The 288,358-nt window shown below is 38.3% G+C and overlaps 1 protein-coding gene across 2 annotated transcripts; it reads right to left on the bottom strand.

The window, feature by feature from the left end:
- Positions 1–91,095: 91,095 nt before the first annotated feature.
- LOC131062383 (B3 domain-containing transcription factor FUS3) lies at positions 91,096–235,863 on the bottom strand. Of its 2 annotated transcripts, XM_057996016.2 has the most exons (7): positions 235,182–235,862; positions 170,844–170,933; positions 170,465–170,565; positions 170,054–170,100; positions 169,878–169,954; positions 169,623–169,754; positions 91,096–91,664 (listed from the first exon to the last, which is right to left on the bottom strand). In XM_057996016.2, the coding sequence occupies exons 1-7, from the start codon at positions 235,755–235,757 to the stop codon at positions 91,560–91,562; spliced, it is 1,128 nt and encodes a 375-aa protein (XP_057851999.1). In that variant the 5' UTR covers positions 235,758–235,862; the 3' UTR covers positions 91,096–91,559. The 2 variants fall into 2 exon arrangements, with proteins under 2 accessions (XP_057851999.1, XP_057852000.1); XM_057996017.2 differs by lacking the exon at positions 170,844–170,933 and having other exon boundaries at positions 235,182–235,863.
- Positions 235,864–288,358: the final 52,495 nt, after the last annotated feature.

Genomic DNA, 288,358 nt, shown 5'->3' with positions numbered 1-288,358 from the left:
GCTGGAACATCTACTGTTATATCACCAGCCTCAGGAGATAGTCATACCTGAGAGACCTGTCTTTGTTGTATATATATATGACACTGAGTTATTTGATCCACATGAGATGTGCTTATTGATGATGATTGTGTTATGATAGAATTATGTTTTGATATGATGATTCTATGAGGATGATGTCATGCTTAGATAATAATGCTCTTGATTTTGATTATGATGTGAATGTGGTGCAGGAGCACCTAGATTTCTTGATGAATCTTCATAATTTTGGTGTGAATGATCCTCATTGGGTCAATGAGTGAATAAAGGACTATGAAAAGGTCCAAAAGTGTGTTTTAAGGTTATTTGTAGTTTGATAAGGTTATTTGTAGTTTGATTGCCTCTAATGTTAACTTATTTTGTTTAGTTTTCGCCAATGTGCCTTTGTAAGCCTAAAATGGCATCATATAGCAAAATTGGGTAAAACTCCTTGTAAGGCCTTATAAGGCTTTTGGAAATGTTGGTTTGATGTTAGGAAACCATCCTAGGGGGTTTAGAGTGTGTAGATATGCACAAGTTACAAAAATGCATTGTGAAGCCAAAGTTGTCATGTTTGCTTGACAACATTTTGCAACAATATGAGCAGTTTTTGGAAAATGCTCAAATCGGTGGTTAGAATTCTGATGGGTGGTTGGTTGTGAGTGAGTAGGAATATACAAGGCCTTTCAAATTGTTTTAAAGGGGTTGGAAAATCCAGATAATCAAATTCCTCAATAAGCAACTTCAAGCATTTTCTTGTTTTCACAAAATTTGCAAAATTGTTTATTGCAGTCCGTACAAGATGGATTGATTTTCGTACTATACCTTCATGGATGCTTAGTGTAGATGTATAAAAATGACCATATTCCTAAATGAATATTTTATGTTCATTTCTCTATTTAATTAAATCCAATTTAATTAAATCCAATTTAATTAAATCACCCACATTCCTCTATTTGAATTAAGTAAATTACTCAATTTATTTAAATTAAATTCACTAAGCCTTTTTTGACATTTAATGAATAAATCATTTTATTCAATTAAATCCTTTCTATCCATTTTAATTAAATTCAAATTTAATTAAATAGTTTATCCTAAATTGAATAAATCTAATTTATTTGATTTCTCCAAATTACAACCAAATTGAATTAAATCCATTTTATTCAATTAAATCATATTATCCCTTCATCCACTTGCAAAATCCTACATCTCCCACTTGCTTCCTAAACCCTATTCCTAACCCCTTCTAGACTCTTCTAATCACTTCTAAATTAACCTAACCCATTTCCTAAACTTTGTCACATCCCTAAGCAAGGGGAAGTCACTTCTCAAAACCTCAAAGTCTTTGAAAACCCTTAAAGACTTCAACCACTTAACTTTAAAAGTCTCCCAAACCATTAATGGTTAACTCAACCCTCTGGCATGATTAAATAATTTCCCTAAACTCAACCTCCATGTAACCTAAGGGTCTCATCAAGCATTTATTGCTTTGACCATGGTTATCCTTAATCTTTTACACAAGAGTTTATCCTTTGGATAAAACCTTTATCCATTGGATAACCCTATCCTAACCTTAACCTAACCTTAACCCTTACCCCCTAAGGTAACCATGAGGTCTTCTCAAGCATTTAATGCTTCTTACATCTCCTCTCAACCAACCTTATGTTGACAATTGTCACCATTTCATTGGTGCCAATTGTAAACATGGATTCCCAACTTTCAAACTTAGCCCTTGATTAACTCTTTCAATCCTGACCATCCATTGCCCTATTTTTGCTATAAATAGAGCTCTCATTCCTCCATTTTCATCATCCAAGTCTTTAGCATCACACTTATACTAAAATCCATCCAAACTTTAATATATCATTTGTGCTCATCATTTAGCCTCTCTTTTCAATAGGAATTAATCTAAATATACATGTTTAGAGTATTTTCCTTATCATTTAGCTTAATCATAGACTAATATAGCATGCTAGGATAGTCTTGTTACTAATCTTGTCATCTTATAACTAGTTTATTGCATTTATAGGATCATGTATAAGGGTGAATTCACAAAGTTGGTTCCCACTTTTGCCAACGAAGGAATATGGCGAAAGTGGGAACTTCGATTTTCTAGGTGTTCAAGCGAAATAGTGGTATTCGCTCGAACTACCCTTGGGAGTTCGAGCGAACCACGTTGCGGACCTGGGTTCGCTCAAACCGCGGGTGACTTTGTACAAGCCGAAATCAAGCCTATTGGTTCGAGTGAATGGGGGTTCACTCAAACCATAATGGATTCGAGCGAACCCCATTCACTCAAAGTACTGTTCATTCGAACCCTCTAATTTGAGGTTTCTCCCAAAAAATTTCAGAATTCTGAAGAATTAATGACTTCGAAGCTCTGGTTCAAAGCACGAATGAAATAATGTTGATAACCCAAAAATATTAGATTGTAGTACTCGGAGCAAGCTTTCCAACGAGTATAATTTTGTTATATTTTGAATTTATTATGTTCTTTTTTTTTAATTTTATGGAAAATTGGTTTTTCATCGAACATGAACTTCTCTGTTCAACACATTGGGAAAAATAAGAAACTAATTCAAAAAAATTCTGAAAAATATCTATGCCCCTGGTATTGTTGTCTTCTTTCTAACAAAAAAAATAAAATTGAATTTCGATTTATATAGAACAAGTTATATGTTCTAACGTAAACCTATGTCTAAATTATGACTAGTCGGACTTCAAAACTTTATAAAATGAAAAATATTGAACATATCACTATAAAACCAAATGCAAGCCCTGGATATTGATGTTACAAAGCAAAATTTGAAAGAATTGAGTTTTTATCATTTATAGAAAAAAAGTTATACGTTTCGGGAGGCACCTCACTCTTAAAAAATGTAGTTTGTTGTAAAAAACTACTTTTCGAGGGAGATGGAAATTTTTTTTAAAAATCCTTCAAAAAAATTTGAAAAAAATGTATATAGAATCTAAAAACAAAATGATAGAAATCACTAATTTACATCATCTTCAAATTTTTAGTAGTTTAAAAGTTATAGTTCTTGGAAATTGAAGATTATTTTAAAAATGTACATCTCAGTGTCAAAAGTGGCAAAAAAGCGGGAACCATTATTGTGAGTTCACCCATAACTTAGGATGCATTTCATCTTAAAATAAACCAAAGCATCCCTCATTCTTGCATTTGTCATCCCTAAACCACTTTGCTCAGTGATCTGAGAGCAAAAGCATTGGTTTGAGGGACCTTGTGAGATAGAGAACCATGGAACCAACCTTGGGAAGCTGAGCCATACTTCATGACTCCATAGCTTGCACCAAGAAGTCCTGTGGGTGTGTGAGCAAAGCCTCTTTGAGCTCCATTTTCCACATATTGAGTTCTATCGACCTACTTTTCTCGCATACACTTAGTTTGTGTTGTTGTGGTGCTTAGAAAATATTTGTGTTCAATCATTGTGCATGTTTAGTTGGTGTAAATAAATTCTTTCTAATTTATACTGCTCTCAGCCAGAGTAAGGGGTTCAAACCCTAGAAATGGCTCCAACTTGAATTCCCATTGTGGTTTCTCAATGGCCTTTGGGATTCAAGTAATGGAGTCTGTGTACAGTGTAAATACTCATGGTTGTGTCCTGGAAGTTGCATTGGAGCAATTTACTATCATGTCCTAGGCAATCTCTACCATAGCCTGGCTAGGGAACATGACTGCTATTTTCATTATTGCTTGCAGGGGTGATCAAATCCAATAGTGCCAAGTGATTGGCATTGTATTAGGATACTGGACAGTGCTTCCGTGTGAGTATGGAGGTTTGACAGAGGGTGGAGATCAATCAAACCCATTGTTGAAAGCATATAAACCTTAAACCCTTGGAAAGTGTCATTTTTGGGGGCCATACCTGTACGGATATATCAGGCCACCTCATCCCCTAAATCTTGCAGAGTGTCCAAATGGGTATCCGCATCATCAAAGATTTTAGAGGGTCATTTGGAAGATTTTAGTACAAAAGAGGAAAAATCGTGGAGGTAGGGCTAAAAGAGGCTCATAGCGCTACAAGGCCTAAAATATAGGAACCAAGAAAGTGATAGAGAAATGAAAGGAATTAAACTTCAAAACCACATGGAGGGATTTTTTAAACTATCTCAGACCCCCCCTAATACCCTGCAAGTGAAGAGCATTGAATCAGGCATGGTAGATCTTGAACTTACTCTAGTGAGTTCTAGCCTTGATCTTGAGTAACTGGAGCAATCTAGCTGGTAGAGAGTTCTCCAAAGGAGTTTAGGTGTTGGAATTGATTTAAGAGGAGAGCAGGGCGTAAACAAACAAGGAAACCCACATTAACACCTTTTTCTAACCTATAAACCAAATTGCAACTCTTTTGTGAGAATCTCCCTATCAAAGTGGTATCAGAGCAAGTTAAGACTTGGGAAGGAACTAGTTGATATCAGAGACTGAGTCAGTGGGTGAAAATAGTCTTAGAATGGTGACTAATGTAGAGTTGGCCAAAAGAGTAGAAGACCAAGAGGAAGAGAATAGATTCCTCAAGGAAAAGTTGCAACGATTGGAGAACAAACTAGGTGAAGTAGAAGACAAAACTGAGAAGGTGACTATCAAAATCAATGAAGGAAAGGGTAAAGAAGTAGTAGAGGAGGATGGCACACCTGAACCAGATCCTATTTTTCAGAAGAACCTTTCCTTAGAGCCATCAAATCTTAGGGGGTAAGTCCCTAGAAGGAGTGCCACTTTTTTGTGGATAAATGGAACCAAAAGTGGTTATGGAGTGGATTGAAGGGTTAGAGAATCAATTTGAATGTGATGGAATTAGTGAAGCACAAAAGGTGAAGGTAGCCAGATCTAGGTTGAGAGGAGCAACCTTAACTTGGTGGAAGTTTATCCAAGAGGAAAGACAAAAAGAGGGTAATAACCCAATTGCCACTTGGAAATGAATGTTAGCCAAGGTGAGAGAAGCCTATATCCTTGAAGACTATGAGATCCAACTACATAAGAGGAGACAAAATTTGAGACAAAGAGAACTAGATGTGAGCAGTTACACTGAAGAATTTCTGAAGTTGTGTTTGAGATCCAAGGTGGTAGAAGATGAAAGCATCAAGGTTTCCAAGTACTTGAATGGTTTGCAGTGGAATATCCAAGAAGAGTTAAGTTTTTTGTGTCCTAGTACTGTCCACAAGTGCTATCAATTGGCACTCAAGGTGGAAGAGAAGAGTAAAAAGAAACAAGAGCAAGGTAATAGAGGTAGAGGTAGGTGAAGAGATGGAAGAGGACATAGAGGTAGCTATGGTGGAAGTGGTGTAGAACAAAGATCCTAAGGGGAATCCAAGTTGGTAGAGAAAAGTGGGGATTCCAATAATAAGAGAATCTATAGAGGAAGGGGATCTAGCAACTCTAATAGAGGAAGGTCTAGTGGATCAGGAAGAGGATCCTATTTGTCCACAATGAAGTGCTACAACTGTCATCAACTTGGACACCCGACCTATAGATGTCCTGAGAAGTATTATTCATCCCAAGGAGCAGAAAGGAGAGTGAGTTTTATCCAAGAGGATGCAACAAATGTGAAGAAATCAGAAGTGAGCTTAGATTCCAAAGTTGGAGGGAACCTCATGATAAGAAGAGTTTTGATCAAAGAACTGATAAAGGAGGAACCTAGTCAAAGAAGATCCTTGTTTAGGATAAAATGCAAGATCATGGGTAAGGTGTGTAGAGTGGTGGTGGATTCAGGATCCACTGATAACATAGTATCAAACGAAGCAGTAAGAAAACTCAAACTGCAAAGAATCCCACATAGTGATCCTTATAGGGTGACTTGTCTCAACAAGGGGCAAAATGTTTTGGTAAATGAGAAAAATTGGGTAGAGTTCACCATAGGAGGCTACAAAGATAAGATTTTGTGTGATATTTTACCAATGGATGCATGCCACCTACTCCTAGGTAGGCCTTGGCAATTTGATAGAAAAGAAATACACCATGGAGAAAAAAATTCCTATACCTTTCAAAAAGGTATTCTTCTTATGATTTAGAGTTATATGCACTTGTTCAATCACTTATAAAATGGAGGCATTAATTATTACCTAAAGAATTTGTGGTTTATATTGATAACCAAGCTCATAGTTTCCTCAACTCCCAAGAAAAGTTAAATCATAGGCATATCAAATGGGTAGGGTATTTGCAATCTTATAATTTTACCATTAAACATAAGAGAGGTCAATGTAATGAGGTTGTTGATGCATTAAGTAGAAGATTGCTAACAGTTCAAGAAGTGCAACTCAAGAGCATTGGAGTTGATAGTTTTAAAGGGCTACACCAAGATGATGAAGATTTTGCTAACATCTACAAGGTTTGCCAAGAGTTTAGATATCATTTTCATATTGAATATGCAGATTTTACTTTGCAAGATGGTCTTTTTTTAAAAGGAGGACAACTTTGTGTGCCAAGAGGGTCCATGAGAGAGAACTTGATGCAAGAGAAGCACAATGGTTGCTTAAGTGGTCATTTTGGGTTGAATAAGACCTTGGAACTTGTTCAAAGATTTTACTATTGGCCAAAGATGAAAAAGGATATCAGAAAGTATTTTGAAAAATGTGTTATTTGTCAAACGGAAAAGGGAACCTCTTCTAATGCTGGACTCTATCAGCCATTGCCTATCCCAAACCGGCCATGGGAGTGTGTAAGTATGGATTTTGTTGTTGGTTTACCCAAGACCAAAACTGGATTTGATAGTATCTGTGTTGTGGTAGATAGATTTAGTAAAATGGCCCATTTCATTCCATTCAAAGTGACTCATGATGCTAGCCATATTGCTTATTTTTTTTTCAAGGAAGTCATTAGGATTCATCGTTTGCCAATCAATATAGTGTTAGGTAGAGATACCAAATTCATTGGTCATTTTTGGAAAACTTTGTGGCAAAGATTGGGTACTAGCTTGTCTTTTAGCTCGGCATACCATCCCCAAATGGATGGCCAAATAGAGGTGGTAAATAGGAAACTTGGGAACCTTCTCAAATGTTTAACAAAGGAGTATGGACAAGCTTGGGATCAAATCATCCATCAAGCTGAATTTGCTTATAATGACAGTGTGAATAGATCAATCGGTAAGAGTCATTTTGAAGTAGTTTATGGGATTCATCCAAGAGGTGTGTTGGAGCTTAGAGATATTGGAAGTATGGGGAAGAGGAGTGGACATGCTATTGACATGGCTCATTCCATGAAGGAGATTCATGAGCAAGTTAGGAAGGCTCTATCAGAAAACTCTCAAAGAATCAAGGACAAAGTGGATGAAAAGAGGAAGAATGCACAATTGTTGTTGGTGGCTTGGTAATGGTCCACTTGAACAAAGAAAGGATTCAAAAAGGTTTCCCTAGAAAGCTTCAAATGAGGAGGATTGGACCTTGTAAGGTCTTGGCTAAGTATGGGCAAAATGCCTACAAAAATGATCTACCCAGGGACATAGCTTTGTCTCCTATCTTTAATGTTGCAGACTTGGTGTAGTACAAGGGTACACTTCTAGAGGAATGCAGCAGAGTCTCAGATGTCTCTCAATCACTTTCAGAGCTTCCTTTGCCATCTCCAACCATGCTACAAGCTGAGAAGGTATTGGATTCAAGAATACTCAAGAAGACTAGGCACACCACCTACATGGAGCATTTGGTTAAATGACAACATTTTCCAGAATCTGAGGCCACTTGGGTACTTGAATCATACTTTCAAAAGTTTGGAATTGACCTCTCTTTGTTGCAAATAGGATTCACTTGACTTCTTTCTCATTGGGGGAGTATGGTGCACGAGCACCTAGATTTCTTGATGAATCTTCACAATTTTGGTGTGAATGATCCTCATTGGGTCAATGAGTGAATAAAGGACAATGAAAAGGTCCAAAAGTGTTTTTTAAGGTTATTTTTAGTTTGATAAGGTTATTTGTAGTTTGATTGCCTCTAGTGTTCACTTATTTTGTTCAGTTTTGGCCAATGTGCCTTTGTAAGCCTAAAATGGCATCATATAGAAAAATTAGGTAAAACTCCTTGTAAGGCCTCATAAGGCTTTTGGAAATGTTGGTTTGATGTTAGGAAACCATCCTAGGGGGTTTAGAGTGTGTAGATATGCACAAGTTACAAAAATGCATTGTGGAGCCAAAGTTGTCATGTTTGCTTGACAACATTTTGCAACAATATGAGCAATTTTTGGAAAATGCTCAAATCGGTGGTTAGAAGTCCGATGGGTGGTTGGTTGTGAGTGAGTAGGCATATATAAGGCCTTTCAAATTATTGTAAAGTGTTAGGATAACCAGTGGACAACTAAGAGGGGGGGGGTGAATCAGTTGTCAACAAAATATATTAATCAAACCACTTTATAACCTTTAACTGGAGCACATAAACATTGAATACCGGAATAGAAAAAAAAGATACTGGTAAGCAATAAAACTTAAGAATGAAACAAAGAATTAACACAATGCAACCATACCACATAACACCATGATTTGTACATGGAAAACTCGGTAAAGGGAAAAGCCATGGCGGGAAGCCTACCCACAGTTAGATGATACTTCTATAGAAAGTATGTGATATAATAAGGGGCCTACACATGTAGGAAGGAACACTGCCTAGAGCGTACTTCTCATTACAAAGGAGTCTCACTGACTACAGATACGTTACAACCACCTCAATATAATTGGACAACAATCCAGAAGAATGAATTGTCAGTGATAGCATCTACCATACATGATTACAGTCTCAGTGAAGTTCAATACCGGAGGCCTTTGACCTCTTACTTAAACCCAATTCGATCACCTATGATCAACCAAATCTCTTTCACATATGATATTTCATTCCATGACCATGAAAATTGCCACACCCATCTACAATGAGATCTTACATCAATTTATACAAACCCTAAGGCCTAAACCAATTAGGTCAGCCACCTAAAAGATATTACAATAAGATCATTACATACATCCATATTACAATGATATGCCATGTCGGCTTAAGACCAAAATAACATTAACCAATCCATAAAACATCTCGGTAACGTGTAGAGAACACGTTAACATGATACTGGTCCATAACCTAGATAGGTACCAGACCTAATCTAGGTCCACCATGCCAAAGCGATGTCTCCAATCAGTCAAGGGATGATCAAGGATCACCTTTTGCATCCTGAATTCCATCTAGAAGACACACCAACACCACTTATGAATCCTGTCAAAGATTCTTAGTAAATGCTTTGCCGGTAAAACCTTAAACCCTTACCGGTAATACTAGTTCTTCTACCAGTAACCAAAACCTGTCTGTCGGTAACTGACCATAATAGCTAGTGTTGAGATCAATGACAAAACATCAATGCAACAAATAATCAATTCTTCCATATTGCCAACAATCTCCCCCTTTGACATTGATGGTAACACTAGATGTGAAAAAGAAAACATCTAAGTGCCAAGAAGTGCCAAAAAGTTTCATAGAAGATATAACAATGAAAAGCTGAAAAATCCCAGCAACTCCCCCTGAGGAGTGCAGTCTAATCTGAAACTAATATGAATCCCATAAACATTATTTTTCACATATAACTCTCCCCCTTTGACATCAATGCCAAAGATATGACATAGATATCAAAATTATATGAATCTCAAAGCTGACTACTCCCCCTGAGTAGTAACACCACTACATCAACCCGAAGCAAAGGATAAAGTTGATGATGCATACCAAACTGATGGTCTGCTCCATCATTTAAGTTTCTGTTGGAGGTGTAGATACCCCTAAATTGTTTGTCAAATACTCAAATGATTCCTTAGACAACGGTTTAGTGAATATATCTCCAATCTGCTCTTTAGTGTTCACATAAACCAATTTGACTTCCTTTTCTTTCACCTTGTCCTTCAGAAAGTTATATTTTATTGAAATATGCTTAGTCTTAGAGTGAAATACCGAATTCTTAGACATGTCAATAGCTACAAAGTTATCACAATAGATAACTACCGGTTCACTATAATTTACCTTGATATCCTTCAACATTTGCTTCATCCACAAGACTTGAGTGCAATTAGTTGCTGCTGCAACATATTCAACTTCTATAGTAGATAAAAAAATGCATGATTGTTTTTTGCTGATCCATGAAACCAATTTCTTTCCAAGAAGGAAAGCTCCACCAGAAGTTCTCTTCATGTCATCAGTATCTCCTGCCCAATCTGAATCTGTATATGCACATAAAGTGAAGTTATCATCTCTAGAATACCATAAGCCATATTCTGTTGTTCCTTGCAAATACCTGAATATCCTCTTTACTACACATTAATGATTTTCTTTAGGATTACTTTGATATCTTGAAACAATACTTACTGCATTCATAATATGTGGTCAGTCTGAGTTAGATATAACAAGCCACCAATCATAGACTTATACCTTGTCGAATTTACTGGTGCACTAGATGTGTCTTTGATAGATAATTTCTCACTTGTCACCATAGGAGTACTTATCGGTTTGGAATTATCCATACCAAACTTCTTTAACAATTCCCCTAGATACTTAGTTTAACAGATAAAAATTCCTTTGTCAGTTTGAGTAATTTGCAAACCTAAGAAAAATCTCATCTCACCAATCATGGACATTTCAAATTCACTCTTCATATTATTAGAGAATTCCATGCACACTTTATCTTCACCTCCAAAAATGATATCATCAACAAATACTTCAATAATCATAATATCATCATCAGTGATCTTGTAATATAAATTACTGTTAGCACTGCCTTTAGTAAAACCAAGTTTCAAAAGATATTTATCCAATCTTGCATACCAAGCTCTAGGAGTTTGTTTCAATCCATATAATGTTTTCCTTAACCTGCAAACGATATCTTTGTCATTTGTCAGTGAAAATCCATTAGGTTTCTCAATGTATACCTTTTTCTCAAGTTCACCATTTAAAAATGCACATTTAACATCCATTTGATAGACCTTATAGTTCTTATATGCTGCATAGGCAAGAAATAGTCTAACAACTTCAATTCTAGCTACAGGTGCAAATGTCTCGCCATAATCAATTCCTTCCATTTGAGAATATCCTTTACAAACCAATCTAGCATTGTTTCTTACAACTTGACCATCCTCATTTAGTTTATTTCTAAAAACCCATTTAGTTCCAATAACACTCTTATTTTTAGGCCAGAGAACTAAAGTCCAAGTGTTATTCTTCTCTATCTGATCTAATTCATCTTCCATAGCCTTTAACCAATGTTTATCTTTACAAGCTTCAATAATAGATGCTGGTTCAATTTGAGAAATAAGACATACCTCTTCATTTCCCATCCTTCTTCTTGTCATAACTCCTTTGCTGCTCTCTCCAATGATTTGATCTTCAGAATGATTTAACCTTACATACCTTGGTGTCTTCTGAACTTCAGGTTTACTGTTATGATCATCAGTCACAGTTGAATTTTATGATTGTACTGGTATAACTGTCTCAGTGTCTTGTACCGGTTAAGGCATTGTCAGTTCAATTATAATCATTTCCACTGTCAGTTCCCTATCATATCATATAGATTGATTTCTGTATTGCTCATCCACTTTCACATTAGTGATCTCCACAATTTTCTGCAATCTTTTGTTATAACATCTATATGCTTTTCTCTGAATTGAATATCCAAGAAATATCCCTTCATTACATCTAGGATAAAACTTCCCAATTGAATCATCCCTTTTGATATAACATTTACGTCCAAAAATTCTGAAATATTTAATAGTAGGTTTATGTCCAAACCATAATTCATAAGGGGTCTTACCGGTTTCACCTTTGATATGAACTCTGTTGAATGTGTAGACTATTGTACTCACTGCTTCTCTCCAGTAGACGTGAGGCAATTTGGTTTCCATCATCATGGTTCTTGTTGCATCCAAAATGGTTCTATTCTTCCTTTCCACTACTCCATTTTGCTAAGGAGTCCGGGGTGCAGATAATTGTCTCCTAATTCCATTTGTCTCACAATAATTGTTAAATTCATGAGAAGTGAACTCACCACCTTGATCTGATCTCAGACATTTGATTTTCAATCCAGTTTTTGTTTCCACCTTTTCTTTAAAGATCTTGAATTTCTCAAAAGCTTCATACTTCTCCCTTAGAAAAGTCACCCACATCATTCTACAATAATCATCAATTATTAGCATGAAGTATCGATCACCTTGAAAGCTTCTAGTCCTTGTCGGACCACATAAGTCAGTATGAATCAAGTCAAGCACATCATTAGATTTATCATGTATGCTCTTAAAAGAAGTTCTAACTTGCTTTCCCAATTGACATTCCTTACATACCAGATTATGAGGCTTTATAATCTTAGGTATATCTCTAACTGCCTTTGTTGAACTGATCTTAACAATACAATAAAAATTAACAAGACACAACCTCTTATGCCATAGCCAACTCCCATAAATATGAGGAATCAAACATTTCTTATTACCAGTGTTCAAGTGAAAGATATTACCTCTAGTCTGAGTACTGGTTGCAATCTCCAAACCGGTTTTGTTAATGATTTTGCATTTTCTATCTTTAAACTGAAGTTGGAATCCCTTGTCCACCAATTGACCAACACTTAAAAGATTACACTTTAAACCTTCTACATAATAGACATTATCAGTATTATGCTTGCCATCCAGAGAAATAATACCTCTACCTTTGATCATACATACTTTGTCATCCCCAAATATGACTTGATCGCCATTGTATTCTTGCAGTGACAAAATTTTTCATTTATCTCCAGTCATATGATGTGAGAATCCACTATCAATTACCCACTCATCCTTGTCTTCAACTTTCACTGCCAGGGCCTTTTCTTCATTCTTGATAGCCGGTTCCGGTTCATCTTCCTTTAAAGCATAGAACATCCATTCCTTTCCATTGTCAGATCCACTAGCAGAGTCTGGTACCCGGTTCATCCTCTGAATCATTACTTACTCCTTCCTCATCCACTATGTAGAATTGTTTGTTTTTCTTGAATCTATATCTGTTCTGATTAGGCTTAAATGATTTCTTAACTCTTTCTTCAAATCTTGCATTCCTTTTAGGACATCTAGATGCAAAATGACCAATCTTATTACATGCAAAACATTTAAAAGGTGTTTTTCCTTCATACTTACTTCCTGTCGGTCCTTTAGGTACTCTTCTAGAAAATAAGGCTTCAAGTTGCTCAAATTCTTCATCCTCTTTCCTCATATCTTCCAATTCTTTTTCATATAGGGCTTTCCAATCACTTTTGCTAGTAGATGATGATGCATGAAAAGCAGGTTTAGATTTTGCAGCTTGAGAGGGTGCAAATTCTTCAAGCTTAAAAGCAGATAATTTCCCAATCAGAATGTCTCTGTAAACTAAAGTGTTTCTCATTGTTCTCAATTCATTAATTGCAGTTGCCTTCATCTTGTAATCCGGTGGAAGGGCTCTCAAGACTTTAGAAACTATTTCATCTTCACTTAGAGATCCTCCACAACATTGAATTCCCATGACAATCTCATTTACTCTTTCCATAAATGTAGCAATTCTTTCATTATCTTCCATCTTCCAGTTCTCATATCTTACCCGATAACCATCAAGTTTAGCAATTTTGACAGTAGGGTCACTTTCATTTAGAGTTTGCAATTTATCCCACATAAACTTTGCAGATGATTTATCAGTCAATCCCATGATTTGTTGATCAGTGAGTGCACACAATAGGGCTTCTCCTGCTCTGCAATCATTTTCAATATTCTTGTCCAAGTCTGCAGGAGCAAGATTACTAGATGCCGGATCATAAGGTGTATATAATTTCTTAGTGATCTCCCAAATATCCTTTCCAAGACATCTAAGATGAGTCTCCATTCACATTTTTCATATCCCATAATTTGTTCCATTAAGCTTAGGTATTTCTCTTCTGAAAATAGTTGCCGGTGGATTTGAAGTATTAGTTGCCATAGGATATACCTCAAGTGGTTAAGCTTTTGCAAAAGAGGACCAAAGCTCTGATACCATTTGTTAGGATAACCAGTGGACAACTAAGAGGGGAGAGGGTGAATCAGTTGTCAACATATTATATTATTCAAACCACTTTATAACCTTTAACCGGAGGACATAAACATTAAATACTAGAATAGCACAAACAAATACCGGTAAGCAATAAAACTTAAGAATGAAACAGAGAATTAAAACAATGCAACCATACCACATAACACCATGATTTGTACATGGAAAACCTAGTAAAGGGAAAAGACACGGTGGGAAGCCTACCCACAGTTAGATGATACTTCTGTAGAAAGTATGTGATACAAGAAGGGGCTTGTACATGCAGGAAGGCACACTTCCTAGAGCATACTGCTCATTAGAAAGGAGTCTCACTGACTACAAAGAGGTTACAACCACCTCAATATAATTGGACAAAAATCCAGAAGAATGAACTACCAGTGACAACATCTACCATGCCTGATTACAGTCCTAGTTAAGCTCAATATCGGAGGCCTTTGACCTCTTACTTAAACCCAATTCGATAATCTATGATCAACCAAATCTCCTTTGCATATGATATTCCATTCCATGACCACGAACATTGCCACACCCATCTACAATGAGATCTTACATCAATTTATACAAACACTAAGGCCTAAACCAATTAGGTCAGCCACCTAAAAGATATTACAGTAAGATCATTACATACATCCATATTAAAATGATATGCCATGTCGGCTTAGGACTAAAACAACATTAACCAATCCATAAAACATCCCGGTAGCGTGTAGAGAACACATTAACATGATACCGGTCCATAACCTAGATAGGTACTAGACCTAATCTGGGTCCACCACACCAAAGAGATGTCTCCAATTAGTCCAGGCATGATCAAGGATCACCTTCTGCATCCTACATTCCATCTAGAAGCCACACCAACACCACTTATGCATCCTGTCAAATACTCTTAGTAAAAGCTCTGCCGGTAAAACCTTAAACCCTTACCGGTAACACTAGTTCTTCTACCGATAACCAAAACCTGTCTGCCGGTAACCAACCATAACAGCTAGTGTTGACATCAATGCAACATATAATCAATTCCTCCACATTTCCAACATAAAGGGGTTGGAAAATCTAGATAATCAAATTCCTCAATAAGCAACTTCAAACATTTTCTTGTTTTCACAAAATTTGCAAAATTATTTATTGCAGTTCATACCAGATGGATTGTGTAATGGACACCCCCTGTTCGGTACTAAATTTATGTCCTTTTTACTTAGTGTAATTTTGTCAAACAGTTGGCATGCAAGCGGACTACTGGATTTTTTGGTTCTTGATTTGCTATAGGATAAATTTGGTAAACTGATATTTATTGTAAAGCTTTCAAAGTTTATTCAATATAAAATAACCAGACATATCAAATACCAAAAACAAGAGGATTAATGCTGATGGTATTTATTTAATTCCAACTCCAAGCATACAAATCAGATTTGAAGAATATTACAGACCATATGATAATAAACAAATTCAAACCTGGACTCCACAAGTATAGAACCTGCTGAAAACACTGTTCATGCACTGTAGCTGCACTATTCACGGAACTGTAGCATTTTTACTATTCACGCAGCACTGTAGCAAAAACACTGTTCACGCGGTACTGTAGCAAAAACACTGTTCACGCGGTATTGTAGCAAAAACACTGTTCACGCAGTACTGTAGCAAATCACTATTCACGCGGTACTGTAGCAAAAACACTATTTTCAAATCTGCACTTTCAAACCCCTGTAAAAACATCATGCGAGAGCACCAAATGAAGCCCAATGTGTTTCCTGAATGAAAACACCATTAATCCTCCTGACTGTGTCTTTCAACAGCGAAGAGAATGCTAGCAAAGAGGGATTCCGTCCTCCAAGCCCAATAATCAGATTTCTATGAAATCCAATAGCATAACATTAATTCATCCCAGCATATCCCAAAAGAGAGCTCTCAACCTCCATTTATATCTTCTCCCTGGATGCAAACACTTCATTTCCTAAATGTGGGATAATACAATTAGAATAAAATATTATTTCCCACAATGTACCATTAAAGGGAACTTTTAATATTTTAAACATTACTTTATATTCCCAACCTTATAAAATAACGATAAAGTTAAATATTTAATTTAACTTTACACTTTATCGTTAAATATTAAAACATTGTTGATAATCCCTTTAAATCATTGTCGCCTTCAAATATTTTTACTGATAGTTATGCCAACCAGGGAAACACTAAAAATTTCAAGTCACTGCTTGGAGACTAACTTACTATAAATAGTAAGTGTCTAGAAACCCTGTCAAAGCAGCACTGATTGGCCTGAAATCGAAAACACCTAGGCCAAAACACCTCAGGATCCCATCAATGTCCTTGTTAGCCTTCGGGACCATGTCAGAATAGGCTAACGACACCCCATATCATGTTGCACTAAAAAGGGGACATTACAGATTGATTTTTGTACTGTACCTTCATGGATGCTTAGTTTGTGTTGTTGTGGTGCTTAGAAAGTATTTGTGTTCAATCATTGTGCAGGTTTAGTTGGTGTAAAGAAATTATTTCTAGTTTATACTGCTCTTGGCCCGAGTAAGGGGTTCAAGCCCTAGAAATGGATCCAACTTGAATTTCCATTTTGGTTTCTCAATGGCCTTTGGGATTCAAGTAATGGAAGTTGCATTGGAGCAATTTACTATCATGTCCTAGGCGAGCTCTGCTATAGCCCGACTAGGGAACATGATTGTTATTTTCATTATTGCTTGTAGGGGTGATCAAATCCAATAGTGCTAATTGATTGGCATTGTATTAGGATATTGGACAGTGCTTCAGTGTGAGTATGGAGGTCCGACAAAGGTTGGAGATCAATCAAATCCATTGTTGAAAGCATATAATCCTTAAACCCTTGGAAAGTGTCATTTTTGGGGGCCGTACCTGTATGAATATATCAGGCCACCTCATCCCCTAAATATTCTAGAGTGTCCAAATGGGTATCCGAATCATCAAAGCTTGTAGAGGGTCATTTGGAATATTTTAGCTCATAAGAGGAAAAACCATGGAGGTAGGGCTAAAAGGGGCTCATAGGGCTACAATGCCTAAAATATAGGAACCAAGAAAGCGATAGAGAAATTAAGGGAGCTAAACTTCAAAACCACATGGAGGGAGTTGTTAAACCATATTAGAGCCCTCCTAATCCCCTGCAAGTGAAGAACATTGAATCAAGCATGGTAGTGGTTGAACTTACTCTAGTGAGTTCTAGCCTTGATCTTGAGTAATTGGAGCAATCTAGTTGGTAGAGAGTTCTCCAAAGGAGTTTAGGTGTTGGAATTGATTTAAGAGGATGGTAGGGCATAAACAAACACGGAAGCCCACATTAACACCTTTTTCTAACCTACAAACCAAACTCTAACTCTTTTGTGAGAATCTCCCTATTAGAATGTATGATTCGTGATGAGATGAGTGATAATATGATGATATATTGCATTGATGATTTTGATTCATGAGATGTATTTTGAAAATGAGATGTATGATAATGATAATGATGTGAGATGTGTCTTGAAAATGAGATGTTTGATAATGATAATGATGTGAGATGTATCTTGAAAATGAGATGTATGATAATGATAATGATGTGAGACTAATGCAAGATGAAATGTGATTTTAGGATGATATGCAAGTTTAAAATGATATGCAGCTAAATGCAAGTTTAAAATGATATGCAACTTAATGCAAGATTTAAAATGATATGCAACTTAATGCAATATTTAAAATGATATGCAACTTAATGCAAGATAATGATGTGCAGCTAATGCAAGATTAAGATGATAATGATGTGCAACTAAATGATTACTTTAATTCGGTCATTGTCATTCCCATCCAGTCACTTGCTTCTTCTCTTCTTTTGTCATCATTGAGATTTTGATATGTTGAAAGTTAATGCAAACATCATGGTATAATTGAACCATAATGACCTGAGTATAACTTACATGGATTTTGATATTGCAAGAGGACACAAGCGTCGAGGTATAATTGAATCAAGACGACCTAAGTGTTGCTTGCGTAAAACAGACAAGAGTTAACCATCTGCATGTGCAAAGTGGAAAATGTCTTCAATGACATGTTTCCAATCATGTCTCGAGACAAATTTGCACCATACGAATGATCGCCTCACAGACAGAAAACCAAAGAAAAATATTAGATTCCTTCATCACTTCTCTAGCTCAGTGCATCCTTGAGTAGCTCACGAGATCTAACGATCTAGAAATTAAGATACAACAGTAGTAAAAAAATCATGCTAAATCTAAACAAATCACAATTCAGAAAATCATCCATCATGTGTGTGCTAAAGTTGCAGTTGGATAATGGTCTTTTTTTCTAGCCTGATGAGCAGTTTTTGACATTGGTTCTCTAGTATGCTACGATCCTTGTTTTTTGTAGTTGGAATGCTAAAGTGAGAGGAATGTTGCCCCTATTCATAGATATTTATCAATGTAGATATACAGGTTGATCACCAAGCCATGGTGGGATATGATATGGATAACTGTTTTGGATAATCAAGGGCAGTGACTACGCTAAGTATGTCCGGGATAATGTTGCGTGTACAAGTGTGCTGGCGATGGCTATTAGCCGAGACTAGATGGTTCAAAAGATATAAGTACTGATAGATAGAGGATTCGTTCGCTCACAAATAGCGCCTATTGCCAGGTTTTCACTACTTGTTTTTATTGCACTTTTTTTATTTGTTTTTGTATTTTTCTAAATTTTTTATTTTTATTTTTTATTTTTATTTTCTTTGCATTGGAAGACTCAAGTGTAGAATTTCTTTAGATGGATACTATTGGTTGGTTTGTCAAGCACGTCCCCTTCTGAAGTTGATAACTGATATGCTCTTGATCTGTAGGCTGATATGATGACAAAGGGACCCAACCAGTTAGGTTCAAACTTCCCCTTCTTTTCTCGATCTTGCCGATTTCTGGGATTTTCATTTAGTACGAGATCACTGACTTTGAAAGCCCTTGGGATGACTTTTTGATTATAACTTCTGCACATTCGCTGCTAATATGATTTGAGATGGTCATAGGCATGTTGTCTTTTTTCATCAAGAAGCTCTAATTCATGCAACCTGTTTACTCGACATTCCTCATCTAGTATGAGGCCCTTCAAAGATACTCGAAGAGATGGGATTTCTACCTCAAGAGGTAGAATTGCTTCTGAACCATACACCAATGAATATGGTCTAGCCCCCTGTAGGTGTGCAAATGCTTGTTCTGTAGGCCCAAAGTGCCAGATTGAGTTGTACATGCCAATCCTTGCCTGCATCATTTACTATTTTCAAGGAGCTTCTTTTTTTGGTTCTTCTTTGTTGAACTACTGTCTTATTGAGATGGAGAGTTGTCTTTGGTGTGAACCTTTGAGAGGGGTTTCTTGGTTCTTGTTCTTTTCCCCTCCTTGTCTGTTAGAGGTGACCATATTTCCTATGGAGGTGGACATTTGGTGGAGGGGAAAGGGCTGGTTTCTGCTTGCTACTGGAGAGTCTTGGTTGTTGTCTTTCTACTTCATTCTTTGTCCTGTAGAGGTGGAGAGATGGAATGTTGGGGATTTTCAACTTTTCGTGCTCCTCTTGCTACTAGCTATGGATGCATGTTTCTTCTCTCATGAGTGTCTCCTTGGGTGGGTCTGGAAGTTCTTTTTTCCAGACTCCCAGCTTGTCTCCTAGACTAGTTCCTTTTTCAGGATTGTTTTATTTGATGCCTCCGCTTGACCATTCCCCTATGGCTAGTATGGTGTGGAGAAGCGATGTTGGATTTTGAATCATTCACATATCTCTCGCACATCTTGATTCTTGAAAGGATGCTCATTGTCTATGATGATGGAACTAGGAATGCCATATTTGGAAATGAGATGATTGAGAATGAAAGATGACATCTGTTTTCTAGTTACGATGGTCATTGGGACTACTTCAATCCATTTGGTGAAATATTCTGTTGCAGTGATAATGAACTTATGCTCATTTGAATAAGGATGAATTTTCCCTACCAAATCAAGTCCCCATTGGCAGAAAGGCCAAGATGTGGTGAACGGCTGCAGCTCCTGTGCTGGTGCATGGATAAGATTGCCGTGAATTTGGCATTTGGGACATTTCTAAGCAAATTGGTAGGAATCTCTCTCTATTGTTGGCTAGTAATATCCCATTCTCATAAGTTTCTTGGCGAGAGTATGACCACTTGAATGCGTACCATAGATACCCTCATGCATCTCGTGTAAGGCAAAGTTAGATTCGTTACGATTGAAGCATCGAAGAAGAGTACCATCTAGACCTTGGCGGTAAAGTGTGTTAGTGGTTAAGGTATAGTGAGCGGCTTGCTAGATGAAGCTGCATTTTTGGTTGCGAGATAGGTCGGGTGGGAGAGTATTATTTTTGAGATAATCATAGATTGTCCCATATAGAGGTGAGTTCAAACCGGTTAGGGCATAGATGACTTGGGATGCAGAATTGTCATAGGCTAGGGAAAAAAATTGCTCTACCAGGAACTTGTAACGATTCTGTTTATCTGGAATTTGCAATAGTGAAGCGATAGTGGTCATTGCATTGACAACTCTGTTGTCCAATCTTGGGATTTGCTCAAAGGTGATGTGTACAAAGTACTGTTTGAAATCATACACCATTCTCTTGTAAGGCATTAGCTTATCATCCTTTGTCTTGTAGTCATCGTTGATCTGATTGATAACTAATTGAGAATCCCCATAGACTCTCAATTATGTGATTCTCCATTCCACAACCATTTTGATTCTCGTTACTAGAGCTTCATATTCAATGATGTTGTTGGTGCATGGATACATCAATCTATAAGATCTTGGAATTGTGTGACCCTTTGGAGTGACGGACAAGATGTCGACACCTGATCCATGTTGTGTATAAGATCCATCAAAGTACAGGGTCCATTGCTTGGGTGTGACAATGAGTACATCCATGTCTGGAAATTCCACCTGCAATGGTTGTTGGTCTGGTAGTGGTGCTTCTGCTAGTTGATCTGCAATTACTCGTCCTTTGATAGCCTGACGTTCTATGTACTGGATATCAAACTCACTGAGAATCATGACCCACTTAAGCAATCATCCTGTAAGAGATGCCTTGCTGAGTAAATACTTGAGAGGATCAATTTTTGCTACCAGCTTGATTGTATGGGCTAGCATATAGTGGCATAACTTTTGAAAGGTGAACACCACTGCTAAGGAAGCCTTCTCAATGAATGTATAATTTAGCTCATATCCGTTCAAAGTTCTGCTGATGTAATAAATAGCCCTTTCTTTTCCTTCGGGATCTTCTTGCACTAGCAGTGCCCCCAATGATACTCCTGTTGTTGATATATAGAGAATGAGCGACTTGCCTACTATCGGTGGTACCAAAATTGGCAAATTCATTAGATATTGTTTGAGCTGGTGAAATGATTCCGCACACTTGTCTTCCCATTTGAAAGGTATATTTTTATGAAGCAGATGATTGAATGGGAGATATTTATCTGCTAGCTCAGCTATAAATCACCTGATGGATTGCAGCTATCCCTATAGAGATCTGAGTTGGCTAATGTTCTTGGGAGGTGGTATTCCATGATAGCGTGTACCTTTGTTGGATCTACTTCAATGCCCTTTTAAGACATAATGTAGCCTAACAGTTTGCCTGATGTGACCCCGAAGACACAATTCTTAGGGTTTAGTCTAACCTTGAATTGCTCCAATCGTTGAAAGATTATATCTAGTATGCCCAAATGTTCTGCTTGGGTGAATTATTTAGCCAACAAATCATCCACATAGTCCTCCATGAAGGTATGCATCATATCATGGAAGATTGTTGCCATAGCTCTTTGATAAGTTGCCCCAACATTTTTCAAGCCGAAAGGCATGACATTCCAACAATACATTCCCCACGGACAGGTGAACATAGTTTTATCTTGATCCTCTGGGGCTATCCTAATTTGATTATGGCTAGAGAAACCATCCATTAATGATAACATTGTGTGACCTACTGTTAGATCCACAATTATGTCAATGTTGGGCAAATTTAAGTCATCCTTCAGACATGCCTTGTTGACATCTCTAAAATCTGTGCATATTCTGACGCTTTTGTCAGGTTTTGAAACTGGTATAATGGTTGAGATCCATTCAACATAGTCTATAGGTCGGATGAATCCGACATCTAATAACTTCTTTAGTTCTGCTTTGACTAATAATGGCACATGTGGATTCATCTTTCTTAATTTCTGCTTGACCGGCTTAGCTCCTGGAGCGATGGATAAGTGATGCATGATCAGGTTCGAATCTATTCCGGGCATGTCAACATAAGACCAAGCAAAATTGGTTTTCTTTAACTTGAAGAATTTGATAAAATCTGGTTGTTCCTCTTCTGTGAGTGATTATGCTAGATGTATGGTTTTGACCATTGCTTCAATACCGATGCTTATTGATTGAGTTGGCTCAATCAATATTGGTGACCTTTCTTGATAATGTTTAGAAGAGTATCAAGTCTCCCATCTTTAGGTTCCTCAAAAAGGTTTTCACTTGTAGATGTGTCCTTTATTTTTACTTTTTTGTGATCTAATACTGCCATTGACTGGTTTTCACTATTAGATCCTTTGTTTATTTCATTTTTGCGATTGAGAGACTTGGCACTCCCCTAATTGCAAATATCGTTATTTTATTCACTGGTAGAGCATGTTTCTCGGTTGATTGAACATAGGTATTGGACAATGGATTCATCGTCTGGAAATATTGGTATATCATGATGTTCAGGTTCTTCCTAGTCTATGAGATCAGGATATATGAGCGGTAAGAAGTCATTTGGTGGGTTAAGATCAGTTGTGGTAAGTGTCATGATAGAGTCATCATTATAGTTGTTTGGGATACTGGTCAGGTCTATGATATTGCCAAGGTCTTTGATGGTAATATCTTCGATGTTGCCTTGTTCGTATTGTCGCTGTTCGTTCTCACTAGCCTTGTAGATATGTCGTGATCCAAATTTAAGTGGTCAAGATTCAAAGCCTTATCCCTCCTGAGAAAGGGATGTGTATGAGTGGATGGTATCTACCTCAATATCCTTAGTAACATCCGAACAACTACCCCACTCATATTCATTAGAATCAGTTTCAGAATTACTATCCCAGATTATTTCGCTACTTCTGACATGTATGTTGTATGGTGAGAAAAGATCTCTGACAATTGACACTAGTTTTGTAGCTTTTTCTGATTCGGAATCAGAGGGTTCTTGTACTCTTTGCATTTGTTGATACACTATTTCCCTTTGGTGAGTAGTAATTTCTTTGGGTGGTGGCTCCACCTTGGTTTGATCAGGTTCTTGCACATGATGCACTTTCTTATAAGAGGCTTCCTCCCTTTGAATGGTCAGTTCTTCTTTTCGTTTCTCTTTTTCTTGATGTTCTTGCTCTTTCCTTGTCATTTCCGTTGCTTAGTGTAGTGCTTCTTGCCATGAGTCTTCATTATATTTTTTCTTTGCTCTCCACTGAGGTTTTTGCGGGTGATTTTATTTCTGCATAGGCAACACATGTTGCCCATAACCAAGTCTTGTTTTGTCTCTTGCAAATTGTGAAGGAGGTTGTAAGGGTTCTATAATGCCTTCTTGTTGCTTTCCAATAGGTCCTTTGCCATTGTATCCCATCCGTTGCATGATCTAGAACCTGTTTCCATACTGTTTTGCTGGTATGGCCACTTCTATGGTAGAAACTCTGACTTCTTCTTTATCCTTGCATAACCAACTAAGGATGTATTTCTCTTCTGATTCATCAGCCAGTGTGCCCAACTGGATAAATTTACCATGAAACTTGGTGATGGGTTGTGTTGTATGATGTCTTGATGCAAAAGGTTGTCCATAAGATTTTGGTGACATTGGCAATTTAGATAGATATAAGGGTTCAAAAGAGTATTCCCCCATGCCTTGGTCCTTGATTTTCATTTTTTTCTTAAAGTCTATGGATAGAGACTTGAGTTCTTCTTGATGATGATTAGATGTTGAGGAAGCTTGGGCCTCCCTATTGTGTGAAACCAAGCTATCTTGGGTTGCCCCCATAGCATTGCAAATTTTTTAGTTGAGTCCTTGTCTTGTTTAAAATTCATTGGTTCAATCCCTAATCTGCTTGTAAATCATTTCTAGATCCTCAGCATTAAGTTTCACTGGTCTGTTGAACCTCCTGAACCCCTTGAACCATCTTGAATAGAGTTCATAGTGTTCATTTAGGTACCGCAGATTCTAAGTTGTGTCGAAGACATTTTCGGGCTAACGTTCACTTAAGTGTTTTGCAGCAACTCTATTTCACAGTCGCAAGTGATATTTCATATACTCTTTCTCCAGACTATGAACCGTTTGAACTTAGTTTAAACAGTTCAGGGATGTTCAACATGTTCAATGAAGTTAAAAGGTTCAACACACAACCAAAATGGAAAGGCAAAGCAATCAGTGGACAAATTTGGTCAACCAACAAAATTTTGGAAGAGGAATATTGATTCACTATTTACTCAGGCAACAATTGATTATTTTTCCTAGAGGATTGTGAAAGAGTTAGCACGAAGAATGTTTATAATTTTCAATGCAACCTGTAAATACAAATTTTCTAAGATAGCAAAATCAGTCTCTGTGCAGGGGGTATATCTCTCACTTCAATCATTGGATCTTGCTAGATTTCAGATATGTTTTATGAAGCCTATTTTTATAAGTTCTCACCAAAGGAATTGTGGAAATTCAATCTGGTCTGCAAGATACACTTAACAAAATACAAGTCTAGAACAAAGAACATTTTTTGATTTTTGTGATAGAAAAACCATCATGTCTCGGGGGGCATATATTTTTGTTCCACCGTTGGAGTTTTCCCATTTTTTGATATGTTGTGAAAAGGCAAGTTGTGCACAGTTCCACTAGAGTGATTAATCGAATTATGTCTCCTTCAAAAGCTATGGTTGACTGAGTGCGAGTCTGTCCAAGGTGACCAACAACAACTGAGTTTCTTGTCTTCAAATATTAGCAAGGCACGACTTATATTTGTAATAATGGAGCCCATAATTAATTCATAAAACACATATTTTAAGTTATAATGTTTTCAGATTAAAACATTATGATAAAGATTACATTGAAGCCAAGAAAGTGTTTAAATAATACATATCGAATATGAAAGAGATGAAAGAATGAAGATAGTTATTATATCTAGTTGTCAGCATATGATATGCCAGGAATCAGTTTTTGGAACCGAAAGTGTCTCACTGAGAGAAAAAGAAAAGATAAATATGCAAAGAAAGAGGAAAAGAGGGGTTCTTTTTCCGGCAGTCTGTGTGCTACAGGAGAGGGCAATAATTTTCTGTTTTATGAATTGTAACAAGGCAAAGGAAGAGAGTATTAATATTTTCAGACATTGTTTTGGGTGTAGAGGGATAACATGGACTTTGATCTGTTTATTTTGTGTTGAAAGAAAAGGAGGGAATATATGTAAAGCTTTGAATTTAAGATATTTTTCCTTCTGATTGAGCCAATCTTTGTGTTGTTTTAGTCCTCTTTTTATACAATCCTATGCAATCTGTTTGTGTGAATGGTGATGATGAAAGCTTTGAATTTCATTCGTGCACCTACTTGAAAATTATATTTAAAATCTTCCCTTTGTTATCTTTTAGTTAGAAGATTGAATAGATGGGCTTTGCATTGTCTGTTTAATCTTTTCTTTTAGTTTTAAATCCAAAAATTTGCGTTCACACCATGGTGATGGGTGGATGTTAAAATGCCTTTGTGTCTTCTAGTGAAAGACATAACTCATATTTAATTCCTTGCAAACCAAATGAAGGGAGCTTTACCTTCTCATCAAAATTCAGAGATCACTTGCACATCTCCATTGCAAGTGACTCAACTATTAGTTTCAGTTTGTTTTCCAACTTTTGGGCATCTAGGAGTCATTTGTGAAGGTATTTCAGGAGGACAAATCTATTCACTAACAACTTGATTGTCATATGTCGATATGTGATTGATGTTCTCATATAGGTGATTAATACGAGCTCCTTTGGTATTGTTTGATGTTGAAGCTCCTTATTTGTCATAATTTGGAAGAGGATTTTAAAGGCTTCATTGTCACCATTCGTTTTGTGACCATGAATTATTAAATCACCCCTATCGATCATGTCCTAAACTATGTTCTTTATCCTCATGCAATCATTTGTGTTATGTCCTTTGTTTCGATGAAAATCACAATAATGTGAGTCATTCCACTGAGGTGGTTTGACCTGGGGTTCAAAGTTGTTTGTGGCTGGCAATGTGATGATCTTATTCACCAAGAGTTCTTGAAACGCCGATTCTAAGGTTTGTCCTAATGGTGTGTAGATGCATCGATATGGGAAAGTATTGGTGTTGCCTCTCTAGTTTGTGGTGTTCCCTTGGTTAATGTTGTTGCCCTGGATAGTGTTGTTGCCTTGATTAGTGGTGTTGCCTTGATGATTTTTGTTGGTGTTTGATGTTGAAGTTCCTTGATTGGTATTTCGTGGATAAGTGTTAGTGCCTTGATTAACACATTTTTTATCATTATTGGATGGTGGGCTACCTAATAAAGCCAACACTGGTTGTTTAGACTTCACATTGTTGGCATCAACTACCCCATCATTAACAATGTTTTTGTTCCTTGTCCCAAATCTGGATTCGTCTAAAGTGTTGTTATTGTTTTGATTGTTAAAGGTGTTAGTGCTTGACGAATTAATACCTTCTTTAGATAACTTCAATGTTCCTTTCTTGATGCAAGCTTCCTCTACTTGGATTTCATTTTCTATCAATTTGGCAAAAGATGGTATGCATTGGAGTTTGAGTTGATAACTCATCTCACTATTTAGATTATCGATGAAGATTTCCATCTTTTCCTTTTCAGGAATGTCTCGAGGATATTTTGAAACTATGTGTCTCCACCGTTGAAGAAACACCATGAATGTTTCATTGCTCTTTTGTTTTGTGTTACACACATCCAACATGGTGATTGCGTGTTGAATGTTATAGGAGTATTGTGTTATGAATTTGTTTACCAACTCATCAAATGATCTGATGGGAGGTGTAAGTTTAGACAATCATTCCATTGTTTGCCCTCCCAAACTTCTTGGCAATAATCTCATTAAGTGTCATCATGAGAAAACTCTAGGCTCATGGTACAAAATTCCCGAACGTGATCACAAGGATCACTTTTACCATCGTATTTGTCATACTTTGGTATATCTGAATTTGGGGGAAAAGGTACCATGTTCAAACTCCTATCAAAAGGGTAAGGATAGATTTCGTCCAAGGAGTATCGTACTGTAGTTCCTTGTTGCATGTCTTGCATTTGTCTTTGAAGTGTTTGGAGTTGTTGTGCAAGAGTAGCCATGGGTGCATTTGTCCTCCGAGGGGGAGCTTCCCCTCATTCATTAAGATTTTCCCGATTGCGGGCATGGTCTTGTTCGTGGGTGTTTTCATGGGTGCGATCTTGGTTGCATATGTTTTCCGGATCATTTGTCTCTTCTTCTCTTCATTATTCTTGATAGGAATAATTTCTTGACCTTGTTCTTGAAATTCTCTCATCTTAGTCCTTAAGTTTTATGTATCAAAATCTTAAGGAATGTTGACTCCTTTTCTAGTTAGTATGAGTAGATATTTTTCCTTGTCTGCTTCTATAAGTCTTTCCATGAGTTTTTGGAAAGTTGTGTTTTCTTGACATTCTTGGAGAAGTTCTTTGGTGATCTTTGTTTCTCCCACATTTGCATACTCATCAAAAGGATTGGACAATCTATGACCCATACTTGATTCTGGTTGTGATTCCTTCTGCTTATTTCTCTGAGATTGAGTGACAATGGGCATTAATATATTTCTACCATGATGAATTCTTCTTCTTCTATTGGAGTTCTTGGTGGTGTTGGCGGCTCAGGTCGAGTTTCGTTATAAGTGATAAGGAACTTTGGGAACAAAGCGGGGTTAATCTTTCCTCCGCGATTTAGGCATTGGTTGAATGCCACTTTCTGAATGTAAGCCCTACTTCTCAAAGGCTCCTTGTCAAACTCGTTTGTTTTTCCTTCAATATACAATCACATATGACGCAAGAATGCGTGATGTGATGCAAAGAGTTGACGATTGATATAGATAAATTTATTCCTTTTAACAAGTGTCTTAGAACTAGGTTGTCTCTTCTTCAACTTAGTTTTTTGATGAAGACTTGTTCTTCTCAAAATATGAGGAGTGGTCATACACGAATGATCAAAGGTTGATGTTGTTGTTGATGTTGATGTTTGATGTTGGATACTTCATTTAAAAACTCAAGTTTACTTTATGAAGTAGAGGTTTAGCTCGATTCACCTCCACGACAAAGTGTGTCAAATGATATGGATAAAGTCTTTCGATATGGAAACTTGATTTGACAACTTAAGGACCAAACTAGGTATTTGTTCTGATAAGATCCACTGGATGGTGAAACTTTGATCACTGTTCTGATACTCCCTAATTTTGTTGGATGAAGTCTGATCTCAAGCTAGTTAATGATTTGAAAAACTCATTCTAAGAGTGCTTTTTTGAATTTGGAAATTTTCTCACTGATGATCGGATTTGAAGTTTTGCTGCTAGATTTGCTAAAGGACCTGAAAGGGTCTTTGAAACTATTGATAAAAATTTCCCAAAGGGCCTGATTTGCTCTCTGTTTTTCCCTAATATTGATCATGTGCTAAGACAAAGACCCGATGCACTAAAGATAGTTCCTGAAGTGCTACAAAATGTTCACTATGCGCTATGTTGTCTTCTCTATGCGCTACTTCAGACTGTTTGATAATGACTTGGCTGGATAGGTTATGCACCAATGTGTCCTAGTTACACGTTAAATTTCTAATATGAAAGCACTATAATATACCTTGAATGCGCTAGGCTGATGTTTGAATGTGCTATAATGATGTTGATAAGCGCTACTTGAAATTTTACCAGTATGATACTAATTATGCGCTAGGTTGAGTGATGAAAGCGCTAAGTTTTGGTGCAAATGCACTAGGATGTTGCTCCTATGTGCTAACTATCCTAATTTTTTTAATGCTTTTGTTGTGATGTTGAAACATAACACTTGTGATTTGATGGATGATTTTCTAAAAATGACCTGAAAACACGACACATAGAAGAGATAACAATTTTGTCTATGCTAAACAAGTAGTGTATGTTCTTTTGAGGATGTTTTCAAATCCCCGATGTTTTCATAGGTTTGGATTACAAAAAAGACAGATCAAGAAGACTCTTTATTCAAGGGTCATTAACAATATCATATCCCACTAGTCTTGATACTCCGTCAGCTCAAACAACTATGTCACCCCCTAGGGAGCGCCCATTTTTTTGCCTTTTGCCAGAAATTAACCCAAAGTGAATTGCTTCATAGTTGAGTAGTTATCTTAGGAGATATATGGTGAGTGGTCTTGGGGACGGATTCTTCCCCACCCTTGCACTATGATATTGCCAATATTTGGCGACTGACTCGCTTCAAAGTTTCTAATACTAAGGTTTTTTAATCAGGCTTTCGTTCAGTCTTCAGTGATAAACTCCCTCGGTAGGCTTCCCAACCTTTAGAACGAAGGCTTTATATATCTTAAAGATACTGGGGGAAGACTAATCACTGAGAAAAACCGTTGAAGGGGACTTTCGTCAGTGTCCACGTTTGATTATACTGGGTTGGAATACTTGGCGATAAAGACGTTTCCCACTTAGGTTGTTCCCCTCTCACCGATCATTAATGGCGCCCTAAGGGCAACTCAAGAGGGAAGGCCTTCTAAAGGATTTAATTGCTTGAAGTAAAAGAAAGCATAAGAGTGGTTTGGGTTTTTGGTCACCCAATTAAGGGGAGAGCATATACCTTCTACTTTTGAGACAAGACAAACAATTTTCTTTTTAACTTCAAGGCAATAATTTGCTAAGATCTATTTAGAGATGTTGCTCAAAAAAACATGGTGTTCTTTTTATCCTTTCATAGCAAAATGTGTGTTTCAAAAAATTTGGAAAATAAACCTGGTCAACAAAATAAAATCGTGTATTTTGTCAACAAAATGAAAATCGTGCCACCAATCCTCAATGAAGTTCTTTTTTCTTTGTAGCAAAATGAAAGTAAGATCCTTTTTAACTTTGCAAAATAAAGGTTTGTTTGTGGTTCTTTTTTAACCTTTTGTAAAATAGAAAGTAAGGTCTTGTTTTAAGCACCAAAGAAATGATGAGGTTCTTTTTAACTTGCACCCAAAAATGAAAGCGAGATCCCTTTTTAACTTTGCAAAAATAAAGGTTTTTTTTCAGTTCTTTTTTAACCTTTTGCAACAATAAAAGTGAGGTCTTGTTTTAAGCACCAAAGAAATGATGAGGTTCTTTTTAACTTTGCACCAAAAAGAAAGTGAGATCCTTTTTAACTTTGCCAAAATAAAGGTTTGTTTGTAGTTCTTTTTAACCTTCTGCAAAAATAAAAGTGAGGTCTTGTTTTAAGCACCAAAGAAGTGATGAGGTTCTTTTTAACCAACAATAAACGAATTTTCTTAAACCAACTTGAAAAAGCTAGAAATAAAAACAATCAAATGCCTAAATCTAACTCCTCCTATTTGCAAGAAATGATTAGTAACCTGCAACAAATGAAAGTTAGTAAAAACATTAAGGCTTTAGGTGAGCTTATACAAGCTTAATTTTTTAACTCTGTTACAAATTATCCCTTCTTTCTGCCAGAGTCACGCACTGAACTTCTGCACAGATGCGCTACAGAAAGGTACAAAAGCACTAAAGTGTGACTCCTACGCGCTATGTTGACTTCCCAATGCATTATGCTGATACTTTGATGGGCAAGAAAGAAATAGATAGTGTTATGCGCTAAAAGTAAGCTCCAAAGCACTACAAGAAGGTTTCTATGCACTAAACAATGCGATGAAGGCGCTACCATTTGCCACATATGCGCTAAAGTATACTCCAAACATGCTAAAAGGGTATTCCAATGCTTGTAATCCTTGTCCTGCACAAAAAAATGATGTTATTTATGGGGATGTGCCCCACAGTGGGCGCCATAAATGTATGCGGGGAAATGTGGTGACGAAAATGAATAAATTGAATCTAAAAGACCCACACACCAATGAGACTCCTGGTGCAAGTATATGAATTGATTCAATCAATTCAACTTCCCAAGGGGTGTCCCATTGTTCTCTATCTCACGGGATGCCTAAAGTCAATGTTTTTCTCTCAGATAACTTAGCAAAGTGACTTAGGAATGACAACTCCAAGAACGAGTGATGTTTAATTTATATGCATGAATGCATTCTAAGATGTATGATATTGAAACTATGATGATTAAACTAGCATAAAGATGATGATATGATAGAAGATTAGCAAATTATCCTAGCAATGATATACTATCCTAGCATGAATATTCTATGATATATTTAAATGCTATTATGATGATTTAACAAAGAGAGACTAAATGTTTAGTAATTTATGCTATAATGTAGATGCATGAAAAATTGGAGATTATGAAAATGAGGAATGAGAGCTCTATTTATAGGAAAAATAGGGCAATGGATGGTCAAGATTGGATAATCTTAACAAGGGCTAGGATTGAAAGTTAATCAATCCATGTTTACAATTCTCACCAATGAAATGGTGACAATTGTCAACAAGAGGCTGTTTGAGAGGAGATGTAAGAAGCATTAAATACTTGAGAAGACATGAAGGTTACCTTAGGAGGTAAGGGTTAAGGTTAGGTTAGGGTTATCCAATGGATAAAGATTTTACCCAAGGGGTAAACTCTTGTGCAAGGGTTAAAGGGATAACCAAGGTTAAAGCCATGAATGCTTGATGAGACCCTTGGGTTAGATGAGGGTTTTGTTAGAGGAAAGTCTCTAACTATGCAAGAAGGTTGAGTTAACCATTAATGGTTAGGAAGACTTTGAGGGTTAACTTGTTGAAGACATAAAACCTTTAATGTATTTCAAATATTTTGGAGGCTTTGAGAAGTGACTTCCCTTTCTTTAGGAATGTGACAATAATTAGGAGATGAATTAGGCTAAATTGGAAGTGATTAGAAGAATCTAGAAGGGGCTTAGGAGGCAAGTGGGGGGATTTAATAAATAAATAAGATTTATTTATTTGCAAGGATTAATTCAATTAAATGTAAATTTAATTAAAAAGGGAGAAAGGGGAATTAATTAAATAAAGTGTTTTTTTTAATTTAAGTCTAGAAAAGGTTTAGGTGAACTTAATTAAATAAATTGAGTAATTAATTTAATCAAATAGATGAATGTGAAGAAATTAATTAAATAGAATTTAATTAATAGGCAGAATGAGGTTAAAATAAATATTAAATATTCATTTAGGAAAGTGGTCAAATTTATTCGTCTACACTACCTATGCACATGAATTAAATAGGTATATTATTTAATTCTATTAATGATTCTTTCCAAATTGATGCAAATTTATCAAATCAATTCACTCAAAGTCACTCCCAATCCTACTCATCAATCAAATCCACTTCACTTTTCGATGCAATCAATTAACTCACCAATTAGGCTCTTCATAGGGACACATGACACATGCACATTCCTCATGTTCTTACAATCGACCTCATCAGTTGATTCTTTTGATAACTGTCTATTGTTGATTGATGTCATGTAAAAGCTATTAATTTATCATTTTCCAACCCATCAATGATCTAAAATTTATCCACATTTATTAAGATAATTAATGCTATTAGCCAATCCATTTCTCATCAAAAGGTTATGCTAAAAAGAAGAGCAATCCACATATCAAATTATTGAAGAATATCCAAGATCAATAGAGCAAAATGAGGCTTTGTGAAGCTAATATTGTTTATTATTTCATTTGATGTATAATTCTCATGCTCTATTGCAAGTGATTGTTAAATGTGAAATTAGGCACCTTCATACTTGTTGGGAAAATGGTGTTTCAACCATGCATTTATATGAGGTTACTATTTATAGTAAGTTTTCATTTGAGCACGAAATGGTGTGAAATTATCCTCAAAGCTTCTAGTTGGCTAGATAAGCATACCAATAAAGTTTCATCGCAAGATCACAACTAGTTTTGAAGATATTAAAGTTTCCATTTTGGAGGGGTGCGATGAAAAGTTTAAAATTAATTTTGAGGACCTTAGACCCTCTGAAACATCCTAAAAATTGGGAATAAATGACATAGCACTTACATGGTGATAGAGAACTTTACGAGCTTTTCGGCTCTTCAAATGGTTCGTCAATTGGACACATCGTTCACAAGTTATGGCCTTTGGAAGTTTGGACTCCCAAAATAGGAAATATAAAATGCATCAGACACATAAATGAGCTGTAAAAGGGAGGGACATGTGTTGATGTGTGTTTTGACACATCATAGGGCATCTAGATTGGAGATAAGGTCGGGTTTCAACCCATGGTTTTGTAATTCCGTTTGACAGTTTCTTGTATTGTATCTCATATATATGAAGTGCGTGAGATAGAGGTTGTGTGTAAGAGTCTTATGGCTACTGAGTTACCTCTGAATCTTTGATTAGTGGTACTCTTACGAAGAGATTGCTTTGCAAGTATATTGTAATCTGTTATTGATTGCTAAATAATATATTGAGTTGCTTTTGGAGTGTGGGGTTTTTCTCTCGAAAGGGTTTTCCCCATGTAAATCATTGTGTTGTGGTATGAATGTTATTATGCTTATTTCTATTAAGTTTTTGTAACAATTGTAACGATCTGTAAAAGTTTTTGCACTATTCTCCTCTCAAGGTTAGTTTAGGAAGTTGTTCTGCTACTTAACTTCCTTACAATAGTATCATCCTTATTTTATAGTTTCATATTTAATCATGCACAAGATGTTTGCAAATAAGAACTTATGTCATGCAACATTACAAAATTACAAAGATTATTTTTGCATTATACTTCTCATGGTATGCCTTTATGAGGTGTGTTGCTCTTGCAATGTTTTTGATTAGGGGTCAAACGGGTTTTGAAGGGTCCTAAAACCTTTACAAATGGATTTTGGAAGGATCTAGAACCCACAAAAAGAAAGTTGCAAGAGGATGGATCATAGACAAATAACAACCACTAAAAGAAAGTTGCCAAAAGATGGATCATAGACAAAAAGCAGCCAAACAACAACCAACCCACAATAGAAAAGAGCATTTACGTCATCAATAATATAACCAAACCATCAACTAGCTCAAGGATACAACCAACTTGAGCCCAAAATACAACAAGAAAAGCATTATGAAGCATAGTCTTTTAGTCACCACTTTCCTTTGATGCCTCAAGTTTCCCAAAGCCCCACCTCTATAGGAGCAACATAGACAAAATTGAAGGCACCACTTGAACAAAGAGTGGCAACAATGTTGGTGGAACAAATAATTTAGAATTTAATTTGATTGATTATACGGTTTATTTTTTTATGTACATTGGTGTGATAAAGGCTAGAGTTTTCATATCAATGCCTTAATCCAAATACGGTGAAATTTTTGAGTTTCAAAACCAAGAGAAAAAGCATATATGCAATCCAAATGAGCTACAACATAATAGGATTAATATAGCAAGGACCAAGTTTTGCATTCACATACATAAGTTGGGCTCTATGCATGGAAAATAAAACACCAAGATATCATGGCATCAAAGATGAAACATACTCTAATAATCCATGAACAAACAATTATATTTTTTGTATTGTGATGAAAAGATACTTGTGAAAGCTTCACAAAGATTTTACAATCTCTATGTTGATCAACTAACCAAACACAACATTGAAGGTAGCAAGTGTAACTAGAAGAATATATAAAATTCCTAAAAAATGCATCTAAAGCTCATAAAGACATCCACAACAATTATGACTATATAGTTACAAATTCTCCCCTATTGGCTTACAATAATACATTTGCAAGTGCAGTTGAAGCTCAAACAACTTTAAAATTACCTAGGTTTGATGCAAAATGAAGATCACCCTACATTGCAACTTTTCAATATTCTCCTTGCAACCAACCAACAACCACCTTTAACATCTTCTTTTCATGTATCATTTCAACTTTATTCTTGCAACAAAGGTAAACAAAGGTGATATGTGTTTAGCTTCCAAGCCTCTTGTGCTTGGTGTACACATGTTTGCAAGCCACCCAAACTTGTTAAATAAACAACCATAAGGGGTTTGCACATGAATGCATGCTTTGGAGGGGGTTACATAGGCATTTAAAATTCTTTGCAATCATAATTGCTTTCATTTGATGGCATTAATGAAATCTTAATGCATGCAAGGATGTAAGCAAATACTTACATTGGAATAGTGAAACTCTAAGGTGAGGAAGCAATTCACACTTACAATGGCATAGAGGATAAAGAAGCCCATAAAATTAGTAGATGGCAAAGCAATGGAGTTGGGATGCAAGTAAGGAATTTGTAAGAAGGGGTAGAAAGATCGCAACAAGTATTTGATGGGGATGTAGGATCTACATGCATGGGCATTAACTTCAAGTGGAAGAGGGAAGTCTCTAATGTGGAGCATGGGGTGCAAAGGTTGGGATGCAATTTACAATTTTCATATGATTGCATGATGTTGAGAAATAGTACATAACATATATTAATAATTATTTGAAAATTAATAATAAATTAACATATTGTTGTTAATGTATGAATAGGAGTTAGTTGTTAGTTAGTCGTTGGATCGTTAGAAATTAGAAGACTTTATAAAGTCATTGCAATGTAATTATTTGGTGTTGAAGATGAATGACTAATTTATAGTTGGAAACTCTAAATATCATTTGTTTCCCATTTTCAATATAGTATTAGTGCAGTTGTCCTATTAGATCTCTATAGTTGCCTTTCATTCACTCATCTTTCCTTCACAGCAGTTAATTCAACGGCAAAACAATGTACGTAAACCATGTTCAACAGTCGTTGATGTATGTCCATCATTCTTTTATTTTGTCATGCAATGTAGAATACATGTAAATCTGTGACATTAATCATTTATTTGCAATTATACTCTCTTTCCATCTTGTTCACTATTCATAATTTTCACTTCATTCTGTTCATGTTCATATTCAAAATCAGAAAAATTAAAAAATGAACATTTAGTTTTCTGGTTGTTGTCCTACAAAAACCTCTGTAATAGTTTCTATTTTGTTGCTATGAATCATTAAATCAACCAATGATTTTTAGAGATAAGAGTTTGAAGATGTGCAAAAAGCAATTGCATTGTATGGTGTTTTATAAATCTCTGTAGATCCTGTCCACCCTATCTTGGTTGATTAATCTCTTCAGACAAGCCATTATTCTTCACATCATTCTTAGCATGATTCCTCCCTCTAATGGCATAAGGCGCATCTCTAAAATTACACATCCATAACTCTACTACAAGAGTCTGGGCAGTTCAGGTAGTTTTGCATTGATAACATACAATAGTAGTTGATTATATGTGATAATATGTCACAATCAATCTGGGCTGAGATGTTCTTTACTTGCTTCCAGAGTTCCATGTTGGCTTTAAGTGAGTCCTCCATGATCTAATCTACAATAGAAAGCAATGGTGTATCTGGAGCTATATTTGCTAATATTTGTAGTTGTGATAATTGCAACATAAATTATTCTTTTCTGGTCACTAGTTTGCAACATGTGCAAATGAATGAGCCTTTGAGTATCATTTTTCGGTCATGGAGTATGATTTCACAGTTGTGTTGGGCATTAAAGATGGCTGCAGATGCATTTTTTTGTGCAAGTGATGTGGGATTGTTTGTTGCTTAAGAAAGTGGTTAAGACCAAGGGCATGTATTGATGCAATTTCAAATCCAGAGTTTGACAAAGGCATTATTGTGTCATTTGAAATAAAAGGTGCCAAAGTATGGCATTTTGAGTGATGAGGCATTATTGTGTCATTTGAAATAAAAGGTGCCAAAGTATGGCATTTTGAGTGATGAGAACCAAACCTGATATAAAATTTCTTGTGCAAATACAACATCCATTTTTTTTTTCAAACATGTGTTTTTGAGAGCCTAATGGTGTCATGTAGCTATGAGGAGATTGGAGGGGGTAAATATGAAATAGTGGAAGTTCTTGAAATGTCCCTTTGTTTCTTCATATATGTGTAAAACTCAAATTGTAATTGGATGTAAATCGGTATCCAAAAAAATAAAAATTTAAAGGGGGGAAAATAGAAAAGTTCTTATGTTAGAACCAAAGGGGTTTGTTAGAAAAGAGTGCATAACATAGATTGAAAATTATTAGATAATAAATAGTATATTTACATAATATAGTTAATTTATAAATAGGTGTTAGTTGTTGGGTAGGTAGAAGTTGTGTTGGAGTATTTGGCTTCCATTTGTTTCCTATTTTTAATACATGAAAGCTCTAAAGTTCTACAATGCAAATTAGGTAGAAGTTGGAGGTTGGCAAGCAACTCAGAACAAAGTGCGTATGGCAAGGGAGTGGAAGGTGGATACATAGATGCAATTTAAAAGGATAGAAAGATTGTGCGAAGACGAGTTATGTAGTGTAAAGCATCTGGAAAGAAAATTTAGGCAAGTAATTTGCAAGAATTGCAATATTGTGCTGGAACTTTGAAACCCTAAAATGGTACATGCCCCCAAACATGAAAATTCAACATAAAGGCATAGTGTCAAGACTAAAAGGAGCAGAAAATATAACATAAAGCACAATTTAACAACTAGGTCTTATTTAAGGAAATATTGGAACAATTATCAATGATGGGAAAAATGAGGATTGGGGTAATACTAAAGGGAGGAGACATGTAAATAGATAGAAAAACAAAATATTCTTTGATGATATAATACACCAATGTTGAAATCCCTTAGAGGTATGATTCAACCAAGTTCGACCCATAGGAAAATTTGATGAACAAGATCCCCTTGTTCATGATAGCATAACCAAAAAACAACTTCTAGTTTAGATATATGCTCCCTCATAATGTCGTAATATATGGACACAAAGATATATATATATATATATATATATATATATATATATATATATATATATATATATATATATAAAAATAATCTTATTGTTTCCATTTTTTTGACTCTAGCAAAATAAGAAAGATAAAGAAACACCCACTACCTAAGGAAAGGACAAAGAAAGAGGGTCAGTTTTGACACATACGTGCTTGTACTATAGAAATAATGCCAAAAGCAAGCTTAAAAGCTTGAACAAATGTCCACCTCAATAACAAAATAAATATTTAAAATTTTGATTTTTATAAAAAAGAAAAGAATAAACACCAACTAAAACAATGAAGACATGCAATTATAAGTAAAGATTTAGAGCTCAAGCTTAAACATAGAAAGCCAAAACAAAATATTGCAAAAAATCACCAATAAGCAAGAATTAAACCTTTTCAAAACACTTCCTCTTAATTTTAATATCTAAATCTTAAAACTAATAACCCAAAGGTGTGATGGAACTTGGATATGATAGTACAACACTTACCAAGGAGATTCTTAGTATGCCCTTAATCCAAGTGTAGGAATGTGTGGTATTTTTACCTTGATAGGTGTCACCAAAATGCAATTTTTAAAAGAGCATTTCAAGTTGTTGGAATGATGCTTATATCCCCCAAATGCTTCACTAATAGCAATGTCAAATATTAACATGGGATAATAGAAAAGGAGATGTGTGAAAATTAATGCTAAGAGATTGAATCTTTTTGGATGGTCAAAATGGTCGGTAAAGCATTTTAGTTCACATATATATATGTTTTTGTGAGAAAAAAAGATAAAGATGATTCTTCATTACATACAATTCAATGAATTAGTGTAATGTCCCCATTTGTACCCCTTCTTGTTCTACTAATGTAGGTCAACATTTAGGGTTTTTGGAGGTTTCCAGTTTCATAGGGAATGTTGATATATTCTTGGTGAGCCGAGTTCTAAATTTTAGTGGGTTTCGTTGACAATTGTTATTTATAGTAATGTCTTGCATGACACCAATCTTTTTGGGTTTTTTGGGTATGTTATCTTTAATCCTTGAAGAGCATTAGCATTTATAATAAGTGATTGCATGACACCAATCTTTCTAGGTTTTTTTTCATTGGTCCTCAATGAACACTACTATTTATAATAAGTGCTTGCATGACACCAATTTTTCTAGTTTTTTAATGGGTTTTTCTAGGTTTGTTCTCTTTAGTCCTTGGAGAATATTTCTATTAATAGTATGAGCTCGTGTTGATGTCAATTTTCTTTTGATAGCTTCAGTTGGTTTAGGCAATGTTACTATTTTGGGACAACTAATGATTACATTGATACTGATATCTTGGTGAGTTATGGTGTATTGAGGTATTATTTAAATATCATCAAAGTATTAAAGTTAAATTGTATGTTTAACTGTACGATATTTAAATTTAATAAAGTAACTTTATATTGGCACCTAGGGAGTTAAAAGGTTATAAATTATTTAATAAAATGCTTTTTAGAAGTGGGTGCCAACAAAGGGAGACATAAGGATTGAATAAAGTTGAACTTAAAAGATACACAACCCTAATTAGTGCATTGAGTTTGGAGTTTATGAAAAGGTGTTTTGGAGTTCATTTGTGCTACTATTAAGTTTATGATTCTTGATATTTCTCTCTAATTCAGAAGAAGAAACCCTACATGGTTTAGAGATCAACCTTGATTCATTTCAAGGCTTTGGAGGACAAAACCCCACTTATAGAAATCAGTTTTGGTGGTGGAAGATCTTCCCTAGCCAATATTTGTTGGAGATATCTTATAGGTATTTCACAGTGAAGCAGTAGATAGATGACTCCTCAACATCCCTAGAATCCTTGCAAGACCGAAATAGACTCCACAAGAGATAATGACAAGATACTTGCATAATAAGAATGCATTGATTGAATATGGTTGAATATACAAGAGGCATTTCTTATATATGCAACGTGTGATGGGGTATGACAACTACCATCAATACAAACATTAAATGCATGATGCAAATATTAAATGCCTATATAACTAAAAGTAAATGAGGTGAACATGAGCCCATTTTAAGTTGTTGGAATCTGAAAAGATGAATAACCCAAAATAACTATTGCAAGCTAATAGAAATAAAACTACGAATGTAAATGATACAAGATTAAAATAACAACACAAAGTTAGTCTCCAAGAGAAATGCAAATGCTGTTAAAACAAAATAACATTAGGAGAATGCAAGAGCAAAAAGTTGCAAAATGCAATATAATGGAATACAAAAACTAGCTAGGAGTGAGTATATATAGGAAATGAGAGAGGGGGTATGTGGAAAATATGACTAATGGGAAAAGACCACCATAATAGCCTAAAAAAGACAAGTGTAACTCCCATGGAAGATGTTGACACCTTGCAACCACTCACACTAATACTCAATTAATCCTAAGCAAGCTTAATTAAAAGTGTAGGAAAAACCTAGGAATAGGAAAATAAATAACCAACTAGGAAATAAAAAACCTACACTAACACCCCCCCTTAAGCTTAGCTTATGTGGGTAAAAAGATGATGGGTCCCAACAAGTGAGGCCATATAGGTATCCATGTACAAATAACTCCCCTTCCTCGGCCCCGCCGGCCACCCCGCACCCCCCACCGACGTTCAAAGATATAGAAGGCTCCCCATATGTGTGTGTGTGTGTGTGTGTGTGTGTGTACATAGAGAGAGAGAGAGAGAGAGAGAGAGAGAGAGAGAGAGAGAGAAAAGTGGACACCTATCACACCCCATTAAAGATTGCAAATGAAGGAATTTGATCTCAGTGAAGGGTTTGGTGAAGATGCCTACAATATGATTTGATATAGGATAGTACCTAAGTTCAATGATCTACTCATGAATCGATTCCCGAATGTAGTGCATGCCAATCTCAATATATTTGGTCCTTTGAAGATGGACCAGATTGCAATAGATTTGTATAGCACGGTGGTTGTCACAACAGATGATTGTAGGCTTCTGAAAAGAAATTCCAAATTGAGTGAGAATGCTCTGAAGAAAAATAGCCTTAGTAGTAGCATTAATTGCTCTTCTATACTCAACCTTTGTATATGAAAGAGCAATTGTTGACTGCTTCTTGCTAGACCAATTAATTGGACCACAACCAAGAGAGAAACAATATCATGAAGTAGACTTGCGATCTTGAGAATGGTTTGCCCAATTTGAATTTGTGTATCCCACCAAGTCAAAGTCCATGCTCATTACATAGTGAATCTCATAACTGTGAGTACCCTGAATGTAGTGAAGAATCCTCTTAATTTCTTTCTAGTGCAACTCATGGGGCTCCTGCAAGAACCGAGGAACATGCCTACAACATATGAAATGTCAAGTCTCATTTTAGTCAAGTATGTGAGACTACCAACATGTTGTCGATATAAAGTGCCATCTACCAAAGTTGAAAAACACTTAGCCTCAAGTTTGACCCCAGAAAAAAATGGGGTTGGCACAGGCTTACAATTAGCCATGTGAAGTCTAGAGAGCATATCAAGAGTGTAATTAGGCTATGCAAGGAATATCCTTGAAGAATACTGAGTGATCTCCATCCCCAAGAAGTAGTGCAAAAGGCCTAAGTTTGTCATCAAGAATGATCATGAAGGGTAGTTTTGACTACCTGTATGGTGGATGAGTGACTCCTTGTGATCAACAAGTCATCAACATAGACAACTAGAAAGGTAAGAGTATCATCATGCTATAAAATGTAGACATTCAAACTAGAATGAAAATAAGTGAACCCAACTACCAAAAGGAAGGAGTCCATCTTGGCATACCAAGCTCAAGGGGCCTATTTGAGGCCATAGAGAGAATTCTGAAGATGACAAACAAGTGAAAGATCCTAAATGAACTCCTATAGCTACTCCATGTATATCTTCTCCTATAGGCCGCCATGAAGAGAAACACTCTTCACATCAATCTGATGAACTTTTCATCTATTAGTTGCAACAATAGCAAGGACAAATCAGATAGAATTCATTTTGGCAATTGGTGCCAAAGTTTCAGAGTAGTCAATCCTAGGAGCTTGGGAGAATCATTTAGCAACCAAGCAAGCCTTATGTTTATCAACTGGCCCATTTGAAGAAAATTTTGTCTGATAGATCCACTTGCATCGAACAAGTTTTCTTCCCTTAGGAAGAGGGACACGATCCCAAGTGTGGTTCCTCTCCAAGGAACTGAACTCTTCCTGCATAGCTACATCCCACTCAAGGAAACTCAAAGATTCTTGAAAGCAATATGGATTTGAAGTTGAAGCAATGAAGAGATGTGGAGCTTGTTGAAACTATGACCTTGTTCTTCTAGCATTTGAAGGATCACCAATCCAATCACCTACTGACTTGAGTGTCTTACAAGCCCAAAGATGTACCTAATGCAGAGGTAAGGAGAACAACACAATCATGCAATAAAGACTCACAAAGATTTCATAGATTCAATCCCAAGCTCTCTAAACATATAATTCCAAACACCTAGCCATTAGGCCTATTATGAGCATCAAATTTAATTTTTTGCCCAAACACACTCAACATTGGATATGCAAGCTTCTTAGACTGCACAATGAGGCCCTTAAGCTATCCCTTCCATTTGAGTAGTTCAAAGCATCCATTGATTCAAAATACCTCTCTCTAGATCTAGACTTGAGATTGCCCTTGTTGTCCTAATGTAAGTTGTAGACACCTATTTATGTCCACTTGATTAAATAAATTTCATATTTGTTTAATTATCCTTCATCCAACTATTAATTAAATTCACATTTAATTAATCCTTTCTCCTTTTTCAACTATTAATTAAATTAATATTTAATTAATTCACCCCAACCCCCTTCTCCTATTAATTAAATAAATTATTCAATTTATTTAATTTAATTCACTTAACCAAATTTAGACCATTAATTAAATAAATAAATCATATTTGTTTAATTAAATCCCCTTCTCGCATTTAAATAAATTAATATTAATTTAAATCCCTAAAAGTTCATCCCTCACATTTAAATAAATAAATATTTATTTAAAATCCTAGATCTCTCACCCACTTGCAATTACTAGAAAATACAAGTTGCACACTAATCCTTCTCCTAACTATTTCTCAACCCTTATCATTAGCCTAATAACCCTCTAAGTGTTTGCACATTCCTAAACTAAGGGATTAGGGAGGAGTCACTTCTCAAAAACATTTAAGGTTACAAAGTCTTAAAGGCCTTCTCCTTTCCACAAGTTAACCCACATGGGTCTTTGACCAAACTAACCCACCTTTGACCCTTGGTTAAAGACTTATCCATTAACCCAACCGTCCATGGTAACCCTCAAGTCTCTTCAAGCATTTAATGCTTTGACTCATGTAACCCTTTAACCCTTGCACATTTATTTACCCCTTGGATAAAAGTTGTATCCATTACCCTAACCTCAACCTAACCACCCATGGTAACCATCATGTCTCTTCAAGCATTTAATGCTTTGTCCCTCTCCTCTCAAGCCTTCCCTTGATGACACTTGTCAACATGTGATTGGCTTGAAGGGGAGTACGTGGATTGAGGATCACCAATTCCTCAAGCAATCCCAACTCTTCCTCCATCAATTGAATCTCAACCCTTCATTTTCTCATTTCCTCTATAAATAGGACTCATTCCTTCATTATCAAGGCCTCCAGAAGTCTCTTTCATTAATCAAGTCTCTCTCACACACAAGCATTTTAGAAACATTTAAGAACATAATCTCATTTTCATTAGTAATTACTCATGTTAGCATAGCATTTTCATTATCATAACATAATATTTTCATCATCATACATCAATTACAGTAGCATTTTTACTCTCATATAGATCTTAATTGCATAGCATATAGATCATTTTATCATAGCACTCATTCTTTAGGTTGTCATTCTGAAAGTCAAGTGCTCAATGATCTGAGAGAAAAACCATGACTTGAAGAATCCTTAGAGATAGAGAACAATGAAAATTCTTTGAAGGATTGCTTGCTTAAATTATTTATTAATTACATCCTTTAATATAATGTTTTATTAGTGTGTTATTTACACTATTTTTTATCAATTGTCACATATTTGTTTACAAACAATTAACTTCATAAATCTTGAAGAACTTCATGCAAATTAGGTTTAACACATCTTACATGATCCTTTAAAGGATTGTGGTATTGGTTCTACCCTTCTCCAAGCCAAAACAAACACCATTTGATGAAAACCCTTCTTGATCACTTGTTCTTGGATTGTGAATGCAACAAATGAAACATACGACCAACCATTTTCACATGAAAATTAATGAACTAAGGTATGCCCTTTGGAGGCATTGAAGACCATGTCAATATAGTCCCTTCCACTATTTTTCACTGATTTCCAATCATGGAAGGTTGACTTATGCCTTATTCTTGGTCCTTGGAAACCTTAGTTTCTGAACAGGGATGTTAGAAAGATTGGCTTATTAGACCAATCAAACAATCTATTCTTTTGGACTGGTAAGAACAAAAAACATCTGTCATACAATTATCTTTCCATCCATATAAGTTTCAGACTCATACTAGTCCGTAACAAGCCATACCAAACAAAAATACAAACTGTTTACATAGAAAAACAAGGTAAAAAATGTGCCAAAATGATGTTTCTTCTCATTCAATCCTTCCCCAACCTTGGCATTTGAGTTTTGATTACATAATTATGCAATTAAAACCATATTTCAACTTCCCAACTAACGATTAACTACTTTGTTAACACTAATGACAAATTTGAAAGTTTTTGACAACATTGACAACTTTTAGCATTTGCATTTAAACACCTAAACATACTAAAACGGTCTTCAAATGACCCCAAATGGTCTTGGTTGACTTTATTACCCCAAAAGAACTTAAAACAACTCAAAAACACACATTGTGCCACATGACATAAAATGCACTCCAGGATGCCCCTGCATTAGTACCGAGTCTGGAGAATCTAGAGGAGAATCAACATCCTCTAAATGATGACTACGGGAGGAATGTGAATCCTCATCATCAAACACCATCTAAAGTGGAGAAAGAAGACTCATCATCAAAAGAAAGAAGATTAAGATCCTCTAAAGAACTATCATCATGATGCAATGGCTCCAATAGATAGTAGATGGAGAAGTGGTCGAAGAAGAGCTAGAAGGATTGTCCTCAAAACGAACACTCCTCCTAATGAACAACTCATGAGTGGTAGGATCAAGAAGCTTGTATCCTTTGACATCATCTAGATATCCAACAAATATTAAGGCTTGCTCTGTGAATCTATAGCCTTGCATTATTTTGCTGGAATGTGGGCCCATGCATGAGAACCAAACACTCGAAAGTGCTTAATTGAGGTTTTTCGACCAATCCAAGCTTCAAAGGGTGTTACCCCCTCTACAAATTTGTGAGGGAATTGGTTTTGGATACAACACACATAGTTAATGACGATGATAAAGATTTGGAGTGAATCATATGATTGGCCATTTCTTTCAAGGACTAATTTTTCCATTTTGCAATTCCATTATGTTGAGGATTTTAGGGAATTGTATGTTGCAAGTTAATGCCCTCAAAGACACAAAACTACTCAAACCTATTGTTGACATACTCCCACCCATTATATGTACGCAAAAAATTTGATAGATTTCTTAGATTGTTTCTCTACAAATGCTTTAAAGTCCAAGAATGAATCAAAGACTTTAGAATTTTGTTTGAAAAAATATACAAAGGATTATCTAGAAAAATCAGCAATAAATGTTAAAACATATTGGACTCTACTAAAGGATGGATGTGGAAATGGTCCAACCAAATCACTATGTACCAACTCCAAAAGCTGTGAAGTTCTTCAAGCTTTGCCTTTGTCAAATTTCTCCTCAAGATGCTTACCAAGAATGCATCCTTGATAAACATCATTAGAATAGTGAATTGGAGGCAATCTTGTAACCATGTCATGTTGGCTAAGCTATTGCAAGTAGTGATAGTTTGAGTGGCCAAACCACTGATGCCATAAGTTACTCACTTCATCATAATGAATGAGCAAAATAGATGGAGGATTAGAAACAAAATGAGAAAACAGATAAACTCGAGATTGATGATCTGTTTTCCCAACTACAACTATAGAATCATTGTGCAACTCACAAATTACCACTAAATCATGAGAGAACTCAGCTTGCTTGCTTGAACCTATGTGAGTGATTTGATATATTGATAGGAGATTAGTTGATAGTGAGGGCGCACAAAGAACATCATGGAATGTGCCATCCCCAACATCAACATACCCTCTCCTACACACCCACAAGAGTGTGTGGGAGATTGATGACATGAACAAAAGTGTCATCACCCATCAAAATATAAGGCATAAAACATGCCTTTAAAGATGCAAGTGCATCCTTTGATGAAGCCATATGGTGCAAGCATCTGAATCAAGAACCTGAGTGTATGGTGGTAAAGTAAATGCTACAAGGGCCTTGCCCTTTCCTTTCCCCTTGTTTTCTTTAGCCTTGTTAGACCCCTCACTTGAACTCTATTTTATTGATTCAAGTAAACTGATATCATTCTTTTCAAGAATGTGCGTCAAGTGATCAATTTGTTTCTTCAAACATTTTTGCTCAACATGACCGAGTCTTTTATAATAGGCACATTTGACCTTCTCTTTCTTAGGCTTGTCAACATTCGAAGATTGGATTTTATTAGCTACTTTTGAGGCAACTTGTTTCTGATCCTTCTTCTCATTCCTATTGTTTTGTTTCTTTTCCTTATTGTTACTACTTTGTCCTCTCTATTCTTGTGTGCCTTGGTTGATAGCCAGGGCATGCAACTTAGAGGATTTTAGAGTTCCCATTTGGATTAACTTATCTTGCTTCCTTGTGAGAGAAATAGAAAAATCATCTAATGATGACATGGTAAATTGAGTCCCAAGTGCACCCTTAGTAGCATTGAAGGTAGAAATAAATATTGAATATTCAGAACCTAGCTTAGAGAGAATACTAAGGATTAAGTTGTTCATATTTCTTTTCAATTCCACATTGCTTTAAAATTGGTTGGACTTAGACTTATCAATTCATTTTTCAACATATGACCCCTCATTGAATCTTGAGTTCAAAATGAAGTTTCTAACTTTGCCCAAATTTGATTAAGAGTACTCAAAGATTCAATATGAAAGCGTAGGTCAGGAGAAACAGACAAACACAAAGTTCCATATGCTTCATCATATCTATTAAACCACTTAGGCTTTTCTGCATCTATAGTAAGTTTAGTTTCCAATTCCATTGTTATCATATACAAACCAAAATTTATTAAGTAGATTGTCATGTGTGATTTCAACTCAAAATATAAGGAGTTAGAATGATAACCATTGTTTGATCCACTATGTAGAAATGTTGAAAGAAGTGTTAAAAGAAAGAGAACAAAAGAACACCAATAAACCCCACCCTTTTCACTAGTCTAAGAAAACAACCCCCCCAGACTATTACAATGTTGACACTTTATAGTACAGTGTGATTACAAAGCTTTCCTCAAATTAGAATACTATTAAGGACCACAATGCTTGAAAATATTATCATAGAATCTAGAAAATTTAGCTACGTAGAAATGTTTAGGACCATCTTTAGAATGCAATATTTGAAAAAGGAGATAATAGATCTAATCACGACTAGTGTGGATGAAAATTTCTTACCCTTATCTTTCCAATGATATCCTGTTCACTAAAATCCGACACCCGAAGCAAAAAATATGATTTTTTGACAAACTGATTTTGTCCTGTAGGAGCATTTTTTTTCTAGCAACAAAATGTTTGTTTCTATTTTGATTTCTAAAATATTTATTTTATGTGGATAATATCAGAAACCCCAAAACATTTTTGAGTTATGAACAAAACCCAGAATTTTTTTTTTAACCCAACAAGCAATAGATGAAAAAATAAATTAAATTCAACCTTGCACAACCGAAAAAATGGTTTCGTGATGCTTTTTGGACAATATTTTTTGTCAAACCTAATCAATATCTGCAAAATCTAAAAGATACCTAGATGGTTTTTGGGAGCTAAGAAGCAAACCCATAAACTATTTTCAATTTGACTTGTAAAAGATAGAAATTTGATGCAAACAAGAAGACACCTCTAATCTTTCTTTGAATTTTTGTGCTTTGATTTCTGTGAAATGAAAGCGAAATCTGACTTTCTTAAGCAAAATCTAGCAAAATATGCTTTGAAAGATGGAAGTATGAAGAATGATATTGATGTTTCTTAAAACTGCTTATGTGTCTCCTTGTCCATGAAAAAAGATGATGCTACAATCAAATCAAGTACATGCACAATCAAAGAATAAGGTGACAAACTGGAACTTTGCAGAAACTGATGTTGAACAAGCTCCAAAGACAAATATGATATGACAACATGATGGCTATCATAAAAAAGGAGAGTTAACCTCTCAAATGTGTCCTCCAAATTTGAAACACAATGATGGTCCTGATGAAGAAGAATGACAGAAGTCTCAAATAACTTTGCACAAAGAATCAATGGATGTAAAGGTACATCAACTATCTCTGAAGAAGAATCAAGAACCTCTAAAACAATCTTATCCTAATCTTATAATGTTTCAAAGTACTCTAAAGAAGTAAACTTTTGAATAGTATCACAATCATAGGGTATCCTTTTTGAGAAGTGGAGAGGCACATTGCAATCTAAAATAGGATCATTTGGTAATGGCTGAGTATTAGGATCTCCATATAACTCCCAAATTCTAGTCCAAAGAAAATGAGGACACTCAAAATCAATAATAGACTTCAATATGTCATCATCTACCTGCATAACAGTAACTCCTAAAACATAATCCCTTTTACAATTCCATGCAAATTTTTACTGGGCATACTAGGTAGGGGAGCATGATTATAGAAATATGGCAACAAATGAAACCATCTAAGATGTGTTATGATGTCACAATAACACCTAGGTCTAAATTTGGAAAAAGTGTACAACACAATGATAGAGCTCTTCAATACCTTTCCAATGCCACAAGAATAAAAAAATTGGATATCATGGAAAAAAATTATGAGCTCGAAGGTCCAAAATGGAAATTTCGACTTTGGGCTGCAATAAATGTTACCAACTAGAAAAAATTGCAAAATAAGGGTTGTTCGCTTGGTAGTGGTGGGGCAACTCCCATGCACCCCTAGTAAACCCCACCCATAGTTAACAATAGAACCACATGCCAAATATAAAAATGTTGAGATAAATTTTCAATGACAAAAAAATAAAGTATTAAATTTTCAAACAGGCCGAAGTGATATCATATTGACTGACGAAACCCTAAAACAATAAGTATGCACAAAAATAAAATATATTGCAAAATATGTCTTTTTAATCAATATTTTTGCAATTCGCTGACACAGGCATTGGTGTAGACCTGATGCAATATACAATGTAAAGCTATATAGAATTGTACAACCGTATAGATCCCATATGGCTACACTAATGACAAATTTTCCTTGATGTCCCAAAGGATAGTCTCGAAATTGTACAATTTGACAAGCATTCTTAAGGTTTTTGGGTCTTCCACATGCAATGGCAAGGTCTAATTTGGCCCAATCTGCCGTGAAAATTCAGCTACCTCCCAAATCAACAACTTGCCCAATCTTCAAACCCTTGTAACTTTGACAAAATATGTTGAGATTTGACGAAACAAAAACCACTTCTAACTTTCTTTGACACCTTGAATTCAACTATGAAGTCAATGGAACCCCAAATGTACCCAACAATATCTTTAAGCTGCTCTAATACCATGTAGGAGTAGATAGGTGACTCTTCAATACCCCCAGGATCCCTGCAAGACCAGAATAGCTTCTATAAGAGAGAAAGACAAGATACTTGCATAATAAGAATGCATTGATTGAACATAAAAGAGGCCTTGCTTATATAGGCAAAGTGTGATGGGGTATTGTTGTGTGTTGCACATGCTCCCTGTCACCGACAAGGTCCCCCTCTTTTTCACTTTTTCGCCTTCACCCTGTTGAGTTCTACGCAGGGTCTTGTTGATGTGTTTTTTATGCACATAACAATACAAAATAAATTACCAAGATAATTTACCCTCTCTTGAACAAAATCACCTTAGATGCTAAGAATGAGATCAACTAAAATGATTCCAAGGTTTCTACATGTCAGGTCTTAACGAGTGGGTAAGTTCAGTGGTTGATGTGAATTGTTGTGTTTCACTTGGGAGCTTACGCAAATGTTTGGATTATCATGAATGATGTAGAATAGGTGTGCTGACAACTTAAGATTTATCAATATGGCTCTGGATTTAATTCTTACTAAAAAAGGGGGAAAAAGAATAGGGTTCAGGAAGTCTATTCTAATCCTAGGAATGTAGGAAATGGTGAATGGATTTAGTGGAATCAAACCAGGCAAGGTCTCACAACTAGGTATTGACACAAACTTAGTGCAATCATTTAAGGTATACTTAAAGATTTTTAGGCTATCACCATCAAACGTTGACACCATCCAAGTTGATGCTTGTCAACGGATGTGTAATAGTTGAAGTTATGCTTACTCAAATTCTAGTTGACCACACACTTACCAACGACAAGAAGCTAGTGGTATGGATTAAGGATTCCACACAAATGAATTCAACAAATCTTCCACTCAATCTAACATACATGAAAATAAATTCTAATCTAAATTCTAATCTAACTTGGAGGAATTGAGAACCATGAATGCAAATACAACACTTGAAGAGCAAAATCACCAACAATTGAACAATGATTAGGATTCAAATAGCTACAACATATACCAACAATTCTACAAAAACTCTCCCTTACAAATGAGAGACAAGGAGGCATATATAGAGTCTCTTACAAAATGGATGGCCCAGATTGATCTAAGATCAATGGTCGAGATCATGCCAACAAAACCATAGAATTACCCTAATTAGGGTTACATCAAAAATGGTGCCACCAACATATGGCCCAATGAAAAGATAGCTAGTCATCAAATAGGGAATCTCCTAGAAGATTCCTCCCTGCATCTCTCTCTCTCTCTCTCTCTCTCTCTCTCTCTCCTAGCATACTCCAAGAATCTAGCCAATATTGAATCTAACTCCTCGATGGAAATTCTAGGCAAGGTATCCTACTGTAAATCAATCATGTCCAATGAATCTGAGCAAGCACTCAAAGTGTCCTCCCATTCTAGCATGAGCTTCTGCGAACTATGAACATGAATCAACAAAGAGACCAAGTCATCTATCTGACTCTTCTTCAAAGAGTCCAACTGGCAAAAATACATATATTTCATCTTGTCTCTTAATTCAGCTAAGTGTAAACCACTATCATCACTAATATCAACACCCAATAATTCCTCAATCGAGGCAAGGATCTTCATCTGAATGTCCTGAATTAATCCTTCCATCTCCATACAACTTGACTGGGCGTTCTCATAAGTTGATTTCTTCACGGCTAATGCACAATACCAGCCATGGAAATCATATTTGTCTCCACTGTGCACAATGTTCTTGCTGACCAAGGTGGAAATAGGAACCTTCTTCAATGCTTGGAGGCGTGGAATAGTCCTCTCTTGGATAGGCCGGAATTCCTCCCAAAACTCCCTCCAAATACTGGATTTTGAATATAAGTCTTGTTGTCCTATCATATGCATGAACAAACTGAGTAAGGAAATCATCTGCCTGCTTTCTTGTGCTTTCAATCCACTTCTCCACCTCTGAGTGCGTACCTCTCACTACCTCGTAGTGTGAATGTATTCCATGGTCAACTGCAATAGGGGAAATAAGGGTGGGATCTCCACGCCTTGTCCTTGCAATATACTCTTTGAGTCTAATATTTTCTTCTACGTACCTTTCATTCTCCACAACCGCTCTGTCTAACCTTGCATTGATTGCCTAGAGGTTTTCACCATTCTCTTGGAAATCTTGTTTTCTAGACATACGACCAAGGGCGACTGAAGTGATCTAAAACTCCATAGGAGTAGCAATGTTCATTGTCACTCCTGCAATAGGAACAACAATCTGCAAAATCCACATTCCTGTCTCATCTCTAGCTATGTGCAATAAAATCTCTGTTGTCTTGGGCTCCTTCGCCTTAGCACTCCTAGCTAGGTAGTCATCAATATCATCAATAGGTTGTACCTCTATCATTTGTTTACTTTTCTCCATACTTCTCCTCAGCCATTCATGAATAGCCGCCATCTCCATACCATCATTGAGACATATTTCTCAATCAAGTCCTTTCAATGCCGAAATAACATCATCATTATCATCAGGATTACTCTTGGTCCAATCATATACCTCATTTCCCAAGCTAACTTCCAAAAGGATAGTAGGGGATTTTGGCTAATCATTATTCTCATCAAGAGGTGCAGATGTCACTGTGGCATGGAACTCCTAAATATTCTCTGGTAGTATCATTGTATTGGAACACTACTGAGTCTCCTTGTTCTGTTCTGTTACTTCAATCACTTCGATTGATGAGACACTGGGAGGGGGTGAAGGAATGATAAGTGGAGGAATGATAGTCTTCTGTTTCTTCTTCACATCCTCAATCTTCTTCCCTCTGGCCTTGACTTCTCCTAACGTGTTCTTCCTTCTCTTGGGAGCTTGACTCTCTTCGTCTGCATGAATCCTGACATCACTGACAGTCCTCTAATAATCCTCAGAAGTAGACTCTTTCGGCTTCATCTTTTCATAAGTGAAGGGAACACCCATGTCAACTAACTTATTCATTTGTATATCCACCCATAGGCGGGAGAAATTCAAGACCTCTCTCATCAATATATTTAGGTCAATCTCTTCTGACTCTGACCAATTAGGCAATAGGATTTCCTTCTTCATTTCACTCTCATACTATGGATGTGTATGGTCTCTATCATCTAATACCTGATCAGGAATGAGGAAAATTCCACACTTCCTCATTAAATCCATTGACATTCTGGACCACATTCTTCTCTTCACTGCTTGCTCATCCATTAGGTTAGCCCAATAATCTTCTACGTCAATCTTATGAGTGAACTTCTCTCCTCTGATCCTTCTGACCTTATTGTCTAGATCAAATCTTTCTCTCTTCTTATACGTAGCAAATCGGTAGAATGCAAGTTCCTCATTCACAGTGCTAGCGGCTATGGCGGACTAGCAGACCTCTAACATCCTCCCAACTGAAATAGCGAATGTCATTCCTATCTTATGCTTCTCTCTCTGGATAACATTGAACTCTAGAAGCTATCTTACCACTTCCAACAATATCATTATGTCGGTTGGATACCTAGGAAGTTTGTAGGGTTTAGATTGAAACCCATGAATCGTGAGGTATGTGAAAGTGGGAAACTATATATACCATGATCCATATCTTTCTATTAACTCTATTGCCTCCTTGGACAATCTTCTGTGGATTTCGCCTTGCAACATCTGTGTGATGTACATAGTGAATGCATCATTCACTCTCTTATAGTCTTCAATTCTATGCATGCTTAGCTGGGGGTAGCATTCATAACTTTTGAATTGTCCTTGCCCATTCCTGACTTCACCTTTGCATATTAATCCTCTGTATGAAACAAATCGTGCCAGAAGGTACACTAGGTAGGAAGTCATGGCGAATGACTTGGACCGCTCTACATTCCTCAACCGAAAATCCAGGTTGTCACTTATAATCTTGGACCAATTCACTAGTGTTTCTCTAAGACAATCCTGAATGAAGTAGAACATCCATCCATGAAATATTGCTCCCTACAGCATCCCCATCACTCTGTTGAGTAGGAATATCAAATCACTATATTCCTCCTTAAAATCTATGCACATAAGTGTCTTGGGAGCCTTAGAATGATGAGACCTAGGCTCAATCATCCACTATTTGTTAATTAAATTCTTGGCATACACCCATCTTCTTTGTGTATCTTTCTGCATAATCCTCCTTGGTAACACCCTTCATGTTTGTTTCGCGTGGAATTTCGAACACCTCTGCAATAGCATCCTCAACAAGGTAGGCGATGACAATGCCCTTAGGACTCTTGATCATTCTTGTGAGTGGATCGTAACATCGTGCACACTCCAGGATAAGCTCACTGCACTGTGGAAATCCAACGGCATGGAAAATGCCACTCTTCATAATATTCGCATATACTGGGGAAGGAACCTGATCTCTAACTTTGAACATCCGACGTTGCATCTGGTCGAAGTCTAGGAAATGCATGTTTGTATCAACGATCTCCTTCCATCTGGATGAAATCTTAAACTCTGGATAAAATCCAGTCTCCAACATCTTCAATAGTTCTTTCCTTTCCTTATATCCTGACTTTGACATCGTACCTATATGAAGCTCGAAGTTAGACTTAGGAAAATAATATTCGTAATAAAATTCCTGACTTTCGAAAGATTTAGCTAATTTAGAGGATGGAGTCAGGAAAATAATCCATACATTGATAAATTTTAGCAATTAAGTTCAAAGTGTGACAACACTAAGGCATGGAAGCCTTCCATAAAATTCATTGAATACCTCCTTATGCTTAGAAAATATGCAAGCTAAAATGCAAAGGAGTATACTGGATAAATGATGACTAAGGAAATGTGTGAAAGGTTGTGTTTTCACACAATGAACGTCTAAAGACACCTTATGTAGTCAATAATGGAGGTCAACAATTTTGAAGACAACCAACACCTTGCAAAGTGGTTAAAATCCTTGAAAATGATGAAAAATTACTAAGGAAACAACCCCAAGCAAAATCGCCAAAAATGGTTAGGTTGTTGGAAATGAAAATTTCCGAAGACAACCACCTAACAATGGGGTTTCAGACCTGCAACAGCGATAAAATGGTCTAAAACAATGCACAAAAAACTCCATAAAACACCTCCAAATGCAAAATGCCTAAGTTGGAATTGGCTGGGCAATAAAAACTTGTCTGAAAATTAATGGCAGCCATTAATGGAGGTCAAAATATGAAGCAACCCTTAGATCTGAAGCGAATCAGCAAGCTAGAAATGATGGCAGCCACCAAGCATGAATAAAAATACCAAAATATGGCACCTCCCAAGCAAAATCAAAATTTTCCAACTATGGCACCATACTAAAATCTGGAAATTGTTGTCAATGGCAGCGTTGATCTGCAGTAATGAAGGTCTGAACAACAAGAAAAAATGGTGGAGTAAAAATCGCCTAAGTCTCCAAACATGAAATTGCCCATTTTCACCAAAAAATGCTAAAATTGCCAAACTTAGCAAAATTGAAATTCTGAAACTGGTCTTTAGTGGCAGCCAAGGGGAATAGATCAGCAAGCTGGAAAAAATGCAGGAAAATAAATCCTCAATCTCATACTTCACAAAAACGCCTTGCTAAAAAATTCGCCCGACTTGGAGAAAAATCGCTTTCATGGAGACACCTGACATAAATAATAATAAGATAATGCTAAGTCTCCTCTCATATACTTGCTTTCACCACACAAGCAATGTGGGATAAAACACTTGTATAAATACTTGCTTGGTGAAAACCTAACTTGCTTCTAGAAGGTTCAAATATTAAATGATTATTGCAAGTTATTAAATTTGCTTTTAAATTTTAAATAGCCATTAATAATTATTTAAAAGCAATTGAAATTGGGGCTTATTTATTAAAATATTGTAAATTAAATCCAAAATAAGCCTCTAGGGAAAATCGATATAGGTTGGGATTGAAAAATCCCTTCAAAAATCATTAAAATGTCAAAATTTACCCCATAAGGGAAATTCGACCCATGCTTGGACAAAAATACATGCATAAACTCATCAAAATCGCACACAAAAACCTCCCAGGGGAAAATCGATATGAGCTTGGACAAAAATCCAGACAAAAATCTACTCTATTTGCAAAAAATCACCCCCAGGGGAAATTCGATGTTAGTCTGGACAAAAATCCACACTCAAAACTCACTTAACTTGGAAAAAACCTCCCTGATGGAATTTCAACCTTAGTCTGGATGAAAATCTGGACTCAAAACTCCTCAAAATATTCCCAGTGGAAAATCGATCCCTATCTGGATGAAAATCCAAAAAAAAATCATTACAAATGCTCTCAGGGGAAAATCAACCTCTGTCTGGATGAAAATCCGGACAAAAATCCACACTTAGTTGTCACAAAAATCCTGGTGGAAAATCGACCCAGGCATGGAATCATCCTTAACATTGTCCACATTTCAGTCCGCACTCCTGGTGGAAAATTGATGGTAGTTTGGATAAATCCTGACACTTAGCCAAATTTTAGCACTTCCAGGGGAAATTCGACTTGGGTATGGATAAACTGTGGGGGAAAATAGTAACCAATATGGATTTAGGGGGAAACCCATGTGTAGTATGGATTTTGAGTGGGAGAATGGGTTGGGTAGTCTGGAATGTGAGGGGAAAATCACCTGTCGCATGGATTTTAACCCTTTAACCCTTGGAATATGAATTTCCCTTAGGATTTTATCATTTTAACCACTCAAAATCACTTAGAAACATTAAATTTACACTGGACAGGCTAATTTTCTAAAAATATGAGCGAAACGCTTGGAAAATATTGGAATAAAGTGCGAAACCAACATAAATAATACCTTAGGAGCGAGAAAACAACTCCAAAAGGTTTGTGAATATCTTGGCACTTTAAAATCACTGATGCGCATGTTTTAAAACACGTTAACACTCAATAGGTCTACACTTAGACAAAACTTAGGATCATTAAAATATCAATGTTTTGCAACTTGATCCTATAACTTCAAAAACCCTAGACGACACTAGGCATGATCAAAACTCTGAGACTCGAGCACGGGAAACGCAAAATTTTCCACTAAGCAGCCAAAACCTTAACCTAACAAGGCAGGAAGCTCGCAAAGAGGGGGTCACCATTAGCAATGGGGCGATATGTAAAAAGGTCACAACAGGTCTCTCGTGCCTTTTTTGAGTGTGCCCGCAATCAGTCCAAAGGATGGTGATGTCATGAGCGTAAGCCTAGGAATCCACAAGGTGAGTTTAACGTTTGGGCGTTAAAATTTCAAAAGATCGCTTAAACTGGTAAAACGCAAAGTCTGAAGCTTCAAAATGTCCTTTTTAAAGCTTGCAAAATCCCCCAAATATGATAAAGTGTCTAAAGGTCGCAAAAGGACCCAAAGTGCCCATTTTCGCCAAAAGGAGATTGAAAGGCGTAAAATGTTAAAGTGTCAAAACTTTTCAAAAGGCTCTAAAAATCCCGAAATTTGCACTGAGGAGAATCGCGAAGTTTTAAAAAAAAACTTTGCAAAGTGCTCCAAAATCCCGAAATTCACACAAAGGAGGAGAATCGCAGAGTTTAAAAAAAAAGTTTGCAAAGTGCTCTCAAATCCCGAAATTCGCCAATAAAGGGTAAATTGCAAAAGTTTTAAAAACTTTGCAAAAGGTCTAAAAATCCCGAAGTTCCCAAAGGCATAAGTGTTAAAAGTTTTTAAAGTTTTCAAAATGCCTTTAGACCCCCGAAGTTCGCGATATATGGAAAAGGCGTGAGTGTAAAAATGTTTAAAGTTTGAAAAACCACCTCATTCGCCGAAGTTCACGAACTAAGGGAGATAGCAAAATTTTTTAGTTTGAAAAAGGTCCATTAATCACCGAAGTTCGTGATATATGGAAAGGGCAAAATCACGATGTTTAAAGTTTGAAAAACCACCTCATTTGCTGAAGTTTGACATCTAAAGGGAAATCGTGAAAATTTTATAGTTTGGAAACCATCTGAAATCGCCGAAGTTGGCATAAAGTGTGATATCGCCGAAATTTGAACCTAGGTGCAAAATCATGGAGTATAAAGTTTCTAAAGCCCAATCTTTGCAGTGTAGATGAAGATCGCAAGAATATAAAGGTTTGCGAAAGACGTTATAACCCCGAAATTCGCGATGTGCATAAAGGGCAAAATTTATAGAGTTTGAAAAAGGTATGAAAACACCAACGTTTGCCCATGGCATAAATCACGAAACCTATTAAACCTTGCAAAGATGCCACAACCCCATTTTTGACGCCAAAGCTAAAATTGCGAAGGAGTTTGAAGGTTTGCGGAGAGAGATATAACGCCCAAGATTGACGCCATAGAAATCGCAAAGGTTAAGATTTGCAAGACGTAAAACCCCGAAGTTTGCCATTTGAAAATCACGGAGTTTGAAAAGTTTGCAGAATTTGAAAATCGCAAAGTATAGAGCTTGCAACAAAAGCAAAAATCCTGAAATTCCATCCAACCTAAAATGCGAAGTATAAGTCTTCAAAGAGGGTATTCTTCTCCCCAACTTCAGCGTAGAAAGAGATAAAGGGTTAGTTGTTAGAATTTGAAAATTGCATAAACCCTACCATTCCACAAAATTGCAAGTTGTGCATTTGTCTTTTCCAAAAAGCGTAGGGCATAGGAAAGGGGCATTTTCAAATTTCAAAGGAAATCAATCCTGCAAGCCGGATTTGTGCGGATTGACACCATATTTTGCTAGGAAAGTTTGTTGTGTCTCCCTTGTAATTGTTTAAAATGCATGCAAAATTGGTTAGATGTGTTTATGCAAAATTGATTAAATGGTTAAGTCTTTGAACCGCATCTTTTCCCATTTGAAAGGCATCCGACAAAGCAGTTAAAATCAGAGTTTGTCCCAGAAGTTAACCAGCAATGCATTTTTCAGACTTTGGGAATCTTAAACCTCATCCATTTTTTTTTTGAAAAAATTGATCTTAAAGACTAAGTGCAAATTTAGCAGTCAAAATCGCCTAAGTCCTTGAACCACAGCCAAATAGTAAATTTTTTAATCAAAAAGCTTAATAATGTTTCATGTCCAAATTAATCAAGTTCTTTCACTAAAGTATCATGCTTTCTTCAAATTCGGTTTTCAATTAATCCTTGTGCGTTAACAGATCCCTTTTATCTAACCTATTTTGTTTCCTTCATCTCGTCTTGTAATCCGCATCCAGTTGTGCAGGATAGATGCCTAAATCTGTGGTAGAGTCCTCAAAGACGCCTGGTGCAACCGAAAGGTCCCGAGCTTATAAATCAGACATCCCTCGCAAAGGCAAAAAATATGAAATACCAGTATTAGAGAGGACCAAGGGAGTCAAAGGTCCAAAGCATATGGGAAAATGTAGGTGATATTGACCTAGGCCACATTGACATTTAGGACTTCAGAGACAGAGTATTCTCCCCTAACACCTATGGAAAGCCTAGGCAGATGATGGAAAGTGGTATCACCTAGGCAACAGGATTTCCTCCATTAGTGCATAATTATGAGTTGGTAGTAGAGGCTACCCGACATTATCAACCAAACACCAAATTAGTGGTTCTTGAGAATATGGTCCTAGTTGACTTCACTCCTGAGGCCATTGGCGACGCATTCGACATCCCCTTCTCGGATAACCCCATAGAGACAAATATAGATGAAGCGCAAGTGGCATATGATATGAACCCTCCCAAATGCAGGACAATAATAAATGAGGAGTGGTATAAGGAGAGAAGGCCTCCAAGCATTAGAATTGGGAAAAAGACCCCCAGAAGTGACTTTCACAATGAGCATGGAGATATGGTCACATTGCTTAGCCGGGTTATGGGACTTCCTCAATCTAACCTTTTTGAGGAGTGGATGTTCTATTTTACAAAGCAGGTCTTCACCGAGAAATCCAAGTTTGACTGGGCCTAGATCATAAGAAACAATATCCATACCTAGTTAAAATCAGAGTCTGTCCCAAAAGTTAACCAAGAATGCATTTTTCAGACTTAGGGAGTCTTAAACCTCATCCATCTTTTTTGGAAAAAAAATGATCTTAAAGACTAAGTGCAAATTTAGCAGTCAAAATCGCCTAATTCCTTGAACCACGGTCGAATAGTAAAATTTTTAATCAAAGAGCTTAATAATGTTTCATGTCCAAATTAATCAAGCTCTTTCGCTGAAGTATCATGCTTTCTTCAAATTCGGTTTTCAATTAATCCTTGTGCGCTAAGAGATCACTTTTATCTAACCTGTTTTGTTTCCTTCATCTCGTCTCGTAATCCATGTCTGATTGTGTTCGATAGATGCCTAAATCTATGGTTGAGTCCTCAAAGACGCCTGGTGCAGCCGAAACATCCCGAGCTTCTAAATCAGACATCCCTCGCAAAGGCGAAAAAATGAAATACCAATATCAGAGAGGAGGACCAAGGGAGTCAAAGGTCCAAAGCATATGGGAAAACATAGGTGATACTGACCTAGGCCACATCGACATTCAGGACTTCAGAGACAGAGTATTCTCCCCTAACGCCTATGACAAGCCTAGGTGGATGATGGAAAGTGGTATCGCCCAGATAGCAGGATTTCCTCAATCAGTGCATAATTATGAGCTGGTAGTAGAGGCTGCCCGACATTATCAACCAAACACCAGATTAGTGGTTCTTGAGAATATGGTCCTACCTGACTTCACTCCTGAGACCATTGGTGACACATTCGACATCCCCTTCCCGGATAACCCCATAGCGACAACTATAGATGAAGCACAAGTCGTATATGATATGAACCCTCCAAAATGTAGGACATTAATAAATAAGGAGTGGTATAAGGAGAGAAGGCCTCCAAGCATTAGAATTGGGAAAAGGACCCCCAGAAGTGACTTTCACAATGAGCATGATGATATGGTCACATTGCTCAGCCGGGTTATGGGACTCCCTCAATCTAACCTTTTTGAGGAGTGGATGTTCTATTTTACAGAGTAGGTCTTCGCTGAGAAATCCAAGTTTGACTGGGCCTAGATCATAAGCAACAATATCCATACCCAATTGGTCGAACTTGAAGAGAAAAAGTACTTTACCATGACCTCTTATCTAGTCTATATGTTCACCCAACACCAACCACTGCCACGGTTGATCAAGAAAGGTGAAATTGGGAATGGGCCCAATCAGGTAAAGGTGTATGATTTCTATCCTCAACTACATTATCGGGACATAGCTCAGAGGGAAAAGAACAACCCTATTTATATTATTGGTCAGTATAAGCATGTCAATGACACCTTCACAATGTGCCTAGTCAGGCTGATGCAAGGGGGATTACACATAAGGCTCTCAGAGCAAGCTACCATTTTGGTACAAAAGTATGGCGTCTGGTTTATTCAGTTCCAAAGGTTCTCCTATATCCGAATAGCTAGCTTTGAAGGCGCTCCTTTCCGACTTCCACAATATCCAACCGACAAAATAATTCTTCTAGAAGTTGCAAGGCAAGCGCGTCCGGCGAGCAGCTTGCTCAGAGACAAGAAGCAGTTTAGATTCAGTTTCCCTATGGTGGTGGGTAACGTTGATGTACATTTGAAGAATGCAACTCATGTTGAAGAATCACTTGCTGAGTTAGCCTCTTATGGCCTACAGGAACATTTCCCAAGGAAATGTTTTGATCATGACAATTTGGCAAAGAGAGCCTATGACAGGGGCTACAGAGCAAAGGAATCAATTGAAGATTATTGGAAGAATTGTTCTAATGACTATGAGGTCTGACGACGTGAATATTCAAGGTTAAGTGTGTAGCAAATGCGACTTTATCAATACCGTCGGGTCCCAAATCAAGTAACGGATTCTAGAATTTTCTTACAAGTTTGGGAGTTTGAGGCAGTAAGACATCTCTTGCCAGGCATCGATTGGTCACAGGATCCAATCACCGATTTTGAGGCAATTATTGCAGCCTTGGGAAGGTACATTGATCACTGGCTGCACCAGCAAATTGAGTAGTTAACTCATGAAGGAGTTCAGTTCACCTACCATATGATGGGTAGTCTTGATTCTTAGTCCTCGTAAGATGAGGGAACCTCAAGCACACCAAAGGAAGAGATTGAGAAGCTCGAAAAAAGGAAGAAAGTCAAAGCTAGCAGAGGGACTCGGACATCTAAAAGGACTAGAAGGGAGAAGATCCCTATTGGGAGACCAGAGGTCACTTCATCATCAAAAGACCCCAGTTCAGATGATGATGTAATTGAACTTGATTATATACTTGCTTCGCCTTCCCAGAGTGATGTTGATGCATTTGAAGCTGATGATCCTTCGGCACAAGATAGGCTAAATACAGAGGTGAGGGTCATTGAGTCTAGGGAACCTGAAAATCAAGTTGAGGAAGGAGAAATTCCATACAATCAAGGGATTGACATACATGAACTCACCCAAGGGAGTCGACATGAATTGCAACTGCATAGTGCCGACAAATATAACACCACTGTTGAAGGAGAGCAAAGGGCAGATGAGACCCACGAGCTTGATAGAATTGAGGAACAACCATCACATGGATATACCAGACAGTTGTTCAACGAAGTAGGAGAGAATTCAGCTGCAAGCAAAGGACTAGACACTTCCTCAACTCCTCCTGTAAGAGATCAGTTACAGATATGCAATGAACCAGCTGAAAGAATTAAAGAGTAGAGTGGGAATCTGACCATAGCATCCAGGCAGACCATACCTCAAGATTGGTTAGTTGCTCGCGCTCAATGAAAAGCAACCACCAAGCCACCTATTGACTTGGAGGACATTTTCTCTCGCATAGGGTAAACAATGTCCAAAGGGAAGAAAAATCCTAAATCCTATTCCCGAATAACCAAGGACGAGAAAAGGAGCTGTACTATCCATATCGCCACTCCACCTGTCGGTAAGCCAACAGATCAAGTTGCGCTGGCCGATTATAGAATTACAACCGTCCCAATAGGATGAACCACCAAAGAACAAGAAAGGGAGGAGTTCAAGGACTCCATGCAAAACATACTCAACAACTCGAAGAGATAACTGCTAAGAAAAACATGTATCGAGTTCATGCTGAGCAGGCCAAGGGGTACATTGATCGCCTACTGAGACCATTGCATCATGCCCCCGAATCTCATGTTCCCCCATCAACATTGGCGCAAAGGACAACCACAGAGTTTGAAGGAGTACGAGATACCACCAAGACTGTCAAGGAATGGATTCGAAGCATTAAAGAGAGGGGAGAGCTAATCATTGAAGATGTAAAGCAAATGGCCCACCACTGAGAGACCATTTTGGTCAAGATGCTCAAGGTGAAGCGAGAATGCCTCAAAGTTCATGAGGTAGTTGCTACAACTCTTCCTCTCGTATGGGCTCTTTTCTGGACCCAAGCACAGATTCCTACATTGTTTGCCATCCTGAACCCCTATAACATCAACATTTTCAAAGAATGGTACTGGGCCATCACCATGAAGAGTGAAAGAAAAGATACCATTAACAACGAGCAGGTGGAATCCGAGAAAATTTTGAAGGACATGAAGGACATTGGTGGGATAATCCTCTAATCAATGGTTTGGGGTTGGAAAAATAGTTTGTTTGATGCCATAATGCACCCGGACTGGGATGATAGATTGAGAATGGATAAGATCGCCTACCCCATGGAGGACCTAGATTTTGCCAGTAAATTATATTCAGACATTTTGTGTTTTGAGGTTCATCGGTCCAACTAGAAAGATGGTTTAAAGCACGTAGATCGTCATCTGGAAGGCATGCAATATAAGATACGTCATCCTCCTATGCCTCAGTTCATGGTGTTGTTCCAGCTGTGCATCAGGTTTCAAGAGTATGTTCATGCAGAACGTACAGCAGGTCGGGACCTCTGGAAGGACTATTTGAGTGTCGAGGATGAGTTTTTAGTAAAGGGATCTGTAGCTGAAAAGGAAAAAGTGCCTTCATGAAATACATTTCTTTTAAAATCTAAAATGGCACTTTTGGCCATAAAGTTCATATTTAACTGCCAAGTCAGCTATAAATTTTGAGCTCCGTGCATGTGCACTTTTTGGGCTGTTGTTGGTAGTTATTAATTTCCCTTTTTAGGTACTTATTGTTCCTCTTTGGGTGGTTGTTGATATTTACCTCCTAATTATGGGAATGGGTGCTATTTTCTACAGATGAATCTGGGCCACTTGTTTTATTTAAATCTTGGCTTTTCATCTAATTCTGAAACTCTATTTAAAGGGACTGGTTTTCCCTTATGTTTGGTAAGAAGTCTAAGATTGTTGCAGAAGCTCTGGCGAAATTTATGTAGGATTAATGGAAATTAAGGTTGTTTCATTTCTTTTTGAGTGCATGGTCTCCTTCTTCACCATTTAATTATTTTGTTATGTCTTTTTTTTCAGATACTATTTTTAGGATAAACATTTGATAGAAGCCTTGGTGTTCATACCACTAAGGACTGATTGATTGTCATTCCCCTTGCATGGTTAGTCTGAACCAACTTATATGCTCAATTCAGTTGTTAAACATTAATCGAATGAATGTTAAAATTCTGTATTTATGTTTAGTAACATGAAAATTTAGTTCTCCTTGAAGATCACACTAGATTTTTTCAGCATTGTGCTTGAGTAGCTGATAATGTTAAATATGGTTATTTGGAGGTTTTTGTATGTTTTCCTGAACATGTTATGTTAGTCAATCTTTTTCACCAAGAAGAAACCACACAGTCAAGCTGAGTTAGTATCAATCCAACTGAAATCAACCGATATAAGACTGTTAAACTTTAGGGAACTCACTCGAAAGTTGTTCATCTAACCTTAAGTCCCCTTTGTGTTTCCAGCAAAACACATCAAACCACTAAGTTATCCTGCAGTCAAGACCTAAGAACTGAAACATTGAGGTAATCCCCATTGATCAAATAAAAAACAGCACTAGGGATTTCCTTATTTCAAAAGAGGATATGATTCTTAGTATTCTATTCTGCATTGGCCGGATGGAACCGTAGTGATGCGATTTCAGACACGTCAATAGAATTGGCGCTAGAAGGAGGGCCTCCGAGAGAACAACTTTCTAACAGGTTGACTTGAGGTCATAATAGTTCATGCTTGTGAGCAATTACCCAAAGTTTTATTGATAACAAATCCTGAGCATTTGAAATTACCTATTTTGGATAATGGATATGATGCAATATGGTATTGCTGCATGTATTCCCATTCAAAATGCCTCTTGAACAACCTGGTCAAGGACTGAATCAATCATACATTGCAGATCAGTTATGAACACTTGCTTGGAAATCAAAAATAAATTATCCTCATTTCAAACAAGTAAGTCACACTATTGCTAAGGTAGAGGAAAAAGGTCAGCAAATAGAGACTGTGATCAAGGAGAATCTAGACATTTGCCCTTCACAAGCAAGTTCTTAAAGAAATTCGACAATTTTCTTTCCATTCCGCTGACATGGTAAGAGATGGGTCTGCCCATCGATCCTCCTGAACCATCAAGAGACCCCGAACCTATGATACAACCAGATTTGAACTTCAACGACGAATAAGAGAACCTCATCACTGAGTTATATAGCTTGGCCTGGTCTGTGAAAAGAAATTATCTCAACTGGTCTCAAATGTGCTTTGTCCTTGAAGAAGAAGAGGAGATTGCTGACCACATCAACGCACAAAACCAGAGAGAACAGGAGGAAGTTAATCCAACTTTTGAACCTGCTCCCGCACCACATCAGCAGAATTGACATTAGAAATAGCTCACGCTGGAAAGAATTGGATCTTTCTCTCCGGAGAGATTTGAAAGAGTCTTGAAGTCCAGCCCAGAATGGGAAAGATTCGCTGGATTTCACTTCTATAGGTGTAAAAGTTACCGCAGGGTTGCAGACCCCAGTGAGCCCAGTTCATCGGATCAGCAGTTTGCTGTCCCAGAAAGCACGGTTTTCACAACCCCAGCTGTTACAACTCCAGTACCCCTATGGTTCCATTAATTCAGCCATAGATGGTGCAACTTGGTTGGTAGACAACCCGTCACCAATAATTTTCACAACATACCATGATATGCCCAAAAGCCCGGATAGGTTCTATTCTATTTTTCATGTAAATGATTTAAACAGGAAAGCAAAAGAGCATATCAAAATATTTGAAGATGTGTTACGTAATAGACAGATTGAGTATGGAGATGTTGCATGTAGACTCTTCTCTTACTCTTTTGGGAGAAGATGCATTTTACTGGTTTATCCACTTGCCAGTATCATCTATTAATTCTTGGGAAAAGCTGAAGATGACTTTTACGAGAAAATATGGTATTCCCACAACCCCCACAGAGCTGTACAGATAGTTCGTGGAAGTAAAAAGACAGGGACATGAGCCAATTAATTCCTTCAACAACAGATTCCACAAGGCCTTTACCTAGTTGCAAGACCCATATGTGGTAAGTGATGCTTCGGCAAGAGAAATTTATTATTCAGCTCTGGACTATCTGACAACAATGTTTGTCTGACAGTCCCAACCTACACCGACTACACTAACAGAGGCATATGCTAAGGCTATGGAGATCAATAAGGGATTGGGCCAAAATATCGTAGGACCATTGTTGCAATTGGGACCTCCCGCAACGCCCAACCAAATTCAAGAAATCAATCAGCCTTGGCTCACCAAACGCCTATCATGAACTCGATCCCACAATTGGCATATCAGCCCCCGCAACCTGCAAATCGGCTGGTGCTCTATTCGGGACCACATATATCTCAAATCCCTCCTAAACAACCCATATATCTGCAAAATACTATAGTATCTTCTAGAACTCAGGAGGAGAAAGATGAGATGCGAGAGTTGACTGATCAAATGAAGAAGCTTTCCTCTGAAGTGACTTATCTGCGAAATCAGAATAATCAATTGTAGAATAACCAAAGGAATCAACAACAAGGTCAGCACTAGGATCAATATCAAAACCAAGGATATCAGAGGCCTACAAGAACATGGAACACCTGCCCTAATAATGGAGGAGTCTCCACTCCACTAGATAACCCACCAACACCAGAAAACAGACCGACAGTTAGGGTATTTTTGGCAGAGGCAGCTCTATCCAATTGGTACAGGTTACATAATACCATCCAACACTCTGAGCTGCAATGTGATGAATTTCAGGTGGCAGCTAATATATTCCAGTGGGAGGTTGAGAACACAATATCTCAACCAGCACTTCCTCCCATCGGATTTGAGATAGTTCTGTCGCCAAGGTATGATACGACCCTTGTTCTAGAAACCTATATTCCCCCCTTTTTCTTCCCTAATCAGGACGAAAATGAGGTGGCAGACCCAAACCAGCCCGCTGATGTAAATGCTTTTCAGCAGTACCAATGCGGCAACCGGGGGTATTATAACAATAATAATCAAAACAACAATAGTGGCCCCTATACTACTTCCACGCCCCCAAAGGATATTCAAGTTCCACCAGATCAGAATGCTAATAATAACCCAAGTTATCCCAAGGCGCCACGACAGTATGCGAGCCAAGGTTAGCCGTAGAAGACACAAGCTTCTCCAAGAGCACCTATTTTTCCAAATCAACCGACTGCTGCCACAAATCAAGGCCCAAGTAATAAACCATTTAGCAATGCAAAAATTACCAGACGAGGCCAGTTGATGGCAGATGAATTCAAGAACGTCAAAATTAGTTTGTCCCTTGCTAAGCTAATGAAGGTTTCTGAGGTCAGGGATATAGTCTTTGGCAGCCTTAGGGAGCCCTCACCTGTTCAATCCAAAGGAACTGATGAGAACTCAGGACAAAGAGTGCCACCAGAACAACCTCAGAAGGTCAGTAATAAAGTAAGAGGATCGACAAATCCTAGGGGTGCAACAGTGAATTACGTTGCACAACCAGTATTCTCAAGTGATCAGCCCATGGAGACTGGTTTTGGAGTACGTGCACGGGGAAGGGCTCGGGATATCTCAATCATGAACAATGATACACTACCATCAAAACCCACTATCAATTTGTTCACTAAAAAGATAGAACCCCCACCTTTCTTATTAATGCTTAGAATCTTTGGTAAGAATCTGCATAATTGTCTCATAGATTTAGGGGCTTCAACTAATGTTATGCCTTTATCCATATGCATTGCTTTGGCCTAACCCCCATCAAGACTAACTAAAAAGTGACCCAATTAGATAAGTTTGAAGTAACTATGGTGGGTGAGTTGAATAATATCCACATGCAGTTGACAGCATATGCGCGCATCCAGATGTACATTGATATCCAGGTAGTGGACATTCCAGGAGCATATAGTATGTTGCTTAGCCGAGATTGGACTTGCATCCTTAACGACTGGTTGCATTCCAGTTTCACCCATATGTGGCTGCCATGGAGAGGTGTAGCAAACCAAATCCAAATTGAGTCTGAACCTAGGCTTAAATTGATGATTACCGAGTATAACTAGACCAATGAGACCCTGTTTCTAGAATCTAATATGGGCACTTACAGGGCTGACATAGGCTCAACAAATGAAGTTTTGTTGGTGCAATGCTCAAATCCAGTTAAGAATCTGGAAGGAATTGTAGAAGATCACGATAAGGTGATACCATCATCAGAAGAAAGCGAGTTGTTCAGTAGTTTCAAAAACTTTTTCTGCAGATATGCACAACAAATACAACATTTAGATTTCCAAAGTTCTATTAAGGACTTGCTTCTATCTGACTGGTGCAGAGTCCACAATGCCACCCATTCTGAAGTAACATGTTCATTATGTAGGGTAGCTTTAAACCAGGTATGTAAGAGACCCTCGGAGGTGTTAGAAGCCCATACTCTTAGCCAAAAGGATACTGCTTCACCCAAAGTTCCTGAAAAGAGGGCCCCTAAGCAAGAAAAGAATGAAATGATGAGCCCGAAAATCCCAACTGGTACTGTAAACACCTCAAATTAATATTTAATTAATTTAAGCCTATCAACATAACTTAATTGTTTTATCCTTATTCCTCTCAGAATCAATTAAATCTAATTTAATTAATCCTGTCACTATAGTCCAATAATTAATTTATCAAATAAATTAATTATTCCCCTATTCTTCTAAAGTCATCTCAATAATTATTTCCTCTAAACCCACTCAGTTAATTAATTTTAATTAATTAACCTAGTCATGTGATTCCTACAAATCCCTTTTCCTAATCCCACTTATCCTAATTAATTCTTCCAAAATCTCTCATAATCATGCTTATCATTATTCTCCTATTTTTAATTCCCACTCATGTCACATCAAACTTTGAATCTCTCAAAGAAATTGAAATTTCTTTGAATCCTCAATGCATCCTTATTTTGGAATTTTTAATTCCTCAAGTTTGAAATTCAAATTTCTCTAAAGGAATTTTATATTCCTGTTTATTTTCCCAAGGCACCCTTGATCCACGCCTTCTATCTAAAATCAATCTCAACCCTTCATAATCAAATTAATCTTGGCCCTCCATTGGCCTTCTCCAATTTATAAATTGGATCCAATTATCTTCACAAAGGACCAACTTCTCATAGCATCCTCATGCTGCCATTTCTTCTCTCATCCTCTTCTAATCCTCTCTCAAATCCAATAATCCATCAATCTTACCTTGTTGAACACAAGGAGAGCATTCCATATCCAAAATCAAGCAAGGAGCATATCAAGTGGAGCATCATCAAGGGGTGCCTTCACTTCATCAAACTCAATCCGAGGGAGAGGTAAAGATAGCAAGGTATAAGCATTATTTTCATATTTTTTAGGTGGTTTTATGCATGCTTCATGTTCTTATGCTTTTAGTGTTTGATTTGTATGCTAACCACCACTAATCCACTTTGCTTCATTTTCCCCTCTTCATTTTGGCATGCCCGGTGGGACCCACGTCTCGAATTTAACAATTTTTTGAGTTTTTTGTGAAGTTTTTTTCGCAGGTTCACGCTTCAGTGCGAGCGCACACGCATTAGCGCGACCGTTTCTGAATCAGCGTGAGTGCCTTGGGTTCAGCGTGACCGCAGGAAAAATTCAAAAAAATAATTTGGTGGCTCTGTGTTTCAACACGACCACTCTGCGCATTCTTCTATCTCCTCCTCATTCTTCCTCTTCTTCATTCTTCTCTCTTCTCGCTTCTATTTCTGTTTCAGTGCGACCGCTCCACGATTATTGTGAGCGTTTATGTGAAAATTTGAATTTGAAAATTTTGGGTGCTAACTTTAGTTGTATCAGCGCGAGCGCCCGCGCATCAGCGCGAGTGCCTGATAATCAGCGTGACTGCAAATTTTCTTTTCTATTATCCGTCTGTTTAATTTTATAATAATCCATCTAATTAGCATGACTGCTTACGCATTAGCGCGATTGTCTGCAAATCAGCGCGACTGCAAGAATTAATCCAAAAAAAAAAAAATTATTCTGTTTTTTCACCATATTTTTTTATCTTAATTCTATTTTCTTCCAAACTTCACTAGATCCCCCAAAATTCCATTTTGCACATTTCTTTCCTTGGGGACCTTATCCCAAAATCCACTTTTTGAAGCCCAAAATCCCACATTCCTCTATTTTTAGGGTTTGCCATAACTCCTTCCACTTTTATCCAATCACCTCCAAATTTTCCCATATTGTCTATCTCCAACTTTTGTTTCTTTGTCCCTCTTGGACAAATTTTTCCATTCCTTCACCTCTCCTCCAAAATCCTCATTTTATGCTTGCCTATCCCTTGGAAAGTGGCAAAAATATAGTCAAACCCCATTTACCCATCAAAATTTCCTCTGAATCCACATTTGTCATTAGTAGAAAAGTTTTTATTCTTGTTTTTTTACTCATTCTCAAAAAATAAAAAAAATAAAAAAATATTTTTGTCATTTTTGTTGTCTTTTGCAGGACGCTTGTTGAAGACTTCATTTTCAAACTACTAATCCACTTTTTTGTAGGTTGCCTAAAGAAATCCGACCAAACATTGTGTTTTTCTTAATTATTTATTCTAGGCACCTAGATCTTAATTAGGATTAAAAGAACTCTTGCTTTTTGTATTTGAGGAAAATGTAGAGGTAGGAGAGTATGCTCTTGTCTACATAGACAATCAGAAATCCTGACCCTCAAACATTTTCTTATTTGATTGCATGCTTACCCTCAGCGGGCTTGCCCTCCCAACTTGCTCTTTGAGAAGGTAAGAGGGGAACGACCCAAGTGAGTACACCCAGACTTGGGGTTCCCAACTCACTATAATAAATAGGCCATTGACTACGAAAGAGTTAATGGTTGGGGCTATATGAGAGTTCACTCTCACATTGGGTGCTTAGTAGGATCCTAAAGATCTCAATCACGCTTGCGTGACTACTAAGTTCTTGGTGCTTCGTTGGGCTATAGGCCTCAATTGCGCTTGCGCAACTGCGAAGGGTAGCTCCTAACGGGAAGCCTTACTAAACACCTTGGTCATAGTGGCCAAAAACCTTCTAGTCATTGGTGCAGAAGGTCGGACCTCCGAAGCCGCCCATATTTTTACAGCCCTTAGTAGAGACACAAAGTTCGCCATGAGGAGTTTTCATGGGAATTGATGTTTGGCTGCCCCGAGAAGTGAGTGTCGTGGAGGGGAGCCAGTGGGGTCAAGCATCTAAGTGTCCGCTCTGGGTAAGCATAGCTGAGAAACCAATTGGGATCCATTGACTATTGTCTTTTCTCGCCACAGGATATGTTGTGAAGGAGCATGAGTGTCTTTTGAGTCTAGCTTATTTTGACCATTGTGTTTTCTTTACTTGACATCTCTTGCCAAGTCCATCCCCCACAACCAATCAATCATCCCTTTTTCCGAATTCCATCTTGCCATCATCAAATCTTCAAATCCATTTCTTTCTATCCAAGAAATTCTCCAATTCCCAATCCACTTTCATCCATTCAAACAATCATCCTTCCTCAACTAATATTCATTATTTCTTCCTCTAGTCCAATCAAATCTCCAAAATTCCAATCAATCAAATCCATCCATCTTCCTAATCCAATTTAATCCAATTCAATCCAATCCAATCCAATCCAATTTAATCCAATCCATTCAATCCAATCCAATTCAATCTAATCCAATCCAACTAATCTAATCCAATCAAATCCAAATCCAATCAAGTCCTGATCCAAGGACCCATCCAATTCCAATCCAAACCAAATCCAATCCAACCAATCTAATCCAATCCAATCCAAATCAAATCAAATCAAATCAAATCCATCCAAATCTAATCCAATCCAATCCAATCCAATCTAATCCAATCCAATCGAACCCAATCCATTCAATCAATCAACCAATCCAATCAAGTCCTAATCCAAATCCAAATCAAATCCAATCCAAGTCCTAATCCAAGGACCAATCCAAATCAAATCAATCCTAATCCAAATCCAAATCCAAATCTAATCCAAATCCAATCAAGTCCTAATCCAAGGTCTAATCTAAATCCAATCAAATCCAACCTAATCCAACCCAATTCAATCCAATCCAATCAAATCCAATCAAATCAAATCAAAACCAACTCAATCCAATCCATTCAATCAATCAACTAATCCAATCAAATCAAGTCCTAATCCAAGGACCAATCCAAATCAAATAAAATCTAATCCATCATCATTCCAAGCCAAATCCAAATCCTCATCTTCATTTAACATCATCTTCATAATCTTTCCCAATTACAATCTAACCCTTCACTCTCAACATGACTACCCAAAATTTCAAAGCTTGGTATGAGAAGATGCTCATGGAAATTCACGAACCTGCCTACCAAGTTAATCCCATAATCTCCCACTCTCCCATCAAACCTTCATCCATCCCACCTCAACACATTACACCCAATCCCAATCTATACCATATTTCTTATTCTTCCTCTACCTTCGACAAGGGAAATCCATCTTATCCCCCATCCATATCTCCATATTACCCCTCATCCACATACTCCTATAATCCAATATGCATACCTCCATCTTCCCCCCCATCTACATCCCAATCCCCATCCTTCTACAATGCATTCATTATCTCTACTCCCCATCCAAATCCTTTACTCCATAGTCCTCCAATCATTAATCCTAATTCCCCAATCCATTATTTTAGTCCTCCATCCAATCCCAATCCCAATCCCAATCCTAATCCTCCATCCAATTCTAATTCCAATCCCAATCGCACATCTACTCCCAATTTTCCATCTAATCCCAATCCTCCAAAATCCATCATCCATAATCTTATCCAAGACATGCTAGCAAAGGAGACAAAATCCTCACCTCAAAGCAAAGTGGCCAAGTCTCCTCAAGTCCCAAATCCACCCCAATCATCTCCACCTCAAAACAAATCCCAATCCACCACACTTCATGATACTCCCATTTCCCCATCCACTCACATCAAATCTTTCATACCTTCCTCCATCACACAATCCCCACAACTCCAAACATGCCAAAAGCTTGTTCCAAAGAATGCTAGCATAGAATACTCTCCGTCTCACGATGCATCTCCCTCCACTCCATCTAATGATCCCATCCCCTCCACTTCCTCTCATAATCATATGACTCCTCTATCCAACCCTCTCCCTCCATCACATGATACTCCTCCATCTCATGATCCAATCACCCCTCCCACTCCATCTCATGATACCCTCCCTAGTCAAGATCAAAGTATCTCTTCATCCCCATGTCATGACCCCAATCCATCTAAAGATCCTAATCTTCCTTCCACATCTCATCCCCCTCAAAATGGACTCGCATCTTGTTTCCGAAATAATAAGGGTCCTCAAGATAATGCTCAAGATGTTGGTACATCCTTTATTCCTCCTAAATCCAAATCTCCCTCATACAAATCAAAATCCCGTTATCCCTCATCTTGCGCATCTATTTTGGGACCCTATATTCCAAAGTTAAACCCTTCATTCCTTCCATCCATTTTGGGCCCCTATGTTCCTATGCTCAATCCTCCATCTCTTCCATCCATATTGGGTCCTTACATCCCTCCATCCACCACTCCATCACCTCAAATAACCCCTAAGCAAGATCAACAAAGGCACACATCCTTGAATTCCTCCCAACACTCTTTTTCCACCATCCCATCCATAAAATCCATCAATCCTTCATCCTCATGCACCCATCGCATTGCTATTGTAAGCAATTTGGATGCCCAATCTAAAAAGCATAAAGCTCAAAATCCACAAAAATCAAAGGATCAACATGTCCTCTCAAAACGACATGCTCAAAAGAAAAATATGATCTAAAAGAAAGAAAAATAAAAAAGGCCACAAAGGCCCCAAAAGAAAAAAGTAAAAACTATGTGGATTCCCAAAGAAGCAATGCATCCCAAAGTAAAATCAAAATTGGCATCCGAACTTGCTAATCCAAAAGCACCATCCATTCATAAGTCCTCCAATCCTCCATCTAATACTCCTCCATCTTCAAAATCCATTTTGGGTCCTTTTGTCCCAAAATCCACCATCCCAACTCCTTCTATTTTGGGTCCTCATTTCCCAAAATCCACACTCTATCCCCCATATAATTCAAAACACTCTCTCCCACCACTCCACCACCCTCCAAGGTGTGTGCCAATGTTGATCTTCCATAAATTCTTCAAAACCCCATCCATTATCCACCAGCCATTTTTCAAAATCGCATTCCGCTAGACCAATCCTTTCAAAATCCTTATCTTCCATCCCCTATCCATTTCATCTCCCCAATTATTGTTACCAACATCTATGAGCATACCTCTAGTTCAAAGAAATACTAAGGGATACCATCTATGGAACTAGATGCTTGAGTCCTCCTTTCCTCTTTCATGCATCCACTATCTTCCATATCGACTCATCCTTATCCTTCTCCATCCAAATCATTCCAAAAATTCAAAAATTCAAAAAAAATAAAGAAAAAGTACAAAAAAAAAAAATCTGAAAAAAGTAAAGAAAAAATCATTTCATCCAATGGTGAAAACCACTTCTTGTGGCGCCTTGGGTAAGTACCATGATGAAAACTTGGCAAACAAGCGTCATGTGTAATCCCCTCATCCCCTTGCACTCTACACTTGGGGGCAAGCTTCATCCACACAATCCTCCCATCCATCTACATCATATCTAAGTCCATTCTCCTTTCCTATCTTTGATCTTGACTATCCTATCCATATCCTCCATCTAATATCCCTCATTCTATCAAAATAAATCCTCCATTCCTATATTTCATCTTGATCATATAAGAGGCAAAACAATCATGCATGCATGCTTTGGAGCATACAAGCCTCAATTGCCTTAATCCTCTACCATCCATATCCATTACACGTTATCCTCCCACCTCATACATATTTATCCACCATCCTTGCATCCTTAATTCCACTACCTCTAGTGTGGGGCATTGCCCTCCTTTGCAGCATGGTCCTTGGGTCTCCATCACCCTACTCTCCATCCTTTATTCCTCCATATCTTATCCATAACCATCCACATATCTCCCATCCAAACAATAACTCCCTCCTTCCATCCATCCTTTTACCAATCCTTGGTTCTCCCTTGTCATTGGTTCCATTCAATCAAATCCTATCCACCAATCCACCCCATCCTATCCAATTTCTAATCCAAATCTATCTCATTCAGTCATATTCTCCATCTCTTCCAATTTAATCAATAATCCCATCCCCAATCCAATCCTATTCAATCATCCATCCTTCCTTTCATCCTATCTAATCATGTATCCTTCTTCCAATCCTATCCAATACATCAAACTGAGCTTTCTCATCTACCTGAGCTCACACTGACTTGTGCCTAATCCAAGCACCCATCCATACTACACTAATCAAATCCAAGTGGCAAATCCTCTCATTTGTAGACCTCGTGCATCCAACTCGTCTTTTGTCATCCATCAATCAATCCATCACCCTGCCCATTGGGATGTATCCTTCCCTAGTCCGACAGCTTATCCAAATCCATGTCCTACTCTTGGCAAGAGATATCAGTTGGTCATGTGCAGTTTGTTTGCATGCTTGAGCTTTTCGCTTTATTTTCATCTTGTGTCCCAGGACTATACTTGTTCAAGACTGCCTCGATCATTCTATATCTTGGTATGTCTTGGCTGGTGTATAATGGGGCATAGTTTTCATGGCATGGTGTGTTTGAAGGTCTTCCTTGTACGAACCGACAACCCTGCATTAGTGTTTTTCAACACTTGCATAATTGTGTGCAAGGCATTCCTGTTTGATTAAGTGTCAGTCCATGCCTCGGATCTTCATATCATCTTGGTTCTTATAATTAGTGGTGTAGACTATCCATGGCAATATCAAATCTAGGTTTGCTCTCTATACTTGCTCAACAAGAAATCCAATCAATTTATCATTTATTTGGCTCATTTCATTCACAACACTCCAACTCATCATACTTCCCTCTTTCATTATCTTCATCCTTTCATCACTTATTCTTCTACTTCCTTTCGAGAGCACACCCGTGTTCTTCGAACCCGCATGTTCTCTCAAGGGGGCATACCACTACTTCCTCATCATCCTTCCTCCTTATAATTCTTCCTCATCCCATGACTGGGGCATCATGCTACTAGTCCTTATCCTTTTCTTCCACTATGTTTTATTCTTCTTTGGTATAACATCATTTCACGATGCTATATCAAAGAGGGGCAAAATGTAGACACCTAAAATTAATATTTAATTAGTTTAAGCCTATCAACATAACTTAATTGTGCTAATTTAATTAATCCTGTCACACTAGTCCAATAATTAATTTATCAAATAAATTAATTATTCCCCTACTCTTCTAAAGTCATCTCAATAATTATTTCCTCTAAACCCACTTAGTTAATTAATTTTAATTAATTAACCTAGTCATGTGATTCCTACAAATCTATTTTCCTAATCCCACTTATCCTAATTAATTCTTCTAGAATCTCTCATAATCATGCTTATCATTATTCTCCTATTTTTAATTCCCACTCATGTCACATCAAACTTTAAATCTCTCAAAGAAATTCAAATTTCTTTGAATCCCTCAATGCATCCTTATTTTGAAATTTTTAATTCCTCAAGTTTGAAATTCAAATTTCCCCCCCCCTTTTTCCAAAGGAATTTTATATTCCTATTTATTTTCCCAAGGCACCCTTGATCCATGCCTTCTATCTAAAATCAATCTCAACCCTTCATAATCAAATTAATCTTGGCCCTCCATTGGCCTTCTCCAATTTATAACTTGGAGCCAATTATCTTCACAAAGGACCAACTTCTCATAGCATCCTCATGCTGCCATTTCTTCTCTCATCCTCTTCTAATCCTCTCTCAAATCCAACAATCCAATAATCCATCAATCTTACCTTGTTGAGCACAAGGAGAGCATTCCACATCTAAAATCAACCAAGGAGCATATCAAGTGGAGCATCATCAAGGGGCGCCTTCACTTTATCAAGCTCAATCCGAGGGAGAGGTAAAGATAGCAAGGTATAAGCATTATTTTCATATTTTTTGGTGGTTTTATGCATGCTTCATGTTCTTATGCTTTTAGTGTTTGATTTGTATGCTAACCACCACTAATCCACCTTGCTTCATTTTCCCCTTTTCAGGTACGGTAACCAACCCAAATCAGACTTGGACATTAAGGTTTGATGGTTCGAAATCCAAGCGAGGAGCTAGAGCAGGAATAAAATTGATAAGTCCTACCGGTGAAACTCATTTGGCTACCTACAGACTAGAGTTTCATTGTACTAACAACATAGCAGAGTATGAATCTTTGGTTCATGGCTTGCTGCTAGCCATTAAAAAAGGAGCTCAGATCCTACATTGTTTTGGGGATTTGGAGGTGGTAATCCGACAAGTTAGAAGGCAATACACATGTCATGATAAAATACTCAGTGTTTATCACAACCGTGTGTGGGATATAATCGAGAGTTTTGATGCCTTCAACATCAAAGCCATCTTCCGATCATAGAATCAGGTTGTTGATTCATTGGCATAGTCTGCAAGTTCGTTAGAACCCCTGTTAATGCAAAGTTTAAAGAAATTTACAGTTGAGTTGACATCAGTCCCATCCATTCTGAACAATGTCACTAATTTCCAGGTGTTTGATGATGATAGGCACATCATTGACTTCATCACAAGCTCCGATGTGTTTGCAGCACAAATTATTGATGAGGAGGAACCTCAGGAAGCCGAGATCGACATCGAAGGGGTCTTGAATCTCAAGACAAACACTATTCCCAGAGGTATGGTGCAACTGGAAAGGATCTTCAATTGGGACCAGCTCAAGTCTTGCAAGGAAGGTACTTCCGAAGGAGGCACCTGTGATAAGATTAACATTGGCACAAAAGAAAATCAGAAGAATGTGTTGATTGAGAAGATATGTACATCTCAGGAAAGGGATGGAATCCTCAAGAACATGAGGGAATTCCTAGATATCATCGCTTGGGGGTATGAGGATCTTAAGACTTATGATACCTCAATAATAACTCATACTATACCCCTAAGGCCTGACTCAAAACCTTTCAGGCAGAGACAACGACCAGTAAATGCCCTCCTAGAGCTTTAATCTATTAAGAGGTTAAAAAGAAGTTGTCTGCTCGTATTATTTTTCTAGTTCGACATTCTACCTGGGTGGCTAACCTAGTTCCCGTAAGGAAAAAGAGCGGTGAAATTAGATTGTGTGTGGACTTCTGCAACTTGAAGAAAGCATCAGAAAAGGACAACTACCCGCTACCTTCGCTAGATGAGGTCTTGCAGATAGTTAATGGATCCCAGATGATGTCTTTCCTGGACGGATATTCCGGGTACAACCAGGTAATGGTTGAGTATGAAGACCGGCTGAAGACCGCATTCACCACCAAGTGGGGAGTTTTTGCCTACAAAAGAATGCCTTTTGGTTTAATCAATGCAAGAGCAATATTTCAGCGTGCCATGGACATCGCCTTTAAATACCTTGCAGGCCAGTGCATCATTATTTATATGAACGACTTGACGATATTCTCCAAGAAAAGAGAATACCATGTGAATGATCTATGAAAAGTTTTTCAGTGTTGTCGCCTGTTCGAGATATCTCTAAATCCCAAAAAGAGTATGTTCGGTGTGACCGAAGGTAAGCTTCTCAGTCATGTTATCTCAGAAAAGGGGATCTCAATTGATCCTGATAGAATCGAAGCCATACTGGAAGTTAATCTCCCTGCAAGCAAAAAGGAACTAAAGTCATACTTCGGGAAGATAAATTTTGTCAGAAAATTTATAACAGGATTTGTAGAAATAGTTCACCCGCTCAACGACATGCTGAAGAAAGATGCCAAGATAGAATGGACCCCACTAACCAGAAAGGCATTTGAGGAGATCAAACAAGCCATTGTCCAGGCGCCGATTTTGGTAAGCCCAGACTACCTGAGGCCATTCTACATATATTCTTTCGCTTCTGAACACACTTGTGCAGCAATTTTAACTCAGCGAAAGGAGGAAGAGGGAGAACACCCAATAGCATTCATGAGCACTTCGCTGAAAGATGTCGAGTTGAGGTACCCAAATATTGAGAAGCAAGCTTAGGCATTAGTCAAAGCCATTAAGAAGTTCCGACATTATATACTAATGAGTAAGATATACTCCATAGTCCCAAATGTTGTTGTAAAGACATTGTTGATGTAGAATGAGCTAGGCGAGAGGAGGGGTAAGTGGGTGACCATTATCCAAGAATATGACATTGAGATTCAGCCCATGAAACTAGTGAGAGGTCAGGCTCTGATGCAAACTCTCGCGTCGAAATGCTCAGGAATTGTACATCAGCAGTACCTGATTGAACAAGTCTCGCAGACGAATGGTATGATGACATAACCTTTTATCTCCTCAATCAAAAGTGTCCATCACACCTCAATCCAGTGCAGAAAAGGGTTTTGAGGATGAAGAGTAGTCGTTTCATGTTGCAAGGCGCTATCTTGTATCGGAGAAACCACGAGGGGATCTACCTAAGGTGCGTAAATAGAGATGAGGCACGTCAAATCATATAGAGCAGTTCCATGCTAAGTATGGAATAGGTCATGGGTCAGGCTTGGCAATAGCCCACCAAATCCTCAAGGCAGGCTATTATTGGCCCACCCTATTCAGAGACACCCATGAACACGTAAGGACCTGCCATATTTGCAAGGTAGCTGCAACCAAGGAGTGAACCCCGGCCATGCCGCTTCGATCAGTCATAGAGGTAAAACCATTCAGCCAATGGGCTCTCGACTTCATTGGTATGATCAACCCACCCTCCTCTGTGCAGCATAGGTACATTCTAACCGCTTTTGATTGTTGTATGAGGTGGTCTGAAGTTCAATCTTTAAAGCAATGCAATGTTGATGCTATTATCAAATTTTTAGAAGAAAACATTATTACACACTTTGGTTGTCCTCATGCTTTAGTCTGTGATAACGGTTCTGCATTTGCATCATTAAAAATCTTTAACTGGGCCTTTGATTATGGGATAACTTTAAAGTTTTCATCAAATTACTATCCCCAACGTAACGGTTTGGCTGAGTCCACCAACAAAAACCTGTTGCAAGTGATCAAGAAGTTTCTTAACAAAAATCCAAAAGATTGGCATACCCAACTCTGATTTGCCCTCTGGGCAGATCGTACTAGATGTAAGTCCACCATCAGAACTTCACCATACCATTTGGTATATGGCCTCGACCCTATTTTTCCCATACAATTGAGAGTACCAACCCTGTAGTTCATGAAGGAGTATCTGGGAATTGATAACATTGTAGAGGCCAGGTTGTCCCAACTGTTGTATTTGGAAGAAAAAAGAGACAACGCCATTGATAATTTTGCTAAGCACCAGGAAGTGGTCAAGAGTTGGTTTGACAGAAGGGCAAAAGTAAAAGCCTTCCACATTTCTGACCTCATCCTTTGCTGGGACAAAGCACATGAGCGGAAAGGAGAGCACGACAAGTTTGATAATTTGTGGCTCGGTCCTTTCCAAGTTTCTGAAATTTTGGGAGAAAATGCATTCTGACTCAAGACCCTAACAGGTGAGGACGTTCCCTTGCCTGTAAACGATCAATTCCTTAAGCATTACTTCCAGCGTTAGGTTTCTTTGAAACCTTTCCCCTGTATATAATAGGGTAGTTTTTCCATTTTCCTGTTTTAGTTTAGTTTATTTCCTGTTTTGTTTTGGGACCCTTGTCAATTTTGAAAGGAAGCCTATGTGCTATGTGCGACATTGGTGCAATGTTAGAATTTTGTAACCTTTTGCTTCTAGGATCTTAGTTTGATCAGGACACTTGATTATTGGAGCACCCCATGATGAGGTCGGATTGATCTAGATAGCCTTTCTCTGCAAGATTTCATTTTTTGTCAAAACCCATCCCCGACATCATGATTACTGCACAAATACATTTTAAAATCACATACAATTAGTTGTTCGTCAAAGGGACACTACGTCAATGATAAGTTCTGAGGCTCTACTTCAGCAACCATTGTTACGCTCAATCCTACATAGGCTTCACTGCCTACTATGCCAAAAAAAAAAAAGAGAAAGAAGAGAAAAGAATCAAGAGTAAAGACACTTAGAAATCAACTTGATATCAAGCATAAAATTGGCAAATAGGAATGCAGGGCATCTCTGTCGGTGTTGAACAAAAAGTAAAACTTTCTTACCAGAAACAGAGCAATCTTTGTGAGCTAATAGGCGATAACTCCGCTAGGGCTATGAATGCTTGTTGGCAATAGAGCTCTATCCAAGTTGCTTTTGAAGTATCAGCTCGCTAGACAACTTGATATAGTGAAACATTGATGCCTCAACTCTTTCTAGGCTGGAATGAACTTCATTTGCACACACTAGTTAAACTGATTTTCATGTGATTCAATTTGACTCTTAACATTATCTCGTTTTGAAAGACCTTTTCTCCTTTTCTTGTTTGAATTGTGGTGGTTAACCAAAGATTCTAGGTTCGGTCCAGACTTGCATCCCCGAAATGACTGGAAGCATTTCTCCAGTAGAGCCGCCATTTGTTGTGCATTGCACACGCTCCCTGTCGCCGACAGGGTCCCCCTCTTTTTTGATTTTTCGCCTTCGCCCTCTTGAGTTGTGCGTAGGGTCTCTCGCGTCTTTTTTGAGTGTGCCTGCAATCAATCCAAAGGATGGTGATGTCATGAGCGTAAGCCTGGGAATCCGCAAGGTTAGTTTAACATTTAGGCGTTAAAATTTCAAAAGATCGCTTAAATTGGTAAAATGCTAAGTCTGAAGCTTCAAAATGTCCTTTTTAAAGCTTGCAAAATCCCCCAAATATGATAAAGCATCTAAAGGTCACAAAAGGACCCAAAGTGTCGATTTTCACCAAAAGGAGATTGAAAGGCGTAAAATGTTAAAGTGTCAAAACTTTTCAAAAGGCTCTAAAAATCCCGAAATTTGCACTAAGGAGGAGAATCACGAAGTTTTAAAAAAAAAGTTTGCAAAGGTCTCCAAAATCCCAGAATTCGCAATGAGGAGAATCGCGAAGTTTTAAAAAAAAGTTTGCAAAGTGCTCTCAAATCCCAAAATTCGCCAATAATGGGTAAATTGCGAAAGTTTTAAAAACTTTGCAAAAGGTCTAAAAATCCCGAAGTTCCCAAAGGCATAAGTGTTAAAAGTTTTTAAAGTTTTCAAAATGCCTTCAGAACCCCGAAGTTTGCGATATATGAAAAAGGCGTGAGTGTAAAAATATTTAAAGTTTGAAAAACCACCTCATTCGCTAAAGTTCGCAAACTAAGAGAGATCGCAGAAGTTTTTAGTTTGAAAAAGGTCCCTTAATCCCCAAAGTTCACGATATATGGAAAGGGCGAAATCGCAATGTTTAAAGTTTGAAAAACTACCTCATTCGCCGAAGTTGGCATAAAGTGTGATATCGCTGAAATTTGAACCTAGGCGCAAAATCACGGAGTATAAAGTTTCTAAACCCCTATCTTTGCAATGTAGATGAAGATCGTGGGGACAAAGGTTTGCAAAAGACGTTATAACCCCGAAATTCACGATGTGCATAAAGGGCGAAATTTGTAGAGTTTGAAAAAGGTATGAAAACGCCGAAGTTCACCCAGGGCATAAATCACGAAACCTATTAAACCTTGCGAAGATGCCACAACCCCATTTTCGACGCCAAAGCTAAAATCGCGAAAGAGTTTGAAGGTTTGCGGAGAGAGCTATAACACCCAAGCTCGATGCCATAGAAATCACAGAGGTTAAGATTTGCAAGACGTAAAACCTCGAAGTTTGCCATTTGATAATCACGGAGTTTGAAAGGTTCGCAGAATTTGAAAATCGCAAAGTATAGAGCCTGCAACAAAAGCAAAAATCTCGAAATTCCAACCACGGTAAAACGCGAAGTATAAGTCTTCAAAGAGGGTATTCTTCTCCTCAACTTCAGCATAGAAAGAGATAGAGGGTTAACTGTTAGAATTTGAAATTTGCAGAAACCCTAGCAATCCACAAAATTGCGAGTTGTGCATTTGTCTTTTCCAAAAAGCGTAGGGCATAGGAAAGGGACATTTTCAAATTTCAAAGGAAATCAATCCTGCAGGCCGGATTTGTGCGGATTGACACCATATTTTGCCAGGTAAGCTTGTTGTGTCTCCCTTGGAATCGTTTAAAATGCATGCAGAATTGGTTAGATGTGTTTATGCAAAATTTATTAAATGGTTAAGTCTTTGAACCGCATCTTTTCCCATTTGAAAGGTATCGGGCAAAGTAGTTAAAATCAGAGTCTGTCCCAGAAGTTAACCAGGAATGCATTTTTCAGACTTGGGGAATCTTAAACCTCATCCATTTTTTTTGAAAAAATTGTCTTAAAGACTAAGTGCAAATTTAGCAGTCAAAATCACCTAAGTCCTTGAACCACAGCCGAATAGTAAAAATTTTAATCAAAGAGCTTAATAATGTTTCATGTCCAATTTAATCATGCTCTTTAGCTGAAGTATCATGCTTTCTTCAAATTCGGTTTTCAATTAATCCTTGTGCGTTAACAGATCCCTTTTATCTAACCTATTTTGTTTCCTTCATCTCGTCTTGTAATCTGTGTCTAGTTGTGCAGGATAGATGCCTAAATCTGCGGTAGAGTCCTCAAAGATGCCTAGTGCAACCGAAACGTCCCGAGCTTATAAATCAGACATCCCTCGCAAAGGCGAAAATATGAAATACCAGTATTAGAGGGGAGGACCAAGGGAGTCAAAGGTCCAAAGCATATGGGAAAATGTAGGTGATACTGACCTAGGCCACATCGACATTCAGGACTTCAAACACGGAGTATTCTCCCCTAAAGCCTATGGCAAGCCTAGGCAGATGATGGAAAGTGGTATCACCTAGGCAGCAGGATTTCCTCCATCAGTGCAAAATTATGAGCTGGTAGTAGAGGCTACCCGACATTATCAACCAAACACCAGATTAGTGGTTCTTGAGAATATGGTCCTAGCTGACTTCACTCTTGAGGGCATTGGCGACGCATTCGACATCCCCTTATGGGATAACCCCATAGCAACAACTATAGATGAAGCGCAAGTGGCATATGATATGAACCCTCCCAAATGCAGGACATTAATAAATGAGGAGTGGTATAAGGAGAGAAGGCCTCCAAGCATTAGAATTGGGAAAAAGACCCCCAGAAGTGACTTTCACAATGAGCATGGAGATATGGTCACATTGCTCAGCCGGGTTATGAGACTTCCTCGGTCTAACCTTTTTGAGGAGTGGATGTTCTATTTTATAGAATAGGTCTTCGCCGGGAAATTCAAGTTCGACTGGGCCCAGATCATAAGCAACAATATCCATACCCAGTTGGTTGAACTTGAAGAGAAAAAGTACTTTATCATGACCTCTTATCTAGTCTATATGTTTGCCCGACACCAGCCACTGCCAGAGTTGATCAAGAAAGGTGAAATTGGGAATAGGCCCAATCAGGTAAAGGTGTACAATTACTATCCTCAGCTACATTATTAGGACATAGCTCAGAGGGAAAAGAACAACCCTGCTTATACTATTGGTCAGTATGAGCATGTCAATGACGACTTCACAATGCGCCTAGTCAGGCTGATGCAACGAAGATTACACATAAGGCTCTCAGAGCAAGCTACCATTTTGGTACAAAGGTATAGTGCCTAGTTTATTCAGTTCCCAAGGTTCTCCTATATTCGAATAGCTGGCTTTGAAGGCGCTCCTTTCCGACTTCCATGATATCCAACTGACAAAATAATTCTTCTGGAAGTTGTAAGGCAAGCGCATCCTGCGAGCATCTTGCTCAGAGACAAGAAGTAGTCTGGATTCACTTTCCCTATGGTGGTGGGTAACCTTGATGTACATTTGAAGAATGCAACTCATGTAGAAGAATCACTTGTTGAGTTAGCCTCTTATGGCCTACAGGAACATTTCCAAAGGAAATGTTTTGATCATGAGAATTTGGCGAAGAGAGCCTACGACAGGCACTACAGAGCAAAGGAATCAATTGAAGATTATTGGAAGAATTGTTCTGATGACTATGAGGTCCGACGACGTGAATAATCAAGGTTAAGTGTGCAGCAAATGCAACTTTATGAATACCGTTGGGTCCGGATCAGGTAACGGATTCTGGAAATTGCTTCCAAGTTCGAGAGTTTGAGGCAGTAAGACATCTCTTACCAGGTATCGATTGGTCACAGGATCCAATCACTGATTTTGAGGCACTTATGGCAGCCTCGAGAAGGTACACTGATCACTAGCTGCACCAACAGATTGACTAGTTAACTCATGAAGGAGTCCAGTTCACCTACCATATGATGCTTAGTCTTGATTCTCAGTCGTCTGAAGATGAGGGAACCTCAAGCGCACTAAAAGAAGAGATTGAGAAGCCCGAAAAAAGGAAGAAAGTCAAAGCCAGCAGAGGGACTCGGACATCTAAAAGGACTAGAAAGGAGAAGATCCCTATTAGGAGACCGGAGGTCACTTCATCATCAAAAGACCCCAATTCCAATGATGATGTAATTGAACTTGATTATATACTTGCTCCGCCTTCCCAAAGCGATGTTGATGCATTCGAAGCTGATGATTCTCCGGCACAAGACAGGCTAAATACATAGGTGAGGGTCATTGAGTCTGGCAAACCTGAAAAATCAAGTTGAGGAAGGAGAAATTCCGTCCAATCAAGGGATTGATGTGCATGAACTCACCCAAGGGAGTCGACACGAATTGCAACTGCATAGTACCGACAAAGATGACACCACTGTTGAAGGAGAGCAAAGGGCAGATGAGATCCACGAGTCTGATAGAACTGAGGAACAACCATCACATGGAGATACCAGACAGTTGTTCAACGAAGTAGGAGAGAATTCAGCTGCAAGCAAAGGACTAGACACTTCCTCAACTCCTCCTATAAGAGATCAGTTACAGATATGCAATGAACCAGTTGAAAGCATTAAAGATCAGAGTGGGAATCTGACCATAGCATCCGGGCATACCATACCTCAAGATTGGTTAGTTGCTTGAGCTCAGCGAAAAGCAGCCACCAAGCCTCCTATCGACTTGAAAGACATTTTCTCTCGCATAGGGGAAACAAAGTCCAAAGGGAAGAAAAAGCCTAAAGCCTATTCACGAATAACCAATGACGAGCAAAGGAACCATACCATCCATATCGCCACCCTGCATGTCGATAAGCCAACAGATCAAGTTGCGCTGGTCGATTATAGCATTACAACCGTCCCAATAGGACGAGCCACCAAAGAACAGGAAAGGGGGGAGTTCAAGGATTCTGTGCAAAACATGCTCAAACAACTCAAAGAGATAACTGCTGAGAAAAACATGTATCGAGTTCGTGCTGAGCAGGCCGAGGGGTACATTGATCGCCTACTGAGACCATTGCATCATGCCCCCAAATCTCATGTTCCCCCATCAGCATTGGCGCAAAGGACAACCACAGAGTTTGAAGGAGTACGAGATACGACCAAGATTGTCAAGGAATGGATTCGAAGCATTAAAGAGAGGGGAGAGCTAATCATTTAAGATGTAAAGGAAATGGCCCACCACCGAGAGACCATTTTGGTCAAGATGCTCGAGGTGAAGTGAGAATTCCTCAAAGTTCATGAGGTAGTTGCTACAACTCTTTCTCTCGTAAGGGCTCTTTTCTAGACCCAAGCGCAGATTCCTACATTGTCCGCCATCTTGAACCCCTATAACATCAACATTTTCAAAGAATGGTATTGGACCATCACCATGAAGAGTGAAACAAAAGATACCATTAACAAAGAGCAAGCGGAATCCGAGCAAATTTTGAAGGACATGAAGGACCTTGGTGGGATAATCCTCTGATCAATGGTTTTGGGTTGGAAAAATAGTTTGTCTGATGCCATAATGCACCCAGATTGGGAGGATAGATTGAGAATGGATAAGATCGCCTACCCCACGGAGGCCCTGGATTTTGCTAGTAAATTACATTCAGACATTTTGTGTTTTGAGGTTCATCGGTCCAACTGGAAAGATGGTTTAAAGCACGTAGATCGTCGTCTCGAAGGCATGCAATATAAGATATGTCATCCTCCTATGCCTCAGTTCATGGTGTTGTTCCAACTATGCATCAGGTTTCAAGAGTATGTTCGTGCAGAACGTACAGCAGGTCGAGACCTCTGGAAGGACTATTTGAGTGTCGAGGATGAATTTTTAGTAAAGGGATCTGTAGCTGAAAAGGAAAAAGTGCCTTCATGAAATACATATTTCTTTTAAAATCTAAAATGACACTTTTGGCCATAAAGTTCATATTTAACTGCCAAGTCAACTGTAAATTTTGAGCTATGTGCATGTGCACTTTTTGGGTTGTTGTTGGTAGTTATTAATTTCCCTTTCTAGGTAGTTATTGTTCCTCTTTGGGTGGTTGTTGATATTTACCTTTTATTTATGGGCATGGGTGCTATTTTGTACATATGAATCTGGGCCACTTGTTTTGTTTAAATCTTGGCCATTCTTTTAATTCTGAAACTCTATTTAAAGGGACTCGTTTTCCCTTATTTTTGGTAAGAAGTCTAAGATTGTTGCAGAAGCTTTGGCGAAATTTATGCAAGATTAATGAAAATTAAAGTTGTTTCATTTCTTTGTGATTGCATGGTCTCCTTCTTCAGCATTTAATTATTTTGTTATGTCTTTTTTTTTTCAGATACTATTTTTAGGATAAAGATTTGATAGAAGCCTTGGTGTTCATACCCACTAAGGACTGACTGATTGTCATTCCGCTTGCATGGTTAGTCTGAACCCACTTATATGCTCAGTTCGGTTGTTAAACATTAAGTGAATTAATGTTAAAATTCTACATTTATGTTTAGTAACATGAAAATTTAGTTCTCCTTGAAGATCGCACTAGATTTTTTCAGCATTGTGCTTGAGTAGCTGATAATGTTAAATATGGTTATTTGGAGGTTTTTGTATGTTTTCTTGAACATGTTATCTTAGTGAATTAATCAGATTTTCTCCATCTCTTTTCCCCTTACCTTTTTTCCCCTTTTTTAACCAAGAAGAAATCACACAGTCAAGTTGAGTTAGTATCAATCCAACTGAAATCAACCAATATAAGACTGTTAAACTTTAGGGAACTCACTCAAAAGTTGTTCATCTAACCTTAAGTCCCCTTTGTGTTTCCAGCAAAACACATCAAACCACTAAGTTATCCTACAGTCAAGAATCAAATAAAAAACAACACTAGGGATTTCATTATTTCAAGAGAGGATATGATTCTTAGTATTCTATTCCGCGTTGGCCGGATGGAACCGTAGTGATGCCATTTCAGACACATCAACAGGTATGACAACTACTCTTAATACAAACATTAGATGCATGATGCAAATATTAAATGCTTATATAACAAAAAGTAAATGAGGTGAAGATAGCCCCATTATAACTAACTTCTAGAAATGTCTCCTAGAACCTAAGTAAACTTACCATGTGAATAGGTTCCCACTAATGACAAGTTAAGAAATAACCTCATCTGCACTAACACAAAGTGGTTTCAAGTTTGAGATATTTGTGTGGTTTTAATTTAGTAACAATATTGCAAGAGATTCTAGTGCCGAGTTCCAGAGGATTTAGAGGCAACATTGTTATATCTTTACTTGGTGTGGGATTTATCTTTCCTGCCTTTGGATTGAGGGTTTTGGCACATCCCTTGGGTGTGGGTTTCTACCTCTTTTTGGTGGTGGAATATTGCATTATCATAGGTGTGGAAATATTCCTCACTTCTAGCATGGGTTTGATTGATTTTTCTTGGGCGTGAGCATCTTGAGTGTAAAACAATGACCTTGTCGTGGATTCATCATTCTTCCATGGCATGAGACATTGCGGGCCTATTTACTTGGCATGAAGGTTTGACTAGATATCTTTGGCATTGGAGATTGAAGTGTTTGAACTATAGGAGATTGCTATTCACAGAAAATTCTCCTTCACTATTTGGATGCCTAAAGATTGCATTACACTTGGAAGTGGGAGACCTATTGTTGTAGCTTGGACACTGAACTTATTCTTGCTATTGTATACTTCTGATTTCTATATGTGATTGCTGCTTTATATCTTCAGAATTGTAAGGAACAACAATATTTCTTGGCCTGGCAAAAATCAAGGTCAGAAGTTTAATCATTTTGAAATCATTTCTATGATATGATTTATTGTATTCTTTCTTGATGAAGTTTGTTGTTTCTGGTTATGCACTTATTCTATGAGTAAGATAATATTTCAACATATTGCAAATCAAAAAACTGTTGCAAGTCTGAAACAAACAACAAATCAGATCAGCAAACTAAGTTTTCATGAATCAGCAAGTTAATGTGCTTGTCAATGAATGTATACAAACTGTTTGATGAAATTACTCTAAGGAAAAAGTGCAAAAAATTAGTAGCAAACAAGGGTGTTTATTACAATCAGTTCAAGTTAATGTACATTTCATGTGGATTTTCCCAATAGTTCATAAATATTTTGCTAATGAATTGATCATTTTTTTGCAAAATTTGTCTAAACTAGCCTTTTTTGGTAAAATTTTGCACATAAAAAATTAGCAGTCTGATATCCTCTTTTTCCAATAAAAGGTCTTTATAGCATTTTTAGGGTGCAAGAGTGTACAGGGATGAAGCCACATGCTTTGATCAAGATACAACACAGAAAACAGACATACCTAGAAAAAGAGACAGTTATAATGGTAAACCAACTAGGGAAGGAATATAAGACAATAGTTCTGTTCATTACCACCTGACAGGATGACTTTATTTTCCACAGTTTTCAAAAAAACCTTGCATCTAGATTCTAATTCCTGATAACCTAACTTCAATTACTACATGTGACATGGCTATGATAATGCTGATCACAAAGCAGATTAGGCTGGGTGCAAAAATAGATGAGGTTGGATACAAGTTGTATGAGGTTTTGTTAAAATCAGGTGATTTTTTGCAAAATAGATACCTCTCAGATTGGTATTTTTAGTGGAACAGTATCCTATGCTTGATCAAAGAGAGAAAGATCAGTATCTTATGAGGAAAAAATTCTCAATCTTCCAAAGAAGAGAAAAATCTTAAGTAAATTAGAAAGAAATTAAGAATCCATCGAAAATTAATTGTTTTCTCATTTCCATGGGTCGAATTTGATCAATGGCATTTGAGGTTAATTCTCAAAAACTCTGGCCCTATCTGTTCAACGAATCATCCTTGGCCTGGCTGGAATCACCATTATTTTCAAAAGCATGTCATCCTTTAAGTCAGACTCTAATGATAATACATCAATGCAGAGTTCTGAAGGCATCATGGGTATTTGTTGAGACCTAGGCATATATTAAATCAAATTCAAATGCCACAATAATGGAAAAGAGACTGGCACTGAATAATCACAGTAAAATTGTCTTTATCTTGAGGCCATATCCAATAAACACATTCTTCTCTCCTAAGACACTACTAATAGAGGACCAAATGATTTCTGCAATGGCACATGTGGTTCTCGTTTAAATTAAGGGACAGGGGAATAAAGTGGATGTGCAACAGAGGAATATTTGCTCTGTAAAATTATCTACGTGGGTCTGGATAGCAGAAGTGGATTGTTAACTGTTCTAAACAAACACAACACTGCAAAACAAAAATATTATTTCAAAACAGAAGGTCACAATTATATAAAATGTTTAAAATAAAACCTGTGCCTTATACAGTTTGTGTGAATCCATGCCTGTACCAACACCCACAATGAAGATACACATGAATATAATGAATGGATGTCTGAAGGAATGCAGCAAAAAATAAGTAAAATCAATTTATGGTTACATATTATTGCCAGCGACAAGCAATTGCTCTGAGTTTTGTAGGTGTTTGTTGGAAACAAAGATACCTAACATCTGAGTTCTGTAAATTGCAGTTAAATTTTCTCAGACAAGTATCCAATGAAAGTCTGGAATTGATAACAAGAACAGACCCAGCACCAGATTATTATTTTTTCTATATATGCAGAAGCTCAAATGAGTTAGCAAAATGTGGAATGGGGTCAAAACAAGCAAATTATAGTCATTGGAGCAATTAGTGTTTTGCACCATTCACAAGCTTCTGTTCTTATTTGTTACTCTTCGCACATATGCAAACACATAACTTTGATAATAAAATGAAATAAATAATCTTGATATCTTGACCTTTAACATATTTTACAGAACAATGGTTAGCAACATGTAATTGAGTGTGAACTATCAATGGGGAATCATTACCGTGCCCAAGGTAGTTGCAAAAAGCTCAAAAAACTGTCTTTGTTCTTGCCAAACCTCCTATTAGCTCATTCATTAGCATCCCACAGAATTTCACTTTCAGTTGGACCTTAAAGTTGTTAATAATTTAGTGCACACATACATCCATGAACAGAGTTAATGTTGCTAATGTACTTTTCCTGTATTGTTGAAGGAATTTGACATAACAATGCGGATTGATACATCCTATCAGATTGATCTGTTCACCTTAGTGCAAGGTCTAACTTGGCCCATGATCTTCTGAGGAAATTATTCACATCTGCATATTAATGACTTCTCTTCTCGTTTTTCTTGTTTTGAAAATTTTAGTTAACTTCAAGTTATTTAACCTTCCTGCATGACACTTGACCAGCTTCTTTCAATAGCTTGATGAGTTTCTCTTTTGTGATTTGAACATTCTACCCTAAAATCCTGATCATGTCTTCTAATCTGCACAATTGATAAGGTTTACAATTTTATTAGACAAACTACAGATGTTCAAACCACCATAAAAATCATCATCCAAATATAAAATATAGAGACCACAAGAATTGAAGCTGGACAAGTTAGGGTCAAGACTCAAAAGTCAAAGCATAGTGTGATAGGCATCAAGTCTATAGTATATACATAAAAAGAAAGTCACTCTCTGAATCTTCTTTAGAAAGTAGCGAACAGAAATACTATTACTTCAATAAACAAGACAGGTTAGAGAAGTTCAAACCACCATAAAAATCATCATCCACCATATAAAATATAGACAAGAAGAATTCAAGGTGGAGGATCAAGTTAAAGCATAGTGTGATCAAGCATCAAGACCATAGTATATAAATAAAAAGAAAAACCACTCTCTGAATCTTCTTTAGAATATATTCAATATAGCAAACAGAAATTTTATTACTTTATAAGAAATAAATAATAGTATTTCTGTTTGTTATTTTCTAAAGCAGATTCAGAAGAGTGATTTTTCTTTTTTATGTATGTACCATATAAAATATATAGACCAGAAAAATTGAAGCTGGACAAGTTAGGGTAAAGAGTTAGCAAAGTGTGATCTAGCATCAAGTGAAGTCTACAGTATATACATAAAAAGAAAAATCACTCTCCTAAATCTTCTTAAGAAAATACTAATAGCAAACAGAAATACTATCATTAAGAAAGCATGCACTTCTCATATGAAATTCCAAATAGTTGCAACACTAACAATCAATTTTTATGAACAAAACAAGCATTATCGGTTTTAGGAAAGAGTTAAGGCAATACAAAGTTCATTCATACAGAGCAATATAGGTAGTTGATAAAAAAGTTTTGCAGAGCTAAACTCCCATCTGATTTATATATATGTATATATAAGCACGCAAACCATGAGAAGAACATTTGATTTTCTAAGACAGATCCATCATGGTTTACTTGTGAAAGAGAAACTTTATACATGAACAACGATTGATGCATCACAATAGATAGCAACTGTAATCATGCAGGAATCACTACAAGGGAAGTGTGTAATTTCTTCAAGACACAATTGGACAATCTATCAACAGATGAAGCATACACAGCTGTTAACGAGTTAAATATGGCTGCAAAACATAAGATACAATATTCAATTTTCCAATTTGGAGGAACCAAAAATTTTATTATTCTCAAAGAAATTTGAAACAGTGCACAAAGTATCATAGCCATCTAATCTATCCATATAGAGCAAGCAGCTGCACTTTTGATTCAAAATTCAGAAGAGCTCAAGAAGTGCCACAATTCAAAAACTAGATAACCACCACTGAAACTAGACTAGCAGACAAGAAGTTGTGATGCAAGTAAATAATACGAATTACAATTCATATATAGAATGAATACATGAGAATGGTTCAGGCTTTGGATTTGGCACTACAGATTTTTTTTCTCCTAGGTTTGGTACAGCCAGGTACATCCATACAATATCTGTGTATGCATGTGTCTGTATAATAACTATATAAATATATTTAAAAAATATTATTCACAATGTTTGGCACTAACCAGATTCATTTGCTTCCTTCTCTATTTTACATGCTTGTCGTGAAATAGAAAAGGAAGTTAATTTCCTGGCAAATTATACCTTAGACAACACAGTGAAATGTATAATTGATAACAAGGCTGAAGGATGGACTAACTTTGGCCTCTACTTCAAACTTTAATGCCAATATATAAATATTGAATTGGAGTGTCTGCCTACAATAATTATATATCAATCACCCATTGTTAACTCATGGCAGATTGCTTGATCCCAATGGGTCATGATTGTTCATATTGGTGGCAACCCTCATCTCACATCATGAAATCCACTACTCATAAGAAGTAATGCAAAATTTGTTGGATGGGACATAAAGATTCGGGTAGCTCTCAAGGATGTCCATTTTAAAAGGTGATGCCATTGGTAATATACTTTCATTACTCTCTCAAACGGTGGCAGCAATATCAAGCAAGACAAAAATGGATTCAAATGTGTGCATGGTTTGAAAGAAATGAGAAATAGCATTTCTTGGCGAAATCTCAGATATATGGTTAAGGAAATTTTTTAAAGGCAAAGCAATGATTGTTATGCATGTCATGAAACTGGGGTTGGGTGAAGAATTCATGTGCACAACACACCATTGCAAGGTGAAATCTGATTTTGCTTCCATGTTCATTGGCATTGGGGCTATGAGAGTGCTAGAAAAAATATTTCATTAAAAAGGGGTTTCTCATGGGCTTAGATGACACTTTGGATGTGGCCATTCCTTCAAAAGCGTTAATGCGCTCCGACATGGATTTTTCCTTGGCTGTTGGCTATTCAGCAGGAACAAGCCCCTTCATCATCTCCTATGCCAACCAGTATGGAAAACAATGCAAAAAATCACCCATTGATCAATGTTATTTGTATTGTCCCCTAAAGGGGCAATGATTTTGAGAGCAGTGGATTGTGAAGGAGAGGTGAAGGATGTTGCATTTATTGCTAACATTCTTTGCCAAGCCATTAAGGAAGTGGGCCCTCAAAATGTTGTGCAAGTAATAACAAACAATGCGAAAAATTGTAGGGCTGCTAGGTTATTGGTTGAGGAGCATTATTCACACATTTTTTAAACACCTTGTGCTATCCACTCCCTCAACCTCATGCTACAAAAAATTTGCACCAAAATTGATTGGATCAAATAGTTGTATGTTGAGGCCAAAGAGATCCAAATGTTGATCACCAACCACCGTATGTCACAAGGCATATTTAGAACATTCACAAAATTGGAGCTGCTGAAGGTAAGTTGAATAATAAATATATTTTACTTAGTAAACTTTTAATTTTAATTGTTGTAATTTATTTTTGTTTGATTTTGAAATAGGTTGTTGAGACCCATTTTGCCTCCAACACAACTGTGTTGAGATGACTTCTGAAGGTTCATGAAGCACTATCTAACATGGTAATCAGCCCAAATTGGTCCATATGGAGGCAATCTACCACTAGAAGGACAACAAAGGTTAAGCAAATGATCCTAGATGACATTTGGTGGGATTGTGTTGAGTATCTCCTCAGTTTCACTAAGTCCATATTGAGCATTGAGATAGGTTTCATTGAGGATCAATCTCTAGAGCGAGCTGGTTCTCCTTGATGAATTTTCTGCAAACTAATTCTTTCTGGGAAAAGGGATAGAAAGGGTTGCATGTAATGAAACCTATCCTAAAAGAAGTGATGCACCAAACGATCTATCTGAGACCTGCAGCCTGCTTATCTCACAAAACCTTCAACAAATACCCATGAAACTCTCACAATTCAACAAAACATGTGGATGCATAAGTATTTCCTAAAAAGGGCTGAACCCAATGCTTTGCTTGAAGGAAAACCAGCTGGTTATCATAGCTACAAATCATTAAAATCAATTAACACAATCTAGGACCTGCACCTAACATGTATCTTCTTTCATCAAATTCTGATTGAACGAGACAATTTAAAGGATTTTGAAGACAAATCACAGAAATTTATCAAATCGTCCATTCAACAACAGAATACAAGAAGTATTAAAAAGGAAAACACTACTATTTTATTGAAAATAAGGAGTTGCTGCTGTTACAAACCTAGAAAATTGAGCTACAAATGATACAGTTAAGTACATCCTCGTGAAGGGATTGGATAAGAACTATCTTATCCAAGGCATAGGTGGCGGGGGAGAAAGTGTGTCCATTCCTGGATTTTTGAGATCGAGATCGAAGTACAGTGTTTTGACGGCAGTTTCTTGGTATGGTAAGATTTTATACATATTTAGTATTGGATCAGTAGCGGTTTGGGACAGAACGAAGTTTCCGTTCTTAGTGTTGGTTGGGATAGATATCCGTAGAGATGATTCTAGATCATGACAATCTGTTTTTAAAAGGAGAAGAGGTGATACTCGGGGCACAAAAAAAATAGCAGAATTGTCAAAAATGGCTGAGGATTTTGGAGTGAAGTGTTTGTGCCTCAAGCAGTCTAAACTGAGGGAGTCGCAGGAGGAACAAGTTAACTGTCGTATGTTGAATCACAAAAAACTACATCAAATCATCCATTAATCACACACATAACATAGATTTGAGAAGGCAAGACCTGCTACTTTATTGAAAAAATAAAGGTGTTTCTGCTGTTACAATCTCAGAAAAGATAGCTACAATGGTGTCCTTGAGCATGGAAGAGACAATCTATTATACTGACATGGATAGGCCTTGTTTGGGTGAGGTATATGATGGCATCGAATCAAAGACTACGAAGATGAAAACCATCATAAACGCAAAGGAGCAAGATTCTAAAGAAAAATCCTTCAAAGAACTACACCAAATCATGGTAGAGAAATGGAACAAAATAACCACTCCATTGCATACCTTTGCATTAAGTCCCAAATATTATAGTTCTCAAATCCTTTATGTTGGCACAAGAGTTCCCCTATATAGATCCTAAAGTTTCTCAAGTCTACAAGGAAGCGCTTTGTAGACTCTTTGGTGATCATGATATGCGGGATACAATGAGGGCTGAGTTCATGGGTTTTGCATGCTCCAACAATTGTGATCTTGATGCTCTGTAGGACAATTATATGGTTGATGATCATAGTTGGTGGTACTTCCATGGAGAATCATACACACACCTACAACCTCTTGCGATCAAAATTTTATCGCAAGTTTTATAAAAAAAATCTTTTTTCTTTTAAATTTTAGTTATATTTTAATTTTATCATTTAAAATTTGAACTCTTAACTCTCTAATTTTATCTTGAATGGTTGCTAGTTCATCTGCATTTGAGACGAATTGGAAGACATACTCCATCTACTCAATAAAGCACAATAGACTACACTCAAAAAATGTGGACTTGGTGTTTGTGTATTGAAACTTGTGGCTTCTTGCACACAAACAAAGTGCCTTCAAAGAAGGGGAGACAAAGAAGTGGGATATTGAGCTAGAGCATATTAACTTGGGCGGATCCACTTCCCACTTTGTTACCACTTGAAGTTGATGATGACTATGAGCTACCTAGTGAGTATTTTGATATGTTATATGACTATTAGTATCGTGGTGTATTTTGTACTTCATTGCTGCTGCAAATGTGTATATATTTCTGATTTTTTTATGCTTTTGTATCTACGAACCCAACCCCTGAAAAACTTTGGCCGAACCCACAAAGCGAACCATCAAAGCTGAACCAATAACTTAGAATAAATAGATTTGATAAACAAAAAGTTAAAGCCTATCAACTTAGATAAAATGTTAAATAAAAATAAATATTGGCTGCTGCCGATTGATCCATTAGTTGCACCAAATGATGAATTTGGTTTTAAAAACTAGTAAAGCATTTGAACCAAGTTGCCTTCTCTTGGATATGACATAAAGGTTTCCCCACTTCGATCCTGGTCTTTCAATGGAAAATTCACTATCTTGGGCACCAACAAGAAGCCACTAACATCTTTGTAGAGGAGGAAAATTGAACCTCTATGAAGGGTGGTCAGACCCCACAAGGACTCAAAATCCAACTGATAGGGAGGCAAAATAGTTTACCATCAATTTGGTTTCTTTGATGGTTTGCTTCTATCCCTTTCCGGGTTCCAAGTCTACCCCTCTAGACTTCTAAGGGCTTCCCTACCATTTGTTTGCTTATCTCACCTTCCTCAAGCTCACAAAGTAAGCTTGTTCACTAAATCCTTACAGGGGTTTAGGACACACACACACTCGCTCTCTTTTTGCAAAACCACCCATCTTGTTTGGTTTAGCAAACTTTTCCCTATGGTTACACAATGTCTCGTTTTCAAGGTTTTAGCCTTCTGGATCTTTTCCCAATTCTCAGCAGTTTCCTTCCCTTGCAAGTTATCTCCTTCAAATTACTGATAGCTAGCCGGACTATCACCAAGCTTGCCTAGGCTCAGTATGCAGAAATGGCGATTGCCATTTCCTATTCTCTCTCAAATGAAAACCTACTATACATTTTTGGCTCTGCTTGACAATCTCCAAAGAACTTGTGGAGTTTCAAGTCAGAGTCATTTGATTATTGCAAACAAGGAACAAAAACTGAAAAGGAAATCTTTATTTACAAATCCCGAATTTATTCACGGGTTCAAATCAACAACTCATAGAACAGAGAAATGAAACAATTACATTAACAACATAACATGAAACGAACATAAATGAAACTCTAATTGAAAACCAGAAAATGGACTTCTCTATTGCATTCCAGAAAAACAAAAAGTGTTCTCCGAGGTAATCGACAAACAACGATCAATGATCCACGATTGACCCTTAGCCTCTTACAGATGCCCGTTGGGTCTTTTTATACATACATCCTTTGTTTGGAACTCCTCCTATTGGACGAGATAAATCTCATTGCCAACAGTTTCTATTTGCAACTGCACCAACGGTTTGAAATTTAACCGTCTGCGACAGTCTGCATTCATGAGAAACACATTATCCCACATGCACCAAGAAGTCGGGTCAGTTCGTATTCACATACACCGACAAGACCATCTTCAGTGTCCAAGTGGTTACCTTTTGGACTCTAGTTCGAGCGCACACCCGTAGTCGGTCTCTACTCCATCGGCTATCAGTAAGACAACCAAACAGCTATCCCAATCATATGATCTTCCTTGATCTCTTTTTGCGCTCCGCCACGTGGCACCCCCTGATTGGCTCCAGGGTCCCTGCCCTGCCACCTTAGCACGACCTCACCAACCGCTCGGAATGAAGCTCTTTTTTGTTGCTGGGTCACGATGGATATTCTAACGAGCAGTTTCCCATCGCGACCTAGCGACCACCGTTGGATCAACCTTGATCTGCTCAACCGTTATCTCCCCTGAGTTGCTCTCTTGTCGGGCCCCACCTTGGTCGCCAAGTTGCGGACGGTAACCTTCGTGCATCTCGCCATAGCGATATAGCGACAATCGTTCCATCATCCGCGATCATCGTCCGAATACAGGTCAAGTTAATCATCGGGGTAAGACTTGCCGATCGGGGTAGGTCTTGCCAATAAGAGACATTTTAAAAACTGCAACTAAACAACCATACAAATGGACTAGAGCCAGTCCTTATGTATTTACATGACCACTAGAAGGTCTCACAAGCCAAAATTGGTTAAGGGCATTTCAACTCTTAGGTGCTCCTGCACCACCAACTCTCCACTTTAAGAAAAGCTTTGAGGTACCATGACCTCTGAGTTTGTTCATTTAGAATGTAAAAGTGTGTGTAATTGTGCAATGCTAACAGATAAAAATGTTTAGAGCACAGACTATCAGGACCACCTAGATAACTTTGTATGCTCTCTATCCAGGATGCACGCGCAAGTCAATAATGACAACGTGGCGGGCAAACGTCCTGTGCGGATGAGGTACAAAATCCATACCAAAAAGGTGCCAAATAATAGTAACTAGGTTCTAAGTGCTAAATGAAGTGAAAGTGAAATGACAGAAGTGAAAGGAAACAACGAAGAAGGTAAAGGAATACCCACAAAGGGTCCAACAATGAAGTCTCTAGCATGCTCCACGTTCCACTTTGTTATACTTGCACACATACGACCATGGACGAAATGTTGGGGCGGCTATGATTAAAGGTTTGCCATAGTTAAACCACCGTTTTGGTGTTTCAATGGACAGCCCGATAGATTGATTTTGATAAAAGAAATAAAACAATACAAAGAGAGGTAAACGATAATGTAAGAACAATAGATATGTTGAATAATGAGAAGATAACCTAGGAAAGAAACACTTCCCTCCCATTGATGTGTGCTTTATGACAATTTGAACACTAAACAAAGTATTGAATACTCTATCTTCTCTTGAACAAAATCTTCTCAAATGCTGAGTGCTAGGATCAATTGAGATGACTCCAAGGTTTATATATGTCAGGTCTTGACATGTGGATAGCTTCAATGGTTGATGGGATTGCTGCTCTTCCAAGGGGTCTTACGTAGTTGTTCTTTAGGAGATGAATCTTTTGATCACAAGGAATGCTTTATGAACCTAGTCTTTCGAATGATATGCAATGAAGCTCTTTACACACTACTACTAGTAATGATCATTTGACTAAAAAGTGCAAAAGAGTTTGAGGGTTGAGGCATGCAAGGACGATGGATGATTTTAAGTGAAACTCAACTAAACTTTGCTTTGACATACAAGGAACAGCTCCACAAAGCTAGCGCAATCTTCTAAGGTAAGCATATGATATTCAAATCACTACCAAGGTCATAGACACCATCAAGAGGATGCATATCAATGAAGAAGTAGCAATCAAAGTTAAGCTTGGCTAAAGGAGTTTCACCATCAATATTCGTAGTGTGAACATACGAATTTCACCATCTATCATGCACATAGATCTTCCTTTCATCCAAAAAAATTTAAGCAAATTTACTCTATCTTTTTTTTTAAAAAAGTTTTAAGTTCTCTCTTAGAAGGATGAAGAAACATGCAAATACTCCAAACACAATAAGTCACCAACAATTCAATGATTTTATTATCTCAGGCAACATCAAAGCAACAATTCTTCAAAATTCTTCTAATCGATTCTTTACAAATGAAATGAGTTGAGCTTATAAAGCGCTCTCAATAAAAATGAGTGGCCAATATTGAATCTAAATCAAGGTCCAAGATCTTGCCACCTAAACCCTAATTAGGGTTTGTTACAACAAAATACCTAGTTATTGCAAATTATTAAATATTAGCCGATAGGAGAATGACATCCATTTGGCCCAAACTATGAGAAAAATAGATGCCACATGGGATCATAACAAACTTTCATTTAGAAGTTTGTCCCCTTATATCTTTCCTTAGAAGCAAATTCAATGAATTTGGACATGATGTAGTTGAGCTCGTCTACTAGAGCATTAGGCATGACTTTAACTTGATCTTCCATGAAGTCCAACTCAGCTAGGGCAGTAACAAAAATCTTCTCCCATTCCAGCCCAAAGTCTCAGGTCTTACCAACAAGTGTCATGAATGATTGTATGTCCTCCAGCTACCTCTCTAAAGGTAATCTGGTTCTCCCAAAGAAGATATTGGTGCAGTCACGACAGGGGGGTCCTCAAAAGAGAACAATCTGGACCGTGCAACAAGAGTATGAAGAACACAAATGGACATTGAAAGGGTGGGGGGGTGAATCAATGTATTTCAAAAAATTTAAGTTCAATGTGCAGATTTTAAGGATGTAATGCAAACATAAACACACACACAAGGGCATATCACATAACACCAGATTTACGAGGAAAACCCAATGTCCTCAATGAGAATAGCTGTTAGAGTCTACTGCTCCAATCTAGCCTCACAGTAAATAACAGTTTACAATATGTTTTAGGGCACCGACCCAAGGAGCACCAACCTCAGATATTCTAAGCACCAACTCAAGGAGCACCAGCCCCTAGTTTTATGAGCACCTACTCAAAGGAGCACCTACCCCTGCTTTGAGCACCCACTCGAAGAATACAATGAGTATAAATTTCAAATACAAATCAGGTACCTTGTTGCAAATGAGGTTTTGCAACTCACTTTTGTTCTACTCTCTCTCTAAACTCTGTTTTCAATCTCTGCTCTCTGGCTTCTATCCTCTTCTCCTCTCTGCAACCAGTTCTCTTCTCTTCTTCTCTACTCTTTGTCTTCTTTTTCTGCCTCACACAGTGTACATAACTCACTACGTTATTTGCCTTGGCTCTGCATTTTTTTGATCTCTGGTTCTTACTGCTCTCTAACTCTTCGTCTCTACTTCTGCTCTCTCTCTCTCTCTCTCTCTCTCTCTCTACACTCTCATCTCTTCACTCGACAGCTACACCTTTTAGCACTTCACACACAACCTATTAACTAGTGGAGGTGTCTTTATTTTCACCTTTATGTTCATCGCTATAGTTATCCCGAACAAGAACTTCCAGATCAGATGACCACATATCGGAATTACCATTAACTATCAACATAGGAAAATCATGCTAAAATGACAGTATAAGTCATTTCGATGACATACTATCAACCTCCCTTTATCGCCATAAGCTATCCCAAATGCAACCCCATTGGAACAGCCAACACAATTGACATCTGGACACTAACCCGTCAATACAAGCTTATTCCGATGACCCAACATGAACAAGCATCGGCATAGCTATTCCAAAATCGCATACCCATAGTCCTTCAACATATCGGCATATGTTATTCTGATAAACTTATTGTTGGTGTCTGTTTTATCATCTACCAAACATTAGGATAGGATACCCGAAGGTATTCTATCCTCTCCTGAAAAATCACTGCTGATTCCAAGGTCTATATGTGCGAACAAGCGACTTTAATGGAATAGCTTCTTGGGTAGTGTATGCTGAAATTTCAAGGGGGACTTACGTTGACAATTATCTTGAACTGCTGAGCTTAGATGGATTTGGCAATTTTAAGCTCTTCCTTTTTTGGGAATTTTCTGGGATTTAGACTTTCAAAAGAAAGGGAAAAAGGATAGGGTTCGAGGAGGTTAATCTAATCCTACGAATTTTGGAGACGGTATCAATTGGGTGCTCTTGAGAAACCAAACCTTGCTTCGCCACACTAGGGACAACTACACAAGGCCGGTGCAATCTTCAATGGATTGTGCTTATGATCGAGATGTTGGGATGCACAGGGGATGGGCTCAGACTAACTTTGCACGGTGAGATGGAAATCATCCATACACCAAAAGTATGAGCGGAGATACACCATCAATTGACACTTATCAAATCCTTCATTCAAATTAACAACAATGAAAGCAAATCTGAATTAATTCTAAGTAAGTGTTGAGGCAATTGAAACCATGCAAATCATTCAAATAATAGAGATTACAAAGCAGCGCACATGCAATATATTATCTGGAAATGACCTTAAGCAACAATACATCAAAAACCTCACACTCTCCAAATGAGAGGAGGCAACCTTATATAGTTTTTCAAAATAAATGAATGGCCGAGATCGAACAGTGATCAAGGGCCAAGATTGAAAGCTACAAACCCTAATTAGGGTTTCCCAAAACTAACTACCCTCGACCAATGAGAAGATTACATTTGGGACACTTGTCTTTCTTGCTAAAAATGAACCCTCAATGAAAATAGAAGGTTGTTGCATTGTGAAGTGTGCCCTTTTAGAAGTTTCTGGATAAGTCAGGTTCATCGAACTTGGACATGCTAACTTGGAGTGATCTGATTGGTTGGAAAATGACGAGGCGCCACCTCAACGTGTTGGATGTTTTCCTTGAATTCTCCAATTTGTGTCAAGAAATCGTCTAAGTATGGAAATTTGATTCCTTCTTGTCGCCATTTGATTCTGCTTGGGAGCTTGTCTTTTTTTAATTCCATCAGGAGATGAAATTCTTCAAGTTGGAAGTTTATCTAGCTTTTCCATATTTTCACCAAGTCTGAGAACTTTTCTTTCTTGATGCCTTGAGATTCTTTCAAGTGCCTCGAATTTGGAGAACAAATCCCCTCGTGAAGTTTTTCTCATACTTAGCCAAATTTTGGCCCTCTCTATACTCGAACGAACCTTGCTCGTGGTCCCGTCTTCAATTCTGAATTTGGCTTGAAACTCCATTTGTGTTTTCTGTGATGATCCTGCCTTCAGTTGCCAATTTATGTTGCGTGGGAGGAGGGTAAAAGCTTTGGATAACCCCTTGCAAATATGAAATGATGGGATCAAGTTGTTCAGGCATTTGCTATGATCATGTCCTCCTTCTTGATACCCTGACATTTGGAGAAGAATTTCTCCATGCCTTCATCATAATTGAGGAAATTGGAATTTTCTTTGTGAAACATTTCCCATACTTAGCCAAATTTTGGCTATCTTCACGCCCAGATGAACCTTGCCTATGATGATCCCGCTTCTATTTCCTCCTACGACCTGTAAAACCAAAGGAAAATAAGTTAGAAATCTATCTTGGATTAAAGAAAATCGAGGCTGCGAACGGCTAAGTGTTGGAAAAATTCATTTTTTATTCTCATACTTAGCCATAAAAATCAAATTTTCACCTCAAAAACCCTTCACTTTAAGGCTGGTTGTGGTCACCACCAAGTGTTAAAACTTCAAAAAAGATTCATACTTAACCAAAAAGAAAAAAATATTTCTCAAGTTCTGGAAAATATTCAAAAAAAAAATCCATAAATCTGCATCATGAATTTGGTTTCACCTTCGAATGGGCAGAAGCAGGGCTAGGAATTCTCTCAAGAATACTCAGAAAATTCAGTAAAGGTTAAATAATCTTTCCTCGTACTAGTTGTCTTTCTCCAAAAATCTGCGAAACTTTGGTCAGAAGCGATTATCCAACTTTCAGAAATGTCAAAAACTTTCTCTAGATGATCTTCGAACTGAAATAATTTACTAAGCTCTCCTTAGTAACTTCGAAATTGTTGGTGTAGAAATGAAGTCTGAAGTGAAGTATTTGTAAATAAAATTAACTCCTCAAGTAAAAACCCTTAAAATCTTCCAACTCATACTTCTAATTTCAACTTCATGTTTCCCAGTTTTAAGACAATATCTCAAAAAAAACTTTCCACTTTGATTTAATATCTCAATAATCTTTCAATATTCTTTTCCTCAAAAAAACTTTCCATTTTGGATTTATTTTGAAGATATTTAATAATCCTTAGATATTTTCTTCATTTTGGATTTAATTTTGAAATCTCTGTGGATTTTTGTGACATCATGTTGACTTTGTTTGACCTACCATGTGTAGGCGGACTTTAGGAAGTTTATCCTCATCTTCTCCAAGTTTTGGCGGACTTTGCCTACCTCTCCAAGGTATGGTGGACTTTGGAAGGTGCTCTTGGGCAGACTTTGGTGGTTGCTCCATGCAAGGCGGACTTCAACACATCTCCTCATGGGCGGACTTTAAGCAACTATCCTCATGGCCCTCTAACCTATGGCGGAGTTTAAACTTGGCTTCTCATGGCCTAGGCGGACTTTGAACAAGGTTCCTCATAGCTCTCTTACCTCGGACGGACTTTGTAGGCTCTCCCTACATTGGGCGGACTTTGGAGACCTCTCCTCATGACCCTCCTAGCTTATGGCGGACTTTAGGCATCCCTCCTCTTGGCCTAGGCAGACTTTGGAGAGTGCTCTCATACTTAAGACCTTGGGCAGACTTCAAGCACCTCTCCTCATGGCCTATTAACCTATGGCAGACTTCAGGCTAGGCTCCTCCATCACTTGGCATGCTTGGGCGGACTTTGGGCTATACCCCTATGCACCTTACACATACATGGCGGACTTTGAAGGTGCCTCCTACATGATCTCCAAGACAGTGCGGACTTTGGGGAGTGCTCCCACATGACCTCCCAATGCATACATGGCGGACTTTGGTGGTTGCTCCATGCAAGGCGGTCTTCAACACATCCCCTCATGGGCGGACTTTAGAGTGTTGGCCATCATGGCCTCTTCAACACATGGCGGACTTCTCGATGGCCTCATTTTCAGCCAGACTTAACGGATTTTTAGAAAAAATTCAAAATTTCATAGCTTAATCAAATTTAACTGGATTAACTTGAAATTTGAAATCCATGCCTAGGTGGATCATCTGAAGCAGCAGGTCAAAACTTGGAATTTTCGAGTTCAGGTCGAAGCTAGTCAGTGGTGAAAGTGTAAACCCTAGGTTTGCATCCCGAAAAAGCAAAAAGCCTAAAATCTAGGGATTTAGCTTTTTTAGGTCAAAACTTGGAATTTTCGAGTTCCAGTCGAAGCTGGTCAATGGTGAAAGTGTAAACCCTAGGTTTGCATCCCGAAAAAGCAAAAAGAAGACATCCCTAAAAAATAGAGAAAACTTTTTAAAATAGCCATACCAGGGATTGGGCTAAAAACGCCAAAAAAAGGAAACTTCCTACAAAATAGGAAAAAACAAAAAAAGCAAGCTTTCTAAAAATAGAAAGTTTGTCCAAATTCGTCCAAATCAATTGTGATCTTCGTCCTTTGGCCTCTCTAAGCACTCTGGTGGTGTTCACATTTCGGAATCACATAACTTGCAAAAACTAACTTTCAATTGTCAGGGCCTGAAATACTCTGAACTGGACAAGGCTTGGTGAAACTGCAGCAAAAGGTCACAGGACACTAACAAAACCCTAGAAAGAAGGAAAAGAGAGGGTCCCCATTTGCAATGGGGCGATGTGTGAAAAAAGGTCACAACACTTACCAAGGGGTCTTCTCTTCATTTTCCTCTATCGAAATAGTTTGGTCTATCGACATAGTGGGAAGTTGTCATTCCGCCTTCAATAGTTACTTTGATACACATCCTCGGTCTCCTGGTCGACATAGCTATTCAGATACAATGATGTAGGAGTAGTTTACTCTATCGGCATAACACAAAATTGTTACGCCTCCTTTATCAGCTATTCCAATGTGTGGCTCTGCTTTGGTATTCGGCATTGCTATCCCGATCCGACAACACATGACAGAATCTCCACACGACCCGACATCGGCATGACTTACGCCGATAGAAATTTCTTCCACACAACTTGATATCGGCCTAGTTATTCCGATCAAACCACCAGAGAAGATATCACCTGCACAACACTTGATCGACTGAGTTATCCCGATATGATCACTTCTACAACCTACAACACTTGTTTCTTTGAATCCTCTTTGGCATCCCTGCAGCACTTGTTGACATCAATGACAATAATGCTAACAATCTCCCCCTTTGGCATTATCGCACAACACTTGATTCTCAATTGTTGACATCAATGACAATAATGCCAAAAGACTAAACACAACGGAAACAAGACACAATGGGATGGAGAAAAATGTAGAACAAACTCTATTATATCATGAAAATCAATTACAAATTGTCGGCAATGTGCGGGCTTACCAAATTTGACACATAGGCCAGATTATATACATGCTCAAACACAGTATCCGAGCTCAAGCAAGAATGCAAGCCAACTCCGGACCTCCTATCCTTAAGATTTATCTTCTCCGCTCTCATGAATGATTTATTATACTCAATTACATTGATTTATATGGTCAAGGTTGATCCGCGTTGGCCCAAGATGAAATAACCGATGAACAAAATGTAACGTGTAAAACAACCAGATCGGCCTTCGCCAAAGAGATCCTTCCGGAAAATCCATAGAATGAAGTGCGGACCTAAGGGAAGGTCAGCCACACGCCAAGGAACGTTGGAAACAACGAATTAAAGCTCCGCAAGCTACAAAAGGGATCTGCAAGATTCGCCAATAGCAAATAGGTCCAGGCGGTACCGGTGTTCTAGGCCAAAAAACTGTCTCAAGTTCAAGAAGCGATAACTTGCCAGAAATGAATCCAAACATCCCATGGACTTAGGATAAGGTAGATGAACATGTCCACGAACAAAATCTAACTCTGCAAGATCCGGTGAGCAAAAACAAAGAACCGCAGAAAGAAATGTTGAAACTGCAAAACAAGAACAAACTGAAAAATGTTTTTGGTTGATGCAAGATTGCCAAGAACTAGGGATGCTCTCGCATCAGACATCCGAGGTTGTTGAAAAAGTGAGTCCCTCACTTTGTTGGGGTCAGACGAAAACCAAGGTGGTCTACCTCTGCCTGAGAAATCCATGATGAATCTTCAACTGGTCTGCCTTTCCACTTCACAAGATACTCTCTATATGGGTTGCTCTGGGTGCTACGCCCAATCCTATTGTCCAAAATGTCTTCAATCTGATCCGATTCCCTCTGGGGTATCTGTTTCTCCAAGTCTGCTACATTATCCTCGCTGAATTCTGCCTCATGATTCTGATGTAGGTCTGCAATGTTGAATATAGGTGAAATACCAAAACTATCCAGTAACTCCACTTCATATGCATTTCCGGAATTGAATTTCTTCAAGATCTTACAAGGTCCAAACTTCCTCATCTTCAACTTATTATAGGTTCCAACTGGAAATCTCTCTTTTCTCAGATACACCATCACTTCATCTCCAACTTCAAATTCCTTATGTCTCCTCTTTTCATTTGCTTTCTCCTTATACTTACTATTCACGTCCTCCAAATGTTGTTTAACCTAAGTATGTACTGTCTTCATATGCTCTGCAAATTCTTCTGCTTTTGAACTCCTTTTATCTTCCTTACTGATGTCTCTCAATTCTGCTATGCCTCTGCTCCGATAACAATCTCAAAAGGTGTTCTTTCAATACTCATGTTCACTGAATTATTGTAGGCAAATTCTGCTTGTGCAAAAATCAAGTCCCAACTTCTGGTTTTCTCTCCAACTAGGCATCTCAACAAATTTCCCAAACTCCTATTTACTACTTCTGCCTGTCCATCAGTTTGTGGGTGAAAAGTAGAACTGAACTTCAAATCTGTCTTAATCTTCTTCCAAAGTGTTCTCCAAAAATATCCAACAAACTTAGTGTCTTTGTCTGAAACTATGCTCTTAGGTAATCCATGTAATCTCACAACTTCCTTGAAAAATAGGTCAGCTACATGCACTACATCCGATGTCTTTTTATAGGGTATGAAATGCGCCATCTTTGAGAATCTATCCACCACCACAAATATAGAATCATTTCCTCTCAGTGTCTTAGACAGTCCAAGTATGAAATCCATGCTTATGTCTTCCCAAGGTCTCTCTGGAATTGTCAAAGGTTTATACAATCCAGTATTCTGACTACATCCTTTTGCAAGTTGACAAATTCTACAGCTCTGAACAAATTTCCTAACATCCTTATGAATCTAAGGCCAAAAGTAATTCTCACTAAGAAAAGCTACTGTCTTATCAACACCAAAGTGTCCTGCCTATCCTCCACTATGTTTCTCTTTTATCAAACTCTCCCTCATAAAGCTCTGAGGTATACACAACTGAAGTCCTCTGAATAACATCTCATCCTGAATAAAATAATCTAACCACTTACTTCTATCCACCATAACCAGTTCTTTACAAGCTCTCCAAGGTTCTGCAAAATCCGGGTCATCCTCATACAAGTTCCTCAATTCCTCAAAACCTAATACTTCCACTCTCATCTTAGTCAGCAAATTCCTCCTACTCAAAGAATCAACAACTCTGTTTGACCTTCCACTTCTATGCTTCAAAACAGAGGTATAACTCTGCAAGAACTCTACCCATCTCATATGTCCCTAATTCAACTTACTTTGGCTGTTCAAATACTACAAAGCTTGATGATCGGTATACAACACAAACTCCTTAGGCAACAAATAATGTCTCCACTTCTTCAATGCTTGAATTATGGCATAAAATTCCTGATCATACACTGAATATCTCCTCCTTGCAGCATTCAACTTTTCACTGAAATATGCTACTGGTCTTCCTTCCTGACTTAACACTACTCCAATTGCATTTCCACTCGCATCACAATCCACTTGAAATACTTTGCTAAAATCCAGTAAAGCCAACACAAGCTGCTCAGTCACCTTCTGTTTCAACAATTCAAAACTCCTATTTGCTCTGGTTGTCCACTTGAAATCCTTCATGTCTCCTCTCATTGCTTCTGTCATAGGGCTACAAACTGAACTGAAATTTCTGATAAACCGGTAGAAACTAGCCAATCCATTAAATGATCTTACCTCCCCAATGCTTTCCAGTGTAAGCCATTCAACAATTGCTCTTACCTTCTTAAGATCCATCTTCAATCCATCCACAAATATCACAAATCCCAAATAGACTAACTCTTCCTTCATGAAACTGCACTTCTTAATGTTTATCAACAACTTTTCTTCTCTCAACCTCTGCAAAACTTGTCTCAAATGCAACAAATGTTCTTCCTTGCTCTTACTGAAAATCAAAATGTCATCCAAATATACAATAACAAACTTACCCAAGAATTTCTTCAATACCTCATTCATCAACCTCATGAAAGTACATGGTGCATTAGTCAATCCAAAAGGCATCACCAACCATGCATACAATCCTTCATTTGTCTTGAATGTTGTCTTCCACTCATCTCCTTCTCTAATTCTAATCTGATGGTATCCACTTTTCAAGTCTATCTTTGTGTAGTATTTGGCTCCACTCAAACAATCCATTATGTCATCCATCCTAGGCAAGAGAAATCTATACTTCACTATGATCTTGTTTCTTGCTCTGGAATCAGTACGCATCCTCCATTCTCCACTCTTCTTAGGTACTAATATTGTTGGCACTACACAAGGGCTCAAACTTTCTCTGATCAAACCTCTCCTCAACAACTCATTCTCTATCGGTATCATCCGGTGTGTTGCTTTATTAGGCAAACTAGCTCAAGGAATTAGGTCCATGCAATGACTGATACTCCTCACAGGGGGTAATCCATCAAGTACATTATCTGAAATGATGTCTTCATACTCTGTCAGCAACTCCTTTATTTCTTGCGGAAGTTCTTCTTCATGCTCTGGATTATCAGTCTTCTTAGGAACTAAGGCAAAACACACATTCTCATGTCTCATCCCATCCAAGAATTTCCTTCCATCCACCAAACAAATTCCAGCACTTATACAAACTTCACTCTTCAGAGGCTCCTCCAAGGGCAACAAGGTCTGCTTCCTCCCATTTGCAACAATAGCGTATATGTTCTTCCTCCCATCATATATTGCTTGTCTATCAAACTGCCAAGGTCTACGCAACAAAATATGATAAATATCCATAGGCATGATATCACACAAAAATTCATCATGATTATTTCCAATCTTCAATTTTACCAAACATTGTTCACTTACTAGTATGCTATGATCATCCTGAATCCATGCTATTTGATAAGGTTTAGAGTGCTTCAATCTTTCCAACTTCAACTTATTCACCATCTCCTCCAAAACAAGATTATCTGAACTACCACTATCAATTATAACTTTACAACACTTACCGGATACCTTATATCTGGTCTTGAACAAATTCCTCCTCTCCATGGGTTCCTCATCATCTTTGGTATGACACAAAGCTCTCCTCATCACCAACAATTCTCCATCTTCTGGTTTATTAGCTGATCCGGTAGGGTCTTCTTCTACCAAGGCTGTTCTTCCAGTATTCTCTACCTTCCTACATTCAAAAGCACGATGTCCTTCTCCTCCACACTTAAAGCAGGTTCCTCTAAATAGTCTTTTATCTTGTCTTTTGTCTTCTTTTCCATAGCCCTCATTTTGGTATCTATCAGGTTCTCTTCCCCGATAAAAGTTTCTATCATCCTTCCGGTATGAATTACCATCTCAGCTAAATTCCTTGTCTTTGTTATGATCTATACAAGGTCCTCTTCCTCCATGATAACTCCTTCCTCCTTGAAATCTTCCTCCGGAAAATCTTCCACCTTTACCTCTTTGCTTCTGCTCATGTCTTTTGTTCAACTTCTTTTCTGCTTTCAGGGCATATTGATAAGCTTCCTCAACACTCTGCAACTTGATTAGACTTGGTTCATCTTGTATAGCTTCTACAAACCATTCAAATATCTAGCAATTTGTTCAATCTCATCATCAGTATGTCCAGATCTAATATCCAACCCGTAGAATGTTTTAGTATACTCCTTCACACTAGATTCCTTCCGCTTCAGGTTTTGCAACTTCTGGAACAAATTCACTTGATAATCAGCTTGTATAAACTTTGATTTCAACTTGTTGACCATTCGCTCCCAAGATTTGATCTTTTCTTTACCTCTTCTCTGTCTATCAACTTGAAATGTTCCCATTAAAGAGACACATGAGCTTTCAACCTAGTGCAAGCATATCTTACCTTCTTATCTTCTGTGGTGCCTTCAAAATCAAAATATTTTTCCATCTCCATGATCCAATCCAACAATTCATCTGAATCTAACTTGCCATCATAATCCGATGGACTAAAATGCAGTCTGGTATTTGCTCTTGACAATGGTCTTATAAACCTTTCTTCATCCGGATCATTCGCCAGTGGATTTGCTCCTTGTTCTCCAACTACTTCTTCCTCATCATCACTCACACTTCAACATGTTGACCTCTTCTCTGGGCTGTTTCAATAGCTTCTAATCGGGTTGCAATTCCTCTCCATATTTCCATTACAACAGGGTCTGCATTTCCACGCGCTCCAACACCTCTAGCATTCCTTCGGGCTATCTTTACGATAGTCCTCTGCAGTTGTAGGTCAGATCCTCAATCCGCCACCCTACAACAAATTCTTATAGGACAACGCAATCTCCGGAACAAAAACTTGCTCTGATACCACTTGGTGCAGTTGCAGCAAGAGGGTCCTCAAAAGAGAACAATTTGGACCGTGCAACAAGAGTAAACACAACGGAAACAAGCCACAATGGGATGGAGGCAAATGCAAAACAAACTATTATATCATGAAAATCAATTACTAGCTGTCGGCAACATGCAGGCTTACAAGATTCGACACATAGGCCAGATTATATACATGCTCAAAACAGTATCCGAGCTCAAGCAAGAATGCAAGCCAACTCTAGACCTACTATCCTTAAGATTTATCTTCTTCGCTCTCATGAATGATTTCTTACGCTCAATTACATCGATTTATATGATCAAGGTTGCTTCGCGTCGGCCAAAGATGATTCAATAACCGATGAACAAGATATAACGTGTAAAACAACCAGGTCGGCCTCCGCCAAAGAGATGCTTTCGGAAAATCCATAGAATGAAGTGTGGACCTAAGGGAAGGTCGGCCACACGCCAAGGAACGTTGGAAACAACAAATTGAAGCTTCGCAAGCTACGGAAGGGATCCGCAAGATTCGCCAATAGCAAATAGGTCCAGGTAGTTCCAGTGTTCTAAGCTAGAAAACTATCTCTAGTTCCAGAAGCGATACCAATCCAAACATCTCACGGACTTAGGATAAGGTAGATGAACATGTCCACGAACAAAATCTAGCTCCGCAAGATCTGGTGAGCAAAAACAAAGAACCGCAGAAAGAAATGCTAAAACCGCAAAACAAGAACAAACTGAAAAATGTTTTTGGTTGATGGAAGATTGCCAAGAACCAGGGATGCTCCTGCAGCAGATATACTTTACTCTTTCTCTCAATTGATCAACAACTATGTGGACTTCTTTCATCTCCTTTCCAAGTATTATTTCAGCACTACCGCAACCTTATCATGTATTACGCTAGTCGCATTTTCAATTTGGATGCAACCACTGCTAATATCCTCAGACTTAATCTTCCTCATTCGAAGTAGGTTATACCACCTATGGAAATCATATGATTCCTTCAACACTCCAGCATTCACCAAAGTAAGTTGTGGTATATTCATCAATGCTTGTAGTCTCGGGATGGTGAAATCTTTGGTGTAAGTGAAAACATCGTAAGTAGCCATGAGGACTTGAAACCTGTCTAGAACACCTAAAACTCTATCAAATATGCTCGCTAGCTCTTCCACAAACACATTTTCATTGGTGAGGTAACTATCTATCCAATTCTTCAACATATGAGAGGAGGTCCTCATTTCTTCAAATTATCAACTGAATCTGGGAGTAATGATGGAAGCATGCTTGCGTTAATTTTTTGGTGTTCGATTTTCCACAGGCAATGACTCAATCATTGTTGCCCTCCCAACCATAGATCATAAACGCTTATCATCTCCCCCGAGCACTACTTATTCTCAATGAAATCAGATTTTGTGTGTAAATCTCTTCAATTATATATATTGTTGATGACTCTTCACTAAAGGTCACCACTCTTGGCTCAATAATTATATTATTATATTATAATAATATAATATAATCTCAATAATAATATAAGATAGTTATATTATATTATATAATTTCAATAATAATAATATAAATAATATAATTATTATATCATAATAATTATATTATCACAAATATTGTCATAATAAAATATAATAATTATATTATCAATGCCTATCAATATAATTATTATATCACAATAATTATCACAATCTTTATGTTATCTAAGTTGGCCTATAGGAATCTAATCAACACTCCATCTTTAGCCGATTAGGCTGATTAGGCCACTTACACATTTGTCTTTCTCAAACTGGAAGTGATAAGCGACACTGCCAATCTTCAACAACTTGAAGGATCAATTTGCCTTATCAGGTTTTTGAGCTGCTGTACATAGTTCTTCAAGGCATTCATCTCCCTCTCAAGCTTCTTGTTTTTCTCCAGCTCAATCTTCAATAAATCTTGGACTGTCTTTACTATATCATTCAAATCTTCCATCGCCTATTCAGTGGTGGAAGGATACCTAAGTCAATTGTTTCGAAGTCGTTTTCATCTGCGGTGATCTCATCTTTTGCTTTGTCTACTCTTGGGGTAGCAATTTGTATGATCTTGGAGCCTATATTATCTCTTGTAATCTTGGAGAGATTGGTAGCTTTCTTCTTCTCAACTATCTCCCCAACTCTATTCAAGAAACTGTCCAAATCATCTCTCGGCTCCTCTTCTGCCACTATTACTTCCTTCATCGTCCTCTCCCTAAGCCACGTCGGGATAGTAGATCATTCCTTCTCTACTTGCACTTCCTTGAGTTGTTGATCTACTCGAGGTGGAGAAGTTGTCTCATCATTGTCATCCTCTATCTCCACATGTTCATCTTCAGCTGCTTTATTACTTTCTTGTTCTTGTACTGCTGGAGTATCATGTACTTGAAGTTTCTTTTTCTTGTTCTTGTACTGCTGGAGTATCCTGTACTTGAAGTTTCTTTCCTTTCTCTACCTTCTCACCTCGATTGTCTTGAATTGTTGATTCCATGGATTCATTCATACCTCAATCAATGTTTCCCTTGGGTGGCACAAACTTTCTTGGGTGGCTGCCTGGTTCATTGCAACTTCATGTATGGATGAGGTGGAAGGATGGCTTGAACTTGAATTGTGTCTTTTCTGTCTTGATCCTTCTTTATGACTTCCTTTCCTCTTGGAACCTTTGGACTGAGTTGACTAGGTGGCACTCCCACTCGTCAGATGAGTCTGGATCTCCCATCAAATCAAATGTTAACTGTGTATTCTAGCTCTTCAACTTATGAGTTTGAATGTCTATCCATCTTCATGTGTAGGCCATGATAGGTTTCATTAAGTTTCTCAAGTCAGTGATCTCTATATCAATCCAGATGACTTCTATCTCTTTGTCTTTCTCTTGTTCATAAGCATGCTAGAGGTGCTTTCCATCATCCCGTGCTTGATCGGGAATGGTGAAGACTCTACACATCCTGACAATATCGATCGGCAACCTGGAAAACATCTTCTTTCAAGTCTTAAAATCATCCTTGGCATTCATCCAATAGTCTTCTATGTACGGCCTATGCTTGTGCCTGTTGCCATTGATCCTCCTCGTGTGCCATAAGGATCAAAGCTATCTCTAGAAGAATCCTCAACAAGGGGATAGAATCTCATCTCCTCTTCCAACTTCTCAGCTGCTTGTAGAGATGGACACACTTCCATCGACTGTCCAAGTGAGATGGGAAAAGAGACCTGTTGTGACGTTTTCACACACCCCATTGCAAATGGGGACCTCCACTTTTTATGGTTTCTAGGTAAAGTCTTTAGCTATTAGCCTTTCACTTGGAACAGGTGTAGTATCTTAAGTGGCTAGGAGGTAATCAAGTCAAGTCTCTGTCTTTAGGATGAAGTGAGGTCAGTCAGTTCTCAAGGCTTAGGAAGTGAATGATTCATGATGATCATTCCATTTGATCATCATCTTTGACTTGCTGATTTAGAGATGAAATGCAAATTTGGCTAAGGCAAGTTGGTTTGAAGGGTCAATATTCTAAGGAAAAAAAGAGCTAGATTTCAAAAGTATCATTAGAACTAGAAGCTTAGAACAAAACCATTAAGACAGCAAAGTTGCTATTTTTGGAGGACTTCTGATGAAGCCCCAAAAGCACGAACTAAGACTTCCAATGAGGCTTCAAAAGCACGAACTAAGCTTTGGGACTTCCTTTGACCCCTCAAATCAGCGAACTAAGTTTTTGCATTTGCATTGTTTGAGATGAGATCATAATTTTGCTATGTGGGTTGCTAAGAAGATGTTGCAAGCTTAGTTGATAGCAAGTTAGGAGAGGAATTGATCAGTTCCGATGAAGGCTTAAATCCACAAACTAAGGAATGGGATTTCCTTTGATGCCTCAAATCCACGAACTAAGACTTCCAATGAGGCCCTTACTCCACAAACTAAGCATTCCCCCTTCCTTTGATCTCTCCAAAGCATGACCTAAGGCATGGCGGTTTCCACTGAGGTCTCAAATCAGCGACCTAAGCATTTTGATCATTTCCTATGACCCCTCCAAAGAGTGACTAATGCATTTCACTTCCGATGAGGGTCTCAAGGCACAAACTAAGGATTTGGTTACTTCCTGTCACACCCCAAAACCATGACCTAAGGAATGATAATTTCCTTTGAGGCCTCCAATCCACAAACTAAGCCTTGTGCATTTTATTGCTTGAAAGAGATCATGATTTTGCTAAGTACAAGTCAAGGGGATGAATGTGTTATAGGATGATTGATCTTTCAATTTCCACTTCTTGTGACACCCCCAAAGCACGACCTAAGGATTTTCACTTCCAATAAGGCCCTCAAAGAGTGAATTAAGGATTTGTTACTTCTGGTCAGGCCTTCAATCAGCAAACTAAGACTTCCTATGACCCCCCAAGTGTGCGAACTAAGGATTGGCACTTCCTTTGACCACTGCAAACCAATGCAAATCAGGCCCGAGACACAAAATCAGATGTTTCTATGATCAGAAAATTCAATTCCAGATTTAGGGAAGGTAGTAAGAAGCTTGATTAAGTACTTTTTACAATGCTTTCATTCAAGTTATGTTTGTTTCCAGGTTTGATGCAAATGGGATGAACATGCAAAGGGAACGTGAAGAAGGTAAAAAATTCAAGATGTGGAAGCAACATCACTCACATGCAAAAGGGCAAATCAAGGCTTGAAGGATCAAACACAAAACACTTAAGGCAAATTAGAGAAAGGGATTCAAGCTATGGGAGGACTTAGCAACAAGTGATGAAGATCAGCTCCAACATGAAGGCTTATCAGCTCACATACAACCTCAAGATTTCACCACATGAGCAAAGACAAGGGCCCAAGGAAGACATTGCAACACTTCAAATCTCTACAAGACAGCTAATGGAATCATCATCATAGACTATAAGGCAAGAGTAGGAATCATCTACATCAAGAGGAGCACAAGAAGACTACAAGCTTGTAATGAAAGATTTCCACCGCATGAAGAAGATAATATTATACAATGAAGATCAATGCATTCAAGGCAAGAAGGAAGGATCAAGCATAAACACCACAAGGTCTACTTCAAATGCAGCACTAAGGCAGAATTCCCAAACAAGGAGATGAAGGGTGAAATGATCAAGGAGAGATATGCCTCATTCATTTAAAACTTTGTGACGAGTTACAAAGATCAAGCAAGCTGAGGTGGCATCTAGTCATCTTATCCAATCACATCATTCAAGGTTGAGGTGTCCAAATTCAATGTACCTGACTTATCCAACAAAGGGATAACTACCACATGTGGGCACAAAGTTCGATGCACCTACCCTCACCATATATTGGTCAAAAATTCGAAGGACATGTGTCCCATAAAATGTAATTTTGTCATTGGTCAAGCATTAAATGCTTCGTAATGGGTGCAACAAACCCTAACTAGGGTTGTTATCTTTCAATCTTGGCCATTGATAAGGATTTGATCCTGGCCCTTCATTGTAATGAGAGCACTATATAAGGCTCCACTCTTTCATTTGTAAAGAACAATAGAAAGTAGTTAGTAGATCAATAGTTAAGAGTTCAATAGCTGTCATGTCCCCAACCTAGACTGAAGCATAGTGGAGTTACCCTGAAGGAACCACCGAGTATCATCGATCATCAGAGAGGAATCGATTATCTAGCATTGAACAGATAGTGAACACCAACTACAACAAGGATCTGATCGACTAGATCAACAAACACGATATAACACACAGATCGAATATAGCAAAGGGAGGGAACGTTTCGATTAATGGGAAGACAGCGATTCACATTAGTAAGCAATATCGATTCAAGGACAAGAATAATGAGAAGATTACCCACAGATAATTAATGGAGTTGCTAAGAACAGACATTACGTATAAATATACTAATTGTGTTAAGAAGACTAATCAATTCTCCATGAAGAGACAAACCAATTGCCATGAAGAGACAATGGACATGTCTCCTGGAAGAACCCCCCTCGGTTCGCAAGATATAAACAGGCAATAGGTATTCCTCAATCGGATTCAGAGTTGCTTATCACAATTAATACCTTCATTAGACCGGGACACACAACAATTGTATGAAATCATAGTCGGAAGATAACATCATATTGGAAGGGTATATTGTCAGGTTCAGAAACGGCACCAACCTTATTACTGCAGCATAATATTCAGAGAATAAACACAGCCCTCATCACTATAAACAACACCCTATTTCAGTCGTCTAAGTATATCAAAGAATCAGAGGCTACAGGCCACCCCTTATCTGCACAATTCATACGAAGATAACAAACACAACAGTGTATTCATAATTGTGTAACCTTACTGATATTTTCAGTTATCCTATTGTAAATAGCAGTGATAGTGTGAACCAATGTATAATATAAAAATTCATTATTGTTATCATTAATCGCCATCCTTAACACTCATAAGATTTGGAAAGAAGAAGCTCCTTTCATTAAGTTCCCAAGTGTCTATCCTTATTTCCTAAGTGTTAACCGAAGGGGACATCTCAATAGCAGATAGCGATTAGAGTAGAGTAGGAAGAGAAGGCAAAGATTGTTGCCAAGACTTTGTTGTAAGAAGCATGTAAACTTCATTGAAGATATGGTGAAATTCATATGTTGATTCAACAATTTAGATGGTCTCTACTTTTTGTTTAATTTTCATGTTGTTTAGATGAATGGAAGAACTTTGTGCATGATCAATGGTGAAATTCGTACATCCACACTACTAACACCTTGCTGATTATAAAGTGCCTTGCATAGTCAACTAGATCCATCTTAGCCAAGCTTAACTTCAATTGTCACTCCTACATTGATATGTTTCACCTTGAGGGTATCTTTGCTTGTGGTGGTGATTTGAAAATCATTAGCCATCCTTAGAAGATCGCACTAGCCTTGTGGAGATGTTCGTTGCATGTCAAAGCAAAGCTTAGCTAAAATTCATCAAAGATTGTCCATCGCTCTTGCATTCCTAGGATTAGATTAGCTTTCTCAACCCTCATTCTTTTCCTTTTTTTAAGTTAAGTGAAATTCCACGTTCTAGCGACAATCAAGCATTCAATTAAAACGTAAGTCCACCTTGTGATTCCAGCAATATCATGTCATAAAACTAAGTCTATCCAAGAGCATGTCAAGACCTGACATCGAGAACCTTGGAGTCACCTTCTATGATCACGCAGCTTAGCATAAGAGGAGACTTTGTTCAAGAGAGGATATAATACTTAGTATTTTATTCTATGTTGCATAGTGCGTAAAAACACCATCAACGAGATCCCAATCTTATGTTTGTTCTTCTGAATTTTGTCATAAGTGACCAATTGTCTTACTAGCTCCTATAGTATCATCTTGTCGATAGGGTAACGTAGTAGCATGTATGGTGGACAAGAACATCCTTGAACTCTTATATGGGTAAACTTGGGGAATTGAATATACCAAGCAACATACTTCTTTACTAACTCTTTGGCTTGCAAGGATAACCTCTAATGGGTGCTGCCTTGTAGTGTTCTCGTTCGGTGAAAGCATCATTCACCCTCCTGAAGTGTGCCTTTCTATGGAAATGCAGTTGTGTGTAGGATTCACATGCCCTCATCTCTCCGACTCCATTTCCAACTAGACCTCTATACATCAATCCTGTATATTCGTAGGCTCTTGCAAGTGAGTAGATGATATATGAATTCATGTAGAATTGTTTAGTACTCTCAAGTCTCTTCAACTGTAGATCAAGGTTATTCCTTATGATTCTTACACAATTGATCTTTTCTCCACCAGTTGTCACTGCTTCCATGAAGTAGAACATCCAATTCTCAAACTAAGAGGCTTGAGAATTTCCATAACTTGGTTGAGCAAGGTGATCAAATCACTAAACTCTTCCTTAAAATCAATTCGGTGAAGCTTGTTGGGTATCTTGGATATGTTGGGCCTGGATTTTAACATCCAGTACTTGTTGATGATGCCTAAGCATTTGTTGAGATCGTCATCAAAGATTGCTTGTGCTCCTTCCTTATTCTTGTAAACCATGCCCTTATGATTAGGTATGTGGAAGGCCTCATTGATGGCTGTTTTGGATAAGAAGGCAAGGATGGTGCAGGAGCACCTAGAGTCTAGTTACCATGTCAATTAGGTATTTGAGTCTTAGGAGTTAAGGGGTCACGTCATTTTGATTCAATAAGGTCTATTGAGACCATTTGTAATGTTATTTCATGTTTTTAGGTGGGTATGTCAAAATTGGAGTCATAATTTGCGAGTTTGTAGAGTTGTTCTAGGGTTGTCATTGTTGTCATCAAGATAGTTAACCTGCTAAAGTGTCAATTGTTGTAAAACGTTGTCAATGTTGTCATCGGGATAGTTTACTCTATCGAGATTGGGAAATACTGTTTAGCCGACTTTTGATGGCTATGTCGATAGACATCCAAATCCCTTGTTTGGTATAGCTATACCGAAATAGGGACATCGGTGTAAGTTTACTCTATCGGAATTGCATAAAATGGTTACTCCGCCTGTATTAGTTATTCCGATGGGTGATCAAGACCTCGGTTCAGGATTGTTATTCCGACATCCATGTCCAACATTGATTTGTCAGTTTGGGATTGTTATTCCGATGTCAGTGTCTAAATTTGATTTTTCAAGATTTAGGAGTCGAACAGTCATGCAGCCCAAAGGTCTGCTGTGACCATGGGAAAGTGCAAATTTTAGTATCAATTGTATAAGCCAATGGTTGGAAAGAGATTCTGGATGTGAATTCTGAAAATTTGAATTTCTGAAATCTGATTCTGCAACATAATTTTCAAATTTGAAACCATTGGCAAAAAATTGGGAGCTCATCTTTCTGCAATTACTCTGTTTTCTGCACTTGTATGGTGTTGTATGGATTCAAATTGATTGGACAGTCATATGTATGGATAGAGCATTGAATAACCTCCCATTTGCCGCTGATTTGAGTTTCTAATTTGTTGTGAGGAAGAAGTTATAGCAGTTTTTTCACATGGTGACCTGGTTAGTTAGGGTAACTAGGGTTCTAACAGCAATTAGACCAATTCTCCCTCCTTGTCTTGCATCAAAGGACCTTGCCATCAGGTGCCACTATCGTTCTTGTGATGGCATCATAGTGTCTGGGACACTCAACTATTGGATCATTACATTGGATAGCTAGAGGGAAGCTTGTTGCTTGCACAATTCCGCTCTCAATCATCTTCTTCAATACTTCGAAAGGTTTACTTGTATAGAGGGACCTTGAAACTTCTTCATGTCGATCCAGCCTAGGTAGATGTCTCTGACATTAATCCAAAATGATGTAATCCTTGACTCAGGTATCAATCCCTTCGAGCCCTCCTTAATAAGGGTTTGCCTTGGAATCGCTCCTACTCTTGGGGCTGCCATGCTCTACTTGCAAGAATTACCTAAGTTAGGGTTTTAAATGAGACATTAATGCATATAAGGTTGAAAGTCATCAACTAGGTTAGTGATTTCTCTTTAAAGTTGATAATTCACTAAAACCTCAACAAATTGCTAAACCCTAGGATATAATCCTAAAACTCTAATCTTTCAAAATTAAACTTTGCTTGAAAATAATCATCAAATTGTAATGAACTTTCCATCATAACATATAAATCATCAAATCAAGGATTTGCAACCATGAAGTTGGAAAGATCTTTAAAACCGAAAAACTCTCCAAAACCCTGATCTATGACCGTACCAGCACAAAAATTCAGGTTTGATTCTTGATAAAAATGATAAAAAATAGTCAATTCAGACCTGCTAGTGAATGTCTATAATGCTAATGTCTGAGATCTGCTAATACAAAAGCTAAGATACCGGTTCTTGGCAAAATGGGCTGGGTTCGGGTCCTGGTTCTTGCCCGGTCCTGGTTCTCCTCGGGTTCTCCTTGGGTTCCTCCCGAGTCCTGCCCAAGTGACTGGGTTCTCTGTGGGTCTTGCCACGAAGGACCCACAGAGAACCCAACCACCTGGGCAGGACCCGGGAGGAACCCAGGGAGAACCCGAGCAAACCCAAGAGAACCAAGGCTCGTGGGTTCCCAAAAACGGGGCCCACGGGTCATAAAACACAAAAAACAATTAAAAAACACCTTTTTAAATATTTTTTTAACTAAAGTTTAAACCCTAATTTCGCCCCTTATGATGCATGAAATGCATCAAAACATATATATAATTTTGATGTTTGAACATATATATATGTGTGTGTGTGTGTGTGTGTGTGTACGGATGTACCCGTACCCATACCCAAGAAAAAAAAAATTGTTGAATCCACGAATCCGTACCTGTATCCATACCCGAACCGATAACTTAGTACAAAAGATGTAATTCGCTTATTTTTGCTTGAATTGCAAATCAAAATCACTATTGTGTGAAGATTATCACTGCCTAAATGGGAATCACCAATCTTTTGTTGATGGGAAAATCATTAATCCTTTGTGAAGAGTATCGCTGCTATTTGATGATGGAGATCACTTTTTTAATGGGAACAAAGTTCTTTGTTTTGATAGCTGATTGAAAAATTCATTGCTCCTGTGATTGATTAAAGGAGATGAATCGATTTCTAAGTGATGGTTGATCAAATGCAATTATCAACCATCCTTTATAAGCGTTATAAGGATGCATCTCTTGGCAAATAAGGCCGACTTGCCTTGTTCTATTTTATTTTTTGCAATTTCAATTTCCCATGTACAAGGCCGACTTGTCATTGGCTTTCAAATGTTTGAATTAAAACATCTATTAACGTGTGTGGGTCCCTCTTTATTTTAGCGCTAAACACATCTTATTCCCATGTCATGGATTTTAGGGGTCATTGACAATGACCTTATATGGGCAAGCTTTTGACCCCCAACAAGAAATGAAAGCAAGAAGGTCGCGGTTTTGGTGACCAACTGGAAATAACAGCAAGGTGGTTGGACCTTTTAGGGGTCACTGACAATGACAACAAGGTGGTGTTGTGACGTTTTCACACATCGCCCCATTGAGAATGGGGACCTCCACTTTTTCAGATTTTAGGGTAGATGTTTTGCCTAGTTGTCTTAGTCGTTAGCCTTACATGAGAGAGGGATGTTGTTAGAAATGTGAAAATTGTCAAGTTACATGTTGAAGTTGCCTAAATCAGTCAGTTTGTCCTTTGGAATGACAAGTTTACGCTTTGCCTCAAATGGAATGAGCAAAAAGATTTAACTTTGGGGAAAAAGATGTAAAAATGGGTAAAAAATAGGAAAAGTCCCTATAGGAGTCATTTTTCCACTCCTAAGAGGTGAAATGAGCCCAAAAATGCACGAAGTCTTGATGGACTCTAATTTTCCACCCTTGAAAACTTGGGATAATTCACAAAGTCCTGATGAAAATAGAATTTCCACTGCGTGAGCTGATGAAATTTGGTGAGTTTGGACTTTAAAAGCATGAAAATCAACTAAGTCCCGATGGAAAACGTTTTTCCAATGAGCAGTTAAGTGTAAATCAACAGTCTCGATAGAAAACATTTTTCCACTGAGCAGTAAAGTGAAAATCAACAAAGTCCCGATGGAGGACATTTTTCCACCTTATTCTGAGCATCAAATTACCTATTCAATGTTAAGGACAAGTAAAGTCCTAATGAAGGTTGAATTTCCACTCCAAGACTTAGTTTAAAAACACATGAAGTTGTTATTGTGGAAAGTCCCAATGACTAAGGAATCTCCATGTAAGAACCCCTCTCCTTTTTGCATTTAATTTTTAGTTTGTGTGGTTTGACATTTTGTCAAACACTTGGCATGCACTCTCCTTTAGGACTGATTTTCTGAGTTTGCTTGGTTTCATAAGTTTATAATTTGTGCAATGTCTTCTTGGAAAGAAAGTTAATACATAGACAAATAGATAACAATGCCAACTGAAAACATAAACTGATTTTTTGATTTCAGACTTATTATAACCTAGAAATTACAAGTTACTTCCACAAGAACTATCATTCAGTAGGCAGGGTCTCATACCAGGAAGCAGTTACAGAATAGATTACTTGTAGCTTTCATTACAATGAGTTTTCAGCTAGAAACACTTCAAACTGCACAACTCTATCTCCCCTTGATTCCTAGCGGTTGCCTTGCAACATAGACTTCAGCATTCAATGACCAGTAATGATAGTGTTGGTTGCCGATAAGGAAGACATGGCTGGTGTTGAAGACCCGTGGCTGTCCCAACTCTCAAATGCTTTCACTACCCCACCAATAAACTCCTCTTCCAACCATGTTGCTCACAATGAAAGACTCAGCGTAGACGTGGGAATGGATTCTGCCCCCAAAGATTGTGTAGGGCTAGGAAAGATGGTATAGCAGGCTGTATGGCCCAGCAAACAAGCATTCACAGTAGTAACTCGTCATTTTATGACACCCTTGGTCCATCAGTGAGAACCAATCAGAGATATGTTCTATGGACCACCGCTGCCTCAATTGATCAGGGAGAAAACAATGGAATCATGAAGTATGAAGTGTTGTCTTGCTGGACCCCCCAGGTTCCCAAGTCTTCCCAACTTCGGTGACCCAGGTCTCTGAAGTTCCTAAGTCTTCTCTTCCTCAACCCCGGAACTCCGGAACCCCAAAGTTCCTAGGTTCCCAAGTCTCTCCGAAGTTGCCCCAACTTCGGTGACCCAGGTACCCAGGCCTCTAAAGTTCCTAAGTCTTCTCTTCCTCACCCCTAGAACTCCAGAACCCCGAAGTTCCCAAGTTCCCAAGTCTTCCCAATTTCGGTGACCCAGGTCTCCGAAGTTTCCCCAACTGCGATGAACCAGGTCTCCGAAGTTCCCCCAACTTCGGTGACCCAGGTCCTCGAAGTTTTCCAAGCTTCGTTCCAGCTGGCAACACTTCTAGATGGCGTGATTGACACTCAAGGCTTTAAATGCTCCAACATCTTTTGTGACTTATGCCCCTTCTTTTGTGGAGCCAGAAGGGTGCATTTAATGTTTTTGGCAAGATTTCCATCAAGAGAGGTATGGGGCCATGCTTGTTGTAGTGACTTATGTCATGTCTACATGCTCTGAATTTGGAAGGTCAGTCAATCCACCACTCCCATCTGTTTGAGTCCTCTAAATCAAAGTCAAATGATGCAAGCTCCTCGCCGACGACCTGGGTCCTGTTGTGACCATTTCACACATCGCCCCTTTAGAATGGGGACCCCCTCTTTTTGTTTTTTTTGCTTTCTCTCTGTTTGTTCTTCTCTCTGCTTTTTTGGAATTTTGAGTAAGTGGTTGTCTGTCTGGGCTAGGGCTAAACCTTAAGGGTTCTTTTTTGGCATCATTCAAGCTAAGCCCAGTCAAATTTTGGAAAATTGTTAAGTGTCTCCCTGAAGAATTGAGATTGTTGGAATGAGGTAAACCTTTCAGGAGAGTCAAATTGGTTAGGTCAGGGGAGTCAAATAGGTCTCAGGTTAGGTCTGGATTGGATAGAGGTTTTTTGGGGTAAAGTCCTGTTTGTTTCCAAGTCTGAGTCAGTGAAGAAAGGGAGTCGAGTCGGTTGATTTAAATAGGGAATGGAATGGATCAAGAGCCTGAAAATGTTAAATTTGCTCCTGACCCTTGCTAAGGGTCCAGGGCAAAATTCTTTGTAGATTGGATTTCCTTCACAATTTTGACTAAGTGTTGACATGTTTTAAGATGAATTTGTGTGTTCTTGCCTGGAGAGGTTTTGATCGATTTTTTGAGAGCAAGATGATGTCTGAAATAGAAAATTCGCTCCTGACCCTTGCTGAGGGTCTAGGGCGAACTTCATTCTAAACACAATTTCTTGTTTTGGGATGGATTTGCTAACTCGTTCTTGGCCTTGAAAATGACCTGACTTTGCCTTGTGAAGTGGTTTGAGACTTAAATTTTGAGCAGTTTAGCCTAAAATGAGGATTTCGCTCCTGACCCTTGCTGAGGGTCCAGGGCGAAAATGTTGTTTAAATTTATTTAGCGCTTATTTTGGCTAACTTGTTCTATGCAGGGTCTCCCGGAAGGAAGATTGGACGTCACTTGATGCATTTGAAGGTTTGAAAACATGAAAAATGATGAATTTTGGGCAACAAAGGTAAAATCGCTCCTGACCCTTGCTAAAGGCCCAGGGTGAAATTTTGATTTTTCCTCATTTTGCAGTGAAAAAGGACCAAGTTTTGAACATGAATGGTAAATGAGCATCTCCCTCTACCCGCCTGAAAAGGTTTTAACTTGAAATGATGGAGGACTTTGTTGAAAACCTAAAATTCACTCCTGACCCTTGCTGAGGGTCCAGGGCGAAAATTCCTATTTGAGTCATTTCTGGCCTTGTTTGGTCAAATTGAGATGTCAAAGGCATGATGAATAGTGAAGTGAGCATAATGAAGCCCCAAAACTTGTTTAAAGATGAAGAGATGAAGGAGTTTTGCACAGGAAAGGCAATTTCTCTCCTGACCCTTGCTGAGGGTCCAAAGCGAAATTCTTTATAAGCATATTTTTTGACCTTTCTTAGGCATGAAAACCTATTCATAGCACAATGCAAGATGAAATCTTCCTTAGCAAAGAAGTTTCAAGGTGAAAAGTGAAGCATTTTGGTCTAGATGGCAAAGTTCGCTCCTGACCCTCTCTGAAGGCCTAGGGCGAAATTCTCAAAAACACATTTTTCTTGCAAAGTCAAAGCAATTTTTATGGTTGGAATGGATGTGAAGAGGTATGTTTTACCCATTGAAGATAATTTGGATGGCCACCAATGAAGCAATCAAGCTAAATAGGGAAAATCGCTCCTGACCCTTGCTGAGGGTCCAGGGCGAAAATTCTAAAAACCTACTTTTTCCTCCAAGTTTGAACGAAGCTAAAGCCTAGACACAAGTTTGAAGTGATGTTTGAAATGCCTTGAAGTGAAGAAGGATTGTTGAGAATGAAAGTTTTGAAGGTAATTATCAAAATCGCTCCTGACCCTTGCTGAGGGTCCAGGGCGAAAATCATAAAACCAAAATGTTCCCTTCAAGATTGTGCTAAGGCAAGGTTATACTAAGGCAGAAAAGGCCTTCAAAGACATGATGAATAAACGTTTGCTTCCAAAACTTGATGATCCTGAGCTAGGAAAGAAAAATCGCTCCTGACCCTTGCTGAGGGTCCAAGGGGAAAATTTGAAAACCTCTTATTCTACCTTGCAGAAACAAGACAAATTTGGATGGAGTGGATAAGGAAAGACATTACCTAATGATGAATAAAGTTTCAACGAAAAATGATGATGGATTGGGTCTAGATTTGCAAAATTGCTCCTGACCCTTGGAGAGGGTCCAAGGCGAAAAACTTGGAAAGAGGATTTTCTTGCTTAGTTTGGAGGCATAAACATGATCTTGCTTGGTGAAGAAGTTTTTAGATGAGGAAGTGAGGATTTTTAGTCAAAGTTGCAAAAATCGCTCCTGACCCTTGGAGAGGGTCCAGGGCGAAAAACACCAAATCACACTTTTTCTCCTAAGTTGGATAGGGCTAAGATTGGAATCCAATGAGAAAACCTATTTGAGATGCCTTGAAGAAATTTTGAGCTTTGAAAAATGTCAATGTTGAGCCAAATTGTAAAAATCGCTCCTGACCCTTGGAGAGAGTCCAGGGCGAAATTCCTCTAAAAGCATTATTTCCTTCAAGATTTTTGATGAAGTAACTTGGTGGTGCAAGGAAATGGATCTTGGAAATTGAATGGAGAGTTCAACGATCAAGTTAAGGTGGATTTTAAGCCTAAAATGAGAAAATCGCTCCTGACCCTTGGAGAGGGTCCAGGGCGAAATCCACATTTCCACCTAAATTCCTCATGAAGAATACCAAAATTTGAAATGCAAGACCTTAACTGGATATGAATTTACCCTCCAAGAGATTTTAGAGTCAAGGTACGAAATATTCAAGGCTAAATTTGGAAAATCGCTCCTGACCCTTGGAGAGGGTCCAGGGCGAAATCATTAGCAAAATTTCATTAAGACCTTGATCAAAAAATTGATATTCTCCAATTTGCACTAAATCACCAAAATTGCTAAATTTGAGGCGTGTGGAAAATTAAATTTAAATTCGCATTAATTTAAAAGCATTTTGCATTTAATGAATTAATTTTAAGCCTTGAAATAATCGAAATTTTACCTTGGAGATTTAAAATTTTTTTTTTTTAATTTAATGGGCGCTCAAGGGAATTATTTTGCCTTTATAGGCAAGTCGGCCACCCTTTTTAGAGAATTTATTTATTTTTTACCCCTTTTTTGCCAAGTCGGCATTGAAGGGAGTAGGGTAAGCGCTCTATATAATGGGGGTACTTTGTTCAAGTTTTAATCATTCATTCATCCCTTCTTGAATGCGAAGTTGAAGTGCAAAGTTGGAGGAGCGAAATATAGCTTGTTTGGAGCGAATTTCTACTAAGTGTGGGTACTAAGGAGGGTGGAATTTATTCTTTTTGAAGCTAGAGGAGGCGCAATCCATCCAAAGGAGGACTATAATCTAGGCCTTGTCCATCAACGTCTAGTTTTCTTTCATCATTGTCAAGTTTCTTTTGAATACTCAAGGGGAGGTATGGCGAAATTATCTTAATATCCTTGTTCAAGACTTGATTTTTGGGCACTTGTTTAGAAAAGCCTAAGTGTTGATTAATTAATTAGGAAATGATAACTCTAGATTTATCATGAAGTTTCCTAATTAATATCTTAAATCTTCCTTTTGAGTCTTATTTTCTACCCTTTAATCCTCAAGGACTAATTTTGAAATGTTGTGTAGGTATCAAGATGGTGACTCCAAAGGCAGGAGTATCTACTAGTCGCCCGGCTCTCATCAAAGAAGATCAAAAGAATGACGAATTGCAGACCAGGATCGTGTCCAAGTGGAGTAATATCGGAGACACCAACTTAGGAAACTTCAATGTGAAGAAGTTTTGAGAGGTCCCCTACATTGGCAAGCCATCACTTGTTGCGAAGAAGATAATTGAAAGTGGCATCATCAAGGCGGCAGGTTTCCCTCCAGCAGTCAAGTGTCATGAGCTGATGATCGAGTGTGCCTGCCACTATGACTCACAATCAAGGATGATCGTATCCAAGGAGGGGAACATCTTAGCTTACCTTTCAGAGGAAGCTATAAGCGAAGCTTTTCATCTTCCAGAGCATAAAGATATGATTTACAAAAGCTTAGAAGGAGCCAAGTCGATGTATGAAGATGATCCCGACACTTGTCTGAATCTCATCAATAAGAATTGGTTGCTCAAAAGTTGGCCTCGCTTGAACAAAATTCCCAATACTCCGCATAGGATCGACTTCCAGGAGGAGTATAGAGATTTGATAACTTTGCCAATCGAGTTACAAGGGCCCCTCAAGCCTTCTACTTCGAAAAGTGGATGTTCTTCTTCATTCAAGTGATAGTCCAAGGAAAAGGAATGCTTCATTGGGCTAGAATTATTAGCAATTGTCTGGATGTGCAGTTGAGAAGGCTAAAACGTACCAAATCGTTCTACATGAGCTCATATGTTATGTATGCCTTAATCAGGAGTTTCGAGTATGCAGGGCTATCTCACAGAGGAGTGATCGGAAGAGGACCCGGAGAAATGAGAGTTTGTGACTCTTATGTTCATCTGCATCATCCGCCTAGAAGTGACTACAAGTTAGTCAATGATATCTTCACGATGAACATTACTAGGATATTGCAAGGTAGGATTCATAATCGGCTATCTCTGGATGCACAGGAGCTTGTGAAAAAGTATGGTGCATGGTTCATCCAGTTTCAATACATACATCAGAGTTCATGGGTGTCCTTCACCTCCCTACATGTTGCCGAGGTATCCGACAGACAAGATAGTGCTACTTGAGGTGACTAGACAGTTGGTAGCTTATGCGAAGGCATCCAAACACAAGCATGGAAATGGAATTCCCGTGCCCATCATACTAGGGAATTCACTTGAAGTATGTCCTAACACTCAAGCCTCGGAAGATGCAGAGAAGGAATTATCTTTATATTCATTCACATCCTTTGCTTCGCGGGAGAATTTTGATCCTCACGGTTATATGGAGGATATAATTGGTAAAAAGTACAAACATGAGTTTCAAGTGGAGGACTTTTGCATGAATCTCCCATGTGATTTAGAGGTTAAAAGAAAGATGCATTCCAGGCTACCCTTAGATTTCATCAAGAAATGCAAGGTTTATAGAGTAGCCGATCAAGCCCAGGATAATGGTAGATGCCTCCAGTCGTCCTATGAAAAAGAAGACAAAGGAGTGAAGATAGATTGGAATGAGCCCGAGGTTTTAGACTTGAGAGCTTTGATGGCCCCTGTTTTATCATGCACTCGCAGATGGGTAGATGTACAACATTAGAAGTTGAAGGAGCAAAATGTATCAATGACTTTTACTTTGGAGGCAAGATCCGAAGAAAGAGAAGCAAGTGTAAGTGAGAACACTTCTCATCCTAGAGGTGCAAAGAGGAAAGAAAGACCTGAGAAAAGAGAACCTTCCAAGAAGAAGCAAGAAGCCAATCATGGTCACCCATCAAGCACATCTTCTCGACATGAAAAGAGGGCAAGCCAAGGGGAAGGTCAGGGGAAGATGGTACCTGAAGTTGATGAATCTATGGAATCCATGGTGCAAAATGATAAGCCAGAGAAGGGACAAACGCCTCAACATTCATCAAGTCAATCTCTCCAAGTTGATGCTAGTGAGCTACCTGAAGAAGAGAATGATGATGAAGCGACATCTCCTCTCCGAGAGGATGGACCACCGCTTAAAGAAATACAAGAGAAACAAGATCCGCCATTCCGGATTGGTTAAAGGAGAGACTGACAAGGGTAGTTGTGGTTGAAGAGGAAGAAGATGTATTTGATTTAGAAATCCTTATAGGAAGTTCTCAAGAAGTGATGGAAAAGAAGAAGGCCGCAAAGATGTCCAAGGTAATAAGGGATGAGACAGGATCTAGGAAATTGCAGATAGCTACACCAGTAGTGGACAAGTATGAAGGTGAGATTCTTGCAGATGAGTATGACTTAGAAACATTTGAGCTTGGTCCACTTACCACAGAACAAGCAATGGAAGAGGCAATCGATTCATTTGAAGCACTTAAGGACAAACTTAAAGAAGAAATGGAGAAGAATAAGAGGCTTGAGAGAGAGGTCGGTGCTTGGAGAAGCTATTTTAGTCATCTCAATCAGCCCTTGAGACGTCAGGATCCGGCAGTATCTCCTTTACAAGCACTTCCTCTTGAATCAGTTGGCGAAGCAGAAAGGGTCAAGAGCTTGGTTTAGCTTATGAGCTCTTGGATTGATAAATCCCACACAGTAGCCGTTGAATTTGCAACAAGAATGATGAAGATAGTTCATCGAGCTATCCAGGTCCTTGAGGTTATCCATAATCTAATGATAACTGTAGTCGCTTTCACTCACACTAGAGATGTTATCATTCCTGTTCTACAAGTAATAAGGCAAACACCAAGACGGATCCTGGCACAAGAAAAGATTATGGATGGAGGAACTCATAACCTCCTACAGCGGTCAGCTCTACTCCAGATGAAAGAGGTCCTTTTTGAGGACATCAACACCAAATGCAGTCAAGTTGAAGGTGTCATCCATCCAATTCAAGATAAGATGTTTGAAGTATTGTGTACCATTCTTGGCAGGCGGATTGAGATTGAGACAGATGTGGACATCCAAGAGTTGGAGGAAAGAGTCAAGGTCATCTTTTGCAAGGAAGAGAACGTCATCACAGATGAGCAACGAGATCTGATGTTCACTACCATGTTCTTGATTGAGAAGATCAAAGAACTTGAACCTAGATGGGAGACAGCTCTTCTCATTGCTTTTGATCAAGTCCTTCACTTGGAAGAACGAATGAAGAATCTTCTTGAGATTCCCATTGCTGAGATGGAGGGAATTGTGTCTAGATTCGTTGGATATGCTAAAAAAGAGCATAGGAAAGGGAACAAAATTCTAGATGAAAAGTTGTTATAGGATGATGTGGCAGCTTAATTCCTATAGGTCTATGTTTCCTCGATTTTTGTGCCAATTAAATATTTGGCTATGTATTTAATAATGTTCATCTAAGTGGGGACCATTTTGTAACAAACCCTAATTAGGGTTTAGGTGTCAAAATCTCAGCCATTGATCTTCTTTCGATCTGGGCCATTCGTTGTATTTGAGGATGCTATATATACCCTCACTCATTTTCATTTTGATAATGGTTAATAGTTGGAAGTTAGAGAAGAGAGAGAGCTTAGAGAGAAGAAAGTTATTGTGTAGCAAGATTGAGTAGTGAAGAAAGAATTTTGAACAATTGTTGTCCATTTGGCTTTGAGATCAATAAAATATTGAAGTTGTGGTGTTTTATTGCAATACTTGTGGCTATCTTCATGGTTGTTTATTTTTTCGAATCACTCTCAATTGAAGTAGTATTTAAGTTTAAGTTTGAAGGACTAAGTGTTGTGCTTGGTCTTTGGTGAGATTCACGTTCCAAACCACTAGCTTCTTACTGATTGTAAGGATGCCTTGTGTGGTCAACTGGAGATATTGAGATTGCTTAAACATTCAATCATTGTTGAAATATTGATATGTATCTTCATGATAGTATCTATATCCTTGATGATTTGAAAATCACTGAATCACCTTAAAAGATCGCATCAACTCCAGTAGAGTTGTAATTTCTTGGCAATACTGAAATTGGTAGAATCTTACCAAGTCTAGCCTACATTGAGTCATTCTTAGGAGTAGATTAATATTCATCATTCGAAACCCTTATCTTTTGCTATTTTTTGAGAATCTGTTAGTATTAGGAAAATCTTGTTCCTGCAGTTAAAAGAGAGTGACACGGACAAGCTTTCTCAGAAAGTGCGTAAGACCCCTTGAAGAAACAGCATTTACAACGACCACTGGTGCTTATCCACACGTAGAGATCCTACAACGAAGAACCTTGAAGTCACCCTGATTGATCCTTTTCGCGATATCTTCAGCATTCAGAAGCTTTAATCAAGAGAGGATAAGGTACCATTTGGGTATTTTATTCTGTGTTTGGCTGTGTACAAAATACACGTCAACAGGTCCTCAGATCAATAATGTACTTCCACCCCCCTTTCTCCATGGAAAGGGTGTTCTTCCAATTGTGGTTCACTTTTGTTGTGACCAGCCACCCTCTCCCTAAGATGGCATCATAGCCCTTCTTTTAAGCGGGATTACCACAAAATCCAATAGGAAGGGTTGTGTGCCAATGGTCACGGGCTGGGCCATCAGGGTGCCAAGTGGCTTGATACCGTGTTGGTCTGCTCCCACCAAATTGAATGTGGGTGGCCATAGTGTTGGCTTCCCGAGCTTCTTCCATGTATCCTCCGGCAGCACATTCACCCCTGAACCTCCATCCATGATGGTGTCCTTGAGGATAGCCCCAAGGATTCTCATTTCCACTACCGTAGGATGTCAACCACTATTTAAGGCCAACAACATTGGATCAGTCGAGGGGCTGACCGAGACTTCCGTCTGGGTCACACCTGAAGGTGTGTGTGTGGTGCTTTGTACGGTATTGAAAATGGCGGTCCTCAGCTATGGCATTGTGTCCAGAAGGTCGTGTTATCACTTGAACCTGCACCCTTGTTTGCTAAGCTATCAACTCAGCAGGCTTGTGACACATGGGAACTCTCCTAGGCCTGTGGGTTGCCTAAAACTTGGAGTGAACCTCCAGAGAAAGATGGTTCTTAGCTGGTTATCAACTAATTCTGACTATCCTAATGATTTTTGTTGAGAAAAGAGAAGGAAAACATGAAAATGAACCTACTGCCTAACAAGTGATGCACCAAACTGAATATCTTGAGAAAGAACAACAAACAATATGACAGCAATAATACTCACCTACACAACCCAATAAATCATAACCCTTGCATAAATAGTTTATAAGAAGGCTAAAATCGCAGTCCTTAGAGGAGAAAAAAACACTTCTCACAACCTAAGACTGTTATTTCACTCACACAACTTATAACCTACAAATAATTATGCTCCTGCATAAGATACCCACATGAAAACACAGTTTCAAGGACAAGAATGTCACAAAAACCTGCATTAACACCAAGGACTCACTAACAAAAGAATATGGGAAGGCATGGACTGCTTATTACTGCTCAAAGCTGTTACAATGCTCTCTTACTCTTGAAAAAGTGCAGAAAGAACTCTGAAATTATAGTCTGCCAAAAGATGAATAATCCAGAAGAAGTACAATGGAGAAGGAAGGTAGTATATATGCTTTCCAAAAGTAGATAATGAATAATATAATCCACCTCTTCTTGGGCAAGCAGAACCAAAAAACCCACTTTAAAAGACTTGAAACGGGTCTGAAAGGGGAAAAGTTGGGCAAAAAGTCAAGCCAACCCATGTTGCAACCATTAAAGCTCTTAAAAGCACCATAAATGGCCCCAAAATATCACTGACAAGCCTGCAAGCCTTCATTAATGCAAAAAATATCTCCTTGTTGACCTTATGAAAAATAATCTTATAAAGTGATTTTAAAATGTATTACTTAATTGAATATTTGTTTAATTTCTCTTTTAATATTTAAAGTCAAGATTTACTAAAACAAAGATAATAATATTATTTATTTAAAGTGATTAATAATTTAAATCACTTTAATAAGTAATTTTATTATTTCTATTTATTAAATCAATAAATGTAATAAGAAAATATATTTAATAAAGTGTTTTAAATTAATCACTTTAAATAAATATTTTCCTTACTACATTTATTAAATTTGATGATCTTTAAACACAAAAATGAAATGAAACAAATATTTATTTAAGTAAATAGATTTAAAATACTTTAATGAATCATTATCTTCCATTTTTATTAGCATGCCTAAATCTTTATAAAAAGATATTACTAAGAGCTCAAACTATAATATACTTAATAAAATAGGGAAGGGGACATAAATCATTTTAAGAGACCCCCTTAGGCATTTCACGGGGAAAATAAGAGAAGAGAAATAAGAAAATAAAGCAAAGGCACAAAGTCTTTTCACATCGACATATATTAGGGAAAATGACAACACTAAAACTCATTTCATTTTTATTGATATTTTCCATCTTTTGTTGTGGCGTGAAATGGCCGAAATGAGGGTTTGGAGGCCTATAACTGCAACTTTGGATGATTCTGGGCACATACTAGGGCTGTCGTGAGGGTTTGATCTAAAAAAATTGTACCATAAATGGATGCCGCCATGCTTTGCTCCTTCACAGGGTTCAAAAGAGATCTTTGGAAAGCTTTTCTTTTGACATAATCCACAATTATTCCTGCCGCCACAGGTAAGCTTCAGCTCCACGCATAGAAAATTGGCTTTGATCAAATAGTGATTGGAAAAAATGTAAAAGAAACACTGTTGTTAGAGGCTGTAGTTGTATTTTATGGATGCATACTTGCTATATATTTCCTGCAGGTCGTTGGTTTTCATTTGTATACTGTTGTGTATTTTCTGAAGATTTTTTCTTTTTCTTTTAATGGTCGCAACAGGTGCATATTGTGACATTTCATTTCGATTTTTTCCTGGCATGAAGCTCACTTCGATATTCTATCTTTATTTTCTTTGCCAACAACATAATGTATGACCTAATAAAGAAATCTTTTGTGGTTGCTTGGAAGTTGTAAATTTATTTGTCATGGGTTCCACAAACACTTCATTTATATAATCAAAACCAGTTGTATGTATCATCCTTAGAGAACCCGAACAACTGTTGTATGAATGCAAAAAAAAATGTCACTTCCTGTGTCTTCAGCATGAATAAAATTATTCAAAACCCTCTGTTTCTCACTAAAATTATCTTAAATTATTCAAATTCAGAGATCATGCAAGAGTTTTCTCTGACCTTTCTTCTTGTAAGAATTCCTGCATCCTTGTCTCCTATGATCTGCTTTGGATCATGATTCAGCTTTACATACCTAGGAATAATCTTAGTTGTTTCCACTTGCTTTTCTTCTTCATCCTCATCTTCATCTACATCAGCATCTACCGGTGTAGGAGCACTGTTACTGGTGCTAGGCTGTTTTGCAACCGGTTCCCAGAAGGTTACAACCGGTTCATCTCCTATTTGCTCACTGTCGGTTTCCTCAAATTTCTCAAAGGTTTCATCAACTCTAACATTGATGCTTTCAACAATTCTCTGAGTCCTATTGTTGAAACATTTGAGAGCTTTGCTCTTTGTGGAATATCCTAGAAATATTCCCTCATCACATTTAACATCAAACTTGCTCTTGTGTTCACTCCTCTTGATATAACATTTGCTACTTGTTGGTGTCTGTTTTATCATCTACCAAACATTAGGATAGGATACCCGAAGGCATTCTATCCTCTCCTGAAAAAACACTACTGATTCCAAGGTCTATATATGCGAACAAGCGACTTTAGTGGAATAGCTTCTTGGGTAGTGTATGCTGAAATTTCAAGGGGGACTTACGTTTGACAAGTATCTTGAACTGTTGGACTTAGATGGATTTAACAATTTTAGGCTCTTCTTTTTTGGGGGAATTTTCTGGGATTTAGACTTTCAAAAGAAATGGAAAAAGAGATAGGATTTAGGAAGGATAATCTCATCCTACGAATTTCGGAGACGGTATCAACTAGGTGCTCTCGAGAAATCAAACCTTGCTTCCCCACACTAGGGACAACTACACAAGGCCAGTGCAATCTTCAATGGGTTGTGCTTATGATCGAGATGTTGGGATGCACAGGGGATGGGCTTAGACTAACTTTGCACGATAGAATGGAAATCATCCATTTACCAAAAGTATGAGCGGAAATACACCATCAATTGATACTTATCAAATCCTTCATTCAAATTAACAACAATGAAAGCAAATCTAAATTATTTCTAACTAAGTGTTGAGGCAATTGAAACCATGCAATCAATTCAAATAATAGAGATTACAAAGCAGCGCACATGCAATATATTATTTGGAAATGACCTTAAGCAACAATACATCAAAAACCTCACACTCTCCAAATGAGAGGAGGTAGCCTTATATAGTTTTCAAGAATAAATGAACAGCCGAGATCAAACAGTGATCAAGGGCCCAGATTGGAAGCTATAAACCCTAATTAGGGTTTCCCAAAACTGATTACCCTCGACCAATTACATTTGGGACACTTGTCCTTCTTGCTAAATATGAACCATCAATGAAAATAGAAAGTTATTGCATTGTGAAGTGTGCCCTTCTAGAAGCTTTTGGATAAGTCAAGTTCATCAAACCTGGACATGCTGACTTGGAGCGATCTGAATGGTTGGAAAATGACGAGGCGCCACCTCAACGTGTTGGATGTCTTTCTTGAATTCTCCAATTTGTGTCAAGAAATCGTCTAAGTATGGAAATTTGATTCCTTCTTGTCGCCATTTGATTCTGCTTGGGAACTTGTCTTTTTTAATTCCATCAGGAGATGAAATTCTTCAAGAAGTTGGAAGTTTATCTAGCTTTTCCATATTTTCACCAAGTCCGAGAACTTTTCTTTCTTGATGCCTTGAGATTCTTTCAAGTGCCTTGAATTTGGAGAACAAATCCCCTCGTGAAGTTTTTCTCATACTTAGCCAAATTTTGGCCCTCTCTATACTCGGACGAACCTCGCTCGTGGTCCCGTCTTCAATTCTGAATTTGGCTCGAAACTCCATTTGTGTTTTCTGTGATGATCTTGCCTTCAATTGCCAATTTCTGTTGCGTGGGAGGAGGGTAAAAGCTCTAGATAACCCCTTGCAAATATGAAATGATGTCCTTCTTCTCGATACCCTGACATGCCTTCATCATGATTGAGGAGATTGGAATTTTCTTTGTGAAACATTTCCCATACTTAGCCAAATTTTGGATATCTTCACGCCCGGATGAAACTTGCCTGTGAACTTGTCCTCAATCTTTCGTTTGGCTTGAAACTCCAACTGCGATCTCTATGATGATCCCGCTTCTATTTCCTCCTGCGACCTATAAAACCAAAGGAAAATAAGTTAGAAATCTATCTTGGATTAAAGAAAATCGAGGCTACGAATGGCTGAGTGTTTGGAAAATTTCACTTCATTTTCATACTTAGCCATGAGAATGGGATTTTCACATGTAAATTCTCCAACCTTCAAGATAACTGTGATCACAATCCAACACCAAGTGTTATAACTCTGAAAATTTCTTATACTTAGCCAAAAAAATGATTTCCTTCCCTTAGAAATTCGAACAAATTCACTAAAAATCATTTCTCAAACTCTGGAAAAACTCAGAAAATACATAAATCTGCATCATGATATAATTTCACCTTCAAAAATACTCAGAAATTCAGGAGAGATTCAATAATTCGTCCTTATACTAGTTGTCTTTCTCCAAAAATCTGTGAAACTTTTGTCAAAAAGTTTATGCAACTTCCAGCAATATCCAAAACTTTCTCCAGATGAACTCCAAACTGAAAGTATTTTACTATGCTCTCCTTAATATTTTCGAACTTCTTGGTGTAGAAATGAAGTTTACAACGAAGTATTTGTAAATAAAGTTAAATCCTCAATCAAAAACCCTTAAAATCTTCCAAATCATGTTTCCAATTTTAACTTCATTCTTTTGGAAAGTGTTGTCATGTTTCCAAATTCGAAGAAAATATCTTCCAAAGTTTCTAATTTGGCTATAAGTTCCAAATATTTATTAATCTTCCAATATTCTCTTTATAAAAAACTTTCTATTTTGGATTTAAGTTCGAAATCCTTATCAATCTTCCAATATTCTCCTTTTGAAAACTTTCTATTTTGGATTTATTTCGAGGATTTTTAATAATCCTTAGATATTTTCTTCATTTTGGATTTAATTTTGAAATCTCAGTGGATTTTGTGACATCACTGGCATCTTGTTGATTTTGTTTGACTTTTCAATGCGTAGGTGGACTTTTGAAATTTATCTCCATCTTCTCCAAGGTATGGCGGACTTTGGAGACTTCTCCTCATGGCTCTCTTCAAGGCGAAATTTTGGCTAAGGCATGGGGCGGACTTTAGCCTTTGCTACTTCATGGCCTGATAACCCTTGGCGAACTTTGGACTTGGCTCCTCCATGGCTTTCTTACTTCGGCGAACTTGGGAGAGGGCTCCTACATGACCTCCATCTTGGGTGGACTTTGGTGGCGGCTCCCACCTTGGGCGGACTTTGGTGGTGTCTCCAACTTGGGCAGACTTCCATCACTCCTCCTCTTTAGTTTCCCAACCTTGGCGGACTTTGGAGGGCTCTCCACCTTGGCTCTCTAACCTTGGCGGACTTTGGGCATAGCTCCTCATATCACTTGGCATGCTTGGGCGGACTTTGGGTTATACCCCTATGCACCCCACACACATACAGGGCGGACTTTGAAGGTGTCTCCTACCTGACCTGCAAGACATGGCGGACTTTGAAAATTTGGCTAAGGCATGGGGCGGACTTTGAAGGTCCCTCCTCATGACTCTCCTAAGACATGGCGAACTTTGAAGTTAGCTCCCACATGACCTCTCTAGACTTGGCGGACTTTGGTGGCTTCTCCACATGCTTCGACGGACTTTGAGGCGCTCTCCACATGCTTCGGCGGACTTTGGAGGTCTCTCAAGAGGGCGGACTATATATGAAATATAACATTTAAGTATAAGTGTTATACTTTAAGTTATATTTCATATATATTGTCAGGATGTTTGAGAGTGGTTTCGAGCCTCTAGGACTAATAATGCAAAAACTAGTTTTTGGAGGATTCTCTAATTTTCCAGACTTAGTCAAATTTCAGGATCAGGATGACATTCCAGACTTAGCCAAATTTCAAGACATTTGAGGATCAAGATGATTTTTCGAGCTGATTATCCTTTGAAGGTGCCATGACCCCCTAAAATATAGGAACTTAGCTTTTTGGGTCAAAACTTGAAAATTTTGGATTTCGGTCGAAGCAAGTCAGTGGTACAAGTGTAAACCCTAGGTTTGCATCCCGAAAAAGCAAAAAGCCTAAAATCTAGGGATTTAGCTTTTTTAGGTCAAAACTTGGAATTTTCGAGTTCCGGTCGAAGCAAGTCAGTGGTACAAGTGCAAACCCTACGTTTGCATCCCGAAAAAGCAAAAAGCCTAAAATATAGGGATTTAGCTTTTTTAGGTCAAAACTTGAAATTTTTGAGTTCCGGTTGAAGAAGGTCAGTGGTACAAGTGTAAACCCTAGGTTTGCATCCCGAAAAAGCAAAAAGCCTAAAATCTGAGGATTTAGCTTTTTTAGGTCAAAACTTGGAATTTTCGAGTTCCGGTCGAAGTTGGTCAGTGGTGCAAGTGTAAACCCTAGGTTTGCATCCCGAAAAAGCAAAAAGCAGACATCCCTAAAAAATAGGAAAAACTTTCTAAAAATAGCCATACCGGGGATCGGGCTGAAAATGCCAAAAACGAAACTTCCTAAAAAATAGGAAAAAGCAAAAAGCAAACTTTTTAAAAATAGAAAGTTGTCCAAATTCGTCCAAATCGATTGCGATCTTCGTCCTTTGGCCTTTCTAAGCACTCTGGTGGTGTTCACACTTCGGAATCACATAACTTGCAAAAACTAACTTTCAATCGTCAGTGCCTGAAATGCTCTGAACTGGACAAGGCTTGGTGAAACTGCAGCAAAAGGGTCATAGGACACTAACAAAACCCCAGAAAGCAGGAAAAGAGAGGGTCCCCATTTGCAATGGGGCGATGTGTGAAAAAGGTCACAACACTACCAAACACTCTAAAGTAGTTTACCACTGGTGTCTTACCGGTCCAATACTCATAAGGTGTTTTATCCTTGCCCTTTTTGATGAGTACCCGGTTCATTGTGTAGATTGCAGTGCTCACTGCTTCTCTCCAAAAGGTGTGAGCAACCTTTCCTTGGATCAACATAGTTATGGCTGCTTCAACCACAATCCGGTTGTTCCTCTTTGCTAAGCCATTCTGCTGTGGAGTCCGAGGGGCAGACAGTTGCCTCTTGATGCCATTCTCTTCACAGTATTTGTTGAATTCACCGGAAGTGAATTCTCCTCCTTGATCATTTCTTAAACACTTAATCCTCTTACTGCTTTCTTTTTCAACCAGTGCTCTGAAGGCTTTGAACTTTCCAAAAGCTTCAGATTTGCCCTTCAAGAATGTGACCCACATCATTCTTGAGCAATCATCAGTAAGAATCATAAAATACCTATCTCCCTGCACACTCCTAGTTTTCATAGGACCACACAAATCAGTATGCACAAAATCAAGTAAATTGTCTACAGTGAAAGGTTTACCTTTGAAGGTTGAGGAAGACATTATCCCCAATTGACACTCTCTGCACAAAGGATTCTCCGGTTTGCTCAACATAGGCAATCCTCTAACTGCCTTGATCTTACTGGCCTTCACAATATTATCAAAGTTTACATGGCAGAGTCTCCTATGCCATATCCAGCTATCATCAAACTTAGCCATTAGACATGTACTGACATTAGCATTTAGCTTAAATAGGTTACCTTTGGTCTGCATACCGGTAGCCATCAATTCACCATTCTTTCCTTTGATTTTGCACGCTCCATTTTTGAATTCCAGAGTGAGTCCATTATCATTCAGTTGAGCAGCACTCAAAAGGTTGTGTCTGAGACCTTCTACCCAATATTCATTGTCAGCACTGCTTTTTCCATTCGGAGAGATGGACCCTCTGCCTTTTACCATACATGGTGCATCATTACCGAAACGAACCACACCACCATCATACTCTTCCAGAGATAGAAACTTACTCCGGTCACCAGTCATATGGTGAGAACAACCACTGTCAATAATCCACTCATTGGAATTATCAAAGCGGGAGACAAGAGCCTTCTTGTCTGACACATCTTCCTTGACTGCTACAAACACAATATCTTCACTTTCTTCATCTTCTGATTCCTCATCAGTGACACCTTCATCAACTGCTACAAAACAATTTCTCCGGTTTCCTCCTTTGAACTTCTTGAACCTCTCCGGTTTGTCCTTGTTGTCACCATTAGGGCAGTTTACAGCAATGTGTCCTATCCGGTTACAAGAAAAGCATTTCAAAGGAAGCTTACCTTTGTATTTATTGGTTCCCTTGGGAAGTCTCTTGGCAAGAAGAGCTTCAAATTCCATCAGGATCTCCTCATCATCCATTTCTCTACTTTGTCTTGGTTCACCACTGGTACTAGCTTCTTTGCCTTTTCTAGATGGTGCAGCAGATGCTCTGAAGGCTGATTCAGTCTTTTGAATACTGTCATCATAATTATTTAGCTCATAAGCTGTTAACTTTGCAATGATGGAGTCTAGGGACACCTTTGTCTTGTCTACAGACCTCAACTCCTGAATAGCAGCAACCCTTATTGCATAGACCGGTAATAAAGATCTCAAAACTTTGCTAACAACAGTGGAATCTTCCATTTTACCACCTGCACTCTTGATATCTCCAACAACAGTTTTGATTCTTATTCCATATTGTTGAATGGTCTCTCCTTCAACCATCCGCGTGTCTTCAAACTTTCCCCTAAGGCTTTCTTCCTTAGCTTGTTTCACATGCTCATCACCGCCATAGATATTCTCAAGGGCATCCCATACTTCTTTGGGATTCTCTTTATCCTGAACATCAATAAACTCAATGTCAGATAAACTGCTGATTAGGGCTTCCATGACTTGCCCATTCTCCTGAATCTCTCTCTTTTGATCATCGGTGACAGTACCGGTAGGGATAACATAAGCATTCTCAACATAGCTCCAGTGTTGAGCACCCATGCTTCTGATGTATATCTTCATTCTGTCCTTTCATATTTTAAAGTTGTCTTTGTTGAACTTTGGACCTTCCCTCTTCATCATTAGAGTATGATCTTTACCTCAAGCGGTTAAGCTTACAACACAGAGGACCTGGAAGATACTCTGATACCAATTGATGAATCAAGGATGAACAGTTAGTACCAAACCGGTACTGAGAGGGGGGGGTGAATCAGTACTAACAAAAACACTTTTCCTTGAACCAGTTTGACTGAGAACACTGCACTTGACTAGCAAACAATAGCACCAATCTAAACTAGATTACTACCGGTTCAACACAGTAAGAATGTGAAAGACATAAACCAGTAACTCTTGGCTTTCCACACAATCTAACATCATATTTCCACTTCACCCATATGCATACACTAGTAATACATCAACAGAAATGTAAAGACTTACTGGTTCAACATGCTTTACTGCTTGACAGAGAATAACAAAGCATCACATGAAAAGCATCACACATAACACTCATATTTTTCACGTGGAAACCCAATTGGGAAAAACCACGATGGGGATGAATACCCACAAGCTGTTCTTTGAACCCTTTTGAAGTCCGCTCTGTTAGGAGCCTAGTCCGGTTAAAGACTTTACAATAGGTTCTATTAGGAACCGATCCTACTTGGGATCACCCAGTTAAGGGATGGCTAAAATAGCCGGTTAAGGGTTAAACCCTGTTAAAGGTTACCTTGTTAGAGGATTTTAAGAACTCAATGATTTTGAGTCACCCTGTTAAAGGATTTACAGCAAGCCGGTTAAAGCTACCCTGTTAAGGGATTTTCCAACTGTTGAAGTGGTTAGAGGTCAACAGGTATTACAATGATCTGGTAACAGCACTTCAATGCCAATGCAAATCCGCTTTAGTTCCTTCCTTCTGCAATCACACTCTGCAGGTATCTATTCTCTTATCTGGTCTAGCAAGAATCACGTATCTTTGCACTTAGATACACATAAAACATTTGCCAACAACTTCAACATGAAAAACAACATCGACCTTATAGGAAACAGATAGGTCGGTAGCATAAACCCTAAACCCTAAACATTTAGGTTAAGCAATTTAGTCGATTCAATCCTAACCGTTGAACATATTGCATTGATTACAACAGTCTTGAACAGATCTCAAGACGTCCTCCAACATTCGTTCTTCACTGCTTCTTGGAGGCTGATAACCCATCATGCATTCTCCACCGTTTACAGAGACTTCGCACATTCCTGAGGTAGATAGGATCAATCTCCTTCATGCAAGATCCTTCACGCGCACAAGGCTAACGTGGCAACACAATCTGTTCTTCATTACAATGCTAACTCATCACACAATGTCATCGGTTGAATCACACAAGCTTGGAATACTTCAACCAGAACCCTTGAAGCTAAGACTACCAACCGGTAGTCATACCATATGAAACCTCGATACAAAACATTCCATACACCGGTTCACATTCCAACATACCGGTTCACTTGGACAAACATACCGCTTCACTTTTTCACATATACCAGTTCACATTCCTGTTATCACTTGAACCTGCACCCTATCTTGCTATTGTTGACTGTCAAATTGACTGCTAATCAAGTCTACAAACTGATCATTGTGATTGTATTTTAGATTATATGCATCATTTCTCTAACTGTGTTCAATTGTATCATGCATTGTGCTAGGAAGTTGTCTTCACCATGATTTTTTTGAAAATGAATTGTGTTGCTTCCTATTTGCTGCCCACTTTGTTATGTATTGTTCATTGTGGGAAGTCATTATTGTTTGTCAACATGCCTGAAGGGAATGCAAGCAACACCTGCGCTTGTTCTTGGTTTGTTCCTTCACACATGATATTTAGCTCAGATTTCTTTCTGAACCACTGCTGTAGCTGATCATTGAAATCAGTATTTTGATATCACTTTTCTGATTTTCCATCTCAAATTCAAGGCTCTGTATGATATTTATTTTGATTGTGGTTGGGCCTAGGCGGGTATTTCCTTAAAATGGGACTGCAACATTCATTGTTAAACTCTGTCCTAGCTTTTATGACATTCATTTTGACGGTGAACATCTATCTTTGTGTCTGAGACTCTTTCACTGATATGCCTGTCTCTCTATATGACTACTAAAAAGCTTTCGTCAATGCAAAACAGGTTGTGCTCTTAGAATACCTTATTTGATGACACTCCTACCACTGTTTCCTGAAAATGGGTTCTTCCTTTGACTGAAACATTATCACCGTTTGGCTTTCCATATGCCGGCATGCTGAGCTCAACCCTTGTGGGAGCCCATTTCCCCCCCACATGTTGAAAATTAGCATAATCAGATCTGCAGCTGCACATGAAGCAAACATGTTAGAAATAATATGCCTATGTATTTATTTTCTTGATTTCCTCTCATTTTATATTTCCCCCTCTGAGATTCTTCTATGATGCTGATTATATGCACCCGATGCATATAGGGACTATATATACATGCATGCATTAGTATACATGTTAGGAATGCAATCAGCTATTGCTCAGGACAAAATGTTCTAACCCATTGCATATTTAACTCCGTTGCAAATACCGGAAGGAAGGTAGATGCAGACAAGGACGAAGCAGCAAGACGAAGGCAACATCAAGGCTACTCCAACCGTTCCAGTCATTCAGGCAATGACTGGTTCCATTCTCAACATGCTCTCTTTATTCTTGTACTCATGCATACATGTCTATGTATTTCCTTCCTGCACTTGATGTATGTAGCTAATCTCACGGCTCTTTGTGTGAGATGCATGTTTGAATATCAATAAAAATACTTCTCTTTTTTTATGGGATGTCTCTCTCTTTTGCTGTTACAAACTAGAAGTATTAAAAATAAAATCTTTAGTTCATTCTTTCTAGTGCAGTTGGAATGCAAAATGGCAGAAGTAATATGTACTTGCTTTATTTTGTAAAAACAAGCATAGCTCAAAATATTTTTCAACTAGAGGTGAAAAATAGGTAACAATTCCAACATACCGGTTCACTTGGACAAACATACCGCTTCACTTTTTCACATATACCAGTTCACAACATAATACCGGTTCTCTTGCAAGTTGCTTACTTCAATATACCGGTTCACTCTTCAGCATATTGACATCAATGACAACATACAATATCATCATGTCATCATACTCTGCACATATGCCAACAACTATAAAGATGATGAGCTTAGGAGAAATTCAGCAAGGCAAGGAAGCAGATTGCTCCACATGATGAACACTCCAACATTCATCAACAATGCAAGGAAAAGTTCCAAACATCATAAGGAAGGAGTTTCCACACAAGAGAAACAAGATGCAAATGTGATCAAGGCAGGAGATAGTTCCAAAAGCGTTAATCAAAGTTAGAAGATGATGCAATTTGGGAATATCTCCCACCATCATCGCATCAGGTGCTTGGAAACGTTGAGTATCAAGAGATATGCCTCAATCACCTACAATTGTGATGAGCTACAGGATGTAAGTTGAGGTGGCATCCAATCATCACATACCCAATCACATTATTCCAAGTCAAGGCATCCAAATTCAATGCACTTGACAAATCCAGCAAGGTAAATAACTACCACATGTGGGCAAAAAGTTTGATGTAGCTACCCTCATCATCTATTGGTTGGGATTCAAGGAAGGATATGTCCTATAAAATGCAATTTTATCATTGGTCAAACATTAAATGCTATGTAATGGGTGTAACAAACCTTAATTAGGGTTTCTATCTTTCAATCTTGGCCATTGATGTGATTTGATCTGGCCATTCAATTGTATTGAGAGCACTATAAAAGGCTTGCTCCCCTCATTTGTAAAGGTTAATAGTGAATAGTTCAATAGCAGGTAGCAAGTAGCTAGCACTCAGGAGTAGACTAGGAGAAGGCAAATATTGTTGCCAAGCTTGTAAATAAACATCCTTTTCATTGAATTTATGGTGAAATGTGTTGTTTCTTCTACATATTGCATGGTTTCTTGTTGTATCCTCATGTTAGGTGATGTTGATTAAATGGATGGAAGCAACTGTGGATGATTAATGGTGAAATTTGCATGTTCATACTACTTGTATTTAGCTGATTGCTAAATATTTTGTGTAGTCAACTGAACTTTTTATAAACTTAACTTCAATTGCTACTCACCCATTGATATGCATCCCATTGATAGTGTCTATGTTGTTGGCGATGATTTGAACATCATACTATTACCTTAGAAGATCACACTAGCTTTTGTGGAGTTGTTCTTTGCATGGCAAAGCAAAATCTAGTAGAACTTCACTAAGTTATTCACAGTTTCTTACATTCATAGGATTAGACTAGCTTCCTAAACCCTCACCCCTTTTATATTTAGGTTCAACATAAGTCCCCCTTGTGATTCCAACAAAATCACATCACAATCACCGAGTCTGTCCATGTATAAGGTCAAGACTTGACTATTGGAACCTTGGAGTCATCTCGTTTGATCACATTGTTTAGCATCCATGAGGTCTTTGTTCAAGAGAGGATAAGATACTTAGTATTTTATTTTGTGTTTGAAGGTGACATAAAAAACACATCAACACCATGCACTTCTTTGGTCACCTTTAATCTCCCTTTGCTCTCCTCCAATTCTTTGCTCTAGCATCCTTGGTTTAGTGTCTTTGAATAACAATTCTTTCATATCTCGAATATTATTCCCCTATGCATCTCTCTCTACTTCTACATGGAAGTTTATAATTATGTTTCAAATAAAGACTTTTAATACGTATATAACGCAAAAAGAATGACCTCCTTTCGCTGAGCCCCCACTGTAGAAAGGCAAGAAGGGGATGGTATAAATATGGGAAGATAGAATAATGGTACTGGTTACTCAATGGGATTATTGGTTCATCCGCCAATATCTCCCCACCCGGGCCAGGGGTGGGTGGGAGGAGATACTCCCACCCGGCTGCTAATATAGTTCTAAAATTCCCTCCACCGGCTGCCTCCTCAAATTGACAGGACTAAATCAACTTGCTTGACTCAATGGGCTCCTCTACAACAACTTCCAAACCCAACTTGGTCGGTAGGGTTTGAACTTCCTTGGTGAAGGTGTTGATGCGTGTTTTGTGACACTCTCCAACATAGAATAAAATACCAAGGATTTTATCCTCTCTTGAACAAGGAAACCTCAAATGCTAAACAATGTGATCAATTAAAGCAACCCCAAGGTTTATAATGTGACTTTACAATGGATAGACTTAGTGAATGATGTGATTTTGTTGTTTTCACAAAGGAACCTGCGCTTGGAACTGAAATACTAAACTAACTTGAATGTCAAATAAAAGACAAAAAAAGAGTGCAAGCTTCTAAGGTAGTGAAAAAATTTCATATTGCAAACATCCATCCAAATACCCATTGCTAGCGCCATCCAAATGAATATCCACAATCAAAAAATTGCCAAATAAGGTTCAGACTAACCATACACTACAGTTTGCAATCAACAAATTACAAATGGTATGAACCAAGGAATTCAATCAAATATCTTCACATTTCTCCATCAAAATCAATTAACTTCAACTAAAATTTGAGAAGTAGAAGCCATGCAAAATGTTGAAACAACACACAAAGATCCATCATATCTTCAATGAAAATTATGTATTTATTTCATCATAGTCTTGGCAACAATTTCTAATCTCCTAATCCTACTACTACTACTATCATGTCACTAATAACCCCTAACAAATGAAAAGGCCAAGCCTTATATAGCTTTTGAGTTACAAAATGAAGGGCCTGGAATGATTCTAAATGAACGGCCAATATAATTCAATGAAAACCCTAAAATGAGGTAGTTACAACTGTTAATGCATGATAGCTTCGGTAAGATAAATGATTGAATGAGAGATAAATGAAGTCTCTCATTCAATCATTTATCCTATCAATAAACTATGATGAAAAACTTCAAGCTATTGTTCCTTCATTTGATGATCATTCTTCATTTGTATATGTTCAATCTACTTGTAAAGTTCGATCAATGCTTAACTATCGATAATCATCGATTGCAAATCTCATAGCACAGAATACTGATTGATATCAATTTACATTATAACGTATGCACTCCGATTAATATCGCTTATCATATTAACTGCGATCACCAATTATTATCGAGCTAACCAATCTATTCCGATTAATATCGGTTGATATATTAAACCGTGTAATGTCCCCTTCTCAAACCTGATCCTTTCTGCAACCGTTGGTCTCTTTCTAGGAAGCTCGGAGGCCAGTCGGAGGGTAAAATTAGGGTTTCCTATTTTTGAGGAGGTCTTTTTGGATGGGTTCATCGTCGGCTTTTTCTGATGGTTCAGAGGGCTTCGCAACGATGTCTTCATCTCAGTTTTTGGAGCAGTTTTCAGAATTTACTATTTTTAGTAAGTTCTATTTTTGGCAGGGCTCGCGTGGCATCGGGCAATCTCTACATCCTGTTCAGTTAACTCCAGGAGCATGGTCAGGTTCTAGCTTCAGATTTTGGAGTTGTGTGGTCAAGTAACTTTATTTTAATTAAATAATCATTATAATTATAAAGTTGCTTATCCCCCCTTGGCCTAGTCCAACAACTTAAAAACATCACTTAAAAGGGGGACTTTATGGGTGGCGCCCTCATGGAGGATTTAATTAATATTTTATCCTTGGCCAAAGTCAAAACATGGCGAAACTTACCAAGGTGATATTTTTATATTATTTCATTGACTTTTTGGCTAGGTGTGATGGCGCCATGTTGAGGAGGGGATTAGGGTTTGCCTTGGAAATCGAATTAGGGTTTTGAGGAGGCAAGTGAAGCTATTTATTGGAGTCTTGGGAGGATTGAAGGGATCTTTTGGCAGAATTTGTATTTGGGCAGCCGTCTGGCTCTGGACATGCTTCAAGGAATGGAAGCCTTCTAGCATAGGCATCTCTTCTTGCTTGAAAGATAGCAACTAGGGTGATTATATTCTCTATGTAATTGCATTTAGCCGTAGTTTATCATCAGAGTATTCATTGTAATCATTTAGGCTTATAGTTCATTCAGTTTTCTGCATCTAGAATTCCCACGACTAATTTCATGTTTTGTTCACAACCAGAAAATACAAAAAAATTGCATTGTGGGTATTAGTTCTTTGCATTTGCCTCACCTAGGCGTTGCATTTCCTAGGGTTTCAGCAAGTTTGGTTCATGCATTTATTTTTAATGACAAATCGTATTTTGCAGCCAGCCGTACCATTTTAAATGCATTGGAAATCGTGCCATTTTTCGTTGTGAGGGTTTTGCAGTGTTGTTTGAGTCTTTCGCAGGTTTCCACGTCACCAAGGCATTTTGCAACTAGTTTCCGGAGGAAAGAAGATTGTACGAGGAAGAAATGAGCTGTTGGCAGTGATCCATGGGTTCGCGGTTGAATGTGCAGATTTATGTTGAATCAGAAACTCTCTTCTAAAAGGGGAGTTGTGAAAGAATTTCTTTTGATTGTAATCTGACCAGTAGTACTGGCAGTCTTGAACTGTGATCTTGGTTGTAATTGTCAAGCTAACCAAACTTATCTTATCTACCTCCATCCTATGGTAGCTCCTCTCCCTGTTGGGATTGAAAGCACATCCTGGATGTCGAGTGTCTTTTCAGTTTCTGCAATCAATTAAATTCAAGCATTTAAGTTTCACTCCGTCATATGGTAGCCCCTATCCGTCTGGAGTGGGTAGCACATACTTGGCGTTGAGTTCCTTCCAGTTCTAGATTTCAGGGACCCTCTGACCAATGCTCGCCATCCCGGCGCCATACTGGTTAGAGTTCTTTGCATAAGCAACTAAGATCCTCTGACCAATGCTCATCCACACGGTGCCATTCTGGTTAGGGTTGCTTCAGCAAATCAAATACTTTTTCTCAGAACTAATTGATCACTCATATAGTTGTTGTAATTAAGTTGATCAAAAATTTCAAAAAAATTGGCTAGGGATATTTCAGTGGTATCAGAGCCAAGATCCTGCCATCCTGTGAGCAAGTCTGTCTATGAGTGACAGAGAAAAAAGATACTGGGCAAGAGAAGATAAGAAGGTTGGGAAACAATTCCAGTTTCATCAACCTCCTGAGGGTCAGACAACCTCAGAAGTCTTAAGGGCTCACTGGGAATCTTCCAGGGAATCTAACATGGCTGAAGGAGAAAGGTCAATCGGGGGAAATGAGGGGTTCATCCGCAACAGAGATGATAGTGGAAAGGAAAGAGAAAGATCTCTGAGTCCTGGGAAGAGATTTGAAAGGAAGATGGATGCTTTAATGGACATGGTATCCCTCATGATGGGAAGAGTGGGTCAGAACACCACTCCTCAGAATAACTCAGGCCATAGAGGAGAATATAGTGCCTCCAAACCCCAAGATGAACATGCAGGCCGGGTAGTACCTAATAATACCAACATATCTTCCAGGCCCTTTAAACCCACTTTCCTGGCACCTACAATCAACCAGCCAAATCCCGAGGAGAATGCTTCATTTGTGGAGCAGTTGAGACTCGGTAGAGCAGAGTATGATTCTCTGCCTGATGACATCAAAATGGATATGTCCTATAATGATTTTATGGATCATAAAAGGAAAAACAAAGGACAAGGGAGGTATTATGACCAAAGGAGATCATTCAATCAAGGGGATTTGTACCAAGCTGTCAACAAAGTCATCCTTCCACACTTTGACGGGAGTGAGACTAATTCAGCCCGAGCTTGGATTCAGAAGCTGGATAACTATCTAGCTCTTAGGCCAATGGCGGAAGAAGAAGCGATTAAGTTCGCTACGCTGCACCTGGACGGAGTAGCGCACGAGTGGTGTCATTCAAAAGAATGGCAAGACTGATCCGTCATGATCAAGTTGAATGGGTTGCCGAATGTATGATCCTCCCTGCAAGTCCCATTGAGGCTAAGCGTGATCAACCTCCTGATATCCAGTCTCTGCTTGCAAAGAAGAGTGCAGTTTTTGCCGACTTGCCTCCTGGACCTCCCCCTGAACGGGGTTCAGAACACATTATAGAGCTCAAGGAAGGAGCTAAACCAGTGATCACAACTCCATACCGGTATCCAAAGAGGCAGAAGGATGAAATAGAAAGGAATATTCAAGAACTCCTGGAGATGGGTTTCATTCGCCCAAGCAAGAGTCCCTTTGCTTCAGCAGTAGTGCTTGTTAAGAAAAAAGATGGGACCATGCGCATGTGCGTGGACTATCGTGCTTTGAATCAAAGCACCATCAAAAATAGATACCCCATTCCCAGAATTGATGAACTCATTGATGAGTTACATGGGGCCAAGTTCTTTTCGAAGATCGATCTGAGGTCGGGCTACCACCAGATTCGGATGAGGGGATCTGACGTGGAAAAGACAGCCTTCAGATGCCACTATGGCCATTTTGAATTCCTAGTCATGCCCTTTGGGTTGACTAATGCTCCAGCCACCTTCCAGTCTTGCATGAACCATGTCTTTCAGAATCAGTTAAGGAAATTTGTGCTGATATTTTTTGATGACATCCTGATTTACAGCAAGACTTGGGATGAGCACCTTAAACATTTGGAGGTAGTGCTTAGTACCCTAGAGTCAGAAAGTTTGTTTGCAAAAGCTTCCAAATGTGAATTTGGAATGGAGGAGTTATTGTACTTGGGTCACATAATCAGTGCTGGGGGAGTAAAGGTGGATCCGGAGAAAATAAAAGCAGTAATGGATTGGCCACCTCCCGAGAACTTGACTCAATTAAAAGGATTTCTAGGTCTATGTGGTTTTTATCGGAGGTTTGTTAAGGGGTATTCCCAGAATGCAGCTCCTCTTACTGATCTCACCAAAAAGGGGGCCTTTGTTTGGTCCGAAAGAGCTCAAGAGGTGTTTGATAAATTTAAGAAAATCATGAGCTCGTGTCCAGTTCTAGCCATTCCAGACTTTTCCAAACCATTTGAGTTGCAGTGTGACGCATCAGGTGAAGGAGTTGGCGCTGTCCTGATGCAAGACAAACACCCTATCGTGTTTGAGAGCAGAAAATTGAGGGGTGTGGAGAGATCCTATTCAATTTATGACAAAGAAATGCTTGCCATTATGCATGCATTAGCCAAGTTCAGGCAGTACTTGGTGGGAAACAAGTTCGTGGTAAAAACAGACCACAATAGCCTCAAGCATTTTATGCACCAGAAGGATTTAAATGAGAGGCAACAGAAATGGGTGAGTAAGCTGCAAGCTTACGACTTTGACATTGAATATGTCAAAGGGAAAAATAATGTCGTGGCCGATGCTCTCTCCAGACGGCCTCATCTTAGCTCATTGTGTGAGCTTACTGCAGATTGGAGAGACATGTTGCTTGCTGATTATGCCAAAAATCAGTTTGCAACCAGCATTTTAGAAGGTACTTTCCATGATGAGAAGTATCAGGTGGTTGAGGGATTGATTCACTATAAGGGAAGAATCTTTTTGGTGGCTGATTCTAAGCTCAAAAGAAAGATCCTTGTGAATTTTCATGACATCCCAGTTGCTGGCCATCAAGGTTTTTTCAAGACCTATAGGCAGATCCGCGAAAGGTTTTCTTGGAAAGGTCTGAAGAAGGAGGTGCAACGCTACATTCAGGAATGTCCTGTTTGTCAAGCGAATAAGAATGAGCATACATTGCCCGCCGGATTGCTGCAACCACTTCCCATTCCCAATCAAAAATGGGAAAGCATTTCAATGGATTTCATCACTGGGTTGCCCAAGGCCCAAGGGAGGGATTGCATTTACGTGGTGGTTGACAGATTAACCAAGTTTGCTCATTTCTTTGCCATTACCAGTACTTTTTCTGCAGCCCAAGTTGCAGATTTATTTTTTCGAGAAGTGTTTAGGCTTCATGGATTGCCAAAGAATATTGTAAGTGATAGGGACAGTAAGTTCCTAAGTACATTTTGGCAGGAAGTCTTTAGAATGAGTGGTACTGTGCTGACTCCAAGCACAAGTTATCACCCCCAAACTGATGGGCAAACTGAAGTTGTGAACAAGTGGCTAGAAGGCTACTTGAGAAATTATGTGTCAGAGCAGCAGAAAGCTTGGGTTAAGTGGCTGCATATAGGCGAGTATTGCTACAACTCTACCTATCATATGTCAATCAAAATGTCTCCCTTCTTGGCACTTTATGGGTATGAAGCACCCAGCTTTGCAGATTTGGTGTTTGGGGATAGCAAAGCCCCTTTAGCCAAGGATTTATTGCAGCAGAGTCAAGACATAATGAGGTCCTTAAAGGATAATTTGCAGATTGCACAGAATCAGCAGAAGTTATATGCTGATCAGAGACGGGTAGAGCGTTCTTTTGAGGTTGGGGACATGGTCTATCTCCGGTTACAACCTTATAGACAGTCTACTCTCAAGAAGAGTGGAGCTGAGAAGCTGAAACCGCGCTTCTATGGACCATTTAGGGTCATCAGGAAGATTGGGGCTGTAGCTTATGAATTAAAGCTACCTTCAGATAGCAGAGTGCATAACGTCTTCCACGTGTCTCGCCTCAAGAAGGCACTTGGACACAATGTGGTTGCTTCTTCACAGTTGCCACCGTTGGACGAAGAAGGACTATTGATTCTAGTTCCCGAGGAGATACTTGATGTCAGAGAACGTTCTTTGAGCAATAGAACTGTCAGAGAATATTTAGTGAAGTGGAAGAACCTACCTTTGGAGGATGCAACATGGGAAAATGATGAGATATTGCAGCATCCTGGGTTGCGATTGCTTGAGGGCAAGCAATCTTGGGGAGGGCGGACTGTAATGTCCCCTTCTCAAACCTGATCCTTTCTGCAATCGTTGGTCTCTTTCTAGGAAGCTCGGAGGCCAGTCGGAGGGTAAAATTAGGGTTTCCTATTTTTGAGGTCTTTTTGGATGGGTTCATCGTCGGCTTTTTCTGATGGTTCAGAGGGCTTCGCAACGATGTCTTCATCTCAGTTTTTGGAGCAGTTTTCAGAATTTACTATTTTTAGTAAGTTCTATTTTTGGCAGGGCTCGCGTGGCATCGAGCAATCTCTACATCCTATTCAGTTAACTCCAGGAGCATGGTCAGGTTCTAGCTTCAGATTTTGGAGTTGTGTGGTCAAGTAACTTTATTTTAATTAAATAATCATTATAATTATAAAGTTGCTTATCCCCCCTTGGCCTAGTCCAACAACTTAAAAACATCACTTAAAAGGGGGACTTTATGGGTGGCGCCCTCATGGAGGATTTAATTAATATTTTATCCTTGGCCAAAGTCAAAACATGGCGAAACTTACCAAGGTGATATTTTTATATTATTTCATTGACTTTTTGGCTAGGTGTGATGGCGCCATGTTGAGGAGGGGATTAGGGTTTGCCTTGGAAATCGAATTAGGGTTTTGAGGAGGCAAGTGAAGCTATTTATTGGAGTCTTGGGAGGATTGAAGGGATCTTTTGGCAGAATTTGTATTTGGGCAGCCGTCTGGCTCTGGACATGCTTCAAGGAATGGAAGCCTTCTAGCATAGGCATCTCTTCTTGCTTGAAAGATAGCAACTAGGGTGATTATATTCTCTATGTAATTGCATTTAGCCGTAGTTTATCATCAGAGTATTCATTGTAATCATTTAGGCTTATAGTTCATTCAGTTTTCTGCATCTAAAATTCCCGCGACTAATTTCATGTTTTGTTCACAACCAGAAAATACAAAAAAATTGCATTGTGGGTATTAGTTCTTTGCATTTGCCTCACCTAGGCGTTGCATTTCCTAGGGTTTCAGCAAGTTTGGTTCATGCATTTATTTTTAATGACAAATCGTATTTTGCAGCCAGCCGTACCATTTTAAATGCATTGGAAATCGTGCCATTTTTCATTGTGAGGGTTTTGCAGTGTTGTTTGAGTCTTTCGCAGGTTTCCACGTCACCAAGGCATTTTGCAACTAGTTTCCGGAGGAAAGAAGATTGTACGAGGAAGAAATGAGCTGTTGGCAGTGATCCATGGGTTCGCGGTTGAATGTGCAGATTTATGTTGAATCAGAAACTCTCTTCTAAAAGGGGAGTTGTGAAAGAATTTCTTTTGATTGTAATCTGACCAGTAGTACTGGCAGTCTTGAACTGTGATCTTGGTTGTAATTGTCAAGCTAACCAAACTTATCTTATCTACCTCCATCCTATGGTAGCTCCTCTCCCTGTTGGGATTGAAAGCACATCCTGGATGTCGAGTGTCTTTTCAGTTTCTGCAATCAATTAAATTCAAGCATTTAAGTTTCACTCCGTCATATGGTAGCCCCTATCCGTCTGGAGTGGGTAGCACATACTTGGCGTTGAGTTCCTTCCAGTTCTAGATTTCAGGGACCCTCTGACCAATGCTCGCCATCCCGGCGCCATACTGGTTAGAGTTCTTTGCATAAGCAACTAAGATCCTCTGACCAATGCTCATCCACACGGTGCCATTCTGGTTAGGGTTGCTTCAGCAAATCAAATACTTTTTCTCAGAACTAATTGATCACTCATATAGTTGTTGTAATTAAGTTGATCAAAAATTTCAAAAAAATTGGCTAGGGATATTTCAAACCGTGAACATTGATGGTTATCGAGATTAACTGATACATACCGATTAATATCGGTTGTCTTGCATATAATAGACATGTTGATTAAGTATCGGGTGGTTAGTTAAGTATACACCGATTGGTATCGGGTGGTTAGTTAAGTATACGTCGATTGGTAAATGCTACGATAAGCCAAAGGGTGCGATCAAGTAATGTCTTGATTGATCATATCTAAAAGACATGACTAGTCAAGGCATTGCTTGATCCTCCCTGCTTACATATAAATATCAATCGGCATTTGTGAGAAGGACATCGAAATCAATAAATGCTCCTCTCACATGCACTATAAAAGAAGATAATCAGATTTATCATATTAAATATATAATACATAGTTAAAAGAAAAGAGGACCTTGAATATAACTTGCATCTTGAATTGAGAATTGAATATCATTTACATGGTATCAGAGCTATAGTTAAATTGAACCTGAGGTTGTTCAATTTTGTGAAAAATTCAAAACAAGAATATATTCAACTTCACAATTCTTCTAATGGCTAGCGCTATCAGATTTGAAGATAGACTCAAAGGAGGTGATGACTTCTCAGCATGGAAGTTCAGAATTCAGATGATTCTAAAAGAAAATAAAGTCGAATCATTTGTAAAAACTGAAACTGCAGAACCTGAGACTGAACCTGACAAAACAACCTGGAGAGAGGGAAATGAAAAGGCCATCAAAATCATAGTTGATGGGGTGAGAAATAATATTATGCCCATCATAAGGAAACATGAAACGGCCTACAACATGTTCAAAGCACTTGAAAATGCATTTGAGATATCCAATGCTAGTAGAACCTTGGCTTTAAAAAGAGAAATAAATCGCATAGCCATGATCAAAGGAGAATCAGTCAATGCCTACTTCATGCGAATATCAGCCCTAAGGGATGAACTAGCAGCTCTTGGATATGAGATCCAAAGCAAAGAATTAACACTCATTGCTCTAGATGGGTTGCCTAGTATATGGGAAACATTCGTCCAAGGCATCAGTGCAAGGGATGAATTTCTAAAATTCAATATGCTAAAGGCAGACTGTCTCCAAGAAGAATCAAGGTTAAATAAGAAAGGGATCAAGCAAAAGAATATAGATGAAGATCTTCAAGTTCTGAATACAAACTCAAACAAGAAAAGCAAGCAGAAACAATTTAGGAAGAGAAAAGATCGTCATGGCAAGAACACCTTCAAGAAGGACCTTTCACAGATTCAATGTTACAGATGTGACAAATTTGGGCACTATGTTGCCAAATGTCCAGAAAGAGCCAAACAACAAGCCACATTTGCCAAAACAGGAAAATCTAAAAGGGAAGAAGACTCTGAGAAGTATGTACTCTATTCAACACTTACAAACCAAGCATCAAACAAAGTTAACTCCTAGGTGATCGACAGTGGCTAGACTCCATGATAGAGGAGAATGATGAGGAAGTGACTATCAGAGATGACTCCACACATCTAGTCAGAGGAGTTGGAACCTGCACCATCAAACTAAAGTTAGGTGTATCATTACAACTTAAAGGAGTACTATATGTCCCAGGCATCAATAGAAACCTAGTCTCCATATCAGCACTAGAGGATAATGGATACAGAGTGACCTTCATGGACAACAAAGTGTTGGCTTGGCCAAAGAATTCATCCATCAAGAAAGCTAAAACCATTGGTCAAAGACAAGGGTACTTGTATGAGCTGTGCACAGAGCCCAACTTAGTCCTAATCCATGAAACTACAGATGCTAATGAAGTCTGGCATAGAAGACTAGGTCACTTGAATTTTAGAGCTTTATCATCAATGGGAAACCTTGTCAAAGGCCTACCTAAGTTAAAGCAATATCATTCAAGGGCATGCAAAGGATGTGCCCTAGGTAAAAATGCTAAGGGTGCTTTTCAAAATAGTACTAGGAAAACAAATAAAATTTTAGAGTTAGTTCATTCTGATGTATGTGGACCTATGTCCGTACCTTCCTTAGGGGGATTTTTGTATTATGTAATATTTGTTGATGACTACTCTAGGAAAACTTGGATCTTCTTTCTGAAATGTAAAGAATCAGAAGAGATCCTCAATAGGTTTAAAGAATTCAAATCACTAACAGAGAACTACTCAGGAAATAAAATTAAAACCCTAATAACTAATAATGGGGGGGAATACACATCAGAATTATTTAAAGATTTTTGTAAAAATTCAAGGATTAAGAGGGAGTTAACAATACCTTATAATCCTCAACAAAATGAGGTAGCTGAAAGGAAAAATAGGACAATCGTAGAAGCTGCCAAAGCTATGATTCTTGATCAGAATCTAAATGTAAATCTTTGGGCAAAAGCAACTAGCACTACTGTATATATTCAAAACAGATGCCCTCACTCCCATCTTGAAGATAAAACCCCTAAGGAAATCTTTACTAAAACAAACCAGATATCAGCCACCTTAGGATATTTGGGTGTCCTGTCTATATTCATGTACCTAAGGAGAAAAGATTAAAATTGGAGCCTTCTAGAAAAAGGGGAATACTTGTAGGATATAATGAAACCTCCAAGGCCTACAGGATCTATATACCTGGTCAAAAGAATATTGAACTAAGTAGGGATGTAATCTTTGAAGAAGACTTAGCCTTCAAAAGAGCCCAAAGCTCACTAGAACCTGAAGTCTATATCCCTACCCCTAGCATAGATGAAGACCCTGCTCTTGAGCTTCAGAGGGAGAGTCTTGAGGAAAATGAAAATGAAACTCAAAACCCACCTAGAGAAAATTTCAAGAAAAGACCACTATGGGCCACCAAAACTGTAGAAGAAGCTCAAAAGTATGCTGCCCCTTCAAGGACTTTCAGAAAAAGCAAAAGGCCTAACAAACTAACCAACTATGTCGCTCTCCTGAATAATATCTCAAGAGAAGAACCTACTAATGTATCAGATGCACTTAAACATCAAGTATGGAAGAATGCCATGTCTGAAGAATACCAATCCATTATGAAAAATGATGTTTGGGAAATTGTTCCTAGGCCGACTGGGAAATCTATTGTCACCTCCAAATGGCTCTTTAAAATCAAGCACGTTGTAGATGGCAGCATTGAGAAACATAACGCTAGATTTGTAGCCAGAGGGTTTTCTCAAAAGGAAGGAATTGATTATGAGGAAACATTTGCACCTGTAGCCAGATACACTTCAGTAAGAGCAGTCTTAGCCATTGCAGCGTTAAAGGGATGGAAAGTTCATCAGATGGATGTTAAGACAGCATTCCTTAATGGTGAGATCTCAAAAGAGGTATACCTAGAGCAACCTGAAGGGTTTGAGATCATGATGTAGAGTCACATGTGTGTAGACTCAAGAAAGCTCTCTATGGGCTTAAACAAGCTCCCAGGGCTTGGAAAAGATCACCTTATAGATCAGTGTAAAAAAGACCTTGCTAAAGAATTTGATATGAAGGACTTGGGACTCCTTCATTACTTCCTAGGGTTGGAAGTATGGTAGAATACTGATGGCATTATACTAAACCAAGGTAAATATAACTTGGACATTTTGAAGAGATTTGGAATGCTAAACTGCAGACCCATGACCTCTCCAATGGAAACAAACCTTCATAAACTTAAGGAAGCAGCAATAGAATCACAACCATCAGATCCTACTCTATATAGGCAAATGATTGGGCCTCTGATGTATCTTGTAAATACAAGACCACATATATGTTATGCAGTTAATGCCTTCACTCAGTTTATGTGTGAACCTAAGGAGATCCACCTGATTGCAGTAAAACACATTATGAGATACTTACAAGGTACTCTAAACCTTGGTCTCAAATATGAGAAAGTTGATCTAAACCTACACGGATTTACAGACTCAGATTGGGCTGGAAGTGTGACTGACAAGAAAAGCACTTCAGGGTGTTGCTTCAGTTTAGGCTCAACCATGATATCCTGGATTAGCAGAAAGCAGTCTTTTGTGGCTCAGAGTTCCACCGAAGCCGAATACATTGTAGCTTCCATGGCTGCCCGAGAGGCAGTATGGCTTAGGAAGTTGCTTGTGGGATTCTTTGGAGAGCCTATGAAACATACCATCATACATTGTGACAATCAGAGCTGCATAAAGCTTTCAGTAAATCCAGTGTTCCATGACAGATCCAAGCATATTGAGATTCCATACCACTATGTGCGAGATATGGTAGACAAGAATGTGATCCAATTAGAATATGTTTGTACAGGAGATCAGACTGCAGATATTCTGACCAAACCTCTTTCCAGAGTGAAGGTTGATCACTTCAGAAAAGGTTTAGGTATGATAAAAGGTAATTTGCTTTATAGTCTGTATTTACATATCAATAAGATGTTTAATGTGTAAACTTCTTTGTCATGATAGGACATTTTGGATTTTATCCCCTAGGTTCATATCTAAGAGGTGACGATCTCTCAAGATAATGAGCACTTGTATGTAGACATTATAAGGTGACGATCTTATGATGTCCAAACTAGTTATCATGTTGGATCTCTGGTATGTCATGGATGTGCCATGATTGTGTTGTGGTAAAACATTTGTATAAGATGTTAGTGCACATACCACAACTTGGATAAGATGAGAATTTAATCATCCTCATATGTTTATCCTTAAGCATTGCATGTTTAGGCAATACTGATATCACATGCTTAGGTGAAATCATGTCATCACAAAATTGATGTGATGAACATTTGTAACACGTGTTTAGGTGATATTTCATGTCATGTGATTAGGTGATATGATTTTCTAAAGAGTCAAATTGTGTAAAGAATACTAACCATCATTTGAATTGTGATGCTTGATATATTGTTTTTCATTTATCTTACCTAGCTAAGAGGGAGTGTTAATGCATGATAGCTTCGGTAAGATAAATGATTGAATGAGAGATAAATGAAGTCTCTCATTCAATCATTTATCCTATTGATAAACTATGATGAAAAACTTCAACCTATTGTTCCTTCATTTGATGATCATTCTTCATTTGTATATGTTCAATCTACTTGTAAAGTTCGAACAATGCTTAACTATCGATAATCATCGATTGCAAATCTCATAGCACAGAATACCGATTGATATCGGTTTACATTATAACGTATGCACTCCAATTACGGTTATCATATTAACTGTGATCACCGATTATTATCGAGCTAACCAATGTACTCCAATTAATATCAGTTGATATATTAAACCATGAACATTGATGGTTATCGAGATTAACTAATACATATTGATTAATATCGGTTGTCTTGCATATAATAGACACGCCGATTAAGTATCGGGTGGTTAGTTAAGTATACACCGATTGGTAAATGCTACGATAAGCCAAAGGGTGCGATCAAGTAATGTCTTGACCGATCATGTCTAAAAGACATGACCGGTCAAGGCATTGCTTGATCCTCCCTGCTTACATATAAATATCAATCGACATTTGTGAGAAGGACATCGAAATCAATAAATGCTCCTCTCACCTGCAATATAAAAGAAGATAATCAGATTTATCATATTAAATATATAATACATAGTTAAAAGAAAAGATAACCTTGAATATAACTTGCATCTTGAATTGAGAATTGAATATCATTTACAACAATTACCACCTCATACATTTAACGTCTTCCAATGAGAAAATTATAAATCTTTGAGCACATATCCCTTTGAGAAAAAAGGACCAATGACAAATTAAAATAGCCTCAATATCACAATTTACAAGGAGTAAATGATGATATTTCATTCAATGCATCCACATGTCCACTTGTTGATGAATCAGGTTCGATGAATTTGGACATGCTAACTTGTCATTATTTGATTGGTTGATGATGAATGCGCGCCACCTCAGCTTTACACACCTTGTAAACTCTCATCATTCATTACAAAGAAGTCCTCGCATTTCTAGCAACATCTCTTAATACTCAACATCATTAGGCTTTTGATTGATTGAGATGGTTCATATTCCCAAATTGCATCATCTCCTTGAATATCTTGATGTTGTCTTGCCATCTTCCTACCTTGGATACGCTTAATCTCTCTAACGTTGTGAAGTCCTTCTCCTTGTTCCATGCACTTCCTTGCATAACTCAAACCTTAACCTCTTCATTCCACTCCATGTGCTTTCATCATCTTCATTGCAATCACATGAAAAGAGAGAATATACTTTAGATCATGACTAATGAATGAAATCTCAAGTAAATAAAATGAAAGAAGATTAAGAGTTCAAGGTCTTGGGTTCTTAATTTATATTGAATAAATTTAAAAGAAAAATTCATGACAATCCAACAATATCAACAATTCCTAGGAGATTGTCTCATAAACCCTTTGAATTCGTTCTATCTGAGATGAATTCATTTCTCCTCTGCTCTGATCTGATTTTGAACTGCTGTAAATTCACTCCCTTAAACTACTGGAATCATCTGATTTGAACTAAATTCCCTTGGAATTGCTTGACATTAGTGTGAAATGATTCCTTGCTCCTTCTCTATTTGGCTTGAATGTGATCTCCTTCACCAAAATCACACCTTTTGCTTCTGATTTACCTTTTAGCTCTGAGTCTTTGACAATGAAATCAAACCGCTGCTCCTGAATTCACTGTTCTACTTTATGAATTGTTTGGACTGGATTGAATTTGAACTGAGAGGAAATGTTTCATTGGATCATTCTTTTATACACACTCCAAGTATCCTAGCAAGGGTCGGCTATGATTGTACAAAAATTAATTTAGATTTGTAACTTCACCTCCATTTTTTTTTAATTTCATATTCAAGTCGGCCTCTTGACTTATCTCAAGTGCTTGAACCTCTTCTCTTAAAGCGACTTAATTTTTTTAATCATCCTCCCTTACAATTCACCACATGTTTCACCTTGATTTGGAGTCTTTCATTCATGTCCACCACTTTACAGATTTTGAAGAGGTTTTTTTAATGTAAGTCGGTCCTATCTATTCATGCAACTTGGCGAGATTTGTGTTTGTACATGTAGTTATACCCAATGTTGGGTGGAATTTCAATGTGTGTAGGGAAAACATGAGCACATATGTGAGGTGATCTTGGACACAAGGGCACGAATTCAAGGTTGATAGGGACACTAGGGCGCAAATCAAGGGTTGTGAAGGACTTGTGACGTTTTCAAACATCGCCCCATTGCAAATGGGAACCCCTACTTTTTAGGCCCTCTCGGTCTTTTGGATGTGTTTCTTTGGGTCTTTTCACAGCAATCCCTTCAATCTCCCCGATCTGCAAGTGTTTTGGAATGAATTTGATCAAGTCTGCAAGCTGTTTGGGCAAATTTGGCCAAGTCTAGAACCTATTTTGCCTATTTTAGGGTTTTTCCCTTCAAACTTAGATTTAAGGTTTTTTCCTTAGGGTTTTGAAAAAACTAGCATTGCATTGGAATCAGGATCCTTCAAGGAAGCTACCAGTGAAATTTGAACAAATTCTTAGCAACTTCCTATTTTTAGAAAGTTCCTATTTTTTAGGGATTTCACTGCCTCCCAAATTGTCTTTATTTTGCCAAAAATCAAACTTACTATTTTTAGCAAGTTTCTATTTTTAGTAAGGGTTATCATGTCCTATTTTGCCCTAATCTTAACATTCTGAAGTACTTACTATTTATAGTAAGTCTATTTTTGGCAAGTTCTTCTCAGGCAGGGGTGCTGGCACTGAAGAGGGAACATTCCTGAACATTTCTAAATCTGGAAAGTTTGAAAAAGCAGGCTAACAGATCGAAAAATGGTTAACTGTGGACTCGCATTCCAGAAGTGGAAAGCACTGAAAAATCTTCTTAGTCTAGTAGAGCCAAAATCCACTTCAATTCCAAATATGGCATCCCAAGGCAAAGTTTGCAAATATGGTTAAGTCCAAGCGATGTTCCTTCACCCATCAAAGTTCCATTCCAAGAGGTGGGCACCAAAATGAGGTCATGGAGGATTATTCCTCCATGACAAAGTTCCTTGACATGGTGGATTTGGTGCCCAAAACGAGAAGTGGGTGCTAGAATGGGGTGGTGGAGGATTCTTCCTCCACCCCCAGAATTCCTTCACCATAGTGTTTTAGCGCACAAGAGCTAGGTAGATTGCTCAAGCTCCAGTTTTTCCTGCATCATACCAAAATTCCACCCAGAGCCAATTCAAGGCACCAAACAGAGGGGGGTAATGGAATTTTGTCTAAGGCATAGAATTTCTCCAAGGCATCATGGAAAGGTCAAGCAAGGTAAAATTCCTTCATTATATGATTTCCACGCCCAAGTCCAAGTCATGAGCACTAGGTGAAGGGTGTCAAAGAAAAGCAAGAAATTCAAGAGTTCCTCCATGCCATGTGTTTAGCGCTCTAGCATGTAGGTTGGGCACTAAATTGTGGGGGTCATGGATTTTCCTCCCTAAGCATAAATTCCTCCAAGACATCAAGTTCACGCCCAGGTCAAGGAAAGAAAGTTGAATCCCAAGGAATCATGGAAGGGTCAAATAACGTCAAGTCCAAGCCAGAGTGCTAAGCCAAGGTGAGGAAGGAAAATATCCTAAGGCATAGAATTCCTCCATAGGGGTGAATCGGCGCCCGAGATCAAAGCAAAGTGCTAGAGGGGTAAAGGACTTCTTTCCAAGACATGAAATTCCTCCATGGGGGTGAATTAGCGCCCAAGTGTGCATCAAAGCACTGGACAAAGAAAAGGAAGGAAATTTCATTCCAAAGATGAAATCCTCCATAGCATCAAAATTCCACGCCCAAGGATGGATTGAAGATAGAAATTCCATGGCAAGGAAAGAGTCAAGGATGAAATTGAAAAGGAAAATCCCCTCAGGAAAAATTCAAAAAATCCTCTTTCGGGCATGAAAATTCCCCCAAATTTCGAGACGATGACAATATTGACCAAGGGAGAGAATTTCCTCTCTCCTGGACCCCAATACTCAAATTTGAAAAAAATCCTAAAAAATAGGAAATGTTGAAAATTGATTGAAAATTTCCTTCAGAACAGAATTCCAAGAAAAGTAAAAAATTGACTAAGTGTTGGAAATTCCTTCCTTCAAGACAAAATTCTAGGAAAAGTAAAAAATTGACTTTCCTTCAAGCCAGAATTCTTGGAAAATGTGAAATTGGTTAAAGATTGAAGAAATTCCTTCCTCAGGGAAGAAATGTGCCCAAGGTGAAGAATTTCAAGGCACAAGGAAAATTGGCTAAGTAAGAAGATTTTCTCTCTCCAGAGCTCGAAACAAGACAAAAATCCTTAGGCATGGAAGATGGTCAGTGGTTAGGAAAATCTTCCTTCAGGACAAAGTGTGCACAAAAATTTTCCTTAAGGACAAAATTCTCTCTTCAAGAATGTCTCTCTCCAAGAATTCCAGATGTGTAGGATACCTACAAGAGCGGACAAATTTGTTAAAATTCTTCCAAGGCAGGAAGATCTTCCATAATGTCTTTTGTAAGCCCGGAATAGAAAGATTCTTGCAAAAGATGAGTTGGCAACATGCAAAGAGAATATTTCGTATTAATGAAGCACAATCCGGAAAATTATAGAAGTTCCTATGACAGCAAGGTCCACTTGCATGTCGAGAATCTATTGAATACATGGAGGCATGATGGCACATTTATTGTTGGCGGGCATTTGACCAGGTGGCAGCTGATTCAATGCATGGCAGCCATCATACTTAATGAAATAATGAAGCATCTTTTGCATGTTGGGTGAACTTTGCATAATAGAGCATTTATTGCATGTAGCTGATTTTGGAGATGGTGGAGCATTCAGAGCATTATAGGCATATTTATTGCATTTATGATTTATTGGGCGAGCTTGATGGATGATGATGCATTTAATGCACAAGCGGACGCTATTTTGGCATGCATGAATTTATTATTAGTGGGTTTGATGGGCATTTAATAAATATTCCCACCTTGTTGCATCATGTGTGGAGAATCTTTTAGGGAAAATCCTAATTAGGGTTTTTCATGTAGTCGTGGCTTGAAGCCCATATAAAGGGGTGACCCCCCTCATTTGTAAGGGAGGGATATTTGTATGAAATTATTGCGATTTGTTTTTCAAATAATAACAATGATGCATTGTTCTCTAATGGTGTTCACTTGAGTTATTTTTCAAAACTTGCATGATTTCACCTTCCTCACTTAGAGTAGAAGTAGAGTAGTGCTTTGATTTCGAGGGAGAAAGTAATGGTGTTTGATGAATTTCCATGGTTCATACTTTTTGCATCTTGTTGATTATAAGTTGCAATGTAAAGTTAGCCTGAGCCACCAAATTTGTGCTAAGTTCGATTGTGGATAGTCATTTGGATTGCATCGTTTTGGGTATTCAAATGCACTTTCTCGATGTGAAAATCCTTCAACATCCTTAGAAGATTGCACCAGTTCTTGTGGAGTTGTAGTTAATCTTGGCGAAGCAGAACTTGGTTTATTTGGAATTCGTCCACTAGAGCACTATCTATTGATATCACTGCCCTTAGAAGCAGATTTAGATCCTTCTAAACCCTTTCCCCTTTAATTTCAGTCCATTCTAATTCAGTTCATTTGAAGTAGAAGCATCACAGAATTGCCATATCTAATGATGAAGGTCCAACCACAGCAAAGAAGTGAAAGAATGATTCAAACGTAAGTCCCCTTGGATTACAAGTATATCACATCTAGCCAACTGAGTCACGTCCATTGCATAATTGGAACCTTGGAGTCAATTGTTTGCACTTATCGCAATCTTAGCATACAATTAGACTTTGATCAAGAGAGAGTAAAGTGACCGTTGGGCAACTTTATTCTGTGTTAGACGCTATCATAAAAAACACGTCAATGGGACTATTGTAAGTGAATCCACCTTGAGCAAGGACACATGAGTGCGTTCTTACCTTGTTCCTAAACAAGAAGACGCAATTTCAAGGTGATCAAGGACAAATGTAGGTGCATTTGAGAGTTAAAGAGGGACTACTAGGCGCAAATCCCACTTGTGCAAGGAGAAGTGAGCGATTTTCAAATGTTGTCAAGGATTTTTCACAAAATGCTCAAGGGAAATTCCAACTTGAGGGACAATCCAAACTTGAAGCTTGGATTTTTTCATTTTAATTATGGATTTCCACATTTCAACTTAAGATTTTAACACTTCAACTTTGAATTCCATACTTTAATCATGGATTTTAAATCTCAATTTAGGAATTCGTTATTTCAACCATGGACAACTAAGAAAAACACTAAGCGAAAAAAAGAAAGGTCCCCATTTGCAATTGGGCGTGTGTTTACAACACAACATAAGGGAAGTTGCCTGGCATCTTCAAGTCATTCTTGTCCTATGAGTAGCAAACTATTCTCCAAAGTTAACTGAACTTGTTGATCTCTTCCTTCATTCTAACACTGGCTTCAGATTACACTGCAGCCTTGAGCTTTTTTTGGCTCCAAGATTGTTCTGATGGATATTTTGATTTAGCCTTCATCATTCTTGGTGTTCCACCAATCTCATCAGTCCTCTAATCTGGTCCACTCCTATACCATGCTCTCTTCCTCTCAGGCCAAGATCAATGGCATTAATCTTTCAGATTTCAGCATTGTTCTTAACTCCATTCCTCTTCCTCACAACAAAGCTTTGTACCAGTGTAAGATTTGTTGTCTAAAAGCTTCACAGTTTCTTTCAGCATGGAAATCTTGCAAGATTATTAGTGCCTTGCTCGGAATCTAGGCATATCATCCAATAATGGATCAACCTCTCTAGTTATGGCCAAGTTACTCTAGATTGATTCTAGGGGTCCTGGCTGGTTCCTTACTGGTTCTTCCTTGACACTGAAAATTCCCACTAATACCTAAGAGCTTGGGTGAGTTGATCTTCTTTATCTTTGTGTCAAATAGTTCTTGAAGCAATTGGCCCATTTACTCCATGCTTCCATCTTGTTGTGTGGTCATCAATAATCTATGTTACCAGGTTCTTTGAAAATAGGTGCTAAATTGCAAAAAGATAGTCTGGGTATCAGTTTAGGGCCCAGACAGCCTGGGGTGAGAAGGACCCACAGGGTACTTGGAGTGCCCAGGTCAAACACTGGGCAAATCCACATGGAACCCATGTCAAACTCAAAAAAAATCTGGTGTCAAAAGAAACCTAAGCACTGCCCGTATGAAAATCTGATAATGTGAAAGTAGAAACCCTCTTGACGTCAGGCATCTCTTGAAATATGCTCAATAGAACACAAATCTGTTAAAATCTGTTAAAATCTGAGAAAAATTGCTGCTGATAACTGATACTTATAATGGAGATTTGATAATGAATTTGTTGCTGCTAGAAGTCACTGCTCTGTTGATTGTTAATGCAAGCCTGCTCTGCTGACCTGATGAAGATTACACCTGCTACAAAGAAGTCTGATGTTGCATAAAAACTGACTGCTGTCGCTCGCTAATGAAAATACAACTGTTGTAGACTGAAGGCATGAAGATCAATTTTGCTGCTCTACTGCTATGAATAAAAAGTTTATATTAATGAAATAAATGTGGGATTATAGTCATATGATAATATGTTTATATTAACGAAATATCATGTTTATACTTTACATGGATGGATGATTATTTTATAATATCATCATTATGTTTATATATGGATAGTTATATTGTATATGTCAACTTTTATTATATTTTAATTTCATTAATTAAAATTATACTATATATTAGTATTATATTATTATATAATATATTTAATATTTATATATATAAATATATATGATATACTAATATTAGATAAATTTATTAATTATATATAACTGAGAAAATATAATATTCAAAGTTGCATGGACACAGGTACAGAAAAATATAGATATGGTATCGGATACGGATATGGATATGGCCAGTTTTGAAGACCCTTAATATGGATACAGATGGATACAAGTTTACAGCATTCATAAAAAAGTAAAACACATACACATATTTCACAAAATTTGCTAAGATATTAGAGGAGATTTTCATTACTTCAAAAGCAATATAGACACATAATTGCTACATAAATAATTATAAGTTGATTTACAAAATAAAATGCAAACCAGAACCTATAGTTAAAGTGACAATAATGTCATTTAAATCTAAATTAAGACAAAATAAGGTAAATTTTAAATATTAATTAAAAAAGAAAATATCTAAATATATTAATAAAAAAAGGAAAATATCTAAATATATTATTCAATCTAAAATGGTCATAACATATATTATTCAATCTCAAGGTTTCAAATAGTTTTTCCGTCAAGATTCAGTCTAGAGGCTTGAGTTCAATTCTTGCACCATGATGCCATAAAATACTCACGGCATGTAAAATTTGATCTAAAGAATTCAACTAGTTATTTCCAACATACAATCTAGAGGCTTTTTATTAGTTTTACGGTTTACCCACAATATCATTTGATAAATTGAAAGTAAACTGGCTTCTCCATTTCATTCATATTAGCATAGTAACAACATGGCCTCTTTTTATAGTATGTATTTTCAAAAAAAAAAGATAAAAAACAATGTTGATCTGGATACAACTCTCCATCTCCAACAACCAACTACTCTATAAATGAGATAAAACTAGTAATGGATTTTGATTGACATGATTTGACAAGGTCAATGGAAAAATATATGCAGAACTCCTTTGAGAATATATCTATAATAATTGGGACCAACTGGTTGCAATGATTTTATGTAAGCTCATGTGTGTTTGTGTGAGTGAGAGAGTGAGACATTGTTTGAACTTTGATAATGTAATATACTTCTTACCTTGTTGTCTTTATCATTTGTTGATTGATGCATGCTCCCATCCTCAAGCAATGTAGAGGATAAGCAAAGGTTAGTTCTATCAATTGAATCGCTTGCTGTCAACTGGCTTCGAGCCTTTTTGGCTATAATTATCTGCATTAAGAAAAAAAATGCATAAACTAATATCAGAATACACATTATTAATAAGTTATGATTCTTTAATAGATGAGCTATGAAATGGACTAGAGGCGGTAATGCATTAAGAGAGATACTCACATATTTGTCATTTATTTCATCTTTGTAGAGCATGACAAAATCTCCTGGTTCAAGACCATGTGCTTTGACAAATTCTCCTAAAAAATAAAATTTCTTATAATTGAATATAAAACAAATCTATATATAAGTAGAGACTTGTACACCCTCTAGGTAATGAACTACAGTAAGACACTTACTAGTATTTTCCATGATATACATTCTACTCTTGTTGTTTGGCCAATACCTACATGTCAAAAAAAAGGGAGTGTTTGTACATTGAGTTTCATATATTCTAAAAGACACCAGGTCTAAGACAAAAGAAAACATGCGAAATTGTCATTACAAGGGATCAAAATAACTAGTTGAATCACAATGCTATACTATCCTTTTGGATAGAAAAAGAAATCCTTAATACTACAAGGAAGCAGATAAATTCTAATCTCACAAATAACTGAAAAGTTCCTATAAGAAAGCTTTTCTATTTACCATTGATTGACCTGTTAACTAATTAAAAGTAAAGCCCATTTATAGCCTCAAAAATTATAACTTTATTTAAAAGTGCTTGAAGCAAAATATTTAATCTTAGTTTTAAGCAATTGATTTATAACCTGTACTTGAAGTTCCATGTTTGACATGAATGTATCTCCTCCATACATATTTGTATTCCTTCTTTTGCAGTTAGAATTGGAAGATTCGCTTCTGCTTCTTTCTGTAAATTTCAAATCATATCTTTTAAATAACTAGACAACAACCTAGAGAATTTTTCTTATAGCATGCTAAAAAATTTCAAACAAGGGGACAAATAGAATTCTTTTTTAGTTTCACCGGTTCACTGACTTTCTAGTTACAGAGATTTTACAATCATCGTTTATCTTTTTCTCATGTGAGTAGAGTTAAAAAACTAAAAACTTAAAAATCAAAAAATGTTTTTTCATATAAATTCTCAAACATACACAATAGACTTCTACAAAGGTCAGAGTTGCTAACCTTAGGCAGCACCATCCTTCCAAGAGGGCTTATATCACTGTTTCGTAACTCCTTTTGTAGAAGAAGTTTTAAATTCTTGTGTTTAAACTCCTAAAAAATCAGGGAACGATGATAGTAAATATGCAGATATAGGAACTTCAACATGGCTACAACAGATCTATGTTTCATACAAGAATTTGAATTTTGAACTGAATATGGAACAACCTCAGAATTTTATGGACCAAAAAGGCACTTTTTTAACTGTAGTGATACCTTCATGAATGTTTAGGGCAAAGTCCAATTCTGTTTTCAGAATTTGTTGATAAAACTCAAATCAAAAAGTGAGAAAAATAAGAACAAATCATGGTAGATAAGCCTTACTGCAAAGTAGAAATTTAGCAAACTGTTGTTCAATTCAGTTATTGAGAAAAGTTATAGCTAACAATCCAAGCTAAGCATAAACATGCAAATTAGAAATCATCATACTTGTTGCATTCATGATGATTATCGTTACCAGGACAACTAAAATTAGTTCAGTCACAAATTAAAAATTGTTAGTAATCAAGGTAAATCTTAGAGATAAATTTTCTTAAACAATATGTAGCATGCATGCAAATCTCTCCTATCTCAGCTGCATCCATAAACTCTTACACAGTATATTATTATGTACTATTGGTCGGTTATGGCATAATGCTTACAGGCTATATTTGTATGAAAGTGAAATAGGTTCTGATCCTTAAACCACAACAAACAGCCCATAATTCCAAGTAAATGTAACAGGGGGAGGTAGATGAAATATGACATGGCTCTATTCTGGAATGTCTGTGCATAAAAGAAGCGTTTGCACATAGGCCAAGAATCTTAAAATGAAATTTAATGTTTCCAGCTGCCCATATACTTCAAATTTATTTTTATCTACCCTCTTCAGCTGTTCCAGCAGTTCACCTACTTTGGGTTCATTTCTTTCTATTCTTTCCAGCTTTTCCAACTGTTCACCTACTTTTTGATGCATTTATATTCACCCACTTGCAGATGGATTTAACTGAAAAAACCTTTAGTTAAACTACTAATTATATTAGGGATCTTTTTGATTGTCTACAGACTTTCCAAATTGGCAATATTTATGCTACTCCAAGACCATTGATGCTCCACAGCTGCAGACTTGTTCTTGAATCATGTTTGGACCAATTTCGAAATTACACACACTATCATATTAGTTCATGACTCAAGCTACTTATGTCATTTTCAGTGATTTCTGTGGAAGCTTCTAGATTGTTAATTTGATCACCGTTATCCACTAAATTTCAATTGTAGATTGATCGAATCAAACTTTAATCCATTCTCCCTGCATTTCTCTTCAAAATAAAGTTAGAGTCACCGATAGACTCTAACCTCAAGGATCACATGCAAAACCACAAAATGTCTTCCACGAGAGAGCACCAAGAGCAAAATATTGTCCGATTATGGGCATAATGGATTAGATTGATATTGGACATTACATCACAAAATGTACATATGATGCCTTGCTTATATAGGCAAGGTTGAGAGATAGGATTAAACAAAATTGTGACGTGTCTTAATCCTATACAATGAGATAACTAACTTGATAATCATAAATGACCTAGGACTCAAATATTAAATGCCAAGAGATAAGATCTAATTAACAATGAAGACTTCTAGAAAGATTCCTAGGACCTGTTGTGACCTTTTTCACACATCACCCCATTGTAAATGGGGACCCTCTCTTTTCTTGCTTTCTAGGGTTTTTGTTAGTGTCCTATGACCTTTTGCTGCAGTTTCACCAAGCCTTGTCCAGTTCAGAGCATTTCAGGCCTGAAGATTGAAAGTTAGTTTTTGCAAGTTATGTGATTCCGAAATGCGAACACCACCAGAGTGCTTAGAGAGGCCAAAGGACGAAGATCGCAATTGATTTGGACGAATTTGGACAACTTTCTATTTTTAGAAAGTTTTCTTTTTTGCTTTTTCCTATTTTTTAGGAAGTTTCATTTTTGGCATTTTCAGCCCGATCCCCGGTATGGCTATTTTTAGAAAGTTTTTCCTATTTTTTAGGGATGTCTTCTTTTTGCTTTTTCGAGATGCAAACCTAGGGTTTACACTTGTACCACTGACCAACTTCGACTGGAACTCAAAAATTCCAAGTTTTGACCTAAAAAGCTAAATCCCTAGATTTTAAGCTTTTTGCTTTTTCGGGATGCAAACCTAGGGTTTACACTTGTACCACTGACCAGCTTCGACCGGAACTCGAAAATTCCAAGTTTTGACCTAAAAAGCTAAATCCCTAGATTTTAGGCTTTTTGCTTTTTCGGGATGCAAACCTAGGGTTTACACTTGTACCACTGACCAACTTCGATCGGAACTCAAAAATTCCAAGTTTTGACCTAAAAAAGCTATATCCCTAGATTTTAGTTTTTTTGCTTTTTCGGGATGCAAACCTAGGGTTTACGCTTGTACCACTGACCTGCTTCGACCGTGATCCAAAATTTTCAAGTTTTGACCCAAAAAGCTAAGTTCCTATATTTTAGGGGGTCATGGCACCTTCAAAGGATAATCAGCTCAAAAAATCATCTTGATCCTCAAATGTCCTGAAATTTGGCTAAGTCTGGAATGTCATCCTGATCCTGAAATTTGACTAAGTCTGGAAAATTGGAGAATCCTCCAAAAACTAGATTTTGCATTATTAGTCCTAGAGGCCCGAAACCACTCTCAAACATCCTGACAATATATATGAAATATAACTTAAAGTATAAGAAAGCTTATACTTAAATGTTATATTTCATATATAGTCTGCCCTCTTGAGAGCCTCCAAAAGTCCGCCTTGAAGAGCAAAGGTCTAGAAGTCCGCCCATGTTGGAGATGTCTAAAAGTCCGCCATGTTGGGAGGTAGACCAAAACTCCCCCAAGAGGAGGGATGCCTAAAGTCCGCCCTAGGAGGTGTCTCCAAAGTCCTCTCAAGGTGGGAGAGATGCCTAAAGTCTGCCCTAGGAGTTGTCTCCAAAGTCCGCTCAAGGTGGGAGTGTTGCCTAAAGTCCGCCTTGCATGGAGCAACTCCAAAGTCCGCCATAGGTTGAAGAGGCCATGGTGGCCAACACTCCAAACTCTGCCATAGGTGGGAGAGATGATAGAAGTCCGCCCAAGATGAGACACCTCCAAAGTCCACCCAAGATGAGACACCTCCAAAGTCCACCCAAGATCTTCACAAGGGGAGAGGCCACCAAAGTCCGCTCAAGATGGGAGCCGCCACCAAAGTCCGCCAAAGATGGAGGTCATGTAGGAGCCCTCTCCCAAGTCCGCCAAAGTAAGAGAGCAAGGTAGGAGGTGCCAAGTTTAAAGTCCACCAAGGGTAAAGAGAGCTTTGAGGAGGGACGTTCAAAGTCTGCCCCATGCCTTAGCCAAAATTTCACCATGTAGGAGAAAAGGCTAAAGTCCGCCCCATGCCTTAGCCAAAAATTTTGCCTTGAAGAGAGCCATGAGAAAAGGTCTCCAAAGTCCGCCATACCTTGGAGAAGATGGAGATAAATTTCAAAAGTCCACCTACGCATTGAAAAGTCAAACAAAATCAACAAGATGCCAGTGATGTCACAAAATCCATTGAGATTTCAAAATTAAATCCAAAATGAAGAAAATCTCTAAGGATTATTAAAAATCCTCAAAATAAATCCAAAATAGAAAGTTTTCAAAAGGAGAATATTGGAAGATTGATAAGGATTTCGAACTTAAATCCAAAATGGAAAGTTTTTTTTAAAGAGAATATTGGAAGATTACTAAATATTTCAAACTTATAGCCAAATTGGAAACTTTTGGAAGATATTTTCTTCGAATTTGGAAACATGACAACACTTTCCAAAAGAATGAAGTTAAAATTGGAAACATGATTTGGAAGATTTTAAGGGTTTCTGATTGAGGATTTAACTTTATTTACAAATACTTCGTTGTAAACTTCATTTCTACACCAAGTAGTTCGAAAATATTAAGGAGAGCATAGTAAAATACTTTCAGTTTGGAGTTCATCTGGAGAAAGTTTTGGATATTGCTAGAAGTTGGATAAACTTTTTTGACAAAAGTTTCACAGATTTTTGGAGAAAGACAACCAGTATAAGGACGAATTATTGAATCTCTCCTGAATTTTTGAGTATTTTTGAAGGTGAAATTAAATTCACGATACAGATTTATGTATTTTCTGAGTTTTTCTAGAGTTTGAGAAATGATTTTTAGTAAATTTGTTCGAATTTCTAAGGGAGGAAAATCATTTTTTTGGCTAAGTATAAGAAATTTTCGGAGTTATAACACTTGGTGTTGGATTGTGATCACAGTTATCTTGAAGGTTGGAGAATTTACATGTGAAAATCCCATTCTCATGGCTAAGTATGAAAATGAAGTGAAATTTTCCAAACACTTAGCCGTTCGCAGCCTCGATTTTCTTTAATTCAAGATGGATTTCTAACTTATTTTCCTTTGGTTTTATAGGTCGCAAGAGGAAATAGAAGTGGGATCATCATAGAGATCGTAGTTGGAGTTTCAAGCCAAATGAAAGATTGAGGACAAATTCACAGGCAAGGTTCATCCGGGCATGAAGAAAGCCAAAATTTGGATAAGTATGGGAAATGTTTCACAAAGAAAATTCCAATTTCCTCAATGATGATGAAGGCATGTCAGGGTATCGAGAAGAAGGACATGATCACAGCGAATGCCTGAACAACTTGATCCCATCCTTTCATATTTGCAAGGGGTTATCTAGAGCTTTTACCCTCCTCCCACGCAACAAAAATTGGCAACTGAAGGCAAGATCATCACAGAAAACACAAATGGAGTTTCGAGCCAAATTCAAAATTGAAGACGGGACCGCAAGCAAGGTTCGTCCGAGTATAGAGAGGGCCAAAATTTGGCTAAGTATGAGAAAAACTTCGCAAAGAGATTTCTTCTCTAAATTTGAGGCACTTGAAAGAATCTCAAGGCATCAAGAAAGAAAAGTTCTCAGACTTGGTGAAAATATGGAAAAGTTAGATAAACTTCCAACTTCTTGAAGAATTTCATCTCCTAAAGGAATTAAAAAAAGACAAGCTCCCAAGCATAATCAAATGGCGACAAGAAGGAATCAAATTTCCATACTTAGACAATTTCTTGACACAAATTGGAGAATTCAAGAAAGACATCCAACACGTTGAGGTGGCGCCTCGTCATTTTCCAACCAATCAGATTGCTCCAAGTCAGCATGTCCAGGTTCGATGAACCTGACTTATCCAGAAGTTTCTAGAAGGGCACACTTCACAATGCAACAACCTTCTATTTTCATTGATGGTTCATATTTAGCAAGAAGGACAAGTGTCCCAAATGTAATTGGTCAAGGGTAGTTAGTTTTGGGAAACCCTAATTAGGGTTTATAGCTTTCAATCTAGGCCCTTGATCACTGTTTGATCTCGGCCGTTCATTTATTCTTGAAAACTATATAAGGCTACCTCCTCTCATTTGGAGAGTGTGAGGTTTTTGATGTATTGTTGCTTAAGGTCATTTCCAGATAATATATTGCATGTGCGCTGCTTTGTAATCTCTATTATTTGAATTGATTGCATGGTTTCAATTGCCTCAATGCTTAGTTAGAAATAATTTAGATTTGCTTTCATTGTTGTTAATTTGAATGAAGGATTTGATAAGTATCAATTGATGGTGTATTTCCGCTCATACTTTTGGTAAATGGATGATTTCCATTCTACCGTGCAAAGTTAGTCTGAGCCCATCCCCTGTGCATCCCAACATCTCGATCATAAGCACAACCCATTGAAGATTGCACCGGCCTTGTGTAGTTGTCCCTAGTGTGGTGAAGCAAGGTTTGGTTTCTCGAAAGCATCCAGTTGATACCGTCTCCAGAATTCGTAGGATTAGATTAGCCTTCCTAAACCCTATCTCTTTTTCCCTTTCTTTTGAAAGTCTAAATCCCAGAAAATCCCCTAAAAAAAAAAAGAAGAAGAAGAGCCTAAAATTGCTAAATCCATCTAAGTCCAGCAGTTCAAGAACACTTGTCAAACGTAAGTCCCCCCTGAAAACTTCAGCATACACTACCCAAGAAGCTATTCCACTAAAGTCGCTTGTTCGCACATATAGACCTTGGAATCAGTAGTAATTTTTCAGGAGAGGATAGAATACCTTCGGGTATCCTATCCTAATGTTTGGTAGATGATAAAACAGACACCAACAGGACCTAAGTAAACTTAACATGTGAATAGGACCTACTAGTGAACTAGTTAGGTAAAACACCTCATTCACACCAACACCCTCCCTTAAGTGCAACTTAGGGAGTGGCAAACATTTACAAATGATGCAAAGATGATGATTATGAGTCCCGGTTACTAGGACATGTTAGGTACTCATTTACAATGCAATTTTTCACAAATAGAGAAAAGGAGAAAACCCAATGGAACAAAACTCCTCTCCAAAAGAGACAGAAAAGATGCAAATAAGCATGACCAAGAGATGGATGGCGAACATAAGACCCCCCATGGATGAGATCCATCACAAGTATAATATATATCCCCACCACAATGTGTAGTGTCCTACAAAAATGGTGAATGCTTGAAGATGAAACATTATCCAATGCCTACAAACAACATTTCTCCCTGTGGGAAGAAGATAGACCAAGCACAAATGCAAAAATGCTTCCCATTCTAGATAGGTATTGGTAGGAAGTAGAATCCATATGAATGAAGACTATGTCTCTTAAATCTGCTCATATGTCGCCAAGTCCTTGGTAGATGATGATTGCACAATCAAATCAGATACATGCCTAATCAAAATAGGCAGTGACAAACCAAGACCAAGAAAAAACTGATATTAAACAAGTTCCAAAGACAAAGATGATGTGACAAAAATCATGCCATGACTATCATTATATAGGAGAGATAACCCCTCAAATTTGTCCTTCGAATATGAAATGTCCACAAACAAGTCTGAAATACTTGTCAAGTAATCATCCCACATAATTGTATTTAAAAGAATCCGATTTACCCTACTACAAATAAGCACCGGTATCTTTAAAATGAATTAATAATAGAAGATGAATGTGTGATCTCAATTGGAGAAGTGGGAGCTAAACAAGTAAAGTCTCTTGATCATCAAGATGCTCAAGTGTTGCATCACATTCAAGCTCCTCTAAGGCATCATTATCAAAGGATAGATTGTCAACATCATCAAGTGGAATGAGGTAGTCAGATGCATGATCATCTAGGAATGGAGGATTATATGGGTCTCCATAGATCTCCCAAATCTTGGTCCAAACTATGGGTGGGCACCTAATTCCTAAGATACGAGGAGTATGTCTCCCTGAAGATGCTTGCACAAATACTGGTACCTGTTGTGACATTTTCACACATCGCCCCATTGCAAAGTTTTTGAGTCTTTTATCTGTTTGCCTTTCATTTGAAGAAGTGTAGCTGGTCAAGAATTAATCAAGTCAAGTTACCTTCAAAATTGAAAAATAAAAATTTGGCTAAGGCATGGAAAAGGTTGAGGTGTTCTAGCCAGAAGCCCCATCCTTTGAACGAGAACCCCATCCTTTGAACATGAACCCTGCCCTTTGAACGAGAACCTCGTCCTTTGAACAAACCCCTCATCCTTTGAACTAAGTAATCTATCCAAGGCTAGGCGTTCTAAGTTGAGATGCTACTTGTTCAAGGCTAGAACACTAGTGGTTCTAGTACAGAACCTCATCCTTTGACTAAAGTACTCATTCTTTGACTTTGATGATCAATCAAATGATCAATTTCTATGATCAAGTACATAATGAAAGGTGGCAAACACATGAACTCCACGATGCAAGCTGCCTAGCGATGTAAGTCATTCAATGAAAGTAAAGAAGGATGATTCGTGCTAAATGACTACATCCCAACACTGGAACTCTCAACAATGCAAGTCATTCAAAGTGGAGAGACAAATAGCAATCTTGATAAAGCAAAGTGCATTACATTCAATGACACTCAAGCATGTACGATGAAATCTTATGCTAAGATTAGTGCAAGTTGTAAGCACAATGAAAGATGCAAATGATGATCGAAAAGCATTAAATGAATGATCACAGAAATGCAATTTTTTAAAATAGATCCCTTGTGATGTTGTAAGGTACGAGATGAATCATTCAATTCGAGAAAGCTAGCACTAGCACCATCAAAGTTTTTAAGTTCCAAGTTGGGCAATTAACAATTGGAATGCAAAACTCGATGTTGTTTTGCCAAAGTTTGACCAAGCTTTATTTGATGAATGGGGTGCGATGAATGCAAAGGTATTATTGCATTCAATGAAGTGAAGGTAATTACATTAAATGGCTTGAGTTGCAAAACTCGAAAGCTTGCATAAGCATCATTATAATGCATTCAATACAAAGCATTTTTTATTAGAAAGGATAATTGCAAGGTGTAATATTCGAAGGCTGAAGATGCTAAAATCGAAATCTTTCACAAATGATAGGTGCGATGCATTTAATAAATGTTGCCTTGCAGTTTAAAAGATTGGCGATCTGATGTAAGGGTGCACTTTTTACCTCCCAAGTGCCACGATTTTAAAATATGACATTGAATGAAGGTGGTAAAACGATCGGGCTTCATTTAATAAATGATCCCTTACCTTTGCAGAATTGATGTGTTGAATCCCTTATGCATCACAATGTACAATTATCGTTTAGTAATTGACATCGACCCATTCAATAAAATCACCAGAATAGCTATGATGAGCTATCAATATCCTTAAAACGGCTATAAGTCCAAAATCGATCATTTCATTTGATCAATTTAAGATTGATATTGCTCCTGCTTCTGTGATCAGCGATCTTGTTGGAGGCCAGCGAATTCATTCTCATGTGGATCAACTTTATTATCCATGGCCATGCAACTTAAGAGTAAATCGATTGTATAAAGACACAGCAGTAAGTCACCATTTTGATTGCCTGCACAGCGATTTCATTTGAAGGTGACAACTTTGTGCTTCTTGACAGCGAATTCATCTCTGGTTCACCGCGAAATAACTATGTTTTGATCAGCAACTCAACCTCAGTAAGAACATCGATCTGTATCTAAGGCAATATTGAAGGCTGCATCACAGTGAATTTCTTTCCAGGGAACAGCGAATTTGTCAAAGAATCCATCTATTTGTGGTCACGATTTTGATCTTAATCAAGAGTGATCAGCAGCTGGTCATCATTTAGCAATAATTTGTGTCAAAATGAAGCGAATTTTGTCATCTAAGATGGCAACTTTGCAATTATTTGATGTCATACATGCTCAACTTCGAATTACACAAGCTACAGCAAATAGCTTTGGCGTATGATTTTGACCCAGGTTGCGCCCAGGTTTGCAGTCACAGCACGGTGAATTGGACTCATTTGATTTCCAGTGATACACATTTTGATCAAACACTTTAAAGTGAATGCATTCCTTTTGAAAGCGATTTCCAAATTAAGACAAAGCAATTTTGATGCGGTGAATGCATGGTGTGTGATTAGCAAAATTGCTAGTGAAGGAGGCAATATTGGGATGGTTGGATAACAGTGAATTGAGTCCTAGCGAAATCATCCTTGATCAACACCGAATCTGGAAGTAATCAGTGATCTTGCACCTATAACTTGACATATTCCCATGTCGATATCACCAAGACCTTGAAAAAGGATAATTCTGTCCAAACAATTGATTACCAGCTCCTTTTGGATCAGTTTGCAGGTCTGAGACAGATTTATTTTGTCATATCAAACCCTATTATTCATCAAATTTTCACATTAGAAAGGTTTATTTGGTGCATTTTGATCATCTTTGAGCACCGACTAGGATTCATTATTGGTAATGGTGATCATTTTGTTCATGTTAAGGATTAGATGAGTATGTTTTAATCAAGGATTATGAATCCTAGCCTAGACAATTAGGTTGTTTGCAATAAACTATCATATCACAAAACTAACTTAAGCACCTCCCATAGGTATAAGATGGCTGGAACAAGGCAAGCTCACATCAAGAAGGACATTGCACTTCAAGTCTCAAGCTCATACAAGGCATCCAAGGCAATGACACCATACGATCTAAGCAAAGACAAGGACCAGGGACATGGATAACATGATGATTCAATTGCAACACTTCAAGTCTTAGAAGGATACAAGGAGGTTACTCGTAGGAAAGAATTTCACAAAGAATACACAATGAGTAGGATCAAAGCAATCAAGGCAAAGGAATAGCATCAACATCAAGCATTCAAAGATGAAATTTTCACAATCTCGAATTTCCTTTGGAAATCCAGAGAATCATTGTCAGTATAGCCAGATGAAAGCTCAAGAATGCAAGTGATCAAAACAAGAGATAGTTTTAGAAGAGTTAATCAAAGTTAGAGGATCAACTTGAGCAAAGCCATCAACACATCAAGAGCTTGGACATGTTGAGTATCAAGAGATATGCCTCATTCATTCACATTTGCGATGAGTTACAAAAGCGAGATGAGGTGGTGCCTAGTCATCATTTAACCAATCACATCATTTCAAGCTAAGGCGTCCAAGTTCAATGAGCCTAAACTCATCCATCGAAGGAGATAACTACCACATGTGGGCACAAAGTCCGATGCACCTACTGTCACCATCTATTGGTTGAATTTTCAAAGGACATGTGTCCCACCAAATGTAATTGTATCATTGGTCAAGCATTAAATGCTTTGTAATGGGTTCAACAAACGCTAATTAGGGTTTATATCTTTCGATCTTGGCCATTGATTGTAAATTGATCTGAGCCATTGAATTGTAATGAGAGCATTATATAAGGCTCCACTTCTTCATTCGTAAAAGTTAATAGAAAATAGACAGAAAATAGATAGTTGATCAATAAGTTAGCAATTAGAGTAGGAAGAGAAAGCAAAGATTGTTGCCAATACATTGTTGCAAAAAGCATGTAAACTTCATTGAAGATATGGTGAATTCTATGTGTCGATTCAACAATTTGCATGGTATCTACTTCTCAATTTGATTTTCATGTTGTTTAGATGAATGGAAGACTTTGTGTATGATGAATGATCAATGGTGAAATTTGTATATCCATACTACTAACACTTTGCCAATGGTAAAGTGCCTTGCGTGGTCAACTAGAATCATTCAGCTAAAGCTTAAATTCAATTATCACTTCCTCATTGATATGCATCAACTATATGGTGTCTATGCTTATGTTGATGATTTAAAAATCATAAAGCTATCCTTAGAAGATCGCACTAGCCTTGTGGAGATGTTCATAGCATGATGAAGCAAGACTTAGTTGGAGTTTCACCAAAGATTGTCCTTTGCTCTTACATTCCTAGAATTAGATTAGCCTTCTCAAACCCTTATCCTTTTTTCCCTTTATTTAAATCAAGTGAAATCCCACATTCCAACATCATTCGAGCATTCAAGCATTCAACGTAAGGCCACCTTGTGATCCCAGCAATATCACATCATACACAACTGAGTCTATCCAAGAGCACGTCAAGACCTGATATACAAGAACCTTGGAGTCGTCCCATTTGATCATGCAGCTTAGCATTTGGGAGTCTTTGCTCAAGATAGGATAGATACTTAGCATTTTATTTTGTGTTGCATGGTGTGTAAAAACACCATCAACACTACCAATCAGTCCTATGATATGATAATTTTTATTACCCCAAACGGAGTTCTTCCATTGCGTCTTTGGCTTAGGGATGATTCCATAAAGATAAGGCAAAAGATTGAACCACCTGCAATGTGTCGGGATGTCTTTTTGCCAAGACTCGTAATTGTCCTTAGTCAAAATGATTATAGAAGAATGAATTGCATAACCCATGATTATTACAATGATACACTCAAATGATTAAATCATAGATCAATACATGATATATGGTTGAAATGAATCGATTTAGTCAAAACAACACCTTCCCAAGTGCCAACATGTCCAAGTAATCCTCTAGAATGCAAATATGGCAAAAATTAAATAAAATGTATTGGGGGCTAAAACTGAAAAATGTGCATAAATGGCTTGAAAGAGCTCTTGAATACCTTTCTAACAACACAAGAAACACAAAAATAAGAGATCATGGAAAAAGGTTGTGAGCTCGAGAGCCAAAAAGCAAGATCTGACTTTGAACAACAATAACTTTTTCCAGCAACCAAATCTGATAATGGACCTGCACCATTGAAAAGTACACAAAAACAAATTTTTAATGATATCTTGTTTGCAAATATCTGACTTCTGAATCAAAAGTTATGAATTTTTGAAAAAGGGGTTGAATTTAGCCTGCAATGATGACCCTACTAGTAAAATAAAAATTTGTCAAAAATCAAATTCGTCCAAGTGAATAAGTTTTATAAGAAAATAGGGATTTTTGGACCTTTTGAATGCATTAGCAACATGAGCAAAAGTGCTCAAATCTGGGCTTCAAACCCTAGTTTGTACTTGTACCATACAATGGTCAAATTGAGTAAAATATAAGCAAAATATGACTTTCTAGGACACTCCAAACTCAATAGTGAACTTATCTTAGCACCAATATGCTCCAAAATAAACCTGCAATTCAAATCCACAAAGAAAAAACTGCACACAAAAGTGCACCCAGCAAAAGCTCAAACTTGATTATCTCCCAAACTTGAGAAGGGGTTTGAAAATCTAAAGCTCTAATACCATGTTAGAGTCACCAATAGACTCAATCCTCTAGGATCACCTGCATAACCAAAAAAATGCTTTCCACAAGAGAGCAACAAGAACAAAATATTGTATAATTACACGCACAATGGATTAGATTGATATTGGACATTACATCACAAAATGTACACATGATGCCTTGCTTATATAGGCAAGGTTGAGAGATAGGATTAGACAAGATTGTGACATGTGCCTTAATCCTATACAATGAGCTAACTATCTTGATAATTATTAAATGACCTAGGACTTAAGAATTAAACGCCAAGAGCTAAGATAGGACCTAATTGACAATTAAGACTTCTAGAAACATTTCTAGGACCTAAGTAAACATGTGCATAGGACCTACTAGTGAACTAGTTAGGTACAAGACCTTATTCACACCAACAAATAATAGGCAATGTGACAACTATTGCATTCATTCAAGATAGCTACAACCAAGATATTAATGCTCCTAAAGGCACTCTCCTTTTGAAGTCTATTAGGCTTCCAACCTTTGGCATCTTTTAATATTATGGTTTCTCTTCCAACTCAAGATATGTCTCACCACCAAAAGTAGCAAAACAAAGTTTCTACCTTTGTAGAAATTTTCTCAAGCTTCACATAAAAATCTAGGATATCATTCATAAACTCTCAGCAAATTCAAGGCACTTCATAACCAACATCCAATTTATCATTTTTTCAAGTTAAATCTTGTGTTTGGTTTCACTTAGATAAACAATGGTTCACACCAAACAACATTACAAGTTGAAACCCATTAGATACAAACCTTACACTATTTTCCAAACCATAAGACATAATTTCTTTCAACTCAATCTTCTAACTTGACTTGGCATTCATGATGTTGTCAATGTGAAGAAGCTCAAGTTGTGCAAACCATCGCACTTGTAGGAGGAGGTTTCTATCACTTGTCCTTAGGTAGCCACTCCAAAATTCCAACAGTCTGTTATAAGAGCATTTTCAGCTCAAGTACTACTCTCATTCCCACTTCTAAACAAGATTGAAGTCCCATTAGTTATCATCACAAATATCTTTGAAGGAAAATACACATTTGTTCCTATATATAGGGTTTTCATATTTGAATAACCCTAGTAATGGGAGTGATTTAACAAAAATAATAATGCATAAGGGAAACATTGAAAGAACCAAAATTAGACAAGGTAACACACCATTGTACCAGCTCCCATTCTAAAAATAATGCATGGCCCATACACTTCTATTAATTTAATGCATACCCTAATAGAGCCAATTTAAATGACTCTAAACAATTAATAATATTGAATAGTAAGCAATGAAATCCAATCAAGCTCCCAATTTAATACTTGCCTGAATTATAACACTTCTATCTAAGGACATCAATATCTCAAATTGGACATCATTGTATTTATCATTAATTATTCAACATGACAAAATCCTAAAATATTTGATAGATTCATCTCATTGACACTGGGGCTAGGTTGAGTACTTTGATCATTTATAGATCAATCACAAGAAGGAAACTACTAATACCGTTGTTGGCCAATGATACTTTGCTCGATGTTCCTCACACCAATCACAAGAAGGAAACTACTAATACCCTTGTTGGCCAAAAACGAACTAAACTAATGTGGGCTAAATGGTTTTCTAAGTCAGCTTTTTCAAGTGAAGTTCCCAAATCTCATGAAAATACTAGGGACAATCTCCTCTAACCAAGAGGATAAAAAGAAAATGAAATTTTATTAAAGTCCATGAATGAAAAATAATGGGTCAAAGGGCGTGTCACATACATCAAGTACAATTTCAAAGAAATAGGGAAAAGGAAGCCCTAGACTCAAAGCAAAAACAATAGAGCAAAAAGAGTAGGAAAAACAAAGAAATTGACAAATGATGGTTAAACCAAAGACATAACCCACAAACTAATACAAGTATAAACAAAAGAGCAAGGAGAAGACCCCACAAAGTAGTGGAAGCAAGCAAAGACTACCTAGGCAAGAAACCAAAAGCCTTAGTTATTAGAAGATTGCAAGGATGATAAATGTTTTACCAATCTATCTCCATATGTACATGAGCTAATAGTATCCAATAGGCACTTAAAGTTTCCAACATTTATGATGGGTTGAAAGAAGAAAGAAATCAATCTAGTGCATCTTGAACCACATAAAAGTGGTGACATCACAAGAAAAAGAGCCAAGCATCTCTGACCGGGGTAGGAGAAGAAAGTGGATAGAGAACCACCAAAATATCTATATAGACAATGGTATCTCATACAAATTTCGTAGACAAAACATAGCAAAATAAAATGCTCTTGAGACTAAACATCTTGGAGAAAACAAAGATAGAAAACCCTTTCAATCTATAAAATATGGTGGTTTGTCTCAACACAAAGCAAATAGGAGCACACCTGCAACTAGCCAAGGGGAATCCTCAAAACATGAGACCAATGATGTTAAAGATAGTTCGGTCGAACAATGGTCCCATCAATGATCTATAAAATGAGCTCAATATAGAAAGCTAATTTGGGGTTGAGAGAGTTCAGAGACGAGATCCAAGTATCTTGAATATGCTAGTAGTAAATGTCCTCTAAAGGATTAGTTGAGCACCTCTTTCCTTTAAAGGTGACAAGGAGCACATAAAGAGTACCTAAAAGGAGGAACCATATCCAAAGAAATACAAATAGACTCGAAGAGAAAATAGACCTCGAATAACTAGCAATGCCAACATCTTGGGGGAGGCAAAGAGGCAATTCCTCCGAGGAACAAAGTGTAGAAAATGGATATGTCCCATAGGACAAAGTAGAACTATCCATGCATTTAACCTTATGTATAAGCCAACTGAATTTAAAGATACTTTTGTGACAAAGCAAATGATCAGCAAATTGACCTATACAATGCACCAAACCATATGCTAAAGCATAAAATTCTGAACCCTCTCAACTCAAGCCCAATCACAAGATCCTGAGCTAGGGACTCAAACCTCTTAACTATACATCATTGTGAGTTTAACCATTGCATCAAATAGGCACATATTTGAAAGGACATCCTAAAAATGCAGTTAGAAGCTCATGAGAGAAAGTGAGATGTGTCCCTTGCAAAGACAGCACTAGGAGGTAGGCTACAAAGAAAGAGAATGAACTAGTAAATTAAACTCCTACATAGGTATAAGAAATGGTGATCTCTTTTGGGCCCTCTTAGTAGAAGAAAAAAAAACCTGGAAGGAGCATCCTTAGTGCTATTGACAACCATGATCTTAGTTTTACTAGGGTTGACCACAAATTGGCAAAGATCAAATAACTCAAGTTGTTTGTACAGGTTCTTGGAGACAGAGAGGATGGACACATCATCTACAAAGAAAAATATTACAATCACAACATGGTGAAGCAAGAAACCATATCTACAGGATTATGATGTTTCAGAAAATCAAGTTCATCAATGTCAATACTAAAAAGGGTTGGAGAAAGAAGGCAACCCTTCTTGACATAGTCAAAGGGGCAATGAGGGGTCTGGAATCATACTGCAAATGTCTTGTAGAGCTGCATGATGGCAATAATGAAACTAGCAAAAACACCAATATCTCGCAATTATTAGAACAACAAATGACTTGGAATGGAGACAAAGGCCATCTTAAAGTTCAGAAAACAACAAAAGACTTTAGAAGACTGATAACAAGCCTCTTCAATGATAGCATTCAGTGTGAAAATGTGGTCAATTGTTTGGAATTCCCTCTTGTAACTAGTCTATCCTCTAGCCCTAGAATTCCTATCCTCTAGCATCTCAAAAAGCAACCTATCAAGTATTGTGGCATATGGTATTCCAATCATGACAGTCCTATAATTAATTAGATTGGAGCGATTCTTAGATTTGAGAATGGAGTGAATAATATGCTGTGACCAAGTAGAGGTGAACTCAAAACAAACAACCTCATTAAAAAGTTGTGAAATGGGCAAAGCAAATGAACTCACACAATGCTTGACAAAATTTGCTTGGAGCCTGTTGATGCATAGTAGCTTCAGTCAGATGTAAGGATGATCGTTCATTTGATTATATATATATATATAAAAGTATGTATGTATGTATGTGTTGTGACCATTTCACACATCGCCCCATTGCAAATGGGGACCCCCTCTTTTTGCTCGTTTTTTTTTTTCGCTCGCTTTTCGCTTCGCTTTTAGGGTTTTGTTAGTCAGTCAATTGTCTGGATTTAGGGTCAAGCCTTAGGGTTTTAATTGGCATCTTTTTAGGCCAGAATCCAGTCAATTTTGAGAGCTTTTGAGCTTCTTTTGTAAGAATGCAAATTTTCAATGCAATGATTTCGCCAAAGTGGTCTATTTTCAATTGGAATTTTGAGTGCAGAGCTTAAATTTGTCTAAGTGTTGAAGGTGAAATGTCAATTTTTGTCCAATTGACTGATTTTGACCAAATTTTGACTTTTTTGATTTTTTATCCCGGGCGTTGGGAATGATTTGTTTTTGCCTCGGGAATTGATTAAACTTGTAAAATCATGATATTTTGGCCTGTAGGAGCAAAATCACTCCTGTCCCTCAGTGAAGGACCGGAGCTCGTTTTCAAATATCTTACTGTCCCTGCAGAGTCAAAGTGAATTTCGAACTGCAAGTGATGAGGAAGGGCGTGATCTTTCCATTGAATATAAATTGAAGAATTTTACGAACACGGAAGTGCCTCCAGGAGTCAAAATCGCTCCTGTCCCTCAGTGAAGGACCGGAGCTACAAATCAAATATTGCTTTGTCCTTGTAAGATTTTAATGATTTGACGATTTGAAGAGGTCCAAGGAGATATGTTTTATCAAATGAATATAACTTGAAGTGCCGACATGAAGGAGAGTGGTCCAGAATGCCAAAATCGCTCCTGTCCCTCAGGAAGGGACCAGGGCGAAGTACATTGTAGCTCCCGTCCCTCTCCCAGGGACCAGAGCGATATTCTTCATAGGGCATGTTCTGGACGAAAATCAAGCAAGTTATAAGTTTGAAGGCAAGAAACAGGGTGAAATGAACTCATTGAAGATAAATTGAAGATTACCAAATGTCAACAAAAGACCTAAATGCCTAAGTTCGCTCCTGTCCCTCTCCAAGGGACCAGAGCGATTTTTGTCTAAGACAAATTTCTTGCTAAGTTACAATCAAACCCAAGGCATGGATGAATGGAATGGAATGTTACGAATCCGTTGAAGATAATTTTAGAGGTTAGCAATGTGATGTGGAGCCTACAAGAGCAAGATCGCTCCTGTCCCTCTCCAAGGGACCAGGGCGATATAATGGTTATATTACCGTTCCTCCAAGTTCAGGACACTCCAAGGCGAAGAACAAGGTGGTGAGGACATTTTAAGACATCTCCATCAAGCACAAAGCATCAAGGGTCGTCAACATTGAACGAATTACATCAAGACTTGAAGTTCGCTCCTGTCCCTCAGGAAGGGACCAGAGCGATGTTTATTATATTGGCCGAATCCCTCAAAAATCACGTAAGGTCAAGGTTTTGCAAGGTCGTATGAGGTCCAAGGCATGATTAGAAGGTGATATACAAGGACTTCAAACGTTAAAAGATCCTCAAATTGAACACAGAAGCTATATCGCTCCTGTCCCTCTCCAAGGGACCAGGGCGATTTGCTTGGGATTCTTCATTTTCCTTCAAGTTCATGCCAGGTCAGGGTTTTTCGGGATCACACAAGGTATAAGGTGTCTTTTGAAGATGATATGCAAGAGTTTTGAACGTCAAAGTGTTACCAATTTGTGCAAGGAACTCATATCGCTCCTGTCCTTTGGACAAGGACCAAGGCGATTTCATTAAAACACTCATGATCCTTTAAATGCATGTCAAGGCAAGTGCACGTGAGATCAAGGACGTCCTTCAAGAGGCAATGAACGAAGAATCAAGATTGAAAGATCACACATTTTGGCTAGAGCTTCCAGATCGCTCCTGTCCCTCTCCAAGGGACAAGGGCGATAATCTTTCTAAAGTCTAAACGCCTTGTAGAATTCAAGTGGAACGAAAGGGGAGCGAAAGAATAGCATTGTTTGTCCATCATAACAAAGATTGAAGTTCGAAGTCACAAAGATTAAAGAGAAATTATGAGGATCGCCCCTGTCCCTCTCCAAGGGACCAGGGCGATATTTGCCAAAGCATTCATGTTCCTTCGAAGATCATAACAAAACAAGTTACAAAGGGTCTAAAACGCCATTTGGAAGGCAATGAACGAGGAGTTAGAATCAAAAACGAGGAATTTCAAAATAGAAGATAAGGATCGCTCCTGTCCCTCTCCAAGGGACCAGGGCGATATTCTTCCTAACATCAAATGCGCCTTGTAAAGGTTAAATGAAACAAGCATGGAATGAAGAAACAAGGTTATTATTTGCCTCATGATGGAAATTTGAGATCAAAGATGCAAGATTAAGGAAAAACAATGGAGATCGCTCCTGTCCCTCTCCAAGGGACCAGGGCGATAATGGTCATGAGATGCATTTATTCACACATGCAAGACACTCAAGTTCGAAAGACCCAACAAAAATACCGATTTGAACGTAAGGATAGAGACTTTGGACGTCGAAATTGCAAGAATCATGACAAAATTGATGGATCGCTCCTGTCCCTCTCCAAGGGACCAGGGCGATGAGGTACGTATCTTCCATTTTCAAAATTTGGCGCTCAAACATGCATTTTTTTTGAATTTATTTAAAATGCTAAAAAAAAAAAAAGAAAAATCAATATTTAATGAAAATTAGCATTTAAATATTGCGCTTAATGTTAATTAATCATTTTGCCTTGTAAAAATCGAATTTGTCAATTTAAATGATAAAGGCATTTAATTAATTATTTATTAATTAATAAAAAACCAAGAGGAGCGCTAAGATATGGAGGTCGGCCTTGTTATTTATTTAAAAATCGTTTAAATTGCCTTATATTTTACCAAAGTCGGCCTTGGGGTGAATGGAGAGGTGAGCGCTATAAAGGGAGAGGTGAAAATCATTATTTTCACATTATCATTTTTTCATCTCATATGCGATCAAAGGAAGAGGTGCGAACTATTATCCAAGGTGGAGCGAATTTCATTCCAAGCAAGGTGGTGCGAACTTGAGGTTTCCATTTGTGCGAACTTGTCAAATCCATTGGAGATCACGTCAGAAACTTGAAGGGTGGCGAACTTGATAAGAGGAACGTTGCTTTGAAGATCACATCGAGGACATATCAAAAGGTGGTGAAATTGATATTTTAAAGGAGAGATTGCGTTGAAGACTATCTACACGTCAATTTTGCCTAGGCGAATCCTTTTTATTTTGCATTCTAGAGTTAGCTCTCGATTTGAGGTATGGCGATTTGGTTTTATTGTTTTATTTGTTGATCGTCATATTTTGAGTTTTGAATTTTGAATTCCTAGCTCAATCGTCTTATTTTAGGAAATGATAACTCAAAGACTTATCATGAGGTTTCCTAAAATTTATTCTCTGATCTATGTTATTTATTGCAAAATCTAGCTTCTCAGTATGAAATGTTGTGTAGGTATGGCAACCCCGAAGGCGGGAGCATCCACCAGTCGTTCAGCTCTCATGAAAGAAGATCAGAAGACCGAAGAAGTGGAGACCAAGATCGTGTCCAAGTGGAGCAACATTGGAGATACAAACTTAGGCAACTTCAGCACAAAGAAGTTTCAAGAGGTCCCTTACATTGGCAAACCATCACCTGTCGCCCGGAGAATAATCGAGAGTGGCATCATTAAGGCGGCCGGCTTTCCTCCAGCTATTCAGTGCCACGAGTTGATGATCGAGTGTGCTCGTCACTATGATCCACAGTCCAGAACGATCGTGTCCAAAGAGGGAAACACTTTGGCGTACCTTTCAGAGGAAGCTATAAGTGAAGCTTTCCATCTTCCAGAGCACAGGGACATGATATACAAGAGCATAGAAGGAGCCAGATCAATGTACGAAGATGATCCAGATGCTTGTCTAAGCATTATCAATAAGAACTGGCTACTTAAGAGCCGTCCCCGTCTGAGCAAGGTCCCGAACACACCGCACAGGATTGATTTCCAAGAGGAGTACAGAGATTTGATTACCATGCTCCTGATTGAAAGAACAAAGGAACTTGAATCTACTTGGGACGCAGCTCTTCTAGATGCATTCGATCAGGTCATCCACTTGGAAGAGAGTATGAAGAATCTTCCCGAGATTCCAATTGCAGAAATCGAAGGAATCGTGACAAGATTCATTGCATATGCCAAAAAAGAACATTGGAAAGGGAATAAGGTTCTAGATGAAAGGTTGTTATAGATGACATGGCATCTTATTTGTCATTGGTTTATGTCTCCTAGGTTTTTGTGCCAAATTTAATATTTGGCTATGTATTTAATATTGTTCAGTAAAAAGGAGGCCATTTGTAACAAACCCTAATTAGGGTTTAGGTGTCATGATCTTGATCGTTGATCTATTTTCGATCTGGACCTTTCATTGTAACTGGGGATGCTATTTATACCCCCATTTTTCATTTCATTTGGTAATAGTCAATAGATGATAGTTGATGTAAGAGAGAATAGAGATTAAAGAGATTAGAGTTAGAAGCAATTTTGTTTTGTAGCAAGATTGAGTTTTGAAGAGAAGAATTCAAGCAATTGTTGTACATGATGACTTGGAAATCAATAAAATATTGAAGTTATGGTGTTTTGTTGCAACTTTCTTGGTTATCTTCATGGTTGTTTAATCTACTTGAATCATGCTCAATCAAGGTAGTGTGTTAGTTTGAAGGACATTGTGTGAGACTTGATCTTTGGTAGGATTTGTAATCCAAACCACTAGCTTCTTGCTGATTGTAGGAACGCCTTGCGTGGTCGACTGGAGAATACTTTGAGTCCCTTAACCTTCAATCATTATTGTATCTTGGATATGTACCTTCGTGGTAGTGTCTTTGATCTTTGATGCATTGAATATCATTTTGTTACCTTAGAAGATCGCATCAATTTCAATTGAGTTGTTATCTTATGGCAAAATTGAAGTTGGTTGAATCTTGCCAAGTCTTGTCCATACGAAGTCATTCTTAAGGTTAGGCTAGATTAGACCTCTTTCAAACCCTACTCTTTTGTTATTTTTGAATAGTTTCTTAGTTTAGCAAATCTTGAACTTTCGGAATGCGTAAGACCCCTTGAAGGAAACAACAAATCACATCATACCGCTGGAAGCTTGTCCACATGTAGAGACCCTACTAACGGAACCTTGGAGTCTTCCTAACTGATCCTTTATGCGAATCTTCAGCAGTTAGAGACTATTTTCTCAAGAGAGGATAAGATGCCTATTGGTATTTTATTCTGTGTATGATGGTGTACAAAATACACGTCAACAGAATTGGCGCTAGAAGGAGGGCCTAGTTTCCGAAAGTCCGAAAGTCCGAAGATTTTGAAGGGAAATACATTGCAAAAGTGATCATGAAGTACGATGGTGTTGCCACATGAAGGATTGAATCAAGTGATACAACCAAATTTGCAGATAGGTAACACTCAAGAAGATATCATTTCAGGATTGAATCAAGTAGCGTGGAACGCAAGGAGAAGTCAAGTTGAGTACAACAGAGTCAGAATCATCTTGGAACAAGAGGAAGATAGAGCCGAAGAACATCGAAGGGTCATAGCTAGAGAACTTCGCAATCAAAGGAACCCGCAATAATCCTCGCAAGATTTCACGCTGGATCGCATTGGTTCATTCTCGCCCGAGAAACATCAAAGATTGTTGAGGTCCACACCAGGCGTCAAGAATCTAAGTGAACTTCAGTTTACTTCAAAGGCAAAGCGAGTTAAAAGAGAAGACACTCCCAAAGAGTTCGAATTAAGATTGGAAGGATCTCCTGAGTCATCACAAATTCTTCAAGAACAAGTACAAGCGGCGATCCAATCCAGTATCCAGGCAATTTCTCAAACAAAAGGCCAAGCTAGTTCATCAAGATCAGCTTTAAAAAGTACGATGGCTCAACGTGCTCCACCTCCACCTCCTCCTCCTCATATACTTAATGGTGCGACTTGGCTAGTCAACAATCCATCACCGTTGGAATTTGCAATTTATCATGATATGCCGAAGAATCCAGAGCACTTTTGTTCCAAGTTCAATGTCAGTGATTTCCATCGCACGGAAGAAGATCATATCAAGATGTTCGAGGACCTTCTTCGCAACAGACAAATTGAATATGGAGATGTGGCATGTAGGCTTTTTCCCTACTCATTGGGAGAAGAGGCATACTTTTGGTTCATTCATTTGCCTACAAGGTCCATCAAGACTTGGGACGCGATGAAAGATGCATTCATTGCTAAATTTGGTATCCCAACTACACCAGCTGAGTTATATAGACAATTTGTAGAAGTCCGAAGGAGAGAACATGAACCCATTACTTCCTTCAACAACAGATTTCACCGCGCATACACAATGCTACGTCCTCCTTATCTTATTACAGATCCAAGAGAAATTTACTATGGAGCCTTAGATCATCTCACAGCTATGTTCGTAAGGACGCACCCGACTCCGAATGATCTAAATGCGGCCTATGCAAAAGCTATTGAAGTAAGTAAACACATGGGACAGAATATCACTGGGCCACTTCTTCACATGGGACCTGTCGCGGCACCGAACCAGATGCAGGCAGTTGGTACGGCCTTGGCCAACCAAACTCCAGTCATGAATCCAATTCCGCAAGCAACGTATCCAAGCGTACAGCCTACAAATCAGTTGGTCCTTCACCCAGGAGCTCCAATTTCTCAAGCTCCACCCGCGCAACCTGTGTACTTGCAAAATGCCACAAGTTCGTCAAGGACACAAGAAGAGAAAGACGAAATGAAAGAGTTGATTGAGCAAGTCAAGAGGCTATCAACTGAGGTGACCCACCTGAGAAATCAGAATAATCAACTCCAAAGCATGCAAAGGATCCATCACAATCAAAATTTCCAAGGAAATAATAATCAAGGCTTTAGAAACAACTATCAAGGAAATAACAACCAAGGCTTCCAGAGGAGACCTTGGAATACGGCTCCCAACAATGGAAATGTGGTGACGCCTCTAGATAATCCTCCAAATTCGCAGAATCAAGAAAATCCTTCTACAAGCAAAGTGTTTTTAGCCGAAGCAGCCTTGTCCAATTGGTGCAGACTCCACAATACGAACCAACATTCCGAGTTACAGTGTCCTGAGTTCAAGATCGCGGCTGACATTTTCCAACAAGAGATGCGCGCCACTAATCCACCTGAAAATCCTCCCACGACAGGATACGAAATTGTTCCAACCACGCAATATGGTCAAGCCATGATTGTGGAAACCTGCAAGTATTCACAAGAAGAAATTAGTCAAGTACAAAATGGAAGATTTCCACCAGAGTCAGCTAATGGACCAATGGTACCACCAGGATCCCAGTTTCCGCCAGCATCTGCAAATGGACCTGTAGAGGATTCAGAGTATTATTTTCCACCATTGAACGACAGTGTCCTGGTAGAAGGAATAAAGGAGGTATTTCATCAATCATCAGGAGGTGTGAATCAAAGAGTTTATCATAGAAATCAAAGGAATCAAGAACCTCTAACTACGTCCATCCCTCCAAACAATTTCTCTACTCCGCCGGATCCTGTTGTGACCATTTCACACATCGCCCCATTGCAAATGGGGACCCCCTCTTTTTGCTCGTTTTCGCTCGCCTTTCGTTTCGCTTTTAGGATTTTGTTAGTCTGTCAGTTGTCTGGATTTAGGGTCTAGCCTTAGGGTTTTAATTAACGTCTTTTCAAGCCAGAATCCAGTCAGTTTTGAGAGCTTTTGAGCTTCCTTTCGTTGAATGCAAATTTTGAATGCAATGATTTCGCCAAAATGGTCTATTTTCAATTGGAATTTTGAATGCAGAGCTTAAATTTGTCTAAGTGTTGAAGGTGAAATGTGAATTTTTGTCCAATTGACTAATTTTGACCAAATTTTGACTTTTTTGATTTTTGATCCTGGGCATTGAAAATGATTTGTTTTCGCCTTGTGAAGTGGTAAAATGTATAAAATCATGTTATTTTGGCCTGTAGGAGCAAAATCGCTCCTGTCCCTCAGTGAAGGACAGGAGCTCGTTTTCAAATATCTTACTATTCCTGCAGGGTCAAGATGAATTTCGAGTTGGAAATGATGAAGAAAGGCGTGATCTTTCCATTGAATATAAATTGAATATTTTCACAAACACAGAAATACCTCCAGGAAAAGGATCGCTCCTGTCCCTCAGGAAGGGACCAGGGCGAAGTACTTTGTAGCTCCCGTCCCTCTCCAAGGGACCAGAGCGATGTTCTTCATAGGGCGAGATTCAGGCGAAGATCAAGTCAAGTTTATGTTTGAGGGCAAGGAAGACGGTGAAATGAATTCATTGAATACAAATTGAAGATTTTGAAATGTCAGCAAGGACCCTAAATGCTTAAGTTCGCTCCTGTCCCTCAGGAAGGGACCAGAGCGATTTTTGTTACAGATGATTTTCTTGCCAAGTTTCAATCGATCTCAAGGCATGGATGAATGGAATGGAACATTGCGAATCCGTTGAATATAAACTTTGAAGGTGATAAAGTGAAGTGAAGCCCACAAGAGTAAGATCGCTCCTGTCCCTCTCCAAGGGACCAGGGCGATATGATGGTTATATTGCTTCTTATTCAAGTTTAAGACATTCCAAGACGAGGAACAAGGTGGCAAAGGCGTTTCAAGACATTTCGATCAAGCACAAGGTTACAAAGGTCGCCACGTTGAAGGAATTTGCACTAAGACTCCCAGTTCGCTCCTGTCCCTCAGGAAGGGACCAGAGCGAAAGTTGCATAAAGGCATAGATTTCAAAAGTTAAGCAAGTTTCAAGCGACCAAGGGGAATCAAGGGACTTTATTTCACGCGTTGAAGATAATTGCAAGTTGATCAAAACAAGAACAAGCTCAAAATGTTGAACTTCGCTCCTGTCCCTCAGGAAGGGACCAGAGCGATATTGAATGCATTGGCCGATTCATGCAAAAATCACGTTAAGACAAGGCTTCACAAGGTCATACAAGGTTCAAGGCGTCTTTTGAAAGTGATATATCAAAGTTTGGAACGTCCAAATGTTATCGATCAAGCTAAGGAGTCTATATCGCTCCTGTCCTTTGGACAAGGACCAAAGCGATTTCATTAAAAACACTCACGCTCCTTCAAAATCAAGACAATGCAAAGATAGACGAGGTAAAGGACGTTATTTGGAAGGCAATAAACGAAGAGCAAAGATCAAATGTTTACAAATTTGAGCCAGGACATGGAGATCGCTCCTGTCCCTCTCCAAGGGACCAGGGCGATATTTGCCAAAACACATGATATCCTTTGAAGATCACGTTGAGATAAAGTCGCACATGGTTTTAAACACCATTTCCAAGGCGATGCAAAAGGAAATGGACGTTCAATATCACCGATTTGAGCTTAAAACGGAGAAAAGACAAGGATCGCTCCTGTCCCTCTCCAAGGGACAAGGGCGATGATCCTTTAAACATCAAAATGCCTTGTAAAATTCAAGCAAAATGAGCGTGGAATGAAGGAATGACATTGTTTGTCCATCACAACGAAGATTGAAGTTCGAAGTTACAAAGATTAAAGAGAAAAGAATGGATCGCTCCTGTCCCTCTCCAAGGGACCAGGGCGATATTACATCCAAGGGCATCCCTTCACACATGCAAGTCAATCAAACTTGAAGGACCCGACAAAAATGATGATTTGAACGTAGAAATGCAGAGGTTGAACGTCAAAAATGCAAAAATCAAGACCAACATGATGGATCGCTCCTGTCCCTCTCCAAGGGACCAGGGCGATGAGGTACGTGTACTTCATTTTCAAAATATTTTGGCGCTCAAATAAACATTTTTGAATTTATTTAAATGCTAGCAAAATCGATATTTTAATTAAAAATGGCATTTAAATATTGCGCTTGGTATTAATTAATTATTTTTTGCCTTGTAAAAAAAAATCGAAGTTTATTAATTAAAAACGATGGCATTTAATAATTGATTATTAAATCAATTAAAAATCGAATGGAGCGCTTGGTTAAGTAAGTCGGCCTTGTTATTTTATTAAAAAATCGTTTTAATTGCCATATTTTTTATAAAAGTCGGCCTTGGGGGTGAATGGTGAGGTGAGCGCTATAAAGGGAGAAGTGAAATCTTCATTTTCACATCATCATTTTACCTATCTCATATGCGATCAAAGGGAGAAGTGCGAATTTGTATCCAAGGAAGTGCGAATTGTGTTTGAAAGTGCGATTTGGAGTTTATTAATCAAAGGTGGTGCGAACTATCAATCCAAGGTGGCGCTAGTAACTTCCAAGGTGGTGCGAATCTATATTGAGCGAATTTGCCAAGACGAATTCTGAAGATCACGTCAAGGACACAAAAGGTGGCGAAATTACTATCTTGAGGAGATCACATTGAAGACCATCTATACCTCAATTTTGCCTAGGCAAATTTAGTTCTTTTTGCATTCTAGAGTTAGCTCTCTATTGAGGTATGGCGATTTGATTTTATTGTTTTATTTATTCATCGTCATATTTTAAATTTTGAATTTTGAATTTTGAATTCCTGGCTCAATCATTTTTCATTTTAGGAAATGATAACTCAAAGACTTATCATGAAGTTTCCTAAAAGTTATTCTCTAATCTATGTTATTTATTGCAAAATCTAGTTCTCATTATGAAATGTTGTGTAGGTATGGCGACCTCGAAGGCGGGAGCATCCACCAGTCGCTCAGCTCTCATGAAAGAAGATCAGAAAACCGAAGAAGTGGAGACCAAGATCGTGTCGAAGTGGAGCAACATTGGAGATACAAACTTGGGTAACTTCAGCACGAAGAAGTTTCGAGAGATCCCTTACATTGGCAAGCCATCACCTGTCACCCGGAGAATAATAGAGAGTGGCATCATTAAGGCGGTCGGCTTTCCTCCAGCTGTTCAGTGCCATGAGTTGATGATCGAATGTGCTCGTCACTATGATCCACAGTCCAGAACGATCGTGTCCAAAGAGGGAAACACTTTGGCGTACCTTTCAGAGGAAGCTATAAGTGAAGCTTTCCATCTTCCAGAGCATAGGGACATGATATACAAGAGCATAGAAGGAGCCAGATCAATGTACGAAGATGATCCAGATGCTTGTCTAAGCATTATCAATAAGAACTGGCTACTTAAGAGCCGTCCCCGTCTGAGCAAGGTCCCGAACACACCACACAGGATTGATTTCCAAGAGGAGTACAGAGATTTGATTACCATGCTCAACCGAGTTACAGGAGCCCCTCATGCCTTCTATTTTGAGAAGTGGATGTTTTACTTCATCCAGGTGATTGTTCAAGGGAAAGGTACGATACATTGGGCTAGGATGATTAGCCATTGCTTAGACGTACAGTTGAGGAGACTCAAGGCTACTAAGTCCTTCCACATGAGTTCATACGTCATCTATGCCTTGATCAGGAGTGTTGAGTACGCAGGACTACCTCATAGAGGAGTGATTGGAAGAGGACCTAGCGAGGTCAGAGCTTGTGATTCCTATGCCTACTTGCATCATCCGCCAGGGAGCAACCATAAGTTGGTTAATGATACTTTCACGATGAACATCACAAGGACGTTGCAAGGTGGAATTCACAACAGGTTATCTCAGGATGCCCAGGAATTCATAAAGAGGTACGGTGCTTGGTTCATTCAGTTTCCCAAGTTCACTTATATTAGAGTGCATGGATGTCCTTTACCACCATACATGTTGCCGAGATATCCGACAGACAGAATTGTGTTACTTGAAGTAACAAGACAGTTGGCAGCATATGTGAAGGCATTCAGACACAGACATCAGAATGGAGTTCCAGTACCTATCATTTTGGGTAATTCAGTTGAGGTATGTCCTAATGCTTTAGCTATGGATGACGCAGAGAAGGAGTTAGCCTTGTATTCTTTCTCATCTTTTGCTTTGAGAGAAAGCTTTGATCCACGTGGACATTTAGAGGAGACAGTCGGCAGGAAGTTTAGACATGAGTATCAGATTGAAGATTTTATGATGAATCTCTTAGATGATCTTGAAGTGAAACGAAAAATGCATTCTAGATTACCTTTGGATTTCATCAGGAAATGCAAGATTTATAGAGTGGCCGACCAAGCTCAGGACAGTGGCAGACATATTCAGTCTTCCTATGATCGAGAAAGCAAAACAATAAGGTTAGATTGGAATGAGCCCGAGGTCGTGGATTTAGATACTTTGATGGCACCAGTCTTGTCTTGTACTCGCAGATGGGTTGACATACAACATCAGAAGTTGAGAGAACAAGGCATAGCCATGACTTTCACTTTGGAAGAGAAACCTGCCGAAGGTGGAGCTAGTGTTAGTGAAGGCAATCCTAATCCTAGAAATTCAGGTGAAGGAAATCTTCGATGTGCCAGTGAGGGCAATCTCCATCCAAGAGGTTCGAAGAGGAAAGAGAGAATCTTCCAAGAAGAAACAAGAGGCTAACAGAGATCGATCATCCGGTACTTCTTCTAGACCTGAGAAAAGAACAGTTCAAGTAGAAGAATCCATGGAGTCTATGGTACAGAACGATAGGCAGGAGGAAGGACAGGCACGGCATGGGTCACCAGATGGATCTCTCCAAGACTATGAGTTAGATGAAGACAAAGAAGACAATGAAATGACATCTCCTCCCAGACAAGAAGAAATAATGCATAAAGAGATTCAAGTTCAAGAAACAAGGTCGATTATCCCAGATTGGTTGAAGGAAAGATTAACTAAGGTGATCGTAGTAGAGGATGAGGACAATGCAATTGATTTAGAGAGCCTTGTTGGACGCTCACATGAAGTAACAGAAAAGAAGAAGGCTACCAAGATGTCCAAGATGATTCGAGATGAGACTGGATCCAGGAAATTGCAGATAGCTACACCGGCAGCAGACAAATATGAAGGTGAGATCCTAGCAGAAGAATATGATATACAGACTTTTGAGTTAGGACCATCTACTGCAGAACAGACTTTAGATGATGCTACCGATTCATTTGAAGCATTGAAAGACAAGCTTAGAGAAGCAATGGAGAAGAATAGGAAGCTTGAGCGAGAGGTCGGTGCATGGAGGACATATTTCAGTCACATCAATGAACCTTTGGGACGTCAGGATCCAGTTAGATCACCAGTACAAGCATTGCCGCTTCAATCAATCAATGAAGCAGAAAGATTCAGGAACATGGTTCAACGCACAAGTAATTGGATGGATAGATCTCATACAGTGGCTATAGAGTTTGTAACAAGGATGATGAAGATTATTCATCAAGCTATCCAGGTTCTTGAGATGATCCACAACTTGATGATAACAGTAGCTGCATTCGCCCATACCAAGGATGTTATCATTCCTGTCTTGAAAGTTATTAGACATACTTCAAGGAAGATTTTAGCACAGGAGAAGATCTTGGAGGGAGAATCTCACAGTTTGTTCCATTGGTCAACCTTACTCCATATGAAGAATGTTTTCTTTGAAGACATCAGTACTAGATGTAGCCAAGTTGAGGAGGTGATCAATCCGATCCAGGACAGAGTATTTGAGGTACTTCGTACCATTCTTGGCAGAAGGATCGAGGTCGAGACAGATGTGGATATGCAGGAACTAGAGGATAGAATCAAGATCATCTTTTGCAAGGACACAAATGTTACAGATGAGCAGTATGATCAGATGTTTGCCACCATGCTCCTGATTGAAAAGACGAAGGAACTTGAACCTTCATGGGACACAGCTCTTCTAGATGCATTCGATCAGGTCATCCACTTAGAAGAGAGTATGAAGAATCTTCCCGAGATTCCAATCGCAAAAATCGAAGGAATCGTTTCAAGATTCATTGCACATGCTAAGAAAGAGAATTGGAAAGGGAATAAGATTCTAGATGAAAGGTTGTTACAGATGACATGACATCTTATTTCTCATTGGTTTATGTCTCCTAGGTTTTTGTGCCAAAATTTAATATTTGGCTATGCATTTAATATTGTTCAGTAAAAAGGAGGCCATTTGTAACAAACCCTAATTAGGGTTTAGGTGTCATGATCTTGTCCGTTGATCTACTTTCAATCTGGACCTTTCATTGTAATTGAGGATGCTATTTATACCCTCATTTTTCATTTCAATAGGGAATAGTGTAATAGTCAATAGTTGATGTAAGAGAGATTAGAGCTAGAAGCAATTTTATTTTGTAGCAAGATTGAGTTTTGAAGAGAAGAATTCAAGCAATTGTTGTACATGATGATTTGGAAATCAATGAAATATTGAAGTTATGGTGTTTTGTTGCAAATTTCTTGAGTTATCTTCATGGTTGTTTGATTTACTTGAATTGTGCTCAATCAAAGTAGCTTGTTAGTTTAAAGGACATTGTGTGAGACTTGATCTTTGGTAGGATTCGTAATCCAAACCACTAGCTTCTTGCTGATTGTAGGAACGCCTTGCGTGGTCGACTGGAGAATACCTTGAATCCCTTAATCTTCAATCATTATTGTATCTTGGATATGTACCTTCGTGGTAGTGTCCATGATCTTTGATGCATTGGATATCAGTTTATTACCTTAGAAGATCGCACTAATTTCAATTAAGTTGTTATCTTATGGCAAAATTGAAGTTGGTTGAATCTTGCCAAGTCTTGTCCATACTAAGTCATTCATAGGGTTAGATTAGATTAGACCTCTTTCAAACCCTATCCTTTTGTTATTTTTTGAAAAGCTTCTTAGTTTAGCAAATCTTGAGCTTTCGGAATGCGTAAGACCCCTTGAAGGAAACAGCAAATCACATCATACCGCTGGAAGCTTGTGCACACGTAGAGACCCTACTAAAAGAACCTTGGAGTCTACCTAACTGATCCTTTATGCGAATCTTCAGCAATTAGAGACTATTTTCTCAAGAGAGGATAAGATGCCTATTGGTATTTTATTCTGTGTATGATGGTGTACAAAATACACGTCAACAGATCCCCAAGCCAGCAATAATCCGGAGTACCCGCAGAACACACAAGAATACAGACAAAGAAATATTGCACCTCCCGCGGGTAATGAAATGAAAAGATTGGCCGCGCTGGTGTTGGATGAACTTAAAAAGGTTAAAGTGAGTCTACCACTCTATGAGTTGCTCAAAGTTTCAGAAATCAAAGATGCAGTGATCAATAGCCTAAGTGAGTCTAGTACAGCTAGGTCAAATGTTCAAGCCACTATCAACGTGACCCAAGAGGAAGCCGCTGACCAAGGGCAGTCCGAACAGAATGAATGTGTAGTCACATAAATCTGTCCATTTTAATTAAATGAATATTTCGTATTTATTTGATTAAAAATCCACTAGCCATCAGTTAATTAAATTAATATTTAATTAATTTATCCCCAAACATTCTTCTATTAATTAAATAAATTATTCAATTTATTTTAATTAATTCATTAAATCAAATTCCATTCAATTAATTAAATAAAATCTATTTATTTAATTAAATCCCACTTTTCCTCTTTTAAATAAATTAAATAAAACATTTATTTAAATCATTATCCCCACCCCACTTGCATTTTCCTACAAATACAACTTGCACACATTTATTGGAATAAATGAATTTTTATTTTAATAAAATCCTATTTTCCCTCACCCACCAAATCCACTTGCAAAAATCTAATCCCCTTCTAGATTCTTCTAACCCCTTCCTAATTAACCTAATCCATCCCCTAATTATTGTCACATTCATAAGCAAAATGGAGTCACTTCTCAAAGCCTCAAAGTCTTTGATAACCATTAAAGGCTTTCAACCTTCAACCACTTAATTCCTCAAAGTCTTTAATAACCATTGAAGGCTTCCAACTTTCAACCACTTAATCCCCAAAGTCTTCAAAAACCATTAATGGTTAACCCAAACCCTCCCACATAGTTAAAACATTTGTTTTGACTCAACCTCTACCCAACCCAAGGGTCTCATAAAGCCTTTAATGCTTTGACCATGATTATCTCTTAATCATTTGCACAAAGGTTAATCCTTGGATTAACTCTTAATCCAGTGGGTAAGCTTAATTTAGACTTGACCCTTAGCCTTTAGATAACCATGAGGTCTCCTCAGGCATTTAATGCCTCCAACCTCTTCTCTCAACCCAATCTTATGTTGACACTTGTCACCATTTCATTGGTGCAAATTGTGCACATGGATCCCCAACTTTCAAGCTTGACCCTTGATTAAACCTTTCAATCCTGGCCATCCATTGCTCCATTTTTCTTATAAATAGAGCCCATTCCTTCATAATCCAGATCCTGAAAACTTGTAAGCATTTAGACTATAGACATTTTAGAGAACATTTAGCATAAGCAATCTAACATCTTGTCTTTTTGGTTAAAATACATCATTTTAGCATAAAAATAGCTCTTCATTTCATGTTTGGAGCTATACTCCAATCTCAATCCTCCATAAGCATCCATAGTGCAAAAAGCTGCTGAGAGCTACACTATTTTGGAACTTGGAGAGGAGAGGAACAAGGGAGAAAGGAGCTAATATCATGTTAAGAGATAGTTGGAGATATCTCATTGTCTTACTTCTTTAGTTAGATTCATTAGCATGTTTTTAGTGTCTCCTTTGGAATGCCTTCATAGATTTAGTTTTTGATTGACTAACACTAATGTTTTGTGTGTTTTGTGTTGTTTGATCAAGAACTAACATTTTGCCATTTAGGAGGGCATCATTTGGTGAACCCGACGTGAATCGAACACGCAACCTTCTGATCATTTTTTTTGAAATTAACATTTTGCTTGTTGAAATTGCCACACAGGTCGCGCTTCGGCGCTATTGAACGCGTTTTAGCGCTGTTGCAACGATTTCTTTCAGCGCTATTGACAACATTCCAGCGCTATTGTCACAGTTTCAGCGCTATTGACACACTTCCAGCGCCTTTGTCTTCTCGGATTTTTCTCTTCTTTCAGCGCTACCGTTTAAATTAGCGCTTCTGCTCATGCAGACTAGCGCTATTGTATGAATCAGCGCTTCTGCAAAAACACAGAATAGCGCTATTGCGACAGAGTGTCGCCCAAATTGACTTGTAACCAAAAAAATCAGAATTTAGGCTTGTGGAAGCCCCCCCTTTGAGCATTGATTTTATTAACTTGTTTCTTTTCTTTGTGCAGGTTAACAACTCACCATAAAAATCACAAATTTGTCATTTAGTGCTTAAAAAGAACTTAAAACTACAAAACAAAAAAAAAGAGAAGTTTCATTGTTTTCTAGTTAGGACTCATCTTTATTTTTGGTGCTTAAAATCAACAACACAAATTTGATTTCCTTGCATCAATTCGGACCTAAAATTTACAAACCACACTTCAAATTTTGGTGCAAATAAAATACACAATCCACTTGTTTTGATTTTTGCAAGCGATTTTTACTTCATGCAAACGTGTTTTCCATTAAGTTGACCAGGATTTCAAATTCTAGAATACAAAAACACATTGCTCTTTGAAGTTAAAAAGAACACCATGGCTGTTGGAGCAACATCTCCAAATAGTTAGATCACATTTGCAAATGCTGGATTAAAAAGAACAAGTGTTTTACGTGTTTGGCACGCTTGTGCACAAAAGTCAGTCGAGTGGTCCTACCTCTAACACACACTATCCTCTCCCTTGGCTTTCGTGATCCTAGGTGCAAGAGAAAAGTGTTAGTAACGCTCACATTTTATCTTTTTAAGAGAGGCCTGCCAAGGGATCGATACTCTTGGGAATGACCTCGAACGGTAAATCCTTCGAGCCGCTATAGAAATCAGGTGAGAGCGAAAGTTGTAGCCTTGGGTATAGTTGTTCCTACAGTGTAACTGGCCGAAAGGACAAATGGGCCCCACCACCAGTTACAAGGCTCTTAAGTGAGTCACTGCAGAATGAACTTATGTCCAAAAACATCGAACATGACTAAACACCTTTAAGTAGTAGCCCACCCGTTCTATTGATTGAGGATATTTGAGGTATAATTTAGTGCAAGAGCATAGAAGGTTTTGCTCCCAAGATACTCACCATACATATTTCCTTGACTAGAAACATAGCTTTTTGAAAAGTCACTTGTGGCTTGATAAAAGTGGTGACTCCCCCATCATAGGGATCATCTATTTGTTATGCTCGTGCAAGACTTAGTATATCACATCCTTACCTGCCACGGCGGGATTCATAAGGTATGTAGTACCAAAGTCGAAGAAATATCAAGATGTGGGCTAAATTTATCACAACTGGCCATTTGACCATAGGGATAAAAAGTGTTTGAAGTGTGTTCGTTTTACAGACCTAGTGCAAATTGAGCCGACTTCAGGCTTTGGAAATACATCTTAAAATAAATCTAAAGGAAGGGTCAGAAACAAATCCAAGGATTGGGTTAATCTAGACCCATACTCATTTGTGCCTTTTTAGGCAAACTTCTTGTGTTTGTGTGCTTGCTTTGTTTTCTTGTCAAAGAGAAAATCAGAAAATCAATCCCAAAAACAAAGTATTCATCCAACATCTGTCAACACAACCAAAAACATCAAAAACAAGGTACAAACAACAAAGAATCACATTTTATGACCATTCTTCACATCTTGCGAAAGAAGAAGCGTCATTAGAATATTACCTTGAAAAGAAGACCATTAAGCTCAAAGGCTTTGATCAAAAGGAGGAAATTCTTCTATCTCAATAGACAAATCTTTGTCTCCCATAGAGTCTTTCTACATCGCATGCGTCTATACCTTCAAGGTAAAACAAACGAGTTTGATTCAGAATCATTGAACCGCAGAGCTTTTATGCAATATAGAGCTCTGAGTTATCACAAAAATCAAGGAGGAAAGATTAATCCCAATTTCTTCCCAAACATCTGTATCACCTACAACACATCTCGAGAAGTGCCACCAACGCCTGAAAGGGAAGAAGAAGAGTTTGTCCCATTTGTGACACAAAGTTTTTATTGAAAGTTGAAAAACAAAACATCCAGCATCTTATTCATACATCATCACTTCATCATCAATCCATCCCAAAACTCTCAAAACATTAAGAGGTTCTCGTCGCAAGATTCCTTTTTAGATATTGCTTGAAATCAAACACATCACATCACTTTTTAGATTGTTTCTACATCTAGGATAAGCTCATCCTAAGAGACACATCTACGCAGGTTAAAACTAGTTCATGAGTGAATCCTCTCATTACTAGGTAGTTAAATCTGTAACACATCTCAGATTTCTCTACACCTTATCACATCCAAACTTATCAAACAAACAAGCAATTCAAAGAAGGAATTTCGGTTACATCTACCTTAAAGTGCTAGAGATCCACATACAACACAAATCACCAACCATCAATCTTTTATTTCATCAAACAACTCATCATCATCTTCAATCAACTTCAACACAAACTTGCAAACAAAATGGCTCAAACTCGATCACGGTCAAGGCAACGAGAAATTGAAATTGAAGGACATGACCCAAAAACGACCAATAATGATCATCTGATGTTCAAAAATCCACTTCCATCACAAGATCAAAGGGGTCCTTCCACTTCCCGGCGAGGCACTGATACCACTGATTATACGCAGGCTGCATATAATTACACTGTCAATCACCTGTATGATGCCAGTGAACAAATTGCAACCATAACCTTCAAAAATCCCACCTCAAATTGCAATGTTGTTACACGTCGTGGCAAGGTCACTATCAAGGCAGCTCCACAAGGCACCACCTCCGTCCCAAAGCAGTACAATCTTGTGGAACAATTAGACAAAACCCCTGCACTTATATCCATTTTGGAGCTTTTGCGTCTGTCACCCTCTCATTAAACAATCTTAGATCAAGCACTCCAAGAGGCGTCAGTCCCTGCAAACCTGAATACGGACCAGTTTCAAGCCATGGTTGGAAATCTAAAGTCATCACCTTGTCTCACTTTTTCTGAAAGTGACAACTCTTCTTTCCAACAACCTCATAATGCTTCGCTACACATTGAAGGCTTTATCAACCAACACAGGATCAAGCGAGTCTTGATAGATAATGGAGCAGGCCTAAACATTTGCACACTACAGTTGGTTACAGCATTGGGATATGCAATAGAATCAGTGGATCCTCGCAAGAAGATCACCATCAAGGCCTATGATGATGCAGAGCGTTCATCCAAAGGAGCTGTGGTACTACCAATCCGAGTTGGTCCTGTGGTAAAGCACATAATTTGTCAGGTTCTGGACCTTCCTCTGCCATATAATCTATTATTAGGGAGACCTTGGATACATGCCATGCAAGCTGTTCCATCTACCTACCATCAATGTATCAAGTTCCCACATAACGGTGTACAGATCACAATCCTGGGAGATGCAAATCCCTTTGCATTTTGCCATAATATCAGCCATCAACCAGAAATTACTGTTCCTAATAATAGGGAAGCCATTTCCTCCACATCATATGTAAGTCCCGCCTCTCTTGCCAGTTCGAACACCCCTATACCCAAGCAAGAAAAGCTAAAAATGAAAGTAGCAGAGGAAGGTCCTGGAGAATATAACTTGAGTCAGCTCTTTTGTGTGGGACAAATGCCCACTTCTCCTAGAACTCATGGTAAACCACAGCAGTTACTCCAGCAACCACTAAACATACCAGCATGTGCTTTGACACCTTTCGTTCTTGGAAAGAGTCAAGAGGAAGAAACACAAGATGAGGACCTGGCGGAATGGATCTATAAGGATCCCATCACCACTGATAAACCGCAAGTTACACTTCCTACAGAACAGTATGGCAAAGGCCTCCTCATTATGCAAAGAATGGGATATGATGGTCAGAGTGCTTTGGGATACTGCAAACAAGGACGACATGAACCTCTGCTACCAGAATTCAAGCCCAAAGGTAATACGGGCCTAGGTTTTGAAAGAGAGATCCTTCCTAAACTCAGATTCAAAGGAAAACCTAGCAAACCATTTTGCCCACCTACTGCAAAGAGGACACCTTTCATAATCAAAGCCCCATCAAACACTATCCCCACTGCCCCATCGAGGCTCACAAACCCATCGCAACCGTCATCAATATCATTCATCCCATCAAACGAACCAGTAATCCCATCAGCAGCACCATTAGCAGCAGCAACTATATCAGAACCCGCAGCAACATCTATGGCGCCAGTAGTTCCAGCAGAAGCCACTGAGTCACCATTACCGATACTTCCAGTGACAAATCCTTTAAAACCCATCACGGTTCCTGCAGCATCGATCACTACAAAGATACATAAACCAATCACACCTGCCGTGTTTAATTCTAAAGACATCCCAGTATGGTATAGCAATCGGATGCTGGAGAGTGATTCAGAGACCGACTCACATGAGTGGGAATTTGATTCTGTACAGCTTAACACTTCAGATGAGGAAGACACATCACCACCTCCGCCACGCAAAGACATTCCTGTTTACGGAGAAGCACAGATAAAGACCACTTGGGTACCTGAGCTGGAAACATCTTCCACAGACCCTACGTCTCATCCTACGCCTGATTCTGACAGGGAGAGTACCATCAACGACCTTCACCACACTGTCTTAACCCTCACTGATACCTCTAACGAACTTAACCTAATCGATGAAGTAATGCCCATTATCCACCCTGAACTCATCGAATGGAACCAACCAAATCCCCCATGTCTTGACCTCTTCCAAAACGATGAGGCTATCATTGACTTTTTGGAATTAAGAGATAATCTACCAAGCGGGGATCACAAAGCTGGATTCACCATTCAACTTAATAGCGCAGCATACTTCGGGACAGATGCCAAACCCTTCAGCTGCAAAAATATAACATTAAAACATGGATCTACCAGTGAAAACCACACTGCGGCGCTGTTTGATCCGACAAAAGTAAAAAGAAAGAGCGTATCCAACGGTGAAAACCTCTCTGAGGCGCCTGAGGATGAAGGGTTTGACATCCTCCCTTCTAATACACAACAGGAACGATCAACGATCCTCATTGAGGAGACTAATGAATACAATGTGGGGACTCCTGAAAATCCTCATATTATACATCTGGCATCTCTTCTCACTCCAGAGGAACAACCTACATTTATAGAGTTCTTCCAGCAGCGTCAGATCAACTTTGCATGGTCATATGCAGACATGCCTGGGCTTGATCCTGATTTAGTCATGCATCACCTCACCGTAGCAGAAGGAGCCAAACCTGTCAAGCAGAAGCTTCGTAAGATGCATCCCCAGATTGCAGTGCTAGTCAAAACAGAACTCAAGAAACTCCTGGATGTTGGTTTCATTAGACCAATTGATTATGCAGAATGGATCTCCAATATTGTGCCTGTCGGCAAACCAAAAGGGGGCATCCGCATTTGTACTGACTTCAAAGATCTAAATAAGGCCTGTCCTAAGGATGACTTCCCCCTTCCAAATATCAACATCATAGTGGATCTGACAGCGGGACATGCCATGCTTTCACTCATGGATGGCTTTTCAGGATACAATCAAATAAAGATCGCACCAGAGGACCAACATAAGACAGCCTTCACATGTCCATGGGGCACATATTGCTGGAATGTAATGCCTTTCGGTCTCAAGAATGCAGGAGCAACCTATCAGAGAGCAATGACCACCATCTTCCATGACATGATGCATACCATGATGGAAGATTATGTTGATGACTTACTAGCAAAATCACTCACCAGAGAAGGACATCTCCACATCTTAGATAAAATCTTTGAAAGACTGGAACAATATCATGTTTGACTCAACCCAAAGAAATGTGTCTTTGGAGTAACCTCTGGGAAGCTTCTAGGATACATTGTCTCAAGCAAAGGCATTGAGGTCGACCCAGCAAAAGTAAAAGCAATCATGGACATGCCACCTCCAAAGAATATCAGTCAACTAAGGACATTACAAGGCCGACTTCAATCCATCCGAAGATTCATTGCACAATTGGCCGATAAGTGTCACCCATTTACACATCTGTTACATAAGAACATCCGCTTTCAGTGGGATGCCCAATGCCAACAAGCATTTCAGACACTTAAAGACTATCTCATGAATCCACCATTGCTAATGCCACCAGATCCCAGTAGACCGTTGTTACTCTATATCTCAGCAACCAGTACAGCATTGGGTGTACTACTGGCACAACATAATGCAGAAGGAAAAGAGTGTGCTGTTTACTACATCTCTCGCACACTGGTGGGCTATGAACTCAATTACACCCCTATTGAGCGAGCTTGCCTAGCAGTAATCTTAGCAGCCACTAAACTGAGGCACTATCTGTTAACACACAAGGTACAACTCATTGCAAAGATTGATCCACTCAAGTATTTACTCAGCAAAGCAGCATTGACAGGTCGCTTGGCCAAATGGGTGATGATTCTAAGTGAATTTGACATTGAGTACGTGGACCGTAAAACTATCAAAGGTCAAGTTATTGCAAATCAGTTGGCCGATGCACCACTCACAGGCGATCATCCTCTTATTTCCAATTTTCCAGATGAGGAGATATTCATGATCACAACAACACAACCATGGAAACTATATTTTGATGGTTCATACACTAGGCACAGGTCGGGGGCAGGCATTATGTTTATCACACCTCAAGGTGATAGCATCCCGAAGTCTTACAGGCTCACATTTCCATGTACCAACAACATCGCAGAGTATGAGGCCTTGATCACAGGACTCAGGTTAGCCATCCAATGGAAATTACAAGAACTGCAAGTATATGGCGATTCCCAACTAATCATTCGACAAGCAAAAGATGAATATCAGACCAAGGATGATAAACTCATGCCATATAAGCAAATGGTGGACGATCTAAAGGCATCATTTACTACTATCACTTTTGAGCAAATACCAAGAGATCAGAATCGAGTTGCTGACGCTATGGCTACCATCGCATCTCTACTAGATCTTCCATAGAATTCAACACGCTACGAGTTCTTGGTAGAATAGCTTTGGATCCCCGCTTATGATATCCCTGAATCTGAGATGATATGTCACCTTGTCGGTTCTGAATCCCCATGGTACGGTGAGTTCTACACCTATCTCCGTGATCACACCCTTCCTCCCAACCAATCAAATAACCAACGTAAAACCTTCATTCGCCAAACTGCTCGATATACCATTATTGCGGAAACCCTATACCGATGCGGTCTTGATGGTACTCTCCTTCGATGTTTGGAACAAGGTGAGGTAACAAAGGCTTTGGAAGAAGTCCATGAGGGAATTTGCGGGACTCACTCAAGTGGTCTGTCACTAGCCAAGAAACTCCTGCGCAATGGATACTATTGGCCATCTATGGAAAAAGATTCCTACTACTTTGTCAGAAAATGCAAGAAATGTCAAATTCATGGTGACCTGATACATGCACCCGCACAAGAACTGCAACCAATCACAACACCATGGCCTTTTTGTCAATGGGGCCTTGACCTTGTGGGTAAGATTCATCCATCTTCATCCAATGGCCATAAATTCATTATTACCGCTACCGAATATTTCACAAAGTGGATCGAAGCTGTTCCACTTACCCAAGTCACCGGCAAGCAGATCGCCTCATTCATCCTCAACTACATCATCTGTCGGTATGGTGTGCCCATGTCCATCATCACAGATAACGGTCTTCCTTTCAAAAATCAGGATGTCCATGAACTTTGTGAGAAATTTCATATCCAACATCGCTTTTCCACCCCCTATTACCCACAAGGCAATGGTCAGGCCGAAGCATCCAATAAAAACATATTAAGAATCCTAAAGAAGACAGTCAATGATGCCGGTCGTGATTGGCATGTTCAATTGAATCCAGCATTATGGGCATATCGAAATAGCATTCGAACCCCTACAGGTGCAACTCCTTATTCATTGGTCTATGGTGCAGAAGCTATCTTACCTATTGAGGTTGAGATACCATCATTACAAGTTTCCTTGCATAAGCTCATCGATGATGAAGCATACAGAGTCTCACGTCTTCAGGACTTAGAGTTACTTGATGAGAAGCGACAAGCTGCATACAATCACCTCAAAACCTATCAGCAGCGCATGAGTAGAAGCTACAATCACCGAGTTAGATCTCGTACATTTGAGGTAGGTGATCTTGTTCTTCAAGAGAATCCTCGCAACCAACCAAACAAAGAACATCAAGGCAAGTTTGAATCAAATTGGCTCGGCCCATATGTTGTCACTGTTGTATTCGGGTCCGGGGCATATCAGTTGGCTACATCAGACGAAGAACCGCTCGCAGATCCAATCAATAGCATGCACCTCAAACGGTTGTATACCTAAGGTGTACAAGGCATCAGGCTCCCCTGCATATCAGAAAATACCAAAAACATTCAGAAAAATGTCCTAAAGAAAATACCAAAAACATTCAGAAAAATGTCCTGAAGAAAATACAAAAACATTCAAAAATTCAAGAAAAATCATGCATCCAAACGGTGAACAACCACTCCGGTGGCACCTTGGGTAAGTGCGATGGTGAAAACCTGGCAAACAGGCGCCACTCGTAAAGGCAATGGCTCCAGTATCTTTCAGGCTCGTTGCGATCACATTCACACACACATCCATCCATCCCAACCATGGCTTGTTATTTGATCTGCAATTACGAACGTACTCCATGCATCTAGCATCCCACCTTTTCATAGTCAGGTCTACAAACTGGGGGCAATACCTTTAACCTATTGATGGAAGTGGATTCTACATTGTCTTATGTGTCATTACACTCTTCATTCAGGCGATCATCAGAAAATACAAAAACATTCAAAAATGTCCCAGAAAATATCAAAAACATTCACAAACAATACAAAATCCAAAAACATTCAAAAATAACTTTCAAAAAACCAAAAACATTCAAACATGTCTCACAAAAATTCAAACAAACATTCAAAATTGTTTCACAAAATCCAAAAACATCGAAAAATCATCGAAAATCACACAAAAACATGGCAACACATTGTACATATTCATTCGCATAGATGCAACACAAACATTGACAACACTACTCACACACTAACCACTTATCAATCAAACCAAAACAATCGACATCAACAATCCAACCTGTCTTTAAAACAAGGATGCATCCTTCCTTACCAAAACAAAGACAAGATGACATTTTCTTTGACAAGAAAATTCTGTTAGGCTATCAAATACTTGGTTGATTTGTGCGTATAATTGTTTGTGTATCTGTATCAGAATCTTTCAGCATTGTTTTGTATCGTTTGCGCATTATTTCTGATGAAGTTCTGGGGCATGTACTAATGGTGTCTACGTGGGAAGTTCACCAAGCTACGTGATCTTATGCCAAATGCAGTCATAGATCATTACGGCTTGCTGACTACAGCGTATACCTCGACCATATGGGCAAGAACCATTACCAAGGATCCATATTCTTTATTCTTTATGTATATACTGTTTGTTTGCAGGTACAATGCTCTTCCTTTGGTTCCTCCTACCTCATCCAAATTGGATAAAGGTGTTATCTCTTAGTACGGTATGCACTTGTCTCAGGATATGATCAGCCTAAGATCAAGGAGGACGATCCAAGTCATGCATGAAAGGAGATAATCCTTGTCTGTTCCGCAAGCAATACTCAGGTCAACTTGATCCATTATATCAAGTTGCTTGTATTAACTTGCTATATAAAAATCCATGAAAGGAATACTCAGGTCATCTTGAATCATTATGTCAAGATGCTTGTATTCTCTTCCAACATTTTAAAGCTCAATGATGAAAATAGAGCACTATGGATCGTCATCTCATCTCATCTGTATATATTGCATTTCGTTGCATTCCACCCATCCATACATTCATAATAGCTGCATATCATTCATACATAGTCATAATAATGCATACTCTATTTTCCTCTTCTTCCATAGGAATGAGTCATAGGTTTTCCATTTCTTCTATCTAACATTGAACCCCCCCCCTCACCCTCCCCATCTCGATAATCAGCATCATATACCCTACATCGTTTCTCAATCAACCCAATCAAGCCACGTTCATCACCATCCATCTCTAAATAGGAGGGATTGTGTTTCCTATGCTAAGTCATCCAATAAGCCAAGCAAGTTACTCTATCTGCACAGATACATCGACTCACACACACCTAGACTATCAACAGATACTCTGATCAAGTATCTTCGGGTCTCAACAGGTAATCGATTATGGTAATCCTAGACTACATCAGGCATTTATCATAATGACCTAGTCTCAACGGGGCTGCCATGATTCACCACAATCATCCATCCCATGCACACACTATCAATTGATCAACCAATCAAACACAATCACATCGGACAATTACATCAATTGTCTACGTCTCAACGAGTATTTTGCTTCATATACCTTGACTTCATCGAGCAATTACATCAATTGTCTAAGTCACATCAAGTCACTTTGATTCACTTACTCAGACTTTATCTTGTCCAAGCAAACAACTGACATCAACTGTCATGCTTTGACTTGACCGGGACAATTAAACCGATTGCACCAGATTGTCTAACCAATTTTGATCAATTGTATAGCATCAATCCAAACCCCACACTACATCTACTATGTATCTCTTGCATGACCTCAGGGTACTCGCTGACTTGTTGTTTCTTCATATTCACTCCATTTTCTCCCATTCTTTCATCATTAATTCTAATTTCTTCTATTCTACCTCCCCTCCACTTTTCATTCTTTTTCGAGAGATCGCCCGATTTTTCAAAAAATTTCGGCCCATCTCTCGAGGGGGCATACCACCCATTAAATTAACATTTTATGGGGCATTTCTTCACACCAGTTTTTCTTTCTTTGAAACGACGCGATAAACCGTACCGTCTCAAAGAGGGGCAAATGTAGTCACATAAATCTGTCCATTTTAATTAAATGAATATTTCGTATTTATTTGATTAAAACTCCACTAGCCATCAGTTAATTAAATTAATATTTAATTAATTTATCCCCAAACATTCTTCTATTAATTAAATAAATTATTCAATTTATTTTAATTAATTCATTAAATCAAATTCCATTCAATTAATTAAATAAAATCTATTTATTTAATTAAATCCCACTTTTCCTCTTTTAAATAAATTAAATAAAACATTTATTTAAATCATTATCCCCACCCCACTTGCATTTTCCTACAAATGCAACTTGCACACATTTATTGGAATAAATGAATTTTTATTTTAATAAAATCCTATTTTCCCTCACCCACCAAATCCACTTGCAAAAATCTAATCCCCTTCTAGATTCTTCTAACCCCTTCCTAATTAACCTAATCCATCCCCTAATTATTGTCACATTCATAAGCAAAATGGAGTCACTTCTCAAAGCCTCAAAGTCTTTGATAACCATTAAAGGCTTTCAACCTTCAACCACTTAATTCCTCAAAGTCTTTAATAACCATTGAAGGCTTCCAACTTTCAACCACTTAATCCCCAAAGTCTTCAAAAACCATTAATGGTTAACCCAAACCCTCCCACATAGTTAAAACATTTGTTTTGACTCAACCTCTACCCAACCCAAGGGTCTCATCAAGCCTTTAATGCTTTGACCATGATTATCTCTTAATCATTTGCACAAAGGTTTATCCTTGGATTAACTCTTAATCCAATGGGTAAGCTTAATTTAGACTTGACCCTTAGCCTTTAGATAACCATGAGGTCTCCTCAGGCATTTAATGCCTCCAACCTCTTCTCTCAACCCAATCTTATGTTGACACTTGTCACCATTTCATTGGTGCAAATTGTGCACATGGATCCCCAACTTTCAAGCTTGACCCTTGATTAAACCTTTCAATCCTGGCCATCCATTGCTCCATTTTTCTTATAAATAGAGCCCATTCCTTCATAATCCAGATCCTGAAAACTTGTAAGCATTTAGACTATAGACATTTTAGAGAGCATTTAGCATAAGCAATCTAACATCTTGTCTTTTTGGTTAAAATACATCATTTTACCATAAAAATAGCTCTTCATTTCATGTTTGGAGCTATACTCCAATCTCAATCCTCCATAAGCATCCATAGTGCAAAAAGCTGCTGAGAGCTACACTATTTTGGAACTTGGAGAGGAGAGGAACAAGGGAGAAAGGAGCTAATATCATGTTAAGAGATAGTTGGAGATATCTCATTGTCTTACTTCTTTAGTTAGATTCATTAGCATGTTTTTAGTGTCTCCTTTGGAATGCCTTCATAGATTTAGTTTTTGATTGACTAACACTAATGTTTTGTGTGTTTTGTGTTGTTTGATCAAGAACTAACATTTTGCCATTTAGGAGGGCATCAGAATGCATGGTCCAGACCATAACCTTCCCAGCTAAAAAGGAAGATATGTTGGAAAGAAAAGTATTACTTAAAAGAGGCGAGACTAAGAAAACTCAGCCTACCATCAAGGAAGGCCTTGCTACTAATCAGACTCTTCCAGAAAAGGAAGTCGCAATCAAGAAAGATGTAGTCAAGAAAGGAAAATCTACAAACAAAGCTAGTCACCCAAAAGAGGAGAACCCAGCAAAGGACGATCATTCAAAGATTAATGAAGTCAAACATCAGGAACCAAAAGAGGAGACCTCAGGCCCTTCTCAAGGAAAAGACGAACCGGCCCCGTTCCTGTTATCAGTTAGAATCTTTGGAAAATTACTGCACAATTGCCTTTATGATTCCGGAGCTTCAAGCAACGTGATGCCCCTGGCTGTTTGTCAAAGACTGGGTATAACTCCCGCTCCTACCAAGAGGAAAGTCACTCAGCTTGACAAGACAGAAGTTCCAGTCATGGGCGAGTTGAACAACAGTCATATGCAATTGGCAGCAGATCCAAGAGTCCAGAACTTCATAGATATTTCAGTAGTGGATATTCCAGATTCATATGGGATGCTCCTAAGTCGAGATTGGTCACGAAAATTGAATGGGTATGTGTCGACTGATTTCGCACACATGTGGCTACCATGGAGAGGAGTCCCAAACCAGATCAAAATTGATAGCACTCCAAGGTTGAGACTGATGATAACTGAATATGGGGAAGACAACGAAGTCCTGTTTTTGGAATCCGACTTGGGGACTGTTGTGACGTTTTCACACATCGCCCCATTGCAAATGGGGACCCATGTTTTTTGCTTTTTAGGGTTTGTTTTCTTGTTTTTTTAGGGTTTTGTTAGCTAGCCTTTGCATTTTGAGTGCTGTCGGGGAGATCAATAGGATAGCAAGTCCTGCTTGAGTGAGGTCTTGATCCTGAAATTTGGCTAAGTCTGAAATGTCCTGATCCTGAAATTTGACTAAGTCTGGAAACTGAAAAACCTCCAAAAACTAGATTTTGCAATATAACTCCTGGAGGTCTGAAACCACTCTCAAACATCCTGAAAGTATATATGGAATATAACTTAAAGTATAAGAAAGAATCTTATACTTAAATGTTATATTCCATAAAAATTGTCCTGATAGAGAGTTCGAAAAGTCAAATTTCGCTCCTGTCCTTCACTGAGGATCCAGAGCGAATTTCGCTCCTGTCCCTCCCAGGAGGACCAAGGCGAAGCGCTCCTGTCCCTCACCAAGGTACCAGAGCGAAAATACTTATTTGAGCCATTCCTGACCGTGTTTGGACGAATTGAGACATCAAAGGCATGGTGAAGGACGAAATGAGCATGATAGAGCATCCAGACTTGATCAAAAACAATGAAATGATGAAGTTTTTGCCTAAAGGGTCAAATTCGCTCCTGTCCCCCACTGAAGGACCAGAGCGAAATTCTTCATAAGGTACGATCTGGGCAAAGATCAAGCAAGTTTTATGTTTGAAGGCAAGAAAGGAGGCGAGATGAACGCGTTTAAGACAAATTGAAGATTATGAAACGCCAACAAGGGACCAAAATGCTTAAGTTCGCTCCTGTCCCTCAGGAAGGGACCAGAGCGATTTTTGTTTTAGATGATTTTCTTGCCCAATTTGAATGGATCCCAAGGCATGAATAAATGGAATGGAACATTGCGCATCCGTTGAATATAATTTTTGAAGGATATGAAGTAAAGTGAAGCCTACAAGAGCAAGATCGCTCCTGTCCCTCTCCAAGGGACCAGGGCGATGTAATGAGTATATTGCTTCTTATTCAAGTTCAAGACATTCCAAGACGGAGAACAAGGTGGCAAGGACATTTCAAGACATTTCAATCAAGCATGAAGTTACAAAGGTCGCCAAGTTGAAGGTTTTGCATTAAAATATCCTAGTTCGCTCCTGTCCCTCAGGGAGGGACCAGAGCGATATTTCCATAAAGGCATAGATTTCAAAAGTTAAGCAAGTGTCAAGCGACCAAGGAAGATCAAGGGATCACGTTTTACCCGATGAAGACAATTGCAAGTTGAAGAAAGTAAAGGCAAGTCCAAAACCTTGAAATTCGCTCCTGTCCCTCAGGAAGGGACCAGAGCGATATTGATTATATTGGCCAAATCTCTCAAAAGTTACGTAAGGTCAAGGTTTTGCAAGGTCGTAAAGGGTCCAAGACATGATTAGAAGGTGATATACAAAGACTTCAAACGTTAAACAATCATCAAATTGAACAAAGAAGCAAAATCGCTCCTGTTCCTCTCCAAGGGACCAGGGCGATTTGTATGGGATTCTTCATTTTCCTTCAAATTCATGCCAAGTCAGGGTTTTTTTTGGGATCACACAAGGTATAAGGTGTCTTTTGAGGATGATATGCAAGAGTTTTGAACGTCAAAATGTTATCAATCAAGTTAAGGAACTCATATCGCTCCTGTCCTTTGGACAAGGACCAAAGCGATTTTTACAAAAACACTCATGCTCCTTCAAAATCAAGACAATGCAAGGATTGGCGAAGTAAAGGACGTCCTTTGGAAGGCAATGAACGAAGAACGAAGATCAAATGTTTACAAATTTGAGCCAGGACATGAGGATCGCTCCTGTCCCTCTCCAAGGGACCAGGGCGATATTTACTAAAACACATGATATCCTTTAAAGATCACGTTAAAACAAGGTTGCACAAGGTTTTAAACATCGTTTGGAAGGCGATACAAAGGGAGATAGACGTTAAATATTACTAATTTGAGCTTAAAATGGAGAAAAGACAAGGATCGCTCCTGTCCCTCTCCAAGGGACAAGGGCGATGATCCTTCTAACGTCCAAATGCCTCATAAAAGTCAAGTGATACAAGCATGGAATGAACAAGCAAGGTTATTATTCACCATACAAGGAAAAGTTGATATCAAAATGGAGAATTTCAAGTGAAAACATCAAGATCGCTCCTGTCCCTCTCCAAGGGACCAGGGCGATGATACATCCAAAGGCACTTGTTCACACAAGCAAGACACTCAAACTCGAAGGACCCGACAAAATGGTCGATTTTGAACGTGGAGATGAAGACTTTGGACGTCAAAAATGCAAGAATCATGACCAAAGTAATGGATCGCTCCTATCCCTCAGTCAGGGACCAGGGCGATGAGGTACGTATACTTCATTTTCAAAATATATTTGGCGCTCAAGCAAACATTTTTTTTATTTATTTTAAATGCTAAGATCGATAAGTTTGAAAATCCTATTAAATTAGCATTTAAATGTTGCGCTTGATATTAATTAATTAATTGTTTTTGCCTTGTAAAAAAAAAAAAAATCGAATTTGTTAACCAAGGCATTTAATTAATTATTTGTTAATTAATTATAAAATCAAATTGAGCGCTTGGGTTTATTTTACAAAAGTCGGCCTTGGTTCTTATTAAAAATGGCTTTTAATTATCTTTGTTTTCACCAAGTCGGCCTAAGGTAATGCATGAGGAAAGTGCTTATAAAAGGAGGTGTTTATTTCATTTTTAAATCATTATTCAAGCATCCTCTTTCATATGCGATTTGGAGTATACAAAGGAAGTGCGAAGGTATCATTCAAGAGGAGGAGCGAATTTCAAAGGGGAAGGTGCAAGCATTATCAAAGGAGTTTGAGTTTCAAGTTAGGCGAACTTGCCAAGGACATTGAAGAACACATCAAAGATTCCAAGGGTGGCGAATTAATAAAGAGGACGTTCATTATCCTTCAAGATCAAGTCAAAGGCTTCTAACGTTAATTTTGCCTAGGCAAATTCCTTATTTTGCATTCTAGTGTTAGCTCTCAAGAGAGGTATGGCGATATGGATTTATTGTTTTGATTTTGAACGTTGATCGTCATAGCCTTAATTTTGAATTTTGAAAATTTGTTTTCCCTTAGCTCAATCATTTTTTTTTAGGAAATAATAACTCAAGGATTTATTATGAAGTTTCCTAAAAATTAATTTAATCTATGCTATTCATTGCAAAATCATGTTACTAATTTTGAAATGTTGTGTAGGCATCAAATGGAGATCTCATCAAGGAAAATCAAGTCGGATCAAGGACGGTCTTCGCCGGGACGATCAGGCATGGACAGGGGTGACCTCTTTCAATCCAACGTTCCAAGGCGAGGTACATCATCATCCTGCACATCAAGGACACAAGGAGTTAGAACAAGGGCTCGTTGAAGAAGTAAATAGTTCCAGATGAATTAATTAAAGCAAGCTTCTCAACAACATCAAGTTGAATATCTACCAAGCTACAAGTGTCAAATGAGGTGGCGTCCTAGTCATCATTTCTCCAATCAGTGAGGTCCACCTCAGCATGTCCAGATTCAATGTACTTAACTCATAGAAGGTGGCACAAACTCCGATGTACCTACCCCGGCTATCCATTGGTCGATTTTTCTAGAAGGGACATGCGTCCAAGCAATACAATTATTTCATTGGTCAAGCATTAAATGTTATGTAATGGTTGTAACAAACCCTAATTAGGGTTTTCATTGTAAAATCTTGGCCATTGATCTTGAATTGATCTAAGCCATCAAATTGTATTGTGGGCACTATATAAGCCCTGACATTTCATTTGTAAAGGTTAATTAGCAATTGTTAGAGATAGTATGTAAATAGTTAGAATAGTTAGAGAATAGTTGGAAGCAATTAGAGTAGAATAGGAGGACAAGGCAAGAAATTGTTGCCATTGATTGTAAACAAACTCCATTTTCATTGAAGTAATGGTGAAGTGTGTCGTTTCTTGCAATTTGCATGGTTTCTTGTTGAGTCTTCAATCCTAGATGGTAGATGATTAGATGAATGGAGGAAATGCGATTGATTAATGGTGGAATTCGTACATCCATACTACTAGCAGTTTGTTGATTGCAGACTTGCCTTGCGTAGTCAACTGGAATCATTCAGCCTAAGCTCAATTTCAATTTGTCGCTTCTTCATTGATATGCATCAACTTGATGGTGTCTATGCCTGTGGTGATGATTTGAACATCATAAAGCTTCCCTTAGAAGATCGCACTAGCCTTGTGTAGATGTTCCATTGATGTCAAAGCAAGACCTAGTTGGAGTTTCATCAAAAATCAAGTCATTGCTCCTACATTCTTAGTATTAGGATTAGATCCTCTCTTCACCCCCTTCCTTTTTCCCTTTTTTTAATCTAAGTTAGTGAGAGCTTGTGTTCTAGCAAAGTAGATCGGAAATTCAATCACCAAATGTAAGTCCCCTTGTGATTCCAGCAAATCACATCATACCACGGCGAGCTTATCCACATGTAGAGACCCTACTAAAAGGAACCTTGGAGTCATCCTAACTGATCCTTTATGCGAATCTTCAGCAGTTAGAGACTTTTTCTCAAGAGAGGATAAGATACCCTTAGGTATTTTATTCTGTGTTAGGCTGTGTACAAAATACACGTCAACAGGGACGTACAAGCCCAAAGTGGAGGAAGTCTTGATGATACAAAACATACAAGATAAAGATACCCAGCAAGAGGTGATAGAATCTACAGAGATAGTTATTGAAAGCGATCAAGGATCCGACCAAGAGGATGAAGGGATGTTTGAAAATTTCAGGAGGTTCGTACATAGAAACATCCAGCAAAGTGTGCAACTTGGTAATTTGAAGTCCGTCCGAGATTTGCTTCTTCCAAATTGGTGTAGAATTCACAATGCCGTCCACTCAGAATTATCTTGTGCTTTATGCCAGACCGCATTGGAGCAAGTATACAAAAGAGCCCCACAGACATTGGTCTTAGAAGAAATTCAAGATTCAGAGAATGAAAGCTCTACAGAGACCGAGAGTTCTATGGAAGATAAAGTTTTATCCGATACATCATCTGAAAGTCAAGAAAGTCCAGAAACGGAAAATCCAGAAGATCAAATATGGACATTAAGGTTCGACGGATCTAAATCTAAACAAGGATCTGGAGCTGGTTACGAATTAATTAGTCCAACAGGAGAAACTTATCTTGCCGCTCACAAACTGCAGTTCCCTTGTACCAACAACGTAGCTGAATATGAATCTTTGATTCATGGATTATTATTAGCCATCCAAAAGGGGGCGAAAGTACTGCAAGTATACGGAGACTCAGAAATTGCCGTAAGGCAAATCAGGAAGCAGTATGTTTGCCACGATAAAAGATTGACTAAGTACAGAAATCGAGTCTGGGATCTCATTGAGAGTTTTGAAGCTTTCAATATCAATTCTATTTATAGACATCAGAATCAGGTGGCTAATTCCCTTGCACAAGCCGCAAGTTCCTTGATACCATTAGCAATGGAAGGATTGAAGAAGTTCACAGTCGAGTTAGTATCAGTCCCTTCAGTCCCAAACAACATTACCAATTTTCAAGTTTTCGAAGATGACAAGCACATTCTAGACTTCTTAACCAGCACAGATGTCTTCTTAACACAGATCATAGATGAAGATGAAGTGGGTGAAGCCGAATTCGATGCCGAAGGTGTCCTGAATTTAAAGACAAACACTATTCCAAAAGGAATGGTAGAATTAGAAAGGATTTTTGATCCTGACAAGTTGAAAGAAAAGAAGAACCACAGTTTGGAAGGAAACATGTGCGACACGATCAATATAGGTGATGAGATACAAACCAAGAACGTATTCATTGGTAAGTCCTGCACAGCGACTGAAAGAGATGGAATCCTGAAAAATATGAGGGACTTCTCAGATGTCATCGCATGGAGTTATGAAGATCTTAAGACCTACGATACTGCAATTATCACTCACACAATCCCGTTGAAGCTAGGAAGCAAGCCATTCAGGCAAAGACAAAGACCAGTTAATCCTCTATTGGAACCACTGATATACCAAGAAGTGAAGAAGTTACTCACAGCCAAGATCATCTTCCCAGTAAGACATTCGACGTGGGTCGCCAACCTGGTACCTGTTAGAAAGAAAAGTGGAGAAATCAGATTGTGTGTTGATTTCAGAAATCTCAACAGAGCGTCAGAGAAAGATAATTATCCGCTACCATCATTAGATGAAGTGTTGCAAATTGTCAATGGATCGCAGATGATGTCCTTTCTAGATGGATATTCAGGATACAACCAAGTTCTAGTCGAACCTGAAGATCGACTAAAGACTGCTTTCACCACCAAGTGGGGAACGTTTGCTTACAAGAGGATGCCTTTTGGACTTATAAATGCCGGGGCCACATTCCAGAGAGCTATGGATATCGCTTTCAGAGATTTAATTGGTAAATGCATTATTATATATATGGATGACATCACAGTTTTCTCTAGGCAAAGAGAAGATCATGTGGACGACTTAAGAAGAGTCTTCCAAAGGTGCAGAAGATATGGTGTCTCCCTCAATCCAAAGAAATGCATATTTGGAGTCACAGAAGGAAAGCTTTTAGGACATGTCATTTCAGAAAAGGGAATATCCATTGATCCTGAAAGAGTGAAGGCCATATCCACTATCAATTTGCCGGCTAGCAAGAAGGAACTCAAGTCATTTTTTGGCAAGATCAACTTTGTCCGAAAGTTCATCACCGGATTTGCAGAAATTGTTAGACCTTTGAATGAGATGCTGAAGAAGGACGCCAAAATTGAATGGACTCCACAAGCCAAAAGGGCGTTTGAAGAAATAAAGACCGCCATCTCAGAAGCACCAGTATTAATCAGTCCTGATTATCTCAAGCCCTTCTATTTATATTCCTTCGCTTCTGACTACACTTGTGCCGCTATTCTGACCCAGAGAAGTGAAGAGAAGGATGAGAATCCAATTGCATTCATGAGTACCCCGCTGAAAGATGCAGAACTCAGATATCCTAACATTGAAAAACAAGCATACGCATTAGTAAAGGCAGTAAAGAAATTCAGACATTACCTCCTGAGAGCTAAGATTTATGCAATTGTGCCTGATGTAGCAGTCAAGACTCTTCTCATGCAAAACGAATTAGGAGAGAGAAGAGGAAAGTGGGTCGCCATTATCCAAGAATTTGATATTGAAATACAGCCCATGAAACTTGTTCGAGGACAAGCTTTGGCGCAGACATTGGCAGTTGATGGACCAGGATTAGTCCAGCAAATTTATGAATTAGAAGACGTCACACATGATGAATGGTACAAAGATATTGTGACATACTTACTTAATCACAGATGTCCTGCTCACATGACACCCACACAGAAGAGAGCACTAAGAATGAAGTGTCAGCACTACATGCTTCAAGGATCTGTTTTATATCGCAGAAATCACGAGGGAGTATATTTGAGGTGTGTTGGTAAAGATGAAGCAAAACAGATAATCGAACATTTTCATTCCAAGTTTGGAACCGGACATGGAGCCAACCTTGCTACAGCTCATCAGATCCTGAGAGCAGGATATTACTGGCCTACGCTTTTCAAAGATACATTTAATCATATCAAGACGTGCCACACATGTCAAGTCGCAGCATTTAGAGAAAGGAATCCTGCCATGCCACTGAATCCAGTGATTGAAGCTAGACCATTTGCCAAATGGGGAATGGATTTTATTGGTGTCATCAACCCCGCATCCTCAGCACAACACAAGTACATCATTACAGCTACAGATTATTGTACCAGATGGTCAGAAGCACAAGCACTTAAAGTCTGCACTACTGAAGTTGTAATCAAATTTCTGGAGGAAAATATAATCACAAGGTTTGGATGTCCCTATGCGTTGGTTTGCGACAATGGATCGGCATTCACATCATTGAGATTCTCAAATTGGGCTTTTGAATATGGAATAACCCTCAAGTTCTCATCAAATTATTATCCTCAGGGTAATGGGTTAGCAGAATCCACCAACAAAAATTTGCTCAGCGTTATTAAGAAATTGCTAGAGAGAAGTCCGAGAGAATGGCACACCCAGTTAAGATTCGCCTTATGGGCGGACAGAATCAGAACAAAGAACGCATTAGGCATTTCGCCTTATTTTCTAGTTTATGGCCAAGACCCAGTCTTCCCCTTGCAACTCAGGATCCCGACTTTAAGATTCATTCAGGAGTACATGGAAGACACTGATGCAGTACAAGCCCGACTAACGCAGTTAATGAACCTGGAAGAAAAGAGAGATCAAGCGTTAGAAAACTTTGCGAAACACCAAGGAGTGGTGAAGAGATGGTTTGATCGACAAGCAAGAGTTAAGGCATTCCGAATCTCAGATCTCGTCCTGTATTGGGACAAAGCACATGAAAAAAGAGAACATGATAAGTTTGATAAGCTTTGGAAAGGCCCTTATCAAATTTCAGAGATATTGGGAGAAAACGCATTTAGGTTGCAGACTTTAACTGGAGAAGACATCCCGTTGCCTGTCAATGGGAGGTATCTCAAACATTATTTCCAGTCCTGAAATGCCCAAGGCCTTCCCTTGTACATAGCTAGTTTAGTTTGTTTTCGTTGTTTTCCGTTTGTTTGTTTTTTTGTTTCGCTTTGGTTTGCCTTTTGTTTTCGTTCTTAGTTTAGGTGTTTTGTTTTAGGTTAGTTGTTTTGTTTTGAGGGGTATCCATTTGACATTGGGTGATTTTGTTATGTAACACTCTAACTTCCCACTAGGTTGTTGGTTGCATCTGGAAAATCATGAGGTCTTTTGGAAACACAAAGGGAGTTTCTTTTAATAAAGTCTTGAGTCAGGACGTATTTGCATTGAAGTAGATTAGCTTATTGAACTCGCGTATTTTGTCTTCCAGTTATTATATTTTCACACACTTATAATCTCCGAGTCATTATGGTTTCCAGGCGAAGCTGTGATCAGTGAAAAATCTAAAGTCTAACTTCAGCGCCACCGCAATCCTCAAACCCTAGTGAGTTTCACTACTCACAAGCCAAAAGAATTGACAGAACTGAAAAGCAGTATCAAAAGAAAAGATGAAAAGAAAAAGAAAAAGAAAATCAAAAGGAGAAAGAAATGAGCTAAAAGGAAATATCAAATTGGCTAAAGGGAATTTACGAGTAACTCCATTGGGGCTATAGACGCCTGGCTGGCAATGGAGCAATATTCGTGAGCTTGCGGCGATAACCTCGTCGGGACTATGGACGTCTGACTGGCAGCGAGGCTCTATCCAGGATGCTTTTGGAGTCGAGACGAACTACGTAGCTTATCACAGGGGAACCTGAAGATCATGATTGTCTTGTTGAGGGGAATTAACGCATTTGCACACACATGGGTAACTGCGGACTTGATACTTTGTCTCAATATGATGATCTCTTCTTGTAAGTGTTTCTTAACTCCTGGTTTTGTTGAGGGAGATTTTCTGAGTTTTCTTCTAGAAAGATTGATTCCCAAATGTTTTTCAACATTTCTCAGTGGTGTCGCCAGATGTTGTGACCATTTCACACATCGCCCCATTGCAAATGGGGACCCCCTCTTTTTGCTCGTTTTTTTTTTTCGCTCGCTTTTCGCTTCGCTTTTAGGGTTTTGTTAGTCAGTCAATTGTCTGGATTTAGGGTCAAGCCTTAGGGTTTTAATTGGCGTCTTTTTAGGCCAGAATCCAGTCAATTTTGAGAGCTTTTGAGCTTCTTTTGTAAGAATGCAAATTTTCAATGCAATGATTTCGCCAAAGTGGTCTATTTTCAATTGGAATTTTGAGTGCAGAGCTTAAATTTGTCTAAGTGTTGAAGGTGAAATGTCAATTTTTGTCCAATTGACTGATTTTGACCAAATTTTGACTTTTTTGATTTTTTATCCCGGGCGTTGGGAATGATTTGTTTTTGCCTCGGGAATTGATTAAACTTGTAAAATCATGATATTTTGGCCTGTAGGAGCAAAATCGCTCCTCTCCCTCAGTGAAGGACCGGAGCTCGTTTTCAAATATCTTACTGTCCCTGCAGAGTCAAAGTGAATTTCGAATTGCAAGTGATGAGGAAGGGTGTGATCTTTCCGTTGAATATAAATTGAAGAATTTTACGAACACGGAAGTGCCTCCAGGAGTCAAAATCGCTCCTGTCCCTCAGTGAAGGACCGGAGCTACAAATCAAATATTGCTTTGTCCTTGTAAGATTTTAATGATTTGACGATTTGAAGAGGTCCAAGGAGATATGTTTTATCAAATGAATATAACTTGAAGTGCCGACATGAAGGAGAGTGGTCCAGAATGCCAAAATCGCTCCTGTCCCTCAGGAAGGGACCAGGGCGAAGTACATTGTAGCTCCCGTCCCTCTCCCAGGGACCAGAGCGATATTCTTCATAGGGCATGTTCTGGACGAAAATCAAGCAAGTTATAAGTTTGAAGGCAAGAAACAGGGTGAAATGAACTCATTGAAGATAAATTGAAGATTACCAAATGTCAACAAAAGACCTAAATGCCTAAGTTCGCTCCTGTCCCTCTCCAAGGGACCAGAGCGATTTTTGTCTAAGACAAATTTCTTGCTAAGTTACAATCAAACCCAAGGCATGGATGAATGGAATGGAATGTTACGAATCCGTTGAAGATAATTTTAGAGGTTAGCAATGTGATGTGGAGCCTACAAGAGCAAGATCGCTCCTGTCCCTCTCCAAGGGACCAGGGCGATATAATGGTTATATTACCGTTCCTCCAAGTTCAGGACACTCCAAGGCGAAGAACAAGGTGGTGAGGACATTTTAAGACATCTCCATCAAGCACAAAGCATCAAGGGTCGTCAACATTGAACGAATTACATCAAGACTTGAAGTTCGCTCCTGTCCCTCAGGAAGGGACCAGAGCAATGTTTATTATATTGGCCGAATCCCTCAAAAATCACGTACGGTCAAGGTTTTGCAAGGTCGTATGAGGTTCAAGGCATGATTAGAAGGTGATATACAAGGACTTCAAATGTTAAAAGATCCTCAAATTGAACACAGAAGCTATATCGCTCCTGTCCCTCTCCAAGGGACCAGGGCGATTTGCTTGGGATTCTTCATTTTCCTTCAAGTTCATGCCAGGTCAGGGTTTTTCGAGATCACACAAGGTATAAGGTGTCTTTTGAAGATGATATGCAAGAGTTTTGAACGTCAAAGTGTTACCAATTTGTGCAAGGAACTCATATCGCTCCTGTCCTTTGGACAAGGACCAAGGCGATTTCATTAAAACACTCATGATCCTTTAAATGCATGTCAAGGCAAGTGCACGTGAGATCAAGGACGTCCTTCAAGAGGCAATGAACGAAGAATCAAGATTGAAAGATCACACATTTTGGCTAGAGCTTCCAGATCGCTCCTGTCCCTCTCCAAGGGACAAGGGCGATAATCTTTCTAAAGTCTAAACGCCTTGTAGAATTCAAGTGGAACGAAAGGGGAGCGAAAGAATAGCATTGTTTGTCCATCATAACAAAGATTGAAGTTCGAAGTCACAAAGATTAAAGAGAAATTATGAGGATCGCCCCTGTCCCTCTCCAAGGGACCAGGGCGATATTTGCCAAAGCATTCATGTTCCTTCGAAGATCATAACAAAACAAGTTACAAAGGGTCTAAAACGCCATTTGGAAGGCAATGAACGAGGAGTTAGAATCAAAAACGAGGAATTTCAAAATAGAAGATAAGGATCGCTCCTGTCCCTCTCCAAGGGACCAGGGCGATATTCTTCCTAACATCAAATGCGCCTTGTAAAGGTTAAATGAAACAAGCATGGAATGAAGAAACAAGGTTATTATTTGCCTCATGATGGAAATTTGAGATCAAAGATGCAAGATTAAGGAAAAACAATGGAGATCGCTCCTGTCCCTCTCCAAGGGACCAGGGCGATAATGGTCATGAGATGCATTTATTCACACATGCAAGACACTCAAGTTCGAAAGACCCAACAAAAATACCGATTTGAACGTAAGGATAGAGACTTTGGACGTCGAAATTGCAAGAATCATGACAAAATTGATGGATCGCTCCTGTCCCTCTCCAAGGGACCAGGGCGATGAGGTACGTATCTTCCATTTTCAAAATTTGGCGCTCAAACATGCATTTTTTTTGAATTTATTTAAAATGCTAAAAAAAAAAAAAGAAAAATCAATATTTAATGAAAATTAGCATTTAAATATTGCGCTTAATGTTAATTAATCATTTTGCCTTGTAAAAATCGAATTTGTCAATTTAAATGATAAAGGCATTTAATTAATTATTTATTAATTAATAAAAAACCAAGAGGAGCGCTAAGATATGGAGGTCGGCCTTGTTATTTATTTAAAAATCGTTTAAATTGCCTTATATTTTACCAAAGTCGGCCTTGGGGTGAATGGAGAGGTGAGCGCTATAAAGGGAGAGGTGAAAATCATTATTTTCACATTATCATTTTTTCATCTCATATGCGATCAAAGGAAGAGGTGCGAACTATTATCCAAGGTGGAGCGAATTTCATTCCAAGCAAGGTGGTGCGAACTTGAGGTTTCCATTTGTGCGAACTTGTCAAATCCATTGGAGATCACGTCAGAAACTTGAAGGGTGGCGAACTTGATAAGAGGAACGTTGCTTTGAAGATCACATCGAGGACATATCAAAAGGTGGTGAAATTGATATTTTAAAGGAGAGATTGCGTTGAAGACTATTTACACGTCAATTTTGCCTAGGCGAATCCTTTTTATTTTGCATTCTAGAGTTAGCTCTCGATTTGAGGTATGGCGATTTGGTTTTATTGTTTTATTTGTTGATCGTCATATTTTGAGTTTTGAATTTTGAATTCCTAGCTCAATCGTCTTATTTTAGGAAATGATAACTCAAAGACTTATCATGAGGTTTCCTAAAATTTATTCTCTAATCTATGTTATTTATTGCAAAATCTAGCTTCTCAGTATGAAATGTTGTGTAGGTATGGCAACCCCGAAGGCGGGAGCATCCACCAGTCGTTCAGCTCTCATGAAAGAAGATCAGAAGACCGAAGAAGTGGAGACCAAGATCGTGTCCAAGTGGAGCAACATTGGAGATACAAACTTAGGCAACTTCAGCACAAAGAAGTTTCGAGAGGTCCCTTACATTGGCAAACCATCACCTGTCGCCCGGAGAATAATCGAGAGTGGCATCATTAAGGCGGCCGGCTTTCCTCCAGCTATTCAGTGCCACGAGTTGATGATCGAGTGTGCTCGTCACTATGATCCACAGTCCAGAACGATCGTGTCCAAAGAGGGAAACACTTTGGCGTACCTTTCAGAGGAAGCTATAAGTGAAGCTTTCCATCTTCCAGAGCACAGGGACATGATATACAAAAGCATAGAAGGAGCCAGATCAATGTACGAAGATGATCCAGATGCTTGTCTAAGCATTATCAATAAGAACTGGCTACTTAAGAGCCGTCCCCGTCTGAGCAAGGTCCCGAACACACCGCACAGGATTGATTTCCAAGAGGAGTACAGAGATTTGATTACCATGCTCCTGATTGAAAGAACAAAGGAACTTGAATCTACTTGGGACGCAGCTCTTCTAGATGCATTCGATCAGGTCATCCACTTGGAAGAGAGTATGAAGAATCTTCTCGAGATTCCAATTGCAGAAATCGAAGGAATCGTGACAAGATTCATTGCATATGCCAAAAAAGAACATTGGAAAGGGAATAAGGTTCTAGATGAAAGGTTGTTATAGATGACATGGCATCTTATTTGTCATTGGTTTATGTCTCCTAGGTTTTTGTGCCAAATTTAATATTTGGCTATGTATTTAATATTGTTCAGTAAAAAGGAGGCCATTTGTAACAAACCCTAATTAGGGTTTAGGTGTCATGATCTTGATCGTTGATCTATTTTCGATCTGAACCTTTCATTGTAACTGGGGATGCTATTTATACCCCCATTTTTCATTTCATTTGGTAATAGTCAATAGATGATAGTTGATGTAAGAGAGAATAGAGATTAAAGAGATTAGAGTTAGAAGCAATTTTATTTTGTAGCAAGATTGAGTTTTGAAGAGAGGAATTCAAGCAATTGTTGTACATGATGACTTGGAAATCAATAAAATATTGAAGTTATGGTGTTTTGTTGCAACTTTCTTGGTTATCTTCATGGTTGTTTAATCTACTTGAATCATGCTCAATCAAGGTAGTGTGTTAGTTTGAAGGACATTGTGTGAGACTTGATCTTTGGTAGGATTCGTAATCCAAACCACTAGCTTCTTGCTGATTGTAGGAACGCCTTGCGTGGTCGACTGGAGAATACTTTGAGTCCCTTAACCTTCAATCATTATTGTATCTTGGATATGTACCTTCGTGGTAGTGTCTTTGATCTTTGACGCATTGAATATCATTTTGTTACCTTAGAAGATCGCATCAATTTCAATTGAGTTGTTATCTTATGGCAAAATTGAAGTTGGTTGAATCTTGCCAAGTCTTGTCCATACGAAGTCATTCTTAAGGTTAGGCTAGATTAGACCTCTTTCAAACCCTACTCTTTTGTTATTTTTGAATAGTTTCTTAGTTTAGCAAATCTTGAACTTTCGGAATGCGTAAGACCCCTTGAAGGAAACAGCAAATCACATCATACCGCTGGAAGCTTGTCCACACGTAGAGACCCTACTAACAGAACCTTGGAGTCTTCCTAACTGATCCTTTATGCGAATCTTCAGCAGTTAGAGACTATTTTCTCAAGAGAGGATAAGATGCCTATTGGTATTTTATTCTGTGTATGATGGTGTATAAAATACACGTCAACAGTATGTATGTCAGTTCACTATGTGAACTGACAGACATACACATACACATTTCTTGTGCCTATAAGAATAATTATTTCAAATGCTTTGTAAAACCATCATCCTCGTATTTGATCGAAATACTATACAGATACAAGTATATTAATGTGTGTAATCAGATTCTATTTCATCTTCTCTTGCCATATTTCAAGCAATGATCATTGACGGCAACATTGTTTTATATATAACAGATCAAGAAATGATCGTATTTATTATATCAAACATACCTGGATCAAGTAATGATCAAATGTAATGCACAGCAGATCGGCGGCTTTCATAATATTGTTTTTGGTTTTTATCTTAACTAAACCGATTGAGGATCGAGCCTCTTGAAAGCACCCTTTGGCAAGTGTTGTATTGTTTGAGAGAGGGCCATGTCATGAGCGGACATGGCTCCACATTGTGGAGACATGTCCCCTCATGACATGTCTCTCCACATATATATTTATACATGCCGATATCATAAAGAGAAGACATATATATATAAAAAAATGCTCTCTCTCCCTTTGATCGGCAATCTCAGACTTGAAGAAAAGAAGTACATCAGCATCTCATCAATACATTATCGTTATTAACATTCATATTTGTTAAGGATTAAATTCTGAATATATACCCTGAAATCAAAAGAAGAAATCAGTACATTATAATCTACATATTGTAAGAATTGCATCAGTCTGAAATAAATTTAATTTACTTTAACAGAGCCCCTCACAATTGAACATTTTGTTGGAGCAAAGCTTCAAAATAGCTCTCCAAACATGACCTGTAGAAAACAAGTGACAAAAGAGGGAAGAGAGGACCCACTGGTAGGCTGATCAAGGTTATTATAAAGATAATTAGCATGGGAGAGCAAGCAAATGGGGTGATATAAAAAGTGAGATGTTACGCAGGAGGAGGGTACACCAAAAGATTTTAGGAGAGTGTCAGAGGGCAGCAAGGAAATCATTTTGCCTTGATGCAAGAAACCCATGTTTCTTATGCTAAAGGAGGTGACAATAGTCTCTATGGATGATGAAAATGGAGGGAAGGTTGTGAGAAAGCATAAAATGGAGTTTCAATGCATGGCTTTACACTCATCTTCAAACAACAACTCATTGAGCACAAACTATGAAGAAAGGGTGCGATTGAGTGACAAACCATGTGGGAAAGGAGTCAAGGGTTGCCTCCCAAAGAACATTAGAAAGAAACTCATAAAAGGAAACAACAATAAAAAGTGGAAGGGAGTAGAAGTTGGACATAAGCCCAGAAAGCTGATAAGCAAAGTCAGTGGAATACTCATCATCAAAATGGAATATGATGCGACAAGTATCAGTGATCTAAAGGTGGGGAAGGGGAGTGGGGAAGAAGGAAGGGGAGAAGCATGGAGAGTGAAGATTAAAACATAATTAGTAAAGGGGGTAGATGCAAGATAAAGCAATCTCAAATACTGTTTACTTCTTCTATAGTTAGGCAACTAAAAGGGTAAAGTAAACAAAATTATTCATGTAGAATTAGACTAGATAAGAACATACTGAACAACATATGAAATGAGAGAGTATAACATGTAATTTTATTCATCAATGCTCTTCATATAAAATTGGGATCATAACTTCTTGCATAATGCGGTTCCTTCTCCCGATTACAATGAAGTATTTAAACTTGTTGGTGATTGCTAAGGATTTCCCAACTGTCACAACTACAAGCTTGAAAGTAGTGAAGATAGTGTGTGTGGTGCGGTGTATTGAAGTATGAGCAAGTGAGGTCATAGAGCAATGTATATAGTGTGTGTGCTGTATATACTGAAGATGGAGAAAATGGCATGTGGAAATATGGCCAAGTGAGGTTGTAGAGTACTAAAGATGGAACGTGTAGTATATTGAAATATGGGCAAGTGGGGTTGTTGCGTATTGAACATGGGGTAATTAATGAACTAAAATTGGAGCAACTGAGGTTAACAATTGCAGATGGCGTGTGTAGAAAATCAAAATATGGACTAGTCAGGTTTTCAAATATGAAAGATGGGATATGTGGCATCTTGAGATATGGACAAGTAAGGTTGTTAACTGTTGACATGAGGTATGTGATGTTTCGAAAATGGGTTGTATGATGTATTGAAATAGGGATCCAGGAGGTTAGATGTATTCAAAATAAGGTGTATGGTGTATTGAAATAAGAGTGAGTAAAATTGAGGAGTGTTCAAAATGGAGCATGTGGTATTTTCAAGTATGGGTGAAAGAGATTCTGAAGTATTCAGATAGGAGTTTTTGGGCGAGTGAGGCTGTGAAGTATTGGAAATGGAGTGCATGGTGGTCAATCGAAAATTGAATGAGTGGGGATGTGAGCATCGATAAATTGATGGATATGGTATAGTGTAATGAAATATGCACAGGTGAGGTTGTGGAATATTAAAATTGGGGTATGTAGCGTATGAAGTATAGGTGAGGCTGCAGAGTAACAAATGGGCGTGTGGCATATTAAGTGGAGGTGCTGGAGTATTGAACAATGAGGCGAGTTATTTATTGAAAATTAGAAGTGAGACTGCGAAATATTTTAGACAGGTGAGTGACATATGAAAAAATGGGCTTTCCAAATTGTGAAATATTAAAAATGGAGTATGTGGATGAATGAAGATGTGAATTATTGATAATAGAGTGAGTAGTGTATCCATATATGGATGAATGAGGTTGTGAGTACTGCTTACCGAGGTTATGGAATATGAAAATAGAGTGCATGTTGTACCCTGCCCAGAAACAAAGAATTGTGCATAATAAAGATCTAATACAGTTTTCCTATGTGGCCCATATCATTTCAAATAAAGATCTAATACAGTTTTCCTATGTGGCCCATATCATTTCAAATATAGAATTATAGATGAAAAGCTTGAGCGAGTATTCGGAAAGCTACTGACCATTTCCTCGCAATCAGGGTTATCATGAGCAGAATCAAGACCTCCCTGCAACTTGAGGGATTCAATTGGACGAGAACCACTGTTAGGAACACAAGGCGTTGAAATTTGAGATGTTGTAGTCTCATAACCTTGCCTTGGGGTAGTTTCAAGCAGACCTCTGGCACCAATTCGTCTAAACTTTGCCATTTTCCTCCTCATCTTCCGAACGGCCCTCACATTTGCATATGCATCAGCCTTCACCTTCATAGCAGCCACACTATCTTTGTCACTAACAGAAGCTGACTCTCGTAAATGAGATGGGTATTGTTCTTCCGACATCCCTGATCCAGACCCACAAGAATTGAAGTCATGGATGTTTTCCATTGAAGGACTTAAAGCATGCATAGGTTGGCAAAAAGATTTTATTTCTATGGTTGAATTTTCTGCTTCATCAAAACCAATTCCATCATTATTGTCGAAATATAGGCTTCTTTCTAGCTGTGTAGCTGTCTGCCATAGGCACTCTATATTGTTCATGTTGCTAGTGTTACTGCTAATCGTATCCATGGTCGTACTGATCAATCCTGTCTCTGCCATCAATGCCACCTAAGCAGCATTAAAAAAATCAATACCTAGGATTTAAGGAAATCCTATTATTAAATTATACCTAGGGAGATTCCTAGGATACACCTTGGAAAGGTCCGAACCGAAATCAACCTATTGTCTGTCTATTTAACTTTTGTTCAGCTTATTCCAGCTTAATTGCGTATTACTTAGTTTTTATTATTATTTTAATATATTTAAAAAAATAATGAAAATGATGAATTAAATCAATTATTAATAAATATTGATTGTTAAATTGTTAAAAGAGAAATATTGTTTTGTAGTATGTAAATAGTTAATTACTATATTTGCATTGAATATCAAGATGTAAAAGAAATTGTAGGATAGAATTAATCATTAGTAGTGAAGAATTGAAATAAATTTTTATTTTTTTATAATTTGTTTAATGATAATTTAAGATTTGCATCTTAAGAAATAAGAAAGTAAATTCTGTCTTTCAAGATGAGTGTATTTAGGTGTGAAACCTAATAATAATGTGAAATGGGAAGTATTATTTCGAAATATGAAAGCTATGTATAGGACAAGGTATAGAGATATGGAGATCATAAGTGATTTTGATAGGTGTTTTCAGGGTTAAAATCATCGTAATTAATTAGATTACAAGAGTGAATCACAAACTCTTATCTAATTAAATTTAATCCCAAATAACAATAGAATAAAGTAAAACGAATAGAATTGAATAAATGAATCTAATTAAGACTCCCTCAATTGATTTGACAAAGCTTCCATTGTTGTTCTCCGAATTGTGTATGAAGGTGGCTCTCAAATGTTGCACTGAAATTCCTGCATAAGATAGACAATTGTTTGAAGACTATGATTCTAGCTTGAAATGAGAAAATGATGTTGTTTATATAGATTTTCAACACATAAGGGGTGAGGATTTGAACTCAAGTCCTAATTGATAGTCAACCGATTTAGATTGATCAGTGAACTCATCTTGATTGATTTGTTAACAGGATTGATTGGAGAGTGAACTCAATTGATAAACCAGTAGACTGAATAGACTAACTAGTTGATTGAATAGATGAATTAGATGACTGAATTGATTGGAGAGATAAGTGGATTGATTGACTAGTCAGAAAAAGTTGATTTGGAGTGAAAAGGGGAGATTGAAGAGTTCATGGAGTTAACTAATTGGTTGACTGATTTGATTAATCAGTTATGATTTCAACATGTGTTGTAGGATTTTGAAATTGAATTTGATTTTCATTTTCAATTTGGATTTGAATTTGGACTTCTGAATGCTAAAATGCACATGAAATTAACTGAAATTCAGATTTGGTGAAATATGAATTTGATGATTTGGAATTAGATGAAATTAACTGAAATTTGCATATGGGGAAATATGAATTTGAGAGAAATGGAATTAGATGGAATTATTTGAAATTTGAATTTGAAGAATTGGGGGAATAAGTTAATTAATTTAAATAATTTAAATGAAATTATTTAAACATTAGAAAAAGAATTAATTAAATAATAAAGATTATTTAATTAAGGAAATTAATCGTAATTAATTAAATAATTAATATTTGAGAAAGGGGGTTAAATGATTAATTGATTAAGGATTAGAAATTGAATAATTAATAAGATGAAGAATGATGGTTGAGTCAATTTAGAAGAATAATTAACTTAATGAAATAATTAAATAATTACTTAATTAATTAAGATGAATAATTAGTACATGATGAAAAAGACATTTTTCAGTGCCTACAATAGGTATCAATGTGATTATTAAAGGCAATTGCCCTAATTGACAACTAAAAGCAATATTAGAGAAAAGTACTAAAAAGGAGGGCTAAATGTAATAATATTAGAGTGTTGCATTATTATAGGTCTCAAGGTAAAGTGGGAGATTACATGGTTAATCAAGGTGTGCTAGACTTCATGTTGGTTGTAAGTATGGTGGCTAAAGATAGGAATGAATTGAAATCCCTAATTAAGTAAAAAGGCTTTTCTAGAGTTGAGAGCCTTGATGTAAATCATTATACATTGTATACCATGACAATATTCAATATGGATTTCTTTTTTCTTTTTTTCATGTGAGGTTAAAAAGGTGGTGAAGTATGACATTTCTTCAAATTGTTTTTGTGTGGTTTGTGTTTTTTGTGTTAAAATTTTATGTAAATTGAAGATAAATTTATAAAATATTAAATAATAGTTATTAGTATAATATTTATAGCATATAGGATTTGTCTGTAGTTCAAATAGTTGGTAAGGTTGTGTTAAGGCTTGGGGTTTTTCTCATGTAGGTCTAAGGTTCAATTGTTGACGGTTGGGTTTGCTTGACTATTATAGCTTGAGGTGGTTAAAGAGTCAGGGTTGCCCTATCTTGAGCTAAGCTCTAGGTTGTTGGATTACCCCTACTAATTTCTCGTGCAAATAAAAAGTATAATATATAATTAATGAAAGGCATTAGCATGATATAAAAATTTAAATCAATTTGAAAAAATTTATATAATTAATGAAATGCATTAGCATGATATAAAAATTTAAATCAATTTGAAAAACTTAAAAGTTGAGTTAATGATAAATGTTTTACACTTAACTTGTTTGAGATAAATTAGACCAAAAAATTAAGAAAGAGTTCAGATGACATATACCTATAGGTGAGGTAAAACTAAATTTAATGGACCTTAGAAAGTAATTCATGCTTGATATGAGGAGAATATGTTTTAAGAGATAACAAAGGTGACTTTGTGCTACAAGGATCAAAATCCCTATGTTTGAAAACTATTAACTTTATCGGGTGGGAAGCTTTACTAGTTGGTTGAAAGCTACCTATGGGGTATGAAAATATAGATATGGAAATAGAAGGGGATCTCATATATTTCTCAATGTGATTCATAAAGATTGTTGATTAAATTGTCAGTAAAAATAATTTTAGAAGAAGTTTTAGTTTGGAAGTTAAAATTTCATCATGTCCAAATGTCATATTATAAGTATCAAAATAAAGTTGTTGATCACATGGTCAACAAAGGGGTTATACAAAAAAAAAAAAAAAATACAACTAAGAGTAGGGAGATGCATGATTAGGATGGATTGGCCTTGTTTATTAACGCAAAGTAATTATTAAGTGTGATTTGTTGTATTTATGATTGTTATGATTAAAGTAATCATTACGAGTTTTTAATTTTTTATATATGTAACTCGCATGTATAAGGACACAAAAGAATTCATTACGAAGTATCTTAGAATTCATATTTTTGTCTCTTGAAATGATTTGATGTTTGTGGCTTTACTCTAGTATGCATGGGTGGTTATATTATGTTGGCTAAGATAGAAGGTGATGGTCTCTTCCTATGGGTTTGAGTTGGCTATATTCTTTAAGTGGTGGAGGGATGATCATCTCAAAACTTGTTATAGCAAGGACCAATTATAGACCTATTGTGACCATTTCACACATCGCCCCATTAGAATGGGGACCCCCTCTTTTTGCCTTAGGTTTTGTTTTCTCTTTGCTTGTTTTCTCTCTGCTTTTAGGGTTTTGAGTGAGTGAGTGGTCTGCCTGGGCTGGCTAGATTAGGGCTAAAACTTAGAAGCTCATTTTAGGGTTTCTTTCAAGGCTAAGTCTAGTCTAGTTTAGGAGGTTGTTAGTCATCTGCTTGAGACTTCAAGATCGCCAGAATGAAACATGCCTTTCGGGGGAGTCAAGTTGGTTAGGTTAGGGGCAGGGTGAATGGGTCTCATGTCAGGTTAGGTCTAGATTGAAAGAGGGTTTTTCTTGTTAGGGTCCTATTGGTTTCCGGGTCTGAGTCAGCTGAGCAGAGTCAGTGATGATTTCTAAAAGGCATGATTGGAGGTGAATTGATATATTCTTGCCTGGAGAGGGATTTGATTGATTTTGAAGAGCAAGATGATGCCAGAAAGAGGATTTTCGCTCCTGACCCTTCCAAAGGGTCCAGAGCGAATTTCATCCTAAATACTATCTCTTGCTTTGAGTTGACTTGTAATCCTGTTCCTAGCCTAGAAAATGATCTAACTTTGCCTTGTGAGATGGTTTCAAACTTGAAAATTGAGCAATTTGGCTTGGAATGGAGATTTTGCCCCTGACCCTTCTAGAGGGTCCAGGGCAAAAATTTTATTTGAGCTTATTTTTCACTGACTTTGGCTAAATTGTGATGTGCAAGGTATCTTGGGGGAAAGATTCGACATCATTTGATACATTTGAAGATTTGGAAGCATGCAAAATGAAGATTTTGGACAAGAAAGGTGAATTTCGCTCCTGACCCTTCCAAAGGGTCCAGAGCGAAATTCTCAATAGCTCCCATGTTGCAATGAAAAAGGTCAAGTTTTGGGCATGAGTGAAACAAGAACAACTCCCTTTTGCCTCCTGAAGAAGTTTCAACTTTGAAGAATGAAGGATTTTGCTTAAAACCTAATTTTCACTCCTGACCCTTCCAAAGGGTCTAAGGCGAAAATCTTTATAGGAGACATTTATTGCCTTGTTTGATCAAATTGAGGAGCCTAAGGCATCATGAAAGGAAGAATGAGCAGGATGAAACCCTTAGGTATGTTTGGAAGTCATGAAGAAATGAAGGATTTTGCCCAAAAGAGGGAATTCGCTCCTGACCCTTCCAAAGGGTCCAGGGCGAAAATTTTCAAATCCTTCTATTTTTTGCAAAAATCTAGTCAAGCTTGGCATGGATGAAGGAGGGGTAGTGTCTTTTTCCTGAGAGGTAAAATCAACTTGAAATGATGATTGAATTGAGCCTAAATTGAGGAATTCGCTCCTGACCCTTCCAGAGGGTCTAGGGCGAAAAACTTTATAGGAGGTATTTCTTGCTTGGTTTGGTTGAATTGAAGTATCAAAGGCATGATGAAAGGAAGAATGAGCATGTTGGAACCCTTAAGTGTGTTTAGAAGTGATGAAAATGAAGGATTTTAGCCAAGAAGGTGAATTTCGCTCCTAACCCTTCCAGAGGGTCCAGAGCGAAATTCCTTGCAAGCCTATTCTTTTAACCTTGTTTTGGCTTAAGACCTTATCCATTGGGTGAAGGATGTTGTTTAGTTACCTCTTGAGGTGATTTGAGTTGGAAAAAGAAGAATCAAGCCCAAACCATGATTTTCGCTCCTAACCCTTCTAGAGGGTCCAGAGCGAAAATCCTCTTGACCTCATTTCTTTCCTTACTTGACCAAATTTTGATGCCCAAAGCATGTTGAAAAGAGGAATGGACATGGTCTTTCTTTGAGAAGTGTTCGATAGCATTGAGTGATGGATATTTTGGCCAAGAAAGGCAATTTCGCTCCTGACCCTTCCAGAGGGTCCAAAGCGAAATTCCTTATAAACACATTTTTAGCCCTTCTTGGACATGAAATCCTATTCCTAGCACAGTACAAGATGAAATCCCACTTAGCAAAGAAGTTTCAAGGTAGAAAATGAAATATTTTGGTCAAAATGGTGAAAATCGCTCCTAATCCTTCCAGAGGGTCCAGAGCGAATTTTCTCAAAAACACTCTTTACTATCAAATTTTGCTAAGTCAAATAAGGAATAAGATGAGACATAGAAGGAATTGCCCCTGGGAATATGTTGAGGTTGGAAGAAATTATCAAGAGGTGAAGGAATTGAGCACAATCGTGAATTTCGCTCCTGACCCTTCCAGAGGGTCCAGAGCGAAATTCCTAAAAAACACCTTTTTCTTGCAAGGTCAAAACAATTTTTTTTTGTTTTTATGGTTTGAATGAATGAGAGGAAGTATGTTTTTGCCTTTTGAAGATGATTGAGGTCGAAAAGATGAAGCAATTGAGCCTAGAAGAGATTTTCGCTCCTGACCCTTCCAGAGGGTCTAGAGCGAAAATCCTCAAAGTCATCCTTTCTTCCAAATTTTGGAATAAACCAAGCTTAGACATGGGAGTGAGAAGGCATTTGGATTGCCTTAGAGTGGAAATGGATTGCCATGAATGCAAGTTTTGAAGCCAAGGAAGAAATTCGCTCCTGACCCTTCCTGAGGGTCCAGGGCAAAATTTCTAAATTCTCCCTTTTTCTTGCAAATTTAAGACAAGATTTCGCTTTTCAGGACTTAAAGGGGATTAAGGCATGATGTTCTATGCCTTAGAAGTGATTTGAAGTTAAAAAGAATGAAGGAATAAGCCTAAAACTCAAAATTCGCTCCTGACACTTCTAGAGGGTCCAGGGCGAAAATCATAAAATCAACATATTCCTTTCAAGTTTGTGCTAAGGCAAGGATACACCAAGGTGGAAATGACCTTTAAGAACATTGATGAATAATTGTTTGTTTCAAAAGTTGATGATTCTAGGTCAGAGAGGGAAAATCGCTCCTGACCCTTCCAGAGGGTCCAGGGCGAAAATCTAAAAAACCCCTATTTTACCTTGCAAGAACAAGCCAAACTTGGGTGGAGTGAGTGAGGAAGAACATTGCCTAGCTTTGAGTGAAAGATTCAACAAAAGTTGATGAAGGAGTAAGCCTAAGGAGGAAAAATCGCTCCTGACCCTTCCAGAGGGTCCAGGGCGAAAAACCCTAAAATCACCTTTTTCCTCCTAATTTGAATGAAACTAAGCCTAGAGTTCAATGGAAGAGCCTATTTGGAATGCCTTGAAGAGGTTTTTGACCTTCAAAAGTGAGAATTTTGAGCTCAGGAGAGAATTTCGCTCCTGACCCTTCCAGAGGGTCTAGAGCGAAATTCCCTAAAATACAATTTTTCCTTCAAAGTTTTGATGAGCTAACCCAGTGATGGAAGGGAATGGACCCTGGAGATTTCCTTGGAGGAGTTTAATGATTTAGCTAAGGTGAATTTTGGCCTAGAATGAAAAAAATCACTCCTGACCCTTCCAGAGGGCCCAGGGTGAAATCCACATTTTCACCCAATTTCCTCATGTGAAATACCAAACTTTGAAATGCAAGACTTTAATTAGGTATGAACTCACCTTCCAGGAGATTTTGGAGTCAAGGAATGGGATATTCGGGACCAAATTAAAAAAAATCGCTCCTGACCCTTCCAGATGGTCCAGGGTGAAATCATCAAGAAGCTTCATTAAACCTCAATCAAACCTCCATATTCCTAAAATTTCACCAAATTTGCCAAATTCAAGACATTTGGGAGGTTGAATTAAATTCGCATGAATTAAAGCATTTGCAATTTAATTAATTAATTTTTAGGTCTTGAAATAATTGAAAAATCCACCTTGGAGGCATTGAAATTAATTTTAAAATTTTAAAAAAATAAAGGTGAGTGCTCAAAACATATTTACTTGCCTTTACAAGCAAGTCGGCCTCCTTTTTAGTGGTTTTTATTTTATTTTAAGGCTTATTTGCTAGGTCAGCCTTATGCTTAATTAGGGTGAGCGCCCTATATAAAGGAGGAGTGTTGTTTCAAAATTCAAATCATTCATTCATTACCTCTTATGCGAATTTTGAGGAGCAGATTAGAGGGGTGAATCCCAACAGATTGGAGGCTAAATTTCCAGAATTTGCTAAGTGTTGGAGGCTAAATTTCCAGAATTTACTAAGTGTTGGAGGCTAGTGAAGGAGACGTTCTTTTGAAGGTTGATCAAGACATAATTCATCCAAGAAGGTCAACAATTCAATCCTCATCGAACAAAGTCTGATCTTCTTTCTTCATTTTTCAAGGTTCATAGTTAGCATTCAAGGAGAAGGTATGAAGAATCCTTTTGAAGTTTCTATTCAAGGCTTATTTTGATCTCATAGTAATCCTTTGAAAATCGAAGTCTTGTGCAATCTGATTTTCATTCATAATTTGAAAATTCATAATTCTTGAGTCATCATGTTATTTTCAAAATTAATGTTTTGAACTATTCCCTTGGAAGGTCTTAAGTTCTATGCTTTAAGGTATGATACTTAAAGGCTAATTTTAAATTTTTGTGTAGGAATCAAATGACAATCCCCAAAGCCGGAGGATCTACTAGCTGGGAGGCTCTCATCAAGGAAGATTAGAGAAGCGACAAATTGGAGACCAGGATCGTGTCCAAGTGGAGTAATATCGGAGACACCAACTTAGGAAACTTCAATGTGAAGAAGTTTCAAGAGGCCCCCTACATTGGCAAGCCATCACCTATTGTGAGGAGGATAATCGAGAGTGGCATCATCAAGGCGGTAGGTTTCCCTCCCGCAGTCAAGTGTCATGAGTTGATGATCGAGTGTGCCCGCCACTATGACTCACAGTCAAGGACAATTGTAACCAAAGACGAGAACATCTTAGCCTACCTTTTAGAGGAAGCTATAGGCGAATCTCTTCATCTTCCAAACCATAAAGATATGATTTACAAAAGCTTAGAAGGAGCAAGGTCGATCTATGAAGATGATCCTAAGTCTTGTTTGAACTTCATTAATAAGAATTGGTTGCTCAAAAGTTAGCCTCGTCTGAACAAGATTCCTAATACACCACATAGGATTGACTTTCAGGAGGAATATAAAGACTTGATAACTTTTCTCAATCGAGTTACAGGTGCTTCTCAAGCCTTCTTCTTCAAAAAGTGGATGTTCTTCTTCATACAAGTGATAGTTCAAGGAAAAGGAATGCTTCATTGGGCCAGAATCATTAGCAATTGTCTGGACGTACAGTTAAGAAGGCTAAGACCCACCAAATCATTCCACATAAGCTCATATGTTATATATGCCTTGATCAGGAGTTTTGAATATGTAGGGCTACCTCACAGAGGAGTGATTGGAAGAGGACCCAGAGAAATAAGGGTTTGTGATTCTTATGTTCATCTGCATCATCCGCCTAGAAGTGACTACAAGTTAGTCAATGACACCTTCACGATGAACATTACCAGGATATTGCAAGGAGGAATTCACAATCGACTATCTTTGGATGCACAAGACCTTGTGAAGAAGTATGGCACCTGGTTCATCCAGTTTCAAAAGTTCACATACATCAAAGTTCACGGGTGTCCTTCACCACCTTACATGTTGCCAAGATATCCAACAGACAGGATAGTACTACTTGAGGTGACTAGACAGTTGGCAGCTTATGCGAAGGCATCCAAACACAAGCATGGAAATGGAATTCCCGTGCCCATCATACTAGGGAATTCAGTTGAGGTATGTCCTAATACTCAAGCTGTGGAAGATGCAGAGAAGGAATTATCTTTATACTCATTCACATCCTTTTCCTCGCGAGAGAATTTTGATCCTCATGGTTATATGGAAGAGACTGTCAATAGAAAGTACAAGCATGAGTTTCAGGTGGAAGACTTTTGGATGAATCTCCTAGGGGATTTAGAGGTTAAAAAAAAGATGCATTCCAGGCTACCCTTAGATATTATCAGAAAATGCAAAGTTTATAGAGTAGCCGATCAAGCCCAGGATAATGGTAGATACCTCCAGTTGTCCTATGAGAAAGAGGACAAAGAAGTGAAGATAGATTGGAATGAGCCAGAGGTTTTAGACTTGAGAGATTTGATGGCTCCCGTTTTATCCTACACTCGCAGATGGGCGGATGTAAAACATCAAAAGTTGAAGGAGCAGAATGTATCAATGAAATTTACTTTGGAGGCAAGACCAAAAGAAGGAGAAGCAAGTGTGAGTGAGAATACTTCTCATTCCAAAATCTCAAAGAGAAAAGAAGGACCTGAGAAGAAAGAACCTTCCAAGAAGAAGCAGAAAACAAACCCTGGTCACCCACCCAGCACATCTTCCAGGCATGAAAAGGAGGCGAGTCAAGGGGAAGATCAAAGGCATATAGTATAAGAAGTTGATGAGTCTATGGAATCCATGGTACAAAATGATAAGCAAGAGAAAGGACAGACACCTCAACATTCATCAAGTCAAACTCCCCAAGTTGATGCTAATGAGCAACATGAAGAAAAGAATGATGATGAAGCAACATCTCCTTTCCAGGAAGATAGGCCACTACCTAAAGAAATACAAGTGAGGGAAACAAGATCTGCCATTCTTGATTGGCTGAAAGAGAGACTGAAAAGGGTAGTTGTGGTTGAAGAGGAAGAAGATGTGTTTGACTTTGAAAGCCTTATAGGAAATTCTCATGAGGTAATGGAGAAGAAGAAGGCCACAAAGATGTCTAAGGTAATTAGAGATGAGATAGGATCCAGGAAAGTGTAGGTAGCTACACCAGTGGTGGACAAATATGAGGATGAGATTCTTGCAGATGAGTATGACTTAGAAACATTTGAGCTTGGTCCACTTACCTCTGAACAAGCGATGGAAGAAGCAACTGATTCATTTGAAGCACTTAAAGATAAACTCAAAGAAGGAATGGAAAAGAATAAGAGGCTTGAAAGGGAGGTCAGTGCTTGGAGGAACTATTTTAGTCACCTTAATCAACCCTTGAGACGTTAGGATCCATCAGTATCTCCTTTACAAGCACTCCCTCTTGAATTAGTAGGCGAGGCAGAAAGGGTGAAGAGCTTGGTTTAGCCTATGAGCTCTTGGATTGATAAATCCCACATGGTAGCCGTTGAATTTGCAACAAGAATGATGAAGATAGTTCATCAAGCTATCCAGGTCTTTGAGATTATCCATAATCTAATGATAATTGTAGCTGTAGTCACTCACACTAGAGATGTTATCATTCCTGTCTTACAAGTGATAAGACAAACACCAAGACGAATTCTGGCACAAGAAAAGATAATGGATGGAGGAACCCATAACCTCCTACAGTGGTCAGCTCTGCTCCAGATGAAAGAGGTCCTTTTTGAAGACATCAACACCAGATGCAGTCGAGTTGAAGGCATCATTCATCCAATTCAAGATAAGGTGTTTGAGGTATTGTGTACCATTCTTGACAGGCGGATCAAGATTGAGACAGATGTGGACATCCAAGAGTTGGAGGAGAGAGTCAAGGTCATCTTTTGCAAAGAGGAGAACATCATCACAGATAAGAAACGAGATCAGATGTACACTACTATGTTCCTGATTGAGAAGACCAAAGAACTTGAACCTGGATGGGAGACAACTCTTCTCACTGCTTTTGATCAAGTCCTTCACTTGGAAGAACGAATGAAGAATCTTCCTGAGATTCCCATTGCTGAGATTGAGGGAATTGTGTCCAGATTCATTGAATATGCTAAGAAAAAGCATAGGAAAGGGAACAACATTCTAGATGAAAAGTTGTTATAAGATGATGTGGCAGCTTAATTCCTATTGGTCTATGTCTCCTCGATTTTTGTGCCAGTTCTTTATTGGCTATGGATTAGTGATGTTTATCTAAATGGGGACTTTTTTGTAACAAACCCTAATTAGGGTTTAGGTGTCAAAATCTTAGTCGTTGATCTTCTTTTGATCTGGGCCATTCATTGTATTTGAGGATGCTATATATGTAGGATTTGAGAAATACAAATCCACAAAACCCAAAGAAACCTACATGCAAGAAACCTATCACAGAGAAAGAGAGAGAACGAATACAAGGGTTTTGGCTTTGACAAAGTGAAAAGATTTATTATCAGAGAAAAATGAATCAAGAAGAAGGAATAATACAAGAGATCAATCCTTATAAAGGAGATCAACACCAAAAGGAAAACCTAACCTTAAGGTGTGTGCATTTAATAATTAAATATTAATTATTAAATGACTAATATGTGCATAAAGTGAAATCTTAAGAGGAGAGTAAAGTTAATTAATTACTTTACTCTAACACCCCCCCTTAAGATGAGCTACAATGCAGCTACAAACAATGCAGAAGAAAGGAAAGGAACTACAATGCAAAAGAGGGTCCCGGCAACAAGGCCTGATCAGGTACCTAAATACAAGAAAATCTCTATAAAGCGGAGTAAAGGAGAAAACCCAGTGGGAAAAAACTCCTCTCCAAAAAGAGATAAAAGAAACATGTTGAAAAAGAAAACATGAAGGAAGGAAGGCCTCACTGAGACCCCCCAAGGACAACTTCCTTCACCCCAAGCATGGAGCGCAACTGAAGATAGCGCGGAGATGCTAAAGGTTTAGTGAAGATGTCTGCAACCTGCTCCTCTGTAGGAATGTACTCCAAGATGAGAGAACCATCCTGAATCAACTGCCTGATGAAGTGCATGTGGATTTCAATGTGCTTTGTCCGTTGATGCTCCACTGGGTTGCGATAAATGTGAATGGCACTCTGATTGTCACACCAAAGAATAGTGGAACAATCTGGAGGAAACCCAAACTCTGTCATTGACTGTCGAAGCCATAAAACCTCCTGACTGGCTAACACTGCTGCACAGTACTCAGCCTCTGTAGATGATAATGCAATAGTAGATTGCTTCTTGCAAGACCATGTGATAGGACCAGAACCAAGGCAAAAAATGAAGCCAGAAGTAGACTTTCGATCATTGACATCACCAGCCCAATCGGAGTCAGTGAAGCCAATGATGATATGAGGGGATCCAGAAGTGTAGTGAATGCCATAATGAGTGGTGCCCCGAATGTACCTCAAAATACGTTTGGCTGCTTGCCAATGGCTCTCATGAGGATCATGGGAGAACCAAGAGACAAGGCCAACCACAAAGGAAAGATCAGGACGAGAATGTGTCAGGTACAACAAACTGCCAACCAACTGCCTGTATAAAGTGGGGTCTACTGAAGGAGTAGAGCAAGTGGAAGACAAAACAACACCTGACTGAAATGGAGTGGGGGTAGACTTGCAATCAAGCATGCCAAATCGCTGAAGCATATCAAGAGCATACTTCTCCTGAAATATGGAAATCCCATCCGAAGACTGAATAACCTGTAGACCTAGAAAGAAGTGCAAGAGACCAAGATCTGTCATCTCAAACTGCTCCATCAAAGCTCTCTGAACACTTTGAATCATGGAGGATGAGCTACCTGTAAGGATAAGATCATCTACATATAGCACAAGAATCAAAAGATCACCCTCCTAACGTTGAATATGGACTGTGTGATCGAAATGACAGCGTGTGAAGTGAGAGGAAAGCAAGAAGGAGTCCATTTTCTCATACCAAGCCCTGGGGGCTTGTTTGAGACCATACAATGAACGTCGAAGTCTGCAAACCAAAGAAGTTTCCTGCACAAAACCCTGAGGCTGCTCCATATAGATCTCCTCATGTAGGTCTCCATGCAAGAAGGCACTCTTCACATCCATCTGAAACACTGTCCATCCCTATGAAGCTGCAAGTGAAAGTACCAGGCGTATAGAATTCATCTTGGCGACAGGAGAAAAGGTCTCAGAGTAGTCAATGCCCTCTACTTGAGAAAACCCCTTCGCAACAAGATGTGCCTTATACTTATCAATAGAACCATCTGCAGCATACTTGGTACGATACACCCACTTGCACCGAACCAACTTTCTTCCCTTAGGAAGAGGACAAAGATCCCAAGTATGATTCTTCATCAAAGAAGAATACTCCTCATCCATGGCCCTATCCCACTCAAGGTGTCCTATCACCTCTGAAAACTTTTGAGGATCACCTGAAATGACATGACTCAAAAGACTAGAATCAGATGTCTGAGCATGAGTGCGACGAGTATCTAAAGGATCACCTACCAAAGAACCAGCTGCATCAACAGTGTCACAGGCCCACCTCGGCAAAGATGGAGCAACTGGTGGTGGTGGAAATGGTGGATCATCATCTACATCATCCTCAAGAGATAAGTAATCCTCAAGAGATGAAGAGGAATGATGCAGAGGAAAGAAAAAACTTCTTCCCTATCTGCATATTAAAATATCAATATCCATTTAAACTCATTCTTTAGAGGCAAACTAACAACTTCTTTCATCATCTCTTTATTAATATCAACTTAATGCAATAACCCATATTCATGTTTCACATTTCAATCTTTAAAGTTCCCAATCATAGACCTGTATTCTGTCATTCATAACTTTTGACCCAGATATTATTTCAAAGATCCCTTTGGTGAAAATGTAGATAACTATACTTATTAAAACATATCCAAAACTTAGGAGAATCCAATGGTTAGATTAAAAGTTATAGATTCTGTACCGAGACCCAATACTGTTGTTCCCAAACAAAGCATGTGCATGCCCAGTCCGCCTAGGGCATCAAATATCGTTCACAAAACATAACAAAATGACACCAAACCAATTTAATATGAAATATTTATGAATATATATTTATAATATGTAATCCATTAAATTTTCCAATTCTTAAATCATGAGATAATGTCAAACCATTGCCTGCAACTCCATTGAAGACCTTTTAAAACCAGTTTTCACCAAAATATTCATAACTTCCACAAATCTAAATAAAAATGACTCAGATCAAATGGAAATGAAATATAATTAACATATATATCCAATTAATCTATTTAGAGGTCATAATAATTTCATATGAATCCGTACCATATTCTGCAACATGACTGTTCTCAGGAAACCTCAAATCTGCAAACAACAACTTTCACCAAAACTTCCATAATTTCTTCATTTAAAAACATAATCACTCCAAACCAAATGGAAAAGAAAGGTATTTCACATATTTAACCATTAATTATACATTTACAAAGGTTTCTAGGTCATACATGGTCGTGCAAGACCTGGAACCAACATAAAAAACTGGAAAGCCAATCAAAATAGCAATAGTAGAATACACCAAAATGTATCAAAATGTTCTCCTTTCTTTCCTTTCTTTTCTTTATGATTTGGAACGACCATAAAATGACTTTTTATAGACTTTTGGTCAGTTTTGACCTTACAACTACCTCTCATAACCAACTTTTAACCCTTTTTCAACTTTTGTTGCATTTTTGCAACTTTGCTTGACAACATTTTATTGTCAAGTTGACAACTTTTACACTTTTGAATAAATGACTTCATGGCTTTACAAAACACATCACATGACTCTTAAAATGACAACTAAATGACAACTTTACAATTTTGTTTGCCCTTAGGCATTACATTTGATTTTATTACATTGAATATCATATCCAAACATATGGATTAAAATATCTCTCAGGATCTCCTCCAATGTCTTGATGTCTAGGTGCTTCTGCACCAAGGAAGGAGTAGGCAATGAGGGAGAAGCTGGTGATGGAGAATCCATCTGAGGATAGCACTCATCAAACTGGACATCTCGCCGAAACAAGACCTCTCTGGAATCAGGATCAAATAACCTGTATGCCTTAACATCCTCACAATAGCCAACAAATATGAGTGGTCAGCTCTTCCTCTCCATGGCTTTCCGCTGAGCATCAGGAATAAATGCCCAAGCCTCACTACCAAAAACTCAGAATGAAGAAACATCAGGCTTGACATGGGTCCAAGCCTCCTCAGGAGTCATATGTCGCAATGCCTTATGCGGCATCCAATTCTGAATATAATTGGCACAATTGACTGCCTCAGCCCAAAATGAAGAACTCATAGCTCGAGACTGTATCATACAATTTGCCATCTCCCATAAGGTTCTGTTCTTTCTCTCAGCAACACCATTCTGCTGAGTGGTGTAAGGAACTATAAATTGATGTTGTAAACCATGCTCAATGCAAAAATCTCTTAAAGCCTGATTAACACACTCCCCCTCATTATCTGTGCGTATCCTCCTGATAGAAAGTCCAGATTGCTTCTCCACAAATGTCTTAAAAATCTTGAATGAGTCAAAGACATCAGACTTGTACTTAAGAAAGTACACCCATGTACGTCTGGAGAAGTCATCAATAAAAGTGAGCACATAACGGGCCCCTGAAAAGGAAGGAGTCGGAAAGGACATAAGATCACTGTGTACCAACTCTAAGGCTCCCTAGCACATGAGGCTCGACCCTTAGGAAAAGGATCTCGATGATGTTTGCCAAGGACACAACCATGACATACTCCATCAGTACAAGAAATCTGTGGAAGCCCAATCACAAGTGCCTGTGTACTCATCTGCTGTAGATATCGGTAATTGACATGGCCAAAACACTCATGCCAAAGCCTGCTCACTGAATCTGCATGTGCTATAAGAGAGGAACCAATAGTGTCTGAACTCTCAAAGCCATCAAATCTATATAAGTGAGATGCAGAATCCACACTCCCAGTAGCCACAACCAAGTCAGGATCATGAAAATCTTGAATAACCACATCATGAGGTGAGAACTCAACTGTCTTACCAAAGCCAGAGTGGCAAATCTGATAAACGGATAGAAGGTTTGTCGAAATGTCAGGAACCAAAAGCACATCCTGTAGACAACCACCATCCAATGAAATAGTTCCAGAACCCTGAACGGAAAGTTGTGCTGAGTCACCAACTGCAATATGTCTAGTGCCTGTAGGGGCTAGAGCGGTGACCAAATCCTCTGTGTGTGTCATATGGTGAGAAGCACCAGAATCTAGAATCCAAGTAGGTGCTGAGGACAATGCTCGTGCAGAAAGAGCATGACCTTTCCCTGTGGGATGTGAAGGAGGCTGAGGTGCACTGATATTATGCTGTTGCATGGCTTCCTCCAAAGCCTCTAAACATTTCCAACACCTGGAAACGGGATGTCCTTCCTTGCCACAAAAACTGCAAGGATCACCAGATTTCTTCGTAGTCTTGGAGGAAGACTCACCAGACTTTGAAGATTTGCCCTGTTTAGAATTGGACTGTGGTTTTGAATCAGACTTAGGTGGTGGCTTGGAGGGATTCTCACTAGCCCCTGAATCTTTCTTAGGCTTCAGTTTCTGCTTCTGTTTTCTCTTGGAGGACTGGGCTACCAATGCTTGGTTCTGTGAACCTGAAAGTGAATCCAACTACTTAAGCTTAGCTTGCTCACGAGTCAGACGATCACAAAAGACCTCAAAAAAAGGCATGACATGTCGAGCACCCAAGGCATCCATGGTGGAATAGAAGGTTGAAGAGAAGATTTGAAATGGACCCCGAAGCTTGGAGAGGATCAAGAAAATGAACTCTGTATCAGTCTTAGTCTTACCACAACCCTGCAAGATAGATCTTTGTTGTTTGAACTTCATCAGAAAGTCCTCAATAGAAGGAAATGAATCAGGTACCAAGGAAGTTAACTCTGCCTCAAGCTGCAAAGCTCTGAACTCGTTGACAGTACCAAAAAATCCCTCAAACTTGGTCCAAATGGCTCGAGGAGTGAGACAACCCTCAAGATGAAATTGGAGACTGTCGGAAATGTGTAAAGCTATCAATCCCATAGCCTGATCCATATTGTTCTTGTGCTGCATAACCTCAAAGGGACGTGTCAACTGAGGCTGAACCTCATCCAAACAGGACCATAACCCTCGAGACTGGAGAAGAGTCATCATGCGACCCTTCCAAGTGTGGTAATTATGCGGTGTGAGAGAGTCAATAGGTCTGTCGGCCATCCTATGAACTGTGCCTCAACTGCTCTGTAGTTTTTTAATTTTATTAAGTGGTCTTTCAGAACTAGACAGAAGATGCAGAAGGGGTTTGATTGTTTTGTTTTGGTGTTTGTAGATTCTGGTTTTTTGATGTAAAGAACAGAAAGCAAGAAAAAAAAACACCCCCCCACAATGCAAAAAACAAATCCCCAGTACAAATTGAAAGCCTGAAAATGATAGAAAGCAGTAACGGGTTGAGATAAAATTATGAGCACTTGAAGAATTTACTGATGAAATAGACTGTAGATCTATAAAGAGCACAGAACCACCTTTCCAACGCCTATTCGCTTTCGAAAAATAGAGCAAAACCGAGCAAGTTATGCCCCTCGGAGTGCAAAAAGGCTCATCGGACTTTGACTGTGAAAAAAGGCAATTAAACTAGAAAAATATGAAAAAATTCCTACACCATTAGAACGGGCTCGAAGTCAGCTTTCCAACGCCTATTCATTTTCGAAAAACGAAGATCAGACACCCGATTTATGCCCGATTTTGTAAAACAGCTCCAAAAAAAAATCAAATGGCCCTTCTAGCCCTTAGGGGCTTAAAAAAATGGGCCCCTGGTCTGCTGGGCGACCAGGAACTAGCGCAGGGGTCGGCACCATGGGGGCGGCACCGCTGGTTCTGGCGGACGGCGCGTGGTGTGCTAGCGGCGGTCTTCGCTGGGCGGCGCGGCGGTGGTTGCCTGGCCGCGGGCGGTGGTTACTGCTGGTGGCGGTGGTCGGGCAGTGACCGCCGGGCTACTCACTGGTGGCGTGGTGGTTTAAACTGGCTACGCCTGATTTTTTTTAAAAAACCATGGTTTTTGTTATTTTTTTTATTTCGCCTCGAACTGTGTGCCCTGGGGTCGTACTGCCTTGGGGCAAAAAGTTTTTGCCTTCTGGAGCAACTGTGTCCGAATCGGATGAATTTTATATGAAAATAGGGGTTTTTGGGCATTGTGAGCTCAACGGCAAGGTCCGTTTGGGCTCAAAGTGCACCCAAAAAAATACCCCCTATTCCAAAATAAAACAGAAGACAAACACAAATCTGATGCAACCAAAACCTAGATCTCAAAATCTTTCAAAAGTCTGAACAAGCTGCAGCAGATCTGGCTCTGATACCATGTAGGATTTGAGAAATACAAATCCACAGAACCCAAAGAAACCTGCATGCAAGAAACCTGTCACAGAGAAAGAGAGAGAATGAATACAAGGGTTTTGGCTCTAACAAAGTGAAAAGATTTATTATCAAAGAAAAATGAATCAAGAAGAAGGAATAATACAAGAGATCAATCCTTATAAAGGAGATCAACACCGAAAGGAAAACCTAACCCTAAGGTGTGTGCATTTAATAATTAAATATTAATTATTAAATGACTAATATGTGCTTAAAGTGAAATCTTAAGAGGAGAGTAAAGTTAATTAATTACTTTACTCTAACAATATATACCCTCACTCATTTCATTTTGAAAGAGTTAGAAAAATTAGAGAAGAGAGAGAGCTTAGAGAGAAGAAAGTTAGAAAGTTATTGTTGTAGCAAGATTGAGTAGTGAAGAAAGAATTTTGAACAATTGTTGTCCATTTGGCTATGAGATCAATAAAATATTGAAGTTATGGTGTTTTATTGCAATACTTGTGGTTATCTTTATGATTGTTTATCTTCTTGAATCACTGTCAATTGAAGTAGCATTTAAGTTTTAAGTTTGAAAGATGAAGTGTTGTGCTTGATCTTTGATAAGATTCATATTCCAAACCACTAGCTTCTTACTGATTGTAAGGACGCCTTGTGTGGTCAACTGGAAACCTTGAGATTGATTAAGAATTCAATCATTCGTAGAAGTATTGATATGTATCCCTATGATAGTATCTATATCCCTGATGATTTGAAAAACTATTGAATCCCCTTAGAAGATCGCATCAATTCCAGTAGAGTTGTAATTTCTTGGGGAAACTGAAATTGGTAGAATCTTATCAAGTCTAGTCTTCATTGAGTCATTCTTAGGAATAGTTTAAGCATCTCTTCCTTGAAACCCTTACCTTTTGACATTTTTTGAAAATCTATTAGTGTTAGGAAAATCCTGTTCCTGCATTTGGAAAGAAAGTAACGTGGACAAGCTTTCTTTGAAAGTACATAAGGCCCCTTGAAGAAACATCATATGCAACGACCATTGGTGCTTATCCACACGTAGAGATCCTACAACAAAGAACCTTGAAGTCATTCCGATTGATCCTTTTCGCGACATCTTCAACATTCAAAGACTTTAATCAAGAGAGGATAGGGTACCTTTGGGTATTTTATTTTGTGTTTGGTCATGTACAAAATACACATCAACAAGACCATGGGTTGAAAAGGATTTTTAGTTGTGAGGATGATAAGTTGAGATTAGTGAAGGCTAGTTTGAGGTAGGAAGGTCTTTGAGAAATTGGTTGTTTTCATTTGAGGGCTATGATACTAGCGGATTTCAACCACAAGTTGAAGTTAGTTATAAAAAATGAGGATATAAAGAACAGTATTGTGGCTCTACTTGTCCTAGTCAATTTAAATTAAATGGAAGAGGAAAAGGAACTGTTTAAAGAAGAGTTGTTATGGATATATAGTAAAGATATCGACAAGTTCTAGGAGTTAAAAGTGACTATATTGAAAATACAAGAGGATATCCATTAAATTTAGATGAATGATAAAATTATAAAATAATTTTGTCAAGATTCATGTATGGCAGTAAGACATACCATAGTGGAATGTTAGAGCTCACAAGAAAATACATAAGGTTTCAATTGGAGAGTTTTTTTTCTTACATGTAGATTATGGAGGATGGAGGTGATCAAAGGGATTAAGATGCATGGGGAAATGTTTATAGGTTGTTCATTTGCATAATTAGTGCAAATGTTCCTAGTTTTAGGTAATGGGGTTTGTAAGGTATGTATTTGAAATATGGGTTACTACACCTTTATGTAGTGACAAATCTTGCAAGCACATGTAATCTTACAATTGATCTTGTTTGGGTTAAAGAGCTTCCTATCATATGTAATACTTTTTCTTTGGCCTCTCCTATGTTTTTGTGGGGTTTTGATAGTGTGAAACTATAGCGGTTTGTATTTTGAGGATTTTGGAAGAGATTTGGCATTTGGTTATATGTTTTATTATTTATATTTGGTGGTTATGCAAGCTTTTTAGATCTTTTGGTTGATAGGATAGGATACATGTGTTATACTTTATCTACTACATAGATGTTGTTGTTCATGCTAATAGTTATGTACTTCTTCTTGTTGTTGGGTTGAGGACTACATATAGAACCCCAATAATATATTTACAAATATTTTAGGCACTTATTAATCATAACAAATAAGTGTCATACAATAATTATTCACTATCATCATAACATGTTAGAACTATAGCCAATAATAATTGATTAAAAATACAAAAAAATATTGATTGTTTGAATTACCTTGTTATATTGAGAATAATTAATTTTCTACTAAAAAGGTTAATTAGTTTATTTAGAGAAGGACAAGCTGCAGTGATATACTGATTACATTAATATACGGATTGCAGTGATATACGGATTGCAGTAACACCAATATAATTATAACAAATTCAGAACATATTCAAAGTTGTAACACCAATAGCTTTTTTTTTCATAAGAACTACGGCAGAATACTCAATAGTAACATTTATTTTGAACGATTTTTCATGACAGAAAATATAGCTAAGAACATATTGTTCGCAACATTTCTCATGCATTGTAATGAAACTATTTAAAACACCAAAAAAAAAAAGAGTACATGTAAGTAATGGATTCATAAGCATATATGTGTTTTTCACAATAAAGATTGCACATCAAATTACAACTCTGGTCTTTTTTTTTCCAATTTAGAGCTGCACTCCTTTTGTTTAGATACAACACACTTCCCTTCAAGACAACACGATCTTCCACAATTACTTAGAACCTGCTCATCTCCTCTTTCGTAGTATTAGCTCACTCCAATATTTAAGGTTGTTTTGACAATTTGATTAATTGATATCAAGTAAACTATGAGAATATTCAAATGATTAAAGGGCCTAAATCTGATAAAAAATATATATATAAGATGAAGTGGTTAGAAATAAGTCAAATAGCTATGATACTTTCTTTTATACTTATGCATTATTATAATACACAATTTACATTTTATTACATATGTATTCATTTGTATCTTAATATATTAGTAATGTCATAAAACGGTTAGTCAAGATTAGTAAGATTAGAAACCATTACAAATAAAACCATTTAAAAAAAAATATCAAGGAAGTATGAAAAAGCATAAATGAGAAACATGAATATAAAGAAAGATTTCACTCATGATGCTCCCTACGCCATTTTGGTCTTCCTTGTCCTCCTCGTCTCCACGAACCGCATTGCTTTGAGGTTGTCAAATGAAGATTGAGAGATTGAGTGGAGTTAAGTGTGGATTGCTCACACTTGCATTAAAAAGTAAGGATATATGGGTAATGATTTGGAGATGCTTATGATGTCAAGAGGACAACACAAGTTTGCAATGAAAAAGTGGATAAAAGGGCAGCATGAGGATGCATAAAAGTGGATCCTTGATTGATGGATAGAGGCTTCAATTTATAGAGTTAGGAGCCTAGAAATGGATGGTCAAGATTAAAAGGGTGATCAAGGGCTTCAATTGAAAGTGAATGTGGTCCTAGGTTTGAAGGCTTAGCCTTGTGACAAATGTCACAAAGGGGAGAGGGTGAGGATCAATGTGGTCCCAAATTTGTAAGCTTAGCCTTGTGACAAGTGTCACAAGGGGGAGTGGGATGAAAAGTCAATGTGGTCCCACCTTGGGAGGAACAAAGGTCTTAGGGGGAAGGTGGATGTGTGCTCACACGTGTGAATAACCTTGGAAGAAACAAAGTGGATTAATTAGGATAGTGAGGGGATTAGATAATAGGTTTGTAGGAATAACTAAATTAGCTTAATTACTCATGGATTAATTTAGTTAATTAGGAATAAGGACAAAAATGGAATATTCCATAAAGGTGAGTTTGATTTATTGAAATAAATCAATATTTGGAAGAAGTGGGAAGGGGATATTAATTAAATATAATTTAATTAATTTAAAGGTAATGGTAGGTTAATATGATTAATTAAATTAATCATGCAATAAAGACATAATTAATTAAATATTAATTTAGTCAATTTTATGTGTCTACAATATTAATCTTAATCATACATTAATTATGTAGTTTCCATGTATGTGATATCCACTTTGATTTGTCCATTTTCAAGTTACAATTCAATTTTAGAGTTGTAATGTCAATCTTACACCTACAAGCACGACCCTCACAAGTTAAAAGAGTTGTAATGTCAGCCTTACACCTACAAGCACGACCCTCACAAGTTAAAAATTCAAATTCAAAATTTGACCAACTTATGTTTGTTCATTTCTTGCTAAGGAACAATGAAATATAAATTTGTGAAATTTAATGCTATGTATCGGTATTTAAAAGCATTCAATTGAATTTTTTTTATCATCGAATGTCCTAATATTCTCTCCTCTCTAATTATTCCAAGATAACTCATTTACTTCGATCTACATATTCATCCTAAGAGCATTTGCATGGCTAAAGACTTGATCTTTTGAGTAAGTTTTTCAAGGGATGACCTAGGAGTCACCTTATGACACAATTAAAATCCTCTAAATATATTTTTATACCACTAGTCCCAAATATAAAAGGAGTAGATAAACAAATGTGAATCAAGGAAATAAAAAAGCAAAGTTTTATATGATTCTCATATAATTTCCATAGTTCTAGGAAATTTTTGTGAGTGTGACTCAACCTTTCAAAGTGAAGACTTAAATTTTTCATATCTTCAAATAAGTTACAAATTATCATAATATTTTTTTTATTTATTTTTATCTCAAGTTACCCAAATCTCAATTATAACATCATTCTTCAATTGTAGAGCAAAGGACATCTACTTTTATACTTCTAACATTTAATTATTATAATATTAATAAAATAACTACCCTCGCTACATCCATCCATTAATATAATTTAATCTATGCTTACTTGTATCAAAATCAGAGTTTCTCAAATCTAACAAACTCTAATTTTCATCTAATTTTAGATTTCTTGGGGTTTGATATACATTAACTTATTTATTTCAAATTAGGTTTGGGGATTACATTACAATCTATCTCTTTTCTATCCTCCCACCCTAAGATATCTTATCATCATGGTACATGTTAGGGCTTGTTTCTTGACCAAATTGTGCAATTTTTAATGGATTATGGTATGTTTCTCTCAATCACTTTTCATGTGATGGATATGAGTGTCTCCTATTTGGAGATTTTATTTTACCATGCATTATATTTCTCATTCTCTATTGATACGATTGATGTCTACCCTCATATGTTAGATATGCCTTTTGACTCTTATCCATACCTTCCATTATTTTCTTCTAATCTATAAAAAAAAATGAGCACATCTTAAGAAAGGATAGATCATGTGATTCACCTAAGCATGACATTACTATGTTTCATGGTGACACATCATTTATATGCCATCATAAAATCTTATAGACAAGTGATTTTGGTTTATAAGCAATACTTTTTCCGTAATCTTATATACCTAATTCACTTAAGGTTAGGATAAACAAAAAAGAATCAAGTTAAAATATTCTTATAGGATCTAGTAAAAGGCATCACCCTTTTATAGAGACATTATTTTTCTCATGACAAGATTAGTTACATATTTGACTAAGTAAATATTGTATATGGTGAAAAGTGATGATGATAAACTATTGTACAACCATAAAGATCCAACCACAAACAATCTAAGTCCTACAATGAAACATTCACCAATACCAATAGAGATACCTAAAATCATGCAAATCAACAAAATCAAACAATATTACCATTCACATGTCAAGTAGGGTTTCAATCTCCATTGTCTCCTATCTTCATTGATCTTGTTTGATATATTTGCTCTCAGATTTTATATGTGCACAAGAGCTCAACAAAGAACGAAAATGTGGTTGATAGCTTGGTTGCAAGAAGGCTTAAGTATGTCATTAGGGTTGATAATGAAGGAGAGTATCATCTTATATATAAGACACTTTAGGTAATGGAGGGATGAGATTGAGAGGTGTAAAGATAAATGGTCGACTAAGATTAAAGGGTAGGTAGAGGAAATAATTAAATTATAAAGGGGGTAGGTAAGAGAAGAATTAAGAGATGAATAACATGTGTCATGGGTAGAAAAGGCTAATGAATTAATTAAATAACTAAAGATTTATTTAATTAATTAATTAGTGTGATCAATTAAATAATTAAAATATTTATTTAATTTAGGAAAAGGATTATTTAAATAAATAAAAAATATTTATTTAATTGAGGAAAGGCTTAGAAGAGGATTAATGAATTAATTAAATAAATAAGCATTTATTTAATTAATAGAAGACTTAGGATAAAATAATTAAATAAATAAAAATATTTATTTAATTAGACAGGACAATTTTAGGTGTCTACATTTTGCCCCTCTTTGAGACAATGCATCTTGCCGCGTTGGCTCAAAGAAGATAAGATAAACTGATACAAAGTTGCCCAATGATGGGAATGATATGACCCCTCGAGAGATTCGATGGAAAGACTGAAAGGGGTTGTAGACAATCTCTCGATAAGAAAGAAAGGCTAGAAAGTACTGACAAGATAGGGTGACAAGGTCACGTAGGATGAAGAGGCTGACACGGGAAACTAGGGTTAAGTAGCCTATATGATAGGACCACAAGGAAAACATCCTCATTTGCATCCACACACTAAGAGATCAGAGTGTAGAGAGACCTTAGAGCAGCCAAAGCAATCAGCAACGATGGAGAGAGTTCACAGGTTCGATCGAGTCCCGTGATATCAAAGACCAGACGACATGGGTGAGGCGATAAGTACCTTGAAGCCACTTTATATGTTTTTGCATTTATTACTGTTATTAATGCATTTTAGGGTAGGTACATAAAAATGTGAAATCGGTGTTTGCACTAGGAACGTGTCTATGTCAGTGTCTGTGTCAGTGTTTTTGCATTTATTACTGTTATTAATGCATTTAGGATAAGTTTGGTCACGTTTATGAATGTAATCATGTCTAGGTTTAGTATGGACGTGTCTTTGTGTAGAAGGCATGTTTGTGTCAAAAAGGCACGTTTATGTAGGACAGTGGCACGTCTGTGATGTACAAGCACGTCTAGGGAAAGCAATCATGTTTAGGTTGATAAAAACCGCGTCTGAGTTGTCAAAATGTGTTTGTGTCTAAGTGGGCTCAAATTGACAGTTATGTGATGAACATACGATGTCGATTGGATAAGATGCTGAGAGGATGCACTCAAGCAAGTTCCTTATGGAGATAAACTGAGAGATAGGCTAGAATTGACAATTCTGTGAAGAACATACATTGTCAATAGGATAAGTTGTCGAGATGATACACTCAAGCAGGGCCACTAAATAGGATCAAATGTAATGTGATGAACATATACACTAGGATGCAACGCTATGTGATAAACATAAGCACTAAGATAGAAGTAGCACTATGTGATGGACATGAGTACTACTAGGATTGGCATGATTGGTTTGCTTGAATGCAAAACTACTTGCCCCAGATAGAGTTGTGGGAGAGATTCCCTGTGACACAAAGGTTACAACCAAAGTTGACCTTTGAGGAGTGGGCAATTGTCGAGAGTATGGGATTGAGACACATCATGTATCTGCCTGAGATTTAGGCAAACAAAGGACTATTGAATGCTCTAGTAGAGAGATGGCACTTTGAGACATGTTCGTTTCATTTGCCAACTAGCGAGATGTTAGTCACTTTAGAGGATGTTTATAGGATTATGAGGATACCGATCCGCGATGAGCTAGTGTCGTATGACAGAGAGGGAGACAGGGATGCCCTAAGATGAGTCTTTGGAGACCCAGAGCCGGAGATGAGATTGTTAGACAATTCAGATAACTGGAAGACAACTAAGAGGGAGCGGATGAATCAGTTGCCGTAGATTACCGGAAGCTTTAGCAATTTAAAACAAGAATACTGGAACCCAAAACAATAATACCGAAATAGCAGTTAATCCAATTAAGCAGAAAAAATAATCATAGAATAAAAGCCATCCACACAACACCAAGATTTGTACATGGAAAACCCAGTAAAGGGAAAAACCACGATGGGAAGCCTACCCATAGTCAGATAATACTTTTGTAGTATGCATGTGAATTTACAATGAAGGGGCCTGCAATTACAGGAAGGCCAACAACCTAGAGCACACTGCTCATCATAAAAGGAGTCTCACTGACTACATACAAATCCAGACTACAATCCAGAGAAGTGTTGAACTGCAAAAGATAACATCTCCTATGCCTGAGTACAGTTCTGGTTAAGCTCAATACCAGAGGACTAAATCCTCTTCTAGACCCAATTCGATCTCCAATGGTCGACCAACTCCTCTGCCTGAATGATATTACATTATTTGCATATTACATTCCTTGACCATGACCTCTTACAATAACCATGATGATCTACAATGAGATCTTGCATCTTATTTATACAAACCCTTGACCATAAACAATCAGGTTGGCCACCTAACAATAAACTAATTACATAATTACAAACCATGTCGGCCTTAGACCAAAACAAATAATATCCAACACATAGGACATCCTAGAAATACAATAATAGGTCCTATTCACATGTTACATAAATATCAGTCCATAACCTAAATCAATCGAGACTAAGTATAGGTCCACACGCTTCAGCAATGATCTCCAAATGCCAAGTCTCGAACATGATCACCAACAACATTCTGAAAACTCCATCAGAATCTACACCAACACCAATTATGCAATGCATCAAAGATCTCCACCAATAGCTATGCCATTGAAAACCTCGCCAGAACCAGAAACAAATCTTCTAAGTAAGTAGGATAGCATCCAAACACCAGACCAAAACCAACTAACCAAATATGAGTATGAGTATCATTAACAATATAATTCCATCACTAGATTATATCGGAGTTAACCAGATCATGTCAAATCCAAGTTAACCAAAAACTACTCAACCTACCGGGACTAGAAGAGTGTCGGTAAAGCATCCAAATAGCTAGTGTTGACATCAATGACAAAACATTAATGCAACACATAATCAATTCCACCAAATGGCCAACAATCTCCCCCTTTGGCATTGATGGCAACACTAGATGTGAAAAACATCTAAGTACCAATAAATGCCAAACAAGTCTCCCCATATGGAAGACAATCAACAATCTCCTGCATATAGCTCTGAATATCAATGTCTCTCTCCCTTTGAATAATATCTCTGTAAAGTTCTAAATTTCTTTTTCACATCACTATCTCTCCCCCTTTGACATCAATGCCAGAAATCTGATAGAAATATCAAAGCAAAAACATAAGCCTCTGAATCTCAAAGTTGACTACTCCCCTTGAGCAGTAGCATCCCACATCAGTGTCGGAATTAATAGTATCTCTGAGAATACATACCAGACTGATGCCAAACCGCATCAATCAAGTCTCTATCAGAGGGGCAGAAATACCGAATTTGTCTCTCAGGTACTCAAATGATTCCCTGGATAGAGGTTTAGTGAAAATATCTGCAATCTGTTCTTTAGTGTTCACATAAAGTAGTTTAACTTCATTTTCTTCCATCTTCTCCTTCAAAAAGTTATACTTGATAGATATGTGCTTTGTCTTAGAGTGAAATACCAAATTCTTTGATATATCAATAGCAACAAAGTTATCACAGCGAATAACTACAGGCGCATCACAATCCACCTTTATATCCTTCAACATTTGCTTCATCCATAAAACTTGTGTACAATTAGTAGCAACAACAACATACTCAGCTTTAGCAGTAGATAAAGAAGTACATGACTGTTTCTCGTTGATCCATGAAACCAACTTCTTTCTAATAAAGAAAGCTCCACCAGAAGTACTTTTCTGGTCATCAACATCTTCAGCCCAATTAGCATCTGTATATGCACATAAAGTAAAGTTATCATCCTTAGGATACCACAAACCATATTCTGATGTACCTTGCAAGTATTTAAAAATCCTTTTCACCGCCATCTCATGATTTTCTCTAGGATCACTCTAAAATCTTGAAACAATATTAACATTCATAATGTTAGGCCTAGTCTGAGTCAAATAAAGTAGACCTCCAATCATAGATTTGTATCTTGTAGGATTTATCGATGCAGAAACATCTTTACTTGTCAATTTCTCACTTGTAACCATAGGTGTACTTACCGGTTTAGAATCTCCCATACCAAATTTCTTCAACAATTCCTTAGCATACTTAGTTTGATAGATAAAAATACCTTTGTTGGTCTGAGTAATCTGCAAACCTAAGAAAAATTTCATCTCACCAATCATAGACATCTCAATTTTTTTCTCCATGTTCTTAGAAAATTCTATGCATGATTTATCCTCACCTCCAAAAATAATGTCATCAACAAATACTTCAACAATTAGTATATCATCATCAGTGATTTTATAATATAAATAACTATCAACAATGCCCTAAGTAAAACCAAGCTTCAAAAGATATTTACCCAACCTTGCATACCAAGATCTAGGTGCTTGTTTCAATCCATATAAATCTTTCCTTAACCTACAAACCATATCAGTGTCATCTGATAGTGAAAAACCATCAGGTTGCTCAATATAAACTTCCCCATCAAGATCTCCATTCAAGAATGCACATTTAAAATCCATCTGATAAACCTTGTAGTTTTTATAAGCAACATAGGCAAGAAATAATCTTACAGCTTCAATCCTAGCTATCGGTGCAAAAGTTTCTCCATAATCAATTCCTTCCTTATGAGAATATCCTTTAAAAACCAATCTAGCCTTATTCCTTATAACTTGACCATCCTCATTCAATTTATTCCTAAAAACCCATTTAGTTCCAATGACATTTTTATTTTTAGGCCGGGGAACCAAAGTCCATATGTTATTTTTCTCAATCTGATCTTGTAGACACCCAAAATTGTCATGTCTAATTAAATAAATATTTTATTTATTTAATTATCTAAGCCTAATTCTTCTATTAATTAAATAAATTTTTATTTATTTAATTAATTCATTTATCCTCTTCTAGCCTTATTTCTCATTTAAATAAATACATTTATTTATTTAAATTATCCCTTTCCTATATTAAATAAATATTTTATTTATTTAATTGCCCTACTTCTTCTATTATTTAAATAAATCTTTATTTATTTAATTAATTCATTAACCTTTTCTACGTATGACACATGTCATTCATCTCTTATTTCCTACACTACTTACCTCTTTCATTATTTTGGTATTTCTTATACCTACCCTCTAATCCTAGCCGACCTCTCTTTTTACACCTCTCAATCTTAACCCTCCATTTTCTATTGTGTCTTCTATTTAAGGAGATGCTTTCTTCATTACCAAACCCTAATGACTAATTTTGGAGGACTTAGCTACATTACAATTCTACTTGCAACCACATTCCGTTCTTTATTGAGCTCTTGTGCACATAAAAATCTGAGAGCAAACATATCAAACAAGATCAATGGAGATAGGAAGAATGGAGATCAAAACCCTAGTGGACATGTGATGGTATAATCTTTGTGATTTTTGAGTTATATTTGCATTGTCTTAGGTTATCTTCATATGTTATGGTGGATCTTTGTTCATTGTTAGGCTAGGGTTTGGTGGTTGAATCCATTTTAGTCTTTCAATATTGTTGTTTATTGCTATCCATTTTCACCATATACATTTTGGCATGCCCGGTGGGACTCTTGTCCCTTTGCATTTAACATTTTTGTTGCAGATTTTGCATTTTTGAAGTTGCAGGTCGGACGATTTCGACGACATTTTAGGTTTTTTTCCGCGTCTGCGAGTGTTCGGATCGCGTTTTTGTATTTCAGAGGCGTCTGTGATATCTTTTATCGCGTCTGTGTTTCTGTCATTTTCTATTTTTGCAGGTTTCCGAAAGTCGCGTCTGTGATCCCGAATCGCGTCTGTGAACCATCTGATCGCGTCTGCAGAATAAAAAGGCGTCTGTGTTCTGAAATCACGTCTGCGAATCACAGAACCACGTCTGTGTCGGACAGACGCGTCTGTGTCTGGTATAACAGCGTCTGTGCATTCTGTTTTGCAAAATTTTTTTTCAAGTTTTCCGATTCGGCTTTTTGGATTTTGTACTTAGGGTTTCAGATCTGGTTTATTTTTGGCTAACCTTTGCAGATCTAGCTAACCTGGTTTGTGCAGCTTGCTTTGGAGGCAAATACGTTTTTGTTGAAGGCCCCTTTTCACAAAGTCTTTTTTGGGTTTTCTAAAATTTACCTAACTTGTGTGCTTGCAGGAAGGGGTTATCATTTGAAACAACCCAAACTACTAACAATTTTGTTGCAGGGCCTTAGCTAGGGTTTTGTAATTTTATTTGTGTGCCTTGTCTTCATAGCTTAGCAAACACTTCAATTGGTGCACTAAAATTGAACCATTGTCTTTTGTGTCTTGAGCAATAGGCTCTTTTTGTTTATTCTTTAGAGGGCCTGTCTTCCCGTGTGGTCATTAGGACTACTAGTGAGAAGAGAACGACCCAAGTGGTAGCAAAAGAAAAGCCATCTTCTTCCAAGCCACTATAATCAAATGTATTCATGGTGAAAACTATGAATAACGTGTGCTGATTAGTTCATACCGACACTATGTCTCCCCATAAACCCGTTTGATCAAATTTATTTGATCATTTGTAGGGCGTAACCCCTACCGGCTGGGAGCCTTCTGTATTTACAGAGCTGAAAGTGCCGCATGTATGGCCACACGAGCGGATGCCCTTACTAGTACCTCATTGTTTTAGATGCCCAAATCCTTCTAGTTGTTGAGGCAGGAGGTCGGACCTCTGGTAGCGGCCCACACACATACGGTTCTTAGTAGAGATACAAAGTTCGCCATGGGGAGTTTTCATGGGGACTGATGCTTGGCTGACCCGAGAAGTGAGTGCCGAGGGTGGAGCCAGTGAGGTCAAGCATCTAAGTATCCACTCTGAATAGCGTAGCCTCGGGGGTAAAACCCCATGTGGGATCAACAATTATTGTCCTGGCCAGCCATAAGAATTGTGCTTGACTTATGATAAACATTCAAACAATCAAGACAAAACAGCAAAACATTGTGTCTTTTGTGTCTTCAAGTGTATGCAAAAACTTTTTACATCAAACAACACACTTTTTGGAGTCTAAACAGTCTGCAAACATTGGGTCATCAACACTGTGTCCTCTTGTCACGAAAAACAGTCGAAAAATCAGATTTGGTCACAGCAAAACAAATTCACAGATAGGAAAGATTGCACTAAGGTTACAGAAACGCGTCTGTGTCTGTTAAAACCGCGTCTGTGTCTGATAAACGCGTCTGTGAAGTACAGAATAGCGTCTGTGTTTTTACCAGCGTCTGTGTCGAACAGAGACACGTCTGTGTCTGGAAATCGCGTCTGTGAAGTATACAGGCGCGTCTGTGTCCACAATTGCAAAAAACTGTTACAGTCTTAGCAAACATCAACAGGAAATCTCAGAATCACGTTTGTGTCAAACAGAATAGCGTCTGTATCTTAAAACCGCGTCTGTGAAGTATACAGAGGCGTCTGTGTCAGGATTTGAAAAAAGTTTAACAGTCAAGCAAACAAAGAAATCAGTTTCGGCACACTTGAGCTTCCTAGGTTATCTCTTCAGGTTTCATCTAGTATTCAGCCTGTTCTAAGGTCTTACACAGTCCATCATTGCTTCATACCTCATTTTACATTCATACTTGTTTAAACTTGAGTCAAAAGGTCACTTGCTTGTCCTCACTATACTTTGTCAACACACTACATACTACAACACTTTGCTAAGTGGTCCCTCATCAAGGTTTCTTACCTTTGGGTCTCATTTGGTCTTACTTAGAGTCAAGGTCAGCTTACCTCATCAAGAGAAACTATCCTCTCTTTGGAAGTCACACCTACTCTACAACATACATACTTGGTCTTACACTTTGGACATTGCAAGTAAACTTCAGATTCATTTACACTCCATACAACTCTTGGTCTTACATACTCTTGTCATTTTCGTCTAAGTCTCTCACATATTGGTCTAACACCTAGTTCATGGTTGAAACCCGTCTTCAAAAATCTAGGAGAAAAGCTAAAGAAGCTCAAGGGCCCGTAAACATGAGTTCTTATGAGTATGACAATGATGTCTTCTACAATCCTGAGCACACTACATTACCAGACATGAATGTTTATAGACACAATCCAAATATGGAAAGCGCAAACGCTATACACAACGCTACACACAATGATAATGTGGACAATTCTTCAATACTATCCGCAGACATACAAGAATCTATAATGGATCCTCAATTCAATAGATTGGTTGAAGAGATAATGAGGAGAGATCGTCAATACTTTCTAAACATGATGGCACAAAATGGAGCTAAGATACCACATGATTTTGACTTATCTCAACTTATGGAAAGTAGACCTTCACAACAAACTCAACCAAATAGTGGAGGATCCAATAATATGATGCCGGAGTCACCATCAGTTTTGCTTCAGAAACCAGCAATCCCACATACACAAGCTCAAATGCACGATACTTACACTCAAAGACCATCATGGAGGCCTTATGTTCAAACACATACTCAAGATATGGGTCAACCAAGACAAATGGATACTCAAGGACTTCCTCAAAATTTTGACACAAGAAGACCTCATGCCAAAATTGGGGGCAACACAATGGAAAATGAAAGGCCCATTGAATATGGTTTATATACACAAAACAGATATGGGGTCCCTCAACAAGAAATTATGCCAAGTGCTCCATACATGTCGCAGCAATATCGACCTCCATATGGACATGTCTATGATCAGTATCATCCATACATGCAACAAGCTCCTCCTCAAATGGGTGTTTCAAACATGGGATATGCTACAAGAAATCCATCTCCTCCCAAAAATAATTTGGAGCAACAAATTAGAGATCTACAAAAGAAAGTGGAAGACATGGGCACATCAAAACCCACATATACTATGAGAGATATATGCCCTTATCCCTTTGATAAGAGCATTCCAATGCCTCTGTTTCCTCCGCACTTTGCAACACCGAAATTTGACAAATATAGAGGGAGAGGAGACCCCAAGGCACACATAAGACAATTCTTCACAGCTTGCATTGAGGTAGCAGCAGAAGAAACATACTTAATGAGGTTGTTCCCACAGAGCTTAGGAGATCAAGCGATGGAATGGTTTTCTCAATTACCTCCTGGTATTAAGTCATGGGGTGACTTAGCAGAGGCATTCATTCAACATTTCTCTTACAACATTGAAACAGATGTCTCAGTTACTACCTTGTGCAATACGAAACAAAAAGAAGGAGAATCTTTTGCGTCATTTTTACAAAGATGGAGAAACTTAGCTAGCAGATGCTCTTGTGAAATCCCGCAAAAACAAATGGTGGAAATGTTCACACAAAATGTTAACAAGGCTATTGGTTATGATCTCAGAAAAGCTTGTTTGTCTACATTTAAGGATGTCATTGAAAAGGGCCTAGCAACAGAAAAGGTCTTGATTGAACAAGGAGTTATCAAACTATTCAAAGAAAACAAAGAGGACTTTAAGGGAAAGGACAAACCAAAGTTTTGCAACAAGAACAAGAACACCGTTAATGATGGTGTTGTTGATGCCAACACAGTGAGACCAAAGTTCATCTTTTCTGGATCAAATTCTACCAACAATCAAGTGAACAATCAAACGGCTGCTAAACCACGAAGGAAGTACACTCCATTGGGAGAACCACTTGAATCAGTATTCAAAAAGCTTGTAGCAAACAAAGTGATCACGGTCCCAGATTTTCCTCCATATGAACCAAAGGTAAAACCGAATTGGTGGAATGATGATGAATATTGTGAATTTCATAAAAGCAAGGGTCACAAGACAAGTAATTGCCATCGATTGAAAAACATTGTACAAGATCTCATTGACAGAGGAGATATTGAGATTGAGGGACATTCATCTAACCAAGAGCATGAGGTGTTTAAGGAACCATTCCCAAAACATGACAAGGGAAAAGGCAAAGTCACAGATGATCAAGCCAATTACACCAGAACATCTTACAATTATGATTCCACTATTAATCACATCTCAATGGACAATCATATTTCTACCATTACTATCAAAAATAAAAATCCTGAGAATCCTCCTCAGCGACCTAAAATTGTCCTAAAAGGTGTGGGATCTTCATCCGAAGCTACCTCTGAATGTCATGTTACAACCCGTCGAGGTAAGATCACATTGCCAGGAACCCCTTCTAAGAATACCAATCTTCCGTCAACTAAGCCTGAGTACGATCTTGTAGAGCAATTAGGGAAAACACCCGCACTCATCTCTATTCTTGAGCTCTTACGTATATCTCCTGCACATAAAGCTGTCCTTGACAAAACCTTGAGAGATACTGCTGTCCCTACGGATCTAAATGTGGATCAGTTTCAAGCCATGGTGGGATACCTATCTGTTCCACACTCCCTCACATTCACAGAAGCCGATGACGCCTCCATAAGTCAGCCTCACAATGCACCTCTACATATTGAAGCCTTCATACATAAACACCGAATAAAACGAGTCCTGATAGATGGAGGAGCAGGTCTTAATATTTGTACATTGAGCACCATCAGACAATTGGGATATTCTGACAAAGCTGTGAATGCTACAAACCAAATCACTATTAAGGCTTATGATGATGAAGAGCGTTCGTCCAAGGGCACAGTCATCTTACCACTAAGAATAGGGCCAGTCACAAAGGACGTGATTTGTCAAGTCCTGGATCTAGACCTCACGTATAACATATTGCTAGGACGTCCATGGATTCATGAAATGAGAGCGGTCCCATCAACATACCATCAGTGCATAAAATTTCCTCATAATGGAGTCGAGGTAACGGTCAATGGTGATCCAAATCCATTCATATATTGCAATAACTTGAGATCACATACTGAGATTATCATTCCCAGCAATCGTGAGGCTACTCCTTCTTCAGCATATATTGATCCTGAGTCATTAAAGCCCTCGACATCCAAACAAGGTGAACTTAGAGCCAAGTTTCAAGACAAAGGCATGGGAGAATACACTCTGAATCAAACCATGTTCTTACGACAAGTCATGAACTCCCCCAAGGAATATGGGAGACCACATCCTAATAAGCAAATCTCCATCATGCTCCTCAAATGGGATCCTACCGTCTTTCAAAAATGGGGCGAACTAGAGGAAGAAAGTTTATATAAAATGCTATATAAGGACGCTGAAGATGATACACATGATCAAATTATAATACCCTGTGAAAACTATGGTAAAGGTTTCAAAATTCTGCAGAGATTCGGGTATGATGGAAAAAGTCCTCTCGGACTACGCAAAGAAGGTGTCATGGAGCCTCTACAACCTGAGCTAACTACAAGAAGGGAACGCTCTAAGGGGCTTGGTTTTCTAAATCCCAAGATTCAACACAAGAGAACAAAACAGATATGGCGAGTCAAAGTGGCTGAAGTTCAACAAGAGGATAATTATTCCACAGACTCCAATGAGTGGGAATGGGGTTCAGACAAATCCTCCAGCGATTATGAACTTAATGAGACATTTAGAGAGCCAGATGAACCTATAGAGGAGGAGGAGTTTTACAAGAAATTCAGAGTTGGTCAAGAACCGACCCATAAGGATCCCGCACAAGCTTCGTTTCAGGGCCCTAGGTCAGGATCACATAGGATGAGGACACCTGTCCCTGAGGATGCTACTAGTGATGATAATTTGGACTCACTCACAATCGAAACTGATGAGGAGAGTGCCATTGACGACCTCGATGACTACCTTGACATACCTGAATATAACCACATCTTCACTATTAGCCTTGCGGACTCTAAAAACACTAAAGACCTTCCCCTCGTTCACCCCCAACTCATTGACTGGGATCAGGATGGACCACCACAGATTGATACATTTCAAAATGACGAAGCTATTGTTGATTATCTTGGCATTCGCGATGATCTTCCTCTTGGAGACCATAAAGCAGGATACGCCATAGAGCTAAATAACATGGCATACTTTGGTGAGGGTGTCGGGCCTTCTAGTCGCAAAAATGTGAAAATAAAGACAAAACAAGGGTCTTATGGCGAAAACCACACTGTGGCGCTCTCTGACTCTAAAAAAGTAAAAAGAAAGGACGTATCTGAGGGTGAAAACCTCTCTGAGGCGCCCGAAGATGGAAGGCTTGACATTCTCCCAGCATCATACGAGGAAAAATCATCCATGTTGGTAAAGGAGACTATAAAGACAAACATTGGTACAGCAGAGGTTCCACACAACATATTTTTAGCTCAATCATTGACAGAGGCCGAGAGAGCAAAATTCATAAGCTTCTTTAAGGAACGACAAGTCAACTTCGCATGGTCTTATGCTGATATGCCTGGACTAGACCCCGACTTAGTAATGCATCATTTAACAGTCAAACCGGGGGCAAAACCAGTAAAACAGAAATTGAGAAAAATGCATCCACAGGTGGCATTGCTAGTCAAGGCAGAGCTGGAGAAATTACTAGATGTCGGATTCATACGCCCAATTGATTATCTTGAATGGATTTCCAACTTAGTACCTGTTAGCAAACCAGATCGCAGCATCCGAATATGTACAGACTTCAGGGATATCAACAAGGCTTGCCCGAAGGACGATTTCCCATTACCAAACATTGATTTAATTGTTGATCTCACAGCAGGCCATGAGATGTTATCTTTAATGGACGGATTCTCTGGATATAATCAGATCAGGATTGCACCTGAAGATCAACATAAAACATCATTCACTTGTCCATGGGGAACCTTCTGCTGGAATGTCATGTCCTTTGGGCTGAAAAATGCAGGTGCCACGTATCAACGAGCCATGACTACTATCTTCCATGATCTCATGCATGTAAAGGTGGAAGATTATGTCGACGACCTTTTGGTTAAATCAATAGACAGAAATACACACTTGGACATACTTTCAGTTGCTTTTGATAGGCTGGAAAAATACAAGGTAAGATTAAACCCAAAGAAATGTGTCTTTGGAGTAACCTCCGGGAAGCTCCTAGGATTCATTGTGTCTAAAAGAGGAATAGAAGCGGATCCAGCAAAAGTCAAGGCTATCTTGGACATGCCGCCACCCAAGAATATCAGTCAACTTCGGTCTTTACAAGGGAGACTCCAGTCCATACGAAGATTCATAGCACAACTTGCAGATAAGTGTAATCCTTTCCAGCACCTGCTACACAAAAACATTAAGTTCAAATGGGACGAGAACTGTCAACAGGCTTTTCAGGCACTTAAAGACTATCTTTTGAACCCGCCAGTTTTGATGCCACCAATTCCGAATCAACCATTGCTACTTTACATATCAGCTACTCCAACAGCACTGGGGGCACTACTAGCACAGCAAATACCTGACGGCAAGGAAAAAGCAGTCTACTATATCAGTCGCACATTGGTGGGATATGAGCTGAACTACACACCAATTGAGCGTGCATGTCTCGCTGTGGTCTTCACTTCACAAAAATTACGACATTATATGCTTACTCACAAAACCAAGTTGATTGCCAGAATTGATCCACTAAAATATCTACTCAACAAAGCTACACTTACTGGGCGACTGGCCAAGTGGGTAATGATTTTGAGTGAATTCGACATTGAATACGTGGACAGAAAAGCCATAAAAGGACAAGCCATTGCAGATCAACTGGCAGATGCTCCCATGATAGATGATGTTCCTCTACAGTCAGAATTTCCAGATGAGTCCATTCTAACAATATCACCTGCAAAGCCATGGCAACTATACTTCGATGGCTCATACACACAGCACGGGGCAGGAGCGGGTATACTCTTTATAACTCCCCAAGGCGATTCTATACCAAAGTCATACCGCTTATCATTTCCTTGCACCAACAATATAGCGGAATACGAGGCATTAACAACTGGGTTAAGAATTGCAGTTCAGTGGAAGATCCAGGAACTTCGTGTTTTTGGCGATTCTCAACTTGTCATCCGTCAAGCAACTGATGATTATCAAACAAAAGATGAAAAGCTAATGCCTTACAAACAACTGGTAGATGATCTGAAACAACACTTTGCAAAGATAGAGTTTGAGCAGATACCAAGAGAACAGAATCGCGCTGCTGATGCCATGGCTACAATTGCTTCACTCATTGACCTACCGCAAAATGAGACCTGTTATGAGTTCCTGGTTGACAACCTGCTGATTCCATCATATGAGATCACTCCTACGGAAATGATATGTGTTGTTGGTCCTGAATCCCAGTTATATGGTTCCATATTCACATACCTTCGCGACAACATCTTATCTCCCGATTTATCGAACAACCAACGTCGCACTTTCATCCGCCAATCCTCCCGATACGTTATCCTAGCTGATATCCTATACCGGCGAGGTCTAGATGGCACCCTCCTTAGATGTTTAGAGAGTGACGAAGCTCAGATTGCGTTACGAGAAGTGCACGAAGGGATATGTGGTCCGCATACTAGTGGTCCTACCTTGGCCAAGAAACTCATCAGGACTGGATACTACTGGCCTACTATGGAAAAAGATGCATATCAGTTTGTCAAGAAGTGTAAGCAGTGTCAAATTCATGGAGACCTCATACACGCACCAGCACAAGAACTACAGCCACTTGCATCTCCTTGGCCCTTTTGTCAGTGGGGACTCGATCTCATAGGCAAGATTCACCCTCCTTCTTCCAACGGACATAAATTCATTATCACAGCCACAGAGTATTTCACAAAGTGGATTGAAGCCGTGCCTCTCACGCAAGTTACTGGGAAACAAATCGCTACTTTCATCCTGAACTACATCATTTGCCGATACGGGATTCCTACTTCCATTATCACTGACAACGGGCGTCCTTTCAAGAACCAGGATGTTCGTGAACTCTATGAGCGATTCCATATCTCTCATCGTTTCTCCACACCATATTACCCCCAAGGTAATGGCCAAGCTGAGGCGTCTAACAAAACAATTCTCAAAATACTTAAAAAGACAGTCGACGACGCTGGCCGTAACTGGCATGTCCAACTCAATCCCGCACTTTGGGCCTATCGTACCAGTGTCCGCACACCTACAGGAGCTACACCTTACTCACTTGTCTACGGTGCTGAAGCCATCTTGCCTATTGAGGTCGAGTTACCTTCTTTACGGGTCTCCTTGAGAAACATAATCAATGATGAAGACTACAGGGTCTCTCGCCTACAAGAACTAGAACTGCTGGAGGAACGACGACACACTGCTTTTAATCATCTCAAGGCTTACCAACAACGAATGAGTCGCAGTTACAATCACAAGGTCAAGCCTCGCACATTTGAGGTAGGTGACTTAGTCCTCAGAGAGAACCCCAAGAATCAGCAAGATAGAGAAAAGAAGGGCAAATTTGAACCCAACTGGCTTGGTCCTTACATCATCACAGCAGTATATGGATCTGGGGCATATCAGCTCTCTACTACAGAAGGTGAATCCTTGGAGGATCCTATCAACAGCATGCACCTTCGCAGGTTCTACACATAAGCTCTTTTTGAGTATCCTAATGCAAAAACACAAAAAAAATCAAAAAAAAAATTCAAAAATACAAAAAAAATTATAAAACAAAAAAATTGTTACTTGGTGAAAACCTGGCAAACAGGCGCCTTGTGACAACAAAAAAATTGCAAAATCCAAAAAAGTAAAGAGAAATAATTTCGTCCAACGGTGAAAATCACTTCGGTGGCGCCCTGGGCAAGTACCATGGTGAAAACTGGGTCACCAGCGCCATGCGTAGGGACTTTGCTCCTCCCTCCTTCAGGATTCCCTTTCATTCTTTCACTTCGCACACACTCAGGACCAATTCACTCACAATAAACTTACCCATTCCCATCATGGCTTGTTATTGATCTACCCAAGATTGGTTAGCCATTCATAATAAACCCTCCCTTTTCACTCTCTTCCCATCCATAATAAATCAGATACTATCTGTGACTACGGCCAATTCCTACGTCTAGTAATGGGTGTGGAACTGAGAACATCACATGTTTCGAGGAGTACAGTTTCTTTCAGCTCTCTTCAGTCTATCCGCGCACAATTCGCAATAAAGCAACATTTTGCATCGCAGATCCGCAATAAAGTTCCATCTTCTCCACAATAAGGTATCAGTTTCATGGATTCAGTCAGTTTCCAAGGAGACACAGCAGCAACAATGGGCTTCAACAAAATCAAATCTTTCAACAGACTCAGACAACATATGGTTCAGTGCTATCTATCCTTTTTGTGAAAGTGAACATTGTGACCACAATCAAAATTTGACTTAAACAAGTGACAAGAGACACAAACTTGAGGACTACAGTGGATGTTGGTGTCGAGTCTTGGTTTTCTTTTGGTTTTATCTTTTTGGTGACATGTCTTTTAGCTTTTCCGGGATGTCTTTGACTAGAGATTCTATCTCCAGGATGTCTTTGACTAGAAAGGGGAGGATGGGGTATCGTCACTTATTTGCATTTGCTGTCTGTGGATTGTCTTTTAGTAATGCTATGACTTGTCCAAGGATATGAGGACACTGTGAGTCTAGTGTGAACTGGGGCATTCCTTGTTTGTGACTGTCTTATCTCCATGCAAACAGGTACAATGACTTTCTGGGCCGAACATATGCCTCGATTGTCATAACCTATTCTGCCATAATAAAGCTCAATGATGATAACGCACAAGAAGCTCTTTCACGTTCATATCTTCTGTCTTCCATCCCCCTTTCTTGATTGACTTTCATTGTCCTTCTCGAGTCCGCGTAGCCCGCTATCACATGACTGAGTATAATGACACACCAAAAACATTTGCATTTCATATAGTTGCACCTGCATCACCACATATAAGCATTTCATACATATAGATATTATAATTGCATCACATCCTGCATACAACACATGTTAGCACATCTCACATTTTCATTATGTAAATAATCATTTGCATTATCATATTCATTTGCATCACATACATTTTCATTTGCATCAGGCATCACATATACAACATAAAAGAACAAAAATATATGGCATTGCATCATATAAGCATCCATATCATAAAACATGCATCACATAAGAACATCTCATCACATAAGGTACACATGCATATAGCTGCCGCAAAAGATGAATCATCTCATATATATATAATCAATCAAATGTGTCATAATACAATGATGTCAAAAGAATCATATGGCTACAAAAGAATCACCCCCAGGTGTCTACAATACAACAATGATACATCTACTGATATAATGGGAGCCCACTATAGCTATGAGGAACTCCCTCCCTCGGAGCCGCCGCGCCTCGACGGAGTCTGAGCTATAGATGGACCCGCCCCAGGATCCCCCTGTCCCTCTGGTGGTGGTGGAGGCCCCATAACCCCACCGCTGGATGCCTGTCTCCTGCGGCTCCCTCCCGTAGCCGTCGCTGTGCGCGACGACCTCTAGAAGCTCCTAGCCCGCTGCTCTGCTGGCACGGCTGCATAATATAGATCCCTCCAGTAGGCGATCTCCTCTCCCGCTCGCAAAACATATGCGTAGCCTGCCCCTGCATCCTCTGCTGCCCGCCTACCTGCCCTCAGAGCTGTCTCGGCCTCGGTATATCTCTGGATGGCCTGATCCCTCTCCCGCTCTGTATCTCGGACCCTGATCCTGAGGTGGTTCCTCTCTCAAACCAAATCCTCAATCTCATCTGCCTGGCCCTGGCAGATCTCCCGCAGCCTAAGCACCTCATCCTCCTCGGAGTCTCCACTCTCCGTCCCTGCCTGTGGCTCCTCCTCTACAGGTGCCTATCCCTGTGCCTCTGCCTGCACCTGTCCCTGTGCCTGTATAGGTACCTGTGGCTGTACCTGTCTCTGTCCCTCTGGCTGCACCTGTCTCTGTCCCTCTCTGGGACCCTGTGCTGCTGGCACCTGTAGGGGCAGTCCACCCCGTCCTCTCACCACTGGAGCTGCTCTCTCCTGACCTCCCTCCCTCCGAGGTGCTACCCGTCTCTCTCCCACCACTCCCCTCCGCCTCCGCCGGCCCCTACCTGCATCCCCTCCTCCATCATCATCATCTCCTCCACCCTCTCCATCCACTGGCTCTGCCGGATCCGTCAACCTAGGAAATGGATGCTCTGCGCAGTACGCAGAGTACTCTGCATCCATCCCTGCATCATCTACCTCTGGCCACATGTCCCATGGCATCGGCATCATCTCCGCTAGCTGCATCACTGCCTGATCATATGATAGCAGTGGGCCAAACTGCACCTGATCTCTGACTGTACGGGCATACATGCCCGAGCCTCGCGGCATCCTCTGAATCCTGCCATACTGCCTGCATACCCTGTCCACCAGTTGTCTCTCTAATATATAGGGCGTCCGCCCAATCAGGTACCTGCTCCGGAAGGTGTAGGGCAGCTCCAGTGCATCGTCCCCCCACTCCTCGCACCCCAGGTACGGCCTCCAGATCACCATGTCAATATCGTCAATGACTCTCCTCCAGTGCTCCAATCTCCCAATCCGAGGCTGGGATGTAATCATCGCATATAGGTGCACAAAACTCTGTCCCTGTCCTCTGCCTCTGAAATGAATAGGCCATGTGATGGGAAGGTGCTCATAGGCCCACACCTGCAAGAGAGTCACACCGCAGCCCAAACCCACTGATCCATGGTATACAAACTGATGCAGCTCATAGTACAAATGTGCTAGGACACATGGCCCCCAGGCATACCTAGTATGCTCTGCCATCAGCGTCTCCAAGGCCCCTCCCCAGCCCACTGCCAATCCTCGTGTGGCCCTGTCTGGACACAACTATCCACTGATAACTCCCCCAACAACTGCCGGCAATGCCAATCCTGTGGCAGTCATGGTGTCCCAGGCTACATGGCCTGCTCGCATCTCCAACTCAGGATCCTGAAAGACCCGTCTCAAGGCCTCCCTGTCACCGTCACGGTCGTAGGGGATCAACTCTCCATCAATGGGAACATGTAATATCCTGTATACATCCTCCAGTGTCACTGTCATCTCACCCATCGACAGGTGAAACGTGCATGTCTCTGAGTGCCATCTCTCGACCAACGCAGTCAGCAACCCCATGTTTGCCCGAAACTCGGGCACATAGAGCATATATGTGAGACCCATCTCCTCAATGGAAATCATGTCCTGGATCGACAACTCTGGTCGCAGTCTCTGTGTCGACGGGAATCTCTCCCGTGACTCCAACATCGGCAAATACTCCTGCAGTCAAGCAAATCAATCTTGTCAGTTATCGTGGCATTCACTGTTTATCACAAAATGCTACTTGCTACCTAAATGCATATGGCTATCTACCCTAGTGACACTCACTGTTCATCACAAAGTGTTGCTATTTATCCTAGTAGTGCTCACTGTTCATCACAAAGTACTACGTGTGTGACATTCCCTGTTCATCACAAAGTGTCACTCACATTCGCACTCCCTGTTCATCACAAAGTGCTGCATATCCTGGTGCTCCCTGTTCATCACAAAGTGCCTTGATTTATCCTAATCTTCCTAGAGGACCTGCTTGAGTGTATCCTCTCAGCAGCTTATCCAATCGACAGCGTATGTTCATCACAGAACTGCCGATTTGACCTAAAGGACTAAAACCATGCATTTAAACACACAAACGCACTTTTTCAACACACACGCGCTTTTAACTCATAAACGCGCTTATAGACTGCATAAACGCGCCTCTGCAACACAGACGCGCTTTCTAAACACAAACGTGCCTATGCCAGACACAAACGCGACCGGGGAACACAGACGTCCCTGCATGACATAAACGCTATTCCAAAGCACAGACGCTACTACATTTCACAAACGCGTCCGCATTCAACACAAACGCGGTTCCAGGCACAGACGCGCCTGGACCCGACACAGACGCGCCTGTTGGACACAGACGCGCCTGGCGCTGACACAGACGCGGTTGCGCGTTTTTGCACTTTTAAACTATCCTATTCCTAGCGCATTTATTGCTCTTAAAACATGCATTTATGACAAAACTCGAAATGCGTGAAAGTACGAGGAGGTTTTCGGGTACTTACCGGCTCTCCTGCATCGGCTGGTCGCTGGAATCGGCAGACACGGTCGAATCTATGAACGAATGCCATCGCTGCTGACTGCTGCTGCTTTTTTCTCGCTCTGCACTGTGATCTTCTAAGGGTGTGGATGACAATGAGGATGTCTTTTGCCCGTGGTCTATCTTATAGCCTACCCTAGCCCTCGCCCTCATTTCCCGAGTCAGTCTTCCTCATCCCGTGACTTTGTCACTTTATCCAATCAGGTCATTCTATCCCATCTTTCTTATCGAGAGATTGTCTGCAATCTTTCTAGACTTTTTCATCCAATCTCTCAAGGGGGCATATCATTCCCATCCTGGGGCAACTCTGTATCAGTTCATCTTATCTTCTTTGAAACAACGCGACAAGCCGCATTGTCTCAAAGAGGGGCAAAATGTAGACACCCAAAATTGTCATGTCTAATTAAATAAATATTTTATTTATTTAATTATCTAAGCCTAATTCTTCTATTAATTAAATAAATTTTTATTTATTTAATTAATTCATTTATCCTCTTCTAGCCTTATTTCTCATTTAAATAAATACATTTATTTATTTAAATTATCCCTTTCCTATATTAAATAAATATTTTATTTATTTAATTGCCCTACTTCTTCTATTATTTAAATAAATCTTTATTTATTTAATTAATTCATTAACCTTTTCTACGCATGACACATGTCATTCATCTCTTATTTCCTACACTACTTACCTCTTTCATTATTTTGGTATTTCTTATACCTACCCTCTAATCCTAGTCGACCTCTCTTTTTACACCTCTCAATCTTAACCCTCCATTTTCTATTGTGTCTTCTATTTAAGGAGATGCTTTCTTCATTACCAAACCCTAATGACTAATTTTGGAGGACTTAGCTACATTACAATTCTACTTGCAACCACATTCCGTTCTTTATTGAGCTCTTGTGCACATAAAAATCTGAGAGCAAACATATCAAACAAGATCAATGGAGATAGGAAGAATGGAGATCAAAACCCTAGTGGACATGTGATGGTATAATCTTTGTGATTTTTGAGTTATATTTGCATTGTCTTAGGTTATCTTCATATGTTATGGTGGATCTTTGTTCATTGTTAGGCTAGGGTTTGGTGGTTGAATCCATTTTAGTCTTTCAATATTGTTGTTTATTGCTATCCATTTTCACCATATACAGATCTAATTCTTCTTCCATAGCTTTGAACCAAAATTCATCTTTACATGCTTCAATTATTGATACTGGTTCAACTTGTGAAATTAAACATACCTCATTAGTTGCCAGTTTTCTTCTTGTCATCGCTCTATTGCTCTTATCCCCAATGATTTGATCTTCAGAATGATTCAATCTCACATACCTAGGAGTCTTTTGACTCTCTATTCCTCTTCCCTGTTCTTCAGTTATTATAGAATTCTCTGATGTTGTCGGAGTAACTAGTTCAACTCTTCGTTCCTGTAAAGGTGCTATCGGTTCAGATATAATCATTTCCACTGTCGGTTCCTTCTCATAAATTCTGATTTGACTTTTTCTCAGCTCATCTAGTTTGACATTAGCACTCTCCACTATTCTCTGCAATCTCTTGTTATAACATCTATATGCTTTTCTTTCATTAGAATAACCAAGAAATATGCCTTCATCACTTCTAGGATCAAATTTCCCAATAGTATCATCTCTCCTAATATAACATTTACTACCAAAAATTCTGGAATACTTAACTGTAGGTGTAATGCCAAACCATAATTCATAAGGCATCTTACCGATTTCTCCTCTTATATGTACTCTATTGAATGTGTAAAATGATGTACTAACTGCTTCTCTCCAATAGATATGAGGTAGATTAGCTTCCATCATCATTTTTCTAGCAGCATCCAAGATAGTTCTATTTTTCCTTTCCACAACTCCATTCTGCTGAGGTGTCTGGGGAGCAGAAAATTGTCTTCTTATACTAAGCTTGTCACAAAAGTTATTAAACTCACCGGATGTGAATTCTCCACCATGATCTGATCTCAAATATTTAATCTTCAATCCTGTCTCAGTTTCCACTTTAGCCTTAAAGATTTTAAACTTTTCAAATGCTTCAAATTTTTCTCTCAAAAAAGTAACCCACATCATTCTAGAATAATCATCAATGATTAGCATGAAATATCTATCACCATGAAAACTTTTAACTCTAGCAGAGCCACACAAATTAGTATGAATAAGATCAAGAACATCATTTTATTTATCTTGTATACTCCTAAACGAGGTTCTAACCTATTTACCCATTTGATATTCTTTACATATTGGATTATAGGGCTTCATAATCTTAGGTATATCTCTAACAACCTTAGTTGAACTGATCTTCATAATGCAATCAAGATTCACATGACACAGCCTTTTATGCCATAACCAACTCTCATCAATCTATGTAATCAAACATATCTTCTCACCGGAGTTCAAATGAAATATGTTACCTTTTGTCTGTGTACCGGTTGCAATCTCCAAGCTAGATCTGTTAATGATTTTGCATTTTCCATCCTTGAACTGTAATTGAAATCCCTTATCTACCAATTGTCCTACACTCAAAAGATTATGCTTCAAACCTTAAACATAATAAACATTGTCAATATTGTTCTTACCATCCAATGATATAGTTCCTTTTCATTTAATCATACATGCCTTGTCGTCTCCAAATCTAACTAGTCCACCATCAATTTCTTGTGAAGATAGAAACTTCCCTTTATCTCCAGTCATATGATGTGAACAACCACTATCAATTACCCATTCATCCTTATCCTCAATTTTAGCAGCAAGTGCCTTCTCCTCAAGTACATTCTCTTCCAGTGTCAGATCATCTTCCTTGATAGCCAAGTATACCCATTCTTTCCCATTGTTGGATCCACTAGTAGAATCTTTTGTCAGTTCATCATCTGAATCAATAATGCCTTCCTCATCTGCTATGTAGCATGATTTGTCTATGTTTTTCTTGAATCTATACTTGTTCTGATATCCAGGGTTAGGTTTAAATGATCTCTTAACTTTTTCTTCAAATCTTGGATTCCTTTCAGGACATCTAGATGCAAAATGACCAATCTTATTACATGCAAAACATTTAAAAGGTGTTTTTCCTTCATACTTATTTCCTATCGGTCCTTTTGGTACTCTTCTAGAAAATAGTGCTTCAAGTTGCTCAAACTCATCATCCTCTCTCTTCATATCTTCTAATTCATTTGCATATAAAGCTCCCCAATCTTTCTTACCAGTTGTAGATGTAGATGCATGAAAAGTAGGTTCAGTTTTCACAGCTCCAGAAGGTCCAAATTCCTAAAGCTCAAAAGCAGATAGTTTCCCAACAAAACTATCTCTGTTGACAGATGTATTAGCCATTGTTCTCAACTCATTAATTGCAATAACATTCATTTTGTAAGCTGGTGGTAGGGATCTCGGGACTTTAGAAACAATTTCATCTTCGCTTAGAGTTCCACCACAAAATTGAATTCCCATAACAATCTCATTTACTCTTTCCATGAATGCAATAATCCTTTCATCTTGTTCCATCTTCAGGTTTTCATATCTCACCCGATAACCATCAAGTTTAGCAATTTTCACTGTAGGTTCACCTTCATTAAGAGTCTGCAATTTATCCCATATAGCCTTTCAAGATGATTTGTCGGTTAATCCCATAATTTGTTGATCAGAAAGTGCACACAAGAGTGCTTCTTTTGCTCTACAATCATTCTCGAGCTCCTTGTCTAGGTTTGCTGAAGGAGGATTGTCAGATCCCAGATTATATGGTGTGACACCATTCTGTGTGATCTCCCAAATCTTCTTGCCAAGACATCTCAGATGAGTCTCCATACGAATCTTCCATATTGTATAATTTGTTCCTTCAAGCCTCAGTATATCCCTTCGAAAGATAGCTCCAAAAGAAGTGGATGAACTTGAACTGTTAGTCACCATAGGATCTTCCTCAAGTGGTTAATCTTTCTGCAGAGAGGACCAAAGCTCTGATACCAATTGTTAGATAGTTCAGATAACCAGAAGACAACTGAGAGCGAGGGGGGTAAATCAGTTGTCACAAATTACTAGAAGCTTTCACAATTTAAAACAATAATACCAGAACCCAAAATAATAATATTGAAATAGTAGTTAATCCAATTAAGCATAAATAGTAATCACAAAATAAAAGCCATCCATACAACACCAAGATTTGTATGTGGAAAACTCGGTAAAGGGATAAACCATGATGGGAAGTCTACCCATAATCAGATAATACTTCTGCAGTAAGTATGTGAATTTACAATGAAGGGGCTTGCATTTGTAGGAAGGCCAATAGCCTAGAGCACACTTCTCATCACAAAAGGAGTCTCACTGACTAAATACAAATCCAGACTACAATCCAAAGAAGTGTTGAACTGCAAAAGATAACATCTCCTATGCCTAAGTACAGTTCTAGTTAAGCTCAATTCCGGATGACTAAATCCTCTTCTAGACCCAATTCGATCTCCAATGATCGACCAACTCCTTTGCTTGAATGATATTACATTATTCACAGATTACATTCCTTGACCATGACCTCTTACAATAGCCATGATGATCTACAATGAGATCTTACATCTTATTTATACAAACCCTCGACCATAAACAATCAGGTCGGCCACCAAACAATAAACCAATTACATAATTACAAACCATGTCGGCCTTAGACCAAAACAAATAATATCCAACACATAGGACATCCTGAAAATACAACGATAGGTCCTATTCACACGTTACATAAATGTTGGTCCATAACCTAGATCAACCAAGACCAAGTATAGGTCCACAAGCTTCAACAATGATCTCCAAATGCCAAGTCTCAAACATGATCACCAACAACATCCTGAAAACTCCATCAGAAGCTGCACCAACACCAATTATGCAATGCATCAAACATCTCCACCAAAAGCTCTGGCAGTGAAACCCTCGCCAAAACCAGAAACCAATCTTCTAAGTAAGTAGGATAGCATCCAATCACCAAACCAAAACCAACTGACCAAATATGAGTATGAGCATCATGAACAAGCTAGTTCCATCACCAGATTATACTGGAGTCAACCAGATCATGCTGGATACAAGTTAACCAAAAACTACTCAACCTACCAGCACCAGAAGGGTGTCAGTAAAGCGTCCAAATAGCTAGTGTTGACATCAATGACAAAACATCAATGCAACACATAATCAATTCCACCAAATGGCCAACAGAGATCAGGTCATATCAGTTGGGATATTATACTAGCTACTGGATGCAAACTACCGATAGTAGTTGGAGGAGTGATTAGTGGTCACCTATGTACAGACAGGGTGATATGGTGTATGGTTGTTGGTTGGGGGAGACATTGGTGACACAACACATTAGATATGTATGGGGTCCATGTGTACTAGCATATTTTTATCATGAGCTTCACCAATTTTTGTATCTTGATGGTTGTGGGTTAGGTTGCAAGGTATTACATGTGTGGTCATATGAGCACATTATAATGATTAGATTGGTTCACTTCAAAGGGAGAGGGCATGGATAATCCTATGCACACTTAAACAGTATGATCACTTCCCATCCATGGATTGGGAAGGTGGACTATTGGAGATGGGTTATTGATGACATATATAGTGTCATATGGAGACCCTATCTTAACTGTGAGGATTGGGAGGAGGATGCCACAAAGCTACCATATGTTTTCAAGAGCAGGTATTTGATCAGGTGGGAACCTTATATACTAGATAGGCATCTTATTGATAGGGTATACAGATAGTTTGGATGGTAGCAAAGGATGCCTCAAGGATCAGGAGAGTTTGCATGGACAGTGCGAGAGTAGGCTCATTGGGGGCCAATTTTGTCCTATGATGCTATAGTTACACAGTTTGAGTAGATGGTTCCTATGTCTTGGGATTTACTGAGGGATGTAGTTGATGCAAGTACATATGTAGAGTATGATGCTTATTTTGTAGCACATCGAGTACCGAGGTTGACAGATCCAGATGAGCCTATGGCAGTAGAGGATGAGGATGATGGGGATGATGAGGATAGGGTTGGAGAGAGAAGGAGGAGGCAGAGGAGAGGAGTAGAAAGGAGGCTGGTGGGGGGAAGGGGTGGATAGAGGGATGCTAGAGAGAGGGATAGAGAGAGACAAGATCCACAAGTAGGGAGACCATCGAGACCATCATGGGGTAGAGGAGGACACGACTTATAGGTTGGTGGACAGGTATAGGGACAAGGATGCACAGGGACATGCTAGGCAGGAGGAGGGTTCTCAGAGTGGAGATGAGGAGGAGGATTAGCTGCTAGCACTGCGATAGATTATAGATGAGATTGAGGATCTCAAGAGAGACGTGACTCTATTAAGGCGACAATTAGCAGATATGCAGAGAGAGAGGGATCAGGCCATCCAACAGTACAATGAGGCTAAGGAGGCACTAAGGGAAGACATGAGAGTAGATGAGGACACAGGGGCTGGATACGCATATGTCCTACGGGAAGGAGAGGAGATAGCATACTAGAGAGATTTGTACTACGTAACTGAGGGCTATGAGCTTCAAGAGAGCTTCCAGGATGACTACCATAGGGGTGTGAGACATACAACATGCATCCAGTGGCGGGGTTATGGGTCCACCCACACCACTAGGAGGAGGAAATAGAGGGGGTGATCCTGGAGTAGGGACTTCAAGAGCTCATATTCCTTCGAGGCCAACTGGCTCTGAGGGAAGGAGTTCATCATAGCTCTTTTGGATACCATTTTGTATTAGTATTTTGTATGATGATGGAGACACCTTTGGGTGATTTTGTAGCCTTATGAGATATTGACATTATTGCATCATGACACTGATTATATTTTGATATATATATGAGATGACTCATCCTTGCGGCAACTATATGCATGTGTACTATGTGCTTATGATTCTATATGATGGTGCAGTTTATGTATGCATGTTCTTATAATGATTCTATGATGCTTATGATGATGTTATGATGCTTATGATATGGATGCAAAATATGTACATGATGAAATGCAAGCATTTTTTTGTTTTTTTCTGGGTTTTATATGACATGCATGATGCAAATGTGAATGTACTATAGATGAATGTATGATTATTGACATGCCATGATTATTTACATGATGAGAATGCATGATGTGTATATGATATACTAATCAGTGGTGTGTGTAGGATGTGATGCAATTATGATATCTATATGTATGCATTAAATGGAAATTACTAATATGCGGTGATGCAAGTGAATGAAATGCAAATATTTTTTTTGTAGTGTGTCATTATACTCAGTCATGTGATAGCAGGCTACATGGACTCGGGAAGGACAATGGAGGTCAATCGAGAAAGAGGAATGGAAGGTAGAAGATATGGAAGTGAAAGAGCTTCTTGTGCTTTATCATTGTTAAGCTTTATTATGGCAAATAGGTTATGACAATAGAGGTATAGGTTCGACCCAGAAAGTCATTGTAGTCGTTTGCATGCAGATCGGATAGTTGCAAACAAGGAATTCCCCAATTCACAATAGACTCACAATGTCCTCATATCCTTGGACAAGTCATAGAATTACTAAGAGACAATCCATAGACAACAAAACAATAGGTGAACATATCCCATCCTCGCCTTTCAGTCAAAGACATCCTAGAGATGAAATCTCTAGTCAGAGACATCTTGGAAAAGCTAAAAGACATGTCACCAAAAGATAAAATCAAAAGAAAACCAAGACTTGAGACCAAGATTTGATTTGTTGAAAGCCCATTGTTGCTTGTGTCTCATCTGAAACTAACTAAATCCATGAAATTGATACTTTATTGCGAAGAAAAACATAACGTTATTGCGGATTGGTGATGCAAATGATTAATTGGTCAAATCACCTTGGCTCCTCATACCCTGGTGCATCACATACGATGCTAAATCAAAATAAGTGTTCACTACATGGCATCCCATTTTGCAGGCACTCACCCTCTATGATGTTCCATCTGAATATTTCTGTTGCATTTGTATTTGCTCCTCTTTCCCCTCTGCTTCTTGTCACCCCTAGGCTTCGCTTTGTATTGCCATCTGTTGGAATATGTGTAGAGTTTGATGACATGATAATAATGTATGTTGTCATTGATGTCAATATGATGAAGTGTGAACCGGTATGTTGAAGTAAGTAAACTGGCAACTGAACCGGTATATGCAAAGTTTGTATCGGGGTTTCACTTGATAAGACTACCAGTTGGT

The sequence above is a fragment of the Cryptomeria japonica genome, chromosome 7 (genome assembly GCF_030272615.1).
Source record: "Cryptomeria japonica chromosome 7, Sugi_1.0, whole genome shotgun sequence".
In the NCBI taxonomy this organism is placed as follows: domain Eukaryota; kingdom Viridiplantae; phylum Streptophyta; class Pinopsida; order Cupressales; family Cupressaceae; genus Cryptomeria; species Cryptomeria japonica.
Note: the sequence above shows the minus strand (reverse complement) of the source record. Positions and strands in the feature narration are given on the sequence as shown.

Excerpts from the sequence above, each read along its gene's own strand:
- LOC131062383 (XM_057996016.2), bottom strand. The coding sequence starts at position 235,757 with ATGGCAGAGACAGGATTGATCAGTACGACCATGGATACGATTAGCAGT. Across the intron at positions 170,101-170,464 it reads ACATGGAACTTCAAGTACAG|GTATTGGCCAAACAACAAGA; the intron begins GTTATAAATCAA and ends TTTGACATGTAG. Across the intron at positions 91,665-169,622 it reads CAAATGATAAAGACAACAAG|ATTAGAAGACATGATCAGGA; the intron begins GTAAGAAGTATA and ends TCAATTGTGCAG.